The sequence below is a fragment of the Erithacus rubecula genome, assembly GCF_903797595.1.
Source record: "Erithacus rubecula genome assembly, chromosome: 2".
Classification (NCBI taxonomy): Eukaryota; Metazoa; Chordata; class Aves; order Passeriformes; family Muscicapidae; genus Erithacus; species Erithacus rubecula.
This window is the reverse complement of record NC_136685.1, coordinates 15,117,577-15,405,934: the sequence shown is the minus strand read 5'-3', so window position 1 is coordinate 15,405,934 and position 288,358 is coordinate 15,117,577. Positions and strand designations below refer to the sequence as shown.

Sequence of the window (288,358 nt, the reverse complement as noted above, 5' to 3'; positions counted from 1 at the left end):
ATTTTTAGGTTAAACTGGTGACTTGATGTGGAAGCCCACACTCAGTACCAGCAGCCATGTGCTCCCAGAGCCTGGGCATACGTGCTCCTGCAGCTTTCTGAGCTCTTTCTTTATTTCTCCAGGGCTCTATCAGGAACAGCATTGCCAGCAGGTAGAAGGAGGTGATCCTGCCCCTCTACTCAGCCCTGTTGAGGCCACACTTAGGGTGCTGTGTCCAGTTCTGGGCTCCTCAATACAGGTATATGGAGCTCCTGAAGCAGATCCAGCAGAGGCTACAAAGATGATTACTGGACAGGAGTATCTCTTATGAGGGAAGGCTGAAGGAGCTGGGCCTGTAGACTCAAGAAGATGTGACTGAGTGGATCTCATCAGTGTCTATAAGTATCTGAAGTGAGGATGCCAAAAGCATGAAGCCAGGCTCTGCTCCGTGGTGTTGGGCAATAGGACAAGAGGCAATGAGCAGAAACTGATGCACAGGAGGTTCCACCTCAGTATGAGGAAGAACTTTATTGTGCAAGGGACCATGCAATAGGACAGGTTACTCAGAGGGGTTGTGCAGTCTTCCTCAGAGAACATATTCAAGGACCATCTTGCCACAATCCTGTGCAATGTGCTCCAGGATGACCCTGTGTTCTGGTTTGAAGGACAGGTGTCTGCCAATAAAGGCAGAAGCTTCTCTTTGAAATGGAGACTGTAAACCCCCTTCCTCCAAATTATTAATATAATTTTGAAATTAAAGGGCACTCAAGCAAAGATATGGGAACTAGGAATAACAATTCCTTACTAGGAAAATTAAAATAGAAATACAGTATTACAAAGAACAATCCCAACCCTGACAGTCAGACTACAACCTGACACCCTGTCAGTCAGTCAGGGTGTTGGTAGCAGTCCCATTAAATGGTGGCTGCGTCCTCCTGCAGTGGCAGATGTGGTTCAGCTGAAGCAGTGCTCCAGTAGAAGGTGAAGTTTTCCTCTGAAGGTTCAGGGATGATGTGGAAAAGGTACAGCTTTCCTCTGTAATCCAGTGAAAAGAAGGTATCTTGGTGTCCAAAATCTCAGTTTTCACCTAGGTGGGAAAGGCTTGGCTCCTCCCCCTGGCTGGAGCATCTCCCAGTGGGATGATGTAATTTTATCAGTCATACAGTGGGACTTAATGGCCCATTAGCAGATGATATCTCACTGGAGGGAGGATGGGTTGTGGAAAAGATTAAGATGATTGCCCCAGCTGGTTTAAAGATGGCCCATTAGCAGATAATATGTGCCATGGGGATAAGGGTCACTGCCCCACCCAGCTTCAACAGATGGTGACAGAATACACATTTCTGGTCACATCCTGTATTGCAACCCAAGACACCCTGTTAAGCAGAGAGGTTGGACCAGAGGTACCCCTGTGATCCCTTCCAACCTTACCTAGTCTGTGATTTCTCCTCTTCTTATCACAGCCTCATCACCATGATGAGGGATTTCTAGTATTAAGTAGTCCCACAAATGGTCATTTCTGGCATGCATTAACTATACACCCTTGTGTTTCACGATTTACACAGTCCTCTTCAAGCTCCTGCTAGGACCACTGCAAGCAAATCTCATGTAGGAGCAGACTGGTTATTTTCATGCCTGTCAGCTTTCATTCGTTTTGTTGGCCAACATGCCTGCTACATAAATAATCATGGTTAAGAATAGAGCTAAGTTCTATTTCTCTGACATGCTGAACTATCTGCGAATATTCTCAGCTGAGCTTTTTAGAGCAGTTCGTAAACAGCACAAAAACCAGATGCGACTCAAAAGACACTCTCATGTAAATATAAAAAGTCATAATTTTAAGTAAAATGTTAAGTCTCTGTAATTCACACCAATTTGAGCTTTCCAATTCAATGGCAACAACCCTGACCTGAAAAATACTACTGTGTAAATTTATATAAAACTGAGTATATTACAGGGTCTCAAAATCTTAGTCACATTATAATAATAGCAGTGGACTTTTCCCTGGAGCCCCCAGTACATACACACAGATTTTCTAGAGTGCATGAGGCATGTAGGTACATAGGCACTACTGAAGGTCAGTGGGATTTCCATGGCTAAATCCCTAAGGCATGTTGGAATCAGTCCCTTGCAATTACTAATTCAGGTACCATATACAGCTATTCACTTCTATATTTTAATATTGATAAAATTAATTTGGACTGATCCTGAATCACACCTGCTTACATACCTTTACAGTGAGGTAATATATGTTAGTAAAGTCATCTCTAATGGGAGAGAGAGCATCTAACTGCAGCTGTGGCTGTTTATTATCTCTGCTTTTATTGTCTTGGATTTTTTTCTCTTTATCTTCAGCATTTTCCACTCCTGAGATAATTTTTTAATGTTTTTTTTATATACACAGTAATTTCTTTTTGGCCACACACTTTTCTCTCTACATTGCCAGGCTGAATTCAGAAGGAATTAGTGACTTAGTTGCTTCCTTCTCCAAGTTTTATTTACAATCATGACAGAATTTGTGTTAAATCCTTCTTGTTTTCTGATAGAACTGAAGCAAAATTAAATGTGTTTGTTAGTCAGACACTAAGGAAGTTTTTGGAGTTAGAGGTATATCTGTGGTACCAGAATACTGTCAAGGACAAAAGAGACAGTCCCACAACCCCTATAACCCTCCATCCATACCCATCCAGATTTACTCTCCCTCACTTTCCCAAATGTGTAAGTGGGATTCTATCCCAGACAGTCTTGCAGGACAGTCTTGCAGAGCCACTAATCAGCATAATTCACTACATTAGAACATTTCTATCCATTACAGCACAAAATCCATCAGAGAAGGAGCAAATCATTCATGTTACACAGTATTGTGCCCTGTTATGGAATGGGCACTTTCTCAAGGCTCCTTAAGGAAGCATCAAGTGCTGGGGAGAACTCCCAGCAGGAGCCTGCGCGTGAGTTCTTGTCCCTGTGAGCCCCTGAGAAATGACAGACATGAATACAGAACAGTGCTGCAGATGGACTACACAAAGAGACATGCACTGGACAGAAGCTGCTTGGACACACTGCTCACTGCTACATCTTGGATTCCAGTGAATAAAATAGTCACTGTCTTACTCCACAAATATGGGGAACAAGTGCAGGTGTATGAATGTTGTTCACTGCACTGACATTGAACCAAAGCATTTGAAACAGTTTTGTTTGAGTATTCAAACAAACAATAAAAATAAAAGTCATTTTAGTCAAATATTATCTTAATGTTTGACCCAGAGTCCCAAAGATATAAGCTGTGTGAAGATTGAATACCCAGTGTTCAGCCCCTTCACAACTGGAAAGCAGTAAGATTTAATTATTTTATGGCTGGAAGATAAATAACAGTCCATGTAGGAAACTGCAAGTAGTATTGCAAAAGATTACCCTTATTTGGTGTTGTTTTCTTTTACATGGGGTAATACAGTTGCTGAATCATTATTAATAATTGTTTATGTCACAGCAATGCCTTAAGCAACCCTCCAGGACAAATACTTAAAAAGATAAACCTTAAGCAATAGCTCCAGCAGAGCAAGGGAGATTTTGTTTTCCCTGAACCTGGAGCCTATTGCACCTGCAGTTGAGCTGCTCCCCAAATTGCCAATGCCACCCATGTGGGTGATAAACAGGGTGCTACTGAGCAAGTGGTAGCACTTTCTTCTGCTGTGGAAACTCAATCACCCTTCAGATCCTTAAGTCCTCAAGAGATCTGTCAAAGAAAATAAAACAAGCCTGGCGTGCACCCAGCTATGATAGTCAATCTGAATAATTCCCCAGCTTTGGTATCAGGCACCATGCAGCTCCCACTCACCTCAGTAGGAGGGAACTGGCCCTGTGCATTGCCCAATTTATCAACATGATACATGAAGTCTGTCTGGAAGATAAACAAGGGGACATATTGTGGTGACATAAGAACTCTTCTCAAGTTGTGCATCCTAGGAGATAGATTACATGATGAACATGTGCAGCATGCCTTTTCCAGCTTGTGCTTCTGAACTGAACTGTGATGTCCTTCCTGAAGAAAAACTGTGTTTTATCTCACAGTTAAAGCTGGCTATCCTTTCAGGAGAAGCCTCTCAGAATTCTGTTCTCTGGTGCTCGAGTGCCTAATGAGAAGAGATTCATAACCCTTTGCCTGATGAGATGTTATGTTGTCTTTCTCTTGGGGGAGAGGTGAAATAGCACATTTCCATTCAGAGGAAGACAAAGGAAAAGGAGCATGCCTTATGATGTAAAACCATCACAGTGCCTGCCTGCCTCCTACCAAAGCTGTTTGCAAAGGAAAATGCACCTCAGTTCCAGGCTTCCCCTCTAATTCACCATCACTTGAGAGAGAAGAAAGAGCAGACAACACAGTAATTTTTTTAAGGCATTAGGAGTAATATTGTGACAAACAAGTCAGCAGCATTTCAACACCTCCAAACACAGAATGGCAGAAGTGTGCCTGTCAAAGCACAGCTACAGAACAATTTCTGGACTTGCCATCCCCAGAGTAAAGCACGAAGGTGGGAAATACCCAGGAACCTGAAAGACACACAAAGACAGCTTTCCTTCTCCCAGCCAAATTGATCTGGGGGCCTTTTCACTTCTTATGTCTTTGAAAACTTATCCTCCAAATGTAGTAGATATTATTATGAAATCTGCTGCACCTGGACTGCACTATTGCTGAAAACAGATTATCTGAAGATAGTAATCTTTTAATAACATCTTTTTAAATGTTCTGTTCTCCTTTTGTCATTGCTATGTTGCCATATGCTCAAAATTCATTGTAAGTATTGATGATAACCTTATGTCACCTGGCTGGAGAAAACAGGTTAGCATGGGAGTTTTAATTAATCAGTCACAAATAACCCTGTTAAAATAAATTTATTAATATATGGGGAATATACAGTCCAGAGTGCTAGACTAAGAAAGAGCACTGAATATATGCTTAGGCTGTGTTAACTATTGGTTAAAGTGCTAGGGGCCTTAATCCAGCTCATTCACACCAGTTATTCCAAGGCTACATGAATTTGTACCTTACCTGGTCAGTCCCAGGAACAGGCAAAAGTCAGTGTCCTGAGACCCTCAACTCACATCAATTCTTTCATCAGGTTGCCTACTGCTCCCTTGTAATCTTGCTCCCCCCCTAGTGTTGGGGCCTCTCTAGGCAGCACATTTGGGCTGGTGGCTCAGAGCTGCTCAGACACTGACCAGCTGGGTGCTATCATCAGGTACAGAGCATCCAGGCCTGTCCATGGGGAATATCCTTTTGCCCTAAAGTGTATTATTCAACCCTTGAGATCTTAGGTCCCCAATGGTAGCCACTGAGTTACCCCAGGGCTACCAGGCTGGTACCTGAGTTTGGCTCTACAGGGCTGCAAGGAAAAAGCAAAATGTATTGGTGCTGACCTATCCCTGCTCCAGCTGCACCCATGTTATGCTATAGCTATATAAATATGAGAAACTAGAGACCTTTTTCTCACTAGAGATCTTTCCTTAAGCCAGCCCAGCCCTCATTCAAACATAGCCAAGACCTAAACAGGATGGCCATACCCTAACTGCTTTGTTAAGGATAGTTCTTGTTAGAACTATCTCCATCTCCATCCATCTCCAGCCATGTTCTGGTTAAAACCATCATGAGGGCCTTGTTTGGCAGTTTTTGTGTGGACAATCACATATCAGTGATTGAGCATACACTGTTAACCCAGGGTAGTTGTAGCTTCTGTGTCATCAGCTGCCAAGGGAGAGATGAACCCAAGATACTCACTCTTGTCCTGGGCTGTCAGAATACAATCTCACTGAGGCCTGCTCCACTCAATATTTAAAAAAAAAAAAAAAAAAAAAAGTCTACTTTTTGCCTTTTTGCCCTAAACACACTCACACATGGTGCTCAGGAAAGTCTGGGTGGCATTTAACACTGTGGTTGGTAAAGCAAAAGCAATGAGGTCTTCACATACTGGCATGAGAGGTCAGAGCAGCCTAAAGGATTAATGAAACGGAAGGCACAGTTTTGTCACTTTGATACTCAGCTTCCTTGCAGCCTTTTAAATCCAAACACACTCCCCTCTGCACAGAACCACAGCATGCACAAAAAGGAATATGCAATGCAATTTGGAGAGACAATATTAGGTTGGAAAATGTTGGACTCTTTCTCTCACAGACACAATCGGTGCCAGTTTTGTGTATCTGTCTACCTGCATGAACAAAATAATTGCCAGACTACAGCATTCTGCAGTAATGATCATTAACTGCAGTAGCAATATTGCAGACTCTGGGGCCTTATTGTAATCCTCCTCATTTCAGTGTTAAACTACTCTAACTTCATTAGCTTCACTGGAGATACTCCACTTTACACCTACATAATTGAGAGCAGAATCAAGCCTCCACTGCTGTGGAAAATACTGGGTAGTGCAGCACTTTTCAAATAAAATGTAATTAACATGAAATTCTAGATCCATATTGCAATTTGCAGAATGATCACTGTGGGTGCAACATGACTTCCAACTCCCTCTCTCATCTTAATTTAGTTAGAAATAGGGCTGCTTGTGTAATATTTTCTCCATAGCAGGAAACAGAGGCATATTTCTTTTTCTTTTTCTATTGTTATTTTTTTCTCTTTATAAATCTTTGTCAACAAAGGATTACTAGCTCACCTGAGAGAGGCAGTTAAAGTCAGATACTTGCCCATAATTAGGGAAACTTGGAATCCTTGACAGTGAACACCTGGCTTCTCATTACTACCTGAATTTTATACTTCCAAGTGTTAATCTCTCCTCAGGGCTTGCCTTGGAGTTTCATTCTGGTATTCAATGAAACCATCAGGTTTTCCAGGCACTGACACCTTAGAAATGTTTTCCACATGGGAACCAATATGAAACATGTGTGATTATTCCTGATTTCGCTGTGTTGATTTCTATTATGGTAGCACCCTGGAAAAATAGTACAGAAAGCAGTAATAAAATCTTTCATTGAATAAATTTATACAACAGGAAGAGTTGTGTTTAAAGAGGCTGGTTTGATGGAGGGAGGGGTGGGCATTGCTATGATGAATGGTGTTATCAAGATTATAACTTGGTTTAAAGGACTCTAAGAACTTGCACATCTTTTAGCCTTGAGAATAAGTTCTACTAGCACCTCTTTCCTCTTAAAAGCCACCACTGCTGCCATTCCTCTTAGCTCTAGATTAAATACGTGGGCTAGCTGGAACCTGGAACGCTGATTGTGAGCTCCCAGCTAATACTACAGGCTGCAGTTCAGGCAGATTACTGTAATTTCCTTTACTTTACTGAGTGCAGTTTTCTTCGCAACCTTTACCAGCCTTATGGGCAGGAAAATTTTCTCATTCCCACAAGACCGAATGTGCTGGTAACTTTGTACTTTTTTACTCCAGACATTGGAAAACCCAGGCAAAATGATATCTCTGGGGCTTTTCTTCTGTTAATCAGAAGGATTTACTATCCTGTACCTGAATAAGGGTTGTTTAAATCACTCCAGGCCCAAAGCTCTTATTCACTACTGCAAGGCAATAGAGGTAATAAGAAGTCAAAATCCTCTGAAAGAAAAATACCAAAGTAAGAGTTTCCATGGAGTTGAAGCTCACTCAGAAACATGAAAACAAGTCAGGAAGAGCAGAACTTACTGTAGAAGTAGCATGCTCCGTGAAAGAAAATATGTAAAACTTGTTTGGGATCTGAAGTGAAAAAAAAAAAACAAAAGGAAGCAAAGCAGTAGAAGATTTTGTGATTGATCTAAGCCTGAGTATATGAATTAATAGTATTTGACTGATAAAAGAGCAGTTGTCATGGAATCCCAGAAGAAAAATACTGAAGAAAACTGAGAAACACCAAGTTAACCTATGGTGAGCTTTACATGTGAAATTAAGTAAGAACACAAAATGTAATTGAAACATCAAAAACTCAAAAGTGCGATCAAAGTAGTCTTAGTCATGAATTTCAGTAATGAAAAATGAAAAATTCCTTTGAACTACAAGGTTCAACTCAGATTCCAATGTCTAATGTGTCAAAGATGCTAAAGATGAGCATCAGTAAAGTCCAGTAGAACAAGACAGTTTGTTCTTCACAGAAGATACAAGAAATTTCATGTCCCTATTTTGCAGAATTCAGTTTCCTTTAAAAGCAATCAGGGTCCAGTTCTCACCACTGACAAAAGAAACCTGAACTTCTTTCCCTGGAGAATAACATTTTCTTTCTTTAGTTGCACAATTATGATTGGAGTTCTGGATAGACCTGGGAGACACTGCTGCATGTACTTTGAGAGAGACTACATAATCTTGTTATCAGAACTGGAATGCAAGCATATTTTCCCAGACCTTTTGTGAGGTCCTAGATGCATGGCATTTCCTAAATTCCTTGGGGATATCCAATAATCTTACCAGTCTCTTGAATGCTTGTGGCTCCTACTCAGCTGAGTTTGGGTTAAAAAAATAAATATATCTTCATAAATATATGCTTCACATTATTCAGAAAATAAAAATAAACAAAAAACAAGCAAACAAGTAAACAAACAAAGCCACAGAGCTATACCATAGGAACAGTGTACATTATGTACTTACATTTGTATGTTGTGTGAGGGAAAGTTTAACTTGGATGCTTCTTTCCTCAGCACTTTTTCATCTCCATTGACTGTTTCATTTCCTGTATTAACCCCCTTCTCCTCAACTCCCTACAGTCTGATTCCACTCTCTGTTGTAGTACCCTTCCTGCCTCTGCCTTTGATTTTATACAAATTTGGGTTATCTGGGGTGATGATTATAGAACTGAAAATAGAATGTGCTAGAGCTTTAGACTCAAACAAAGCACAGACTATCACTACCTGCTCTGCTGGAAGCATTGCTGAGCACTCAGTGCACCTTGTGCAATTCTTTAGATCTTATTATTTGTCTTACAGTTCTGTGTGTCAGGAAATAATTGCCTCACCAGGCTACAGGGCAGATTTGTGCAACAGTCCAGGTCTCTGGGACTGCTGTCTTGCATCACAGACATGTGCCTGTCACAGGAATGACACAATGCCAGCTTTCCCACACTCAATCTTCATATATCAAACTGTATCTGCATATAGATGATGATATGTCATTTGATACTTCTGCAAGTCCCACTTCTTTGACATTAGCTTCTCTCATTATAGAGCCTATAATTCTCAATTTTCTGTTAAAAAATCTCCAGAGATGAGGTCATGAATTATGTTGTGGGGTGCCTCCTGTGAAGAGTTGGTGACTGTCCCAGTAAAACTGACAAACTCAATTCACTGATGAAGTTACAAGGCAAATTGCTGGGCTCTGAAATGTTTCTCTGAGTTCAACTCATGGGTTCTCACAAGATGAGTAACTCTGAGGAAATGCTAATCTTAACAGCCACGATTTTACCAATTTTGACTGAAGAGATTGACTGATGAACCAGCTTTTACTGCTTGTCAAGAGAAATGAAGAATTAAAAAAATGCCAGAAGGATTTTTGAGACACACAAAAGCAATGAAGGAGAAGGGTCAAAAAACTCATAGGACAAAGAAACATGTACATTCATATGATGGGGAGGATCTGACATAGCTAATGGGTCAGCTCAAGATGTGGAAATGCTGTCTTGCACAGAAAACAGCAAGAGAAATATCTAAAGAGAAGAAAGAGTGCCTGATTCCAGTATAAATTATGTACCAGGGGAATAAGGAAAAGGCAAGAAAAAATGTATATGGGATTTATCACTTTTATCTTATGCTAGTAAGTAAAGAGTGAAAGAAAACCTGAACAGAGACCTCTGAGATAATATTAATAAATATACCCCTGCCACCCCGTATATTTAAAATAGTGTGCTCACATACTTGCCCTAGTGATTTCTAGGAAAACATGATTAAATTGTGAAATCTAAAGAGCTGGTGTTTTGTTTAGTGGAGTGAACAAAAAAATGTTCTTTTGGATGAGAACAAATGTTTCATTTTCTGTTTTCCAATTCAGTCAACAACAAAATATACTTCATTGCTAGCATCACTTGTGAGTCAGTCATATACACAAGAAAACAAAAAAAAAAAATAGATTTATGTTGTGTGTTGCACTGGATAAACCCAAGGGGAAATCCTGTTTGACAGGAAAAAAAAAAAAAAAAAAAAAAACAAAAAAAAAAAAAAAAAAAAACAGAAAGGAAAGAATTCTTATTTCAAAATCTCTAACTGTATTAAAGTGACAAGGAACAAATGACTACAAGCCTCAGGAGCTGAGGACTTCCATCTCTAGGTGTGCTGGTGTTTGTATTATGAGCCTCCACTTCAAATATAACTACAGAGATGAAATTGATTTTCTGGTTTTATGACCTTTTTAAAGGCACATTAATGTTCTACATAACTGAGTATTTGCACAGTACTTTATTATGTGAAATGCCATTAATTTCAATGGGAGTTTGTGTAGTATGGTAACGATGTCATTAAACAGTGCTGTTAAACTCATTGGGCTATTTACCATCCTGAATTACACCTGGACACCCCCTCCTCCTGGGCAGCAGGGGCTCTCCCACACCTCAGCCCCTGAGTCATACAGTGTGCCCCTGCTTCCCCTGGCTAGCAGGGGACAAAGACCAAACTCAGCAGCTGCAGGTAATGACCAACAGGAGGTTTTGAGACATGGCCCTTGTTATATCCATCTGCACAAGAGCAAGATTTGGCCAAGCACCTTTACTGTGTGGCTGTGCCATGAGTTGGAATGGCTTCATTTATCATTCTATCATAAAATGTCCCTAAAGGTTTATTCTCACAACTTCTTTGTGAAGAAGAAAAAGAGCAACTTAATTCTCTGGGGTTAAGCTGATGCACATGCAGAAGATATGATCTGCATGCAGCAAATTCCTCCAGCAGTCTGAGCCCTGAGCAGCATCCTGGATAGAAAGCACTTTACAGACCCATCACTGCTGCAAACAGAGGGAACATCAGTATATGACATGTTTTATAGGTGATTATTTCCATTTTAGTCCACGGACAATAACTTGCATGTTCAAGAATTTGCAAGACTTTGTCCCTTCAATGTTGAGGCATTACACTGCATCTTCAGGAAATGCTAGGGCATTGTTGAGTAAACTACACCATCTTGGAAGAAGGTCAGGGAAGTATTGTGCTCAGCATCCCTGCTCTAAAGTATTGCCAAACCTCTTTCCTGTGTGTGCCAAGCTAAGACAAGATCTGTTTTCCTTACCATCCCATCCATGCTGGTTGCCTTGAAGAGAGGAGAGAAATTGATGCACAGATAGATTATGGAATGAGAGGCTGGAGTGCAGCCCTGCAGGAGGAGATCTGAGGCTTTTGATTGCTGATAAACTCAATTTTAGTCAACAATGTGCAGTCAAAAGGACCAGACATATACTCTGAGTGTGTTGAGCACGATGTAGCTAACTGACCTAAAGAGATTGTCCCACTATACTCAGCATTGGTGAGGCCTCACCTCAAGTACTGTGTGTGGTTTTGGACTTCACAATATCAGAAGGACAAAAAAACTTTAGAAAGTGCCCAAAGGAGGGCAACAGAGATGGAGAAAGGATAGTTGGACATGACTTTCGAGGCTTGGCTGAGGATCCTAGGTTGAAAAGAGGATACTGAGCAGTGACCACACTGCTGTCTGCAAGCCCTGAAGGTGTGGAGCAGAGAGGGAGGTGCTGATCTCTTTTGCCCAGTCTGGTGAAAGAACACAAGGGAATGGCTTTAAGCTGTGTCAGATGAAGCTTGGACTGAATACAAGGAAAAGGTTCTTCCCTGAGAGGGAGAGCACTGAAAGAAACTCCCCAGAGAATAAGTCATCACCCCAGACTTATTGAGTATTCAAGCAGCATTTGAACAATGCACTTAGACACCTGATTTCATTTTCAGGCTTCCCTGTGTGGAATAAAGAGCTGGACTCAATGATCTTGTGAGCCCCTTCCAACTCAGGATCTTTAATAAATTTATGAAAATATTAAAAAACAGACAGTCCCATCCTCTCAATTGATCTAGAATCAGCATGCCAGAACAGCCAGAAACCAACAAGGGCCGGGTATGAAGGAAACTCTCACTTTCCATCTTCACATCACGGCTTGCAGCCCAAACCCCCTCTTTGACTTTAACCTCTGTCATTTTCTCTCTTTCTCAGTAATGGGTTTTTTCTCTACAATGGTTTCTTCTTGTCCCATTGACTGAAGTCAATAAGAAATAAGATCAAGCTCTTTATTTTTCTTTTGGGGTTTGGTTGTTTGGTTTTTTTTGGTATCTAATTTGGATTGCAGTTGTAATGATTGACAGCTCTACTGCAACTGCATTGAATTGCTGCCCAACTCAGTAATCTACTTTGGTGTCTTAATTAACTGGAATCAAATTTGAATTGAATTGCTTTTCTTGGAGATCTTTTAGGGTGGTTGTCAATCCAAAGGTAAAGACTTTTATAAAGTAGCTGCTGCTTTTTATTTTGTACAATTGCTTTAGATAAAAATATTTTTCTTCATCTCTTACCTCTTAGTACTTGCATTTTATTATTTCATATTTCCTTCCATTTCCTTTTTCCATTTTAATGTATTCTTTTCTCTCTCTTATTTTTTAATTAGCTTTCTATTTGAATTTAATTATTTTTTTCTCTTTCAGTTAACTTCTGTCTTACACAGAGCACTATCTCACCACCTCCTTCAATAAAGCTCTGTCTCTCAGCTTCACCTGCCTCTTTGAATTCTCAACTCTCTAATTTATTTTTTCCTTCTCTAATTCCCCTCCCCCCAATAATTCCTTTTTAACTCATGAGTTCCTGTTCCAGACACAGAACCTAGGTTTCTCCCCTTTCACTTCCCTTACATCAATGCAATTCTGTGGGTCCCAAATGAGCAATACCAGATCTGTACCCTTCTGGTGTAGAGAAGAGTCAGTCCCACAAAGTAAACCCAGTTAAGAAACCTGAGATGTTTCCTTTTGAACAGACTGGGAAGCAACTGTTCAAAGTATGGCAGATAATAGGAAAAATTTTCAAATTTCTGATCCCATGAAGGAGGAAGAGCATTGCAGTAAGCAGATAATAAATATTCCTTGTCTTTATCCATTCCTTACCAACATTTCTCTTTCCACTCATCTTCTTTCTACAAGTTCACATATGATGTCTCTTATGAGCATAGATTCTGATCTTGTTTTACTGCTTTTACATTGCCTCCACTGTTAATTTCTGTTCATTTCTCTTGAGTCATTCAAGCATTAGCAAGAGCAGACTCGGGCTCTCTGTTGGGCTGGGATTTTCTCTTTTTTTCCTTTTACTTTTTAAATTTGATGTCCCAGCTGATCTTAAACAGATGGCTTTTTTCATTTCAGAAGTAGCTTAAGTCTGCACTCTCCAACATACAGCAGTTATCAGTTAATGAGATGACTTGTACCCTTGTCCACACTTGCATCACTACGGCTGCTTAAATGAGCTGATGTGCTGCAACTGAGGATTAAACCATCTCTTTCAATCCTGCATGCACTGCAGCACAAGCTACTCACTCCAGCAACCACAGAAGCAATTGCAGTCCTGGGAAACTAAGATGAGCAGAAGCCCTTGTGCATTAAAGGTAAAGCAACTTCAGCAGTAGAAAAATGAAAATAGGAATATATCCTCTCCCTGCTGTTCAGATGCTGCTGAAATCCCCTACCATTTTATTTTCAATTATATACTGTTTTGTGTATTTTCACATCCTTTTTAATCCACTCACCCATGCTTCATTTTTGTAAGGTGGATTGTGAACCTGCCAGAGTTGAAAAGGTTACCCCAAAATTCATGTCTGTAGCCTACACCATTTTAAGTCCATGCACATAGAGCATAGGAAACATGCATTAGAAAAAGAAGAGAATTCCTAATTTGGGACTTCATGCTTCCAGGGTGAGGTAACCACACTGGTACCATGAAGATCAACGTAGACCTATTTTTATAATAATGCTACATTTGTTGACATGACAAAAGGAACTCAGAAATTTTGGCAAAATGGTTACAGAAGTTTTAATCCAAGTGCTGAACCCACCCTGATATTCAGCTATAAATGACTATCTGGCCACTTAAATTGGGGAACTGAAGATAATTACATCCATTTTTGGTTATTATTTATTAAAGAAATACCACAACCTATTTTCACCTTAGGGCTAACTAGGTTCAGATGTGCCCTCTCCTTTCTATGCAGACCACAGAAAACAAAGATACTTTAAGGAAGGCTTGGAAACTGGTGTCCATTTATCTGTGCAAAAGTATAATTTGTTCAGAGAACTTAAATTAATTGTTCCATTTCTCTGCTTCAGAGATAAAATTAATAATGTTTCTTCATATGTGAAGGCAGCATTAGCACTGACGTGGTTATATTTGCCAGAACAAGAAAAATCCTCAGTGGACGAATATTTTTTCTGTCATATGCTATCACTCCCTCCTCTGAAAAAATTCTGGATTAGACTTCTTTGACTTATTGAAGTAGAGAGCTAAGGCACAATTCTTATAAGCAGCTTTATGTAGTACAAAGACTCGGCAAGATCCCAAAACAGCTCTAAGCATTATGCAGACACCTACAGAAAGACAAATCCATATACCCACTCAACCCTGAAAGATATTTATACCAGTGCAAAATGAATGTATAACACTGTCATTCTGGTTTGATGGTAACTGAGGTCCATCAGATAATTCATTGTGTGCAGCACCAAAATAGTGCTGAAGGGACACAACAGTCCCTGCCCTGGCAAATTCACAGCTACTTTCACATCCTTTCCTTGTTACACTTGTGTGAGCTCTACACACAGTCACCAAGTCTTTAGACTTAGAAAGGACTCAAAATAAAACACACCAAAACAAAAACCCCATTGTGTACTTTCTGATTAATTTTTGAGTGCACCTGTAGCAATTACAAGAGTAGTACTGGTATTCTTCATAGAGTCTGTCCCTTAATGTGCACCATAATTAGAGGAAACTTGGATCCCAACAGACATGGTCTCTAAAGACTTGAGAGATTGGTGAGGGAGAGGGGGAGCAGGGGGACAAAGAAGGTCATTAAACATAGGCAAGGCACCTCCACTTGTCCCTCTCAGCACAGACCAATGCAAATATGTGATCTGAAAATTAACACAGTTTGGAAGGAAACATGCCACTGGGAGAATCAATACTCAGCAAAGGATAATGGGAACCCTGAGCAAGCAGCTGTGATCTGCCCTCTGAACATGAGCACCTGTCAAGGACAGCAATCAATGCTGGTCCATGGGCAGCTCTCCTTACAGCTCAATTCACAGTTATCCTTAGCTGGAATCAATGCAGTGGCACCCCATGCTGCCAAATGGTGTCCCTTTCTTGCTAAATGCAGGCAAACAATGAGTTTCCCAACAATTGGCACTGATCTTTTTAATCTTCTGATTTGGCTTTTTGCAGTACACAAGGAGGATCCATAGAATCTGCAATTAGAAATTAAGTTATTCAGACTAATTTCAGATTGTGTCAAGGCATGACAGGCACTTAAATTCAGCCACAGCAAGGAATTTGGGTTTAACCATTTCCCTCAGTGCCATGTTTGTCTTGTACTTTATTATTATTATTATTATTATTATTATTATTATTATTATTATTATTATTAATGAACTGTACTTACTACCTTTTCAAGAACAGTAGAAAATGTGGAGATGCTCCAAACAGGTTGGAATTTGAATTATTCTCCACAAGACAGAGAAATTTTGCAGGCAGTGACCTTTACATCTCGATTGCATCACTGAAGATTGCCTTGTCAGAGCCTTTGTGCATATCTCCATACAATCACACTGGAACATAGTAAAAAGGGGGAAAATGAATATATGCAAAGAATCATCTCTTTCATAGGGTCCATTGGACAGGTTGAGGAATTAGCCTGATGTAGACACCAACAGGTTCTGAGAACATTTCTTTGATTCAGAAGGACCTTTTTGTCTCTGGTACAAATAATAACAAACAATACTGCAGATTTTTAGAAATTTTAAGCATGCCATCCATGACTGTATGAATCCTCCTAATTGTCTCCAAATACTGTTGTACTTCAGTATCCTGAGATAGTGTGAAACGCATGCAGTAAAGTGAACTCCAAGGAAATCAAAGCCTCATTCCTCTAATTGCTATGGGACTACTCACGTGCTCAAAACTAGAAGTGTGCTCCATTAGGAGTCTGTGAATCTTCTCTAAATACTAAAAGCCAGAAGAATGTCTCTAGAAGTCTGCAGGAAATCATAACACCCACCAAAAATTACTCCAGATCTCGTGGTTCCCAGTCCCTCATTCTCAACATAATTATATCCTGTTTCCCACTAGAGAACCCAGTAGCATTAACAAACACAGAAATGCAGATTGAGCTTACTGAGATGCCAGCAAGGGCGCTGAAAGGTAGACAGCTGAGCAGTGTACTGGAAAATGACCAGATATATTTAAACTGGCACGATCCAGTTAACTACATTCTGAACTGAAGCCAAAAGTTCAGGGGCATTGTGAGCACATCTTACATAAGGGACACACGTTTCTGCCATCTACTCCTGCTACTGAGCACAGCTGAGTGGAGAGCAGGGAGCAGAGGGCAGAGGATATCCTAGATTGTTCTTTCAAACTTGACACAGATTTCCATTTTGTCACGTTCTTAGCATGTGTGTTTATTTTCCTTGAATATTCAAGCATTTGGTGCTTTACAGTTGCCAGAGCTTATGAAAAGTGCATATTTAGCTCAAAGAGTTCCCAGATGTGAATTTCAGAATGACACTGTGTTGATTAGCTATAGAAGGCAGCCAGTCAAAGAGCAGGAGCAACAACATGTGACTTGGCATTCCCCAGCCAGCCAGAAAATAGCCACCCATTTAATTTTTCATGAATTTTCCAAAATCTGGGAATACAGCAAAAGTTAACGGCAGGAACAAACGTTTCTGTTTTCTAATCTGTCCTTAATATCTTACCTTATCATCACTACTATTTTGCCTTCTCCTTATGGGAAGGGGTCATGAGAAGACCTATGGGGTCACTGGAAACCAGTTTCCAGGACTTAAAGGTTCCTCCTTAACTAAAGTTATCCCACTATGAAAACACCTGGGGCTCTGCCCCACCTCTGGGGAAAAAAATGAAATTACAGTGAAATGCCTTTATTTTCTCTAAATGTTATGCATTGTTTGCAGCTGATCATTCATCATCACAGCTCCCCCTATGAATGATTCATGAGGGGACAGCTGTTCCCAGGGCCTCTGCTCCTGAGCTGCACATACCACAGGAGGCTTCTCCAGGCTGGTTATGCCAGAAGCTGAGCACCTGAGAAGTGCACATGCTTCTTCAGCTCAGAGACCTTCATTCTTTCAAATGAAGGCAAGGCTACAATGCAGCCTAAAAGTTCAGTCAAGGGGTATGGAATGGGTAAATGGGTTATATAGAGAAATAAAAAATGTTTCAAAGTGTATAATAAGCCGGACCACTGGAAATATTGGGACTAAATATCCTGTAGAGGATTCTTCTAGTTTCTGCAAAATGCAGGCATAAACACACAAAACTGCATTAAAGTGTTGGCGTGTTCTGCAGATGTTACTTGGTTTGCGTCTTATTTTTCAAAAAAAAGGACAGAATTTAAATTGTAGGCAGTACAAAGGACAGAGTAAAGGCAGTTTTCATATCCATTTCTGATTTTCTTCTCAGTCTAGTCTTTGTATAACAAGCTGTACATCTCACACTGTCATGAACAGAGTATATAGTGCTTTCTACTGCAGGCAGAACTAAACTTCTAATGAGGTTTTCCTGCTTCAAATTAATGGTAATTTAAAAACAATAACTTCCCTCTCTCTTTACTATTACCTCAACTGAAGAAGAAAGGCTTAAGATAGATTTTTTTTTTAAATCTACTCAAAAAACACAGTTGGTAATATTACAGTAATTGTTATTATAAATCAGCTAATTTTTTTTAAACAAAATTACAATTTTGCCCTAAGAAAATAGGAAACTGGCAGTAGAACTGAAGAGACAAACAATTTCTACACTGTGTCTAATGTTGCACAAAACAGGAACATATCTGATATCTTCTCCTTTGTGTCCCTGCCTTTTTAAAAAAAAGCAAGGATAAATTACTTCCAGGATTATATTCTACTAGCAATTTTACAAAATCCCTAGACTCCAACAACTGCATTGAAGAAAGTGTGGTGCAACTCTTTCATGCTCTACCAAAAAAAAAAAGAAGAAAAAAAGAAAAATATTGGATTGCCAAAATCTGATGCCATTTCTAATAAACAGCACAGATGTTTAAAATACAGAGAAAATGCTACTTAGAATTTGGGGTTTGAACTCACTGAAACCGCTTTATTGAAAAAAGCATCATGCACTGATATTTCAAAATAATAGTTCCTAACTGGAAAGCTTCAAAATCTGCAGCCTGAGTTTGGAATTCACATGTCACTTCCTTCTTTAGTAAAGAGTAAAATGACTAAAATGCAGAATGGGATTAACTAATTATTTTTAACCATACAGCTTTTGCCTAGGTGTTCTTTATTGGTTTTGGATAGTGTTTTCTCTCAGCCTCATTCTGACCTTTCACTCATACCACCACACTCAGACCACAAAGTATTTTTTACACAGAAGTGGGCAAGGGAAACTCAGTTGTTTGCATATGCAGGAGGACAATTTAAAATAGAATTAATTTCAGATGCAGTGCTGGGATTCTTTACCCTGTCTTTATAAGAGATGTACAAACCACTCACTCTGCAGTGAACAAAGTTACAAGTTACACATCATACATACACTGGAATTACATGGTTTGTGGTAGACCTCTCTGACAGAGCCAAACTCTGTTCTCAATCTCCGGAGACAATGGGCTTGTGTTGATATAAAGTTGCAGAATATGACTTTAAATCAGCAAGCAGAAACACCAGACAAAAAACAACAGGCCTCTGCAGACATATGTCATTGATCAGATATTACTTGCACATGGAAATTTTTTTAGTTACAGAAGAAAACATTTTGTTGTCTCCAGAAAGACCAATACTATGTCTAGGCAGTCAAATGTTAATTATCCTCCTGAAAGCAGCAATGGTCATTTTTTGCTGTAAGGGAAGAGAACCATGGGAGGATTTCCTCTGGGGAGTGGCAATGTGTCCAACCCCCTTTTTTCCCATTAACAACAGTTAGTGGAGTTCAAATTCCTCATCACAGAGATACATGGCACCAACACCATCACACCTGCTTGCATCTGGCCACCAGCTGGTTTTGACTCCATTCACCACCTCTCACAGAGTCCAGCTGCCCAGTCAGACTTTACCCAATAGACAGTGCACCCATCTGAGCCTTGAACAGCCAGTTTCTCCAGGAAAATTCTCTGGGAAATGGTGTCAAAGGCTTGGCTGAAGTCCATTTAAACAACAGCCACAGCTTCTTCCTCATCCACTGATCACCTTGCTGTAGAAGATCAGACTGATCAAGAGGAGCTGCCTCTCATAGGGCAGGCTGATCACCTCATTGTCCTGCATGTGCCACAGGATGGTACTCAGGATGATCTAATCCACGACATTCCTCAATACCTAGGTCAGGCCTGTAGATCCCCATATCCTCCTTCCCTCACTTCTTGTAGATGGGCATCACATTTGCTAAGCTCCTGTTAACTGCAGCCTCCCCAGCTGACCAGGACTGCTTACAAATAATTGAGGGTGAGCACTTCCAGCAGTTCCTTCTGTACACTTGGGTGGATCCCACTGGGCTCTGTGTGTGTCTAAGTGGTGTAGCAGGTTGTTAACTATTTCTATTTTTATTGTCCACTGGATTATGGGGCTTCATTCTGCTCTCCATCAAGGTCTTCCAGCTCAGGGACCTGGTTAACCCTGAGAACAAGTGGTCTTATATTAAAAACTGAGGCAAAGAAGTCATTACTACTACAGCCTTTTCCTTACTCTTTATCACTATGTTTTCCCCTACATCCAAAATCCATGCAGATTGTCTTTAGCCCTCCATCTGTTGCTCATCCATTTATAGGAACATTTTTGATTGTTTTTTATGTCATTAACCTAATTAGGTTAGCTTTGGCCCTCCTAATTTTCTGCCTATGTAAACTCGTCACATCCCTGTAGTGATCCTGAGTTTCCTGTCCCTTCTTGCAGTGGTCACTCATTTTTTACTTGAGTTCCAGCTAAAGCTCTCTGTTCAGGCCACCCAGTCTTCTTTTCCACTGGCTTACCTTTTGGCACAGGGGGATGGCCTACTCCTGGATCTGTGGGATTTTCTTGAAGAATGTCTTTTCTTGAAGAAAGTCTTCCTGGACTCCTTTACCCTTCAGGATTGTTCAGATGGTCTGTCAATCAGGCTCCTAAACAGGTCACAGTCTGCCAAGGTGGCAGCTCTGCTGATCCCCCTCCTTACTTCTTCAAGAATCAAAAATTCTGTCATTTTGTGATAGATGCCGCAGACAGCCTCTAACCATCACATCACCCACTAGTCCCTCTCTGTTCACAAACATAAGGTCCATCAGGGCATCTTCCCTGGTCAGTTCACCCATGAGCTCTCAGGAAATTAAAGCAACCAGCCCAATTGTAGACCTCTATACCCATGATTGAGCTGTTCTTGGACGATCTAAGAGAGATCCTACAGGGGTTTCCACAATTGAAAACCCACGAAGAAGAAAGAAAAAAGTGCTGTGTATGTAATGGGCAAGAGTGGAAATTCTTTGAACCAGTTAGCACAGCAGCATGTTCATAGTGACTTATGAAATATCTTTGGACTTTAAGCACTGCTCTGTGATGCCTAATAGACCATATATATATATATATATATGACAAAATGAAAGATTGGAAGGTTTTTTTTTTCTTACAATAACATTCACTAAGTTTTTTCTTTACAAAGCTTAGATTTCAGTTCCCACAATGAGTACTTTTGCATCCTTGCTTGAATGCAGTAAATATTTCAGAAAACACCGAAATAATTCATTCAGACAGATGCATATGTCAGAAAAAAATCCAGCTGCATGAGGGTCAGTTATAAAGGGAATGATTTTGTAGGTGCTCTTGTTCACTACCTAAAACCACTCATCTTTCTGAAGAACTTGTCCTAGAATAATGTCAGACACTTTTTTCATAATACCAGTAGGCTTCTATGCATATATTTATATCCAGAATGTCATCATTTTGTTCAGTCATTTGCAGAGATGTTTGTGTGCTGTAGCTCTTTTAAAGGCCACTAATTCTTGCAGAACAACTCAGCAACTGCCCACTAACCTACTGCCAAGCATCACTATGGGAGACAAAACCTCACCACGCACAGCTGAAACTATTTCAGATCCACTCTGCCTTTGTGAAAGTACTTTCTGTATAGTGGCAGAAAGTGTGTAAGTGGCAAAGAAAAATTGTAAAGCAGAGATTGGACTAAATGACTTCTGAAGGTAATTCTTCAATCTATCACAGAATCACAGAATGGGTTGGGTTGGTTGGAAGGCATCACAGGGGGCATCTAGTCCATTACCCCTGCTTTAGCAGAGTCATCCCAGAGCACATTGCACAGGATTGTGTCCAGACAGTTCTTTAAAATCTCCAGTGAGGGAGACTCCACAGCCTCTCTGGGCAATCTTGTGCTTGGTCAAATGCACAGTAGAGCTCTTCCTCAAAATGAAGTGGAATCTCCTGTGTATCAGATTCTTCCCTTTGCCTCTTGTTCTATTGCTTGGCACCACCAAGAGGACTCTGGCTCCATCCTCTGAAGAACCTCCCTTCAGATACTTAAATACATTCATGAAATACACTCTCAGTCACCTCTTCTAGAGGCTGATTAGGCTCAGCTCCCTCAGTCTTTTCTCGTAAGAGAGATGCTCCAGTCCTTTCATTGTGTTTGTAGCCTCTGCTAGACCCAGTCCAGGAGATCCATGTCTTTCTTGTTCTAAGGATCCCTCCCTCAACCTGCTTGAAATGCTCTTTCTAATGTCTCCTTCTAAGCCAAAAGGACACACTGCCAGGTCATGGGCAGTTTGTTGCCCATCAGCACCCCAGGTCCTTCTCTGCAGAACTGCATCCCAGCAGGTCAGCCTCAGCCTGTGCTGGTGCCCAGGGTTATTCCTCCCCTGTGTTTGCCTTTATTAAAGGCAACTCTCCAACCTGTTGGGGTCCTTCTGAAGGGCTGCATGGCTCTCTGGGGTATTGGCCACTCCTTACAGCTTTGTGTCAGGGAACTTGCTGAGGAGGCTTCTGCTCCTTCATCCAGGTCACTGATTAATAATTCTAATAATATTGATCCTTGGGGGACACAACAGTGACAGCCCCCAGCTAGATCCTTGGCACTGATTATAACCCTCTGGGATCTGCCATTCAGCCAGTTCTCAATCCACCTGAGTTTGCCTACAGGGAGATTGTGAGAGGCATGGTGGAGATGCAGCACACGAGACAAGAGACCCAAGGATTTATTTTCTGTTATTACTAGGCTGTTGTTACAGTTCTGCCATCTGAGGTGAGGTAATCCATGGGTGATTCACATCTAGATCATGTGAATTTTCTTTCTCTAATATACTTTTCCACATAAAATAGGAATTTATAATTAATATACTTGTAAATTATAAATAATACAATTCTTTATATAGCCCACAGAACAAAATCTATTGAAGACGGTGTGAGCTAGAATAAACCCCAATCAACTCTTTGACAATTTAGCAATGTCTGTGCACTGTACTACACCTCTTAAGCAGAAGCCCACACATGAAAATAGAACATGAAAAACCTTTCCTGGGGCTTTATAGCAACAAGGGTTTTACTGCCAGGAGCAGAACAGTTCCCAGCTACGTTCAACAGTTGTGCAACTCTAATTTGGATCAATATCAGCATGGGATCCCCACTTTGTGACAAAAATAGGGCTGACAAAGTTGTGGAAGGTGACAAAACTTAACAACAGATACAACATGTAGTGAAAGGGAATGCTGCTTGGAGCATAATGTAACACTCCCAGCATTGCTGTTTGCAGGAATAGAGATGGTATTGCTGCCTGCCCCCCCAACACAGATACACTCACACATTGTAATGAATCACACATAACCACTACATTATTCCAACAGATTCAAAGGGCTGTTGAAGAGTAGAAGGCTGTGGGGGTGGTTGTCCTGCTGCTAACAGTGCCAAAGAGTGGCCTCATTTCACTTGAGAGAAGGCATTCCAACATTACTCTACCAGAAGGGCTTAAAAAGCCTCTTTTCCCATGTATGCTGTGCTTGCTATCATGAATTCAGGTATCAGATATTAACCATCCCAGGTTATTTCAATTAGCAGTCCACTACCTAGTGTGTATGGCCAGGCATTCAAAATGCACAGAATGATTCAGAGTATGCACACTTCAATGGAGAGACATGCCCTGACTTCCATCCTGGCTCACACAGGCTGAGGGTCAGGCTCTAAGAGTCTGCACATGGCTGGTAATTTTTAAATGATTACAATGAAAGGAAAGACTGCCTTTTTAATGTCCAAGCATAACAGCTGCAATGTCACCGAGGCTGCGTTCTGAGATGCTCCTAGATTGCAGCCCAAATAAGCATCTTAATGATACTTTGAAAATATGTAAAGCACTTATTTTATATGCAATGACAATTCTGTCTGGGCACATTGTCTGTTTGTCCAGCCAGAACAGAATTAGAATTCATGAAACAGATTCTACTCTGATTGACACAATGTGCAGCTACATTAAAAAAAAAAAGGTTACACTGTGTGTAAATAAGGGGAGACTTGGACTACTTTATTTGTGACAGTGAGCTTACAATTAAATGTAATTCAACTCCCATGGAATCTCCAAGTTCTCTAAAAAGTGATGTGTTACACAAGGCTCTGCTTTATTTACATGCATCTATTGTTGAACAGTTCTTAACCAGCAGCTTCAGAAGTTTCATACAACAATAAAACCTGTGATTAAAGTGACAGAAATTTTAGGGAAGCAGACTACAACTACCTACACAGGAATTTGGGCAGTATGCAAGCACTTCACCTCTACACCTGTAAGAAATACCTTTGGAGCCTTTAATGATCACACATAATGAGGGTCTTGTCTTGTTACCATATGGACAAGATAGCTTATCTGGCACGGTGTCCCAAAGGTGAGGACACAGAGGTGAAAGCAAATAGTGGACCTAAAGGTGTATTGCTGACTCAAAGAATTATCATTCCTTAGTTGCAGTAATTCTTATGTATAGTAATTATATGTATGGTAATCATTAATTATGTTGTATATTGAAATTCCAATATATTGGCATTTATATAGTATAAAAACTATATGTGGTGCTAAACCAGTAACAAAATGTAGACTAGCTTCTTGTCTTTAAGAAAAGGATTAAGAAAATAAGTTCATTAAGGTGCACAGCATTTTCTGCTGAAGGGAGCAGCCAAGGTCATGCAAGTTAGTACTACTGACATCTCAAAGAAAGCAAGTTATGACCTAAATGCAGCACAGAAGAAAATAATGGTTGGCAAAACAGTAATAGCTGGCTGTATGAAGCAATATTACTTCCAGCAAATCTCTCATATTCCAGCAACCCTTATATCAGACCAGTGTAAATACAGCAGGATCTCAGGAAATGTCTGATATATCTCAAGGTTATAATTGCTGTCACTGGTAGACATTTGACTTTTGTGGGTTCTTCTAGAGCATGTGAAGTGTTATGCAGGGAGATGTGAGCTTGTCAAAAGCTATTCCAGTCTGAAAGACAATCCACCTCTAATTTATAAACTCATAAAGGAAAAAAAGATACAGTTTAATTCCAAAACTCCTGGCTTTTTGTAAGTAATGTCTTGCTATATAAAGTAAGATAACCTAATGAATGATACCTGCCTGTCAACACTCTGCACTCTACACATTTCCTCATACTAATGGATTCATTAAAATCTGGAGATCAGAGAAGTTTGTAGCCTTTCACTTGGTTTTACCTAAAAAAGGCAATTGTCCATTTTCTTCTTTCTTTCAATGACAGTTTCTGTACTTAAAATAAGACCTGGGAAACAGGGTTCAGAGCAGAGGGGAAGGATGCTAATTTATAAAAGTACTGAGAAACTTTAAGAGTCCTCAGCTGCTCATTAGGTGACATCTACACAGCCACCAGTGTTCAGGTGAATAAGAGAGGCATATCTTAGGGACAAACAACAAATCAAGTGTGAGACTCCAGTGATCAGAGGAAGAAGAGGCCCCTGGGAAATGGCAGCATGGTCCTTGATAGTAAAGTGACTTCAGTGAAAATGTATGGATGCCAGCATATGGTTGTGCCATCCAACTCCTTATTATGTTTTAAAGGACAGGTCTGGCAATATCAGGAGGTTATAATGCTACAGCAGTCCACAGCTTATGTACTTCTCCCCCAGCAATACTTTTGTCTCCTTCACACACCTATCAAGCTATGTCTGTCTGATTGACTACAGCAAGTGACTCCAGCAGGGCAACACATAGCCCTGAGGAGGAAGGGCTATAACATATTAATATCAGAATGCAGCTGATTACAATATAAGCTGCTGAAAGTGAGCTGACTATAGCACAAGACTTGAAGAATGTGGCTGTCTGCAGGGTCCCGCCGGGAGAATGCATCTATCTATACCTACAGTGTGAGGCTGACCCCAGGCAGCTGTCATGCAATTGGAGTGCTCTGATGGAGTTGTCACCTATCAAACCATTCCACTGCCATTATTGTGGGTTTAAATACACCTCCTGTTGGCAGCTAACTAGGGTTTCTCTCCTGCAAGGGAGGAGGAGGAGGAAGGAGTCTCAGTGGGTTTGTTAAGTTTGTGAATCTCCACCTTGGACAGAAAGTTGCATCCTTCAACTGGCAAATTCCATTCAGCTCTCATACTAAAGGGAGTGATTCCATTATTAAGAATCTGATTTATTTTTAATAACCCTTCTGCTGTTTATATAGGGACACCCTGAACATTATAATCTAAAAAAATCCCTGAGGGTAATTTGTTTTGGAATAAATATACTGTCTGGGATTTTTCGAATAGTGAACTGCAATCAAATGAGGTGCATTTTCTATAACTGATGTCTTATAAGACAGCACTGAAATGTATGGAGTTTTTGTTTTCTGCTTCTGAAATACACAAGCAGCATTTAAACAATAAAGCAGTACAAAAAATAGATCTAAATGAATTCTTAATAAGGAACAACTAGTCCTGCAACCAGACCTATCAGGCCCATCCTTTCTGAAAGCCAGAGTGTCCACCTGCTCTGAGCTGACTGCTATATTTATATATGTATCAGACGGGGATTTGCCAGTTCCTCTCTGCCAGTTGACAGAGCTCAGCCCTGCATGGTCTCAGAGAGGATGCTTAGGATAACTCTGCATGGGGCTGTGGCCATGCTCTCCAGCTGGTGCAGCATGCCTTCCCTTGTCCAGCTTCCCTTTGGAGCAATGGGCTCTTTCAGACACTTATCTTCTCCTTAGTGGAGCAGCCCACTGACATTCAGCTCTCACCTTCCCTGTCCTAATCTCCAGCCCCAAAGGTTTCACAGGGAAGCATTAGCTGACCTCACCTCTTTTTCTTCAGTACTGGAACATGGGAGAGATTTAAACTTCCCCAGTTGGAGCTTTGGGCATCACCCTCCATACACACGGATCAAGAAGTCTGAGCTTTTGCTTTTTCCTCTTCAGCTGCATGAGCTATTAGTATGTGAATGTTTTGTCCCTTTCTTCCCCTAAAAAAGAAAGCTTTAAATGTTATTTGCTTTGGATTCGGAGAAGTACAAACTCTACCACATGGCAGACACATGTGAATCCATATGCTAGCATGTCTGTAAAGCTGAGAGAGATTAAAGCCTGAAGTTTCTATTAAATGCTCTCCTTTTTCTCTTGCATGCAGCATTTTTAGATCAAGTTCTAAATGTTCATCGACTCATGAATATTTTCGAGCCAGCTCTGTTCACTGTGATAAATCATACTGCTTGTATGTTGGTTTAGTGACAGATAGTTACCTGAAAACTTTTAATGTAAAATGGTTTATGGCCATCTAAGAGGAAAAAAAAAAATCTGTGATCTTTGCCTGACTGCTGGAACAGTATGACAGAGGAAACATACTGTATTGAAGCTCCACAGCGTGCCAACTTTCTTTCTTTCTTCTAGAAATGGACAGAACTGAAAGGAAAATGACTGCTGGCATATTGTGAAAGTGCTTCCAAGCTTCAGTGATAGATGCAAACACAGACAAAACCCTTCATAGGCAATGAAAAGTTTTGCAAAGAAAGCTGAAAAACATCCTATGAAAGAAACAGAACTATGATGGTTAGTCCTTCCAACAAAAAGAAACAGACGGTCTCTAGGCTTATGTTCCAGAGTCAGATTTATTGTAGTTGCTAAGCCAAATATAGATATTAAAGGATGTTATTCACAGTGTAAAAGCTGCATATCATATTTGAAGCAATGTTAAAAAAAAAAACAAATATTTTTCTTGTACAGACCTTTTACAGGGATGGCATTGTCTTCCAGAAAGCCAGTTACCTTGAATCATCTCACATGGCCATGGTGCATGACCATACAAACCAACAGTTTTCTGACAAGGTATACCCTGCATGAACTGCCCTGTGACAGCACTTGGATATAGACACCACACCTCTGTAAATGCAGGACTGTCTCATTTAGCTGAACCCTGCTGGCCATCAATTCAACCCTTAAGCTAGAGGTCCCTCTGGGATAAGGAAACAGTTGTCTTCTGTCCAGGAGGAGAATGAGAAGAAAACTACCCATAGACACCAGAGTTGATATTCTTCCTCATGATGTTGACTGAGCAGCAGTAACTTTTACTGGAGTCACCATCAGATGTCTCACACGCACCACACCTGTGATAATGAAAACAGAGTTCTTTCAGTTCTTCCTTTGCCAATCCCTTTTTTCCTAAATCAGTCCTAAATGCCAGTCTTTGTAGAATAAGGCATCTCCTAGTTCTGGAGAAATATGAAATTTCATTCTTTTGGGATAGTAATTTAAGAGTAATGGAAAAATCTTCTCCCACTTCTGGGTGGAACTGCATTAGCATAATACACGATTTTGCACTTAACCTAAAAAAAGTGTTTCTTTTCCTGATTAGGAGTAAATCACATTACACCCCCACAGCAGGGGGTTAGAACTAGATGATTTATAGGGTCCCTTCCAACCCAAACCATTCTGTGATTCTAAGATAGTTATAGTATCATCATTAATATAGCCTCACTCAGAATATTTCAGCTCTGAGTTCTGACCTGATAAAGACTTTTTGCAGGGTGAAAAGAAATTTCACTATCTATTTTAATGATGAAAGTATACAAACAAAGACTCTTTTAACCAAAAGAATCTAAGGGAATAAACTATCAATACTGATTTTCAGTGAGATCTGCACATTAACTCCCAGTAGATGCCTTTGAAAATATTAGTCTGAAGAGCTCAGCCAAGAGTGTAATTTTGCTCAGTAAATCCAGAGAACACCACTAACATCAGTTGCAGTTGCACTGAGTGGGAAGGATGAAGGGTAATTACAGTCCCAGCTGCCAATTCACCTCAGTTGCAAGTAATCATGATTTGCACTGGAATTAGGAGATGGGGAGACACAAACACTCTGAAAATCAAGGCACTTTTATTAAATGCTAAAACATGGACATAAGCACTTCATCTGTGTTTGAAAATCTTCACCTCAATGACTAGGGAAGGTCACTAAATCTGCAAAGGGATGTGAATGACACCAAGATTATTGTGTTCCTCAACAAGCTGACTATGCCTCCTCTTTTATTAAAAATATCATAAACTACTTTGGTCCCTACCCAGATTACTACTTTTGCATATTTTATAATTAGATAATGCTAACAATGAGCTTTGCATAACTATCTTCTATTTTTACATAAAGTTATATATATTTGTAGTAAAAGTACTGGTTTTTATGACACAATTATTACATTATTATACCACTGTTCTTTACTAAACTATCCAGTTGTTGTTCTTTTATATATATCTGTGTATGATTATAGGAGCCCCTCTCATAGTAAGTGTTATTTACAGTGTAAGAGAAGATTAGATCAGTAATCTACCACCATCTGTAGCTCTTAGGGATCCTCTGCAGGGATAAAAGAGGGCACATGTCTCTGCACTTCATTCCTGCCACCCAGTCCTCTGTAATGTCCAGTGTTTTCCACCCATGTTTCCTCCCTATGCCCTGTTGCTCAGACTCCAAGCAGGTTCTCAAGCCAGCCCTACAACAGCCACTGCATACAATTGCTGTTCTAATTTAGAGGAAACTCCATCCTGGAGTGTTCATTATAGTAAATAAGGAGACAAGATACTTGAGGCAAAAAATAGAGCTCTACGATGTCACCTACCATTCTTAGCATCAAAAGTCATTTTCATACTGTACCACAAAACATGACCATCAAAACAGGAATCAAAGAAATTTCCTAGGGGGGAAAAATCAGTTTTAAATGTTCTGCAAAGCTTTTGGCTCAGTGGCTTATTGATAACATGCAACATTTCTCTCACACCATTCTGCACATTTATCAGAGTATTTTCAATAGAAAACACTCTATTGCTTTCAGTGGCCTGAAGCCAGCTTTGAAGCAGGCACATTGGCCTTACTAAGCAACCAGTATCTTACAGACAATCACTCAGAAAGCTTCAGTCCAGAGCAACTTATTGTTCTTATAATTGTCATATCTGATCACCTTTAAAAGCAGATTATTTGGAAGCAGTAGGTAAAGATTAATAAATTAATGCTTTAAGTAAACACACCTGCATTTTCTCCACAGCAAACACTGCTGATCACTGATCTGTGTCTAATCTCTTCCTTTCAGTGAAGCATAAATTCAGCAGTGATTTGGATCTCAATCCAGATTTGAAAGTAGATATTTAATAGGCCAAACTAAGTCCAAGATATGCAGACATTTGGAATTCAAGAAAGAATATGACTGAGAGCAATGCTATCTCTTTTTTAACCTTAGCATCCCTCTTTCTAATTTTTCCAGCTTGACAGTTTCAACCTGCCTCAAAACCAGTCACCACAGAAAGCAACACATTTACCTATTACTGATAGTCTCTGCTTTGTATTCTTGAGAGAAAGGAAAAGGAAAAGGGAAAGGTTTTCCCCAGAATCATATAATTAAACTATCTCCCTACAGTAGCTCAGCTAATTGCTTTTAACCTATGGTTCTGTACTGTCATTTCACCTTTGCTGACTATTTTCTAAGCATGTTTCCTATTAGTTTCCCAGGAAAATCACTCCACCACTTAGAGTGATGTCATCCTTCCTTGAAGGAGAGGTCAAGGACCCTTGTGCTTCTCCAGGCTAAGTTTTAAGGATCTGAAATGCAAAGTTTAAGAGCACTATCCCTCATTCTCAGTGGAAACTATCCTACAGTGGAAACTATCAGGTGAATAATTATGAAGAGTGGCTAGAAAACTCCACTTTTGGACTCACTGGGAAATATCTCATTACAGCCACCTCTTAGGCTTCTCTGGAATTTATCTAATATTCCAACCAAGTAATAGATTTGAAGCAGGAACTAATTCAGCTAAATTTAGGAGCAAGGTCAGGAAAAGGAAAAAATATACCAAAGGTCAAACTGGATTGTCATGGTGGCTGATCAGAGGCTTAAAATATGTAAATGTAGACCTGTTGTCCTGCAGAAATATTTATATAATGTTGTCACACACTTCCTAGCCACAGAAATCACCAGTATAAAGTTATCATTCAAGTACTCCAACACTGTTATTATCACAGAAAAAAAAAAAAAAAAAAGTGCCTTTTTTATTAGCCAGTCTGTAGAACTCTCCTCAACTAACTCAAGGGAGAGTGGCCTTAAGCTGAAGGAGAGTAAGTTTAAAGTAGGTATTGTGTAAAATGTATTTGATGTGAAGGTGATGAGGCATTGGAACAGGTTTCCCAGAGAGGTTGTGAACTCCACATCCTTGGAAGTTTTCAAGACAAGGATGGATGGAGCTCTGAGCAACCTCGTCTAGTGAAAGGTTCCCTATCCATGGCAAGAGTTTGGAACTAGATGCTGTTTAAAGACCCTTACAGCCCAAACCATTCTATGATTCTATGTGCAATATCAAGCATGCTGTGACAAGAAACATCCTTCAGACAGTTTTACACAATTCCACACACACCCTTTGTGAAATCAATGCTGTGATATAGGGGAACCTTACTGTTCCCATTTCAAGCACATATTAGAGGCTTGGTCTCTATGCAATCAGCACATCAGCACAAATTGCACATTTTCCTGGCTTTCTGTATACAGAGAAAATACACATCTAGTTTAGGTTTAAAGTCTTCAGATTATTATTTTCAGACTAAATGTTGTCTGGATTATATGGAAAATGGGGAAGACAATCCATGTTATTTCTATATTATAACTCAATATGGATGAGTCAGATGATGACTGTTTTCTAATAACTACATGCCTTTTGTCTCTCCAGATTTATATAGAACCATGTTGATTTTAGGATCACAGTGATTTGCCAAGAACCATTTTCATTATCAGAATTTAAAGACCAGGCCCAGCAACTGGATTTCAAGAGCACTCTTGGACATACAGATAAGTTGAGTGAGCAATATATTAATAGATATAGAAATCTAAGGTTAAAAAGATGAAAATTGTAATCCATCTTTCCAGTAAAAAAAAAAAAAAATTATGCTTAATTGGAAACAAATATTTAATAAAATCTACTTAAATCCTCAATGAAATTAAAGGTTACACTTTCTAATTTGCAGCTCCCCTATTCTGAATACCCCAGGATACACCAACATCAAATTCCCATTTTTCAGCTGGGGTAAATTTTGAGTGCTATATTGTAGGATAGGAAAAGTTTGGAGCATTACTGCAATTGTATAAGCCTTTAGTGGCCTGCATGGGGAAATCAATTGGTTTAACTTGGACATGTCTAGCTAATAAGTGTTCAGAATAGTTTTCTTTCTACTAGTGTAGTGTGCAGCTGTGTCACATCCTGTTCTGACATGACTAGCTGAGCACAAATGCCTCCCATAAAATTCATCCATGGCTGCAGTGACTGTAAATCCAATTTACCCCAGAATGGCTCTTGTACTTATGAAGTTCAAGCAAACAATGCCAGGGGAGTGCTTCATAAAGTCTTTTCCCCCACATCAGGACAGTCTTTCATGAAGTACAAAGAACAGGTGTGCATGTGAGCTAAGTTGTCTCTATTGTTTTATAACAAGCCCTCTCATTTTTTTTGTACTTCAGCCCTGTGTCCATTAAATGTAATTCAGTGGGATCATCAGAGCTTGAAAGGGCAGATCAAACAGCACTGAGAATCCCAGCTGTGCAGGCCCCAGAATGAACATCAACCTAGGCATTCAGCACTAATTTATTCTACTTGATACGGGAAGATGGTCTATTTCTGTGTTGTATGCTGGCCCCATTTTTTTTTTTTTTCTGGTAAAAAAAAATAAAAAATAAAAAATAAATTTTAAAAAAGTCATACAGATAGGTAGAGAGAGAGAGATTTATGTATTTATGTGTGACCACTTAAGGCAATTTTTATATGACTGTATGTACACACAAATACATGTGGCAAGGAGAATTATACATCTATCTCCCAGCTAATTTTGGATATGCACAGGATTGGACTAGTATCTCAGAAGCCCCTTCAGAGAAGGAGGCTATTTCTGTTATTATTACTATTATTATTATTATTATTGCTATTATTATCAGTAAACACAATGATTCTACAAGCTCATATTCATGCCTCTGTGGTACCATGCCTGCAACCTGATGGCTGAAGCTGAGGATTGTGGTGAAAGCACATTTTTGAGACAGAAGATGCTGATCAGTGATTGTGCTTTTAAGATAAACAGTGAAACAGAGTTTAGTTGGATTTTTTCTTTCCTTTTTAGTCCACTGTTAGCTAAAGTTCCAAGCAGGGGTTCTATTAGCCCCTGAAGACAAGAGATGTACACAGAGTAATTTGGCAGAGGCTGGACCTCATGTGATAAAACTGTATTCATATCTCTCCATTTTGCCGTGCATTTTTTTAACTATGAGAGATGTACAGTGGTACAAACCTCAAAAGCAAGTCAAGAACCAAAACCTGCAATTATCCCTCAGGTAAAGGAAGGCAACAGTACAGGGATTCATGTCCATGATGATCATTGCACAAATTGTTAAATTATGGACTTTCTATATTCCTGTTCTTTGCTCTGTACCAGATTGTGCTACATTAAATATTTTGCTTTTTTTGATTTTTCCTAAGTACTGAAGTTTATTTTGGATCAGTGAGGTGAAAAACCTCTGAAAGCCTAATGAGACTCCCTAAACCCAAGACTCCAACATTTGCACCTGTCAGGATCATGGTTTCCTTCAACAGATTGCTAACTTGGAAATTTAGCAGACACACTTCTGCATTAATTTCCTTCCCTGCCTTAAGGTGAAAAGAAGCAGTATTGTGTAGGTAACATGTAATCAAAGGTTTCACTTGTCAGATTAAGCGGATTGTGATTTTTTTTTTCAGAAGTGAAAGAAAGCTGCAGCAAAACTCTGTCTGCATTGCACAATCCCTCAGGTACACAGAAACAGTAGTTAGCTTGTCTTAGAGAATGTTAGAAGGATTAGAAAACTACATAAAACAAGGGGGAAGAAAGGAGTTACTCTGGTTAAGGAAAGCCGTGGCTGCCCGTGTGTTTGTTTAAATCTTCACAGTCACATTAAAAGCCTAATTACTTTTCAGTTAAGGATTCAGGTTCTACTGAGGACAAGAACTATGAAAAGACAAAACTAATTAATGCAAAATATTCAAAGTCACGGAGCACAAAAAACTCTTCAATATCCATTTCGCTTAGATGCATTTACATTAGTGAAAGGTACATCCAATAACATCAAACAAATTTCTTCCACTGAAGTATTGCAATGCTACTTCTTTTCTCCATTCTTCCTTAACTTCAGCAATAGATCTAGTATTTAATTTTTATCCAATACATATATTTACAAAACTGAAAGTGAACAGATCCTGGGATCTAGAGATTTACAGACAGTATGCATCTATCTGTAGCTACAGAACAATATAAACATTTTTCATTTCAGGCTGAAGGTCAACAGTTTCAGAACCTCCTAAGCTCATTAGCAGTCTAAGTTCCATAGATAAGCCCTGCTTTGAAAAGCAAGAAAATAAGAGCCTAAGCTTCACCAAAAAGAGAGAATCAAGCTCCTAGGTCACTTCAAGAAATAAGGTATAACTTTATTTACATTTTTCAGAAATGTGTGTCTGTAATCATGAACACTATTGGAAAGTAATACTGGTATTCCTGAAAAATAATATGAGGCTTCAGAAACCTCCCTGCTTTTTAGAATGTGGAGCCATGCCCTCAAAGCATCTTAACCTCATCTATATGCTGGCTACATCTGAGTCTTGCTTAACTTGGTGCTGCTGTGTGAAATGACCATTTGCTTTCCCTTCTATCAGAAATGCTCAAAAGCTGCTCCAGTTACTGCTTGGCCATAACACACTGTAAACAAAAATCCCACCCAATAGTCAACATGAAAGAGTGTGAATGAAACATTACACTGCCTCCTCCATTGCCTTCTCCCCTTGGACAACCACCCCTTTGATGTTGTCTCAACAACACTAAGGAAGAGAACTGTAGGTGCCCACAGCAGCTCATCATCTCAGAATTACATTTATGCTGAGCCAGATCCTCCAGCTTTCGTGTGAGTTTATGCTGACAGTGCAGAGAAAAGCAGCTGCACAATAATGGAGACTCCTGCCCTACATTTCTATTTCTATCTAGCCCACAGGAACCATAAGGGGATGACCACATCAATCATAAACAATCCAAATGTATTTTGGTGCATTCTATGAAGTTGGATGAATGTTGCATTAAAAAAGGTTGTGCTTATTTGTTAAAATAGAAACCATGGGTGCAATTGCTCTCTACTTCCTGAATATTTAGTGTTATGTTGTGCTGTTAATATGTTCAAAGGATGCACATGTGCATTGAAACATTTGCAAGCACATTTGTGCTAATATTGATGGAGGTAACAATCTCACTGCCCTCTTGACATCTCTTCATCAAAATTCATTTCCCCAAATCAGGGGACAGAGACAATGGGATGTGTGCTTCTTAATCTCTCTAATACAACATATAAAGCCTGAGGCAAAATGATCACAAAAGCTAAAGAGATTACATAGATTGTTAAACAAAGGAAAGTAATAAGGAAATTACCAAATATGCAATAAAATATAAAAGAAATTTATAGGTGAAACACGAAAAAATATTCCCTAGAGTTAGTTGACACTTTACCATTCCAAATTCATCACAGTTGTATCACAAAGACCTTGGAAACTTACCTTCACTTTTTGTATTTGCAATGGATAGCTAAAGCAGCAACATACAGCGAGGGACATTCTCAGTCCCAAGCAGATTTTTTGTCCAAAATGAGCAAGTGAGGTGAGTAACAGGATGAAGCCAATGTAGCTGCTCATTCTGTAGATGCTCACACTGAATCATGTTTCAGAGGCATGTCCCCAGCACTGTGGAGGTGCCTGTTACAGGATGGCTCTCCCCAGCTTTGCTCAGCATGGAAAATGGTGGCAGGCTGGGACACAGGCCAGGAAGCAGAAAAGTGTTCACACCTGCCAGAGTATGCTATGGGTAATTAACAACTGGCTGAGGAGAGAAAGCCCCTCCAACCTCTTTCCCCCTGTTAGTAGATGCCTAGGTAAGCCACAGAGAAGTGAAGTTATTTGTCCTGGTAATCCTGCTACCAAGTTAGGTAACCCCTGGCTTCCCAGCTCCCAACACACAGCTTTCTATAAAAGCATATTTTTCCCAAGTGCTCTTTTAAATTAATGCCACACTGAAAAACCCAGTTCACAGAGTGTCATCTATTAACAGGCCATAACATCCATCCCATCCATCTGTCCACACCAAAATATTTTTTTTTTTGAAAACTATATTCTTCTGTGCCTTTGAATACATAATCTATAAGAATTGTGAAGGGAAGCTCAGACTGAAGGCTACAGATTTCAGCAATAGGCTTGTATCACTTGTAAACCATGCATTCATCATTGCTGGCCTCTGTTTCATCACTGATTTATGCAGAGGTGTACACAAGCTATACTCACTCCTGAGAAAGCTGTTCAATTGTCACTGGAATCAGCAAGAAACCTTGAAGGATTAGGCATGGGCAAGTCTTCTGAGAATGGTGATTTTTGCTAAAGAAGGAAAATTAATGTGGCAAGCTGGTATCCAAGTACAATGTGAACCATGTAGCATTTAATTTCCTAAGCTGCTCATTTCATGCTGCCTACCAGCCTTTAAAGGTCAAACATGTAAACTTAAGAAGGTGTGTGAGTGTATACTAGTTGCAAAGCTCTTTTTTGTCAGCTCTACAAAGCAATAACCCATGAAATATAGTTGATATCTCATGGGCACATTTCTCCATGCCTGCAAACATTTAAAATTGCACTTGTGGTACATAAAAGATTTATAATGATCTCACCCACAAATATAAATTTTATCCCATATAGGACAAAAAGACCTAGAAGCAGAAGCAGTGAACAGCTGAACATGAGCACAGTGACATAAATTCATAACACTTACAGCTTTTTAACAACCAGTCATAAATGTGACTGATTTCAATTTAATTTATGAGACTTTGAGATAGAACCAGGAATACCTCTTCAAAAACTGAGTTTTAAAACAGAGTGAGTACAATTATGGCCTTCCTAGGATATTAGTTGAGGCAAACAGGATTGGGGTGACCATGTGGAAGGTTCCTGAACCATGCTGCTTGTACAGGGTCTGACAACTAGAACTGAGTGGGCTCCACCAAACTGCAGTGGAGATCCTAAGACCACCCCAAGACAACAGCACATCCCTTCCCAGCACAAAGATGTTGGAGTCAGTGAGTTAGGGATCTCTGAATTCTTCAGAGAGAAATCAGAGTGTAGGGATTGAATAAGGTTTAGTAGGAGGTGCAGTGTTTTTAGTAAGTGAAAGGCCTCAAATACCATGGCAGCAGAGACTGTTCTGCTGAAGGTTGCAAACATTTTGATATCTTCAGTAGAGGCTCCAGAACCACAGGACTTAGACATAATAAAGTTACGGTAAGAATATTGGTTATATTTCTTAGATAGATTAAGATAGATTGCATGCATAGTGTTATATGTAACCTGGTGAGCTAAGAAACTAGAATTCTAATAGGCTAAAGAGTAGTGGTCTGAGTTTGCATCTTAGCTTGTTGGAGAAATCCTACATAACAGTATGTATGCAGAGAGTTGCTGCTTTTAGCCATTCAACTTCTAGCCACTTGCTTTAGCCATTCTAGCTTCTAGCCATTTGTTTATTGCTGCTGCTTTTGCCATTGCTTTTGCTATTGCCTTTTGAGACTGATGTGCTTTGTAATAAGATGTGCTTTGTAATAAATAACTTTTATAACTATTAGCTGCTTTGCTTATTTAAGATTACCCAACAAACTAGGAACCTAAGAGCTCAGAGCAGGAGCCATAGAGCTCCAGAGTTTAGGTGCCTGTAGAGCACCTGGGGGTCAGAAAGAACCCTCACATCAGATTCCATACAAAGGGACACATGAACACAACTTTCTGTCACCAAGCCTAGGGCTCCTCCTGCATGTACAGCTGGGCAGTAGATGGCCAAGCCATCCATCATGGTAGTGCTGGGACTATTTCCCATGCAGGTGACAATCAGATTCACCTCATCTCCATTGCTCCATCACATCCCCCAGATATTCACACAAATCACACATATTTAGGCAGTTCTGTTTGGACTGGAGCTTTTTCTCACTGCTATTTGGAAGGAAAGGCTATTTGGGAAGGGAGTGGAAAATAGGAAAGACCACCAACCAAGACTACAGAGTATGAAAGAAGTGAAACATTCTTGCTCAAGATTGCTTCCTCAGGCATCACTAGAACAGCTTGTGTAAATCAGATGCCATAAGTTAAAAACCTTCACTTTCAAAAATGTGATGTTACCTTTCTCCCACAACTATATTGTTTTGATACAGAATCTATGCAAAACCAACCAAACAAACAATCAAACAAACAAACAAACAAACAACTGAATTTCATCTACATGAATCTCATAAAATCTCCAAGACAAGCCCTGATACCTAGCAAGTCAACAGAACTGTTTATTTTCTTGGACATAGAGACTGAATTTTATTTTGGGTCTGGCAAGAGAAAAATTTTTTAAATACCCTGGGGAGCCAAAGTTTGCCTCAGAGCTTTCTCTTTCTGCACCTGTCAGAAATTTGATTTATTTTTTTTCTCTACTGTATATATTGGCAGCTTAGAAATCCAACAAACAAACAACTTGCATATTTTTCCTGTAACTTCATCAGGATAAAAACAGAAGGGAGAAAACATGTTTTACTACCTAAGCCTTTTGCTTCCAGCTTTATCTTATGTTGCACTTGTTCTTTCACATGGAAGATAATAAATAGTCCCTTGTGTTGCCTATGTGTATCAAATTGAAGGCAAAATATTATGCCACAGTGTGAAGTTGTAATATTGTGCCTATTAAAACATCAAAACTAACTCAATATAGAAAAAGACATGCTGAGGTCAAGCTGCAGATGTATCCCTCAAGGTATGAACTAAGGAGGACATTTTAGTCCCAATTATTTTAAATGTGTGTTGATAGCTAAATCATAGTTCTTCAGGTTTCAAAGGTTAATATATTTGCTAATAGGTGATGGCTACATCATCTGAAAATATTTTTTAATTTATTTTTTTTAAAATGTAAAACATTTAGATTTTCTTATCAAGAATCTAATTGACCAGTTATGGAGACAAAACTTCTAAGGACTGACAGGTTATTGATATTTATTAGTAGGTACCATAGACAAACTAAATGGGGATCATTAAAGAGACACATGGTGGTCAATATGAAATGTAATAGTGATCTGAGTTTCTTGTATAAAATTGCAGAGAAATAACTGTCGTCAGTCCTGCATCACAAAATAATTCTGAATTCTCACAATGTTTATAGTAATTCTTAAAGCAGTTTGAAATACAACAGAGATAATGCTTACATGTTCTGTAATAAAAAATAAGAAAGTGGAAATGTATACCACCAAAAATTTAGTGGTGTCAGCACTGGGGTCTGAAGAGATGATCTGTGCTTTGAGAAAGGTAAAGGAAAAGAATAAGGCAATTCCAATTGGCAGGACAGCTCTGAAGAGCTTGCAGAGCTCTTTGCTTTAAAATAAAACGGTTAATATGAATTGCTCTTCAGTCTCTGCACCACACTGAAATCATGGCAGCATCCAAAGAATCCAGACACATCCTGAACTGGGGCACAAAGCCAGTCATGGCCTAAGAAACTACTGATCTGATAAAAGCTGCATATCTGTCTTTAAATACCCATTTCAGTTTATATTCCTAAGACCATCATGATTATTAAACGATTGTTTCAGTTCTGGGAACAAGAACACCTTCATCTCTGAAAAGAGCAGGAGAATCAATATGCATTCAAGAGTTTTGCTAAGAAGCAAAGATTTAAAAGTACAGAATAGGATTTTTTTTTTTTTTTTTTTTTTTTTTTTTTTTTTTTTTTTTTTTTTTTTTGCTTAATAAGAAATAACATTATCACCCAAAATATCTCACTTTTTGAAGAAGGTAAAGTAGGCTCAAAGTGCTGAAGATATACCACTGGAAACCTCACCTACGACCTTTACTGGGATCTTTCACACAAACACAGTTTGGGCTAAGCAATGCTCCATTGATCTGACCAAGAATTAATTTTTCTTTAATTTTCTGCATGTATTCTGTAATTGCTTTTTTGCCTCCAGTTTAAGATGAAGAGGCTAAACCAAGAAGAAATAAGAGTTTCTTGTGTAGTCAGCACATGTCAGTGAGCTGTGTCTTGCTCTGATTGTGGCCTTTATTCCAAAGGTAGAGGTGCAATTCTTTCATTTTCAGCTTCATCACAAAAAAAAAATCAGAAAATTAAACTTTAAGAAAGCAGAACTGGAAGACTTTTCTTCATTTGTTTTCTTCATTTAGTCTTCCATTCATGACAGTTTGGATGTTAAATTTACCATTGCCTCTTTTAAAACAGAGTGACCCCTAGGAGAGAGAAAGGACAGGTATTTATATCCTAATAGATGCAAGGACACAACTCACATTTCCACTGGTGCTTCAGCTATTAACTAAAAATTAATATAAATTCCTTAGAGGCTGAGGGTAGCAACAGATAATCTTCTTGAATCGGTGGCTTGGAGAAATGATTGGAGAAAATTGAACAAGAGGTTTTAGTTCTTCTGTCAAAATGTAGTTTGCCCTATTTTAGGATATTTTCAATAAATTCTTTCAAATATGACAGTTCCAAAACCACAGTTCTATGTCAGCTCATTTCCTTTAGTATCAAGGAAGGAAACATGACCATATTCAGGTAGCCTGTAGCAGAATTTCAAATGCTAGAGCATCTAGAGTTCTGCCTTTAAAGGGTTTGGTGAGGCATCATTGCTCCTGCTGTCACACCCTGAGTCTCTGTTCACTCGTGGGGAAACAGCAGCCACAGCCACCAAACTGGACACCCCTGCAGACAGTCTGAAGAGCATCTCAAGCCTGCAGTCAATATTTATTCAAGAAGTTTTGTATGTGCCAGTGTAAAAATAACAGATTCCAGAAAGGCTTTGAAACTGTAAATATTAGGGTTATCAGAGCTAAACAATTAGCAACTGAGTCACACCAAAAGAGCAGTTACTCATCTGCAGAGTACAATTTCAGTAGCAGATCCTAAATCTGACCTACTATAGTAACTAAAACATTCTCTCTGCTCTTGCAGAATAATATACAATTTCCATCAATGTTTACCCACCCCAATTAAAATAAGTATTCATCTTGGCATTCCAATTACAGGTAGTAGAACAGCTGTGGAGTTGTGAAAGAGAAATAGCCAAACACAGTTTTTAACTGCTGAAGCAAGTGTTGCTGTTTTTCTCCTTTTTTTTGGATGCATAACTTTACTGATCCTGTGATGCAAAGCTTAAGCTGAACTAGTTCCCACTTTGCCATCAAAAAGATAACATACAATTTTAAATGATGGTTTGATAGCCTAGACACAAAATTTCCCAGGTAAGATCCAGGGGAAAAAATTAACATTCATTTAACTGTTCCATAGCTCTACACATTTAATCTGAAAATTCATTCAAGCCTTTTGTCATCCAATGCAGAATGTACTTTTAATTTCTTCATAGTCACCAGATTCTGCCAGATATTGTCCATTTACCAGAAAAGGTAAAATAAACTGGGGACACATAAAAAAAATAGATTAAATTAATTAGTTAATTAGAAATTTAATTGTCATTGTTTTCTCTAACATCCCATATACCCCTTTTACATGCATATTTATTTTGGGATCTTTTTATCTAAAGATACAAAACTGTAAGCCCAAACACTAATCATATCACATCTATTGGTGATAATTAGGCCATATTTTGAATTCATTTTATCTTCTTGGGTTTTTTCCAGCCTTTTTTCATTTTATTTGGAGACAAAATGGATGGTTACATGATAGTATGACAAACTATCTTTTTTCTATGACACATGAGGCACCAAGTAACTAAGTACTGAACACTCCAGGATCCAGACATTTTTTGATCTAAAAAATGACTTGGTCCATACAAAGAAGCATGGACCAGCACCTCAGCCAACAACTGGGTAGAGCAATAAGAGACAATGAAGGTGGTGGTGATGAAATTAATGAGATATTGGTTCTTGTCCTGGCTCTGCTAATGGCTTACCTTACAATAAAACTGGAAAAGGAAGTTAAAATGTTGCACCCTCTACAGAGATCACAAGGAGATCTCTTGTGGGAATGCTTTTAGAGGAAAATGGGCATGTAGTGAATAAGCCAGGAAAGGGATATGAACGATTTTATGAGCCTGAGCTAGACGTGTAGCTTTGCCCTTGAAGCCACCCTGAAAGAGAAATAAGAAGAACAGACAATGGGCAAGACAAGAAGAGCTGAAGGTGATAGGTGAATGCCAAGAAACTCTGAGGCCAAGAAAATAGAAAAGCCCTCATGTTTGCCTCGTGCAAGAAAGCTTATACCAATGGTAAGTTGTGTGGTTGTGTGTAGGGATAGAGAAATTGTATATTGCATATTAAGGTTAGAAGAGAGCAATAATGCTGCATTTGCTTGATTCATATTGAAAGTGCAGTGTCCACTTCTTATCTTCTCAGGTCTTTGGGCAAGAATAAGCAAAAAGAGCCAGATATAACCATTATTCTGGCACAGTAACCCCGTAGCCACTGGAACATATTGAATCAAATGGTCATCATAGATCACTTGAAAAGCTATCAAATCACAAAGCTGCTACACCCTGGAGAAACAGCTTTGGCCATCACATTGCTTCAGGACAGGTGTCTAAAAGGCAGCCAGTATGAGGGAGGTCACCAACCCCCTCACAGCTGGACAAAGAGCAGGGATACATGTGGCTCTGAATTGACACCAGAGTGTATATACATAATGCTGCTCTTGACCATACCGTCATTTTTCTCCTTATGCTGATGTTTTTCACTATCCAAGAACTTCCTTCCTTCCTTCCTTCCTTCCTTCCTTCCTTCCTTCCTTCCTTCCTTCCTTCCTTCCTTCCTTCCTTCCTTCCTTCCTTCCTTCCTTCCTTCCTTCCTTCCTTCCTTCCTTCCTTCCTTCCTTCCTTCCTTCCTTCCTTCCTTCCTTCTTCCTTCCTTCCTTCCTTCCTTCCTTCCTTCCTTCCTTCCTTCCTTCCTTCCTTCCTTCCTTCCTTCCTTCCTTCCTTCCTTCCTTCCTTCCTTCCTTCCTTCCTTCCTTCCTTCCTTCCTTCCTTCCTTCCTTCCTTCCTTCCTTCCTTCCTTCCTTCCTTCCTTCCTTCCTTCCTTCCTTCCTTCCTTCCTTCCTTCCTTCCTTCCTTCCTTCCTTCCTCCTCCTTCCTCCTTCCTCCTTCCCTCCTTCCCTCCTTCCTCCTTCCCTCCTTCCCTCCTTCCCTCCTTCCCTCCTTCCCTCCTTCCTTCCTTCCTTCCTTCCTTCCTTCCTTCCTTCCTTCCTTCCTTCCTTCCTTCCTTCCTTCCTTCCTTCCTTCCTTCCTTCCTTCCTTCCTTCCGAAGATGCTTCCAAACTGCATGGAGAACACTGCCAGAGTAGGAATAAACCACATCTGAAAAGCTAAGCATTCCCATTTTTATTGTTTAACCATACAATTACAAACAGGAGAAAAGGGGTATTAGACATATGTGAGATTTTGCAGTTTTACAAATGCTTTTCTTCATCTTCCCACATGCATGGTAAGCATCCAACTATATTTTAGTTATCTAGCCTTCATTTTGTGAAGAACAGTAAACCAGTCTTACTGTTCTGAAAATGAATGAGTAGAGCCACTAACATTAGACAGACCTTGCCTAATGTAGACCAGAAACAATAAAAGTCCATGCAATTTACTGCTGGTTTAATGAAACATATTCACACTGAAGAAACACTTCTTCTTTTCTCTTACCGGCTCCCCTCACTTTATTACACAATCTTCTGTGCCTGTGTCATTAAATCCACCAACTTTCTGGACCATAGCCTCTACAGACATCTTCCCTTGGTTAATGAATATCTTCCAGACAACATTCATTTTATTGACATCCATAAAAGTCCAGGGTTATTTGCCTTGCAAAAGTTAGATTTTATTGGCTATGTATGCTTCAGTTAGTTAATTAAGAAGTAACCAGCAACAGCCTTGGCTTATCTTGATTTTGAGAACTTTGTCTGGGTCAATTTCCAGTGCTTTAACACGTCAGTTTAGCATGATTTTTTTTTCCTGCACATTTTCCCACAGCGTAAAACAATGGCTAAAAACCATTTGCCATTATTTCTTTTTTATTCTAGTTATGCCTGAAGGTTCATACTCAACTGTGCATCTCATAAGTCTTCCAATGCCATGACATAAGTCCATGCTTTCCAGAAACTCACAATAAAAAAAAGTTGAAGCAAAAATTATATTATTAATGAAACATTGACTGATAAGGTGACCTACTCATAAATAAAATTTAAAGCCTGTAGAAAAGCCAGAGAACTCAGAAAAAGTTTGAGGGGTTTTCTTCTAGTTTCTATGTAAATAGACATCAAATATTAAATGGATTTTAAATGCTGTAAAGAAAGTTCATAATGCTGTATCTAGAAAACAGCAAGCATGTTTTAGGCATTAAGTATAATTTGTTTGGTGAGGTTTTTTCCTCCCATATTGGGTTTATTCACACCTCTGAGTATTCACATATTGATGATCAAACAAGCCTAGTAACAAAGCTCTGCCTTATTGAGTTTTCATGGTGTTCATTCAGTGACAAGAGGCCGAACTAAACATTCATTTTTGATGGCTGCTCATGATTACTGTATGATGTCATTGCAGGCCTCCAGAAGGCTCACTCCTCTCCTTCAGGTGCAGTGCAGGTGATTAGCAGGACTGGGATTTTTGCATCAGCCAGGGGCCAGGGCCAGTGTGTGAAGACAGAAAACCAGGGATGCTTGCTAGCCAACCTACAGTGAGACACAACAAATACTCATGCAGGATGAGCGTTGATCTCTTCATCCAGTGTTTACAAAGGGCACAGGTGAACAGGAAAATATTTGTAATTCAAAAATGTTTTCTAACTGTGCAGAAGAAAAACTCTTGGATCTGCACATTTTTAGCAGCTTTTCTTTTTGTAACTCCCATCCATATGTGAAATGAAGGGCCATTTTCTATCTGTATAAAGATATGGAGTATTTGCCTGTTAGGCAGGTGACCCTTTTGCAGATACTTCTTGAACAAGGGTATTATATACTGCACTAAATCCTTCATACTTTGCAGAGAGTGATCTGTTTACAATACAGATTTTGTACAAGGCTCATGGAGTGAAAGCAGAGGACATGGGACACATTCAAAGCCCTCCTCTAAAACACACAGTCCATGGTATTCTGTGCTGTCCCTACAGCACCATCTTCCCTGGCCCATTTTATCCTGATGATCTTTGCAATGTAGAGAAAGAATCCAAAGGTTTTCATTATATCAATCTTTTTTCTTCTTATTACCTCTTTATAAGAAAAAAGTACATTTGCTGACCAAAATCAAAGATCTCCATGCCTCTCCTCCTTGACTTGCTTTTGGAAAGAGGGAATAAAATCAAACAATGGATTTTCTTGCCTATTTTATATTACTCAAATTTAGAATATTTTGTTGAAATACTGCTCTGAACAGGAAGCCTCTCCCTGTCCCTGAGGGCATTTGTGATGCATTGATATACATGCTAAAGAAAGATTTGTGTTCCACATGGACCACGGCTTCAGAAATAGCAGCATCTCTGCAGTACAAAAGGTGCATTGCTCAGAGGGAATGTTCTGCAGTCAATCTGATGACTTCTGTGACCTTTTTCAACGAGATGAGGAAGATCATAAGACCTATGCATTGCCCTCTTGGTCCCCAGCCTCAGAGCTGTCAATGCCTTGGTGAAAGTTGTAGCTGCACATACTTCCCTTGTAGCAGTTGCTATCTGACACAAAAGATGACTTTGAAGACAGAGCCAGGCCAGCCACAGTGCCAAATCAGCACAGGGCTGAATAAAATTTTAGTTTGACAGCGATGTTCTGATAATTACAATGATTAAAGTATTTCCTGAATTTATCATTAGAACAAGTATGTCTAAAAATAATGATTCCTGCATGCAGTGGCCCAGAATTTTAAAAGATAAGATAAAAATCCCAACGATCATTGATTGTGCATGGAGAGTGAAAGCTGTTTAATGTCTAGGAAGAGCAGCTAAGACATCTGGGTTGTTTTCTAAGCTCTGCCACAGATTTTTACATCTCCTGGGGCTGGCTACTTAAATTGTAGAAAACTGCTCAGCAGCTGTAGCCTGCAGCATGCTTTGGAGCCCTGGACCTCCAGTCACTAAGAATGGGGATCCAGCTGGGACACACTGGGGCTGTCTTGTGGCCTTCAGGGGAAGAGGAGATTTCATTGTCCCACACAGCTTGGAGTGAAAGCAAAGAGATCATCCAGGCACAGTGTGCCTAAGCTTCTCCAGCACTGACCTCACTCAAGAATGCAAGGATAGAGGAGAGGAAAGATGGGAATGGCAAGATGGAAAAAAAAAAAATATATATATATATAAAGAAGGAAATATGGGAAAACCTCCACCTCCAGTAGGTCCTAAAGCACTTAAAATCTTCACATTAAATTACTGTAAAAATGCAAAGAATGATTGTCTCCATATACATGTGGTGTCTTTGTGGGTTAATGCTAAGGGAAGAATGTGTTGGCTGAAACACATCAGGAACCAATGCTAAAGAGCAGCGTGCCTAATTTGTGAAGCTGAAAAATATAATAAGAAATAATACACCTTCAGAAAATTCCCTTCCTTCAGTTGCTTGCCTAAACTGTGCCCCCTAAACCTGTACAGAGGTCTGAATAGTGTCTTGGATTCTGACATTTCCAAACTTTTAACTGACAGACAGCAGAAATGCCACTGGAAAAAGAAGCCTCAACAGATGAGAGAGGAATATGGGCAATCAGGCCTTCACCCTGGCACATTTCCCCAGGGAAACAGGCTCAGCAAAGTCAGAAATATTGCTTGAGCAGGGTCTAAGACCCCAGTGCAGACAGCATTTAAACAGGTGCTTTTGATTGGAACAAGAGTTGACCAGATACTTAAGTGCAGTTTGATGAACTGATGTTTGATGAATGATTGCAGACGACTTTTACATTATTCAGTTCAAAGCTGTTTTTAAAGACCCTTCACTTCAATGTTTATAATGCTTTCTTCTAGAAACATCATTATTCAATCTAAACCTTTTTTTTTCTTTTTTTTTTTTTTTTACAGTGGCATTAACTCCTGAAATTAAATTAATTAGTTGCTAATTTTCACTCTGTAAAAATGTGTTGACACAAAGAGTACAATAAACAGTGGTTGGGTCAGATAAATAGTGAAGCATTTACCTGACCCCAAGCCATTATTATAATTAGCTTCCTCTGACACATTACAGTGTGTTCAATCTACCACTCACCAAACATCCAAAAGGACATCCACACAACAGCACCAGTTCACAGTTCCTGCTGTACTGAGAAGTGCTTTCTGTCCCATAAACACCATAGCAGAACACAGTGTTAAGTCTTTCCAAGGCTTTAAGCATTGTGGGAATGGCTGTTCTTTCCAGTTTTACTGTTTTTCTATTTTTTTTTTTTTTTTTTTTTTTGAGCATCCTTTTACAAGAGAGTTGGACATTCAATTTTCTGTCAGAACAAAGAAAAAATCTTCAACGCCTCAGGAGCAACAACAGCCTACAAATATCCAGCACTCATACAGAACTGCACCCACAGTGGAATCCTACAAGCCAACTGTGTATCGTGCTTATTGCCCTTTGTCATGAATTTCCTCCTATTTGAATATCTGGCAGTATTATGGGTGAAAAAAAAAAAGATTCAATTTAAAGAAGATTATCAGCTGTTCTGAGTTTTTGAGTCAAATGCCAGATCTTTCCAGTTTTCACTCTAAAATACAAACAGGTTATTTTTATAATCTGAAGAATTCTGGATTGCTTTTTTATCTTTTTTTAAACAAAGAAATACATGATGTCATGGACAAACAAATATTGTGTTAGTTTGTTTCTAATAACGGACACATTTTTTAAAGTAAGGATAACAGGAAAAAAACAAGATAAAAGGAAAAAAAGATGAAGTTAGTGTTGAATGAATTAATAGCAGGCAGGTGGCTGGGTGGGTGTCATGGCAGATAAACACTGAGATGAAGCCAAGGTAATTATAATTATAATCTGGCTAGTAATGCTGTCAGCTGAGGGTGTATAAAAACCTCGGTAAGTTAATACAGAGATGATCAGATCAACCTCCTTCCTGCCTGATCCCACAAAACACAATCTCATATATTCAAACTGACATTTTATGCATTTTTATTTTCTGAGTATTTCATGTATGTTTTAAGAGAGTATATTTTAAGAGAGCTATTGTGTTGTAACCAGAGCTTAACCAACTTTCCACTCTCCTCATGAAATCCTGGAAAACATGAGTATGTAATCAGCTGAGTCTCTCCTGACCTCCATGTTTTGCTGGACAGAATTCACCACTTTCTCTCATTCTCTTTCGCAGCCTTTCTCTCCCCACTGTGCTATTCACGGGGGTATAAAATGCTCAGCAAACAGAAGTCAATGGCAGATGTGTCGGCAGAACTTCTTTCTGCAATTTTACTAAATGGATGTAGTCCATAAAAGCAGCCTTAATTAATGGAAACATTTTAAAGGCACTTTTAATAAGCCGGGAAAACAGGAGTTGCCAATAGCAAACTTGATTAACAAAGAATGTTTAAAAATTATGCTCCTGAAGGTGACAAACGATTTGTGGGGGGTTGACCTTTTCTGAGTGCCAGGTGCCCACCAAAGCTGCTTTATCACTGCCCTCCTCAGCTGGGAAGAGGAGAGAAAGTATAATGAAAGACTCATGGGTCAAGACAAGGGCAGGGAGAGATTACTCACCAGTGACCATCACTGGTGAAACAGACTGCACTTGGGGAAATTAGTTTAATTTATTACAAATCAAACCACAGAGAAATGAACCCGTATCTCATAACACCTTTCCCCCAACCTTCCTTTTTCCCCAGGATCAGCTTCTCTCCTTATTTCTCTGCCTCCTCCATCCCAACAGCATAGGGGGAGGGTGAATGGGGCTGTGATCATCACAGGGTGTCCTTTCAGGCCCTTCCTCATCAGCAGAAGGACTCCTCACACTCTTCCACTGCTCCAGCATGAGGTCCACCCCACAGAAGACAGTCCCCACAAACTTCTCCAACATGACTCTTTCCCATGTGCTACAGTTCTTTATGAACTACTCCAGCATGGCTCCCTTTCATGGGGTGCACTCCTGCAGCAACAGGCTGCACCAGACTGTACCCACAGGGTCCTGAGTCCTGCCAGCAAACCTGTTCCAAAATGAACTCCTCTCTCCACAGGGACATAGGTCCTGGCAGGAGTCTGCCCCAGAGCAGGATTCCCATGGGGTCACAACCTCCTTCACACCTTCTCCTCCACAGGCTGCAGTTGGATCTGTGCTCCATCCTGAACCCCCACGGGCTGCAGTTGGATCCGTGCTCCATCCTGAGCCCCCATGGCTGCAGTTGGATTTGTGCTCCATCCTGAGCCCCCATGGCTGCAGTTGGATCCATGCTCCATCCTGAGCCCCCATGGCTGCAGTTGGATCTGTGCTCCATCCTGAGCCCCCATGGCTGCAGTTGGATCTGTGCTCCATCCTGAACCCCCACAGGCTGCAGTTGGATCCGTGCTCCATCCTGAGCCCCCATGGCTGCTGTTGGATCCATGCTCCATCCTGAGCCCCCACGGGCTGCAGTTGGATCTGTGCTCCATCCTGAGCCCCCATGGCTGCTGTTGGATCCGTGCTCCATCCTGAGCCCCCATGGCTGCTGTTGGATCCGTGCTCCATCCTGAGCCCCCATGGCTGCAGGGGCACAGCCTGTCTCACTCAGCTCTGGCACCTAGAGCAGCCTGTCCCCCTCCTTCTGCACTGGCCTTGGGGTATGTTGGGTTGTTCTCCCACATATTCTCACTCCCTCCAGCAACTGTTGCACCCCAGTTTGGTGGGGTTTTCTCCCACTTCTTGATGATGCCATCTGGGCTCAGCCTTGGCCAGCAGTGGGTCTGTCTTGGAGACAGCTGTCATTGGTTCTGCTGGACACAGGGAACCTTCTGGCCACTTCTCACAGAAGCCAACCCTGTAGCCTCCCTCTCTACCAAAACCTTGGCATGCAAATCCAGTACAAAATTTTATGTGAGTAGTATTTTAAAAACAGTATTTCTTTATTCAAATACCTTAAAAATCTTATGGGACTCACGTTTGGGACTGGGCGCGTTTTCTTGAGGGTGAAAGTCAGACAGGACAGGAGCTTTCCTGTTCCTGTGTGACAGGCAGGAAATGCTTTTACTGTGTCTCAAGAGTCTTTTATTATTTAGAGACCTGAACCTGAAAGGTGCTGAGTGCTCTCAGTTCTCATTGACTTCAGTGTCACCCAGTCCTCAATTAGGTTCAATGGGATTTGAGGGAACATCACATCCCAAAGCAGATGTTTACCCCACAGAGCATCTCCTCTAGTGCACCCCAAGTACAGAAACATCAAGGCTGCAGTTTGGATCCATCTTAGATATATGCTTAAGTCTCTCCTTAGCCTAACACTCTTCAGTAGGATTTAACCACATGTCTAAAAATTAGTATGTGTTTAAATACCTTATCTACTTGAAAGAAGATGGCAGACTATTTTGTTTTCCATGAAAGATGTGATAATATGTCCTCTTAAATAATAAGTCATATTTTTTAATGCAAAAAAATACTTAGTAAAATATATTCTCAGCAGATATATAACCTGGACAAACCTCTTGTCATTTTCTAAAGCCATCACAATCCATTTTTGCCAGCATACATTTTGTCTTATTTTGTTGTGACAGGGATTCTCATGGAGAAATTGAATAAGCCCCACGTTCTTGTTGCACCAAAGGAAATGTCTTTCCTTGGGAAAATGCCCCCTCACACACCATCTGACACTGGCTTTCCAATCAAATATAAAAAGCAAAAGCAAACTGTCCCCACCATCTGTGACAAAGTCCCTTTAATTCTTCAAACACTTCTCTGTAAAATGTGGCTATTAGTAATAGCCACACATTTTGCAGCATTTGTATATTAGAACTGTTTTTCTTTCATTCCTGATTGAGACAGAATCATTGTATTATTAACCCAGAGAAGTTCTCTGTGCTTTTTAATTCCAGAATAATGAAACTCATTGGAACTTGGCGGCATTGAGCCTTGCTGACTAATCATTGGCATTGGCTAATGGCAATTTTTAATCAAATCTTATTATTAAATCAGAATATAAAAGATTTAGAAAATGCAAGGTTGCAGCTAGAGGTCATTAGTCATGAGCACAAGAAGTAATCAATACAATTATGGTTGCTGAGATGGTGTGGATGGGCCAGGTGGTGCAGTGTGATAATGCGTTACCCTTTCACCCCGGAGTCCCGCCTGCATCGCAGATAACGGCGAGCCTGCTGCCCCCTCTCCTCTGCTGGGTGCCTGGACGTGCACAAACCATTACAAGTGGGCTAAATTCAATTTCTGGTCATGCTGGTGTGGAGTTATTCCAGATTTATTCTTGTGCCATTGCAAATTTTTTAGCTGTCTCTTTTAAAAATAAGATATTGTTTTGGGTAATAGGGATGAGATGGAAATGCTCATTTCACAATGCCATCAACAGCCTAACCTACTGTTCACTGTAGTGCCAGTATGAAGCAATAAAAATAAAGTCATTGCAGATTTATATTAAAGCTAACGAGTGCAGAGCTGGTTGTTAAGCAGTTTCTTGCAGTTCCTTTCTTTTATGAGAATGTGATACTGAGGTTGCCTCATTTTCTTTGTCTTAAGAATGAATTTAAGAAAGGATCCTCAGGGAAAAAAAAGATAGGGGCTAGGAAAGGCTAAAATTTTGAAACTCTAAGTAGCAGGTAGAGCTAGAAGCAATCTGTGAAAATGCTACACTCTATCCTAAAAATTATTTTATCTCAAAAGGATGAGATGGCACTAGAAAAGTTACAGTACCTGTAAATCTGGCCCTTATGGCAAGCGTTCAAGCAAAAATATTACTATCCATAGACATTTACTTTCCAAAAGACATGTTTTTCTTCATGTCCTTTTGACAAAATGATTGGCTCAACTCCAATCTTAGGCAATTTTTTTAAGGATCTCACACATGCATCTGCCTGGGCGAGGGGTGCTGATCTCCCACCCCTCTCATCAGAGAACATTGAAAAATGCTTGGTTACCAGCAGAGATTGATGTCTGGGGCATTCACATATCAAAAGATATAATTCTCTGAGAATTGCAAGATTTCCCTAAATATTTGTTTTGGAATCCCTTTTCTCTAACAAAAATACCATCAGTTTCAATTTGTGTCGTATTCTTTGCATTCATCTATATATCTGCCCTCTAATGCAAACAAAAGGAAATTCCAACACTGTAAAAATCCTCTGTTCACATGAAGGTGAGATTTCCTTACAAAAACCCAACAGGCCAAAATAAGTAGGCTACTGATTTTTTCTTACTTTTTTGCAAACAGTGAAAATATCTCCTCTTTTATACGTAATGTTTCAGTCTGTGGACCTTCATATATGTATGAATAAGAAATAAAACTTCACACAAGCTAACTAACTACCAACCATACAGACATAATTGCTTTTGGAAATATTGTACTTGAAGACATTTTCATGTCAGCTGTATGTGTTTGAGTATCATCATAGCATGGTGTTTACACCAGATTAATACCATATGCTGTGTGGGAATTATGTCAGGTTATAAATGGAAATACAGTATAATATCTGAAATTCAGGAGTGCTTTAGAATCTGATTTCTGTTAAAGTGCTGCTATTCTAGAAGAACATAAGTTTGAATAACATTATTTTTGATTTACACCAGTATAGCGTGGATAGAACCCCATTCCAGCTGCCTTAAATTTTGTTAAACAAGTGTTAAAATTACCACCAATTAAAACTGTTTCTACATACTGCCAGTGGATTCATGACCTCATTAAGGCAGCCAGGAGTGCTGCCACAGAATCATGGTGAGACCTCAGATCTGATAAGAATCATTTTTCTAGCTTTTCTTCTCCCAAAATGATGCCACCCTCCCATGTCTCCTCTAGGCCTCTTGTGAGTCCTGTCAACACATTTCAGCTCAAAGCTGAAAGCACTTCTTTAATCTGCATTTTACTCACTGCCTATGTAATTTAACAGTTGTCGAGCAGGTCAGGAATAGGAATAAAAGTACAAAAATACAAAAGTGGGGAAAGATGAGGGGTGTTCGGAACACTGCAGAATGGAGCCTAAACAAAAAGCAGTTTAAAACGGAAAAGAAAAGCAAATTAAGGAGCAGGGCCAGAGTACCAAAGCCAGTAAAATCCAAGAGAGCTTTCCACTGATTTTAATCAGACCCCCTGGGAATGACAGAGAGGAAAATAATGAAGGACGTTGAGAGAGGTGGCATCATTACGGTGAAAGGGCTTAGCAAAAGGAGCACGGGTGCTGACAGCAAGCGAGGGTTTACCAAGGGAGCACCTTCCCACAGTGCTGAGGAAGAGGCAGCAGGTCCTTCCTGGGCTGAGCCTCAGCTCAGGAGGCAAAGTGCCCCATTGGGGCAGCACGGTGCCCCAGCCTGCGCCGCTCTCCGTGGGGCTCGTTACCCGCGACACAGCACGGGGAGCTCCCAGAGACTGGGGCAGCACAGGGGCACAGCAGCTGGGTCACCCCCCCTCTCTGCAGACCTCACCCACCTCTGTTTCACACTCAGGCTGCTCAAAATTAGCCAAACACCTGACCCACTGGATAGCTTCTTAAATTCGCACTCGACCTCTGAGCAGATCATATCACTCAGGTCAGCAGATTGCAAGAAAACCAGAAATGTCCCTGAATTTAAGTAATATTGTATTATTAAATGTACAACGTTCTGTGAGAAGCTTTCAGAAAATCACAGTATCTGAGATCACAAAAATAAAGGGTGCATTCATTCCTCAGAAAACTAAATTCAGGTCTAAAAACGATCTTTATTTTAGGGTGGATATGCATGGTAGCATCACAATTTCTCACATGAAGACTAAAGTACCTCCTAGATATTTCATGGAATGTTTTCTGTGTGCTGCAGTAAGTTCTCCCATGCATTTTCCACTAAAACATATTCATGTTATTCATTTAAATGTTATTTAACTCTCTTAGGGATGACAGATTGCCATTTTGATTAAAAATTTAAGGGTTTGCAGTGATTTGACCCTGATTCATACACTGAGTAGGACGTGATATCTTTTGTGCTAATCTAGTTCCAAGCAGATTTAAATATATATATATATTTATATATATATATATATATATATATAAACATATATATATATATAAAACTATGTTGGAGGATTGAATGTAGAAGGGCAGCATTAACTCTGTCTTTACATGGGACCTATTAATATGAAAATTATTCTAATATGATTAACAGCTCCTCTTAACACCAAAGAGAGTGAGTCTTGAGAGATTATTCTGCAAGATGATAACGTTTCCCTATCCAGTTTGTAACCCTAGGGAAAAGTGAAAAAATATGGATTTTGACTTGAACAATAATGAAATGGTAAGTGATATAGCTTTGCTGTCTTATAATGACTGTATTAATTTGCAAGCTGTAGTGCTAAACCAGAATAGAGGTGCTCGAGGAGATATGCCTGTTATCTAGGCAACAGTTAATATGATGAAAATGCTATTTAGAAGCAGCTCCATATTTTTATCATAAATACAACTTTAATTCCTTGTGAGTCTCCATAAAGTCCTGGTAGAATGTAATAAATGCAACATAATCTAAAAGAGAAGACTGTCATTTATAACCATTCCCGATATTAGTTATGGATCTTTTAAAGTTTAAAAGCACTTTCTGTAAGAGGATCTGTCCTATATATTCCATCCCATATCACTTCCCCAGTTTAGAAAAATGACTCAGCTGTGATAAAGAGATTCAATTTTTACCTTTTGCTTGCTTTTTTGAGTTAGCATGGCAGACCTTATCTATTAATTTGCCAGGGAGAATTTCTCTTCAATGATGCTCTTTTCCCCAAAAGTGAAAGTCTTTTAAATTTTAATTTTAGTGTGGGAGGAAGTACTCCACAAGCAAATGACAAAATGGAACTATATACAGACTGATGTTTTATCACCTTTCATCAGGCTGAAAGTGCAAAGCTTCTGTGAATGCAATTCTCTTACAATTGTCAGAATTTTACATTACTGATATTTATATATGACTGAGCTGAATAAGCCTTTTTATTCACTGGTGAGGCTGTCCTGTACAGATTTCATGTAATGTTTACTGAAACTGAACTTAATTTGACAAGACCATAAACCACAGCTATTTTTTCTGTGACAATAGCCTAACTTCAGCTTTTGGGAAACAATATTTTTAAAGGTTCCTGGAAGTCAGCATAATGATCTGAGAGCTGAACCAAGCAATAAACACAGGGTCATAACGAGTAACATACAATTACACAATATGCAGTTCAGACCTCAGTCAGAGCCTCTCTTGCCTGGATTTTGTGAGGAACTCATGTTTTGTCTCATCTCTCCTTGTATCACAGTGCAAATATGCTGGCAAATTCTGCACACCCCTTTGGGAGCAGACAAAGTGATGAGGCAGGATGAGAAGGAGCAGTGGCCTCTGCGTGCTGCAGTCCATCAGTCTTTGTATGGTGCTGCAAAGGGCTGCTCTCCTTCACAAGCCACTGAAACTCCAAGTGTTTCACCCCTGAGCATCCATTTTACAGTAGTATCTAACATAAGCTAACAGTCTGATGTTCATAAAGGGAGAGGATTCAAGACAGCATTGATAGATGTTTGCTCTTACCTGGCTGCATAAAACACAATCAGTTTGGGGTTTTTTCTCGGTTTTCTTATGGACTGCTGAATGAACTTTGGGCCTAGAATATAGTTCAGCAGCTGCATGTTCCTCATGAGACAGATGTACAACAGGCAGAAGAATGTGATGTTGCTACAAACTTTGTAGGCAAGTGTGATGTTTCCAAATATTTAGTGGTACAATGGAGTTACCTGAGGATCCTCAGGGATGGGGAAAACTTAAATCTTTCTGGATCAGGGAAAAGAAACTCTGCTTTTCAAGGAAGGATTGGCTGTTCTAATTCTGCTTAAAGTAAAGAGAAAGTTAGGGTTGATTTTTTCAGGCCATGTCTGCTGAAGTTTACCTGTGCAGTAAATTATCCAGTATTTTCTTCATGAGACAGTGCCATCAAAAGGTTCTGTGACATATTGAAGCAGACTTCCATCTGTGAAGGAGAAAATAAGGGAAAAAGAAGTATGGGAAATGTATTAAAATGTATTCTGTTTAGGTTTTCTTCATCAGCTATAAAGCACCTCAAACTGTTCATCAGCCAAACCAGCAGCTGATTTATTATAAATGAGAATGGGAATATTATGAGACAGTATTCTTTCTGCTTACCATCCACATAAGCAGCTGCTCTAACAAGAAGTTGTCTTTCTTTCTTTCTCTGCATTGTACATGTTGATGTGATAGCCACAGATTTCTGTGTTACTAAACACAAAAGCCTTCACTGCCTTCTCCTGAGACAGAACTGACAGAAATTTATTGGGAATCTGAAGGATATTCTCCCCACACTGGTATTTTCCTTTAAACACTCTCATTTCAGGGGAGCAGGAAGGAAGTTCTTTTATTCAGCTTTGGTGTGCACAAAGTCTCAGTTTCTGTGCAGATTGCAGGATGTTATGGCATTGTCTATGTCAATATTGTCTGAGTGCATTCTTAAGCCCTGTAGCTCTGAGCAGGTAGGATTCTGTCTGTACCTAAATGATAAGACTGCATCTGCTATAAATATAATAACATCATCCACACACACATACAGATGGCTACAAAAGAGTAATGAGACATCTTGTTTTGCCAAATATACAACCTAATGAAAGAAATCAGAGACTGCTTTTTACCTCTTGAGACTTTTAATCTTTAAACATTTGAGTTCAAGTTCCTCTTGGCTCTGAGAATATACAGCTTTTTATAATATTATTTTGTTCTTCCTTCCCTCACTAAAATCTTAGTGCATGATTTAATTACAAATAAGAATCTTGGCACAGGTTTCAATTTAAAGAGAATTTACTTTTCTGCTAAATTTATTTCTTTTCTTCAGTGAAGGGACAAGGACAAGTTTAAATTACAACAGGGAACACAATCATCCCATAAAGGTTTGGAAAAGCCCTCATTTTCTTCTAAAGCTTAAAATACTTTTCAAAAACTCACTCCCATCAAGGCTCTTTCAGCATAGCTATTAAAAATAAGTGACCATTTGCATTTAGGTTTATGCAAAAAGAATCCATTGTCATTTAAGTCTACTGCCAATTTCTCAGCTGGTATAAATCACCATTTTTCCAGCTTAGTGAAGTAAAACTGCTGTACATCCAGTCCAGGATCTGGCTCCTGTTTTCTATTAACTCAGATAAAGGGTATCTGGATGAAATTCTCTAGCCTGTGTTTTACAGGTAGTTAGACTCCAAGCTCTAATGATTTCTCTTCTGCCTTTGCAACCTATGAATCTAATGAAAATTATGTGAATGTATCAAGGGGAAAATATACCTGTTTACTGCACAAAATTCTTGTGCCTCATTTCACAAGATGTGGAAAACTGGCTATTTCTTAAGCCAGGATTTCTTTTTGCAGTATTGATAATTATATTAAAAACAGTAATTAGCACATGAAATTAATAAATCTTTTGCTTCTTCATTTACACCAGTTTCCCATATTGTATTAGTAACCACACATTAGCTAATCAGCAGGTTGGGAGGGAAAGCTGCCAAAAGCAGATCTGATAATTGGCAGCAGTCAAACAATCATAGCAGGAAACTTTACACTTCCTGCGGACAAGGCTACTGGTGGAGACAATGCTGAGATACAACATTAGGGGAAAAAAAACTAGTATGTTTAGTTCTTTCATGTTTCATTATCTCTTGTAAAATTGGATTCACTTATCACAGGGAGACACAGGTGTTTTGCACAGAAACTATCTATGTAGATAACCATTTTAGGTTAAGGAAAACTTGGTAATCTAGTGATCACCTAGAAACATTCACAGATTTGTCCCCTGCCAAATTTTACAAGCCATTTAAAACACAGTTCTATCTCTCTAAGTCCATATGTGGTACAGTTATTACTGTAATAAGTGATCACTTGACACATTTCACTGACCAACATTGCCCCGAGATAAATATCAACAAATGCATCCTCCAGCAAGGAAATTTAGACACACATCAGACCAAATCCAATACTTTAGATGCCTCAGATAGTATTTAATTCAAGATTCTAATTTTTCCTTCATCTATTGCTTAGCCTTGCACCATCTGAAGTTCTACAAGTGTTAAGACTAAAGTTTCCCTAGTCATCTCAGTGATTCTCCTTCTAGACATAGAAACACTTCAATTTTCCAGTATAAAGAACCCCGGAATCCAAAATAGCTTTGACTTCAAGCATTATCCACAGCTTGGCATCCTTAATTTATCTTTTTCCTGAAGGCATTCTTCTTGCTTATGTTTTACATCAAATATGCCCAAGATTAAATACAGCAATAGTATCTCAGAAAAGCAGAGCTGAAGAACTCCCACTTCTGCTTATACATAGGTGACTTGGTCCCTCTGGGCCACCACTCTGTAAGTGTCTTTTACAAGGAGGAACATTTCCCACAGGAAAACATCAGATTTCCTTACTGCAAAACGGCCTATATCTGGATGAGCAGGACAATTCCATGAATTGCACTACAGGCTTTGACAGAAATAACTGGTATATATTCACTATATAAAGCAAAGGGGTAGGAGAAGGCACAAGAATATGAACCTTAAGACTTAGCTTCCCATATCTTAATACACATAGTGCCCACATACCTACAAGGCTGTTATTTATCCCTTGGCACTAGCAGTTTCTAACATTTTCCCTACTACTCAGAGCTAATCAGTGCCTTTCCTTAAAGCCCCCCTATGTCATTCTGTCAAATTAGGGACCAAACCCTAACAAATTTCTGAATGTGCAAGGAACCAATCTCTTTAGTCATCTTTTATCTTTCCAAAGAAAAAACATGTAATTTCATTAAACAAATGGGGAGTGGGAAGGCTGAAAAAAAATACTGAACTTAAACTCATAGCAAAAAACAGAATGAAAGAACTCCAAATGCTAATGGTACTAGGTCATACATCTGGTCTGCCTAAACCCATCTGCCCTATTCACTGTTTTTATTGTCTTTTACATTGGTTTTGGGCTGTGTTGCTTGTCCATGCATATACAGAGTTCTCATCTGCAGCAGTTTTCCAACAGGGGAAAAAAATAAACAAACCCAAATCAATATAAACTAATGACAGAGAACTAACACCCAAAGAACAGTCAGTGCACTGCACTGATTTTCAAGTACCTTGAGATGATAAAGCTTTGAATAAAATATGAGGAGTCCACTGAGATGTAAAAAAAGAGACATACAGAGTAGGAGCAAGAAGAGCAAGATCCAGTCCTATCTTTGAAACCAGACTGCCTTTGATGACAGTGAGGGTATATACACTCCTTGGAAGGTGTGAGTTTTGGGAAGAGATTTGTAATACTTCTGCTATGTAGGAATATGCTCACCATCTGCTCAAGTCTGTTGAATTTTGCCTCTAAGATTTCCTTTACAGATCTAAGATGGATTTCTTTGGCCAGCAGATACTAGGACTGCACATCCTACCCTCACCTGTGGTATCTCAAATATATGGAAAATGAGTCCACAAATATGCACTGCTTCCTCCTACTAAGTGCTGAATACTTTAAGCTCTCAAGGATAACAGGACTTGATATTGACATTACTACCAAGTAACAAAATCAGAAGGAAAATGAAGGGCAAAATGCCATCCTTGAGGTAATCCCTAATCTCAAAAAAAAAAAAAAAAAAATCTCAGCAAGCTTTGCTTTTACTTTCAGTGCAAGCAGATCAGGACCCTCTGGTAAACCTTGTGTTTTGTGGATTAAATGTTCACATTTCCAAGGTCGCACAGCAAAAGGGAATGATAGCTTTTCCCTACAAATTTCAGATTTACCATTTAATTAATTGACTTTGGCAGTTGGCACACAACCTTTTAAAAAAAAATTCTGAAATGTCAGCCTTGAACACGGAAAAAAATAATTTGATGAATTTAATCTAAGTGCCAACCAAAGCACAAATGTTCCCTGTGGACCCGTTACAACACTGGAGTTCACAACTGATTGCTTGGGAATGAGCAAACTAATGCAGCAAAATATTTACTAGCTAAGTAGATGTAGTTTAATATATACACTCTACTTGCCAGATATTTATACCTGTATCCTGTAAAATGCTGAAATTTTCAGACTTGTTAAATTAATTAATTTGATTAAGGTAAATAAATAGAAATACAGGTTGCTCTTTTCCCAAACAAGAAGTTTCTGTGACTGAGGGTATTCATTTATTATTTCTTTTTATGCTGTTTGGTTGTTTTACAAATGTAAGAAACCACCAAAAAAAAAAAAAAATTGTTCTCCTCCTTACTCTACATACTTTTCATGTAAATTAAATATAGTTTACTAGATAGTCTTCAGAAATGAACTTCAGGTACCATCTGTATGTTTTTCTGGCACTATTTATTTGCAATTAACCAGGGCCTTATGTTTTATCCTCTATAACTTAGAGTCTTAAATCCTGGAGGAGGTAAGTTTAGCAGAAGGGAATATTGAATAGCATCAGGCTTTCTAATGAGCAAACCCTATGCCACTATTCCATATTTAAACCATTGTGACTGAGAAAGACTGTTCTTCCTAGGTAAAAAATGTCTTGGCAAAAAAAAAAAAAAAAAAAGAAGAAAAAAAAATTTAAAAAACCCCAACCTAGTTTTAATAGCACCTGCAAGTGCAAATTAAACTATTTGTAACGATTCATTAAACTTGATGGCTCAGATACTACACCAGTGAGAACAAGCTCCACTGATTCCGCCAGAACACAACGACTTAACTGATTACTGAGACACTGTAGCAATTTACCCCAATGACTCAAGGTGTCCAGTCACAAAAACAACCTTCTCATCCTGCAGAGCTTCTCCTGAGGTCAGTGTTTAAAAAGCAGAACCTGTAAGAGAACAAATATTCATGAGGCACCAGAAACTTTATTGATGCTGAAAACCGTTTCTTCTTCTCTTCTTTCAACCCACCACACTCATCCCACTCCACCCACAGAAACCACACATCTTGAAACTTGCAGATGCACTCATCTATCAGCAGAGACACACAGCTTTGGGAGAACATTTGAGCAAAATGTGGCAGGCTCAGAAAAATCCCTTTATTCATAAAATCACCCTAATTATCTGTGTGCAGCTTCCCATAAGAGAAGTAGTAGTCAAAGATGCAGCAATGAGGCAGAGCTATGAGCCATACCAACATTTTCCAGAAAGAAAGAGGCAGAAAACACAGACAACTGCATCACCTATTAACTAAATCACTCCACTTCTGAACATGGAGCTAAAACAAGGAGGCAGCAAATAGTTTGTCACAATGTGGCACACCCCAGTTCATAGCACTGCTTTCACTAATGGTATTTCAGTGTCCTAAATGCTGAGTGTTAGGTTCTTTAGCACCTTTCCCAGAAACACCCACACGTGATGGTAAGATTGGTGGAAACTACTTGTGATGCTGAAAATACAAACTTTCATCCCAGACATTGGTCACATTCTCCTAAGCTGAGTGAAATTCTCTGAAACCTTATAGTATGCAACTACATCTGTGTGAGAGCATGTATAAAAGCAAGTGAGGGAGTGGGTGGGGAAAATATGTGTGGTTCAGAACAAATAAAGCAGAAAACCCCATCCTTATCTCTTGCCATGCACAAGGAAAGTCTATTTGTGTCAGTGCAAGTAATCCTGAAGCAAACAAACAAGACAAGAAGGAGTAAATGACCATGTTTCCCTCCAGTTTTGTTTTTTTTTATATCATCCCTGAACATTGGTATCAACACATTAAGGAGAGGGAACTGGTGAATTTTCCAAGCAGGACAACATGAATAAACATCAACATAAAACAGGGAGCTAAGAAGTGATGAGGATTACTAAAATTGGACTGCCTGGTTAAATTAAATCAGGATGGGGGGAAAAAAAGGTACCCAACCACAAAATACTGAACTCTCCATTTCATAAAAGTAATTTTACTATTTCTTGGTACAAATTTACTGGAATCAAGCAAGAAACTGTCTGAATTCCCCTCTCTCTTCTCAGGTTCTTTAGCACCAAAGGGCGTGATGAGGAAGCTGTGACTGAGAAGAAGTGGCCCTGATCTGAGCATCCCCCCACTGTGGCCACGGCAACTGCCATCAGCTACCACACACACTCACATGTGGGCTTTGCACATCACACAGGTTACAAAGCAGAACAACAGAAAGGACCCTTCAGCATGAGAACAGCTTTGCTCATGAGACCAAGAGCACGTCCAGCCTTTTATCTCATTTCCAGCAATGGAGCTAAGGAAGGGCAAAAGAACAAGGCAAATATACACCCATAGTTTCTTGGTTGTCTCACTCATCCCTTTGTGATGTGTTGTCAGGACACTCTGATAAGAAGATATTTTAACAGTTCAGAATGGATTTTTATTCTATGAAAATGTTTAACCTGCTTCCTATGCATGTCTAAACTTCTTTTGCACTCATGAAATAATGAGTTGCATAGCTCAACCATGCACCTGGTATTTGTTTCAAACCTGCCATCCAGTGGTTTACATCTGATGCTTTCTAGGTCCAGTGTTACCAGAAGGGTTAAATAATAATTCTGTGTTCACCTCCCTCCTCCATGATCTCAGGCATTCCCTTCACTTACTCCTTTCATACCAAAGACCCACAGCATATTTTTTCTCCATCTCAAGAAGCTGTTCCACATGCTTGACTACTTCTCTTGCCTTCATCACTGTTGAGCTCTGGGCTGATGGTTTTGGAGATATTCCGAATGATAAGAGCCAGTTCAAAAGCCACTACTGTGTATATAAGGCAAACACCTCTTTACATTTCTAATTACTGAATTGTACCTGACATTTTGTTAGTCAGTCAGCATCATCATGCTCCTCTGCAATTCTTTCCAACATATATTTTTTCTAATAGCTTTATATTACTTGAAAACTATGCTATTTCAATATTCCTTTTGCCAGATCTTTTACTGACTATCTCTTGCTTATGTCTTTGAGGGACTTCACTGATGATTTTCTGTTGGAAAAGCTGACTGTTTATTCTTATGCTTTTAATTAGTCCTTATGGAGAAGCAGTGATGCAGAAGAATGCAATTAAATAAATATTAAAAATCAGTCTGTTATAATGAAGAGCTGCAAGTTTCATTATTGGTGCTTCTTGTGGTACCCATGTTACAAGGTTCACAAAATAAAAGTTCTTCCTAAAACACTCCACACCACTGAACTAAGATCTTTGATCACGCAGCTATGTCATAAAGTTAAAAATAATATATTTTAGTTAAGAACCCTTCATTAAAGACCTCATTAATAGCTCTGGAAAGGTTTTTGTATAGGAATACTTTGTCAGTTTTCCACAGAAAAATCCACTTCTTCTGGAAATAAAATATTCTGGAAAAAAAAAAGTCTCCCAAACCCAAAGTGCTTAAACTTGTAAAAGGTGGCATGGTGATGACTAATAGCAGTTATATATGATTTGCCTTATTCTCTTCTCTCTGGGCAGGGCACTCTGGCTAGGTACTAAGATGTTATTTCTCAGTGTGCATCCTAACTTGCCCTTCAAAAATAGCTGCAAGATACATGTAGAAAAACTCAATCATCTCCCATTATTTTCAATCCTTGTGCTGTTTAATTTATTATTATTATTATTAATAATAATAATAATAAATAATTTTTCTTGAGCTGAGTAATTTTGGAATTCAGAAGAAACCTAATATCTGGGCTTCAAATGCTATCAAGCAGTTTAACAAATAATTTAGATGCACACTTTTTAGAAATTCTAGATGTCCTTTTTCCCTTCTACAGGAAGTGCTGGTTATTACCCAGCTCTTTTCAATTGCAGAATATTGGTGATTATTGATTATTGAAAATTATCAGATTCCTTTTGAGGCATTATATGATCAATAAGATGCATTGGCAAGCAATAAAATGATACCATAACATAGATTGCATTTAAACAAAAATTTGTAAATGCAGAGGATGTGTATATCTTAACAGGTTGTTTTGTATTTTACAATATCATTATTCTGTTTTTCTTTTCATTTACAAGGCTAATGATCTGTTTTTGCTCTGTATATGATTGCCTGCAAAGGTCCTTGTTCCCTGCAAATGCAAGGATCATACTCTGCAAAAATTATGGTTCTTCTTCCCTTCACATCTAAGTCTTTGAGATGAACCTAGGTGACAGGTAGCTGACCAGAAGTTATCTGGAAGAAGTCAAGTTAAAAAAATTAAAGAAACAGATCTGTGATTTCTGCCCTCTCTATACCTTGTTCTTAATTTTACAGAGAAAAACTGAATTTGTGTTTGTTGGTCGTTCAGTTTTTTCAAGAAACTTTTCTTTTTTATATTGCTGATTTCACAAGATTCTCTTCTGAGTGAGATTTTTTTTCTCCTCTAACATTTGCATGTCTTTTGCCAGAAACAAAAAACAAAAGAGGAAAGGAGACTTGGTCTTTTTGGAGGTAAGGTTTTTCCTTTTGCCATTCAAAGCACGCATATCAGCAGCTCAGTAGAATTCATATTTTCCTAGGCTTTTTGGATTAGTCTTGATCAGAAGTGATCAGAATGAAAAGGCCTGATTATTCATCTGATCATCTATCTCTGAAATATACCAATATATATTTGTGATAGGCTATGAGGTGAAAGTATGGCAATCCTTCCATTTTCCCCTTTGGCCATTAGTCAATTTTTTGACTAATCTTCAAGGTACAGTGACAATCCCTAGGAGCAAGGAAGCCCAGGAGCCATGCATGATGGCTCCCAAAACTCAGGGCAAAATTAATCCAGACAAGAGGTCAGGTTTTGAACACATGGTTTCCTTCTACACATTTTTACCCTAACCATGTATTTTACATTTGCCTTGCCAATGATTTTCCCAAGTTCATGGAAAACCCAATAAAAACATATAACATGTCACTGGAAAGCTTCTGGATGAGATGGGTAACTATCAGTTCCTCCTCCAAGTCTGTCATGTGTGAGATTTACTCAAGAATAAGACTTAATTGGTTGGAGTCTGCATTGCTATCACAGCTGATACATGTGTTTCCAAGATGCTTTTGCCAGACATGCAAGGTCAAGGAGAGAAAAACTGTGTGTAGGTATTGGGCCTAAAAATCCCTTGTGAAAGGCTATTTGTCTATGGCAGATAGATATTCTTTACTTCTGCACATGAAAATGGACAGAACAGACTCTAAATAGTCCAGTCTGGAGGTTCTTTCATAAATATTATTTATGCTGTATTGTTATTGGTTTCTTAAATGGTCCCTTCCATAAAACATTCTTTTAATAGCAAGGACTGGACTCAGCAGAGCAAGCACTTAGTCCCTGCTGCTCCATGGACTTTACTGCCAAACTATAATGCCATTGATCTGTTAAAGACCAACTTTGAAAAGAAGCAGTACCACTTCCTCTTCACAGTAATTTTTAATGAAATGTACTTTTCATGCAGTGATTTAATTTCACTAGGACTAGCTCAGTAAGTAAGGTCAAGACCTTGTAAGAACTACAGAGGCTAATGTTGCTGATCTTAACAAATTAGGTAGAGTGTCACAGCATTACTCCATGTATTAGTTTAGGAGGCAAATAAAATCAGTGCAAGAGATGGAGGATTAGGACATAATATTAAAAGTAGTGTTCCTGTAGTTATATCTAATACAATGTTTGGAGACTTGAACATGCAATTTGGAAATGGAAAGGTACCAATCTCTATTTCCTTTTTGGACTGCAGTGCTTTAGGTGATCTGTCCTTGCATTAGTCTTCCCTATTCCATAGAGGAGCTGTGAGCATTAGCTAATGCCTCCTAAGTGCTTTGAATGCTTATAGCCCTGTGCCTCACAAATATATATATTATGAAATATAATTACATAGTTATTGGAAAACTCCCCAATTGTCTCTTAGAAACAACACAGCACTTACTATACATAGGGAGTGACACATAATGATGAAGTAGTTAAAAAGATACTCTTGCTTCTAGACAGAGCATTTGCATTTTTGGAGAAATTTCTTGTTTCTTTTCAGGGATTGGCATAAGTAGCTTTCAGAAGTGCTAAAAATATCTTTTTATATTAACTAGCTTTCCCTTTCTTTGGACTAAGCACACAGAGGTAAAAAACAGCTTTGATAGCTTCTGAATAATGACACTAAGATTAGAAAATTGCAAATGATAGTATGTTATATGAGCCTATTTTATGTAGTAGTAGGGAACATTCATTACCAAAGAATTAATAAACTCTGAAATTATTAGTATATAAGTTGCCCTTAGGCACAACATATATCCATATTTCACCCAATGATGTCTGCACAGACCCTATAATTTCTGATCAAAGTAGGACAGCTTTTAGGACAGATATGTTTTGAAATCTTAAAATTGCTAAGAATACAACAATACCTTTAAAAAAAAATCTCCTGCAATCTCAAAAGTGCTACATTTTGTGTGAACTTGTCCAGATTAAGCATTCAATCACAGAACCTTGCTATGGCTTTTGTCTGCTAAATTAGAGATTCCCCATGTATTGGAAAACTGTTTCTCTGCTTGGGACTTTGAGACCATGATCAAGTCACCTCTTAACCTTCTCTCAGATAATCTAAGTACACTGATCTTCTTTAATCTCTCAATGTCAGGCAGGATTTTCAGACTTTCAGTTGTTCTTGCTCTTCTTTTCTGCAACCTTTCGAGTTTGCCTTAATCCTTCAGAAGTAAGGATATTCAGCAAAAGGATTACAGGATTCTGGGATAGAAACCCATGGGAAACACCCATAGCTCTGAAGCACCAGTGATAGGAATAGTACTAAAATCAGTGGCCATCTTTTTTTTGCATGGCCTCAGATAAGTTGGGCTGGAAGACTGTTCTTATGCTGGAAATTGAAGAATTCTATTGATCCAGCAGCTGTAAGTAAGAAAAGGCAAAAACTTTCACAGCCAGAGTCACTAGAACTTAGTCTTCAGCAGGAGAATTTATATTTTTGGGACTTTTTCCAGTCTGAATTAGAATCAAACAAATTTTTTTAAAGCTCTGAAGTGTCTATCTAGGAAATTGTGAAGTGTCTAGGAAATTGATTCATCTTTCCTCACACAATTTTATTAAAGATACTAGCTTTTTTTCATTCTTTATTGACTGCATCCCATGACAGCATTTACAAGATCTGTGACTGAGAAAATATCTCTTTAAACTTTACAGATTGTTTTTTCTAAATTAAGTGGATTTCTATTACAGTCAAATATTAGCAGACCAGACTCCAATGACAGGGCAATTGATGGCCAAGAATGCCTATATACATTCAAATTTATACAATATGGTTATGAAGCATTCTGAGTATTTGAAATTCACCAGTTAAACCAAAACCACCTTGCTGATTTAGACAATAGAATGCTATTACACCCAATTTATATATGTGGGGTCTAGCCAAAATTGTACTGTTGCACCAAATTGAAATTACTGGTATGTACATGGAAAAAGAAAACAGAAAGAAGTTTTGAGATCTGTGTACAGGTGATCAAGGGTCCACTTCCTGGTAGTTCTGACATCCTGATAGACAAAATAAATAGCCATATAACTGAAATTATTAATACTGTTATTATCCTTATTCTATCCTATGTAATCTGTAAACTGTTGTCTAGGCTAATTCACCATTGTCCTAATATTTTTTTACTTGTTACTCGAATGTGCATATAAATTGCTCCTAAAAGAGAATAATGCATTGGTGTAAATCAGGTCACATGATGCTCAACAACAGTGAATGGGGGTTTGGGTTTCTATTCATTCTCTCTTCTTTATCCTCTTGTCAGAGCCCATCTGTGGATGCTCAATCACCACCAAAGGGGTTTGGCAGTACCTGTCCTATGCTAATGCCATGCCTTCCACTGTGAGTGAAGAGTCAGGTGAGATGCCAAAAAGATTCATCAGGTATCAATCTTTCTGCTGACATCTTCCTCTTCTTAACCACCTATCCTGTTCTATCCCTGAGAACCAATGCAGAAAACCCAGCCCTCCAGGCCAAATCTTACATAGCAGTATGAGTTCTGCCAATTTAAATTTGTTCTCTGTAAGTCCAGACAGTTCTGTAAGCAATAGAGCAACCAGTCAGCACTTGCTGCCATTTCTCTAAGTGAAGAAATATAAATAATAATAAAAACAATACAGGTGTATAAGTCTTCTGCAAAAAAGTAGCAAGTTTTGTTTTATCCATTTCTCTGGTGGGTATTCTGGGCAGTATGAAACATCTGGGGCAACAAATCCTGGCTTAAAAATACAAAATTCAAAATACAAAATTCAAAATACAGTGGTGCATAGTGTGCCTGTGCACTTAAACACGGCTCTAAGAGAGTTCAAGGTCCCACCTGAGGAAAAGCTGGCTTGGGGTCTTGGCCAAGCTCAGCCTGCATTCAGAGGAAAGCCTGAGCAACTCCTTCGCCCAGTGGGAGCATAACCCAACTTTAAAAAGTAACTCTTAATTTCAGACAGAAGCTCTAATACCCATTCTGTTTCTTATATGTCAGAGACCAGGATAAAAGACAGGAAAAGAAAACTTCTGCTCCCTTTGTCTTTAATGTATTTCTGTTTATCGCTTTGTTGTATCATTTAGTGAGGCAGTTTCAAAGCTCTGTAGGCAGGCTGAATATTAACCATCCACTGCGATCCTCTCACTCACTCCTGGCACAGGTTAATCCCTGTATCATAGGCTGCCACCAGTTTGCTAAGCAGCTTAAAAGGACATGTTGTAACTTTGACAATGACCTGCTAATGGTTTTACATTTCTCAGAAGTATTATGAGCTATCTTTGTCATTTTTATCTTCTAATGAGATCAATAAATTTAGGAAGCAGACATAGATGGTGCAAACTGCAATGCCACAGCCAAGGACGTGGCATGTATAACTGTTAAACTATAAATAATAATGCAGGAACTATAATCAAACCTTGACTTTTACAGAGGGAAATCAAGTTGCAAGTGCCACAGCATTAAAAAAAAAAAAAAAAACTCAACATTTTTTAAGAAAAGTGTAACCCTTTATTTCCTCTTTCATATCATACCATATCAATTCTTTAATTAAAAGCTTCACACTGAGAAGTATGTTTCACTTACTGATTTTTTTTTTCCAGTGGTAAATAGCAGTTCTTGACATTTGAACCCTCTCCCTCTGTCTTTGGTGACTCTCCATGAAATAAGCATGTCAGGTCGAAATTTTTGCACAGCTGCATGACAGATCTTACTGTTTCCTACACATATATCATTAACTCTCCTTCTTCCTTCCAAACAACTATGAAAAGTTGTAGGCTTTAAAAAGGCAGAGATTGCAGGTAGTTTTCAGTGTCAGGGCCACAGCTTTGGGTGACGTGGCAGGGTGATATCAGTTCACTTGTCCCACATGTATGTTTGTGCCTCCCCTGGGGGCTGGGCCATCTCTAAGCAGCATGAATGCCACAGAGGCTCCTTTGCAGAGTCCAAATGGTCCCCAGAGATAGCAAACCATTCTCAATATGTTTGCAAAAGGGATAGCTGCACACAACATCTGAATGGCCTAGGACCAAGGTATCTTTACCTTCCTCTGAGCTTTACACCTGTGGTTATCCTCTCCAGTGCATATCTGGCCCGAACAAACATGAAAATAAACTAACATTCAGTGACCCTAAGACCCATATTTGATTTCACTGTTCTGTAGTTTCCATTGAATGAATCAGAAGTTTAAAGTCAAGCAGCTGTGCCACTAGACATTTCTCCAGTCAGTAACTATGTGCAGAGGAAGGTACAAACTGCATGGCAAAAAAGGTCTCTGGGAACATGTGCCTTCAGGGATGAGTCCCATTCAGAGGAGCACCAAGGTACAAGACAGCTAAATATTTAAATGGTCCTCATTTCTGCAGCATGCAAGCACTTGCCTTGCAGTGGTTGTATTAAAGGCAGAAATATGAAAGTATTATTTTACAGTACATCAGGCTACAGATTCATATATGAATAAAATAGAGTTTGCATTTCTCAGAGCAGGAGTCTGCTTAGCCTACTATTGTTTTTAATTTTACCAAACTCAATGTGAAAAATATATTGTGGCAAACCATTACACATCCTACCTTTCTATTATATACAGAAGATTAATTCTACTTAATAGGGTTTGGATCTGCATGCTAGTCAGATATAAAAATTCTTTGACAATTAAATTTGATTATTGAGTTTTGCCTTGTACAGTAATGATAAGTTAAAGAGATTACCCTTGACAATATTTAGGAGATATTCCAATAGAGCACAGGTATTCTTTCCCATTCTTAAGCACAAAGCAAACTGTGCTGGCTGATTGCAGAGCCTTACTCTGGAACACCACTTAAGCTGCAATAATGTTAAATGTGGAAAGAGATTCATACCAGCTGAATACGTGTCTGCAAACAAAGACAGGGCTAGCTACTAATCCAAGTACCCCAGGAATGCATGGCTTGACTTGAAAAAGGCTTTCCTATTGCAAAATAGAATGGTTTGAATTTTCTTTTTTAGCAAATGATCACAGGCAATGAAAATTAAAGCACTGTGTACCTTTGAAACACCAGCAGTCCCTGAGTCAGTGCACTGCATTGTTGTTTTGTCAGGAATGAGCCCCAGGAAGGCTTTCAGTGGCACTGCAGCCGTGCTGCTCTAAGTGCTTACTGCTGATACTGGCTCAGACAGCCCAAGATACATGTGAGCAGAAAATCCATCACAGAAACTAGATATTGGGGAAGGGAGAAAAACGAGTCTCCAGTTATCAAATACCTCTCAAATAACTGTACACTCACAAACCAAGAACACATTTTTTCTGCCAGCTTTAAAAAATATTCTTTCTGATTTGGATGACAAAACTGGTTTGTTTTCTGTTAGGGGTTCATAGTGCCTAAGGTGGACATGAGTGCCCAAATTACTGGTTTGTGCCTAAGGAAAAGCACACTGTGTTCAACACACACTTTGTCCCTCAAGTATATGTGAGCAGGACTAATGCAAAGATACGTGTGCAATATTTAATGTAGGATTTATTTCTCCAGCAACACCTACATTCTTCTCTTCACCTGTTCCAAAAGGAGGTTAATAAGGGCTTCAAAATGGAAATTCTAGTCCCAACTCTGTACCCTCCCTCACCAGATGCAGCAGCAAAATCTCTTTGATGTCAATAGAAAGAAAATAAACTGCACTGTTTGTTGGGAAGTTCATGTTGCTGTATTCCAGATACTGTGAAAATCCACCTGGTCTTTCGCAGAAGGTTTCCCTTCTTTTTTATTTAGCAGCACAAAACAGCTTTTCATGCCCTGCCTTCACAGTGGAATGGGTGAAAACCATGTGGTGTGTCTCCAGCATGATCAGTGCACAAATCACCTCACCTGTTTCCAATTGTCTATAAAGTAGGTGCTTGTGGCTGATGCTGCAGGCTAGACTCCAGTCATTAGAGAGGAGCAGAGGCTTCACTAGTCTGAAATCAGGTGTCAGCCTCGGGGTGACACCAATCATGCCCCTGCTGTGTTTATGTCCCTCCAAGGATTGCTGGTCTAGAAAATGAGCTTAGGCTTGGAGCAGTCCCAGTGCACTCATCTATGGTGTACAATGTTCTCCACCAGTTTATCTTCCATTTTTATGGACATTGTTGCTGAAGCCCTGGTTTTCTTGCATCCTTACTATTTTTAGCTACAGTTTTAATAAATTTTGACATTATCTATATCCAAGTTCCATTATACATCCAGCTTCCATTTTGCCTGGAAATACCCACTTTTTGAGACATACCTCTACCAAGGTAGTTGGTAGTGGTCAATCTCACACGTCAGTTTGGAATCTACTATAATGTGATGAGTGCACCATTTCTCAAAATCCTGCAATGCCAATGAAAATCAGTTACTTTCTGCATGCAGATGTGTAGGCCAGTGGAAGAAAAACACTACAGGCTGTCTCCATATCACATCCAGCTTGGCTCTAGCATTCGCAGAGGATATTAAATGCTAAGGTGAGAATCACCAAGCTGATACCATGGGATGTCCCAAGAGCTCAGCAAAACTACACCTACCTCTGATGTAACAGTCTGCAGGAGTGGAGGAGCTGTGAGAGATAGAGCCTCTGGATATTTCTATACCAAAACAGATCCAGGAAACATACAGCAAGGAGACAAAAAGGATTAAAAGATTTTGCAGCTATTACCTTCTGCTGCTTTTCAACTTGTTTCCAGTATTTTATCTCAAAATATTAATCTCATTTCTGATAAGAATGCTGTCCTTGTTAAATATACGTATTTCAATCAATTACTTGCTGAAAAGGCAAGGGATGATGTAAACCAGAAAGCAGGGTAGACAAGCAGTCAATTCATACACTTGGAGGATCCTTGGTACATGGAGATTTATGTGAACATTTAACATTTCAACACAAAGGTAAGTATTTATCTTTTATTTATGTTTCACAATTGCTTAGAGCATTGCATATGTGCTTTCTGGCTTCACTAAAGACAAGCTAAATACAAAGGCCCAATACTATTACAATGGATGGAAACTTAATGTCCACTGAAGCCATTGACCTAATTAAATATATAGAGCTACCTAAATGTATTAACAAAGCTCTGCCTTTGAAGATGATATTGCAATGCCTATTTGAGAGTATAAAACATGCTCCCACACACACATGGAGTATCAGTGACACTGATGAATGAGTATTAGCATTTCAATGATGAAATGAGGAGACATGAGTGAACACCACCTGATACTGTAAATAAGCATGATTCAGAGAGAGAATGAATAATTTTCTATCTACAGTCTAATCATGACCTCAGTCGTGACCTGAAAAGACCACTTTCCTTAGTGATTAGATCAGAGTTAATCCCACTGTGGCATGCACCCAGGTGTGTTGAACTGAGATGAAGTGGTTATGTGACAAATGCATAATTTTTAATATTCAAAAGCAGGACCAGGCATACCTTGCAAACTAAACTCAATTTGGGCACAGCAAGAATCCATTATTTTTAACTCTTTTAACCAACCACACCTGAAATTCATGCAGCACATTTTAATACCTTATCAAGGTATTAAATTTATTGGGTTTTCTATAATTATTCATTACTAGAACTGCTTTGTGATCTTTAAAACTGTTTTTTCAAGAAGATATAGGTGGTGCTTTATGTGTCCAGACAATCAGAACACTACTGGGGCTGGCAAGTACACGGCATTTTGCTGATAAAGCAATAGTAATTCACAGTCCTAAGCTGAGCCCTCCAAAGACCAAATACCATGGTCACAATGCAGCTATTGCTGCTGCCTAAACTTGCTCCATATAAAAGTGCATTTCATCTCTTGATGCAGTTATCCATCCCCACCAACTCAGCTATACAATTTTCAACTACCTGACTTGAGACTTTGTTGTTTTGTTCTTTAAATTCACCCACAACAATAATCTCTGTTCCCCAGTAGTAATACACTTCAGCACCTGAAATGTTTATCCTTAAAGCATGAAGGAGAAAAGAACTAACCACATGCTGCAACAGGGTGAACAGAGCAACCTCCTGCAGTCATTCAGGACAGCTGTGTTCTCAAGAAAACAAACAAAAAAAAAAGCATCTTTTAAGTCTCAGATCTCAGCCAGACAAGATATCATCATGAATCTGCAGAATACATACAAGGTCTGAGGTCCAGCAGACAGAGTACCTGGGCTCTGAAATCAAGGATAAGCACAACAGCAGCAAATTGTTGTAATATCTTGATCCTGCAGCTGACTGATCCCACAGACTATTGAGTGGGTCGTAGATCCTGAATCCCTCCTTCCCTGCACTGACCCACAGGGCCATGGACCTTCTGCCACATGCAGAATCTGCAAGCCTGGTGCTGGCTGCAGGCCTGACAATCACATTCCTGTACAGAATCATGGAATCATTAAAGTTGGAAAACACCTCCAAGACGAACAAGCCCAATCTTTGCCCAAACACCACCAAGGAAACTAAACCACAGTACTAAATCCAGTCGGTCTTGATCACTTCCAGGGATGGTGACTCCACCACCTCCCTGGGCAGCCTCCAATGTCTGACCATCCCTCCAGTGAAAAAATAAAAAATTCCTCTTCATGTCCAAGCTGAACCTTCACTGGCACAGCTTGAGGCTAACTTTGGTATTTATTAGCATTTATTCATTGAGATGCTTCCAGATGTAAATACATGGCAATCACAATGGGATTTTGTACATCTCTGTTCTACCAAAACATTTAAGAGTAGCAAGTGCTCTCTGAAGAGTCTCACTCATGCAGCAACATTGAGGTCTGATAAGAACAGCTATCTGTGATATATGTGTTCTTAGTGTCAGATTTAAGAGACACAACCTCATCTCAGAATAATACATACCTTTCTAAAGTACAGAAATTTCCCCTAATTTTGCAGTAGCCATGAATTTTATTTCAATATTATACTTTGTAACTGGATGGGTCCAGTGATGGGTCCACTCTCAGGAAAGAACTGAAGCAAGTGGACTGACTTTTGGTGCACTTCTGCATACCAATAAAAACACTGAGCAATGGCAAGCTGAAATTTTATGTACCTAAAAAGGCACAGTATTTTCAGGCATGGTATTTTGTACTATAAGTATTGTCTCTCTCATATCAATGTGAAAAGAAAGCTAAGTCCAGAAATATTGATGACGTATGGGGAGGAAGCATTTCTCATTCCATACCTGAAAACTGCTACTGATCTTCCCCCTGGCTCTGCATCCTTTGAACTACTCTGAATTGTTTATAGAAATCGCAAACAAGGAACAAGTCATTTACACTCCTGGAGCATAAAGCTCTGAGCCTTGATTACATGTGCAGGGGTTTAATCAGGGTTGACTGGGGGTGTGGAGGTAAAGCTATTTTGAAGATTAATTAGTTAATATTTGTATACTGATTTGAAGATGTGAGATACTAAATATTTTTATGGGACCCAGCTAATGGCCTTAACTCTTTTAGCAATGCTGATGTCAAGGCCTTGAAAAGTGGCCCATCTGAGTTGTTTTTATATAAACCTTTGGAGGTTGTATCGATAAAATGCAAAGATTGAATTTTCAGATTTGATCCCAAACTCTCTTCCGTTTCTGCCAAATCCTGCCAGCAATTGATACATTTCAAAACCATCAGTAGAAAGGGAGGGTAGTGGGATAACATACACTTTTATGTCCTTCTGATTCAGCATTTGGGCTTAACAAAGATGAGTGCCTTACACGTTACAAACATAGTACATATGTTCTCGTGACAGCCCACTGAAGAAAGCCATGAGCTTCCATATTCATTTTGCAGAAGAGATGCTCTGAAAACCCTAGGTTTTTGAAAATTTGGACCTTTCTCCTATCCAGGTGGCTAAATCCCACAGTGGGATTTAGGTGCATAAGGATTTTCTGGATCTCAGCCTGTGTGACTTGCACAAGGTCAAGCACAGATCATACCTATGCTGTAAAGGGAGAAAATAGTTGCAGGGTGCTCTAACCACTGCTTCATTCCTCCTTTCCTATAACAGGCAGGTGAGCTCCCATGTTTTACATTAGGACAGTCATTTTTAAATTAGAATTAAGGAGTTTAGCTTTATTTAGTCTCATCAAAAGTCAAATCCATGCTGAGGACCTGAGGTCATGAGGAGACATAAACACAATCTCTTTCTTAGGCAAGCACAGAATGTAAAATCACAGGGGATATTCAAACCTTGGGATGTACCAACTGCATCCCTTTTGTATACCCCACAGCAGCTGGCCAGAGCACAGCATCAAACCCCAGGAGGAAAATGGCTATTCTGACAGCCACAATACTGGTGTGCATCTGCCACTGTGAGAAGGGGAGATTATGAAAGCAGGAAAAACAATAAAGGTGGCACACTGGTGCCAGTCTGATATTCCAAGATCCATCCTCAGGAAAGTTAAGAGGCCTCTTGGCATATGGCTTCAGCTGAGACCCTGGGTAAAATAAAACCCCAGGGTCTCCAGCCGAAAATACAAATGACAAATAAAGAGGAATTTCTGGAGGAAAGAGAATAGAGTGAGCCACCATGCATATAACTGGCATTTAAAATCAGAGAACAAATGGGAATCTTGTTATCATCAATTATGACAAAACATAATGTCACATAAAAGCTCAAAAATGTAAGAGACAAGGTCCTTTGACTAAATATGCTCTAGCTGCATCCAGCACAAATTACACAGGCTGGAAAACTAAGCAGATTCTTACAGGATCAGGTATTATGTGAAGTGTTCAGGATTTGGGTTAATGAATACAGCGTTCTCCAGATGTTCCATCATTGTTCCAGAGTGGGAGGAAAACTGGCTGCAGACCAAATCAAATTTTTATACTCCTCTTAGATAGTGCCAGACACTAAGATTTCACCAATATAACATCTGAGGCACAGAGACAACGCATCATGGTTGGATAACCCTATATTCAATCCATTTTGCTGAAGACAGGACAAATAAACTAAGAATCAGAGCATTCAGTGAGTCATATCAAAGGTATAAATTGAAAGTCAACACTTGTACTGCATATAATCTAGCTGAAAAAGAATTTATAGTCTGGAATTTCCCATTTAAACATTGCTGCTGCTTCTTGCAAATATACTCCAAATGCTAACTTTAAAAACTGCCAGTCCTTTCGAGTTGGGTTTTCTGCTTACTTTATAACATCTTTAGGATGCACATCCTTCTCCAGAGTAATGGAGAGTTTGAGAAAAGAAATTAATTGCTAAAAATGCCTAGTTTGCTTAGAAATAGTGCACCATTTAATGTTTACTAAGGAGCTAAAAATCAGCTTTATTTTTTAAACATTTCATTCTTTTTTTGTTAACAGAATTAAACAAGAAAATTTCTGGGATATGCAGAAACAGAGATCACTAGACAAAAAAGGCACTCAGCATAACACTCTAGAAATGCCTAAGAGGTGATGACAGGAATAAAGAGTCAACATCTATATTGGCCAACAGAAACCCACCACAAGAAATAAACCAAGCTTTTCAAAAAATACACAGAAAATAACAACCATTTACAAGTGCATTTTAAGCACATAGCTGAGCAATAGAGAAATGGATGATAGGGGAAAGGATCTATTTGGGCAATGGGTTTAAGTTTTGAGGCTTAAAAGCAGACTGGATGAGGTCTGTGACTGCAAAGCTAAGATCCAGTTCAGTTACATTAATCTGATTTGGTCCACACTTGTGCTTAAACTGATCACTTAGCCTAAAGGATTGAAGGGGTGTATGTGGGTGGGTGGGTGGGTGTGTGCATGTGTGCTTGCTTCTGGGAACACATCCATAAGGCCTAAGCACCTGCACAGATGTTTTTTACACCCTCTGAAAGCAGGTCAGCAGTGAGCATTCACTGAGCATGAAACAACATTAAACTATAAAACATTCTCTGCCTGCTGCTGGTGAGGATTTCAGGTTTTTTTCAGTGTGGCACAAGCAAGTATCTGGGAGTACTGTAGCAATATTCAAGATGAGGGTTTGATGTGCTATTTCATATGTGGCCTTTCTCTACTGGCACACATCTGGGGGTGATACAACAGGAGAGAAAACAAAAAGAGAAGATGCCATTGGACTGCTGCCCAAGAATAGATCCTGGCTGTGGACCCCAAGGGCTGTACCAGGGATGCAGAAAAAACTTTTGTGGCTTCAGGGAACAGCAGAACCTGGAGGCAGGAAGCTGCTGCACTATCTGGATAGGCAGATGAGACAGGAGATGTGGGACAGCTGACAGAACACCATGTGTGGAGCACATACCAAACTGAGCTTCTGCTAAGCCTTGGGCTGCATCTTCTCCAGACTCAGCAACAACCTGGATCAGGACAGTAGGAACTCAAATATAGTCACACCACTCAATACATCCGGAAATTCATCCAGAACATAGTGCTTAGAAGATATTCCCTTATAAACCAAACCTAACCAAACAAAACAAGATAAAACAGATTTAAAGAAACCCACCAAAAATGTTTAAACTTTAAGGAGACTGAGAAATTCTCACCTTCATTTATTTCAAACCTTTCACTTCTCCAGTTGCAGAAAATTGTCATGTAAGTGAAACAGTAGTGACTGCTTCTTGAAAGGAAAAATCATTTGCATAATACAAAGTAAGAGTTTCACAAAGCCTATTTTTATGATTTTTAACAATGTAGAAGATGATAAAGAAGGTGCTGTAGGCTTAGAAATTTAGACTACAGGTCTTGTTGACCTGTAGGTGAAAGATTTGAACTGTATGTATTCACCTGGGGAGTATCTTACCTTTCAAGCATAAAGCATGTTCTCTTCTGCCTGCATTTGACTAAATAGATCTTGAATTTCACTCAGCTCTAACTTGTTGGTTTATTTCTTTTTAAGTAATTATTTACAAGTTAGACTTCTTGAGAGTAAACTATCCAAGGAGTTACAATCCCCTCTCTTGAAATGTATGTGATAGATCTAATTATTTTTCTGTAAAACTACAACCAACCTTCTAAATAATGACAATCATTAGAAAACATTAAGGTATGTCACTTCTAATCTTTGCCAACTGCTGATAACATTTTATTACTGCTTAGAAAGGTTGATAAAAGCTTGTAATAGATTTAGTGAGGGTGAAAGATTAACAAAAAGGTATTTATGACAGAGACACTAAAACATAATATGTTCTCTGTAAACACTCAAAAAAATCCCATCCCTGTGACATTTATAGAGGTTGGTTAAGATACAGTTTTTCATCTGCACAGTGAAACCAATAGCAAGTTCCTACATGCTGGGGAACAAAAAGCAAGACAGAAAGGGAGAGGAACACATTACCTTTGCATGTCTCATGTCAAAGCAAGTGAGAAAGTGTTCTTCAAAAATAAACCATCTGAAACCACTGAAGGAGCTCCTGGGAGTGCTCTTTGACCATTTGGACAAACCCCTTTGAAACTACTGCAAGGAAAATTAAAAACCAGACTGGATAAGAAGGTAGTATCTAAGGGATATATCTTTAAGCCTGACCTTAGCCCATACCCCACACCCCAGCATGAGGGGACAGACCCTGCTGGGGCTGAGCACCACAGAGCACAGCAACTGAATGCACTAACAGGCACTCTGTGACAGGCTGGCAGGATGGACATCCAGGTTTTCCTCCTGCTCATCATTCACTGAGAAAAAGTGCTGCCAACAACAGCCCAGCATGTCTCAGGATGGAGAGATTACTAAGGATGGAGACAACTGCAAGAGCATTTGGAAGCAACCACATCCCTCACCAGCACTGATCTGGTGAGAGATCCCATCCTCTGAAGATGCCAACCTTGCAGTGCATGGCAAAGACTCAGTGGCTGGTGCCTGAGATGAGAACATGCATTCCTGTGGCATATTAGAGTCTGCCTCAAACATCTGAGCATTTTTCCAGTCATAGGGGCTACTTGCAGGTACTAATTTAATGGATGGCAGGACCAGCTTGCTCCTCACTTGAGAGCAGCCTCTGCTGAGGTCAGTGTGAAGGACCTGGTGCAGATGAGAAGCAGGTGCCCAAACTCATCAGTTACAATCCTGGGCCAAGGATGTGAATGCAGGTGCCATGGCAGAGAGCTTCAGCTGTCCTAGCTCAGTCCTGACCTGCAGCTGCCTGCTCTGCCTCTCCCTATGTCCCTAGTCAAGGAGATGGAACAGGAGGGTTCCTCTGGCTTCCACAAGCCTGTGACTCACCTTTGTGAAATAAACAGAGGTCCATTCCAATAAGATATGAGTCACAGCATGCAGAACATCCACAATGGGACATCAGGGAGCAAGCCAAGATACCAGGAGTGAGCTGGAGCAGACACTGGGAGCACTAACTGGTTCAGATTACCTACCTTAAGGCAACACAGCAGGACTAGGTGACCTGGCAAGGTCTTTCCTGACCTGATTCTGCAACACCCTCCATAAATAATCTTCTCTGTTTTTTTGAAAACAGTGGGCCAATATTTAACAGCACTCCACAAATGACTGACACCACAAAAATCATTCACCAGGAATAAATGACCAGCCAGATCAGAGTGAAAACCAAACACATTTAAAAATATAAACAATTTCTGTGCTGTGCGTGCCTTGACACGTCTATAGCCAAATATACATACACAGTCTGCAAACACATTAATGTGTGGCTCATCAGAGAGGTCAAACTGTGGTGAAGCAGAATGAACTTGTGGTGAATCTGAGACAGAGCCACTGTCTGCAGCCTGTGAAAATGTTAGTACATTAAAGCACTGCAAAGTGGATGATAGATTATAGAACCTGTGAATGCCCCAAACCATTCCTCAAATGCACTACAAAAAACACTCATTTTAGGGATGACTCATGGCTTTCATGTTGAAAAATGGAAAATTATTTTTAATGTCAAATGATGGTCAAAGCTAAGGTTGTTAGTTATACCAGAAGATGTAAAACCAAACCTGACTCAGGTTTGACTGTATCTTATTGTGTCACAGCCAACACTCAGCTCAAACACAACTTCTGAGATTAGGTTATGTAGTGGCACCTTTTTCCCTCATTCTTTCATACATTGGAAATGAAAAAAGCTGGGAAAAAATATTTCCAGGCTATATAAAGATACACAAAGAGCAATAAGAGTAAACAAAAATCTCGTGTTTATGTGTTGATGTAGTGAGTCAGAATAAACATGACAGCTTTACCTGAGAAGTTAGAGTCTGAAAACAAATGTCTTATGTTTGGCAACAGGCACAGATTTTTAAAAGAAACACCAAAAATAAACTTAGCAACATACTTTACAACTCCCACAGGTAAGCCTCATTCACCCAGGCAGACTCACCAAAGTCAAGAAAAAAGCAGAATCCTGTAATGCTGGGTGCTGAGCATCCCTCAGGCCCTGTATTCCACACCCTGCCTGTATCCCACACAGCTGACACTTGAAACCTGTCCCCACAGGGCTAACTTGTTCAGACAGCCATCATTGTCCTGAATACAATAACAAATTAGAAGTTCAGCAAAGGCTAGCATAGTGAGCTAAACCCACAGAGCCCACAAAGGATAGAGACTGGGAAAAGCACAGTTATTTATTTCCAGCTTTCATACACTGGGCAGCAGCTCAGGCAGGATGTGACATATGACACTATGGCAAGGACTTGAACCTCATCAGGAACTGCTGTCAGCCTCCTCTATCTCTATTCTGACCTCTGTGACACCTGAATTCCTTGTGTATGATCCAGAAACATGATTTTCTACCAGGGTAACAAGGAAGACAAGGGGATTGTGAAAGACACTACTAACCCTGGATTGTGGTAATGGAAAGTTAATTCCACATAGTCTAAACCATTTGGGAGTAGACAATGGATAGAGTACTTCCACCTGGCAGAAATTCCAGTTTGACTATGACAAACCTACTCATGGAAGAAATAGAATGAAATTTTGAAAGCTTGATATTATGAGTAACATACATTTAATCAAAGAATAGATAAAAGATCAGAAGAACCTTGAAAGCCACAAAAACTTCCATACTGTCAGTGTTCTGAACAAAGCTAAATATCCTGAGTTGTAGGCCATCAGATGCAAAAGCATAAGATTAGCAGAAAAATCTGGGTAGGCTGGATTTAGTTGGATGTCTGGCCCCAACCTCAGATAGAAGCAATATTTCCATTTTTATCTCCTAGTTAGAAGGTACCACAACACAAATTAACATCAAAAACACTGGTCTTTTGTCTGTATCTGCTTGATTCAATAAAATTATAATGGTAACTTCACCCTTACATTTAAAACCCCCTTACATTTCCCCCTTACATTTAAAACCAAAGATCAACAAGCCAGAGGTCAAACCATGAGTTTTTAAATCAAGACTCTTTGCTCCTGAGTGCCAAAACATTGTTTCCTTCTAGCTTGGGACACAGCAACATAGGCAGAGTTATGGCTTGTACTAACCACAGTCAGAAAAATGTCATCCTGTCTTTTTTTCTTTTTTTTTTTTTTTTTTTTTTTTAATAATACAGTCATTTTAGGAAAATATGCTGAAATAAATGCATTCAAGAAGGAACCAAATAACTGTCCTTCCCATGGTTGTGAACTCTAATTTTTGCCTCTTGTAGTGTAGTATCATTTCTTACACCTCAAGTATCACACATTCACACATTCACTAATGGTGTGTTTCAAGCTGAGGAAAGAGAAGTATTAACATGGGTCTCTGTGTGTTATTACTGGTGGGTTTTATTAGAAAATAAATGACTCTGTGCAATATACCTGGTGGCTTTTGTTAGAAAGCAAATTAAACCGTAATTCTCCAAATATTACTGGCTAAATGACATGGGGATTATTTTATCCTTCACTGAGTTCAGTTTGGTATCTTTTGAGGTCAGTGAGAGTTTTTTCATTGAATGTTGAAATACACCATAATGAATCAATAATTATCCACAGTTGTTTGATAGATGGGACCTCTGCTATGTTCCACAAATATTAAGAGAATTTTCTGCTATTTTACTCCCTTTCATTTTTTCTACTACTCTGTGTGGACACTCTCTGCTTGTAGCCAAATTTCCAGCAGAATTTTTTTCTGTTTAATGAAAGTGATCATTCATTCTAGAGAGGTTTCCTTTCTCTTGGTGGCATCTTAGCTGTTGACAAAGTCAATGTTGTTTGAGGAGTCAGGGCTCCACACCTGCTACCCTTAGGGTGGGAATAAGCTTCCTAGAAGGAATCACTGCTGGGGGTGATGGAATAAGCCCTGGAAGGTAAAACTCTTTCATTCCCAGCCTAGGGAGTCCCCTGCCCCTTCTGGGCCCATTCTCTACAGTGTCCTTGCAGCATCATCTCTCAGTGTTACTCACATTAATCTTCTTCCACTTCTGCTTGAAATGGAAAAAAGCTGAAAAATAATGGTTACCCTACTACATTTCTTGAAGGGGAAAAGTCTTTTAACTTGAAACATTTCCTCATTATTACTTTCTTTCTCCAAGTTTCTTCAGTTTCATGAGTTAAGAGTACATAATTTTAGTACCTCACCTTGAAGGCAATCTGATCCATCAGCAGAAATTTTATCTGTTTCCCTCTTGCACACATGTAGTACAGAAGCATATTGGTGAGAAAAGAACAGAAGAAAGCATATACCTATCAAATATGCTCAGGCTTGCAGGAGGAGCTACCAACCATCTTTCTATATACAAAAGGCAGAGCTCTTCAAGGAAAGCTAGAACATGTCAACTTCTTTCTCTGTGCTCCCCCAAAGCCCTGGAAAGGAGCAAAAAAAATGAGGTTCAAGGTACGTTTTGTATTCCTGTGTGTGCACAAGAACCCCCTGCCTTGTGCTGATCAACTGAACATTTTACATTAGTATAGTTTTCCTACTTTTACAGCTGCCTTTCTGTCCCACAGTGTGCACAAGTGGCAATATCTGCTGATATGGGAGATCATGAGGACTTAGTTGTTACTACACTCTGCCTGTATACCAGTTTTCAGAATAGGTTTTTTATGCTAGCCAACATTAGAAACCATCCTCAGTGCAAGCCAAGACAAAAGCAAGGAAAAATACTTATTTATAAAATCCAAAATAAGCAACAGAGTTGTAGAGATTTTTAACATACGACTAGCAAAAAGCAAATAAAACTTTCTCTAAAATCAAGTCCAAGAGGCCCACCATCATCTCTTTCCTTCTTGTCTCACTTTGTATCTAACTGCCAAACAAGATCTAAACCACATCTGACCCACAGGGACAGTGTCTCAGAGCTGGTGTACACCCTGCATCACAAATATATATTTGCAGAAGGGAACTTACAGCCAAGAAAGAAGTTTATCTTATAACTCTGTACTCTTTCTTGAAGTTTAGCATGAAGGCTCATTCAAATTCATCTCCCCTCCTTCATTCAGGTGCTGGCTTCAATGCCATCTCCCTGGATTATTTACTGGCCTAACATTTTCAAATGCAAATCTCCCTTCAATAGGCCAGGTGCAAATATCTCTTATCCTTTACTCAGCTATCACTAAATCATTAATCCACAGAGGAGCAATACACTACCACTTATCAAGACAAATCTCAGTGCGAAGCTTTTCCAGGCTCCAAATTTCTTATTTCAAATCAGCATATAGATATATAATCACAGCTCATGCTAACATTAAAGTATGATCTGTGCTTTTGGAGTAGAGGTCTGTGGGATGATTAATGCACTCCAGCTTCTCCCTGAACATTACCATGAGCCTGATGTGACATGGCCACCAGGCCTGGAGCAAAAGCAGAAAGAGTCCTTGTTGTCCAGTGTGAGAAGGACAAGAACATAATAGATCTTCAGAGTTTTAGGCTACAGGAAACCCCAGCATCTGCAACAGAGGATCTGAATAGATGTATTCTTCTAGCAGATTCTGACATGTATTTATTAATACAACATGAAAAAGGGGGGGAAAGCCACAGCAGAATCTAAGCCTAAGAATGTCTTAGCAGCTCCAAGTCACTCATAAAAAATTCTAGAAAGTCAGATGGGCTGTGACTTGCAGGTGCCCTTGGACAGCCCCAGAGCACAGCTCCTGCCTGAAGCTGACCCAGAGCAGGTGTACTGAGTATCAAAAAGCAAGCCCTGCTCAGCTGTGCCTGCATCAGCACCTCAGCCCCCACACATCACCTGGCCCCGCTCCAGAGACGGGTTATCTGAAACCAGACCCTGCACCAAGGCACACTCAGTGTGGAACTGTGTGCTGAGTCACTCTGTTTGGGGCTGCCCCCACATTTAAAAACATTTTGGTTATTGATCTAAAGATTCATGACTCACAGGCTCAATATAGCACCGGTTTTGAAAGACTGCTTTGTTCTTAGAAGTGACACATATGGTCTCCCCAGGGCAGCCACCCTCCTCTGCGACACCTGCTTCCTCAGAAGAAACTCCACAAGGAGTTGAAGAGATGCACAAAAATTAAATAACAGGGAAGTGTGTTGTGCAGCTATCCCTCCATCCATACACTCTTTTCTAGCCTGCAAGGCTCAGATGTGGCAACATTATCCATTCTGTGGTGCATCACAGAGAATTGCCATAATGACTCTTCTCACTTCCCAGGAGATGGAACCGAGATCTCCAGGACCATAAGGGATCATTCAGTGTGTGAAACTGTCTAATTGAACCGCTTTAAACCAAAAGAAGAAGTCAAATTGAACTCTAAACACCTAAAAATGTGACCTTGACCTAAAGAAGCCCTCCCTAAAGCCACGGAAATAATTAAGGGCCAGACTTCAAGGATCTCATCTAATTCATATACAGAAGCAGCAGCAGCTGCAAGTGACCATGTTCAGAAAATACAAGAGCATATTCTTTCATTGTGCTCTAGCTTACTTTCCTTGCCTAGGGAAATTCATTTTGAATGTGTGATGTCTCTTTGAATTAACTGGCACGAGTTTTGTAATCAAGCACTGTTGAGCCAACAGGAAGACAAGGACTTATGGTATTTTAGTGTGGAATACACACAAAAAAAGCCAAAAAATTGGCCCAATATGCTGTAAAAGACCACAATACAAGCACTCATTCATACAAAAATTAAGTATATAATCACATGATGAGCAAAGGACTTCATATGATGGTATACAAATTTAAAACACATACAACCCTATTTAAATAAACTGCACACTCTGCTCGATTCCAAAAAAGATGAAGTTACAGTAATTGTCACTTTCAGTTTTATATAATTTTCCAAATAAAAATGTGAGAGTTGCCATTAACTAGTACTGACAATGCACATACAGTACACACATTTGTCAATTTCATTAACCTTCCAAATTAGGTATTCACGGGGAGCTAATGGCAGCATAACACATCATTACAATATTCAATGCAATTTCATGGATATTATGTATAGGGAGAAATTTTAGGCTCTCTTGTTCTTACAGCTGTTAGAAAATATTATACTTTGCAAATATCACATTAGTGATCGGCAAATGCTAAATAGCAGAATCTGAATAGCTTGAATTATGTCCCACTCTCCCTCCTCTCCTCATCAGGAATGGGGGTTGCCTCTATTTGTGTCATATTTGGCCATAAGTAAGAAGTGCAAATCATCTGCCCGGACTTTCCACCCTCTTCACCATTGCTATTACAGCATCCACAGCCCAAATTAGGATCCATGAGATTTGCTCTTAATTTACCCATTAACTTTCTTGATGACCTTGGGCAAATCACTTAATTTCTTGCATCTGCAACAATTTCTTCTTCACAGGGCACAGTGCAGATAAAATCTATTACGGATCATGAGGGTCTGAAGTACTGGTGGAAGGGTTAATTTCCTCCTCATAACTCACAAGGGAGTTTTACTACAATGGGAAGAGGAGGTCTTCCAGCTGGAAATGAGAGTGGGAAGGCACTGGGTATGAGAAGCAGAATGTGGGCAAGTGTGGGAATAAGAAGAAAACAACAGATACTTTGAATTACCTAAATTAAAGCTTATTTGGTGACAAGGTGGGAGAAAGCAAGTGCCTCTTCAACAGAGAAGCAAAATGAAAGGATCTTAAATAAAGGAGTATTCTTAGGAAGTCAGAACGTGTGGGAAAGTAACTTTGTGGTACACAAAACAGAGAGATGGGTCATAGGATTTTACATTTCAAAAAATAACATGTTCTTACCATCAGCAAAGGAATGTGAAAGAAGAGGATTGTCCTGCAAGGCCAAAAGAAGACAGGAATGACAAAAAACAGATTTTTCAGCTTTGATGCACTTTAAACGGTTTTCTATTCTAGACCTCTTTGAATTCCTCAAACCAGTCATATTTGAATAAAGTCAGCAGGACTGAGCCTCATGGAAATTGCTCTAGCTTGAGCAGAAAATCCTTTATTCTAAGAACTTTGAATTAGAAAGTGTTTAGAAAACAAATAAGGCATAGGAAATTATCAATATTTTTCCTTCTGATCAGCATTAGTGTTTAAAAAATAAGAATCAGCAGCAGTTATGGCAAAAAAACCACCTGTGTTTAACAAATGCACTCCATCCCCTACAAAAATGGTCAAGTTACCCAAAGCAATTTTGAGATCTGCCTGTCTGCTTGATGCTGTACTCCCTGCAGACCCTACATAGAGCTCAATATAAAACCTGCTTACCTTGTCAAACAGGACTAGAGCTAAATGCCCCTACAGAACTCTTTACCAAAGGAAAGGGGAGTTCTCTATAGGTGGCAGCATGGTGGACAGTGCTAGCACAATGCTTCTAACCCATTTGGCTATGTTGCATCTTAAAATATCTGAGGTTCTCTATTCATGGGAAATGCCTTGGATGGACCAGCTTTGCAACAGCCAGCTCATGTTAATTTGAATCACTTTGGTTTGCTTTTCTCACTGTTGCTCTCACTGCCAAGGGCTGTCAAAACACATTGTCCTGCTTTCAGAAAAGAGCCACATACTGTGTCATGGAGGGATACAAAACACAGCTGATAAAACTGCACAGAAGAGTTCAGCTGTCTTCCCAGCCTATGTATTTAAATAGCATTCTCCTATAGAAGTGGTTTGTGCATTAATTTGTCTTTCTTCCCCTCCATATGGAGCACCTGCTTCACTTAGCCACCTCATTTTGTATTTAGTTTTTTTCTTTTAGTTCTTTTCCATTTTGAAGACTTGAGTAGCAGGAAAGTGAGCTTTTAGTCTTCTTCCTCTCAGAAGAGTTAAAGTTGTCCATCCAATCGGTTCTGGAGGTTTAAAAACTTTACATTGGCAGACTTTTATTACTCAGTGTCTCAGCTTCCTATTGTAACATACAGAGAAAATATAGAACAAGATGGGTGACTCTGCATCTCCAATAATATGTAGAAAAAAACAAAGTAATGCACCAGCTTCTTTAAATTCTGGCCAGTAGAAAACTGTCTGATACTAGGACAAAAAAATTAAAATAGCAAACTATATAAAAATAGCAAAATAAATAGCAGCACTTTTTTTCTTATAGTTGGAGATTTAACACAGACAGCAAAAGAGCAATCTTTGAGGCAGGAGAGTGGGAATATTTTTAATAAGGTGCCATGCCAATTTGGCTTGTTTTTCCTATGCATAAAGTATTCTGGTGTCCCTTAAATTAAAAAAAGAAAAAAAAATTAAAAGTTCCAGCCGGACAGAAGTGCCAGCAAATGTTATAAGCCAGTGGATAGTGGGTGGGTGGTGTGAAAACGTTTCATAACTGCTAACAGCAACCCTGTTGTGAACCAAACAGCTGTGCACAGAACACAGGTGTGCTGCACAACAAGGGCTATTCATGCCTTCCCACAGGGTGCTGGCCAGGTTTGCAGAGCCACAGCTGACCACATAAAGCATCGAGGATGGAAAAGGCTGGGAGTGAAATGTCCACTGCAAGTGTAAACACCGGACACCACACAGGCACACACACACACACACACACGTACATTTTTAGCATGTTTTGCTCACTGCTGTAATGAAAAGAGGTAAGGAAAGCCTATTCTACTGTGGGAAGCAGAGAATATAATGACATAGGAAGTTAATAGGAATGTTATGTGCATGAAAAAATAGGCAAATAAAACAGAATTGGGATACGGCACAAGCCAAAATATTCATAATTTAACTGAACATGTTGTTCCAATAAATTCTTTCCTCAATGTATCAAAGACATTTGTAATTATAGAAAATGTAGAAGATATTCCAAATAATGCTAGTGTAGGGGTTATAGATTCTCTTTCCTTCTACAGAACCTCCAAGAGAGAAGACAAATTTCAGGAAAGTAAAATATTATGGTTAAAAAACAAAACCATTTCCCTTTCATATGCTCCTCATAAAGTGTTTTTGCAGCTTTTCTTCCACAAATATCAGTGCAGTAAAAGGTTGGGGGGATGGTTGAGGGTTTTTTCTTTTTTTTTTTCTTTTTTTTTTTTACAGGATTTTTAGGGAATGCTTTAAAAAATAATTCAAGTAAAAAAAGGAACGGTAATAGGAACCCTTGAATTCTAATTCTGGATATAGAAATCCTGCATTAGGCATTTCACTTGAAAATACAAGCAAATATTATGATTCAGTTGCAAAAGGTAGAATACCTCTGTGTAAAAGCAGAGGACTGCCTGCCCAAGCAGATCTTCTCTATCTATTGTACCTATTATGAAAAGGTAATTATTTGTTAAAAACACAGTCTCCAGATACAGTATTTGTAGCCACATGGTGCTCATGAGGAATGAATGTTTTCCAGTTGTAGGTACAGAAAAGCCACCTTTCATGAAAAAACATGGCAATGAAAATGCAGCATACCATAACCATGATGCTGACTAATATCTCCACATTTAAAATTCTCACCAGCCAAGGTGAAATGCCAAACAACACCAGCTTTGACACAGCAAAGCCCTGTCTAATTCCTACCAGTGCTGGTATTCCTGGCTTCACTTCTGCTTTCAAAACAGACTACAAGTTATTGAGACCGAACAAGGTTGATGTGTCAGCTAATAAAGTGACACTATGATACAAATATGATATATCTATAATAAAGCAAATAAGTGACCCTAAAAACATAGAAAATCTTCCAATTCTTCAAGTACCCTTTTTCATGAACACAGTGAAGAGCCCTAGTTCCTCTTTCGCATGATAGCCCCATTTCAAAGACATTTAAATATTGAACCAAAAATCCTGTTTGCAGCGGATGTAGGGCCTCATACAACTGTTAGAGCAGAGCAAGGGCAGCATCAGAGACAGGTTCACATGTGGCTGCAGCCACACATCTCTGCTCCTGGAGCAGAGACCTAGATGTGTATCTGCCCAACGCTCAGTGGCTGTCCCACCCATGAGCAGCAGCTGGTGGTCAGCCTCCTGAACCACACATCAGAAAACAGCACACACGAGCCCTGCTGTTCGTGCATTATGGCCACTATCTGGGGTAAACTGAACATCCTCTCTCACCAACTACAAAGGTCTAGAGAAATGCTTTTATCACATTGTTATTTTTGCTTTCCTCTGAGATGGCCCCAGCTGTCACAGGAAAATGGGTCCCAAGATGAACCAAGATCAGCAATTTGCATGTGCGTTTTTGGTGCTGTTTGAAGAGCTAATTAAAAATCCAGTGTTTGCCACCATTAGAACACTTGCAGCTGAAAAATGGCCTGCAGGTCTTCACTCACCCAGCGAGCACTGGCAGCTGTGCTCCAGCGGGACACGCATTTCTCATTAGTCACAATTTTGCCCATAAACCTCAAGAAATTGAGCCATCTCAGGAAACAGGAGTGTAGTTCACACTCTACCTCTATTAAGTCCCTGGTCTCTCTGCCAAGCTGGTGAAAAGTGCCTGAAGTGTCTGATCACACAGATTTGGGCTGAGATTCCCAATTTATCACCTCTAATCCAAAAAATATTTAACATATTCAACCACAGGAGTTAGTTCTGCTCCTTCTCACTTATTCCTACATGAGTCTACTGATGTTGCAGGTATTCAGTCACACTTTCTTGTCTATAAAATATGCTGTAGAAATTTAAGTAGTACTAAGGCAAAAATAGTGTAAAGATTGGCTAGCAGCTTGTAATTAGGAACATTTCATTCGTCACAGCTTACTTAGAAGTGATTTACACTTGCTTCAAAATGTTGAGCAAACCTGAAGCACATGCTTAAAAAATTCTCAGATTCCTTTTGGAGATCTCCCTGTAACTGACAAACCTAGCTTCTTTCCAAAAGCACCAGAATTTGATGTCTAACAACTGAATTATATCTATCTGTCTTGCAACACTGCTGTAAGCCAGCATCCTGCATTTAAAGAGTCACTGAGCAAATTACAGGACCATTGGATCTACTGTCTCAATAAATGCTGGTACTATACTGGAACCTACACATTTGGCATATATATGATGTAAACTGATACAATGATAACAACCTTGAGAAAGGTTTGCAAAAACTAGAAGAGCTGAGGTTCTGGACTGTCATATTTGTAAAAAAAAAATTGTTTAAACAATGGCATGGCTCTCCATTTATTCAATTGCCACAGGTTTACTCCAGTTATGCTTGAGCAAAAGCAAGACCAATTCCAGTCAAACAGACCTGACACCTTTAAAAGGAAACCTTCACATTGACATTCTCATATTAAACCTTCTAATCAGTCTTACAGAAACCCTATTTTTATGCTTTTTCATGTGGAAATGAATGACTTGCTGTTCTTTTGTGTGATAATTTAGCTAAGCAACAATTATTACTTTGTGTCCTCAGCTGTGGAAAGGACAGAGTTGAGTTACTTCAGTTCATTCCCTTTCCTCTCTCTTTGGAATTATAAATTATATATTTTTGTCTGTATAAGAAGTTTGCAACCAGAAATAAATCAAACTCATCTGAATATTTACCTCACCTAAATATTCCTATAGAAATTCAATTTCTAATCTCAAACATAGATAAAATTTTGCACTCATATTGTTTCTTTGAAACTGGCGATATGTTTTTCAAATGCAGATCAAATTTTGCCCTTCAGCTTCTTACAGAGATGCATAAATAAGGGTTAAGAACAAAAAATGAACAGAACAACTGCTGTGTAAATACCACATGTGAAAATAAAATCCTTGTTCATAAGATCCTTTTAGTCAAGAACTGTGATTTTATAAAGTTCTTAGAGCAAGTTTCCAGATAAATTAAAACATGGATTCATATAAATTATACAAGTTATCTTTACAACAATAGATTAGTACACTATTAAGTCACATATATTATCTTATGCTTATTTATTACAGCGGTGAGCCCAGTAGCATTGGCATAGCTAATGCCACTGCAAAAATTCAAAGCCCAGCGAAGCCTTCCATGCACAAATCACACTAATCACTTCTTAGAAGCAGATTACCTTCAAATGAGAAAATGTGAAGAAATTGCACCAGCCGCAGCAAACAAAAAACCCACTAGTTATTTAAAGAAAATTGCACACAGCAATGTTGCCAAGATGTTACAGTGTCTCCATCACAGCTGGAGGTGGATGGCTTCTGTAGGCTCGGGCAATTCACATTTCAGATTCTTTTCCCACTGCCCACATGTTCAATTTTGCTCAACAGCAAGCCCTATTTCTCCCTTATTTACCTTCTAAAGCAAAGCCTACATTGGTGGGAATGAACACCGAAGTGACACTTAGGAAAAGCAACATCATTTGAACAGCTGTAGACAGTCTGTTATTTATCAGAAATTTTAACAAAGGCCAAAAGAAAAAAGCAGCAGTTCAGCAGAGAGCGAGTCCTGCCCTAGCACAGCTGTTACACAAGATGCGAAGATTTCAAAATGAGAAAGTAAACATCACTCTATATTCTAGAAAAGAGGGAAGGGATGTTTCTTCCCAATCCTTGGAAATAGCAAACTTAACACTAATGAAATGCAAACATCCCCCCAACCCCTGAACACAAAAGCTGGGATCCAGTTGTGATTCTTTCCTTGTGGAATTACTTTGCCCACACTACCCAGAGGGTAAAAAGCTACAGATGCTGGGCAGACCCCCAGCAGCAGTAAACCAGGATTGCTTCACTGATGTTCATGTTCACTGCTCTCAGGGGCTGCTGGACAGGCACAGAGTTCACAGACAGACCCTGCCAACAGATCACAACTCGGTGCCCTGCAATTTGGGAAAACACACAGGGGTAAACTCTGCCTCCACTAACCAGATTTGTTAAAAGCAGTGCAGAGAAATCCTTTCAAGGGTATTTTCAAGAGTTCTTTTATTGAGGGCAGGAACTGGTGCTCCTGTGATATTAGCATTAAGAATTCCAAATTGTCCCCATTCTGTAGATGGAGACAAACTGATGATAGCTCTAGCATGAGAGTTTGATTTGGCTGCTCTGTCATTTAGATGTTCTCACTCCTTAGTGCTGTCATTTAAAACTAAGATGACAAATATACAGAATAAAGAAAATACCTAAACTCTCTTTATACGAAGATGGTACTTAAGAACACCCTTCTCTCACAAAAACAAGCCAAGCACAGCCCAGCTTTGCCCCCACAGTGCAGGTACTACACAGGCCTGCACTACTGGAGCCTGACACAAAAAACAGCTTTACATGGAACAGTGTGGTCCTCAAAACACACACCCAACATGACAGAGAGGTGAAGAGTGCCCCACTGCTCACCCATGTGGATGCAGAGCCAAAACTAATGCCTGCAGACTCTGTGGGGGTTGAGCAGTGCATGGAGGGAGACAGAAGCAGAAGGTCCCACCACCTGTGTTTTGGCTGTGTTTACAGGGTTCTATCACCACCTGTCACCACCTTTCCTCATAGCTGGCTCCTAAAAACTAGAATAGGCCAGTTTTCCCAAGATAAAACAAACACCTGGAAAGCTCAGTTACATACTCTGATTTACCAAAGGCAACATCTCAGGCTGACAGAGGATGCTAAGAAGTGGAAAGAGGCCACCTTTATGTCTGTAAAGAGAGGTTAGGGGCATCAGCATCTTCCAAACAGTGTATGGGGAGGTCAGCTGCCTGACCTGAGGCTAGAAAACCCTGCTGTGAGAAGCAGACACCTTATCTCCACTGAAGAGGATGATGAGTAGGTACAAATCTGCCCTATTTCAGATCTCAGACATGCAACAGCCTCAAGAGACAGAGACAACCAAGATCTCTGTCAGGCACATCTACTACAAAGTGACCCTCCAGCAAGAGTGGTGCTGGCCACCCCTGCAGTGGCCAGGGGTCCACATGCCTCCAAGGGTACCACAGAGCAAACTACCCAGTAGTGCAGGAGATAATACAAGACACAAGGGTGGTAGGGCAGGTATTTCTTTGTTAAATTGTATTATTGGCAGTTCTCTTCTTAATGCAGTGCCTGGGGAAATCAGGGAAACAGGGTCTGGCCATCTGGGCATCTACAAGAGCAGCTGTGTTGTACAGACACCTGTGCCTCGCAGGGCTGACACCAAAAACCAGGCACAAAGCAACACAGGCTCTGTATTTCTGAGCACCACTGACACACTTTGAATATTTTTCATACAAAACAAAAGAAAAAGGCAGCACACCATGAGAAAAGCTATATTTGAAGCATCTAGAAGTCAGATACAGGCTGGATATTAAATCTTAATCTTCTACCATCCTTTGAATGTCTGAATTGCTAATAGAGGGGAGTATTCTGGGATAAACACTATCCATCTCCCTTGTTGGAATAACTTCATTTTGTGTAAGCAATAACATATTAACTGGAAGGGGAATCCCAATCATCATCTTCCTACTATGGAGTTCTTCATTATATAAAGTCTCTACTTTTCCCTCTGATTTCTAAAGAAAAATTTCCATTCAGGGAAGTGAGAGGCCCGTGACAAATAAAACTACATTTCTTGCCCACCTCTAAGCACTGAGCTGTTGTTTGTCTGGGGTCCAGGCTGGGGTAGGTGACCAGAAACTCACAGTTAAGGCATCCTGGGGTTACAGCAATCTGACATGTGCCAATGAAAAACTGTAGTCAGAATTATTGCTGACCATCATTCCCCTTGACTCCATTCTACAGCTATTTCCCCTGGTTATTCAGTAAGCAGAAAGCTGCTGCAGTGCTCTGAATGCTCTGTGCCTTATATCATACCCCAAAGGTCCAAAGCAATACGCCAAAGAAATAACATTCTAGCTGTGCTCAGTTATAACACCACAGACAATGGAAAAACCTCAATTTTCCAGTTATTAATAGAAAATTAGAAACTTCTGAATTTTTAATAATCCATTTGCAAGATTTTCCTTTTTAAAACAAATATTCACTTTTCTAGGAATTGCTGACTACTGTGTTTATAAAATGGAGCCCATTTTTGCTGTGTCTAGGGAAGGATAAGGAAAACATGATGCACAAACTAGGAAAACTGTAGAAAAAATATTGGCTGCAAAGTCTGTGCAGACAGAACACAACCAAGGATAACATTTAACCAGAAACAGGTTTAGACACTCAGCTGTCAGTATTTCCCTTAAGAACTGGAGACTCTCAGTCTGCAGATAAAATCCTGATTCATACAAATGCATATGCTAAAATAAGTGTATGAATCAACCAAATATTTCCAGAAAATTTAATGAGAAATGACCATTCAAAAACTGATGAGCATGCAAATTTACATATATATATGCTATATATATAACACATAATGCATGGCTTCATATGCTTAATTTCATTTTCAAAATAAAATCTAGTTGTTATTAGGAGAGCAGGATTAGTGTATACCTGTTACCCATGTGTTTACACAATTTGTATGTATGAAACATGATAGATTAAAACCCATTTATACTACTCACATCCACAGCAGCATTTTCACATACAACCTCATATGTGTTTCAGCTTTGAAATTTAAAGCACATTAGCTCAGTGTTAACTTAGGACATCAATGTCTTTATCTGGAATAAGCTGAAACACTTTTTTAAATTTTTCTTATATATCAGCTGTTCACTAGAGATCCCACATGTATTTTCATGTTCATAAATTATACCAATTGACAAAAGCTGTAAAATGTAAGAGGCTGTAAGAACAAGGACTGCAAAATAATTTATAAGATCCTTTTTTCAAAAATAATATAAAATAATGAATAAGAATTTATGTAACCCTCTCACTCAAATTTAACAGTTTTCAGTGTCATTCTGAACAAATTTTGCTTAGCAGAAAATACAGCTTCTGCTAAAATAACTTGTAGGTTTTCTTTTCAAAGGACTCTCCTATTGCTGGTAGGTAACTATCATATGTATTTATATTATATTTAATTTGTTCTCCATAGCAGAAAAGCTATGTATATATTTTTGCTCTCATATAATATACCAACAAAATTCTGTGATCCAGTACTACCAATATTTTAAAGGATTCAAAACAGAGGAAAAATCAAAAATTAAAAAACAAAAGATTTTTTTTTTAAAAATCATCTCTTCTAAAATCTAAAATCTAAATTTTGGGTAAAGTATAACCAGGGACAATCAACCAAAGAGATGAGGCTAAAACAACATCAGTTGCTATAGCAAAGAAGTTTTCTAGTTCAGAAAAAGGAAAAAAAAATGCCATTGTCACAGTTACTTTAAATTGATAATAACAGGGGGAACAGGGGTTGTGAGCCAAATCTTACCTAAGGCAGCAGAAACATATGTAATGACTGCAGTGGTGCTTTGGATCAGAACAAATATTTCTATCCAGTTGAAGCTAAAGTTATAAAACAACTTAGCTCACTCAGTTTCAGTGAATCTTACATTTTGCAAATGCCTGATGAATGCCTTTGAATAAGCAATGCTCTGAATGAAGTGAGTTTTAGAAATACATTTAAATGGTTAACAATAGCTTTTTCTTGAAGAGTGCATTATTGATGGGAAATGCCCCAGCTGTACATTATTGGAGGCTGGGAGTGCACACTGTGGGAGTGTCCTGCTCCTGTACCATCCACCAGCATCTCCTGCCATCCTGTCAAAAACAGGACACCAACCTGGGAATCTTTGTCTAAAAGGGCCTTCGAACCTTCTTATGCAATATATGAAAATCAAACTGGTATCTTTGCAAAACTCTCCCCTCATACTCCCCACTCTCTCACAGTTACAGCATTCACAGACATAAATCCATAAGTTTTATTTTCAAAACTTTTTCATTCAAAATCACTGTCAAATTAAAACCAGGCTCATAGGATCAATAATAGCCAAGTGCAACAAGCAAGGGGCTTAAACTTATTTCTTCTGCTAACAGGGTAGTGTAAGGCTCTCCCTACCTAGCATTTTACTAGAGCATCTTTCAGAAGCATTAGCAGTTACACAGTCCTTCTTGATTATCTCAGACCTTAAATTCATTATGCCCCTATCATACACAGCTATTATAGTAAACTGCAGGTTTGTAATTGCCCTTAGTGGGTGAAGGTTCAAGCCCTTTATTTCTTCCTCAGAAGGATATGGGGCCTGATCCAGTTCAGGCCAGACTCACACTGTTCTCTTCTCTAAAAATCTATTTCCTTTACTTTTTTTTTTATTAATTCAAGCTACAGGATACCATCTTTCTCTCTGGCCCTTAACCTTCTATATAACCTTTCTTTACACCAGAAAGTTATGTGTGGGAGAATTTAATGTTAATTAAAACGCAGCATACTTTTGATTTACTATCAAATGAAAACATGATAATATCACTGAAGAAAAAAAATCTTGACTGTAGTTCATCATATAGACAGCAAGTAAAATCAAAGTGTAGCTGTGAGCCAGTATTACTAACATAAGCATACTCCCCACTGATGCAGATGCAGTCACTCATTTGTGTTATCACTTGAATGCAGGGGTGAGATCCCTGCCCACTCACAAGCAGTTTTCATTTCCCCAGAATCCCCTGAGGTTCTGCCAACACCCTGAAAAGGAAAAGAGCCACTGATTCTGGGGGTCCCCTCCATGGCAACCCTGCTGCACAAATGACATGAGACACCCACCCCTCACCCCTGCACACACCTACACATCACCTGCAATTGTACTCTGGTGAGTTGGGGTCTGGATATTCTCTCAAAGAGGCGTTTGTCTTTCCTGTTAGCTGTTCTCTGTGAAAACACAAACTGTGATGCCCTTTTCTTTTCCAAGGCAATAAGAAATATTGTTCATTACGAATGAATATGCATAAGAAAAAATGCAGCTCAAAGATTTTATAGGAGACCAAAATAAATAAAAGTGTTTGCAGAGGAAGGTGGTACTCTTATTCCATCTTGATGGTGTTTCCAGGAATTCTGAGCTTAACAGCAGCTCAATAGGGCAAGCAGTCCACACATAAGCTTGGCTGTCACACATTATGAGTCTACAAAACCTACTCCTCCCAAAATATCTGCTCAAGCTCCTTCTCTTGAGAATCACCCACAAAAATTGTTTCCAATGAGGAAAATCAATAGAGTTCTTCATCAGGCAGAAATATGCTATAATCAGATTCAGAAAATGATTAGCATTGAAAAGATTGCTGATTTAGGAACTTTAGTGACAAGTCCCCTAGTATTTAATTTTGTTTGTAATCTGCACCACAAAGGCTACTACTCTTCCCAGATCCTCACTATTGAGTTAAAACAAGGAAAGGACTAAAAGCAGCTTACAATATTTGCCAATTCTGGCTGCTGGTTTTGTCTTCTGTTTAAATGCTATTCATTTCTCCTTTACTACATTTTCAGCAGAAAACATTCAACTCTAAGAAACTTAGATTTGAGACCAATTCTATATTTAGAAATATTTCAAAGCTGAGAGCTTTTAGATAAGGAATTCTCATTTAATTAAGGATTAGAAAGTAACAAAATGGTCATGTATCTATATTTTATAAAGCAACTAACTAAGCTAAGCTGGAAGACTAATTTTGAAATGCCTTGCTTTAATTGGTGAATTAAAATGCTTAACAGTCAAAATCCAATTGCATGATATATAGCACTATTGAGCAAAGTTAATATCCTTTGGATGGATGTCATAATTATGTATTTTCATAGCCTACAATGTTTCATTTCAGTACTAAATTTCCTGTGTTACATACTTATGTAATGTAGGGTTAATTTCAATACATGTACAATGTATGCTATGCTTATGTTACTAGGACATACTGTCAATTTTAATTGAAATTTAACATTTTTTTTATATTTCAGAGTGAAAATCAATCATTGCTTTCTCTCAGTCTCTCCTGTCAGCAGCATAATAAAATACCTTTAAGACCCCACATATTGTTGTCTCATAAGGCAAGTGGTATAATATTTTGGTTTATATGTATTGGTAACACACATGAGTTTTTATATTTAAGACCTTCAACATTAGCAATGCACTGAAATTTGGACAATTTATGTGCTGGACTTTCAGAGACTATCTGGGAAAGCAAAGCTCAGCAACAATGCTATGGCAAGATCCAAACTAAGGATGTTTGTGAAACAGCTTTCATTAAACTGAAGAGATTTTATGAGACTTCAGCACAGTAAAGCATTATTATGTCAGGACTATTAGGGCAGCTCACTGTTTACCCAGCACAGTCCTATTTCTAGTGTATGCAAAAAAAAAGTGTGAAAATAAAGACTACTAAGGCTACAAATACAAAATCTATTATCCTCAGAAATGCAGGGACTTCTCACTGTTTCCTATAACAACCTTGTCACGCTTTGTAAGAATTGTCATAATAAGGAAACAGATACAGCATTGATTTACTTAAAACTTTGTTACTGAGAACAGTCCACTTTACAAATTGCCAATTAGTCATGTTCAAGTAGTTGCTACTACAAATTTGCTGGAATAAATAAGTAAAATAACAACTGCTTTGATTTTTTTTTTTTTCATTTTTAATCTACTGGAACTTGACCTTTGGGAAATTGAGATTTTAAAAATGCTCTACATGCTGATTTAAAATATGGAACCTGGAATTTGCCCAAAATGATGATATCCTCATAAAAAGGCATGCTGGTCAAATTTGTTAGTATAAAGCATAGACATCCAGGCTTTAAAGACCCATGTGCTGAGAGAGTCTCACATTGACATGGCTTTAAAGGTCACATACATACTCTGCCTCAATTGAACCCCAAGGGATGCTGTGGCTAAGCACACAAGATGTTCAGACACTACAATCAGGTTTAAATGGGCATATGGCAGAAGAAATCTGCTCCCATAGGAGGAGGAAAAGGAGAAGTAATATCACAAGCGAAATTAAGAAAAATCAGGATGACAGCATATTACTAAACTAATAGAAAGGGTGATAAAAAAGGGAGGAGGTTGAGTTGCAGAGAGACACTAGAAATTAAGAAGGTAATTCTGGGAGCATGGCAATGCACTCAGTGTTCCTGCTGACCTTCAGCTGGAGGAAATGTCATTCCTTTTGATTTACTTGTATTTTGTTATATTTCAAATTTATCTAGTGTTTTCAGTACAAAGCAACCTAATCTCAAAAACTAAAAGAGCTTGGTTTGAAAGCTTAATAAATGAGGGAGTTCCCATGGGACAAAGAAGCAAGTGAGGGGTTAGTAAATGATGGTTTTTTCCACCTGTCTAAAGACAAACTGTTTTCGTATACTGGCATCTAGACCTCAGATTCTTTCAGACACTACAGCCTCTGTCTGGCAGGCCTCACTATAGAGCAGAGGTCAGCCTTGGTGAAAAGTTTGGATCCAAATCTGTCTATGATACCTTCTCCTAGGGTTTCTTTTCCTTGGGCTAATAGGACGGAAATCAGCCTCAGAAAGAATGAGCATTTTGTGAAATAGCTTTCCATCCTCCATGTCTGAGCCCAGCTCTAAATATGAAGCTGTAAATGCAGAAATCCTCATTTGCCTTCCAAAATAACATTTTTTGATACCACTTAACTCTACAGTATCAATAAAAGTGTAAGGGGCAGGTGTGTGAACATCTCTGGGCTACAGGCACAGGAGTGCAATGCATGATACTCATTTTTCCCATAAATTATACAGAGGAACACAGATTTTTAAAAAAATAAAAATTAATTAAAAAAAAACCTTTCATCATACCTTTACTATCATGCATACTTTTAAAAATCCATGAAAAAAAAATCACAAGACCTTCCATTGTAAAAACTCCTCAGGTCTACAAAGTCATTTGTCCAGCTGCCTAGAACATTTTGGGGAAGACTTTTCCACATGGACATATGACAAATGATGCAAAAATCCTCTTCTGACACCTGCTCTATTATATCCAAACAAGGCAGGGGGAATTTGGTAGCCCCCATCAGTCTGGGAGCTGGCTGCTGCTGGAGCTGAGTACAGAATGGAAGGCAGGGAGTCCAAAAGAGGCACCACCAGGAGACTGAGCAAGAGAGGCAAATACCCCCTGGACCTGACCCAGCCCAAGCTCTCCCTTGGATGTGAACTCTCCCAAACACAGTGCAGATGGCAAGTGCCTTTGCAGCGACTGGGAAGGACTGGATAGGGTCCTTCTTTCTCCCTGTTTCAATTTTGTTGTGGCTCATTTGTTTCTTTTGTTTTCCTTAACAGTACATTCTAACAATTTTTTAATTAAAGACATATCTATATACAATTTTGACTGCATTTTAATGAAGGTTTTATTATTGATAGTTTGGGGTTGGGTTTTGTTGTTTCACTTTGGGGTTTTTTTTTTTGGTTTGGTATTTTTCATTTATAGTTAAAATATCTAATTACCAAGGAAACTATAATGAAATCCACTAAATGTGAAACAACAAACAGAAATTCCAATTAGCACGGGGACTGATAAAAGAATTTACATTTCCAAAGCTGTAGCCAGATACTTTTTTCTTATTACATTACCTGTTATTCATTTCATGCTATCAAAGTTCCTCTGCACAACAGAGAAGCATTTATAAATTCCAGCCATGATTCTTCACCTAGATAAGCAGCATGTGAGGGAAAGAAGGAGTCAGTTGCAACAAAAGAAACCTAGGAAGTTTCAATGAGAGTTTCTGGTGAGAAAATTATGTGGTTTTGGTCCCTTTCTATTTTTCCCACCTGTCTAAATCCCATGCAACTGTTTCACTCACAGGAGCACACTTAAATCCTTCAGACATTTTTGCAAATTTTGACATTAGCACCAGTAGAAAATAACAACAGCTCCTAAGATTACTGTAAAAAATACTCCACCTGCACACAGGAAAAATTATGTCAGAAGACATCTGACTAACTGCTGCTTTCATTGATTTTGCTCCCAAGAAGACTAATCATCTACTGCAATGTCACTCCACATCACTCTGCTGAGAAGCTGCACCTCAGCTTTTGTTTACAGACTTTTTTAATTACCAAGCCTGTCTCCCACAAATGAAGGAACTATTATGCACAGAGTAACAGCACTGTCACCATCACTGCATTCAGGCAGGCTCTGGAAATGATTAGCCCAACATAACATCTTACAAGAGTGAATTGCAAGCTATCCATTAAAAAAAAAAAAAGAGAAAACCAACAAAAAAACCACAACCACCAAAGTTCTTTTCAACACAATATTTAACAGAATTTAGGTGGGAAACAGCAGTTGTAATGACAATACTTCAGTGCTATTAACAGAAAACCCCTGTCTCAAAACTCAGATGTATGGCAAATTTTAGCATTGTCAAAAAAAAATTCAGCTGATGAAAAATCAGACAGATCAACGAATTTTTCGTGCTTCACCTTTCAATGCTAACAGCCTGACTAAAAGAAAAGGTATCCTTTTCTAAGCTTTTACAAAAAATCCTAAATATTTTGTTTAAAGAAATAGAAAACTATAGGATTCTGGAGGACTGTTGATTTTTGCTGAACTCTTTTTGTTGGGAACACTTTCCCCATCCTTTTTTTTGGCCCTTCTCCTCTGGAGGGACTCTGGCTGGAGCAGTGGCAGTCAGGAGGTTGCCCCTGCTGATGGCAGCAGTGAAGTTTGAGCCAGGCTCCAGCTCCATGAGCCAACCCTGCTGCTTGACACTGGCGTGGTTGGGAGTGGAGTAGGTGGCACAAGGAGCCAAACTCACCCCTTCTTTCAGGAAAACTGAGAGCATTCTCTGAAATAATCACATCTGGCCAGGGTATAGGTAGCCCAGCATCTTGTACTAGGAGGCCTCTTTGTGGAACCTCAGACATACAGGTGGGAGGGCTGCAGAGAGAAATCCTCTGAGCCAGAAACAAGAAGCAGTGCCCAGACACCCTTGACCAAGTCCTGGGAATCAGGATCTTGACACATGTTGTGAAAGTCAGCTACAGTTATCAATAACAATATGCATCCCCAGCTCTGAAGACAGCATCAAAGAAAAATATGGAGCTGATTTTATCCTTTTCCTCAGTCCTCTTTGAATTTTAATTTCAATATCTGCTTCATCTTTTCCTATTTTGTTGTTTTGTCTCCTTTGTATTTTCTGCTTGCTACTGCAAAATATTGAGTAATGCCTCTGTGTACTGCTAGGAAGATGTTCTGCTCCCCAGAGCTGCCTGTAATTCAGTGGTGTGGGAACTAATTCATGTGGCCACATGTAATTTGTATAGCACTTTGGGACCCTTTTGGAAGAAAGACACTATAGAACAGTCAGGCCATTTGCATTATAAAGGTTCTGGTGCCTGTGTCTTGGATTAGACACCTTCGGTTTGTATAATGTTTCTATATCAGAAGAAATAGGAGTCAAATTGGGGAAAAATTCTTTTCCCTGAAGTCAGATATACATTCCATATATTAAGTAATTCTATTTTCATTATTCATTAGGATTTTGATTTTTATTTTGACTTCCAAAATGCACTTCTTTTCCAGATTCTCTTTCATTGTTTAAAAACAAACTTTTGGAACATTCAAATTAAGGTGTTGCTTTTTGAGTTTAACATAAACATCTTTCCCAACAGTAAACCCAACTGCAGAGGCAATTCCAAGCATACAGCTTCCCAGATCATTAGATGAAATAGCAGAGTCACCCTCTTTGATGGGAGAGTCCTCCTCTCACAGCAGGCAGAATTCATCAGTGCTTCCTACAAACCAGTATCCAGGAAGGGCCAATAAGATTGTTCTGAGGCATAATATTGTATTGGTTTTTCCTATAGAAAAAGTTCCTGGAGAAAAGGGGGGATGAGGTAAATGGGAATATCTGAATGAAGGAAACATCATAAATAAAAGAGTGTTAATATAAAAGGAACTGTAAAACAATAATTTCTCAATCCTCTGCCCTAGGTGTATTACCAATAAAAAATAAGTTTATCTTATTAAGATTCATTGACTTCAAACCTCAACTTATGCCAGATAAGAATCTGCCTGACTTAATTCTACCCCTTACCTTTTAAACAATGAAATGACAGTCTCTATAGCCTTACCTTCAGTAACAGGTGAGCAGAATAGATTCTGTACCAATAGTAAGAATATATACATTTTATATAGCTTTTAGCTTCTCTCAATAGTTTAAAAATGCCCCACAGAGTTTTTTTTTTACCCACATTGCAACACCAACTACTTCCCTGTACAATAGGCTTATTCCAGACTTTGCTGGAATTACTCCAGATGTATTCAAATGAATGTAAAATCACTCAGTATCCCTGTGATCAAATTTATATATATGTGGCAGCACAATACAAAACTGTCACATTTTCATGCCATTTCATATAAACAGACCCTTTTCCTTTTTAACTAATATTTTATAGTGAAGAAGCTGTTCAACATACTACTTCTGAGTGGGGGGCATAGTCAGAGATTACTTTAACATGCACAAAAAGAGCATGCTATTTTAAGCTATTCTGAAGAACTCCTGCCTTTATATACTTGCAGTGTTAGGACTGACTGGATCTGCTTCTTTATTGCACGACAGTCTAATTACTCTGCACTTTCTCCCACTTGGAGATGGACCAAAAGCCTCTGCAGTTATCACAAATCTAGCTTTGGGTCAGGACCTTATTTCACAAGAAACAGTCTGTCTGCAGTAGGACTTACTGCTGGTGCAAGCAGCTATTCAGTGTGGATATGAATGTCACAGCCTGGTCCTGGGAATTTTTAAAGAATTCTTCCATAACTCATTATGCATGTTCTAAAAGTTTGAGCAAAACCTATGAAAAGATGATGCTACAGCAAACTACCCTAAGGAACTATCCCAGTAGAGAGTGTGACAATGTTATCAAATAAAACAAGATAGACATCTGTTATTTAAGTTATTACAAAGCATTTGGTGTCATACTCAATAAATAATATTCCAGGAAGTTTAAATGTAATCCTGATGGACACTGAGCAAAAATAATTTTAAAATGAATAGCATATGTGGAGTGTATCTGATGGTTTTCCACACTAAAAAAAAAGAAAGAGAGCTATTTGTGCCAGAAATTGACACTCTTCCAGTTATCGCTGTGCTCCAATACAGTATACTGTGTGCATAAAATATCCTCCAGTTTAATGTGCACCAGAAGTGTGGGGGGGAGTAAAAAGGAAGGAAAAAAACCCACCACTGCTGTAGTTAGGAATTCCAGGCTGCTGGTTATTAAAGTGCCCTTCGTTCACCTGCGACATCCAAATCAACAGCGCGGTGATTGGCGCCGCTCTCGCAAGCGCGTATTGTGTGAGCAGTGGGCAGCTGGAACCCTCTGAGAATCTTCACTTGTCAGAGATGAATCAATCATCTCAAAAGATGTCAGCATCTGCCCAAACCATTTTATATTAGAATAAATGGCAGATGGTGGTGTTTTTATATTTAATCAGTTCCACCAAATGCAGTTTCATCTCTTATAAAACTAAACCATCTGCAGTGTGTAGGTGTACAAATCTAGCTAAATGCCCACTGCAGAGCCTTTCCTCTTAAAGGTAAACTGTACATGTTTAATATTTGTGGATGGTAAGTTCACTAAATTTCAAAAGCTTTAACAAACCACCCTGGTTTTATAAACACTTCTATTTTTATATTTTTATATTTCAAATATTTAATATGAATGGTCCATGCCTAAGTCTTGCTTTTGAATCTTATTATATAAACTCATCATACTTGATAGTATTAAAATACTTTCTATACAACATCATTCCTTCCTTCCTTCTTTCTATATAACTTCAGATCCAGCTACACAAAGCATGGCACAGAAAGAGGCTTAGTGATTTGTCCAGGACAGAAGGTCTCAACAGAGGTATAACTCAGAAAAAAAAAAGGTCTTGGTAGAATCAGAACCTGAAAGTATTGACCATAGTGAAGGCTTTCTCTTGATTTTAGCCTGGCTTGTAATACTATCTCCTGTAACAGCCTCATAGACAAACTGGTCAGGCACAGACTAGATTAAATGAACACTGAGGTGGACTGAGAGCTGGCAGAACTTCTGGGATCAAAGGACCCTGATCAGCAGCACAAAGTCCAGCTGAAAAACAGCCATTAGTGGAATATTATGGCTTTGATTTCTGGATCGGTAGTGTCCAATTGCTTCATTAAGGACCTGGATGATGGGGTCACAGTATGCCCACAGCAAGTTTGCAATCAATGGGAGTGGTTGATGAATCAGATATTTGTGCTGCCATCCAGAAGGACCTCAACAGGCTTGAGAAATGGGCCAACAAGAAAGTCATGAAGTTCAAAAAAGGGAAATGCCGAGTCCTGCAGCTGAGGAAGAGCACCCTCATGTGCCAAGATATGCTGGGGGCTGACCAAACTGTAAGTAGATTGGCAGAAAAACATCTTGCTGAGGACACAAAATTGAACACACTCCACAATGCACCATTGCATCAAGGAAGCTGAACAACTCCTTGGGCTGCATCAGGAAGAGTTTTGCCAGCAGGTCAAGAAAGATGATCCTTCTCTGCTCAGCACTGGTGAAAAATATGTGATGTGCTGGATCTAGTCCTGGGCTCCCCAGTTCAAAAGAAACAGTCATACTGATGCACATCCAGCAAAGAGTTACAAAGGTGGTGAAGTGACTGGAGTCCAATTGTGCAGAAACTACTGTTCTTTGATTTTTTTTTTTAAATTTTTTTTTTTTTTGTCCCAGGTTTTCCTTTTGTGGCTTTGCTGACAGTGGTGTGGAAACACATACAAATCTCAAACAATTTCTGCAACAGAGCCTGGGTTAAGCCTGACCAACAACAGCCTGGATATCTGATTTCAAGTACATTTCAGGGGATTTGATGGGGCAAGAGGGGAAGCAATAAAGCAGTCACATATCATATACTGTTCTCAGTTTTTGAGCTTTTTTCTATTTTATTCAGTCAGCACTGATGCTGGTGTGCAACAACCAGCACAAATCAAAACAACTGACATATACTAGACTCAGATGAAAATTAACAGTGAAATCACTTGGAGATCTAGAAGTTCCTCAGCTTTCATGAAAAAAACAGCTATATTCTCAATCAGAAAAAAATAATTGAATCCAACAATGGAAAATATTAAAGATATATCTAGATATCTAGTAACTCTACAACTTTGGAAAGTGATGTAAAAATCAAAACTTGCCATAAGTTTAGAAAAAGATCCTTTGCTATGCCATAAACTTGCACTACAAGATACAATTTTCCTTAGCATTGTGGCAATAAACATGGTGTGAGGCTTTTGTTAAACTACCCTAACTTTTCAATCCAAGAGTGGCTGTGCTTTGGGGAATAGCTACAGGCTACAAGAAATCAGCAGTTGTGTGAAGCACTTTGTAACCTTTCTACTGTTTCTAAAAATACAAAGATGTGAAAAAATTAAATGAGACTGAAATATCCTTAAGAAGGTATTTCCCAGGGAGCCTCCAGAAATGTAGGCAGGGAAGACATAAGTGAGGTCTGCCAAGTGAGGTCAAGCCAGTGTCTTTTGCTGCCCACGCATGCTGCACAACCCAATAGCATCAGCGAGATGGGGACAAGATATGCCAAGTACACCTTGCAGAGGAAAGAAAAGATCCCGTCTCAGAACTGTTTACACTTCCCTTGTCTTCCATCCCACAGGGGAGAGGAGCAAAAAGTGTTTTTTTCTTGAAGGACAGTTCATTCCCAGTTTCATCAGAGCCCTTTACTCAGGGTCATCTCCTGTGCTGCCAGTCCACAGGCAGTGAGCAGACAGGTGCCCCAGGTGGGAAGTAGGGCACCCATCTAGGTTAACACAGTGGTTTCCACTTAGAGCGATTCATGGAAAGCTTTTCTTCAGTTTCAGCCCAAGTGCATTCACAAACAGTCCACTCTGGTTTCAGTTTGAGTTATTCTGTCAAACACAGCTCATTTGAAACCAAGTGACTCCTGAAACTGCTGTTTACTGCATGAAAATGAAAACTATCCCTATGCTGTATTGTTTAAGACTTTGGGGGTTTTAGTAATTTGAGAGCTCAATACCCAAAACTCAGAAGTTTTTTCTGAGTTATTAATTTAGTTTGGGCCTTTTAGTCCTTCTAGGTCAGTCCCTTTTCCAAAAGCTTAATATCTGCCTCTAAAGAGTCATTCAGGACATGTCTACACACTGCACAAAAGCCTAGCTTCAGTGTAGGCATCACTTGTATTTTTATGTCCATCTGTCTTCACCATACCTTGGTTCATTACAGTTGGTATTAATAAGCAAAGAAGTTGGGCCAAAAAAATCTATCATTGAAAAAGTTTCTTGTAAGGGTTATTGTCTGGGCACAAGGGCAGGGCACTGAGAAGACTCAAATCTAGGAAAAGGCAGAATGTGTGTACTGGCTGCCAGAGCTAGAGCCTGGGAATTTTCCTACAGGCAGAAGAATGAAACGAAGCATTGATACAGTCCTACAGAAGCACATACTTTGCCTTGATAAAATCTCACAGATTAAGAAGCTGGAGAGGGCAAACTGAGTAAGAAAGAAATCAAGACAAAAAAATGGAGAGGGCAGTGGGCCAAGTAAGGAAGTAGGAACCAAATGACACTGAGCCCATGAAGAGCTGTGCACCACAGAAAGGCTTGCACATAGCTCCTGAAAGCAGAAGGGAAACAGAGGGAAAAAAAAGCAAAAAGCATATATATGCTTCATTTTAAGAATGTACACATACACAGCTTTGTGCATAAATACATCTTTTTGTGTTTACAAACATGCATACACACTTACATATCCTTACATGTACATGAGTGCATGTGTTACTTCTTGTGCTACTTCAGAAAAAAGTGAGTGGTGTGCAAAGAGTGCAAAGAGTGCAAAGAGTGTTTGTCTGTTTGCTATCAGCTGTCACATGCCCAAAGAATAAATTGTAAACTGACTTTTCCAGTAGGACCAACATTCTCAGCAAAGATGAGCTGACACTAGTCAGGAGCTTAGTGGGGAGGCCAAAGGGGCTAATACAGCTGTGAAAGCATAACAGGCTGCCAGACTGTTTATTGGAGAACTGCCAGGGAAGCCAAAAGAAGAGACCATGTTCCCAACCACCCAGTCAAAATGGAGTTTGGGAATCCACCATAAGTTTGAAAGCTGAGTTTAGCACCAGCTCAGAGGTGCCCTACCAATGCTGTGACACATTTTAAATAACAGTTTGGTATTTGTATAAAATTCTTGATTTGTTCTAAGCCACTGACAAACCATCATTCCAAAGGGAAAGTCTCTGCAACGCTAATTTAATCAAAACTGTTATTCAGAATTTCCAAACAGATATTTCTCCCAGAATCACACAAATGCATAAACACTTTATCTACAATATCTACATGTTTAGCTGCAAAAACTGCTGTAATTAGTCTAGCTGCAGATCATGCCACAAAGTACTGGTCTCGGGCCCTTTCCTCACATTGGTATTAAGAGACATTCAGAGTTTCATTCAGGGATCCTGTACACAACTTTCAAAAGCACAATGCTACAAGAATAGCATCTTAGCCCACACAACATGTATAAATATATAGCACCCATGCTAAAAATCAACTACATGCCAAAATCAACTATTTCATTACTCTAAGCCCTAATGATATAGATGAGGAAGGCACAAAGGGTATGGTAGATAAGCAAAGAATTATTTCATGTGGGGCAACTGAACAGGGAAACAGTGAGTAACATAGAAGAAAAACAAAACTACTACTGGATCACTTAATCTACTATCACATCAAGTCTCAACATAATTCACATCTTGCAGATTTAGCAGCTAACACACTCCTCACTGCAAATTCAGAACCAAGCCAACTGTACAGAAGTTTTCACTTTGGCTGCACCAAGAATGCCATTTTGTTTGCAGCACAGAGCAATGTGCAAGAAGAGGGCTCCCATTTTCTGTCACTGTCATTCTACAGGGTTCAGCACACTGATGGTGATCCTGACTGAAGTGCTCATGCTTTGTGCAACCCTGTCAGGGACCCAGATGCAGAAACAACGAGACGGTCACACTCTCCAGGCTACAGAGACCAATTGTATTGTGGTCATCAACAGTTTGTCACTGGGGAGAGGAAAAGGGACACTGCCAATTGCTTTGTTCCAATAATATTTCTTCCCAGCCTGTTTATAATGCAATTTTAACAGCCATGGAGGACACATTATTTGGCTGCCCAATCTGGGGAACACAACTAGCAATGAAGAAGAAGGAGGAACTGCAGAAGTAATAGAAATCATAAAACATATGATGCATAATCTCAAGGAGTCTCTTCTGTAACTCAGAGCAGCAAATAGGGGTAGAAAGGGTGAATTTCAGGGCTCAGAGTATTAATCTGGAGTTAGTCTCACCCACCAAATGCAAATAAATTTCTCTTGGAGAAGTGGAACTGTTCTGCATTTATACCAAAAATAAATGTGAGCAGAGCCTCATCCAACATCATAACTACTTCTTCTGCTGATTTCTTTTGGCTTGTTTCTTTCTCACCCCAGAAAACATTGTGTAATGGGCAAATGAACATGGAGTTCTCCTGCAATAAATTGGATGAGTGAACATAGGGAAATCAATTTCTTTATGATGGGTCCTAGCATGAACAAAACAAGAATGCCTAATGAGTGCTAGGATGATGAAGTTTGAGGCCAGTCTATTATTAAATTATGTTAAACTAAAAAAGCTTTTTTGCCTTCAATACATTTATTCAAAATTTTGCACAGATAGAAACTGTGACTGGAATATACAGGGTCTATGAAGTTGTGGAGCAGCCTCTGGAAATTAGAGGGATTTCTGCTTCTTCTGATAATTAGAACTAAACTGAATTACTCTCCAATTATACAACGCATAAGGAAAAAGTTCTAGTACTACTAACATGGGATATGACTGAGGAATTAATAGGAAGTTTCTCCAATTTATGAGGTTTGAAAGATAAATTCTTACCAGGGTTGAAGCTAAAGACAGAGAAATTAAATTTTACAAGGACTTTTAAAAACAATAATATAAAAACACCAAAACACATTCTTTCCCATAGTATGAGGGTGACCAGCAGAACAGATTTGTGGAAGATATTCTCTATCTCAGAGTTTAATTAGAAATTAAAGTGTCATACAATGATTAGAACAGGTGATCTCAAACTTTTTGTAAACACTTCCCTTTGAAGCTATAGTTTGCATACTTTGCCTTATACTCTTCATACCTATTAAACTAAAAATGCATATACATAATTAGGAACAAATTCAGTCTCCTACTCTGAAACTCTGCTTTCAGCAACTTATAAGGTTTGTGATGGGCTGTCCAGTGGGATTCTCCATGTCTCTCCAGTCCCTACCAGACAACTTACTTCTAACCTTATAGGTCACTGGACAATGATAATAACTTTGCAGAGGTACATTAAAGACAGAATTAGAAAGAATCATTCTGTTGCCACAAAGTGATGCTCTCTGGCAAATCTGAAGATAGGCACCAGACCAGAAAATGCTCTTATCTGGAGCACTAATTACTACCAATGTTAAACAGAAGTGTACAAATGCTTGAAAATTCAGGAGCTATCTGCAGATGTCAGGATGGAGTATTTGAGTCACTTCAGCAAGTTACCAATTCTGTGACATTCTCCACAGTGCACATTTTTGAGAGCAGACAAGGATGACCAGGTTCTCCAGTTTGCTCCTGGCTAGGAGCTAGTGATGATCTGGTCTGCAGGTGTCAGGGGAGGCAGGAAGATACTGCTGGTGCCAGTGGCACATTGGAGCGAAATGAGTTCCTGTCTTCAGCTACAAACTACTTTCTGGAGCAGACTGTGCAGAACTCTGATAGCAGCAGAGCTGAAGATGGCTGAAGATGGCATTTCTATCTTGCATTAGGGTCCAATAACAGCACCCTCCAAAGCACTGATTCAGGTCTATATTTCTAAAAGGGAATAAAAGAAAGATTTTATCTCTGACACTTCTCTTGAGTCTGATTCCATGTCTTTATTGCATCCTACAGGATAATACCAGAAAAAGAGTGAAGTATATCAAAACACATGCATGCCTTTATTTGTTCATGTATTTTATATTTTTACAAAAAAGATCTTGGAAAAATAACTTCAAAAAAGGAGTGTCTGTCTGCAGGCATATGGACCCTGAGGGCTGCAAATGACAGCACACTTTCTGAATTACAAATTTTTCACTTAATTTTGAAACTGAAATGTCAGTCTTCAAAAACATTTCTTTTAATATCAAAATGTTAAAAAAACCCGTTTCTGCTTTATTTATACCTACTCACATGTTTAGCTTTTATTTCAATAGGGATGCTAAAACATCCTGCTAACTGTTCAGCAGTAGCCGTGGTTTCCAGCAACACCTCTAATGCTGGTTCCCTCCTGAGTAAGAAAGAAGAAATCTCACACTTTGAACCAAACTTTCATGACTAATTTTCCCATTCAGAGGCTCAAAGTCAAAACCGCATTTTGCAATGCATGTAAACTCAAATTTAATTTTTAGCCCTGTTCCCACAGCATGTATTTAAAGTTTAAAATTTTGCTGAATGGTGATTGCCATAAGCACATCTTTAGTGCTGTGTCAAATCAAGTCACAAACGCTGATTAAGTTGGATCTGTATCACAAGGAACTTGAATACAATCTTTGAAAGCGTCTACTTTTTAAGGTCAGATTCTATGCTCTGATATACATTTTATATCTGCAACATCTCAGAAAATGTATAAACACATCTGCCAAACTGGGATGCACATCTGTGGCCACTCCTGGTTACTACACAGGCAATCAGATTTACATTGCATATGTGTGCACATTTCCTGGCTCCCTTCAGTACATGACCTACTTGAGCTTCCTATGGGGAAGGGTATGGTTTAAGAAGAAAAGGTCATGAATTGCCCTCTTTATACTACACACCCTGCCCACAGACAGCAGGTGTATCTAAGTTCCCCTGGAACATTCTGTTCTTGCAGCCATTGCAGCAGACATTTTGAAATAGGTTGTGCAAGCCAACAACTACCAGAAATTATAACCACAATATTAGAATAAATTCTAAATGTCCAGGACATTCCCTTTGTTGGTTACAGAACACAAAAAATCTCTCCTGTGATTTTACCTCAGTGCCATACCCATTGGCTTAATGAGATTATACAGCAAGCAAAACACATAAAGGCTGGATTCAAGATTTGTAGGAGGCATTCAATGTGTCAGCCCCCACAATAGGAAAAAGTATTCATCAGCTTTGCAGGAGACCTTTGTATGTACCACAGTGCCTCCTACATCACTGAACAAATCTCTCCTATCACCTACCACATGTGTGTAAAATACACACTGCCTCCCGTCCTCTGAGCACAATTTGAGGACAAAAATCATCTTGTCTTCTGTCAACCCCAACTGGGCAATGAAACCTCTCATTACCTCACTCCTCCCTTGGCCTCATCACAGAGCAGTGTTCAGATTTCTTTTCTCTGTGGTACTCCATCAGTCACCATTATCAGCCTTCAACCTTTGCTGGACCTATTACACATCGTTCTGTTAATATGTTCACAAAAGTTACTTTCCATCCCTGGTCAGAATTCAGTGCATACCAAGAAGTCCTATAAAAGGAATAGAGCCATCAGACATCATGTCATTCTGAAACAACCCCAAAAAACAAGTTGGCTTTTTAGAGAAGACAATAGGCTTTGAACTTGGTAATTACCATCTATTCGTGATGATTCTACATAGGAAAAACCACAACCTCCCCTGTTCATAAAGGCTGCAGATGTAAACCCTTCATTACCACTTCTGCTATATAAATGTTCTTTTGCTTTTTCGTGTATTTAACCTTTGTAATGGTACAGAAGCTCAATGTTTAAACCAGCTTTAATTATATATTTTCCTGAGTGTGTTGCAACAAGGTCTCTTGAGTGACTTACTTGTCTAAAAGGCAGAAAAGTCTGCACAAATGGGCTCTAAAACACTACTTCTGACCCACAGATTGCAGTAGACAAAGGAGACAGTTTTTTGTTACAAAACAAAACAAAACAAAAATAAAAAAACAAAAAATAAAAAAAAACACTACCAAAGATAGAAAGAGTTTTTCAGGAATCCAGTCACAAAGCAAATTTTTGTAAAGATTACAGATAGCATTGCAGCCTGAGAGGAGTATATAACTGGGGCAGGCCCTTTTCAAGGCTATGTATCCAAACTGACTCTAGTGTCCAGGACAATGTAAGATTCATAAAACACAAAGCCACTTTTGCTCAACTCCCACATAATGTGCTTTTTGTGGTGCATTAGATTTTACATGTAAAATGACTGCATTTTTTTAGACACTTAAGCACTTCAGATATCTTCAGAAAACAGAAGGCCAAATACCTTTAAAAATCTGGCCCATTATCAGCTGGAAGGAAATTGGTAAAAGCAATTTTAGTCACATTTCTTTTCTCTGTTCATCATCAATATATCTTTTTCATATATTGGCCTAATTTAGACTGCAAGGTCTACTGAGCAGGGAATATGTTTTTACATTTATAAAGTGGCCTATAAATTTGTGGCACTAGATGTGTTTTTATAACAAGAAGTAGGGAAAAAAAAAATCAATTACTTCAGCAAAATTATACTTTCCTCTCAAGCAATTGATATTAATGCCTCCAGCAATAGCTGATATGGCCTTTATCAACACCAGAACCTCCAAAAAATTCTGGAAACTGTGCACCTGTTTCTATAGTGTGTGCAGTTTGGACTCTTGGAAAGCAATAAAGTATTTCAGTGCAGGTGTCTCTTCACTCCTTGCTTACATAAAGGCACTCTGCTTATCTGTGCAACTTCTTGCATTCACATGGCTAAATCATTAGTGAATCTCATGAGGTTTAACATCACCAAGTGCAGTCCTGCACCTGGATCAGGGGAACCCCTGGTACGGATCCAGGCTGGAAGAGGAACAGTTGCAGAGGAGCTCTGCCCAGAAGGATTTGGGGATGCTGTGGGTGAGAGGCTGGACATGACCCAGCCATATGCCCTTGCAGCCCAGAAAGGCAAATGTGTCCTGGGCTCCATCCAAAGCAGCGTGGGCTGCAGGAGAGGGAGGGGATTCTGCCCCTCTGCTCCCCAGCTCTGGGCTCCCCAGCACAGGAAGGCCATGGAGCTGTTGGAGCAAGTCCAGAGAAGACCACCAAGATGACTACAGGGATAAAGCAATTCTGCTATGAGGAAAGGCTTTAAGAAATGGATTTGTTCAGCCTGGAAAGGACAAGAGTTAGGGATGACATAATTGTGATATTACACACCTGAGGAGAGACTGCAAGAAAGATGGAGGGGGACATTTTACAAGGATGCACAGTGACAGAACAAGAGGGAATGCCTTCAAAGTAGGTTTAGATTCGACTGAGGAAGGGATTCTTTACTGTGGGGGTGGTTGAGGTACTGTAACAGATTGCCTAGGGAAGTTGTGGATGCCTCATTCCTGGAAGCATTTCAAGTCAGGTTGGATAGAGCTCTGAGCAACCTGGTTTATTAAAAGGTGTCCCAGCCCATGGCAGGCAGGTTGGAACTTGATGATCTTTAAGGTCCCTTCCAACCCAGGCCATTCTACAATTCCATGATAAGGCCATCACATCAAATGGTCAGGATATGCACTAGTGCAACACGTGCAGCTTTCATTTCACTACAAATTTCTAAGAAAACTTATATAACCACAGTACCTACCTTTATGTAGGCCTTTCATTCTCTCAGCTTTTTTAAGTGCTTCTCTGGCCCACATTGCATGATACATAAAGTGTAGTTTTATGCATATAGCATAGGCTCTAGTGGCATGGATGTAAAATGAATGCAAAATATGCAGCCAAGATAAACCCTGGCAGATCCAGGAAGCAGAGCAGAAGAAATCACTTTGCTCATTACCTTTAAAATTTCTTCCATTTGATAATTATTTAACCAACAGGGGGAGGAAAGGTCTTTTCCTTGCCAGACATGCATTTTCCTGTAATTGAACAGAACTTCACAGGATGCCTACTCTCTATTTCAATCCTTAGGAATTAATTGTTTTTTATTCACCCATTTCCATAGGACAAGGCCACTAAATAATGAGACCCATCAACCTTTAGAATTAAGGAAAAATACAGATAACATAGAAACAGGCAGGGTTTTTGGTGGCATGAAAGGACACTTCTAGCTAGTTAACAGGAGTAGCCAATGTATTCCTGATCCTAAGTGCAACGATTTTAACAGCTGGTCTCACCAAATAGATCCCATGATTAATACATTTGAAACAAACCAGAGTTGCTAGATTAGGGCACTCTGTTCAGCAGTGGGAGCATTCGTTAAATTGCGCATCAGATACCCATTGTCTGAGCGAGGTCCTGATAGTCACATTGTAAAGCTGATTCTCTAATATTCTTGGGATGCAATGTACTGCATTTTTTTCATCATTTCCTCTACATGTAAACTGATCTCCTGCGTTGAAGCAGTACTATTTAAAACAAAAGGGTTTGATTTATAGCCAGTCCCCAGCCTCATAAATCACACCTGCAGTGTGGTGCTCTGAGCTCCCTGTGTTCTGCCAGCATTTACGTTTTATAAATGATTTGGGTTTACCTCCCATTGTGATGGAGACTAATACAATTGCATTCTACTCTCCCAGCATTCACTCTTGCTGTTGCTCATTATTCCCACTGGGAATTCAGACCTAGTTTTTGCAAGCTTGTCAGGGGGGAGGGGAGTGGAGGTGGTGTGGGTTTTGATTTTTTCTAAATTAAAGAATGTTGAATTAAAAATTTATGGTTGCATTCTGTAGCTTTTTTTGTATCACTAGACATACTATGCAGCGGATTTTTTTCCTCCCTATTGACTTTGCTTATATTTAGTCTCCCATTTGCTAAGCTAATGATTTGGAACTTAAGCAGGACAGCAGCTTGAAATGTTCAATATGCAGAGTATTTGACCTTCAAAGTAACCCAGGTATGCACCTTGGCCTTTCTAAAAACTGCATAAGGAGCTTAAATGATTTTTAAAAATAAATAAAGAATGAAAACATAATTACTTGAGTTCCCCAAAAGACTAAGTGCAAAGATTTTATTTTTAACTCTCAGAATCTAGTGATACAAATACCAAAAAGTTGTTTATATAATATTTTACAATTATGTTTGAAGCTCTCGATCATATAACAGTTCTAGATGGTTAAGCACAGTTCAGACACTTAGAGATAACAAGACTTTCTCCTTAGAGCTGACAGCCTTAAGTCTTGACACAAGGAATTATTCCTAAGTCATATCACCATGTAAGTGGTTGATGGGATTTGTGCACTTGCCTTTATTTTCTCTATCAAAACAATCAATAGTTCAATTTGTTCAATTAATGACTATTATCACTGCTTCCTTTTTGGTTAAATACTGCTATTACTACACCCATAACCAAGAGAGAACCAATTGTAGCTTGAGATTGGTAAAAGCCATAAATCCAAGTTACACTTTAGTCACAAATACTCACTACAACTTCAATTCTGTTTTGGACCTCAGTTTTCTGAGCATTTAAATTGCAGCCTGTTATTTGATGAGTTGAAAAATTTAGACTTGAGATTTGAAAGGCTACAGTACACGTCAATACATGCTGAGATCAAACTTAGACCTAAATAGTTCCAAAAATATTTCTAAAATTAATAGTAGTTATTCAGAAAAGCTACTCCCTTTCCAACATAATTTAGAGACGGACCAGTATGTAGACCTGTTCCAGTTCAATGAAGGATTAAGCTAAATACTACTATTAAAAGTAGATTAAATGAAACCAGAAGACATTTTGATTCCTGAATTAAAACTGTCCACACATGCACTTATGCAGGAAGAGCTTTTGTGCTTTAAATGCAACCTTACTTTCATCCAAATTAACTTTCAAATGAAGGCAGCAAGCCTTGAATTATTGTGCCCATTGTCTGAAAATTCATATAAAATACTTGTATGAAAAATAGGATATTGAAGTTCACAATGTGGGCATAAAGATAACCAGTTGTAACAATTCTTGCTAGGTAACAACTAGTCTAATTTTTAGAACCTGTTTTGCCTTTATGTAGCAACTGATTGTGTAAAAAGCAGTGATTCTGACAAGCGCTTCCAAAACAGAAGTTAGTGAATTCACACATTCTGAAAAACTGCTCTAATTCTCTAGCAGTTCAAAATTGTACTGTATTCTGGATCAGTTACTGAGAAGTAAACACCAGGTTTTTAATGCCAAAAATTTGTTACCTCAAGTTTAAATTTCTTATGTTTATAATCAAAATATGATAGATCTATAAGAAGCAAATGCAAATATTGTCCATTTGATATTTTATCTTATTGCAGGACAAGGTAGCAAAAACACTGCATGAACTTCCCCCCTTATTGCAATTATTGTTTGATCCACAGGTTAGTTTTACCATCAGTTTTAACTGCAGTAAAAATTAATTAAGCAAATCCTGGTACACATGCATAAGGTTAAATTATATCTTACTGTGCATCCTTGTGTGTGCAACTCCATCCACTGCAAGAAGTCTTTTATTATGATTTGTTTTATGAAGCATCTTCATACATATATTCAGAAAAGAAGCCCAGGATCAGGAGCTTCATTCTGAAGTAGCTGCACATGCAACCATGTCCACTGAAATATTAGAGAATTTTATTGCAGGTTTGGTCCATTATAATTTCAAGTCATTTGATCCAACTGCATGTGAGGCTGCATAGTCATGACATATACCATATCCATATCCATTTCTTTCAAACAAGCCTAAAATTCCAATGTTTCTTCCTGAAGGCAATTTCTTTATATGGTGCTATCAAAAATAAACTTGCCATTAAAAATACTTATGTAAAAAAAGAGGGTTTGGTTGGATGCATAAAATCTGCTCCTCCATCAAAGTAATCACTTGAGTTAACTTTGAAGCTTGATGTAAATATTAGAAAAAGTGAAAAAGTTATTGCCATCCTTACACAAAGCAAAAAGGCACTAAACATGCCTCAACATCCTCAATGAATGAAACTCATTTCAGTGAATGCAGTTATGTGTCAGATCATGGCTTTGTTTATAATGTGAAGTAGCAACTACAATCTATATCTAGAACACTGATAAATTCATCCAATCACCTCTCAGATATTGGCACAATCAATTTAAAGGAAATTGCTTAATTCATGTTTCCTAAACTTCTATTTGCACACACAACAGCAGTAGCTGAAAATATGCAGTTTGATTTGCACACACAAACTTTGATTTCCTCACAGACATTTCCGAAGACAGGTATCTAGAATTTTGCTGCAAATTTACCCTCCTATGGTTCCCAACATGTTAGGATTCTTGACATAGTCCATCCATCTGTTTTCTGAGTTGATTCTTGCATAATAAAAAGTCCTGAAATCTACTACATTGTTGGAATGCAAATATCTGTTCCAAATGCTTCTGTAATAGAGCTGATATTTTGAAAATACATTTAAATACTCAGATCTAGCAGAAGAGTATTGCCTGTTTCCACTTCTGCAGCTCATTTACTCCAGGGAGCATTCAATAAAGAAAATTTAACCAAGAAACTTGCCAAATAAATATCTGATAGGTCCATTAATATACAATAATAATCAATAAAGAGGGCTTTCCGGGCAGTGAATGACTAGCTGGAGGAACCATTAACTGTGAGAAATTTCCAATGCAGAGTGCAATCTGATCCTGAAAATACTCACTCATATTATCAGACCTTATTCTTCCAAAATAATCCTGATTTGGGTGAGCCAGATGTAACATCCTAAGTACCATTACATACCTATTGTTCCCTAGGTACATTAATAAAGTAGCAATTTTAGACCATTTGTTAAGTTCTGCAAATACTACTTATAAAATTACTTCAAAAGATTTAAAAAAAACAGTTTCTTTCTTAAGAGCTTCTTAAAGTTGAGTTCTATGTTCCCATGGATACACTGCATTGGTCCTATAATGGTCTTGCTTCAGCACAGTAAGCAGCAGGGAAGCAAGACTACCCCCCAACATCTCCACAGGCTTAGAGCACCTTCATTGCTCCAGTGCTGCCCCATGGAACACACCTTTTTTATCTTTTTCATTTTGAGAAAGAGCTAATTCTTGGTCAAGGCTCCAGAGTTGATCTCAGCATAAAAATAAAAAAAATGCAACTGTATAATTTCTCCCTAATACACCCCAGGCAGGTTTCTCTGGCTGGTTCACACAGTGCCAGGTGGTTGTAAATTACTTCTCATTATCCCATCTCATTTGTACACCACTAAGTATCATAACTGACCTTCCCTCCAGAAATATGAAGTTTTCAACTTATACACAGAATCCTGTTTTCTAGAAGAATTCTTAGAATGATGGGATAGTTATCGATGTAAATAACAATCAAATACCCCCTCTCTGGAAAAATCAATTATTCTGAGATGTTACATGAATCCCATTTTATCCAACAGTTTATGTGAGGAATAATTCTCTGATGCCACAAGTTGTTCTGCTTTCTTGTTCTTTGATGAAAATGATCATTATGGTCCCCTGGGTTAGTCTCAGAGACATTTTTAAGGAAAGTGATTGGTAAAGGGAGAGCAATCTTGGAAGAAAATAAGCTATTTGAAAAGACAATTTCCTTTAGATGCAAAAGAGGCAGAGAATGGTTACTAGTGGAATACACAGGTTCTCATTTCTAAATCAATACTTCAGACGTAGCCAAGGTAGTCAGTAATCAGAGGGGGTGAGTCTGCAAATGCAAAACATCCAAGAGATAGAGATTATTAACAGCAGCATTAGAGATGCAAAAGAGGGAAAATAGGGTTAAATTAATATTAGCTTTCAAAATAACATTAAAATATCTCAAGAGAGAATACAGTTAAGAGAAATTCTATCTTCAGGGTGAGCTGAACTAGTGACCTAACAGCTGTCTTCTATGAAATGTTTTCAGATGAGTAACAGGTCCATTGCTGCACTCAGGGCAAATTAAATTATCCCTAGAATAACTTCTAAAATTGCTGCTGTTCTTTCTAACAGTCATCAAAACTCCCCTCTCATCTCTTTCATAAAAAATTCATCATCTATGTTTTCTAGGTTCAGAATGGCCAGCAAAGTTCATTGTAGAGTTCTTTTTAATTAAAATAATATTGTTAAGCTCAATATTTTAAAAATCACTACCAAATTCACACTTTAAGGTATCCCAAGTGATGCTGCATCTAAATTGCTGTAGAGATAGCCTGTGCATCCTGCCCCACCATCAACACCATTGGTTTTGCTGTTTACTGTCCTCTTCCAAATTTCATGTATCCTCCTCAGCCTTGCAGCTATTGTCACCCAAGCAGTACATTGGATCCTGATACTGCCTGGGCTTTCAGGATGCTGTGCAGGACAAATCACCACCACGGCCAATATCTGGAGAGCTGTGACATTGCCAGATGTGAGCTTGGCTCAGTGATTCCATTAGCCCCATCAATACACATCCAATGGCCAGTGAGCAGCTATGTGATGTAGCTGCAGTCATGTCAGAACAATCATTGACTGACTTACTGCACAGACACAGAACTGACAATTAAATGAACTAACAGCTCCACTTTGTTTGCCATGATCAATTCAAGCTACCCTGCAGTCATGCAGGGTAAAGTTAGGAGCAGCATGACCAAACCTAAACCACAGCTCTCATTTTGTGACACCATGTCTTTCAAGAGAGTTTTAAGGCAAATAAAGCGCCTGAAAACTCATTTTCTTTGGTCAATGTTAAAGGTGCACTTTCCGATGCAAGGAAAAATATTTTGGCCAAGAAAAGTATGGAACAATTAAGTGGAGCAGCTGAAACTCCCTGCATCTGCTGAGTATTTGTATATAACCCATACCTGGGTCTGAGTCTTTGCTGTCTCACATAATGAATATTTATAGCCCACAGAGCAGGACAGTGGAAAGCTGGTCACCAAGGCCAGCACTGCAGATATTACATGCAGTAAAACTTATATTTACAGTGTATTTTTCCATGCTCCTCCTAATCCACCTTTCCCCCCTTCATTCTGAATACAGGAATCTTTTATTTACTTTTCATATCCCTATCCTGTCTGAAAAAGGTACACCACTCTTTAAAACTGATAAAAAACTAAGTCACACTGAAGTGGTTTTGTGAAACTTATCCAAGTTCTTCAGGGCAATTGACGTGTTTTCCTTTTAACATAGATATGGCAGAGTTGAATAGACTCCCTGGAGACTCCACAGTTATTTTCAGTAGCAACAAGAGCCCATCCCAAACATAACTTCCAATCTGTCATCCCTCCTTGAATACTAAAAACAGCCTTTTCCTCTTATAATGTACTGAAACCAACTCTGTGTAAGAAAAACACCTCCAACTGTCCAATACCACCTGAATTATTTTCTTAGATATGTATCCCAATGTCACAATTGTTCTCATGTAGATCAAATCAGAAGGATTGTGCACTGCCTTTTCTCAAAACCTACCAGCATGGGAAGTTCCACTGGGAGATACACATTTCTGCCAGGGGCAGCATCTTGGAATTCAAAAGAACCACTAAGGAGGAGAGAATGCACACAGAGGAAAACAGAGATTTAATGCAAGCTAGGAAGTTTGGGGAGTCCCCTCCAAAAAACCTAATTTTCAAAATAAAGTACCAACTCAATAGTAATTCTATATAACAGCAAAAGTCAAAAGTAAAACCAGAGAGAATTTACACTTTTTTTTTTTTTTTTTGCCAGTGATTCATATTTTTACAAGCAAGTAATTAAGACCACTTCCCACCATTAGTCTTTTAAGCCATTAGTATAGGATATATACATATAGGATGTATAGTATATACATATAGGATGTCTAGATTTTTTGACAAAGTTATGGTTATCATGGAAGAAATAGCTTTGGTTTTATGACAGTAACTGTCTGTACATATTCTTATTAAAGTTTTAAACTTCAACAATAAAATTTGGAGATGCTTTTCATGGTGTTCTTATTAATTTTAGTACTGCAAGATAACTCTAAAGAAATTAAAACAATTAAGATGCATTGTTTGGTTGCGATCACTCATTTGAGCAAATGCATCATTTACAGAACATATTCACATTTCTCATGCTTCAAGTTTATGTAACAGTGTGTTCCTTCTTTCCAAAAATTTGCATGCAAAGTCTGAAAAATTTTTCTCCTACTAGGAATAAAATCCTACCTATATACATATTAGAACCTTTTAAATATCTTTTCAAAAGAAGATAGGTCTTGGGGTAAAAGACAAGACAAGAAAGGCCCAAAGACTGCATATAATTCTCTTGTGAAACATGAGACACGATGCTCTGTCAGCACAGCCAGCCCTCAAGCATTACTGTACATCTCCAATCCAGCCTGTGCTCAGCCCCACTGCTCAGCTGCAGTCCCAGGGGATGCTCCTCCAAGCCCAGAGCTGGTCACTGGCTCTCACATCCCTGGCACCAGCCCTCACACTGTTCCTCGTGTCTCCATCCCAGTGCCAGGGGCTGAGCAGCCACAGCACCCAGCAGAGGCACCACAACAGCACCTGAATGGAAAATGGGATCTGAAGCTTATCCTGCCCTTACAGACAATTAAAACCAGTGATATGATGGATGTGCACCTGTACAGAAGTCATGGCAAAGAAAGAAGTGCAGTGCTATCCTGCTATCTCTGCTCAAAAGAAGACTTCTACCAACTTTTCTGATTTGTATCAGCCAAAAAGTAACAAAGATAGTATTTTATTTTCTTAAGATATTTCTCAGTTCTATGGCACATGCATTCAAAAGATAACAACTTTGGTTTCCTATTACTACAAATGCAATAAGCACAGCATCAAAAGTATTCTTGAAATAATTTTGTTTTTCTTCTGGCATTGAATTTGATATGACTAGAAACAATTCAAAATTTGTTAAAATAATTTTGAAGCCAAATATTATCATCATCAAAGCTCATACAAGTGCTCATGCCCATGCACTGGAAAAATAGGAATATCATATTATATTTGTCATGATTATTGACAGTAAAACATTTTAGGACAGGTTGTAAGAACAATGAAGAGTGGTAAGGAATGGTCATATTATTAAATTTTGTCATTGTCCCAGTGACTTAAGACAGCAAGTAAACAATCTCTTTCTGGTTCTTACATTATTATTTATATGTCCTCTATTAAATAATGTCATATAACCACTGACCCAACAAAGCAATTGATCAGTTGAACAACATAGGAAGGTTTATATCTGTATGCAACACTGCAGACTTTTTGCAGTTTGAGTACCTAAAGTGCCATTCAGAAAAATGTGTCACCAAACAAAATTAATTAGGATTAATTTAGCTGTCTCATTCTAGAATTGCAGCCTAATAAATTTTCCCTGAGGTCTTCTTATTCCTGTTGCTCAGTGAGGTCAGACAGGAGGTTCAAGGAGACAGGTAATTTATTTTGCAATCAGTATTGATTTCTTGGTCTACAGTTTATCATCAGTTTGATTTCAATGGGAGTAGTGACTAAACAGAAGACATGACTTGGTGTGTGACCAGCTCAAGAGATTCATCTGCTGACTACTAAACACAACATAGAATATTAAGAATCAACTTTCACAAGCACCAGCTGATAAAGGCTGTGTTACAAATTGCTGTGAGGTGTAAATCCCCAGCATTCACACTACCAGCCACTTCCTAGTGTTCATCCTACTTCCTGGAATCTTCACACTGCCTCTTAGGAGAGGAAGCCTCAGAACCTTTCGTCTTGCACACTCAAAAGAATCAAGAGGCCTCCAAGAATCAAAACAGCTTTGTCACCTATTCTGTTCTGAAAGAACTGTTAGTTTCTTAAAAGTGGCACACAACCAACTGTTAACACCAAAAGCAATATTCCCAAAACCAGGTAGCAGATTTTATTCACTGCCTTTAGGCCTTTGAATAACAAGATGTCAACAGCCCTGACCAAGCAGCCACAGAATCAGTCACAGAATGGTTGGCATTGGAAGGGACCTCTGGGAGTCATCTGACCCAACCACCTTGCTCAGGAAGGGCTGCCTGGACCCTGTCATGATGGCTTTTCAATACCTCCAAGGATGGAGACTTCACAGCCTTCCTGGGCAGTCCGTGGGTGACCACACTCACCATGAAGAAGTGTTTCCTGATGTTCTGATAGCACCTTCTGCGCTCCAGTTGGTGCCTATTTGAGCCCACAGCCTGCTAGAAAGATTGCAGAGAGAAACTACCTGGAATACCATGCAGAGTTGGAAAACAAGAAGGCTTTGCTAAATGGCAAGACTTTAAACATGTCTGTGCACAATCATAGGCTTCATACACATAAGGACCACTCCTTTAGCCTTTCCAGTCATTTAGTGGTCCTGCTATGAGCTTTCTAATACAGCTTCTGTGACAAGCTCAAATTGCAACCTTCGTACTCTTCTGCCTCAATCAAAAGACCAGCCTTAGTCTCTGAAGTGATAGACACATATAAATAAATTACAGTTATACTTCTGCAAAATGTCATCTGTTAAGGGGAAAGAAATCTGATTTTCTTCATTGCAGAAGGTTTGGGTAGGAGTTTGAATCTTTGTATTGAGTTGTGGGGTTTTTTTCTGGTAAAATATTAGTTTAATGTTTTTGAAAAGATTTTGCCTCTTTTTTGTGGGCACATCATCAAAGCATATTAGTTTGATGCTTGCTTTCATTCATTTACTGGAGAAAAAAATCATTAAACACATGTCACTTCAAAACTGCATGACATAATATGAAATTGAAATGACCTTTATTTTGGCATACTAGTGCACTGAGTTAGAGTATTACAAAGTCCCAAGTGTTGCCTGTTTACAAATGCCAGACAGTTCTACTATGGCTCTAATGTGCTCAGAGATTGTGCAGCCTATGAGTGATTGTAGCTAACTGAAAATAGTGAATTAGCTGTGGGGGAAGATTCACAGCTTACCAATGGGAAAAGCCACTACTTCAAGAAAAAGGTTCAATTTATGTTGGAAATTTGACCAAATAGAAGTGGAAATTTTGACCCACTATGCACTCCTGTTAGATGCTGTTTAAGTGTTTGGCCTCCTGTCATGCAATCCATGAACTTGCATCTTGGGTCTAGGATACTTCTTCCCTTCCATATGGTTCTCACACCAAGTCTGTAAGAGTGACAGCTGAATGAGTCACAGTCATGCTTGACTTCAAGCACAAAGGTGTCTAATTCTAAGTCTTAAAAATGCACGACTGCATCATAAAAAGCCACAGGCTGCAACACAGATCTTCAAAGCACTGCCAGGGAGTGCACAGATGTGTACAGCAACCCTCTGCACCCACTGCGCCATTCTCAGGACTCAGGATAGTCAAACAAGAGTCAGATTTCCACTCATTTCCTGAGGCTGTTCAACAGCATCTGATGGATGCTGTGGATCACTAAGATTCTGTCCCCTGGACCTTTTAACACACATTCAGCCATCCCCTCTCACATCAGGGGACTTCTCCTGAAGAGGTGCAGCGCTCCAAGACAAAGACATGACTGATTGTAATATCTGTTCCAACATGGAACACCACAGCTAAAGCAGTTGCAGTGTTTCACTGTGTCCAACTGAGGTCCTTCTCCTGAGGCCTAACAGCACAAAAGGCATTTTGTAATAGCTCCCTTTGAAATCAAATTAGCGATGTTTCAAGGCGTGACCCGTAAAGGGCTGCTGTCCAGAATGGACATGTGTTTGACAGACACATGCTCCACCTAGCAGGCCTCTTCAAGAGTACAGATGGAATCAAGATGTGTGAACAGAGCTCCAAAAGGGGAGCCATGAGATAGCAGAATATACTGCAAAGCACTCTACCTCAACAGATAAAAAGGAAATAATATCAGATTCAGTGTGAAATAGCTCACTCCAGCAGGTAGGACAGATTCTGACAGAATTATATATGTATGATTATTGCAGAGAAAGATGCTATTCCATATGTGCAACAGTTAGCAAAATATAGAACATATTATATAACCTTGTGCCAACTCCTTATAAAAGTCATTAAAAGTTTCCTACTTCCTTTTGTCCATACACTGCAAAATGCTAAAAGTTACTATGGACTGTAGCTCAGAACACCCATAAACACAATTTGGAGACTAGGAGCATCTAGAAAGCAGCCTGTATTTTTACCTGTCTAGCTATAAAATTAATGGAAAAGTTAGAAAAGAAGATGAGTTTTCAAGTTTGCCACAATCTATCTACTTATGTGACAAAAATGAACTACCTCCTTGTCCTGCAGGGTCAATTTCCCTGGAGCAGGAAGGAAGATGAGAACTCCCATCCATAGTATATAAAATAGGAAAGCATTTGGTGGTTGGACTTTCCAAACATCCAAAGGTTCCATTTGACTGCAGAGAGAATTAATTTAAAGCACAGCAACTTCCTAATGCAGTCCAGGCCTCAGTTCCATAACTCATTTTCACATGAATTCACAGACAAGAAAAAAAAAATCATGCTAGTATATCAAAAACCCCAATAGCAGCCAAATTAAAAGAAACATCTGCTGTCAGGAACTCCATCAACTACTCCTTGTTGCCAGTGTCTTCTGTCTGAAAAGAGGAAAAATATTAACTTCGTGTATTTTGCAAGTCCTAGGTTGTGCATTCTTCACTATGTGTCAGGACCAGCCACTTCTGAAAAAAAACCCAGGTACTTTAGGCCAGGACTAGGAGCCAAGACTAAAATACCACAGTGAAAATGCCTGTGGATGGCAAGAGCAGACTTCACTGATGGTAGAACTTAACTTACACCAGACTCCCAGCAGCTTATTTCTTCAATGGTCTTCAAGTTCTGCCTCCGCTAACAACAGGAATGGTAACCATTTCAGGAAATGGAACCCATTTCTACCCTCTCACAGAAAGGACAGTGGAGTATGCCATATTCTACACAGCCCACACATAAGGTTATAGCCAAGATTTGGCCCAAGTTCTTGCATCTTTTCAGCTGCATTTGATTACTTAAAAATCACTTACGCTCGCAATTTTCTTTTTTTCTTTTTTTTTCAGGAAATTACTTTAGAGACCAGGGAACTGTCACAGTCATCACAGAACTATATGCAAGTGCCATTCTGATAAACTCACCATCCCTGAGAGACATACACAATACAAGATTCAAATTCTGACATGAATTGCCAACCCAAAAAAGGTGGGAATTCAGCTCACTTTCCATGTTCAAGCAGATCTCCCTCCTTGGACTTCAGAGACGGTCAGCTGTCAGATTGACTTTGATCATTCCCATAGGGCAGGAGTGAGAAAACCAAACTTCTACCACTAGAGTTTGATGGTGAATGACTTTGCATATGAATCCCAGTGTGGCCACAGCTCTTTTCTTGGGTTAAAGCTTTGATTAAGGAGTAAGTAACTGAATGGTAATAGGATTATTCTCATCAGTGCCTCTATATCAGCAGTAGAGTAACATTCTCATACTGAAGCAGTAACTATTCATGTTTTCTATGTGGACTATAAATTAACTTGGTCCTGGAAACTGTTCTGTTGGAGTAGTCCATTAAGAAAAATTATTAAAAAAATAATGCATTAAAGCACAGACTAAAGCTCAAAGGCAATGATCAGTCTGCCCTGTTAGCCAGGTTAGTGAATATGAGCCAACACTCACAATTTGAGTTCTCCCCTAGAGGGGTACCTTTCCCTTTTCAGTCCATCATGACACATTTACAGCTTTGTCTCTCAGCAGTCTCTACTGACACTCCAGAGATCCACACTGGCCCATCATGAATGGTTTTTTTTTCTTGTGCTACCACTGTTAAGAACCAATAGCAGATATTCAGGAAGGAATTAAAAGTTAATGTGTGTGCAAATTAAGAGTTAATGTTAAGTGTTAATGGATTTCTGTCATCCCCATATATCTTGGATTAGATTAAACATACTCTTTCTCCCCTTCCCCATTTCAACACAGCTGCCCAATGTATCTGCTTTAGAAGTAAGCTTGCACTAGCTGTATCTGCACTAGACAACTGAACAAGCCTGGAATAGTTCTTTGGGATTACAGCTACTGTCTGCAAACATTTCCTATTCATATTATTTTACACTCTACCTCCAAGACAAGATGGTCAGGTACCTGTTCAGAATGAGTTCTGAGTTGGAGCTCATCCTTGAATGGTGCCTGTGAATTATTTGAGAAATCTAGTCAGTCCAGGTCTAAAGCCTGCCAGGGACTCTTCTAACACTTAATTGTAGATAATACTGTGCTTTGGAATGCTTCCTCACAGTTTAATAGTATAGATATTGCTGTAGACAACAGGAAAATAAACTCAAAATCATACAGAATCCAGTGACCAGTGTTCTGGTTTTACTGTTGTTTTCTTTTGTCTTCATTCAAACTCCTCATCAAAACAGTCTTCTACAGACTAATATCATATTCTACTCATCTACAAAACTATTCAATGCTCCTATGAACACCTTGATTAGCTGTCAATATATTATCAAACTTAAAGCATTATATTAGACACTGGAAATATTATAGGTACATAAAACACACCCAGAAATGACAAAACCCTTTCAAACCAAAAGGGGTCTGTATTTCAAACCTCCATAAAGAGACTGAATTTCTCTTAAGGGGGTACCAAATCTGTATCATTCAGCAGATCTAAAACAGTCACATTACAGATTAAACAAGCATTTACAGGTCTCTGCTCTAGGACAGAGCTCCCCATCTCTTGTCTGAGTGTGACAGCTCCCACATGAAGGTCACTGGTTTCTGGGTTATTCAAGCATTCAGTGTTGATGTAGAGTCGATCTGTTCCCACTCAGTTATGCAGCTAGGACACATCACCCCTCAGTTTCACTGTACATTCTCAAATACACAGACAGACACAAGCACAGTAGTTTTAAACCCTTACAAAATGGAAAAGATCTTCCCTGCTCAGAGACAAAAATCCCTATCTCTCCCTGGCATCATTACTTGGTAGCAATAACTCCAAGGTGTTATTGAGACCACATTTAGCTTTACGGAATAAAACATAACAAGCTGTCAAAATGTGCATAAATAAATTAGAGTCATTATTCCAGCTTAAGGTTCTGGGGACATAAACAATCCTCTTGAAGTTCGCTGTGACATTTTTTGCAGCAGGAGCCAAGCATTAAAATTACGTCCTGTATACACAGAGCTGTAAATGCATTCTGTCTTAGGGCCTGGCACTGCGGCACAGAAATCAACAGGCCTGCCTTGGAATAGAAAATACAGCAGTTCAGGGCCAATTCCCTGCCCCTGAGCACAAGTTTTATGGCACAGCCCGTGTCCATATGGCTAAACTCTGTCCTTCTGCTCGCTCCCCAAAGAGGAGTTCTCATCCGTATCTGCCTGCTCAGACGGGTCCCTGGCTCACGCTGCTGCCCTGACCCATCTCCAGGCCCAGCTGCAGAGAGCCCTGGCTGGCACTGGCAGAGCCATGCCCTGGAGTGAGCTAACACCAAACCCCACAGGTCACCAATGCCACTGCTCCTGGCCCTGCCCATACAGCCACAGCCTGGGACTGCTGCTAGGATATTACCTAAAGTGTTTACCCTTTCATAAGTGACTTCCAGTTATATAATAAGAAATGCAGAAAGTGCGATCCAAAAAAGACATGAGGAATGAAGACACACACATTTTGTGTATATAGGGATATAAAGGAGCTATATCAGGTGACACCACGTGTCCATCACACCTGCATCACTAACTGTGTGATATCAGGATAAGCACACAGTGATACCTCCTAGCACAGCCTCCTGCAGCCCTTCGTGACTCAGAGACTTCCTGAACAAAAAGTGGTACCCTGGTATTTAAAAGCCTTCTAAGGATTCTTCTTAAAGAAAATGAATTCTTGGAATTAAATGCTGTATAATTAAAAATCCAGTGAAAATAGGCTTCAGCAATTTGAATTATAAACAAGGAGAAAACCCATTCATTCAGAAAACACACTTTACATCAAAAGAACATCAAAACAAGGATGAACAAGAGTAGTGTCATTACAAGAAAGCATCAAGCTGAAAGCTACAATCTCTAAGAGCAAAATGGCACTGACATTATGACAAGGCTTTTGCTTGGGCTCAGTGCACATAAAACACAACAGAATCAAGTTTTGCAGTGTATTCAAGGCAGACTCTGCTACAGAAGAAATCAAAACAAATGACTAGTAACCCTGGGAAAATGCAGGATCCCTCCTATTTTGCAACCAACAATTTTTATAGCAATGGGGTTTTTTTTCCATCATTTTTTGTATACCACTTTAAGGTTTTGAAAAACCACCATGACAACTGCACCTTTGGGTTCTGATGGGTATTTTTGAGCTACTTGCTAAATCCATATTAGGAGCTGAGGCAGCCATGGCAGTATGAAGGATTGTTCCATTCCTGAGTGGGAAATTCCATGAGATAAAACATTCTTGCATTTTGTCCAGCTGAAATACTGTATTTCCACAGAAAATGCCATACTAATAAGCTCACTGATTATGTTGATCTAGAAATTATTAAGACAGAAAAACTTTTGATCCCTCTGTCTCCCTTTCTCTTCAGTGTGGGAGCAAGTGAGTCAAACCAAAAATCTAAATGCATTTTTCCCCCTAATAATGAAGAAAATTGTATTTCCTTAATTTTTCCTTGATGTATCAAAAATGTACAAGATACAAGGTAGAATCGTCCTGTTTTCCAAAACTTTTTCTTGACCATGGAAAGACTTCCTAGACATTCACCTAGCACAGAAAAGTTCTTGCTTGTTTGAGCTTACTCACAGTGTCCCAATAATGCAGATGCAAGCTTGAACATCCATGATCTAACTCCTCTGAGATTTCTCCTCTCCTCCATGTACATTGTAAACATAATGCAAATACAATCCAATGTTTTTATTTGGGAAAACATGGAAAGTTACAGAAATTAATTTGGAGCAAATGAGAGAACAATTCTGACTAGGACAGAAATCAGGAAGAATACAAAGTCTTCTGCCAAACTTGGGAAGGAGGTAAAAAGACAGCACAGAATTCATGCTTCTATAGATGACTATCTGATGTATATTAGAGAAATGCTGGTTATGTCATTCGATTACCTTCTGCCAAAAAATTTCCCCATCTGCAAAATGGCAACAGCCGTATTGCCAACCTCACAGGGATCCTGTGAGGACAATGGCCTGCTTTCCAGTGTTCTTACACTGGACAAGTATCAGATGAAGGACAGAGGAGCCCATCACCACCCTATGGCCTCCTCAAATGCCAGAGAAGCATTATAGGGCCCCTGGCAAGCAGAGAATATCTATTCATGTGTGATCATTTTACCTAAACCAGCAATGGCCTGGATTCCTCAGATCACTGATCACCTTCACCTCATAACACAACCACTACAGCAAGGCAAGTTAAAAAATACAGTGTTTACAATTAGATGCGTAAGATCAAATTCACAGAGAAACATAATAAATGAATCTAACATTATCAGATCAGAATATATCTGGGTTGCAAAGAATTAAAGAAAAAAAGGGGTGGGGGGGAAGTCCAAAACTGCATAAAACAATCCTTTAGACTAATCAGCAACTCTAGTAAGCCAGCCATACAGCAAGGGCTCAAGGATTTTGGTAGGAAAGTGAAGCATTCCCATTATGTGTAACCTGTAATGAGAGCAGTAGGGGTGACACAAGCCTCCCAAAAATATTCAACTGTCAGTGCAGAAACCATCTCAGAAGGAACAGTTTCATGTGACAGCATCCCAAACTCTTTCACACCCAGTTAGTGGCCTCCATCTCTTGGAACATATATGGAAAAAACAGAGGCAATGCTACAAGATATCCCTGGAAACAGGTAATGCACAAGAGAGGCAGCTTTACAGAAAGACACCATGAGGTTCCCCATTTCTTTTCCTCTCAGCTTATATTGTGGCAGGATAAAGGAGAGATATAATAAATACAGGAATCACAAAAAAAAAAAAAATAAAATCAGACTAGAAAATGTTTTTCTGAAAATAGTGTGTGTACAAGTTTATATCCTACTCCTTTCCCCTCTGGTGGTTACAGTCCAGCTTACATAGGCATGCCTTATCACTAAAGACAGGTAATTAAATATGGGAATGGATGTCAAGTCAATGGTCTGCGTTCTTGTGAAACCATTTCATCATTCTTCCACAAACTGGAAACTATTTAGCAAGAGGTGTGCAAACTGGGCCCAGGTGCAAGAGTGTGCTTGAAAGCTGAGTATCATCTGCTGAAAGCAGATCTGAACAGAAATATTCAGCATGAAAAATATTTCCTTAGATCTCCAGATGCAGAATTTTGTTCCTCCGGCCTGAAAATATTTGTTACTTTCATTCTGAAACTTTGATTTTCCTATTCATACTTCCAACAACAAACTGTCAACTGCTGTTACAAAATGTACAGTGTTTCACAGAAAAACCTACTGACCTCAGCAAAATATTCTTCTGCTTGCTCACATAGACCAAAGCATTTGAGCCATTGGAAAACACAGCAGAAAACAAAACATTCAGCCCTTAAAACTCAGTTATCCATTTAGTTTCTCTCTAACAGTCTTTCAGAGCTTCAGTTCAGTGACATGAAAACCTCCCAAACCCAGAAAGAGGTCCAGAGAAAGTCTGCAGAGAAAGCACTTTCCAACAGCTTTGATGTCTCCTGGTGAGACCCTACATTATTCCAGAAGCCCCAGGGATACACACTGTAGCAATATAAGGGTTGAAATTTGTCCTTATATTTTCGTACCACTAAAATCCAGCATAATCCTCATTTGAAGACTTAAGTGAGACTTAAGCAGTACATAGCCTCATACCAAGTCTTCTTTGTGTTGGCACAAATTTCACCCAGGCAAGACAATATTTGCTCAGGTGCAGTACCTTGGGTGAGAGTTAATCCCTTTCATTTCTGACACAATACTTATTATGTACAATAACCAATAAAAGCCACTCTTGAGATCGACAACTTACACATTTTCAATTTCCTCTCATGTACTGTAGCCTTTCATAAGCTCCTTTGATCCTGTATAGGTGTCAATCTTTGCATGCATATAGGTCACAAGAAAGTTCATCTCATGTTAATGGCCCAGTCACCTTCAGATACATTGATTTTAAGCCCTTTCCATTTCCAAATTTCAATTTATCATCTTACTTTAGTTATTGCATTCTTGTCAAAGATATGAAGCAACAGAGACTGATTTTGCTTGGACCCATATGGAAGAGGAAAAGGCATGTCAAATATCAAAGCTTCCTTCATGTCTGGCCAGTTTGAGACACGTGCACACCATGCTCTTCCCTGTCAAGAGAAAGGTGGGACACGTGAGGCAGGGTTTTGGGACCTACTGACCCAGGAGCAGCAATCCTGGGACAGAAATTGGTCTGAAATCACACAAAATGCAGAACTGAATCACATGACCTCATGAAATCTGAGCTAAGGACTCTGAATTTGGGGAGGACAGAGCACTGCAGGCACTCCTAGAAGAGCTCTGATGAACATGGAGCATGACTGTACTCTTGTCTTCCTCCAGCCCCAGAGGAGAGCACAGCCTTCCACAAGTGCACAGGCTGGATCTTGCTGCAGCCTGAAATCTCTGCCCAAAGTAAAACATCCTCTGTAACTTTTTTCTTTTTTTCCACAAACCACTAGCACTGAAAGTTCTGCCTTCTTTGGTGTTTCAAACAGGACAAGAGGCTGCCAGTGACAGAGTACAAGACAAGAGGGACTGGACTTAATCTTCTCTGAGAAGGCAAACCTTACAGAAATGTTTGTTTTCACTCTGCTATTCAACATTCCAGCTAGTGGGAAGCTTCAGGAACTTGTTCCAATGGCTTGTTTCTCCTGCTCCCTCCCATGGCAAATTGAAATCAATATTTTTAGATTCTTGTCATTCCCTTGAAGACTCCCTCTCTCCCTCCCTTTCTGAGGTCACACAAACTTTGCTTTGGACTCCAAACTATTAATTTTTCACATTACTCATTTTAGGTGTCTGAAAAGCTTCTTACTCACCAGCCCATAGAAGGAAGTGTTCCTTTTTTTTTTTTTCCCCTTTTTGAGACAAAAAAAAAGATACAGATCTCAGTAACAGAAATTAAGTCTCTTCCATGCCATTGCAACAAGGTGTCTCCAAGCCTGACTCAAAGTCTCCCTTCCTTGGCACACACTTACTTGTTGGATTTGCTTCACAATCAGAGCACATTGCTTCCATAAGCACAGGGCACAGCAAAAAAAAAAAAAAAAACAAAAAACACATTGGTACCAATGGAGGAAATTGGGACTGTTTTTCTAACTAGGCAAAGTAACTGCAGGGAATCACAGTGAAGTTGAATTCATTTCCCACAGGTCACCAAACACTGTCAAACATTAGTGACTTTTAGTAGCCATGAGCTTAAGTTAGGCTTACAGTCTAAGTAGAGCTTAACAGCTGCATAGCCCAGTGCCAGCCTCAAGAGCTCAGCAAGGACTCCTGTCAGCTGTGCCTGGAAAAGGGATGGGCATGTAACAGGAAGTGGCCTGTGAAGCAAGAAGCAGCCTTCCTCATTTACCAAAAGTTCCCTTTTCTGCTCATCTCCTCTTCCAGGCTCATTTGGACTAGCAGAGGAATACACCAGTGCAGTCCTACCTGTCAGCAGGGAAGAATGTTTGTGTATCTGATTCCTCTATCTCTCTACCAGAGCTTTGCTCTTGGATCTCCTGAGGCTCCTGATAACCTCCTATATTACTGCAGCTGTTTGTTTAACATAGACCCATAAAATTCTTGAGGTTGCCACATTGCCCTTTTCTCCTGTCCACACCCAGGATCTCCTCATCTTCTTACACACAGTAAACAATTCCCCACAGGGTCCACATTTGTTGTGATAACTCACCAGCCCATTAAAACCTCAACTCTGACGCACACAATGCAGCAAGCTTGTGCAGTACTGTCAGGTACGACTGCTGATGCACTCAGACTTCACCAGTAAAATAATATTTGTGTTCTCAAAACTATCTACTGAAGTCTCCCAGAATGTCATAGCAAGAGCTACAAAGTATTTTTAAGGAGAAGAAAAAAAAAAAAAAAAAAAAAAAAAAAGAGAGAGAAAATATTTTTCACCATAGAGACTTCAGCAAGTCAGCTTATGTAGACAGGTTGGAAAGCATTTTGCAAAGGCATAAAGACAGTTTTGTTCTGTTCACTTGTACAGTTCCTTTGGTTGAGTACAAATTGGATGTAAGTAGTACCATAATCAAGTATTTCTGGTTTGGTCCTCAAGTGGGCAGAATACAACTGAAATCCAGATGATCCACATTTTTTTACATGCGGGTAAGCCAGGATGACAAAGGGCAATAATAAACAAATTTGAAAATTTCCCTATCCAGATTTCAGGTTTGAAAAATCTGCTGAGCTCCTTGTGCTTGTTTGGAAAAAGTCTTAAGCCTAGAACAGCAAGAATGTCTTTCCTTGCTGCATTGCTTCATGCCTGCCTGGGACAAGGTCCTGTGCAATTATTTCTGTGCTCAGGATATCTGTTTGAGGTGAGTCCTAAATCCCCACCCCAGCAGAATCTTGAGAATATGCTCTGACAGCCTGGACTATGCACAGTCTCTTCATTCAGTTGTCTCTTAAGATGAGATTCCCTTTTTCATAAACACAACAGTCTAAATTTCCACAAATGCATAGCATGCACAGCCAAGAGAGAGAGAATGAAAGTATTAGTCAATCAGTATTAATAACAGCCTTTGTTTTAATACTGCAAATGTCTGGAAGCATTTCTTTGTACATACCTCTCTGGAAGTCCACAGCCTATTTCCCAATCAAAGACAACATGTTGGCCATGCAATAGCAATAAAGCTGTCACAACACCTTCAGGTGTAACTAGCAATCTGTCCATATCCAATAATTCATTGAAAAAGAAAAAGTGCAGGCCCTAAATCTGGATGAATTGACTGGCAAAGGGCTGTGTACCTTAAGTTCAGCTCCGCTTTTTCTTGGCAAAAGCATTTAAATCCTCTAATGGAGATTTATGTCATTTTGTCTGGGTGCCCTTCCCACAGAGGCTTCAGAAATTAATCACCCTTCCTCCTAAATCATGGAAACATCCCCAAGTTAGAAAAAAAAAAATTACCTTTCAATTTTACCTCATTTTTTCCACCTGTCTCTCTTTTTCAAAATACCTGTACTGGCTGAAAATATCACATACAACAGTTTTACCATATTTTACATATGGAGAATAGTATCTGTGATAGTTAACAAGATTCTGTCAATGATTAGAATTGTAACACATTCAATATTCCTTAAATTGTTTTACAGATTTGGCTGCTGTTTGATCAGACTCACAGACACCTGTAAATTTAATATCTTTAGAGATATTTTCCTATTTTGCAATTTCAAAGAGCTCCAGACTTGCAATTCATTTTAGAGACAAATGACCAGCAATAAACTACTCCCTTATTTATTATTTTTTATGTTTCATCAGAAGATTCAAAGCACCCTGACAAACAGGAACTGAAAAGTAAAATATTGAAGCAGGAACCTCTCTGTGTAAAGATGTCAGTTTAATGTATGCAAAATGAAAGATATTTCATAAAACCTATTAATAAAAATATTCCCAAGTTAAATCAAAGTTCACTGCAGTATTTCTGGTCTACTTCAAACAATACTGGTTTCATAACTATCTCACAATTACTAATATTCTTCCTTGATGAACTCTGTGCTGCCTCATCCTAATGAAAGTGCTGCAAGGTAATACAGCAGTTAGATGACAATGCAAATAGGACCCATTCAATTTGCACAAAAAAAGGTTGCAAGGAGCAATTAGCACTTCATTAATATGATATAAAATGCTAATTTGCCATATATCCCAAGCGACTCAAAACTCCTTTCCATCCATATGTGCAAATAATAGCTAATATGATGCAGTGTGTGTGAACCAGGTTCATGGTGCATTAGCTGGAATCCCTGTGTCAGTTTTCAGTATAATAGCTATTAGTTAATATGAACAGTAGCTCACATTTAACCTATGACAGCAGTGTTAAATGATAAAAGGATCTGTTGGCAGCAATATCTCATAATTCCACCCCTGTAAAGTTCTCCCTTCCTTGCTATCCAGGATGAAGTATTGGAAACTGACTCCTAATCTAATTTATAAAGCAGATTGAAATGAAGTGCTGGTAGCACTCAGCCCGGCTGCTCAGCATTTTGAGAAGCAAGATCACTCCTGGTGAATTGCACAGCTCAGGCATTCAAGCACTCACTGGCAGCTTCTAATGATCAAAGTATTTGACTTAAATAATTGATTTATTTATACCAGTAAAGAAGCTCCAGGGGGTTGTGAATATTATGAGATATAATCACACCACTAGGGAATTAGAGACACTCAGATGTGCCTTGTGCTTGCTAATGCCCTACGGGTGTGATTAGGATATCACACATCAAAGGAATTTGCTCTAAATTTTTTCATATAATAAATTAATAAAAATAATTTATTTAAATAATTCCATTGATTTAACGGGACAGATCTGATGCAAGATACAGTATGCAGAGAACTACAATGAATGTGTTGATCTAGGACACTACAGAAGCCCTGGCCATTTTCAGTTAACACCCAAGCACCAGCAGGATCCTCTGGCTAGCAGGTCCCTTACAAGGTATTATCACCACCTCAAAGCTTACTGTCTGCAATGAGCATTCCCAGATATTTCAGTCAGCCTGCATTGTCTGAGATGGAGCAAAATGGAGCTCTCCAACAAATCCTTTCAAGAAGGGAAATGCTGATTAACAGTGACACACAAGACAGTACAGCATTCTGGCACAGGCAGGCAAACATGGGCTGCAATAGCTCATGGAGAACGCAGGCTCTTCTGGCCAGATTGTGTATTCAGATATCTTAACATCTACCTTAATGGCTTATATGGTTTGACCATTGCAGACTACAAGGATTTCACAGTCTTTAATGTACTTCTTACCCCAGCACAAAAAAAAAAAAAAAAAAATAAAATAAAATAAAAAAATAAAATAAATAAAAAATTAGGGAAGTGTTCTTATATCAGTTATAAGAAATTGAGTTACCCAGAGACCAAATAACCTGCTCAAGGGCATACTGACAGTCTGGACAGACACCAGGATTAAACCTGTACTGACTTTGTTCAATACATTTCAGAAAATTTCAGAAATACACCAGTTTTTCCACAATGATATTACAGCAACAGGCAATTAACATCATGTTAACTTTGACCTAGTGTGCTGTAAGGGAAGTATTTAGATATTCCACTTTCAGAATTACAATCCTTTTCTTTATCCCAGAACCCACAGGGAAGCATTTATGGCAGTGACTGGAAAAATAAAAGTATCTTTTTAGAGAGGAGTTGTGAAAAAACCCTATAGACCCTTTCAGAGCCATAGAAAGGCATGAAGACAGAAAGCAAAATTTTTGGGCAATTTGTGCCTTGGACAAACTAGTTCTCCAGGTGCAAAATATGATTTCTGTCCTTGGGTTGCAGAAAGAATGAGTGAATAAGACTCTTTGAACCCACATTTTAACTTCCCTGGGGTCAGGCCTAGTCTGTTTTATACTGCTTCAGTGCCCTCCCAAGATGTTGCAAAAGAACTCCAGAACTGCAATGTTGTTTAAACAAGCCATGCAAGTTCTAAGTGAAGAAACCAACCACAATTATAATTCCTGCAAAAGCAACATCTCTGTCACTAAAATTAGAAAGGGAGAGGCGTCAAGAGACTTGTTCATGCCCATGGGTAAAGCCTGAGACTGTGTTTGACTTCCCTACACTAAAACTTCATTCCTTTCCTTGCATAAATGTTGTGATTTAAGAACAAGCATTGTATGTGCTGGCTAGGTCCACTATCAACTTATGCCACAGAATGAGGTACCCTTGGGCACATCACAAAGCAGACATCCATCAAGTGCTTTTATTGCAAGGATCACATCTGAAATCAACTTCAAATGCACACAAAATTCAGTCTCTCTCTCTCTCGGTGAGTTCAAAAGAAACCCTCCTGTCTTGGAATTTCTGGATTCGAACTGAGCCCAGAGTCATGCAGTCCACAGAAAGTGCTACATGTAGCATGCTGTGTTGAAAATAAATGTACACATTTTTCTATGTTTATACTGCCTTTCTTTTCTTTACCTCATTTTTCCAACATGCACATAATAAATATAGCTTGTCCTACAGATGCAGCTCCACTAAAGTGCACAAGAAGGTTTTTTTATTCTCCAGCACTAGAGATCCAACACTGTGCAGTGGTTGTGCTGTGGCAGAACTTCAACAAGGGTGCAGACCCCACGTTAGGTAAGGGTTAATCTGCCCATATGGCCTTGCAGCATGATGTGTATTTGCTTCATTCTGCTTATGTTTCTCATCTGCCTGGGTTCTCCCATGCCAATTTACCCTTGTAGAACTGAGTTTAGTACAATTACCATGAGGAACCATGAAAATTCAGAAAAAGTCTTCCTATGTAGGCCCACCTTTAAAAAGTAAAAAATGTCTGTAAATCCCTGACATATCTATCATCATTAGAGACAGAGTCATGTCACCAACTTTGATCTCAATTTCAAATTCTTAGTTTGTGTGACTGCCAACTACAGCTTCAACAGCCACTGATCTGAGAGAATCCTCTGCTGACTGTGAAATCTCAGATATGATCCCAGTTTAGATTATCATACAGTTCAATAATTCTGATCCTGGTGATATCCCAGTATGCACCCCATGGAATGGCTGCCTGTTAGTTAAGACTGAAAATACAACAGTCTACCCTTGAAGCAGACTGTCAAGTTTACAAGCAGCCAGCAGAGATCAAGGATTATTAACATCGGCTCTCAGAACTGAGGGTTTTTTAAGCAGTGTCAGTTTTGTTATCTACATCATCCATGACCTGTGTTTTATTCTCAAGGATACCAACAGCTACACCACCTTGAGCAAACCAACTTCTTAGGAGACCAGAGAAATGAATCACTGAGAGAGAGCTCACAACAGAAAGCAGTACAAGTGTCTCAGCAGCAAAAATACCTATTCACGACTGGAGACAAAACTTGAAAGCCAAGAAAACAAAACAGTATTAAAAGCTAAAGCTTATCAGTAGACTACAATTTTACATGCATATTTAGAACTGAAAATATTATTTATATCTCTACAGGATTAAAAATCCTCTCTTTTTGTACAACAATGTTCTTTGCTTTAGCTCCAGTTATGGGTGGATAGCATTTCTCAAAACCAAACCTCAGCAGAACAATACCCAACATGGAGGGGCCTGGAGTCTACAATTAACATAACAAGAGCAGCCTCACCATCAAGCCACAACTGAAGTCAGAGGCAGGAAGGTAACTGCATGCCAATACAGCTGTATGAACCACAGGACAAAAGGGATTCAACAGGAGCCTTCATGAGCAGGGTCTGATCTTGAAGGCTCAGCTGTAGTAAATCAAGAATTGTGTTAACTAACACACAGCTCTTTGCACAAACTAATTCTCAAACTTGTCTCCATCCTCATCCTCCATTGAAGGAATTCAGCCTGAAGGTAACAGAGACAGAACTATCTCTGCCAAATCACGTCCAAGTGGAAGATATGAACTAAAAAAAAAATCAGTCAGGAAAGAAACACATTTGGCCATAAGAAACCAAGAATAGACTCAACAATGGGAATGGACTTTGTAAGTTAAAAGCAGGAGGTAGCTCACCCAGGAGCCACTTTCCCTTCCTCAGCCTCTCTCACTGCATGAATTCTGTTAGAAGACCCTCTGCTTCATCCCAGTGGTTTTGTCCCAGGCATTGTGAAATATTAGTGCTGTCAGCATTTGCAGCTGTAGGAAGTCAGATATAAGCCCTTGTGCCACAGTGTGCTGCTGGCAATGGAGCCTGGTACCCTATCACCAGCTAGGGCATTCAGCACACAATCAAAAAAAACACAGTTAAATAAACCACAGACTTGGTGATCAACAAATGACCTGCCTGCTCATTCTGCCTGGGAAGGAAATTCCCTCCTTTTGAGCTGGCTGTTAAAGTGCCACTCTTCCCTGAAAAACACCTGATGTAACCTGACATCTTCCACCCAAACCAAGAAAGCTCTTCAGCAAAAGTTTCAGCTCTGGGAGTGGAGGTAGATGACTGAATCCACACAGATGACTGAATCTCCCCTGCAACAGAGAAAATGATTTTTAGGGGCACTTATCAGTCAGCACCTCTGAAGACAAGCAAGATGACAGATGTAAGGGCAAACATGAGGTATTGCAGCTCAAAATTATCTCTCTGGGTACTGGCTTCCTGCTCTAGACACCCTCTGTTCATGGAAGGAGTCACCCTACCTTGCATGGCTGCCTGCTCTGTATTCCTCCCCATTTCAGGGCCAATAGGACCTTCCTTCTGAGGTTTGCAAATTGAACAAACAAAATGTTTTTCATTGCGAGGTCACATTCAGTCCTTGGTGTATGTTTGTAATGATATAGCCAAAACTATCCAGGGAGGAGCTCAATGACATGTTTTCACATGGGGGAGAAAGAGCATTACTTATCTTTTCAGGCCTTTATATTGCTCCTGATAAAATCAGTAGGAAATTTGTCTTTGGTTTCAAAGAGAGTTAAAAGCTACACTATAAATTTAAAATTGAGTTTTCAAGGTGTTGGGGTTTTTTAACTCCTGCCTTTTTCAATAAGCTTGCAAAATGAGACAAGCTTCTTTGCCACCAATAAAAAAAAAAAAAAAACAAAACAAAACCACAAAACTCATTACTCCTTAGCAGCCATTGTACATCACAGAAACATTGTTTCTTAAAGGGCATCCCCCTTCCAATGAAGAATCGCAATGCTTTCTAGTAAAATGTCTAAATCTCACTCCTCATTACTTCAAGTTCCCCACCTCATGGCCAGCCTGACAGCCTTGGAGCCTGTGAGGAATGTAATGAGTATGCATTAATGTTATACACTTTCCACAGTTCTTGTTCTGGTGTGACCAGATTTATGTATGGAGCAGTCTGAATGTAATTCATCAGGATTATACACAGCATTGACTTCAACATTTCTGCAGGTAGCACCTCTCCAAACTCTCTTAGCCATGGCTGTATAAAGGAGCTGAGTAGTGGTGACACAATGTTCATTTGTTTTGGTGGCAAGACTCAATTAAAACAACATAACAGGGTCTAAGAAAATACTAATCTGTGAAAAAATGTGAAAGTGAGTTAAGTAAAACTTTCAAATATTCCCTTGTTCATGACGAGCTGTGTGGGCTGACAGCTTGTCCCAAGGGAGTGAGAGGTCTTAGAAAAAGCCCTGCTACAAAAGGACTGGCTGTTAAGGCAAATCCCCACCAGTCAGAGTCCTGAGGAGGGTGAAGTCCAGCTATTGATGCCCAAACAGAGAAGACATTGTGAAGGAAATATGGGGGATGAGAATGGCAGTGGAGGAAACAAAATAGGGACTGCCTCACACCCAGGGGAACAACAAACCTGTGAAAATAAGGAAGTGCTTTTTCACTAGACAGGTTTTTAAGGAAGAAGGATATATCCCATGACTTTCAAAATGCTACCTGAGCCATTAGTGATCTCCACTGCTTGAGGCTTGGGGGGAGACAAGAAGGCAGGGTATTAAATGTAAAATGGAAATACAAGGAGGATTCTTTTCAGGAATCAATTCAATTGCTGCTATCTTCAGAGGGGACAAAAAAAAATAAAATAAAAATAAGGTGACCTCAAGTACTGCTGACTTCCCATTTTCACACCAAGTTCTGCAATAGCCAGTACTGTTCCCAGAGCACCAGGCTCCTCAGGCCTTGTCACCAGAGCTCTCATTTCTCAGGGAAATGCAGTTCAATGTCACCTCTTTTTTTTCCCCCACACACAAGCTATAGCCATGAATGTAATGAAAACTGTTAGAAATAATCATTTTAGACAGTCCCAGTTGGGAGTAGGTGAGAGAGAAGAAGAAGAGCCATGTAAGGAAATTTGAGTGTCTGAAGCTGAGAGCAACTTCATAGAACTAGGATTGTTGAAGGGAAGCAAAACTTTCTTGTTGGTTTACACTGTCCAGAGCCATAAATTGATTATAATTGAAAATAATTATTATAATTTACAGTTAGAGTGTGCTTTTAATCAAATCATTTAGAGGTGATTTTACATATTTGTATTTCCCATATGTCACTACACCTCCCTATGTAGTTACTCCTGTAGCTGTTTCATGGCATATTGTACAGAAGTCCTGAAAGCCAAAATGCTATGCCCCAGGACACAGTCAGAGCAGCTAACAGGACCACAAAACCCCTTCTCCCAAGCCTCTGGTATCACCAAAATCACTAAGATATCTATACAGGTAATGCTGGTAAGCAATATTACTATAATGACTAAAGAAAACATTGAAGAAAAATTCAACACTAAAAAAGACATTTCCTTATTAATTACTCTAATGTAAGACTCTTGTTCAGCTGCCAAGTTCTAACACTTGAGCAGTGAGAAAACAAATTACAAGAGGCCTGCAGATGAAAGAATATGTCCTATCTGTGAGGTTCCCCAAAACTTTACTCTCCGAGAACTTTCTCACATGAAGTAAATCCACTAAGGGAGAGGAATATATTTGCAACATCCAGTCTTTACAGTGAATTGCCTAACATAAAGGTTGCTCCTACAAAGTAAGCAGAGTATTTAGCTGTGGAATCATAATTAAAAGGCATTTGTGCAGTTCTTTTAGTTCTCACAGGCAAGATGTGGCCAGCAAGACCCAGGACAGCCCATTAGCAGCCTGGTTTTCTCATGACATGAAATTTCTTGCATACCCCATGGCAGTTTCCACCAAGAGCAGTATTGCATTTGTTTAAATTTGCATTAAGAACAGAAATACTTTGTTTCTTAGAAGGCAAAATCCTCCCAGCAATTACTTTACTAGAAGAGCATCTCTGCTTTCATTTTAAAAAATAAAGGGAGTTGTCTCTGGTGTGTGTCAAGAGCTGCAGGGACTACACGGAGCTTGCGACATCAATCCACCAGAGAGGTCCAAGGCAGCTCCCAGGCTAAGACAATGCCAGCAGGGCACTCACAGGGAGGTGACAACAGAGCAGCCACATGGCCCTGCAGTATCTCAGACAGCCCTGCCCAAGCCTCTGGTGGTCTCCAAAGAGTCTGTCAGAAGGAATGTCGTGCCAACAAGCATTGTTCCTTACTTTTATCATATCCTACAGCTCCTGTCTGGGTTTGGTAATGCTGAAGTTAATCTCTGAGCAGAATTAAACAGAACAAAATATCAGGTTTAGCATCAGTAATGGCAAAGACAGCTGACCTCCAGGTGTCCCACCAAGCTGCACAGCCCTGAACACCTTGACACCCCTCTCATCCACAGAGCAGGCTTTTGCCTTGAGACACAAAGCCAGGAACGGGATGTACCATGCATTGTTTTAGCATATTCAAAGTTTCTTTTGGAAGGTCATCTCCTGTGTTGGCAATTCTGTGCTCAGGAACTGACAGCAACAAAAAACACACAGCCCAGCTGAAGTGATGGAACTGTGAAAATTACAAATTTGCAACACAGTGCTGCTTAGGAGCCGCAGCCACAGGCATTAACTACAAAACCTATGACAGATTATTTCTTGCAGAGGGACCATATATTTGTATCAAAAATGGGTGTGTGCTGCTTTTGAACAAATCACATGGAGAGAGCAGCATTTGTTTGCAAAGGCCTCACACACCAAACTGACATTATCTCCATAGAGCTACCTTAGCTGAGTACACAGCAAGTACCTTTGTTGATGCTGATACAAAGGAAACTACAATAACACAGAGAGAGTTGAGGAATCTCAGATTATTTCCCCAGCTCCCAGTTACTACTTGATTACTATTTACATCTCAAAATCCCAGAGAAAGAGCCAGGGATTTAAAACATATTATCAACATTATGGCAACATTTGTAGAACTTGGATGTAAGTAGAAAAGCGGTCACAGGGAAGACTTTGGAGGAATTATGTGAAACTTGGTCTGTGTGCACTGCTGGAATGCTTAGTGCTTCTCCAACAAAGTTCCAGTTTAGTTTTACAAGCATGGCAGCCTTTGCACATTAGCACGTTATGTGAAACACCACCCCACTCTCCCAAAATAGCAGCTCTAATGAGTTTCATGGTAGCTCTCCTGCTGATCAAACATGGGTTTATGAGCAGTACAAGGAATGGATAGGGTGCCTGAGCCTGTGCATCAGCCCAAGTGCAGGCACACTGCAGAATGGCTTCTGCCCACACAGGCACTGTGTGCTGGCTGATGAACAGGGAGACTCAAATACAGTCACACCACAGTTCATTAATAAGTTCAGATGAACTCAGACAACCTTTTGATACTGTTCAACAAAATCTTTCCAAAATGTAGTAGTCTGGATACAGCTTTTTAATGGAAAACATAGGCCAAGACTCAATGGTACACAGATGGCAAAGGTTAAGCCTCTGTCCTCCAGCGGACATACAGGAGATGGAAGGAAAGGGACAAAAAGAGAGAATGCTTTCCATGCTCTCACTTCTTCCACTAAATGCACACAAGCCCAGAAGCCAGCAGTAAGCCTGGGCTCCACCTGAGGGCATCATCTTGACACAAGGACACACATTAGGTTTATATGCAGTGCTCAACCCCTAAATGGGAATATTAATACTTATCTTCTGTTCTTTAAGGCTCCTGTAACAGGAGCTGGGCAAAGCAATATAGCTCATCAGAAGATACCAATCACTGGTACAACTGGAACTTTGAGAGCCTAAAGAGAAATTTCTCTGGCAAGGTGGAAGCATGAAAAACAATCAACATGCTGTAACCCCAGCTCCTAACATATCATCAGACCCATACTAGTCTTTTATTCAAAACATCACTGTTTTTCCAGTGACAAGAAACACACACACAACAAGAGAGAGAAGTGCAATGACAAAAAAGTCACCTTGGTCCATGACCAGGGTGAAGGCACATGGCCATAGCCTGTAACACAACTAAGAGAGATCCTGATAATTGTGACTACAGCTGAAATATCCCAAGCATACAGCTGTAAATCCAAGAGCCTTTATACCACAGAGTCCAACATACTGTCACCATAGAAGGAAAGAGTTTTTCACATATGACAATCATACAAGAAGTAGTTCCCCATCAAGATACCCAGGCAGTCTGCAAATCACTCCTGCCTACAGCTGCAGGGCCTTTGAACCAGCAGATTGCTGGCCTTGAGCTGAGAGGATTGATTATACAGCCTAAGTTGGATATGACTGGCAAGGGTTTAAACTAGGCAAACCTACCACAGTAGGACAAAGCAATATTGCCTATAATATGTAGTTTTTAAGCTCTCCCCACCATCCAAAGAAGCTCAGCAAGGTGACCAGCTGCATTCCCATCAAATTCCCCCTACAAGATCTATTTCCCAAGAGGCAGGAACTAGGTTGAGTTACTACAGTCATGTCCCAGTTCATAAGATCTTGCCCTCCTTTCTGGGAGCACATTTACCCTGGTATGCATTTGCTCAGTCTCTCACTATCACACATACAATTAAGTTCAGCTTCTAAAAGTCCTACCTGTAATTGGAGCCAGCTGCAACCTTTCTGACACATACTAATTGCCAGTAATGATTTAAGTGCAGTCAATTCACATGCTGCAATTGTTTTAAATAAAGGAATCTCTCGTACCTTTTCCCAGAGAAAAATCTGTTAATCTTTGCTGCTGACTTATCAAATCCTCCAGTCACCTGTTTGCCATCATTTTCATGAGCTGATAACGTGTTTATTAGAGCCATAATATGCAGGTGGAAGCATAAAGGTCCCATTTGGTGGAGCATGAATTCTGTCTCATACATCTGTATGGAAAAGCTTGGTTTCACCCTTCAGCTGTGCTTCAGAAAAGAATAAGCTCCAAAATAGTATCTTTTATTCTTTTCAAATTTAATATTAGTTCTTTTAAGCTAAGTACATATCTCAAAATACCATTTGGATGTGCATGACAGGTTGGTTTTTGTTAAGCTCTAGATATCAGCACTGCCTATGGTAAATCTATCTAGCCTTAGTTAATTTACATTTAATTGTATTCTCCTTTTAATTATTTTTCATATATAAAAGCAAGTTCTGCAAAATAATAAAATGCCATGTGGATTCTATAAGGCTGGTTTAAGAGTGCTTCCCACAAACTATTTTAGTTTCCTGCAGAAGACCTGACCTGAGATATTTCAGAAAACACACTTCTGGCAGAATGAACCCAGTGTATCTTCAGAAGTTTTGCTTTCATTTCCATAGTGCTTGGGGGTTATGGTTGGGATTTGGGGATTTTGAGGGGGTTAGATATTTTAGGAGTGGAAGTGTCTGATTGTTTTTTAAGGCATGCTAGGGAAATCACTACAGTCTGTGCAATGGGTTTATCAGTCTACTTTTTCCACCACTAAGTTACTCAGAGTGGACAACCAGATAGCAAATGGATGTTCTGCTGCAGCTGAGTTCACTGGCCCCTTGTCTGGCTTATGTGTGTATTGTAGTGAATACACTTATCTCCTGGGACAGCATATACTAAAACCCAGCTTTAAATGGGGTCTAACCCAGGTATCTGCCATTTCCAGAAAGACATTCATAACCCTTGCCTCATCTGTAAGATTCCACAGGAGAAAATAATGCATGGATCAGAATAGAAGTGAGGATGTTCTGCCAAATGTTTTTAACTATCTAAAAGAGCAGAAGAAACAAGTAAAAAAAGAAAATTATTCACCAGCCACTCAAGGAATCAAGACAGATTTTTTTCACATGAAAAAATAAGCCTGAATCAAAAGAGAAAATGTTGAAGGAAGGAAAAAAGTGCTGTAAACAAGAGGCAAAATGAAAATCTAAATGATGTTTGGGACAAACTTTCCAGGTACAAGAGGAATTTAATCAGAGCTAAGATTTCTTGAATTTGCTCTTGAAAATATAAAGTAGGGATCTAATTCTAGGACAGTATGTGGTTTACTATAAAACAAATCTAGCATATAATAATTTCCTTCCACAATTCCCATGACTTGTGGCACAGACCCAAACCCTCTTCCATGATTCATGTCCAAACCTCCCAGGAGAGATGTGATGGCCAGATTGTTAGTTTTAGTGTATGAGTAGTTTGGGTGAAATGACAAATGCTAGCACTCAGTCATGCTGTGGAGAAGCAATGATCACAGTTATGAGCAAAGGGCAGAGCTCCACTGGCAGTTTATTATTACACATGCATAAAAAAGTTGTGTTTTTTTAAGGTAAATAACATTTTCCTACCTAACTGGCCAGTCCTCAGGGACAATTTGTTAGTCATTCCACAGCATGAGCCAATTCCTCTTTTCCAGAGAGGAGAACAGAATGTCTCAGCAGATCCAGTAGTCTACCGGGCTGATGTTCCGAGGCGCCTTACAACTCCTAAAGTCTGTTCTATGCCCAGTAATCTCCTGAATCTGCATTTTACACAAACCCTGAGCCAGTGCTGACCATGCCCAGACTAACACCTCCTGGAATAGCCTTCCCTACAGCTGAAAACCTTGCCAGATTAAATAATGTACCAGTTTGCTGATGCAGCCTATTCCAGAACTCTTCCTAGCTTTAACGTTTCCAAATAGTCCCTAAATGTAAAATACAGTTAATCTATGCCTCTGATTCATAATTCATTCCAAATTTCATGTTTGTTGTTAATTACATCCTTTTTCTTCCTGTCTGCAGATTAATCACAGATCAATCCATCAAAACATGCAAAGAAACAAGTCCCAGCCTCATGGTCTTTGCTCACAACTCATTGCTCCTGATACAAGATTGATAATTTCTATTATATGTTATTTCCTCCTTGTCCTGACTACTTGGTTGAAATTCTTGAATTGAGGAGAATACTGACAAGTATCATATAATGTATGCATCTCTGACACAGCATTGAAGAAAAATAAAGAGGCATTTCTACTAAAATTTGTGAGCATTCCAGATTCACCGTTTTTTCTAAAAATACCTCTTAGATACCCCAATATTTGAAAATGAGAAAGAACTGGAGAATATAAAGAAAAGAAAATTAAGAAATAAACAGAAAAAAACCCTTGCAACCTTTGACTGTAAAAGCTATCATTGGAGAGATCATATTATGCAGTTAGTTCTATATAACCACCTCACCTAAAACTTGTGGCAGTTAGAGATAATTCAATAGAGGAAAGCAGAAAGGCAGAAGTCTGCCTGAATGGGCCAGCAACATCCTTTTTTTTTCTCTCAGAGCAGTTCCTACTTCATGTGTGGTGTTCCACATGCCCATTGGACCATGAGCCCTAAGTAGGAGCACTAAGCCAGTTATTCCTGTTTTTGAAGGGGAAGTGAGGGGAGAGACAGGAGGAGGCAAAAATGGTGGTGACTGCTGGAGAAGCAGAATTTGAAGATCAAGATTTCCCAACTGAGATTAGAAGAAAAGATGACTGAAAAATGAACTATGTCTCCTTGGATATTTTCCGACAATTCCCAAAATTTATCTAAACAGCACAGGCCTTATCAGATAGAGACACTGAGAGATGGATGTGAGCCAGCTGACAGCCATGTGAGCAAAGGAGGGCAAGGGACAGGCAACATGAAAGCTCAGGCTACTGCAGAGCAGGGAAAAGCATATGCTGCCATTTCCCAGGCTGCTCCTTGAGCATGGAGAAAGGAGAGGAATACCACAGAAACAAAGCAGGCCATGCCTGAACCCCTGGGTGATAAACATTTAAGGACAGGGTAGAAAATAATTGCTTAGAGCCATTAGAAACCCAGCAGTGCTGAGTTCAGCCTGGGCCAAGGCACTCCAGCCCAGTTTGCCAAACTTGGAAGTGGCTCCACATAAACCTAAGCAGCCTCTTACCTTCCTATCTGATGGGCTCTTAATGCAGTTCCTCCATCTCCCACGTGAGAACAGATGTAATGTTATGTTCTTACTTGCTATAGGATACCAGAGCTGTAATAGCAGTGTAAAGGCTAGAAAGAAATCAGGACAAGAACCTAGGATTAAAGAAAAATGTATTAATTGTCATTAATTAAAAAAAAAAAACCAAAACAGAGTTGCTAGTTACTGTATTTACCATGTGAACTTCCCTTGAAAACAAACAACTTCTAATCCCCTGAGGACTTTTCCAACAGTCACTGAAGATATCTAATGAGGCAATATTTAAGGGATCTAATTATAAGAAAAAATAAACCTTGATAACCATCTCATCCCATGTACAGCTCAAATATGACTCAGAGTTTGTTTTAATAATCCTCTCAGGTTAACACAGCACAGTCCAAGCTCTACACTGTAGCAATGCAGCTACTGAGATATCATGAAGAAGAGCTAGGAAGTCACCCACAACAGGATGCCTGACCAAACAGAGGTGAAAGAGCAGAGATGTGCTATGGAGGGCTGCAAATAGCAGCCTTGAGAAAGCAGGGCTTTGCATTGCAAACTCATATCATTATATCAATTTTGGCCACTTTGCTCTGATCACCTGTGTCAACAAGGCATTTCCTCTGTTCTGTACCTTGAGCCACATTGCTGCACCTGCCCTTGAGGGAGGAGTTATTGGATTAACCCAGCTTCCTCTTATCTGTGTTTACTCACCAAAATTACTCTGCAGAGAAAACTCCCTGAATCGTCCCAGAGCTGCAGTTTCACTCATATGCAAAAACTCAGATGTAGCATTAAACATGCAGGGCTTAAAAAAAAAAAAAAAAAAAAAATTAGAAAAAAAAAAAGTTACCTCACTGTGAGTAACCACCACAAGCCAAGCTGGGTGAAGTCACTGGGGATTTTTCTTTCCAGCACGCCCACGCCACCGCTGGGACTCTTTCAGAGGGACAGACACCTGCAGTGCTGCTGGGCAAAGTCAAACCTTTTTCCCCCACTTTCCCTGAACCAGGGGAGAAGAAAGTGGGTAACCACCAGAACAGACAAGGAAACAGGTTCAGACATGTTACTTTTGCTGCTTGTGTTGGGCCAATAGCAAAAAGAAAAAGAAAGAAAAAGAAAAAAAAAGAAAAAAAAAAACCGTGGAGTCATAAGGAATTCTGCTTGCTAACACTAGTATTGGCTTTGCTCCAAACCCATGACCCTTACAACATGTCGCTTTAGGAGTGCTGGGCAAGCTGCTAGAGTCACTGAAGCAAGAGAGAGAAATCCCCAGATTTCCTACTGTGTGTAGTTCTGCATAGTGTGAGCTAACCATAACCCCCCCGAGATACCTTTTGGTTTTAGTCTCAAAATGGCCCCAAAAAAGATACACACACACACACACGCAAAAAAAAAAAAAAAATTAAAAAAAAAAAAAAATGAACTGCACATTTATCTTTAAAGCAAGTAAATTCCAATAACCAAAGACAACAGACTTCAGTAAAACTTTGTCACTTAAAGCAGCCTTCCAATCCTGACCTGGGAATAAAATCTCGGAGCTGTGTGCCCAGTTGCTGAGATGGAGAAAGATACAGCTCCTAATGAGTCTTCCCACTGAACAATCGGCCTCTTCAAGGTGAGCAGAGATTTCAACTGAAGGATAAACAGGAAACTGTTAATGACAACCTTAAAAGGTTAGATAAGGAAACAGGTTCCAAAGTACCTTATATTTATCTACTTGGCTTTCACCTGCAGATACTTGTCACCACTTACTGCCTCCTCTGCAGGCCAATAATGACCCACCATACTGCTTACAGAAGACTTCACAGTAGGTCATTTGTGTGAAAGAACTGTAAACTCATATCTATTTGGGAAAAATTGAAAATATTCTCCTTAAAGGCAAAGAAAACAGGCTACTTCTCTCACCTGTAAATGGTAATTTGCGTCTACTGAGACCATTCTAATAATATAAGCCTGTATTTAGTCAAAACCAGTGACTTGCATCTTAAACCCAGGAACCCCAAAACTACTCCTTCAACACAGCTGCTGAACCTTTAACATACTGTTTTCTAAGGAACTGCATTTTTTCTCAGCATCCTGAAGCTCAGGAAGCTCTCCTCACAACATCAGGGCCAATTCAAAATTCAATGAAGACAAAACATACCGATGTGACTGATGTAAGTTAAAGTTGGATCTTGCTGCATTCTAAGCCCTTGTGCCACTTCTGCAGACAGACAAATAAATCCTGGTCAAAACCAGCCTATACCCACAACTATGCAAAACTGCAGTTTCAAAGAAATATGCCACCATTTTGCAAAAGTGAGGAGAGAAGGATATCGGCACACTGAAATATTTTCTTAGCCTATCTTTCTAAGTACTTATAGCAGTGCTTCTGAAGTCCCCTTCTTCTGTCAAGTGGAAAATTTCTGAGATTCCAGAGGCCCACATGTGACTCGGCTAGAAAAATGCAAGGCCCAACCTTTTAGCACACAGGCCACCCACATGAACAGATCACTCACAGGACCTGGGATAAGAAGTCTGAACTCTCAAATAAATCAAGAGTTTGACCTTGGGCGGGTTTAGCAGAGCTTAGAATCAAATCTAGGGAGTCAAACACACATGAGTACCGTGGCCCTTTGCTGCTACAGCTTCCTGATAGGAAAGACAATGATCAATGTTGAAGAATAACTCAGTTAACAGGAATGTAGAGTGCTGACAGAGGTGTATTGGAATACTAGACATTTTAAGCTATAGGGGAGAAGAGATGGGAAAACACAATTTCTCACCAGAGGAAGGAAAATTAGGACATAAATTAAAAAGAGTAATTGACAAAGAGCATTCTCAAATATAACCTGCTAAACTGAGAGGACCTCCATACATAGAATGTATCTAAGGTGTTGTGATGACTTGGTACCACATTATCTTCTGGTCATTTGTGAGTTTACATAGCTGTAAGACAATAATTTTCCCCAATAAAATCATTCAGCAAGCAGGTTTCTAGTGATTCACTCGACTTCTAAAATAAACACTATCACAGCTGATTATAAGCACTTACCCGTGCTGTAACTGCTGTCATGTTCAGATACACAGGAGTATAACACCACCTTCAATAACAACACCAGAAAAATGACATTCATTTTCTAAGTCAAGCAAGGTCTTACTTTCAGCTTGAGGGCATTCAGCTGTCTGCCTGTAATGTGGGAACTTTTCAATGTCATCTCCAGGCAAGCCCAATGCTCAGGAAAAGTTCTACAAATCAAAGCACAGACCATATGATTTTGATGACAACCCGCTCACCCAAAGAGAAAAGTGCAGGATGCATGCAGTCCCTTGCCTCTCCCCAGCCAAACCAATACCTTTATTTCCCCCTGCAATGGTTTATATACTGAAAGGAAAAATAACAATAGCTATTAACCATCTGCTTCTCACCCCATTACAGCTAAAATGTGGTCAACTGAATAATTTACTTCTTTTTGCCCTGCCTGGGAGATAAGACTGGTGGGAAGGAAAGTTATATTCCCAGCTCCTAGCACAGGAACAAATAAGGGACCTACAGCAAATGAGAGAGAGATGAGAGAGAGAGATAAGGAGGTCCTTATTTTCTGGTAGAGATGGAAGTGGGGATACAGAAGCCAAGCACAGAAGGCAAACCTGCAACCAGCAGGAATGTTTGAAGAAGCAGTAGATGGGAGAGTAGCCAGGAGAGAGACCCCAGGTGAAAATCACGGTGCAGGGAGGTCTCAGTGCCATATTCAGGGCTGCAGAGTACACACCACAGGGCTGCAGAAAATTACCAGATTTTTGATATAATCACAGTTTTCTGAAACTAGTTAACAGGGTCCCCTGACAACCTAAGAAGTTTTTTATGAGACAGATTTGGTGGAGTGAGGTGAAATAAATTCACGAGAGATGCTGGACTTCCTCATGAGTCATGAGGAGCACTGGAGAGGCAAAAAGAGATGGGGTAGGCAAAGGTATAAGCTTTGTCACACCTGGGGACAGCCAAGGAGCACAGTGTTGGTCTGCACGTACACTGAGGGCTGGTGCTTGCTGATAAAGAGGCAGCATTTTCACCTCAGGGTAGCCAACATGCACATCAGGTAAAGTAACAGTGACAATGAGGCACTACAAGTTTTACCATGAGGTGACTTGCCAAGATGAGTATTGTACCCTGCCTGGGGTTGACCTGAGGGAGTTTACCTCTTGGCAAAACTAATGTGTGTTGCCTTTGCTGAGATTTCTTATTCAGACAGTTGACATGTACCTTTGTTACCCTGAGGAAAAACCACTCAGGTTTTTCTGACAGTGAAAATATGATGATTCACATCTTGGTGCTCTGTTCAAGAAACTGAAACCATTTTGCATTTGGTCTGGGTGTCATTAGTAATTTTTCTTCACTTACTTTCACTTAAAAGCATATAATTTGACCAATACCCAGATGCATATGCTCACCACACAGGCTTCTGCAGATTTTGCAAAGAATATTTTTCATATACTGCAGGCGTAATTTACTTTTCATATCTGCACAGTGCCATGTTTCACCATGTCATCTTCTTGCAAACAGTTAGGAGGAAATTAACACAACACAAATTAAATTTTTAACCAAAATCACTCTGGAGCAATAACCCATCTTCTTTTAATTAAAATAAACCTTATTGTTCAGCATTTAAAAAAAAGAATTAAAAGTTAACATCCAGGTGAAAACCCCTTCATGCATATATAACTCATTATTCTGATCATGTGCCAGTATCACAACACACAATAAATACGTATTACACCTTCCACAAGCCTTAATTATTGAGAAAAAAGCTAAATTCTTGCATGAGTATTATTAAAACATTACCAGAAGCTTCCACACTAAACTCACTGGGGATCAGTTTCATACCCTTGCATCCCTCAGCACATATGTTGGGCAATAACTGTAAGCAATTTAGGGTAGGGATGGCCCTTCCTTGATTAGGAAGTGGTCAGTGCTGTATATAACTTCACTCCTACTTCACTGTAAACAATAACCAGTGACAATTAATAGCAGTCTTAATGGTTTATAAATCCTTTATAAAGGATTTTAGAGAGAGGTCTTTTAATTAATCTTGGCCTCTCTATAGAAATATAGCATAGGAATTGGACTGCTTTTAATATGCCTCCTTCAATCAAGTGAGGTAGAGCAGGCTGCTCATGTTTTCTCTGACCCCCTTCCACAGTCTCCAGCCCCAGTAAAATGACTTTTCCCACTCTATGGTGCCATGAGCAGCCAGCATCCACAACTGGTGAATGCTCTCCCATTACAAAACTCTACAAGGCTGTGCATCTGCACACAGCAGTCAGAAACACGTGGTGTGCCTGCATTAAGCATTTTGTACTCAGTGGTAGATAAGCCCTCAGCTGCTGCCCCTGGCATTTCCCACCAGGATAAAAGAACACATCTGCAGGCACATCCTGGCCAAGATGTGACGTCTCACATCTGCCCTGCACAACCATTTCGGGTGCCTCTGCCCTTTGCATGATCACATCAGAGCTTCAAGAATGTGGGAGACCTGTGCAGCTACATCAGTCTCCAGGAAGCTGGGTTAAATATCAGGCAGGAGTTGAGCAGGCACACATGAACATCTTTGGGCTCAGATACTCCTCTCAACCCTCCTAAAAGACTAAAGCTTCCCAGGCTCCCAGCTACACGAACACTGGATAGCTGTGTAGAAATAGTTTTGTAGTCACAACTGCAGTGATAACAAACACACAAGCATAAAAAACACCTTCTTATCCATCTCCTAGAGCACTTCAAAGGTCAGAAGTGTTTTTCAACCTGATTAATTTGTTTTCGCTATAGGACAAATTTATGGATTACGTAGTTGCTCTGAGATGGAATATGCAAAAACAGTATTAGCAACCAATGCATTATATGATTGAGTTTCTTCTATTTCAGAGGTTTGGATCATGCTTCCAACCTTTATTGTACTGATAGAAAGGTTAAAACATTAGTATCCTAGTGAAAGCCGAGATCCTCATTGCCATTACCTTCATTCAGGAGCTAGGAAAATGTCAAATATTACAAGAATCAAAGTGCAAATCACAAGGGAAAACAATCAAGAATCCAAAGGAAGACCAAATCTGCCATGCCACACCAGGCCAATCACTCATGTCCAGCATCCCACTCCTAGCAGAAGCGTTTAATCACTGCCTCAGATTTCAAGAAAGACAATAACCCCATAATGCACCTGACCAATTACAAAATGCTGTATATGGATAAGGGAAAATCCTTCCTGATCCCTACAGAGACCAGCCAATGTGCTCAAATATGAGATTTAATTAAGCCTGTATTATTACTTCAAATGTTACAACCGTTCATAACGTTTTCTAGGCCCTTTTCAATCCAGCATGGCATTCACATTTCCAGCCTCCTGTGGCTCAGAAGTCCACCAGCTCAACCTCATGCTGTGAGGCACCTTCTGTGGATGAATAAAATTTACTGACCCTTTTGCCTCATTTTCTTAATACAACACCATGCCAGGCAGAAATCCATATTTTTTTGATGATGTTGCCCACCTCAGGCAGACACCTCCAAGTGCACATGGATGTTGGCTGGGTGATAGAATAGGGATGTTGAGAGAAGGAAAGGAAATCATTGAGAGGGTGCACCAGGATTAGCAGCACAATGCCTTCTCAAGCTTGCCTAGACACCCTCAGTTTGCCTGCATGTGCAAAATTAGAATTATATCTATAATGGTGAAATTATTAACAAAAAAGTGTAATTAATTATATTATTGCTACTTTGGCCTCCCATCTAGAACATCCTCTGCTTTCTGCCTCTGCAATCCCACAAAAATTTACTTTAAACGTGTTGAAAGCAGCAGATAAGAGAGAAACAAAACCTCAGGTCCAACTATAAAGAGAAAAGGAAGGAAGGAAGAGGGAAGGCAACAAGTTAATAATTGTTCAGAATCTGAAGTCTACAGTAAAGAGGGAAATAGTTTTGTTCTGTTAAACAAACACCTTAGTAATGACAGGGTCTCCTGCCCATTTCCCACAATCCTTGGGATAATTTTAAAAAAAATGATCTGTAGGTTCAGCCTGTGCCTTACATAAAGTAGATTCTGAAGAAAATTACTTGGATGGGGAAGGAAAAAGGGGAACTGACAGGGAATCCAATTCAGAGAAGAAAATGTGTTTTTGGAAATTCTCCTCCCTGAAATTACAGAGTGCCTCATTTTGGAAACTCCAGAGCAATACTTCAGCAGTCCTGGAGCAGAGTGGGACCCCTGGCAGTGCCAGCTGACAATCTGCCCCAGCTGTGGCTGCAGAGCCAGCGAGGCCAGGAGCCCATCGGGGCTGGGGCTGGCTGCTGCAGCCACTTCTGAACTGGAAACAGCTTTCTGCAGGGGAAACAGAAACCTCCAATGGAAGTTTTTGCTTTTTGAAGGAATTAGGTGCCTTCCTGTAATTCTGTATGACTGCAAAGCAGCTTATCAATGAATCAGAGTGAGCTCAGCCGAAGTCCCCCAGCAGCAGAGCACTTGCCCAATGTGCAGGAGCTGAGGGAGGTGGGCTTGTCCAGCTTGAAGAGATGGCTTTAGAAAAACAGCAGCCCCCAGTGCTTGTGAGGATAATCAGCAAGGAGACAGAGGCACATTCTTCACAGTGGCACATAGTGAGAGGGCAGCAAGCGTCAGTTGCAAGCAGGGTTCAGAATTTGAGGAAAATATTTTTTCACAATAAAAGCCTTTGAAATCAGGAAAACAGGGGAACAGGGCGTCCAAAGACGTTATGCAATATTCATTCCTGGGGTTTTCAATACCTGTCTGGATAAAGCCTTGAGCAACCTGGTCTGATCTTTTAGCTGACCCCATTTTTAGTAAAAGGTTTCACATCAGGCTTTCTAAGGTCCCTTCTACCCTGAATGATCTTATGATCGTTAAAATTCTCTGCCTGCTCCACCATACACAGGTTTAAGAACTGACCCATTTGGAGCAGATGAACTCATTCAGATACAAACCACACCATCCCCTTGCATCTCCTTTAAATTGTGTTAGAAATCATTCAGCTTATCATCATCACCAGTGCCCATCTATTTGCAGTTTGTGTGACTGGAGAGCTCATCAAGTAATTCTGTTATCTGACACTTGTTTATAAACCTTTCTACAGCATTTACAGATGCTGTGCAAACAGTGCACTAACGATAATGAATCAAGGCTCCTGCAACCTCCAGACCACACCCTGCAGCCACCGATTCCCTGCAAGGCTTGGAGAGGCTCAATCCCATCCCTTCATCTGTTTTGGTTCTGTGTCTTTATGAATTGTATAACTGTGATGCTGAGGTGCCTGTTTGCCCTCCAGCACGGTATTATTAAGCTTTATTATCATTACCTATATAAAAGTTTTGACAAGTAAGCAGACAAAATGCAGCAACCCCTTTTAGGTAGTAATGCTTTTTTTTCCTGTTAATGTCACACTTGTGAAATCTGTCGATATCTAACAAGCATATGGTATCTAATGAGAGACTTTGACAAGCTCTCAGAAGTCTTGAGATCAGCCTCTGAAATGTGAGGACATTCAGCACACAACAATAAATGCACTGGTCCTTATGGGTCCTGAGGTCATTAAAGCCCAACACAAAGTGTATGAAGTCACTGCAAAGATTCTAATAAAACTTTACAGGCTTTGGCACAAGCAAACAGAGCAGCAATAGCAGATTGCTATGATTTTTGAGAACTCTGTGATTTTCCCTTGTTTGGCAAAGGAAAATGTTAAGAATAGGAATCCAGGGAACAACAAAAGTATAGGCTTCAAACTTTTCACTGTCCTATAACACAGTAACATCACACTCTTCAAAGTACTCATCTCTGCAACACCTCTGCAAGGTAAATACAGCACCTCTGTTTTACAGATTCAGAAGTGAGGCACTGGAAAAATAAGTGGTATGTTGAAAACCACACAATGAACAGAGAACTGAATTCAGGTCTCCCAAATCCCAGGTCATTATCTAGACCTGGTAACACGGCTAACATATTTTCTTACAGAAATTAAAGTGTTTTCATCCCCAGACCAGATCTGCAAAGATTTTCTGAAACACTTAATCTTCTCTCAGCTTACCAAGATTTCCATTTTTCAAAATTTAGACAAACATTTGACTGAAATGTAACACAGTAAGTGTTACAAAGTAGATCAGTTATGAATACTGTGAAGTGGATTACCTTGGAAGATTTTAATTGCATGTGCCTTCCCTACCTTTTTATTTCTATTTTTGTACAAGAATAAACCATTGGTGGTTGAAAAGATGTAAAGACTGGGGTCGTGGTGTCTAGAAACTACAAGATTAGACAAGTAAAATCTACCACAACACCTGCTGCTCTTCTAGATGCCCCACACACAGCACTTTTAGCAAGAATTACTGAGTCAAGAGATACCTAATTAGCACTTAGTCTGCATCTGACCTTCTGCATCTGACCCAGGTGCAGAAATGAATATGATAGCTGAAGTTTCAGTTTTCTAGCTTTCTGTTTTTGATGAAAAAACTGTTCTGTCAAGCAAGAGTTTAGTGGAAGTTTGGTTGGTTGGTTTTTTTTTGAGCAGTCCCATTGCCAAGTACTCTCAAGGCCCATTAATTCACCCAGTAAGGGCATTTAGTGTCTCTAAGTGCTCAATACTTTTGTACTTGACCCTCTGGGATCAACATAACATGATACTCAGAGGCAGAAAAGTAGTTCCAAGCAGCCAGAACCTAAAAGTGTTGATGCACATTCACTGGCAGATTTAACTGGGATGGATGAAGCATTCACCATTGCTAGCTGCTGCCTCCATCCCTCTTTTGGAAGCTACCAACACAGGGAGGCTCTAGCAGAGTATCCCATCCTGAGTCAGCAGGGTTCACAGCCTGAAGGAGCTCACAGGAGGACAGCAGGCTCCCAGCTCCCTGGCCAGGGTGCAGGCACTCCTCACATCCCACTGGCCATGGCAGGGCACAGGGTGGGGAGGGCAGGGGGCTGGGAGCCGTTTCTGCTTCAGCTGCCTCTGACTGAACTCTCACCAACATGAGTCAACACCCAAAGCCGGTTAGCGGGCTGCAGCACACAGCTCTGCTGGTTTATAAAAAGGAATGGCCCTATAAAAATAGTTAGGGCTCAAACCTTCAGCATGCACATCTGCTCTTTGAGACAGACTCTAAGGTCACTTTGAATCACAAAATTAAATACATGGCTAGTGAAATCCAAGAAAAATTACTGCCTTTCCCCTTGAGTCTGAACTTTTATCTGCTCATCTGAACATTTTGCAAAAAACAACAGAAAACCTATTACAAAGATTGCTGGTGCATGAAATGATTGAGAAATATTTGCAGTTTGAAAGCAGTTTCACTTCCTGCCTGATACCACAATGAAGCTTTTTAATAAAGTTAACATCGCTGTTATTTGTTTTACATCTATGTCCTTACTTTGTCTGTTTTATATTTCTTGAATACTTATGTTAAAAAAAAAACAACACATGTCCTAAAGCCAGAAGTTCCTGAGTTTTCATTGTAAGTCACACTGCTGATAATGTAATAATGTTTCTAATAATAATATTTTATGCTTATACTGTAGAGCAGCTTTCATCAAAATACTTCTATGCATACTACCAATTTTAGCTAAGCTACCTAAATATAAGCATACCATTTAACAGCTGGGCAGCTTGAGAGATTTTGTGACCCTCTTTCCACAAGCATAGAGGCTGGAGAAGTGTCTTATGGAGTCCTGAGTTAAAATACTCCAGGAGCCATTAAACTATACTGCCTGTGCAACACCTATTCACAGTAGTTAAGCTCCAGAGCTGATAGAATGCTAATTAAATTAATTTTGCAAATGTTTGTGTGCTGCTATTTGTAAGGTTGTGTTCCAATATGCAGACAAGCTGTTAAATAGTCATAAAATGTATTTGTGAGTCGTGAAAGTAATGAATTTCAGCATGAATAACTATCTAAAGACTGTCCTACGGAATAGAAAACATAACAAAATGCTATCATATGTCCCCTACTATTATTATTGGTTACTTAAAATGTTTCAGCTGCCCACTCAAAACGTGAGCACTATCGTAATCTTTCAGGCTCTGTCTCTTTCTAGAAACTACTTGCACAATGTCCAGAATAAAAAAAGGTAAATTTGTTCATCACATTTTAACCAATGCAGTTAAATACAAACCCAAGTACCATTCTGACTCACAAAGGAGTTGCTACAGGGATGGCTGGCCAGTTGTTCTTGCTTTTAGTTCCAAAGGAGACTCTCTGGTTTCTTTGACAGCTTCTTCCAAGGTGATGTAATTGGTAGTGATAGCATGGCCATTACCCCATTAAAAATCACACAGCCAAACTTTGATAACAGAGTGATAACCCAGCCCATGCTCTGCACTGCCTCAAAGGTCATGTTTCTTGCATCTTTTTCTGAAGCCATCTGGGGGCACCTGTTGGCTGTTGGACTAGCTGGACTCTGGGCCAGTTTTGCAGGATGATAGACATTCTTATATAACTAAATAATGTGGCATATATGTTAAAAGTCTATTTTTGAAATAATTTTCTTCCTATGTGGTAAGTTAAACATGCATATTTAAACTAAAGGCTTTTATTTCCCTAGGGCTAAATGAGCTGCAAGACCAACACCAAAATATGACTATGGTTAGTGACAAATGTGGGACATAGGCAGTAACATAGGGTGTGAAGGGCAGGAAGCAAAGATGGTATCTGGGTGATTCATGTGTGCCTCCATCTTCCAAACAAAACGTTTATTGCCCAGGGACAATCCCAGAGTGAGCTAGTGTGAAACCATCATAATATGTAAATTCCTTCTGCCTAAGTAGACTTGTGTACTTTAGACCCTTCCAGTGCAGCACACTGGAAGGTTTATGCACCAGGACCTGAAACAACTGGAAATAGCAGAAATACTAGAGAAAGGTTTTTTCTGATGTCAAGAGTTTTCCTTACCCTTGACTTGTGGCAGCAGTGTGAGGCTTTCACTGTTCTGTGTCTGAGCTCACACATTGCCCACTGCCCACCATGACACAGGGAAGGGCTGAAGGGCCAGCAAACACACAGGATTTGCAGGACAAGTTTCCAGGTGGGCACATTCATTATGGGACCTGCAGAATCTCCAGTGCTTTGCAATTCTGCTTTTATCCTTCCTTCTTTCTTTAAGCACACTGATTCTTTTTTGTTTCCTGATCCTGACTATGCACTCAAACTCCCAGAGATCATCAGGTCACCAGGGCAGGGCTGGGCTGGCAGTGTCCCTCTGTGCACGCAGACTTGTGCATGCACCTGGCAGGACAAACACGTTTCAAGCAAGACACCAACACTGGACAACAATTTCAGTGGAATATATGAAAGGAATGTGGAAATTGAAGGACAAATTTTCCCTGTTTCAGAAGGGAAAACAGGGTCAATTCATAACAAGGGACAAAATTTTATAATTTTGGAATTATCACTGTATACTTTTTTCTGGCAATTCCCAGAATTTCTACTGTCTGTCTGCAAGGGTATCTTCTATACCCATACCCCTCCTCCTTGCATTGCAATCACCTAACCTTACTCTTTCCCAATACCTTCATATCAACCACGGCTTCTTATGGCTGTAAAACCTCCATACCTACATATCTGGAACATACAGAACATACAAATCTATTTTCATTTTCAGGCATATAAAGGCAACCCTCCAATTCCTGAACCTTCTATGTTCTTCAAATCCTCTTCTCTGCATTGCCCAAGATTTAGGGCAAACCCTTGTGTCTCCTTTTGAAAATAGATAAAGGCACAAACTGCAATGTTAAGAGTGCTGGGAATTGCATCTCTCCATACTTGTTTTCCACTACACCTGAGCACTTGTCAGTCAGGGTACTAGCTTGGCTTCTCTTTGCTCCAGAGAGGTCAGGCTGTATGTCTTCATCCTGTTTGGCCAACATATAAAATATATATGCATCTATCATATGAAGAATGATGGGTGCTGTAATAAATTGCAGGTTACACAATAAAAACAATGACACATATCATAGGAATAACAGTTGGTAAAAATTCTGTCTCCCTTTTCATGGAGCATTTCAGATTTTGCCTGGGTTTTACTGCACTGCAAGCAATATTTGCTTTGTGTTAGGTTACTCTTCTCTTTTATTCTTCTTTAAAAATCAATTAAGATTTGCTCTACAGTCACTGAATTTTTTTGTTATCTTATATACTGCTCCACTATCCACACAAATGCAGCAAGATTAACCAGCCAAGTGCAACTAAAGCAATCTTGGAAATAACAGGAATAAAGAGATATAGTCCCCAACCCTTCCTTCGGTACACAAACAAGTTGCTAAACAGTACAAGCCAGCCAACATTAAAATCTCCAGCATTGTTCTCTTCTTGATCCTGATTTAAAAGGCAAAAAAAAATGGATAATATGGGAGAGGGGGAAAAAAAGCACAGACAAGTACAGTTATAAGGACAAAGAGAAATTTTCATGTAGGGCATTGTATCAAATTTCCAAAGCTTTTTCTGGTGTATACCAAATGCCTCCTCATTGATTCAACTAACAGAGTCTATTGATCCTGTTAGCATAGCTGCAAGTTGTATGTAAGTACACAGACACATATTAAATACATTTGTGAAAAAAAGTTGATTTTAGTACATCACCTCTCTCAACATGGCTATAGCAATGCTGCCAATTGTGCTGCAGTTTAATATAGATTTCCTATGGAAATTAATTCCACATGCTGAAGGCTTACTGGTTAATGCCAATGAGTCACTCATTTATCTGTTTTGCATTTATTGACTGTCAATGTCACAAAATAACCCCCACCTTCTCTTGTTATGAGACTGTGAATAGTAGCTCCTCATGTTTCCTCTACTCAGTAGTTTCCAATAAGTGCCTCATGCTTCTCAAGGAAATTTTACAGTGTACTCTGTCTTTTTATATAGACCTCCTAACTTGGATCATTACACTCTTAGTCTATTTTGTTTCTTATGAAGTTACTGAGGCAATCAAAGATTTACAGTATAATTAGTAAGCTCTTAAATTGTAGAGTATATTGTTAATATTTTCCTTATCAATCTATTTCTTTGAAGATAAAACACAGTTGTTAGATGAAGACATGTAAGCATCATTGCTAAAATGAGAGTGGATGTTGTATATTTGCTTTCTCCATGTGATCTCATGTAATTCTGTGGGGCCTGTTAAGGTTATAGTTTGGTTTGAGATGCAGTTTTGCAAGGAAAGCATTGTTAACCAAAGCTGTATCCTCTTACTCTGGCTTTTATTCTACTTTATTCTACTTCAGCAAGATTTCACCTGGGAGATTCACAGCTCAGAAACAGCCTGAAGTCATTGTCTCACATTAAGGAAGCATATCTAGGGAAACCAATTTCCCTTCTGTATTATCAGTGCTCTTCGTGTAAGTGATAATTATAGGTCAGGGCCTGATTCTCAGTTTATCACAACAATAGTGGAGCTATTAATGTCCACTGAATTTCTCTCAATACAATAGAGATTTCTAAACCCTGCAATCAATTAAGATAAATATTACAATTTTGTAAATAACCTTCTGAGGATCCTGGTGACCATATGTTTGAATCCTAATATGCATACTGGACATAAACAGCACATTATTTTCAAACAAATTATGAAATTGTTTTGTTAAAAGCAACATTTGGTAAAAAGTCCTTTCTTGAATGAATTTCTGCACTTAACAGAAAGCAAGAAAACAATTGTTTCCTGTAATTGGACAGTTTGATTAGAGGCAGGTGGTGTAGAGCTGAGAAAACTGGAGCCATGAAGCCAATTTTAACGTCAAGTGCACTTCCTTTTCTTTAGGATCCAGAAGCATAGCATGCAAATTGCTTCCCAAAAAAAAAAAATCAGTTTCTATTTATTATCCCTTCTGGTACTCTATCCATAGTAGAAGTTTACAGCTTGGAAAGAGTTGCATACTTGATGCTCATCATACACAAAGATACAGGTATAAAAATAACAGAGACTTAAGAGAAAAAAAAAAAAAAAAGAAAGAAAAAAAAAAGAAAAAGTGTTTAAGATTTCCTTGAAAGGGTAGGCAAGATGTGGTGTTGTGGCAATGACCTTTTCTTGCAAACCCCAACTCAAACAACACACCCTCACTAATTATCAACTGTAGTTTTATTACTTTTATTACCAGTACTCTAAGGAGTCCCAGTGATGAACCCCTGTTCTGGGCAGTATACAAAGTACCTTGGACTGCAATAGAATTAAACTTAATTTGGCACTTGCTGAAATTTCAGCGTGTATCAATCTCAATTACCACACAAGTAAATACAATAACCAGGTCTACTCACCCAGCCTCAGCCCACATTAAGCCAGACATCATATCTACTCAAGAGGAAGCTAAAGTCCTGCCATGGGATGGGAAAAAGGTTGACCATTTTATATACAGCTGATTTAAAGTACACAGAATACTGAACACTGAACTGCGACAGATTTTGTTTTCTTCTTCATAGCCCACTTCATATTGATCATTCATGAGAGTATGGTTTAAACAACTGCAGGATAAAAGCCCCAGGGACAAATTTCCTGCTGCTATAGACCAACATTGACCAGCATTTGGCGTAAGAAATAATTGTGAACAAAGGGCAGCTCCTCCTGAGAGGATGGCAGCGCACCAGGCTCTCTGGAAGGTGGCTCCGTGTGTGAGAGGGATGCTCGCCGCTCCCGTTCTGCCCCGGTGCAGAGGACGTGACCTCAGCGGGCGAGAGCTCTGCACATCGTGACAGTGAGAACAGGAAAGGGCCCCGCGCCGGGCCCGTGCGTGGGAGGAGGAAGCCGCCTTGGTTAGTGTCACCCGCGCACCGCGAGCGCTGCGCACTCCCACTCCAACCACCTGCATCCTACCAGAGCTGCGCCTCTCGCCTGGACCGAGAGCTGTGCGAGCACTAACTCACCACCCCGCTGCCGGGAAGGGGCCTGTGCAATGGTGGCACTAAACCACTGAGCGTGGTGAGCAGCGTGGTGGCAGGAAGGAGCTTCTCAAGTGCAAGGCAAAACCTGCAAGGGCCACTCCCAGGCTTGTGAGCCTTCCCTGTCACACTGCTGACAGCTGGGCCCATTCCCCCACCGAGCCATGACCGTAGGATTGGGCAAAGCTTCATCCAGAAGCGCTGCCTAGTGAGGAACCTCAGTGGAATGCACACAGGCCAGGTCAGAAGCATCAGCAGCGTGATCACAGGGAGGGCTGACACCTGTGCACAGCACAGGGGATGACTAGAAACATGTGACAGGGTAGAATAAACCAGCCCAGCTGGTGCTGGAATGAGCGACAACACACATGGATATGTTGGTACTATTACAACAGCAATATTTTCACAAGGAAGATAAGTACTGAACAACATCTTTACTGTACCAGGCACAAACTTAGCTTCAATCAACATCAGCCATGCATGATCTCTTCTCCATCTATCCTTTCCCTCAACAAGGTATTTATTGCAGGGAACAGCAGGGCAAGCGGCTTTTTGCATCAGTACTTGTACCTTTTAAATTATGGTAACATGCTGTATATTATATCACAAACATTTACAAGTTAGGCTTAGTAATAACATAAGAGTAAGGGACAACAGAAATTCCAAGTGGCTGCTTAAAGCCAGAAAAAATGCTCTTTGTTAAAGAAAATCACTAATTCTGACAGACAGAAGTGAGGCTATATGAAATCTAGGAGTGTCTACATGTCTCTTAACACACTTCACTGGTCAGTGCTAGTAACTTGTTAGCTCCAGCTCCAAGTATCATCTTTTTTCTTAGTTGTCCCAAAATTGTCCTTACTTTTGCATTAACACTTCCAGAGTAGATCCAGCAAGATATTTATCAAGCCCAACATTGGTTCAGTAGTGACCAGACAAAAGAATTTTATATAATAGGAGGAGTCATTATCTGCAAGATGGAAAATTAAGCACTTTCTGACTTAACTCCTGCAGCTCATGCCTTCCTTGGCAAGTCTCTAAGACACCCACTAAGATGAAAGGAAAAGGAACTGTTCTGAACATAACACTCTGGTTGCTGGTCTGGAAGAGGCTCCCTAAAACCAGAAACCTGTTCCTCAGCACTGAATAATTTTGATCATCCTGTGTCACATTTATAATATCCCCTTATTTTGCAGGATTTGTAAATTTAATTTTAATCCCAATATCAATCCACCAAAATTCTTGCCATTTCCTCAGAGAAATCAAAACAAAACAAATTCTCTTTGGTAGACACAGTATTTCACAGGCAATCATGCAGACTATGGATAATCAAATCACACTACTTAAGCTCTCTCACTGTGCTCCTCTTCAGGTTTTCCAGCCTCCTCCATGTGGATGTTTCCTCCTTTCATACTACAGTATTTATCTAAATGGTGCAAAAGCACAGGGATACACTGGAGAAAACTGAATAAAGTCAACACAGATTTTAAAGACGTTTAGGCATTTAACTCCCCTGGCATTAGGAACAGGACATCTCACAAAACCTGGTTATTAGAGTGGGACTGGAACAAAACTGCTTTGGTTTGTGCAGCCAGAGTCTGATGGTCACGTTTGAAAATGGTTTTTATCACCAAAGCAGAGAGCAAGCAGGCACAAATCAGCTGGACATAACATCAACAGCTATGCAAGGGAGGAGGAATTCCTGTCCTTATTTTGTTAAATCTCCAGCAATTCCAGCCTAACTAGGCCTAGTCCAGGAGCAACTGCTACTGAGAGATTCAGTCTCCTCCCTAACCTACTACTATCCACTTCAGGCACAAGACGCATCTCTCAATTCATCATGTTGAATATTCTATAATACACACAATAAAACAACAAAAAGATTCTACTAAAACAAGCCCCTCCAAGAAACACTGGCTCTCCTGGGAGAAGCTGAGAGAGCAAAGACACTATGTCTGTTTTTACTGAAGGTGCTCAGATACTCCAGCAGTGAGTGTGATGCAGAAACACAAATTACATAGAAAACACCCAGCTGACAAGGCTCTGATGTGCTTGGATTCTCTCTAGGTCATCACTAACATTGCACACTCTTGCCAGTCCTCCAGCACCTCCCAGTTTTCTCATGTTTTCCCAATTGCCTCAGAATTCAGAGAAACTGGTTACCTAGGCATGGGTTATATCGACCTTGAGAAATTGAGTTTCCAGGCATTTCGATTTCATGATCACCTGTGCAGGTCTGATCCTGATCTTCTCTAGTAATTCTCTTTTCTCCCTTGGGAAATTTCTGCCATCTGTTCCTTTATTCTTTCCTGAAAATGGAGGCAAAAATATAGCTTTTAGCTACACCCTCAGTAAATGTGTTCACTTTCTCTCATAGGCCATATCATCCCTTCCAGTAGCCTGTTACTCCAAATGTACTGCAAGCAAGTACATTTAATTGTATTTTAAAGTGAGCAAAGGTTTCAATTACCAGTTTCATTCTTGCCCAGTGCATATATTTATTTCAAACACTTATGCATGTTTCCTTTCATTCACCATCTGTCTTATTTTATTTCCATTCATTCTTTCTGTTATGCATTGTCACCTAATGTAGAACATTATAATGGAAGTCAGGTCTTCTAATTCAACTGCTTATCCCTCAAATTCATGGTGTGACCCTGAGTGTGTCATTAAGCCTTAATAGGCCTCATTTCCTACCTTTAAAAAGGATGTTGTCTGTTTGAACCATTACATTAAAATTGTTTAATTTAATCAGAGTAACAATACTTTATAGATGTTAGATACTATTTCCATTTCATGCCAATCATGCCACCCACATTAATAAACTCCTTTGTGCTTACTTCTGGGCTCACACATATGTCAGAATCTACTCCCAGGCTCTGGGTCTGCAATGAACAGGTACATTTCAGAGTCTTGCTCCTGAACAATGTTCCCTTCTTGGCAACTTTCTTCAAAAATTATGTATCCTTCATGAAAGCATGCAGAGAAAACATGTTAGAAAGGAACTGAATTTTTAAGCTGAACAATAGATAATGTAAGTCATTTAGTGGCCATTCTGCTGATTGCTCTAATTTTTTAGTAAGAGTATCGGAGTGTACATGTCCACTCAAAGCATTTTCAACACAATGCAATCAACACTGAAATGAGGAACAAGACCCTAGGAAAGATAATTTAGGGATGGACTCCATCTATTTATTTGTTGCTCAGAGAGATGCAGAAAGCCTATAACACACAAATAATGGTAATGAATTGAAAATTGACACTATGTGTTTTGCTTTGGTATGTTTGGGGGTTTGTTCAAGTTTGGTTTTTTAACTCCAGTATGATAAAACTCAAAACAGTTGGCAGAGATAGGTTACTCTTGTTTTACTTTTGAAGTGTCTCATTAATATTTAGTTTCTCAAATTCTAGTTTCTTTACCAAAGCAAAAATAGCTTTCCTACTCAGAGTAACTCAACAAAATCACATTTGGTTACTGCCACTGGAAACTTTGCAGTCACAAGCCCAGGTGGCCTTTGTGCCTCAAGCAATAATTTGCAAACACCTTTAACATGTCAAGCCCCAGCTACATTCCTGACATGCTCTAAACTCTTCTAAACATCATTTGCACATTACAACATTCAAGAAATATAGAATCAGACCCAAGGACAGCAGAGCATGTGTTGTACAATTTACTGGGGTAGAAACATCTCAGTCATTTCTCCTGCTTTATAGGAGGTTATATCAGCTCTTCAGGTCTGGTAGCTCTGGCACAGAGAATTGCCTATCACTTGATTTCTATTATAATGTCAGATACTGCTCTGGGCACCTTCAGTAACACACATGGGTGGGAGACAGTTTTTAAGTAGAAGAGAGTCGGGATTTTTGTTATTCCTTTGAATAACAAAAGCCTTGAAGGCTTGATCAATGGCTTGATCCTAGTCATTGAAAGGACTGGAGCAGAGTTGAGTGCCTATTTCATGTCTGATATTTCTCTCTCCTCTGACCAGATAAAAAGGAATAGGGAAAAAACACAGTTATGACACTTTACCTCAGTAAACCTGTAAGGCAAAATGACTCATATTTAATGCTCCAGAGCAGGAGCAATCCAGGAAACATTAAAGCTCTGAAAACTACGACATTTTCTCTAAGATGTACATCACCTCTTTTCTTTAGTGATTCCTGACTAGTTTTTACACAGCTCATAGTTACTCTATATACCTCTGCAGAAATGCAGCTATTTTTCTGTCCTGGCCCCTTAGATGTTTTCCCATAGCCAACATTCATGAGTTTATTCTAGGAATTTGTTTGCTAAAATTTTCCTTCTTCCTACAACATCAAAGCACTCTATTTTTTAGGTCACCTGGTGTCTCAAGCGCTCACCACTAGTTTCCTCCTGTCTGATTGTCTAAACCTCCTGCAGAGATCTCAGCCCACTAACCACGACTAAAGAGCAAATAGGGGCTGCACAAGATCTGACACCTCAGCAACTATTTTGTTTGTTCTCAAAGACTAAGTGACTATCTTTCATTCATCACCCAAAGATAATCATACACATTTACCAACCAAAAGAGTACTACTACACAACTACAAGTGTTAACATTACACAGATTGTTACATTTATTCAAAATGGATACCATTTATTTCTCTGTTGTCTTCTGCAAGCCTTTTCTTTGACTCCAGGCTTTAATTTTTCCTTCTTCCCTACAGGAGGATGTTTCCCCCTGTGCTCTGTTCTACAGCAGTACAGCACTTCCCAAGAGCTTATGGATTTATCTGGCAACATCAGGCTCTTGTATATCTTTTGCTCAAGTTCCTTACACCTAGAGCTCAGTCATCATCAGCCTGCTGTGACTTTCACTCCTCTGGCTGCTGCTCCACCTCCAGTCCACTTAGCAGGTTTCTACTTCCCATATGAGAAGTGCTGAGTAGCACAACTTGCTCAAACCTCTCACTTTTGCATCCGTGCAGTTTTGGAGGCCTTGTCCCAAGGCACATCTCCCTGCAGTGAAATACCCACGTTTTTAGACTCACATGTGGTAGTCTCATCCCCCAGGAAAAGAAAAAAGGGAAAGGGCTTGTTTCACCTACAGACCTTACAGGCTCAGCTGATGCCCTGGTAGAGGAAGACATGTAGAATATGTGTTGCTGCCATAAATTGTAGGTAGTTAAAAGGAAAAAGAACCCTGTGGAGATGTCTGAAATCTAATCTCAGACAGGCAGCAATCTAAAATAAACTACAGCTGGTGTTTCAGCTTTGATTCTGCTGCCACCAAAGGCAAATGGCACCATTCCCATTGATTCCAATTAAATCATAGACTAGGTCCTCTTCTTACTCATCTTTCTTTTTTTGATGCCTCTATCTACTTTTCAGTTGTAAATTTCCCTGGAATACTGCTCTTAGGACCATTAAAAAAAAAAATCAGAGAAATCCATACAAGTGCAAATATTAGTACTATTTTTTTAAAAATTAAAAAAAGAGGGAAGATTTTTAATTCTACCAGTTAATGGCATGGAAGAAAAAGCAGCATGGTTTTGTTCTAATGGTTTCGTTGGTTTCAGTTAGGGCTAGACTTTGTCCTAGGAACCAACATACCTTGCATACATCTCCATACTTCAGAAAAAGGCACTCTTATGACAGCAAATACATAAATGTGAGACTGCAAATGTTAACCATTTTGCAGTGAGATGGGTGTTTAATCCTTTTGCATCTAGCTTGACCTTGATATGCCTTATCTCAAAGCAGAAGGTGCACACACTTGTTTTTAGGCTGCACTCACACACGTGTACCGAGGAAGCTGTGGTGCTGTGCAACATCCCTGCATTGGTGCTGCCATTCTTGTGGGAGTTGCATTGCCACAAGTTATGCAGCTTTTTGCTTCTCTCACTGTTCTTACAAGGACAGCCAGAGGGTCGCCTGGTTTCCACTTCAATGGTGACACAGAGCATGACACTGATTCTGTGCTGGGGGCAGTTCAGCTGCAGCTGTTTTGAGACACTTGGGGGCAGTTTCAGGGTTGTCAGCTCCCACATTCTGCTGGGCTCCTTGTCCTCTTTCCTGGAGTCTGCCCTTGAAACTCTGGCCTTCATGGTCGCAGAGAAAAGCCTCAAAACACAGAGTCTTACAGTATTTTTAAGTGTGACTCATGACTTTTTGCCATGAAGGGCACATACAATTGCCTCCTTTCAACTTCCCTTTGTGCCTTTGCATGCAGCCGCACCTGCAGATGTTCAGGGAGGAGTGCCTGCACTCGTCCACCCTAAAAGCAGCTTCTGTGTATGCAAAAGTCAGCACCCGCTTGCACAGGTGTCACTATTCCCAACGGGCGGGTGCAGAGGTTCTGCTTGATGGGGCTACATGTGTATAAGCAGCTGCCCCTTTGAGCAAACTAGTCTCTGAACATCACATTTTAGCAAAGTGGCACAGCTTTTTCGATGTGCTCCATCCACAGAACATCTTTTGTAGTAGTTTTACAGTGTTAGATATACAGATATCTGTCTCGGACATTTTTTTCCACTTTCACTATCTGACCTTTGCAGTTATTTCACACAAAGCCCAGAGCTCAGTTAGCAGTTTCCAATGGCTGCTGCTCACAGTGCTCAGCTCACAGAGGAAGAACCAGCCCAAACAAACACCAGGGCACAAGGGATTAGAAGTGCCCATCATCATTACCACCAGTCCTCCTCAGCTTTCTCCAGGGCCTGGGGGATGCACAGCCCCAGTACCATAATCAATGTGGCTGGGATGCTGGCAGGTCAGCCAAGAAGCAAGCCACTCAGCCCTGTACCCCATCCCAAAACAATGTTCCCTCCTGACTTCACAGCATGCCAGGGTTATATAGCAACACAAAATCAAAAACTTTTGTAATTTAAATTAATATTAAGACAGATTTTAAAAATATATACCCACAAAAATATCAAAGAACTCTGTCATTTTGCCTCAAAGACATCAAAAGAGGTTTGATCCTTCTCCAAACCAAAAGGTCAGAGCTCTGGTCCCCCAGCAGAATCCCATCCTGGGACTCTGCAGGCAGAAGACCTTCTGCAAGCTGGCAACAAGTCTTCTATTTCAGGCAGATCACCCAAAGCACCTTGCTGCTTTCAGAGCACTACAGAGGGAGCACGGATTCTCATTTCTCTTTAAACTCCCTGGATCATTTAGTGAAGAAATCACACCAGGTGAAGACCACACCACGGCAGGCCCAAGGGAATCTACCCAGAAATGGCCTGAGACAGCTTCAGCACAAAGCTGCCCAAAGAAATCATCTCTCCAGATACCTTTAACAACAATGCCTATGACTCAGAGAGCACTCAGCAGTGAGCTCGAAGGTGGCTGAGCATCATTGCCCCATTCAGATGGGGAAAACCAGACTCTCTGGGCTGAGTGATTTGCCTGTAGCCCCACAGCACCTGGCAGACCTCAGAGCAGGAACTAGGGCTAGGGCCATGGTGTGCTAATTCAGAGCACAGAGCCAGCACATCCCACCTGCTTCAGAGGGGTTACAGCCCACTTGCTCCTCTGCATGCATGAGGTGAGTGTAGTGTAACCCCATGAATTCTTTTGCCTGGAGACAGGATGAAATATAAATTTAAATGTCTATTATTGTCATTGAATGTGCTCCACCAGCTTAGTCCCACCATATCAGTATGGAATACATGAGTACAATGCAAAACAGAATGTTAAAAATTAAAGTATAAGTGGCTGAATTCAGTAATGCCAACAGTTGCATTCAATAAAGTAGCATGTTAGTGATTGTGGAATTTTGCTAGACACATTCTGAAGATAACATCTTATTTGTACAATGAATGGTTAGGCTAATCAGTGCAAGGGTTTAAATAGTCCTAAGTACATTAGCATAATCACTCATGAAGCACATGTAGTTTATAAATGAATTAACAGCTACAAATTAAAGAAGAAGTGTCTGCTTTTTTAAAGCATCTGCCTTTTTTTAAGGAGAAAAAAAAGGAAAGTTGGGCATTCTGATTTTCAGATGCTCTCAGACTGTGCAGTGTGGAAATGCCTGCTTGCACCCTCCACTCCTCAACAAGCTCAGCCCCCCAGGAAGATCCAGGGACAGTCCAAAGGTTGGGCTCTGTGCCTGGATGAAGCTTTGCAGACCCCAGGAACTCCCATCAGTTCTAACTCATTCCAGTTCAAGATTTTTTACACCGTGTTAGGATTAAACTGTTTTAGGTTTCTGAAGTGCTTGTACCTTCCCAGACTTTAGAAAAGGTGTATTTTTATTAATCAGATGATTTTACAGACCTACTGAGTCTTCTGAAATGAGCAGGATGAATGGTTCCCACTCTGTTCTCCCTCATTCCTACACCTCTTTTTCATGTATTAAGCAAAGAAAGATGATTTCTTCATTTTTCCCTGAGGTCAGAAATACCTCAGCCAACCTGACTTCCCATTTCCCTTGGAGATGAGGAAGAAAAGTGCCTACATGGCTGCTCTGCAGCCAGAGATGATGCCACCTTAAACCTATACTGAAGAAATCCCAGCTGGAAAGACCCTCTCCAGCCTCCATTGAACATGCAAAGGTGCACACGTGATGGAGGTAGAGGTGTTCCCATTTCCTGGTAAGAAACTGAAGGGGTGGGATTCTTACAAAAAACAGCAGAGGGAGGGGAATGAGAAATGGTCACTGAGAATGGGAGAGGCAAAATCAGAATGAGGAGACAGAACCAAGGCAAGGTTCTTCTCAACAGAACTGGTAGTGAAATGGAGGAGTTTGTCACCAAAGAACATTGTAAATAGTTTACAATAGAATATGCATGGTTTCAAGATGCAGTTACACAACTTAACAAGACAGATATCCATTTGGGTACTAGACATAGACTTCATTGGCTTAGGAAGGCAGGAAACTGATAAGGAAGTATTCTTGCTTTTGTCCTGGACACATTTCTCTAGGCATCAGATTGACCATTGTCAAAAGACAGAGCCAGACCATCCATTTTATGTTATTGTGGTTTTTACTACAGAGTGGCACAGGTAGAAATTAAGAACTGCATTTTCCAAAAGACAAAGCACAGGGGAAAGTTTTGCCCCAAGAAGGCAGGTTCATCCCTTAGTGCCTTGCACAAGATCACTTGAACAAACTCATTCTCCTTCCTTAACACCCACCCCACAAAACACAGCAGCCGTGGGTGTGTTGGGGCTATGGTAAACATCTCTTGTCCCCTTGTTCTCCACCCCAGCCTGCACACAGCCCTGACAGAGGACACCAACAGGCTCATGAATGCTTCTCATGCTGCAGTTTCATTGTGGGCAATTGTCAGCTACTTGTGGCTAGAGTAAAAAAATTAGTAAACATATTTCTCTTTTGGTTATATTACTACTACTACTACTACTGCTCTTTTTCCCTATGGAAAAAAATACTAGTAAAGCATATTTAGCCTTTCACATGCACCAAGTCTTCAAAGGTGAATTTGCCTTTTATTATGGATGGATTTTCTTCTTTTTTTTTTTTTTTTTTTTTAATCTTCCTGACTGTCTGGGAGCCACTGTGATGCAGTAATCAGGAGCCTTGCACTAGAAGACCAACCTTCCGTCCCAACTCCCTAGTAAATGCATTGCTATTTTCATCTTACATTAAGGGCAGCCCAGCTACCTCTCACAGTGAGAAGTATTAAAAATACTTCCCTCAGTTCTCAGAAAGAGAATAATCTAAACTCTCAAACTAACTGAACTGAAAAAGAAAAAAGAAAAAAAAAAAGAAAAAAAAAAGAGGAAGCCTTAGCGTGAAGAGCTATTATTATGTCTTCTCACATTTTGCTGTAGCTAAAAGCATGAGTTGTATATATAACTAATGCACCACCCACCCAAGCAAAAATACTTGCTTGAAAAAGTAAAGGCATGCCTGTCAGAACTCATCCTTTTCCATTCAGTCTCCATTGTATATTTTTGTTCCTGTGATAAATTAGCCCACTGCTTCTCAGGTGATTCTGGCATTTCAAATTTGAAAACAGGACATGCTCAAGTAAAATCATACAGCAGCTTCACTAGCAGTCTGAACTCACAGGGAGCTCAACAGTATTCTGCAAAGCAAAACTGAAATATGAAGGTAATGGGGTGAAAGTTTGAGGCCTGCCCTCCACTTGCACTCACTCACACGCATTAATGTTTCCATCCTGGCAGCTATAAACACTGTTTACCATCAAACACCTGCAACAGATTTCCAATACTCTCATGCTTGCAGTCTAGGTTTGCATGTAATCTGTTTTGTATGCTAGTGCACCCTGAGACTGCCCTGGAGGGTTATGGTTTGTAGGTTGAGCTGCCTGGTCACATCTTTCTTAGTGTTCTCATTTCTGTCTGTCTCCTTCAAAATTCTAAATATCCTTCTCAGTACTGTCAGCATTGACTGAAGCTCTTTTTTTTCATTAAGCATAGCTAACATCTACATCAGCCTAAGTTGTAGTAATTTTCTGGTTACACAGGCAGACTTTCCAGCCAGTGAATAGGAACACAAAAAGATCCAGAGACACCTCTCAGTCAGTCAAATATGTCTTTGCACAAGCATCTTGCAATTTTAGCTCTAGAACCAGGCTGACTTAGATAGAGAGGAAACCAAAGAGATCTTACTTTACCTTTTCATGAAAAGATGGAACAGTCTGTGATCAGCCATGCTTTTGGAAGGCAGTGGTGACAAATTCTTGGAATTTCCTTGAATTGTATAACAATGTTGAGAATTTCTAGGTAAGACTCAAAATATTTAGCAGCTTTACAGGTGGTTTTACAAGGATATTCCAGTAGATCTTGTACCTGTGCTGTATATCATTATTAATGTCAGAATAAAGGTCTTCTCACTAATTCTGCTGGTTTCAGAATCTCAAAACAAACTCAAGTTCACTGTAGTTGGCTCAGATCCTAGCTTTCACACAAAAGGAAATTATTATCCTGTAACATAATGTGCAGGAAAAACCCTAATGCCGTGCATTATTCCTGGCCTAGGTGACCTCTCCAGACATCACGTTTCTCCATCATGCCCTTATGATGCACCCTAATTCCTCCTTAACAACCCATGACAGAAACCTGGGTAGAGTGGGATGAGAACGTAATTTCCATAATTTCTCAAGTAACTGTTCCTCCAGTATATCTGACATATAGGGCAATATTGCCTGGGTTTCAAGGGAGAGTTTTAATAAGTATCTAGACTGAGTTAGCCAAGGTGCACAATTTGGGAGCAAGATGCTCCAGCAAGTACCACTATGTACATATTTCACAACTTGTGGCTGAGGTCAGCATTAGCACGTAGACATAAATAACTGCTTGCAAGCAAGGACATAATAAGGCATTCCAGAAGATCTCTTCTAAGATGAACTATTTGAGTCTGCTCCCTAAGCACTGCAAGGTATAATTGCATTCAGGTATTCATGAAGTTCATGAAGTTCAAAGTCGTTCCAAGGCTTTGCTGGGTCACAAGAACTGATGGATGTGAAGATACAGTAGAATAAAACCCTGATGCAAGACTTGTGTACTGATTTGATCTGAAACCACAGACACAACTCTGCTCAATATGGAAGAAATCCCTGGGATTATTTCCTGAGTACAGGTTTGCCATACAGAGCCTATGTTCCCCAGGCTTGGGGTGCACAGGAAGGCTCACGTACTACTGAGCCCTTCTGAAAAGTGGGGTATAGTTTTCCTAAACTGGTTTTTCTGTTTGTTATAAGTTTAGGGTTTTTAAATTGTGCTAATGTGTTTAGAGATTGCAATGGGAGTGTTTGAGAAATCCAAAAATAAAATAATGTAATGCAGCCAAATACTTAATTACCAACATGTGCATCTGTTGTCAAACCATACGCTAAGTGAGTGGCACTGCTCATTAGTTCTGCTTTCAGGAGCTACCAGGCGTTCGTGTCATCACCACCAAGAGTCTTCTGAGTCTGAATCATCCCCGGAAAGGACAGATTCTGTCACTCATGCACTCGCTGTTAACAAGAATGCTGATGGCGTAGCAGGTGTTTCCTCCACTTCTCTAAACCTGGAAAGGTTCTGGCACAGCTTCCCTCCAATTTTCCCTCTTCAGAAAGGAAAAACAATCTTTCTCTCCTGGCTCACATGAGCAGGCAGGCATGTTCCAATAACTCAGGTATTGGATACAATTGCTCCTATTCACTCTGTTGCCTGCAATACTGTGTGATTATCATGCTCTGCTAGGTCCTCAGGAAAGAATGCTGGTTTATCCAGACCCAGTCCAATTCTTTTTCATATAATAAAACCCTAGCCCAGTGAAACAGAAAGGGGTCTGTGATGCACAGAGTAAAAAAGGCCTACTTACTATTTAGCTGACCCATTAATTTGGCAGTGAGTTTGAAATGCTCTTCCAAAGTTGCTGACTGATAAGTCCTTTCAAACCTTTAAGGGCGTCTGATATTCTGAAATGGACTTGGAAAATTTTCTGCGCTTTGTCCACATGAAGCAAATGCCAGCTGGGACCTAAAGAAAAGAGCAGAGCATTACTACCAGGAAAACAACACCAAAGAAAGGATAGAAAGGATCTGAGCAATCCCAAATATGGGTCTTAGCCTGATAAGACATTACAGTAAAAGCTCTACAGAGCTGGCTGCTCCAGCAGACACTGAATACATCCTGGTTAGCTCTTGCAGTACTGAGGGTCTAGGGCTGACTCGCTCCTTTCTGGGATTGCCCAGGACTGGGGCTGATCCCCATGGCTCATGCAGTCCATGTAGCCTCCTGTGGTTTCAGGTAGGCTGTAGAAGGGCACTGCTTGCCTCACACCTCACTCTGGTAACTGTCCTTTGGCAACTATCCACCTGTCCTGGTGTGCAAGGGCTGAGCCAGCCCATGCTGAGGATGCAGCAGAGAATCAAGGATCCATAGCTGGGCTCAATCCCAGATTTAGCTTTGCTAAATTCCAGTTACATCCCAGCCAGATCCACTCAGTTCTCCCCCTTTCTCTGAACCAGAAAGGCACAACTTAGTTCACTTCCCTCACTTTTGAAATGACCTGTGGCCTTTTAGAAAGGGTTCTTTATAAAGGTAAAACTCAGCAGTTAGCCAACACTGAATGTTACCAAGCCCAGGCTCAGCTAGTGGCATTTGCATGGGCACAGAAATTTGAGGTAGTCCCCGGGTTGCTGCTACAGAGTTGGAGAGGGCAGGAATTTCCCTTCCTTCCCTGTGCCCCACTTTTCTGTGGAACGAAACTGCCAAACCAAATCCTTCTCCTTTTTTCAAACAGCTGAGGATGGCCCAAGCATTCCTTTCCACTCATAATCTAAGACACATTTTCTTTTTAGTACGGTGGCTCCCAAGAGCTAAAGTTCAATCTGGAATATTGAAACACACATCTTAAATCACCAGTAGGACACTTCTGGTGCTGACACTGATGTACCCAGCTTGGAGCTGTTCAGGGCTTGGACAGTACTGGCTCTCTGTGCTCCAGAATTCCCCTCTGCAAGCTTTCCTGTCCCTGCCAGCTGCAGCAACCAACACTGCCTACAGCAAATGTGTCACATATAGGTAGGTCACTAAATATCATGCCCAAATGCAACACAGGACCAGATGCCATTAAGAAAAAAAAAAAATCATGTTGATGTAAGCACTATGCTTTTACTTCCCCAAGTCTGACAGGCCTCCTACACAGCCAGCAGCAAGTAGCTATTTCCCTTGTAATATCATCAGCTTCCAGTAATGTTCACTTGCCTGTTTTTAATACCCTCTGAAGCCCTTCCTACCACCCTGTGATAAATACCTTCCCCTCCACCATTTCATAACTGTCCAGATCTTTTCCTTTCTCTCCCCACTACATCTGGCTTCTAGACCATTCTCCACTTCTTTCTGTTAGCATTTTCAGTCTTATCTAGGGCTCAACAGACTTTTTTACCCTTTCTTGGTGGTAGAGGGAGGAGAAGGGGGGACCTGCTGTTTAGCTGGCTTTGGCAAGCCTGGGCAGCTCTAGCTGAACTCCCCAGCCCTCTGCCAAGAACAGTCTAAATAGGAGCACCAGAAACATCTTTTAATGTCATTTGTATTAATATTTTTGGAATTAGGCAGACTTGAAATTGCTTTAAAAACATTAAAAAACAGAGGGAAAGGGTTGGCAAGCATGTGAAGCTCAAACTGTATCACACTGTCATAACAAAGTGGGTATAACACAAGTGTCCAAGCCATTTGTATCAAAGGACTATTTTTCTATCACTTTATTTAACAAAGATGTTCTTAAAAGCAAGACTCTCATGTTTTGCACAGAATAAACCATTCCTGTCTTCGCTCATCCTAAGCAATGTACAACAGTTCAATGTATGCCATGCCCTTGGGAAGAAGACCCTGTACCCTCAAGGTATATCCAAAAGGGGGAAAAGGCAGACCAGGCTGAAAAGGACCTTTGTGCCTTTGGCCTCTCCAGCTCCTTTCCTTAGTCACATTTTCTTCAAGCCAGAGAAGCAGGGTGAGCCTCAGAAAGGCCCTTGGCTTGCTACTTACTTTCATCATCAGGCCCAAGCAGTTCTTTAGAATTTCACTCTGTCTGCTTTAACCTTTCTTCTGTGATCATCAGAGATTTCCTCTGGACTCACTGGACCACCAGCTTTAACACCTTGCAAGATCAGACAAAGGATTGCTCAACCAGCATTTTCAAGGAGAGTTAAAGGCAGCCAGTCTCCTGGCAACTTCCTTCCTTCTCAATCTTTGGCTTCAGAGGGGTAGAGACAATACCAAGGAGTAGACTCAAAGATCACCTTCAGAGAAGCACAGTCAAGATTTTAGGCTGGTTTTCTGATGTCCAAAGTAAATACAAATTATACAAATTAGGCCATGAAAATTTCAGGTATAAAGGAACTGGAGACACTTGTCATGTAGAAGTGGAGCTGGACAGGGAGAGGGGTTGTTAAGCCTTGGACCTGCATAGCTCACAACTTAATGCCACCTTCCTTTTCTTCATCCCACACACAATGCAGCACAAAGGCTTCAGACAGGATGTCACATAAGTACTCCAGTGAGACAAAGCAGATGTCCCCAGGAACAGCAGTCTGCCACTGGCCATCCCCAGCTTGAGTTTGTGTCTCCAACTTCATGACCTCAATTCCTGAACTTCAGTCAGCAGGTCTACTTTGGGACATTATCCACAGCAACTTGCAACCACATGTGAAAAGCCTCCTTACAATAACAAAACATAGGGTTAGAAGCATGAAAGAAAGCAAAATAATCTGTAGGAGTAATCTAGATATATATGCACACTTGAGGAGGGAAAACAGATAAGAATCTTTCAGGTGAATTAGAGGGCATGCACTTGCATAGGAATAATGCTTCTTGAGTCTACAGCAATTTTGTGATTAACATCTGCTTTCTTGGCCAAGGAATGCTGGTTTCTATTTTTCCATAGCCCAACCCTTGTTCCTAGCTTTTAGAGGGGTTTTTTGCATTTCAGTTGTCTCAGTAGGATAAATCATACTCATTCCAACTCAGTTTGCATTTAATAAATTCCTCAGGCTCTTATTTGTCCCCTTAAATTTATTCTCTCATTTAAAAAAGACAAGGAATTAAAAATTGCTAGATTTCTGCTAGACTTCTGATCATCCTTTTCAGTTGCTATTATCAATATGGATCACAGCATAATTCATTTTGTCACAGGCAAAAGAGGAGTCTTTGCATTTCACAATGATTTAGAAGTCCCCCAAAGCTTGAAGGGACGTTGTCGAAATCTTTAAAATGTTTTGGCCTCATCTTGTGATGTCTCCTTTCTGAAGAGAACTTTTCTGAGGAACTAGAGAAACTAAAAATTTTATTTTATTTTTTCTTTGCATCAAGATGAACACCTTTTTCCTAAAGAAAAACAAAAGCTGTCATACAACAAGTGTCATTTCTTGAAGGATGGTTTGGGATAATGTAAAATTTGGCTTCTATGATGAAAGGCAGCCTAGTCCTGGAGATCAGTTAAGTATGTGCCTCATTTACAAGTGTGACCTGATAATCTGCAGTACTGAAAAGCTTTTCTTTCTAGGAAGACAAGAAGGTTGTACACTCAGACTTCTTTTACTTCATGGGAACTGGGAGAGCTTAAACATGACTGACACAATCTGCACTTTCCCAGAAAGCAATGAGTTTTGTTTGGCAATTTAATTTCTTTCTGCCATATGCTAAACGTGACTATCATTTTACATTATTATAATATTTTGAGTTGGTTTGATATGCTGTACATTGTTCCTTCTGTAAAACACGATATGTGCAGGAAATTTGATAAAGTAATTTTATGTCTTCTATTCATTGCTACTACTTTTGCTTGCTGACAAATTAAACTCCAGTCATCTGAGTCAGCCTCTTATTTTAGATCATCATTCCATTCTCCATGTTTTGTCAAATAAATACACTTGTATGTGTAACTACACATAGAAGCCTACAAACAATCTACATGACACTTTGCAAATGAGAAGAAATTAGTTCTTTTAGAGTAAGTTACTTAGGTTTCACAATCACTGCCCATCCCACTTTCCAAAGCTATGTCATTACCAAACTTCTATTGCCTTCTGCATACAGAAGGTATTTTATTAGCTGAGACCCACTTCCTTGCTTCAAAGTTACTACAGCCAAAGAGCCTGGCTATGAGTGGGAAGTGACAGCTCAGAGAATGGCCCTGGTCTGTACCAGCACAAGTGTGTGTGTGTGTACTGAGGCAGGGCAGTGACCCTTTTACTCTTCACACAGTGTCCAGCCAAGCAGCCAGCCTGCAATCCCACCCTGCCCAAGGACTGCACGGCTCCAGTGATGGGCTGGGTGACCTGACCTGCTCCAGAAGGCAGCTCGGATCCTGGCAGTGCTGCTCTGAGACAAACAAATAAAACAAAAATCCATGCCAAGAATTCCAGGAAGGGTTGAAGGAGCAGTAGGATGTGGCCAAGAGTCAGAGGCATATGGGCCACTGCACTAGCAACCAAAGAGGGCCAGGGCAGGGGCCCAAGCACTGGCACAGCATCACCTGCTGCTCCACCATCAGTGCTGTCCTTGGCACAGACCTGTTCCAGGCAACCAGCTCTCCCTTACACAATGCCTGGACCCTCTGAGCAATAACTAGGGACTATTCCAAATACACAGTTTGGATGGGCCACCTTGTTAGGGTGGCAGAGGAAAAGAATTTATGCCCAAAAGCAGTGACAGTCCAGCTGGCCTTGTGGCCAGTGAGTAGTTCCCTGGCCTATTTTATCCACTAATGTAGAAGCAATCTTGAATACCACAATTCATTCAGCACAGAAAACTTGCCAGGATGGGAATTTCATCTTACTAGAACTGCCCCAACCACCCCAACATATCAAACTCAGCTTTTTTTCTATTCTTTTGCTCCCTGAGACATTTCTGTAGAGTCTATCTAATCTCCCCTCAGTCTTCATGCATTGTCTGGGCTGGTTTTTAATTGACCAGAAAATTACATGACTGCATCTATTAGGCCAAAGTACTGTTTCACCTTGATGTGGCCCTCGAACTGAAATTGTAGATTGCATCTCCAAGCATCAATCTTCTACCTTACAAAACCCTCCTCCTCTCTCATTATCATTCTGCCTCTGAATCTAAGTTTCTCCTATTGGACTCAATTCCAAATACAGTAAGTACAAGCTGAGATCAGCAGAGGCAAGTTATAGGAAAGGTCCTGTTTAAAAGAAAAGCAATTTCTGATTAAGATAATGCTACTTATCAATTCCTATTTTCAAAGAGAATTACACACATAAAATATTTTTATAATAACCAAGGGAGTTATATACGCATTTCTATGCATCTTTTGCAGAAAAATAGGTGGTAAACAAGGGGACAAAATCATCTGCTAATTTATGATTTCTTTGGTTTTTTGAGCCCTTCCATTCCAAACAAAACTGAAGTGTCTCCCATCACGGCCACACAAAAACCACGGCTTTCTTGTCACTTTTCCATGACACAATGACACCGTTGTCCTGACAAAAGTTTCCACTACTTGACACATGCAAAAATATAGGACAAGTCAGGCAACTGATGTCTTCAAGCTGAATTATCTTTCCCCAAGCTGTATCTTCTTACCTTTTATAAATGTAACTGATGTCATCAGATAACTTCTACAAAAGGAATTAATGTCATTTTCTCACCTTTTGTAGATGTAGCTAATGTTGTCAGATAACTTCTACAATAGAAGTTGCTTTAAAAAAAGTACTTTGTGTTTTAAGCATTGCATAAGATTATGTCACACAAATAGATATGCATTAGGTAGTCAGAGAATATGTATTAGATAACAAGATTCATGTAAATTCTACTGTATAAAAGATGTAACTTTTTACCCTTTGTTGTGCTTCATTTGTGGAAACTTCCACCTTTCACTGTGCACAGAACAAACAGTGTCTCCTTTCTAAACTAGACTCTGTGTTTAGAGAGCTCCTAAAATCAGCCACAAAAGGAACCAGGACAAGACACCATCAGGAATTGCAGGCACTCAGCCTACAGTTCAAACAACTGGGCAGCACTGCTTTTCACAGCTCAGGAGATTCACAGATCCAAGGGGAGAAAGGACAAGCATGCACTAGAGCAGAAATCTGCCTGCTGCAAACCAGAGTACATCTGCATTAGGTAAAATAATAGATGTGTATAAACACTGAAAAAAGCAAGTGGCTGGACAAACACTAACTAATAAAGATGAGATAGGTTTCTGTGAATGCAGCCCAGGTGTTTTTTGTAAAACTGTCTCAAATGGACTTTCTTATAAAGTATCAAGGTGAAACAATGTTCACCTTAAAATGGGTTTTAGCAAATACTGATCAATCAGTTTTCCTGCTTGGGGGCTTATCATCCTCCCTTTCTGTGGTTCAATGATTCCTTCCACTGCTCTGCTACCCAGTCCCACCTCAGCCCCAGAGTTCTGCTTAACTCTGCTGCTGTCCTTATCAACCCTGGTGCAATCTGGTGTTTGCCTCTAAAAGAAGGTGACCAACACCAACTTTCTGCAGACCTTCCTTTCTTCCTTCCTTCCTTCCTAGAGTTTCAACCTTTCCTGTGCTGCAATCTCTTGCTCGCCCATGACTTGAAATCATTATGCACTAGTTGCAAACAAATGTGAATAAATTACAGTAATATTCAAATAAGGGGGGGAAGAAGAGGACTAACAGAAAGGGCAACTAGGAAATCAAGGAAGAAATGCTAATTAACTCAAATAGATTGATTTGCCCTGTTTGCTCAAAAAATTAATTACCAAAAAAATCGTAAATTAAGAATTAAAAGCTCACAATAAGAGGAGCCAAAAGGTTTTTCTCTGGAATCTATTATGAGTATCTGAAAAGGGACTGTGTCTAATTAGACATTATTTTGCATCAAGATGACCTCATATTATAATTAGAGATATGCTAAATTACTTGGAAATAATTACAATGATTGGATATCCTCCATGACTGCCAGTTTGGAAGCTTTCGTGTTCACATTGATCCTACACACCTCAGTTTCTTTTGGCTGGCAGTTGGATCTTTAGATGGTATCTAACATGCAAAAAAGCCATCATTCTTCAAAATCTCCATCAGGTGACAGACACTTTAACAGACAAGAGAGATGTACAAATTTTCATGTAATAAAACCATGATCTAAACACGTGGCAGGTACTCAGCACTACTTGCACTCTATTTCCTAAGAACAACATTCACAATGCAAACAAATGTTATTAATTTTTGTCTTTGAAACTAATATATCCACAAATAGTTTGGGCTTCTAAAATATACTGCTCTAGGATATTGCATATTGCAAAAATGTTAGGCCAAGTTCTAACAAGTGTCAGTTGCTACTGCAGTCCTCTGGACTGGCTCAGTGAGTCAATCAAACTCCAACTACTTCAGTGGCTACAGAAAAGGAGGGAAGACACGTCTAGCACCCTGGGTGGCAGACATGCTGGGTTGTGTGATGTGGGTAAGAAAATGCCAGTCATGCTAGAAAACACAAAGAAGCTAGGTCAGAAAGTCAGGTGAGTGGTAAGGCAAGAAACTGGAATAAGGTAAGGAACAGCTACAGGAGATCATCCTGTATTTCAGCATCTTTTTGATGATCCATGTGGAGATCTAGAAGGATAGAGCCACAGTGAGCAGAAGACACTGAGATAAAAGGGAGCCTGCATACCCTGAAGTGGAGCCTGAGGAAAGGAACACTTCAAAGTTGCCCACAATGTTTTGAAAGGCACAAAGGATTAGGGCTCTCACAGCTACATCAGCCCTTGCATGGGGGCAGCTGCAAATCTGTCTGGACAAAACAAACACAAAATCTCCTCAGAACAAAAGATCATGAACTAGCCTTCATGTCAGTGTGACAGCCAGATGGGCAAGATGGGAAACTTGGTTTTTGTGGGAACAACTAAGGGTATCATAGGCTGGGTGCAGCTGATATAACTGCTCTCAGGAAACATGATTACAACATGTCTTCCTTCTCAGTGTCGTGTTCCTTCTCAGTGACTGTTTCACAAGGCATGGATTTGGATCTTCCTGAAGGCAAGGATACAAAGAAGGCCAGCACACAAAGGAAGACAAGAAACTCCAGCAGAGCAGACCAGCAGCACCCAAATGCTCAGCAAAAGGAGAGGTGTACACAGCTCAGACCTGCAGAGGTACCGGATGCCTGAGTATCCATTCTGTTCTGTGCCCTGCAATTTCAGTATACAGAGTAAAAAGTCCTGTGATTTGTGCAGTTGTAAACCAAGCCAGCATCTGAGCTGGGAAGAGAAGGTGCATTTCCCACATCCAGGCCCACATCCCACAACCACAGATCTTTGAGTCTCACCACTAACATGTGTGACTGGTGGCACAGCCCAGCCACCACAGCCTCATTCATTCCCAGATTGGCTTTGTACATCTTGGCTGCTGCAGAGGTTTAGAAACAATACTTTTAATATTTTGTGGTATTGACTTACCCATTCATTGTGTAGTGACATTAGCACACATGAATAATCATAAAATAAAAAAAGGATAATTAATATTTAACTTTGCCAGAGGGATGTACTTAAGGGAGAAACCATGTTTTAGAAAGAGCAGCTGATATTTGTCAGCTGGAGAACAGGACTAATTAGATGCATCAGGCAGTGGTGACACGAAGTTGAAAAACAGCTTGTCAACTCTGAAATGACTTATAGCAAATGATTATATATAAAGATGCTTTGTTATACTCTCACACACAGGTGTGTTCCTCATTTTCCAAACACTTCCTGTGCCTTTTGTTCCTGTAGTAAAACAGGTGCAAAGCAGATTGCTCACTCATAGATATACCATAAGTATGTTTTAGTAGAGCAGATACATAGTCCATTTCTTGTGCCCAAACCAACAAAGTGTTGAACATTGAAGTACCCTCCATTCTCACTGATTTTGGTGAAAGATGGTCCACAACTTATAGGATCAAAGGCTTGATGTCTGAAGCACATAAGGAAAGTGATGTAGGGGATGAGGCAACAAACCAGGAGGCCAAATTCATGTCTGTTGTAATGTTGGTTGACTGCAGCCAGACAGTTCATTGATCACAGCAAAGGATTTGCCCCAGGGTGTTTTAATTTAAAACAGATTGACATTAATCTGAAGAACAAATCACCCAAATCCTAAACTCTGATCTGATGCAAGTCAGATGCAATATGACAGCAACTCAATCTCCTGGGCAGCAGAGCTGCTAGCTTCAACTTCATATCCATTTCCAAATGGTGCCTGTAAGGTCTCAAATGCTGCTAGAATAGGTCCAGCAAGGAATAATTTATCCAAGGTAGAGGTACATATCCTTCAGAACACACTAAAGCTACCAGGAAAGTGAAGCTTCAAGGGGGAATGGAGTGCAGGTGCTGAGACGGGGAAGGGGCCACTTAGGAAGTAAGTGCTTGATTAGTCAATGAGCAATGCTAATGCTGAGCAAACAAAACAGAAGCATAAATTCTGAGACACCAGTTAAACTGAAATCATTAAGTACTCTAAAAGGCTTATTAACTTACCTAGGAAATTGAACACAAACTAACTGTTTGAATTGAGCTGCTCAAACAATAAAAACATTTGAAATGTCCCGAAAGTAATTTGTTTAATGCAGTATTTGAGCTGTCACAAAAACAAAAGAATTTCTCTCCAGCCACAATAAAATCACACCAATACACACACTCTGGCACCAAAAAAGAATATTTAAAGCTGTAACTAGCACCTGTAATACATTGCTTGTATTTATAGTCCTGGTATGATTAGTTTCTAAAGAAAAATTATGTCCACAGACAGCATGTTTTGTTCCTCCTCGTTACTCATATGCAAGAATGAAAGATCTATTACAACATACTCTTCCTTCCACCTGCTTTGATGAACTGCCTCAAAGCTCTCTGGGGAGACTGCTGCAAAGCCTGTGACTTTCAGCTGAGGCTCAGAAAGCAGATACTGGATTGCAAGAGCAGACTCAAAGGTCAGTTCAGAGCACACGGGCAGCAGATTGCAACTCCATTTCTAAAAGCAAAGGACACTGCTGTGGTACAGGTGATTCCCCTCAAGCCTATACCCTCACAAAGGAAAAACTTAACAGATCTGCCTTTAGGGACAAATGTAAAAAGTTCAACTTGAAACTCTAACACCTGTTTCACAGAGACTTCTCCATATTGCATATTATTTAAAAATTGCAGTTCACCTCAGGACCATTTCTCACTAAGTCAGTTAATGATTTCTACGTCTGCTCAATTTTCCTGAGAGTGTTTTGTTCTGCTCAGGTCTATGTAGCATGGCCATCATTGTGATATCTCAACACCTCCCTGCAGTGTGACAACCCACTTCCCTGATGTGCATCTGTCACACCTTGATCTTTCTTTTTTTCTCTTCTCCTCCCATGGAGAAATCTTCATAGATGAAAATAAATATGAATATATTCTGTTCACTTTTCAAAAATAGCTATATAATGTATTTATCCTTTCATATATCATATATAATTTTTTATAAAATGGTTATTGATGCTTGCTATTATCTGTACTTTCAGTACTGAAGACAGAGTTGAAGAAATGCATCTTAGCAAATACCCAAGTTTCCCATAGGTCATACATTTTACTGAAATTCATTCCACAGACTTGTGTAAGAACCTGAGAAATTTTAGCAAGCAAAAAAAGGAAAATATTTGCAATAGAGCCCCAGACAATCTGTCAGGTGCTCATGCAACACGTTGCAGATAAGCTCTGAGATCTCAAACTGGACACATCAGATACCCAAACAGAGAGGAAGATAACATTGTGATTAACACTGAGCTTTTTACTAGGCACCAGAGGTGTGACCACCCTGATTTGCTGATGGCACTGACCTGGAGAAGCTGAATACTTTGTCCTTTGCCACATGCCAGATCACTGCAGGGTTACAAACAGAAACTGGGGCATTAGGACAGAACCTGGTGGTCTAATTATGTGGCAACAACAGACTTACATCTTGCTTACACAGACTTACATCTATCTGCAAAGAGAGGCAATTGACACACTTCCCATTGTGCGTTTTGCAAGCACACATGTAACTGCAACACTAAATGTGCAGCATCTACACATGGCTTTGAGTATTTCCTCAAATCTGTTTTCCTTTAACCCTTCCTGCTGACTGTTGTTAATTACAGCTTTAGAGAGAAACCTATGAAAACACAGCAGTATATTTCCTAGAGATACAGAGGTTTCAATATACACATCTGCACAGCATTCATCATTTTCCTGAACAGTCCTGCACAAAACAGCATTTCTGTCATTACATTTTTAATATAACAATTCCTATGGGAAACTGTTGATGAGGACTGGGATACAGATGAAAAAAAAGCAGAAAGATTGCAAGATGAAGGGCTGCTCTCAGTCCACAGATGAATGATGGTTCTTATCATTAAATACAGAAGAATGGTAGATTCTGCCATTTTTAGTAAAAACTGCTAAACCAACAGGAAGGCTGGATTTGATGGAGGAGTTTTTTAAGTGAAGAATTTCCTTGAGAATAAGAAAATGTTTCAGATTTCAGGTGTGGAAATCATCAAACTCCATGGATACTTCTGACAACAACCAGAGCCAAAGGGGCTCTTATAGCTCCTTTTCCCATGACTGGATTGGCAGAGGAGATCTTGGAATATCTACAGATCACACCCACAGGGGAGTGGGGGAGGACTTTGACATAGGGACACAGGACCATCAGATATCAAAATGCTGTGGCAGCTTAGATAGTCAGATTGAGCCATGGCAAAGCTATCCTAGTGCCCCACAAACACTGTTCCAGGGCAATCTGTACTGTCATGTACCTCACCTGTGAGCAGGAGCACGTATCCTGTGAGTTTTCACAGTCCAGTTCACCATCAGTAACTCATTAACTCCAATACCTGCAACTGTCTGCCCATGACATTATAGTATGACCTTGGGAAAGCCACTCTCACCTGATTGTGTTAATCTATTAATTGCTCCCTGGCAGGTGCTGATCCTCCTTATTATTTTCTGAAATGGAGATCTGGTGGATTCAGGCTTTACACAGCATTGTGCTTCAGATTCCCCATCAGAAAAGTGGAGATAATAACATTTACATACCTCAGCAGGTAGTTTGGATGCTTAATTAATCCTTTCAAAGCTTCTTAAAATATAGATAAGTTAAAAAGATATATTTTAACATAATTTTTACTGTGTAATTTAAAAAGTACAAAAAGCTGTTTTTCCAAGCAATAAATAGCTTTTTAAAATAATTCAAAACTTATTAAACTATTCATTACTTTAGGACCCAGTTAAAAAAAGAAAGACCCTTTGAGCAGTTAATCTGACCTGGTGTTTAATTAGAACAAATTCAAAGTCAACAAATCATTCGGATTAAAATAACATTATTTCTGCCACTTCTTTTTGTGAAGTTCAGTCAAACTTCACATTTTGTAGTTTAAGCCTTTGAAAACCTGGGACCCTGGGAAATACCCCCTGTCAGCCTCACATGGAACACAGCCTCAAGAAGTTATGCTAAGGTGCATGAAGGACAGGGAGGGAATTCAGGACAGCCAGTACAGCTTCACCATGGGGAAGCCCTGCCTGACCTTCTATGATGGAGTGACTGCAAGGAAAGAGCTACAGATGTCATTCAGCTCAATTTGTGTAAAGCCCTCCAACATCTTTCTCTCTATATTGGAGAGCTATTGATTCTCTGGGTAGAAATTTATTCAGAAAATGTTAGATGGACAAGAAAGTGGTTGGACACTCACATTCAGAGGATTGTGGTCAACAGCTCAGAGTCCTGATGGACATCAGTGATGATGGCCATCCTCAAGGGTCCCATACTGCATACTGGGACTGCATACTTCATACTGGGACTGGTGTTTTTAATATCTGCACAATGACACTAACAAAGGGATTGTTAGATTTGCAGATGACACCAAGCTGAGTGGTGCAGTGACACTCCTGAGGGATGGGATGTCATCCAGAGGGACCTGGACAGCCTCAAGAACTGGACCTATGGGAATCTTATGAGGTTTAATAAGATCAGCTGGGTTGGGTCAACCCTCAGTAACAATCCAGGCTGGGGTATGAACAGATCCAGAACAGCCTGGCTGAAAAGGACTTGGGGGTGCTGTGGGTGAGAGGACATGACCCAGCCATGTGCCCTTGCAGCCTGGAAAGCCAAAAGTGCCCTGGGCTGCATCCAAACAGTGTGGGCAGCAGGTGAGGAAGGGGATTCTGTTCCTCTGCTCAGACCCCACCTGCAGTGCTGCATCCAGCTCTGGGGTTCCCAGCACAGGAAGGACATGGAGCTGTTGGAGCAAGTCCAGAGGAGGCCACCAAGTTGCTCAGAGGGATAGAGCACCTCTCCTATGAGGAAAGACTGAAATTATTGGAATTGCTCAGCCTGGAGAAGGGAAAGCTTCAGGATGACCTAATTGTTCAGTACCTGAAAGGAGCCTACAGGGAAGATGGAGAGGGGCTATTTACAGCATAGTAACAGTAGTGACAGGACAAGGGGAAATGGCTTCAAATATAGAGTAGTTTTAGACTAGATATTAGGAAGAAATTCTTTACCATGAGGGTAGTGAGGCCCTGGAGCATGACTGCCTGGAAAAGTTATAGATACTCCACCCCTGGAAGTGTGCAAGGCCAGACTAGAGGGAACTCTGAGCAACCTGATCTATTCAAAGTTGTCCCTGATGATGGCAGGGGGATGAACTTGATGATCTTTGAGGTCCCTTCCAGTCTAAGCCATTCTTTGATTCTATGACTGTGAATGCAACTTAACATGAGCCCACTCAGTGACAAGAGCTGCCTGTCACTGGGACACAGCACTATCAGCATTCCCATACACAATGCAAGACATGACATGCACCCTGGTAGGAGGTCATGAGGATGAGCAGATCATTTGCTTGATTCGTCAAAGTCACACAAACTGGCTCAACTGGAATCCAGAAAGACTTATGCAATGCAAGGGGAAACAGTTACAGGCTGTCTGTCCACAGGAAAGGCCATCATTCAGATCCACACCTGAATTGCACATCAGCACCATCCAACAAGCCTTGGCCATGGTGAGGAGCACAGAAGGCACATGCAAGGTCCTTTGTGCCAGGAAAGGTAAGAGGGTGCCTGTGGAGGAGCAGAAGGACAGAGGCCATAATCAGCAGCACTGCCCTTCAATAGCAATAACTTATACAGGGTGTTTGTTGTTAATTATTAATATTTTAATATGATTTAACATTGTTAACAGTAACACTTCTGTAGGTATAGAGGCAGAACACAATTAAGGTACAAAAGGCTTTGATAAAATTTTGGGTTTTATCACACACATACCAGCACAAGTTATGGCTGTGTAGGACTGTGGATATGAGAGAACACTGTAAACATTTAACTTTAACAGAAAATATAGCAGGTGACTGTTGGTGGAGTAATTAAGAGGTTTAACCTTGTAATGCCTTCATGCGTTGGTCTGAGTATGTGCAAACAGGATAAATGTTTTACTATCCCAAAAGATATATACAAGATCAAGCTGTTTTTCAGTGTATTTGTACTGTCAATGTTGGAGTGTCCAACAAGTTTGGTGATATTATAGTGCAACAAAACTCCAGATGTGATGTTCACCAGTAGACTAAGTCAATCAAAATCCAACATGAAGCAGCTAATGATGGTTATAGCACCACAATGCCTACAACATTAACTCAGTATCAGAAATATTGTTGATTCTCCTATAGGAGCAGTCAGCTTTGTCCACCATAACTTTTACACACCTTAGCAAAGAATTTCAAACCTGGATGTAACTTACCTAGTCTTGATTCACATCCAACATAATCTTTCTGCTGTCTCTCAGTGGGAGAAATCATGACTGAGAGAGGGCATACAATAGAGAGAACCTTCTGCTCCAGGAATACATCTCAGAGAGTCCCATTTCTCCAGCCACGCAGCAGGATTACAGAATCTATTTTGTTTTTAATCAAGCAGGTCTCAGCTCAAAATACCCCATGAATGTCCAGCAAAGCATTAATAATACAGAAAATAAATGATTAGGGGATGCCTGTGTGTGGAAATAAAAGCCCAACCTGGGTTTCAGGAGGTGAACACAACACCAACAAGTTCTGAGAAATCCACAAACCCCCCCCTGAAAAAGTCACATGTGACTTTTTAGCCTTTACACCTTTGTTAGGGAAAAAAAATTACAAAAACCTCCTGCTTTTCCCTGATGAAGTTTTCCATCTAGATTTCAAAGGTATAAAAGATTCCACAGGCTCATGGCACTGAATATTCATGGCCTATATATTTCTGATTAGCTATTATAATATATAAAAAAAATATTTTACTAATTTGACAGACTTTATTAGTACAGAGGTTAATTGCCTTTCTCTGACACATTTTCACTGCCTACATCTGTGTCACAACATTATTTGCTTCATTAGTTTTTAAAGTGGAATAGCTAAAACTCAGGTTATTGAAATAATATGACTGTGCTTCTGCACCACACTATTTGCTTGCAATTCAGCTGATGAATCACCTATATTTCAAGGAGAGCTGGCCTTGCATTTGGAGGAATGCCAAAAAAACAGGTCAGTGTTATCAGCTGTAGGCACTGCTACCCCTTTTCATTTCCCTTACCATCTTCCAAAAACAGTTCTTTCCTGCAAGAAGGTATTATGAGTTAAAATGACAGCAGCTGAAATATTCCTTTCTCTTTATTGGGAAGCTTTATTTCTTATTGCACCTATTTTTCAAGTTTGATTTGTGGTTTTAGCAAAATGCAAGGTTTGGCTAGAAGTTCTGGTCTTTAGGCCATTACTCAGAGGAACACATTGGTGCTGACTGAATGATTAAGTAGGAAAAGAATTAGTTGACACACACCAGCACCTACTGAGCAAAGGACAAAACAGAAACATGGGTTTCCTGCTGTGAAAATGTGCCTGTCCCAGTGGAACATCTCTATCTTGCAGCCCATGTCCAAAAATGCCAGAGGATGTGTCTGAAGTGCTGATGTGATAGGCTGTGTGATACTGGCCCACCACAGCAAATGATGAGAGCACATGGCTGCCCTAAGCAGCCAACAATCCAATTAAGGCAGTAAGAGAAAGCAGATACACAGAGAGCATAAGGAAAAGATGAAACAACATGGTCACAACACTGCTTTTTTAATTTTTTAATGCTATGCTTGATCAGGAATTACAGGATAAAATAAGAGCTATTGAGTATGCTATCCCAGGAGTCTCTTCCTGCCCTCTGTTCCCATGTCAGATGAAGGCAAGAGTCATGTGCAGCACAGCTGCTGCCCAACTGGGGCTATGTCTTACAAAAGGGATTGCTCTCATGCTGTGGATGAATGTGTGAGTCAGCCAGAGCATGTCCTTTCACTTTCTGTCCTAAATGTGCCTCTGTGCACAGTTCACTACCTAAGTCAGACACACATTCATTGGGTATCAAGTCCCACAAAAAAAATCACCCTTCACCACTGATGATAAAATGCCTCCTGACTTTGCCCCCTGAATTGTCATAGCCCACCTTCATCCAACAATTTCTTCTCTCCTTCTTCTTCCTCACTGTGCTCCCTGTTTAATGTAAGAAGGATTCTAGGAACATTTCCTGACCTTTTGTGCCTTCAGTAATGTGAGAGTTCAGAAGAAAAACATCTGGAGGAAAGCCCAGATGTAACAGCCTCAAAAAGTGCCTCCAACCCTGTGTGTGGCTTGTCCTGCATGGCTCATGGATGGGTGCAGTGTCAGCATTGTGCTGGTCACACGTGCCCTGGGCCAGCATGTGAAAGGAGAGCCAGCCACAGTCAAGGGGGACAAGTCCCATCACTCCTACACCCACTCTGCAGAGACTCAGCTCACTCCAGAGCAAACTGTGGATGCAGCAAGCCCATCCAGACTGGCTTCACCTCCAACAGCATGGAGATCAGCTAGTCTGCAATAACTTGCTGGCCAGATGAGGTTTATTCCCTGCTGCTGGTCACAGGGGTGAAATGAGCAACCCTGAAATGCCACCAGCCAGTGTGATGTCAGTGCTGTCATCCCAAGATATGCTGCAGCTGGCATGGCAGCCCTGAGCTGTTTTGTACAAGCTCACTGTGGCAGGCTAAGACAATCCAAGAGAGCAGCAAGGAGCTCACTGCAATCACCTGCTCAGCTTTGTTCCCAGTTCTGAGCAGCTGAAACACAACTACACATTGCTATGGCTATGCTGAGTTTGATACCCAGATCTGTGCTACCTTGAGCACAGCTAGAAGTGCACCTCCAGATTACAGGAGAAACCCAGCACAAGCTGCCTTTCAACAGCAGCTGCTCCCTGTGCAGCTATTCCCCTGCACATCCCTTCCTCTGCCTTCCACTCACTGCAGAACAAAACCACTGACTACTGTGCACATGGGCAAGAAACATAATTACACACACACTCACACACACACTATCTTGAGCCCCTCATAATTACATTTTAAATTGGTTTACTCAGAATCCTTTCAGCTAATCATTTTCACCCAACTCTAATCAACTCTAAGCACTAAAATAAATATACAGCATCTTTACCTGGTGTAGCCCCTCTCTTCTGCTTTAAGCCCTCACACTCCAGTTTGTTGGGCATTGGGAATTTGGATATGATCAGTTTTAGGTTCAACTTTCATTATGAGCAAGCACTAGGCTTTCATTCTAAGCCACCAAAATGCACTGGCAAAATTCACACGTGCAAACCAGTGGCTGCTTCTGTCTCTGTCGAATCCCACAAATATTTTCTTCACTTTCAGTTCCCGTGCTTCTGGATAGCTCATAAATATATGGCTGAAACAGAATGCAAAAACTTGATGATCCAAACAGATGCCTGATTCTCATTCAAAGTCAGTAACTGGATTACTTTCCCTTACAACTGAGTCTGAACCCAAGAAGCTCAGTCTGCATCAAGGGAAGCAGTTCACAGCTTCGTACTTGCTATGCAAAAGTTCTTACACACACAACTGTAAAATCTGCATTTTCATGAGCAAGTCAGCATTTCTTTGAGCTGTCTCTGGCCTACACTTGCCTGCCTGCAGCTTGCATACACAGTTTAGGAAAGGAGGCTCAAAAATTCAATCCCAAGTATCATCACTTTAACTCACCAGAGCTTTGTACTTCCCATACTCTTCTAGCTGCCTTTCATGACATGACCACTTTCTCTCTCCTTTACCTTTCTGTGTAAGGCCTGTGTTGGCTGGAGCCAGGCAGCTGGTGTAAAACCTTGAGAACTGTGAAGGAGAAGGGCAGTCATTTTCCCTCAGCTCAGCAGCACAGCAGTGTGAATCTAGCTCTCAGCAATGCTTTAATAGCAAAGCTGAAGGTGTGAAGCTTCATTACTTTTAAAATATACTACACAGTTCTGCATATTCACTGGTACACATTATGCTCCATCTTAGTGCACAGAGTGCTGCTTTCCAGCCGCCCAGCCCTGTGCTTTATTCTTACTTTATTCTTTCCCAGAACTCTGTAAGACTGCCTACTATTTTTAGCTTCTCTTTGTGGGTGGTGAGGTAGAAACCAAGAGGTTAACTGTTTTGTTTGATGGCTCGGCATGGGCACCATCATCTACCCCCACAGGGCTGCCAAGGTCTAAACCCAGCAGGAGTGTCCTGGTCCTTAATGGCAATTTCTGAGGTTTTCACTGGTCTGGGGGAGGTGGGAGGAGAGGTGGATTGCTATGCTCCAGAGACAGAAAAACATGTCAGTATTTTAATCACTGGACAGAAAAACAAGCAAGGAGGAAATTAAGTTTCCAAAATACTTTTTTTTTTTTTTTTTTTTTTTTTAATCCACATCATGAGTCGCCTCACCTGCTACCAGCTGGCTCACAGGGATTATTTGCCCTTGGGCTTTGCCTTCTCTTGCCACATGCCCTCCTCAAAGCAGCTGTGACCACATCACGCTCCCCTCAGCACTGACTCACTCCCTGCCTCTCCACAGGACCTGAGCAAGATATTTGCCCTCAGTCAACTCTTGTTTATGGGTTCTGATACAAAAGACAAGTGTTCATATGGCATACTGTATCTAGGAAAATGTCATGCTTCATACATTCAGTTATCAACCACTATGCCAAGTGCTTTATGTTATCTACAAAAAGCAGACTTCAGAGGGAAATGAACTACGGCAAATCAAAGTCTATTACTGGGAAAGAGAGGAGAGTTGTAAGCCAGGCTTGCAGCATTCTTCCAGCTGCATAACTTTCTAAATAACTTTGCCCAGCTGAGGAGTCAATAAATGGGCACCCAGTTGCAATAAAAAATATCAATTCCTGCACTGCTACCCAAAGGGGTTTTTCTAAGACCCCAGGGCACAACTGCAGCAGACAGCAGCACACTAGGTCAGAGACAGCAACAAGAAGGGTAAAAAATGTCTCACACCTTCCCAGCAGCTGGGAGGGAAGCAATGAGAAAGACCCACTCATGCCACCAGTGTCTCCAGAGGCCACTGCCACCCACCTGCAAGCTCAAAGCAGGGCAGCACAGGGCTGACCCCCCTGCCCCCAGGGCCAGGACTGAGTGCTGCTGCAAGGGACTGCTCAGCAGGACAGGGGTGATGGGCACAGCCTTGGCCCTGATGCAATGAATTCATTTCTCCCCACTGCTCTGTGAGTGTCCATCTGCCCTTACAGAGGCACACTGCAGTAGTGCCTGGACCACAGCACTCCCTACCTGCAGAAATCCCCTGCCCTCTGCAGTCTCCAGTTCTGCAAAGGGGTTGAGCCCTGCATGGGGAGCAGAGGACAGCCAGCCCCATCCACCAGTTAGCTCTGCACCAAGTCCACAGTCACCACTCAAAATACACCCCAGGTATTTTCATCGTAGTACAAACCAGTTTATTCCTGATTCACAGGAATGAAAGAAATGGGATTCTTTTCTTCTGATCTTGATTCTCAAAGCCTGAGAGCCACTGAATAAAAGATGGCTTTGAAACATGCCAGCTCTTCTGGAATCAGAGAGAAGGGATATGAAATTCAGAAATTAAACCTTAACTCAATTTTTATAGCAGTTCATTTGTATTGGGTCAAGACAAAATCAAGAGCCCACATTCATTAAAACTTTGGTAGTTTGGACATTGGACTTGCATCTGGATCTGTCAGCGTGGGTGTACATATATCAACAGTGAGGAAATTACCATAGGAAATTAAAGGCACCAACACACAAGTCTGCAGCCAGTAAGAACAATAAAGAGGAACTGTTTAAATTTATCAGGAACAAACAAAATCCTAACAATGGGATAGCTCCACAGTTAGATAGGAATCTCAAAATTGTCAGTCATGATTCATAGAAGAAAAAATATTCAATAAATATTTCAGGTTTGTATTTGGAAACTAGTAGGATGATGTATTCTTATCTCACAGTGATAAGGAAACACTTTCTATTCCATCAGTTACTTAGGGGAAAGTTAAACAGCTGCTATCAAAACTGAACATTTTTCAATCAGCAGCACTTGGTAAGTTGCACCTCAGCATACCAAAGAAACATAGCAAAGAGTTTTCCAAAATATTTGTGTTGATTTTTCACACATCTGGGACCACTGGAGAGCTTCCAGAAGACTGGCAAAAAGCTCTCGAGGCATTACTATTTACAGAGGGTACAAAAAGCAGCCTGGGCTACCACAGACTGACTAGCCCCACACTGATCCACAAGTCAAGAAGATTGATGTGAAGGATTAGTGAGAGAACAGTCTTTACATGACTGATACTACCCAGTGTAGCTCCTGGCCTGGAGATGACACAACTCAGCAAGTCCCCTCTGCCTCCATGTCTCATTTGCCTTGCACCTTCATCCCACTCATATGGGCACTTGTGGGTCAGAGTTGAAAAAGGCTTAAAAGATAGCAGTGTAATTAATAGTCATCAGCATGACTTCATGGAAAAATCTTGTCAAATGAGCTCGGTGTTGCTTTTTAGTGAAATTACCAGTTTAGCTGATAAAGATAGCTGTGTCTATGTCATGGGTTTCAACATCTGTGAGGCATTTAACTCAGTCCCACATGGCATTCTGATTAAAATAATTAGCACTATCTAGAATTAATGTACCTCTTATTAAATCGATTAAAAGCTGGTGAGCCAAAAGTGAGCCAAAGGCAATCCTAACTGAATCATCTCCATCTTCAGAAGATGTTTAATGGGATCCCCCAGAAACCTCTTAGCCCAGTGCTGCTCACTATCCTTAGCAATTATTTGAAGAAAATGAAAAAATGTTGCTATTAAAAGATAGATCTCATTTCAGAATTGCTGGAACAATAAATGATGGAGAGAAAATAGTTATATTGGTAGATCTGCATCACTAGGTCGAGTGGATTCACTGACACCTGAGTTTTAATAAGCCAATGCACCGATGCACCAGTGCCTTAAAATCTGCAACTCGCTCAGTACACGGCAGGAGCCCCGCAGCAGGAACAGAATGTCCTAATGGGTAATTACCATCTTAGCATTCTGTGGTGTTCAGCTGGACTGGATTTTTCCTAAGTATGTCTACTAAATTTACCAGAAGAGAAGGCAGCAACAGTGCTGGACATTGAACCCAGATATTCACACTTGATGGCTCTAGGACAGTGAGAGAAACCTCTCCAGGAATCCTCAACATATTGCTGAGACTGTCAGGCTCCTTCAAAGTCAGAATTAAAACACCCCCCTCATCCCCAGCTGTCGTCATTAGGTTTCAGAATGAGTATTGAATGGGAATGGATGGACACAATCCCTCCTACCTCTTTGCAGGAAGATATCTCTGCCTTGCTTCTCCTTTGAGACATTGTGTTGTGAGCATTCAGTCTCTCAGAAGCTCAGCAGTGAATTCCACTTTGTGAGCCAAATTTCTTCTTCCCCTTGCTTTTCCATGTGATCTGCCTCAGCCTTTGGCCCAAGCAGTTTTGTTTCCAGGCATGAAGTTAGGCTGCATGGCTGAATAGGACATGGACACAGCTTTATCCATGCCTTCCCTGAGCTTAATCTTACAGAACCTGCTACTGTTTGTGTGTGTCTGGGCTTAGCAAAATGCATACAAGAAATCTCAGGAACTCCCATGCTGTCCCATACCCCAGTATAAGGATCTATTACATGCTGACTCATAAATCTCATAAAGGTTTAAAGATAAGTTTTCTTAAAAAAAAAAAAAAAAAAAAAAAAAAAAAAGAGGAAATTATTTGGGCAAGTCTTTGAGCTCTTCTCCTTTTGCTGATTCAAAGCCATTCTCTTTTGATAGGCTGGAGCACCAGAGTCTCTCCAGCCAATTTCTGCTTTACTGAACATTCATCTCGGGGCTCACTCGGGTGCTCCTGGGAAGGGAGCTCCCACAGAGGGGAAGTCAGGGAGGAAGGGTGGAGAACAAACCCTCAGTTAATAGCCCTGAGCTCCAGTGACTTGGTTCCTTCAGAACAGGTGCTTCCCAACACAGCTCCAACAGTAAACCTAAACCTGCCCTGACAGGAGCAAGAGGAGCAAGGGACACGTCTATGAACAGTGACCCTCCACAGCTGCTGCACCCTGCTGTGGCAATGGGGGCACTTCCAGACTGAGCTCAGTACATGACCACAGTGCCATCAACTCAGTCCCAGCTTCGATAACAAGCTATTTTCCAAAAGGCTTAGGCAGAGGAATTATGTTCCTGTAAAACACCACATTCTAGACTGAGAGCAGGGACTTGTGCCCTCAGCTGCTTTAACACCTCTGTGGGACTACTTGGCAAAGGAGGTAAGAAGAATACTAAATTCTGGGCTTGTGGGCTGATGAAATTAGTTATAATTTTGCCAGAAACAATTTTGTGTTTTCAAAGCCTCCGCCATAATGCTGTAACAACTCTAGAATGGAGCAAAAGCTGATACCACCTGATAAATACTAGGTGTGTTTCTGAAGAGTGGCATTCTTTAATTGCCATGAAGAAATCCTCTATACAAAACTCCAGAGCAGCTTTTGCAGAGCCTCCATCCAAGAAATAATGCAGCACAAGGCTCAGCAAGCTCACCATTGCCTGTGTGCCTGGCAGAGCTGACTAAAAGACCAGTAGCAGCTGGCAGGAAATGGGTAAGAAAGCTGACCACAGATAAACTGTAGGATGCTGAAGAGTAGCAGAAGATATACTCTAGGAGAGGAAGCCAAGTTGCCAGGTCACACTGTAGTCTAGTGCATACAGTACATACAGTCTGCTATTGAAGTATGTGGCCACCAGATAATGGTCAGGGGACACAGCTGTCAGGCAGCGATGAAGTGACTCCAAGGAGCCTGAAGCAGAGTGCTACAGCTGCGGATGGTTCTGTCGAGCAGGATAAAGCCTGCCTGTCTCAAGGGTACCATAGCAAAGGCAGTGTCATGTGAGCAGTACTAAATAATTAGGTCCATGATGCTTATTTAAATCAGCATTGATTGAAACAGGATACCAGCAAAAGCTCCTCAGAGCCGAGGCTGATCCAAGCTTATATGGGAGCACACAAACACTGCATAGCCCACATAAAACAAGGTTTATGTTTCATACTCATTTTACAGGTAATACTCCCGGCAGCGTCAGGGAGGGTTTTACTCTGTGCTGCAGCTTTGGGAAGTCAGTGGCTGTGGGTGGGGGATTTACCTCCACTTCAGCAGGAGCAGGACAGGGCCTCGGGTATCACTTAACATTGAAGGCTGTGCCCAGGCTGAGTGCTAGCATATCTGCTGTGAAGATACTGAACTTTATTCATTATATGATTAAGGTAATTATGGGTCATTAACCTGCTGGGTGGGAAACAGTGCAGCGTGCTGAGGGGTTCCAGGAGAAATGTGATGACAGAGCAGGGCATGTTTTGCTGGTTTTGCCAAACAGCCAGAAAGCGGCTGCTGGATCATACAGGGATCAAAGAGCAGGAGTTTAAAATACATCAAGTAATGGTTTATAAACGCTGGTTCTTAGTCATGCTGCTCTCTGGGAGGCGTTTTCAGATGATCCATTGGTTGAAACCTTATTTCAGGCTCATGAAGGTAAAGGGAAAGAGCCTCATCCAGACTCACAGAAGTGTCTTTAACAACAGTTGCTCAGTGAGAGGAGGCAGGACCCTGACAGGCAACACTGTGCTTTAGAGAGCTCTAGGAGACGCCCACGCTCCCCCCCGGTACCCGAAGGAGGAATCAGCTCTCTCCAGCTGCGATGGGATGTTCAGCAGGAGGGAGAGCCGCTGCACAGCGCGGCGAGGGGCGAGCGGAGGGTACGAGCCCCCGGGCAGCCAGCGGCAGAAACTGCCCGTCATGCAGGCAAAGGCAAAGGGGGCTGATCACTTCTTCCTTCTCACCCTCCAGAACAAAAGGAAAAGCGCACTAACTGATTTGACATTTGCTTTGGTGGTTTGTTGGGTTTTTTTTTTAAATTCCAAGCGTTCTCTAAATAATGGGAACAACGGGGCTGTGCACCTGGGAAGGCCGTTGTGCATTTCTCTCCGATAGGCAGGATATCAGGGTTAGCTAAATATGAGTTCAGCTGCGGGACTGACTCACCACTTGTTCCTGGAACTGTCTGAAGGAGGGGAGGATGCTGTGGGCAGGCTCTAACTGTATCATCTGGGTTAGGGCCGGTAGCAGATGGTCCTAAAAACACACTTCCATGTGGGTTTAAAATAGCGCAGCACCCACAATCAGCTGAATGGGGAAATGTGAAAAAGGCTTGTCACACAAGGAATGCTGCTGTGAAGATCTGCAGTCAGGAGGGGATCCAAAGTTTCAGCAGTATGGAAGTGCCCAAGGCTGTCTCCTCGCTCACATTGGCTCACACCACTGCCGTGTCCCACCAGCCCTGGCAGGGGATTATGGCCTTCCCATCATATTTCATGCAAGAGAACAAACTTTCTCCCCCCCACCACAAAATAAAACGAGGAAACCTTCTCTTAAAGCAGCTTTTCTAGTTAATCAGCGCTCCCTGTCCACTGTATAAACTTAATCCCAAAAAACTGCACTGGGAAAAAAAAAAAAAAAACAAAAAAGAATCCCTTGTCCTTTGTGAGTCAACCTACTGTAGTGCTGGTCAGCAGCGACAGCCCTAAATACTCTGAGTGTATGGTTACATGCCGCTGGCTGCTCTGATGCCACACACGGAGCAGAAGAGGTGGTGACAGGGGCGGAATTGGCAGAGGCTCCGAGGCGTCGGGCAGGCGGCTCTGCCGAGGAGGCGGCGGAAGCAGCCCGGCCCCAGCGGGAGCGGCCCAGGGAGCCGGGAGAGATGGGCAAGCCTCAGGTGAGTGCCACAGCACGCAGCAGCCCGAGGAGAGCGCTGCGGGAGGCACGGCAGGGCAGGGAGCCCTGCGGGGCTGCCCTCTTGCTTGCCCCAGCCCAGCCCAGCTGGATCTCTTGCAGCCCGCAGTGTTTGTCCCCTCGGAGGCGCACACTCCCTCTTCAGCCAGCACAGTGTCCCCTCCCGCACACCTCCCGGGACTCTGCCAGCTCATGTCTTCCACTTAAACAGACTTGCAATGATCAGGTTAACTCCCAAAACTCCATGTGCCTGAGGGAGTGGGATGAAAACTGAGGAGCTGCATTGCTATTGTGTGCCTTTCTTAGGCTGATGGGCACACAGATGCTGTAGAGAAAAGAATACCCTTCCATTCCCCCAGCCCTCCCCCTGTCCTCCCTGCTGTAAGGGCTCATACTGGCGAAAGAACCTGATTCCTCTTCATTCCCCATATTTGTGTCTCTGTAGGTATGCAAATACACCAGCAAAGGTTTCTTGCTCCTTCCCCTCTTCCCCACCTCCTGCCTTTTTGCCATGCAAGCACCAAGAGCAATCTGGCCTGTAACCTTTAGAGGAAGAGAAATATCACAGGCACATCTGTTTTTACAGCTAATTGGCCACAGTTTTTGAAATGGGCAGAAGCAGCACAGATGAACAAAAAGAGTTCCCTGAGAAGCCCTGGCCACTGTGGGAGCCTGGCTGTGCTCTTAGTGCAGTTCATGGCACATCCCACTGGCGCCAGAAAAACACATCGAGCTTTGCTTGTGATTGCACCAACTCCTGGTGAAAACAGGTCCAGTCCCCTTTGCTCTGCTGGAACTTGCAGGAGTACACAGTAGTGCATTTCGTCCGCTGTTTAAAACATGTTTCGAAAGCAAAGATTTTCCTAGGCATTACCCCATCTTAAAAAGCAAACACATGGTGTCTACACCTTGCACTTAGTTTTCAACATCTCCTGTAAACTGCTTTTAGCACTGCAAGAGAGAATTTCAGAATGCATTTTTAAAAATATTTTCTGTATTTCACTTAACTGGCTTTTTATCACCACAGAACTATTAGTACAGCACTGGCTTGTTACCCACTTACTGCCAGTACAATAAAGTCTGTAACAAGAGGTGTTTTAGATGAAGATTATTTATTAATGCCAATAGTTGCAGAGAAAGTGCTCATTTGGGCAGAGTGGGCTGAGGGGAGGAAGGACTGCTCTGGTTCTTGCTGCAGCCTTCACTCATTACTTTTTCCAGAAAGCATTAAGCTTCCCGCCTGCACTTGCAGTTCACATCCCACAATTTTATCTAGGCTGAGCAATTTTAAAAGATTGGAAAGCTATTTGAGTTCACAGGGTTGCCCTTTTCACCCATGTCTTCACATTTTGGTTCTAGCCAGCAGCAGTAAAGGAGCTTCCCTTCACATTCATCACTACCAGGCCCTACGAAACCAACACAGTCACGCAGAAATGGTCACTTCTTCTGTTTAAACTAGAGCTGCACAAATTGGGCAGGGCACTTTCTAGATGTAGAGAAAGACACAAAGGCATAGTCTTAAAATATCTGAATAGCACTTCTGTTTCTGTCTCCAAGTGCACACAGAAGAAATTATCCAAAATCAATAAGATAATCTTTTTCCTTATTGCTTATGCAAACTATATGCCCCTTTAACTGGAAATGATCACCTACTCAGGATCCTGCCTAATTTTACTGCCTCTACATCTCTCCCCAAGAATTCAGCACACAATAGTGAAATAGTGAGCCTAACATATGCTGCAGTTTGAGTACACAATATTTTGCAATAAATGTAAATTTTATATATATATATAAACAGAAAGAGAATGACTGTGAGAAAGAACAACGCTACCTACTTCCCATTCATGTTATGCAAACACCTTTCACATGTGTCTTTGCTCACTGAATGCAAACAGTGAGTATGCATACAGCTATGCCCACAAAGCACACATTCCTCATTAAAACCCATGCAACACATTCGTATCTGATTGACTTTTAAATCCTTCATCTTCCCAACAACTACATCTTCCTCAGATCTAGTGGTCTAAATCCTGTTCACTTCTTTAGGTAGTCTGTTGCAGTCAGGGTCTTCTGCCTCCATTAGTGAAAAGCACCCCTCCATCCCTAGGAATGTTGCTGGCTTGAACACCAGAACTGGTCACATTCAGTTTTACACCACCAGCAGCAATGTGAAGAGGTGATACCTGGAGTTTGGTATCATGCAGGGGAATAGACTGTGCTTTCCAACAAGTCCATATTTTTATGGAAAATTAAGGCACACAAGGACATTAACATGCTACATTTTCACACAGGGGAAAGTTTTTCTCAGATTATTTTTAGAAAGATTTACTGGTTTTAATTTTGGTAGTTAGATCCTAAAAAAGGAAGCATGGCACATGGCCTCTTAAAAAGTTGCAAAACCTACTCTCAATAAAATTTAATATGCCCTGACTTGGCTTTCCTTTAATGTGCACTGTGTGAAGTACAGTGGTATAACATTTTTAGCATCAATCATTTCAGCATACTTCTGAGTAATGCCACTACCTCACACCTCTGCAGAGAGGACGTTTATTCAACAGTGCCACTTATTTTCTCTGCACTATGTGCACGTCTGCACACCCACATGTGTATCACTGGCAGCTTTTCCCTGGTCTCCAGCATTACTGCCCAGTGGAGGAGCCACTAAGTGCATGGAGATCAAGAGAACCATGCTGACACAAACTCACTTCAGCAGACCAGATTGCTATCCTAGCAAAACAGGAGCTCTGGTGAGTCCATGATACTGTGTTCTGTGGGTGAGCACTGTTGTGTCTGTGTGTATGTCTTGGTAAATTTCACCAATCCTTGATGGAAAAAAAGTGGCCAAATATGCTGCTGCAGTGAACTGATGGAGTCCTGTGTAATTTGACAGAACTGTAACAGATTACACCCACTAAATGGTTGGCTCCAGGAAATAATTTTCCTGCCATAGGTATTATGTGAGAACAACACTACTGTAGTTTGTATTATTTATTGCATATTTATGTCACTGGTGCAGTCAGAAGAGTGCAGCATAAAATGAGGAGGAGCAGGGCCATCTAGCTCAGCAACTTCAGTCCCTCCAAAATCATATAAATAGATTTTCTGTCCAGAATGGCCTGTAAAAACTGTGAACATTATCACTGTCACACCCACACCCCCATGCCCCACCTGAAATAGATAAAAAATTCAGTGTACTACAGGGAGCATGAGACATGAAAGTGTCCATGTTCTGGGCCCCAGAAGTAACAAAAACTTTCCTCCCATCCCCTAAAAGAGTCCATTCAGGTACCACCACATATCCTGGATGCCACAAGGATCTTTGGCTTTACGAAGTTAAAATGTGCACAACAAAGGAGTGCATCCTTCATGGCTGAATATTTATGCAAGTAGATAATGACTGGTAACAATTTGGCTAGTAATATAGCCTTGAACTGCAAACCAAACTTTCTACAGGGTGGGTTAAATACCAAGACTGTACAGAAGAGGACTTCAGGAAGAAGCCCTTTTTAGTCAGTATGTCCCTTGCTGATGTTGTTAGTCAGCATGTCACTGCAAAACACATAAACAAGACCATATTCCCCACAGGCACAGCTGTAAAGTAGCAAAGTGGAAACTACTGCTGATTTAAAGCAAGAGTCCCCATTTTCCTAAAGCTAGTCTTCCTTTAGGAAACATTTCTCATAAAACACAGAGAGCCAGCACATTTGGGTTTTCAACAGGGACAATCAGATCAGTTTAGCTTCGAACCTCTCATGTGAGATATTCATTGTTTTCAAAGGAACAGGTTGATTTGAAAGCAGAATCAGACACTTCATATGTAATGATCCATTTGTCACCTAAGACTGATTTTCCAAAACTGGATATGAATTGACCACAGGACATGGTTAAAAGGAAGTTCGTAGAAAGAGAGCACGTGAAATCTACAGCCAAAATACATATGGCCTAATTTAAAAACAGGATTAAAGGAAATTCACAAAGTCATTTTGCTGCCAGATTTAATTAGTATGTTTAATATGTGAGATCACCTGAATGTACTTCTACTTGTTTTGTGTCCCATTAGGAGTTTCACAGGAGCGGTAATATGATTGAGTGGCCCCTGTGAGGGATGAAACTTAGGCTGCTTTGTAACAAATTGAATTAATTTGAAATGATTCTTTCCAGGTATGACATTCTTGGAAACAGATGTGGGGATAAAGGAGGGAGGGAGGGCATCAAAAGTACAGATATATAGACCTAAAACTGTACCCACCTTTTTGTATATACATCAACACCTTTTTAAATATTTCCAGTAATATTATAATGCTTGAAAGCCTGTTCCCATAAGATTACAATTGATGATACTCCACAGAATTAAGTTACCATTTAGATACTGCAGTGACAAGGGTCCTCACCCATATTTTCCATCTCTATCATTTCTCTAAAATATGAAAGCTGTGGGGACTGGGTCATGCGACCTTTTTTTTTGGTAACTTGTTAAAAGAGTAAATTTGTACCCAGATGTTTCATGGCGAGTGAAACAGGCCAGATTCCAGTTCACTAGCTGAGACAAGGCCATTGTGGAGGAAAGGGAGCCTTATTTTGAGTGGCATTCACAGCCCTTCCACTAGATTTCACTATTGTTGATTGATTTTACATGGAAGTCACTCAGGGGTTTACATTGCTGAGTAGCAGTGCAAACTCCTAAATAAGATAGAGCAGATTTATACTGTTTCCCAAACAAATGGTATCATAAATGCTTTAAATAGTACAGTTTCATAGCTAAAATACTATATAACAGCAGAGGAGGTGGAGGTAAGGGCAATAAGGATAGTATCAGGAGAAAAAAATGTTCTGAGACTCAGAACATCTAAAATTTACACCCAACTCTGTAAGCTACAAGTGCTCAGCTCGCCTGAAAACAAGCCATGCATATGCATTCTCATTTTAACCTACAAAAACATTTCAAAATCCAGGCCCTGATCTGGCAAGATGCTGAATGTTTTCCCTTTTCATCAGACAAGCCTCTAAAGAGATACTGAAGCGTGCATACTGCAGGAGCCGAAGCGCAGCCACAAAGGCTAATTTACCCAGCCAAAAAGCAGTCATTGCTGCCACTGCTATGCAGACATACCCACTGCCTTCAGCAAAACTTTAGTGAAGACTGAGGGCACTTGTCACTTCACAGGGAGCACTCAGTGTCTTCCAGGCTCACATTGGGTCTACATATGGATGAGCCGAATATTTTTCACTACAAACACTCTTCCCCTTCCAGGCCTCCTTCGCTTTCAGTTCTGAAGGGTGAATTCATTGAAAACATCTGCACTACTAGAAACATTCTGTGCTTTTTCCAAACCTCATCCCCATGGTGGCTCTGTAGTAATGGAGAATAGACAGAGCTGCATAACAGGAGCCTGCAAGCAATGAAGTGCTGTACAGAGAGGATACCAAATGCTGGAGCTTTGCCTCCAGTACCTAGGCACTACCTGGGCTCTGCTCACCTTCTGCCCCTCTGCCATACAGCCAGAAGGTTTCCACCTCTGCCATACAGCCAAAAGGCTTCTGCAGAAACTGCCATATCCCACTGCACCACTCTTACCTCCACGATACGGAACACAGCTTAAAAAAATTCCACTTAGCAGTCTGTCATATTGTCTTCTGCACACCTAGGAATTGCTGCATGCTTCCTTTCCATGGCATCCAGGCCAGTTCTGGAAATGGTTTTGGGGTATTTTACATAATTGCCATCTCTCCTTCTTTTATAATTTTTCCCCATTTTCTTTAACTTTTCAGACTTGCAGCACCAAAGAAAGGGCTCTTTAACCATGTCCCCACAGCGTGGTAGAGGCACAAATGGGACTGATCCTGTGTCATTCACAGCAGCAATGCACTGGGCTAAGACAGCAAGAGCATGTTTATGGCAGTAAACTTTAATGAGCCGCATGAAATCTTCAAACAAGGGAAAGGAAAAGATGTATTTTTGTTTGGGGAATAAGGGATGTGGACCAGCCTTCAGCAGGCCTACCAGGAAGGCATGTGTAAGGGCTTGCGTGGCCATCTGTTTCTCCTCCTTATCAGCACTCCAGTGCCAGCTGCCTCTGTGGCTGAGCTGTCCCGCGAGCAGGTCCCTTGCCCGGTCCTGTGCTGCCTCTGTCTACTACTCACTAATCCCACATAGCTCTTCAAGCTGCTTCCTACCACCCTATTTGGCCCCACCCCACTGTAAACCCAATATAAATCACAGGGGGGAAGCTGTTTGTCTCCCTCACGGTGCCTGCTAGCAGTGCTGCTCCTTTCCCTGAGCAGTGGCACACGAGTGGATGCTGCCCTGGCTTTACTTCCCATGTTCTTCAGCCTGCTGAACCTCCATTTCCTGCAGTGCCACAGCAGTGTGCTCCAGGCCTGAACAACCACGGGATTTATGTTTGCTGACCTAGCACCCACATCCCAGCGCTGCCGTGCCCAAACTGCAATTAAAGCTGCAAACGCGGCCCAGAAGTCGATACCCTGGATAGACAGGCGAGATAAGGAGCTAATAGCAGATAGAGGGGCTGATAGGCGAGTTTGAAAGCTGCAGCCACCTGGGAGCCACACACGGTGATGCAATCCAGCAGTGGCAGTTGCCAGAGCTGCTCTGACAGCAGAGGCCAAGGGTGGCAGGGAGCCCGCAGGGGCGCCGGGAGGGGAGCGGGTCCATCTGCGCAGAGGTGTGAAAACAGCAGAGCCACAGCCTGGCTCCCTTTGGGGCGGCTCGCAGCGCTGGCAGCACAGCGCTCCACTAAGCCTTGTGCTCAGAGACCATGAACAACCCGGATTGAAAAAATATGTGTAACCTGGCTGGAGGACAGCAAGCTGCTGGGGGAACAGAGGGGAAGGCAGGAGAGCGTGGTAGGCTGGGGATATCTGGAGGATACTGACCCCAGCAAGGCTGTGGAGGCCAAGTAAGAGAGCGAGAAATCATCTAGGATAAGTTTTGCATCTCTGTTCCCTGAATGAAATGCTGGATGAAATTAGGAGAAGAACAATGAAACCCAGCCAGGCAGGACAGGCTGGCAGATGGCACTGGCACTTCATCTCCTCTGCATTCCAGCACCTCCGTAAGCAGGGTAACAGGGAGGAAGGCATGGAAGTTGTTCCCACCGCTCACCCAAGGCACAGCAGCCAGACCTGGCCTTCTCAATTCACTTGCAAAGGTGGAGAGGATCCATCTCTATTGTAATATCTTTCAGCCCAGGAGGCATGGTCACAGACCAACCATGAACACAATTCAGAACAGAACAATGATGCCACTCCCCAAAGAATTACTCGTTGATCTAAGCGTATGAGAAGTAACAGCAGTTGGATATAGTCTCTCCACCAGGGACTTAGAAATTTACAGTGAGTTGCCACAGCACTTTCACTCGCTTTTCATCCTTCTCTTTAGCTTTACTGCTTTCCAGCCAACAAATTAGTCTATACAAAAGCCAACACTGAATGCAATTTTCACTTTAACCTACATGTTGAACTTCAGTGTCTTCGATGAACCTAGGGTTAGAGATGGACTGATGTAGTTTGCAGAATGGGTTTATAAACTCAAATCTGTCCCAGATTATTACAGATTGTTGTTATTATAGGTCTAATAATAACAGCTTCACAATTTAACTGTTTGTATCCACGTACAACAGCTATTTCCTACTAGTTCCCAAATATGGCTACCAACACAGCAGGAGGTGCCTTTGCCACAGACCTCCACGTGAAGACCAAGGATGGTGCAGGACTGACAGCTGAATTACAGTGGGAAGTACTTGCTCTTAGTTCAGTGTTGAAGGATCTAGCAGGGCAATGCAGCAAAGGTCACACCATTATCACCAACACTGGCTGCCAGAACTTCCCTTCCCTGGGCTGTCAACTGAACTAGTTAATAAAACCTCTGACTACCTCTTGGAGAAGAGTCAATAATCTATGCCGGTTTTTTTATTATTTTACTTTTCAGTGGTGATTTGTATTATAAAACAAGGTATGATCCCAATGTCTGTGTGCTAGGTGCTGCAAAAAGTTTTTTGAGATTTTTTTTGCAAAGGGAACCTAAAAGCTAAAAACAAAAATATTTGGGAAAAAAATTAAATTAGATGAGATGTTCTACCACTGTATCAAATCTCAATTCCTATTGAAGAGTACGTTCTCACTTGAAGAAGTGATTACAGAGCCTACTGGAGTTTCTGTGGATTTTACTGAGAGTGAACACTAGAAATATGAATTATTTGAAACAGACAAGCTAAAATTTCCAACCAAACACCCTAAACAATGTACAAATGTGGATTTGAGTGAGATATGAATTCTGACTGGATCCAGTCCCGTGAAGGTCAACCCCATACAGTACAAAGTATAACTCTAAGATTAAAGAGAACTGAAAATAAGTCCTTGATCTGCTTTGGTAATTTTCATTTACAGAGATGCAAAGTACAAATATTTATAAACAATATTCTTACAGAAATTGTAGGGTATTCTTTCTTTTCAAATAATTACTGTTTAAAGGAATTTTGAGCTCACTTGAAATGAGATGCAACATGTGAGTATGCAAAGATTTGTTGGAGAAAACAAATATTTTTTAAAATAAAATTAGCATTTGAATACCTCTGTCACTAATCCCAACCAATCCACCCAGCAAGCTTGAAGGCAAACATGCAAGAAAGTCTCAGATAATGCAATGATGCAAGATGCAAAAGAATCTGCTTGGGTAAGATAGGAGATCACTATTTAACACCACTAAGACAACACCTCCAGGTTCTTTTATTTCAGTACTGAGCTAACCTGACCCCATTTAGCTCACAAAGTGTGTTGGAACCAGAAGATGATGAAGGCAAGATAACTGGAGATTAAACTTTACAGATATTTCTGTTCCTGAAATTACTTCCCTTTCTATACTCTGCTAGTGGCTCTGGTTCACAAGTTTCTTATTCCTTCTTAATAAAGTTAAAAATAATTCTACCAGCAAGGATCAGATCCTAAAGTTTTGTTAATCTGTTAGAAGAAAGTAACATTAATGGTGCTTTTAAAGCCTCCAGAAGGTCAGCAAGAGCTGCATGGAGCACGCTCTGACATAGTGTTGTTAGAAGGAAGAAATTCCAGTCCCAGTTTTTTCAGCCACCTTTAGTTCAGAGATACAGTAGGAATCATATACCTGCAAAATGCAAATGAGGAAGGGGATGTGATGGACTGCAGGGCATAGGCAGTTACTCAACTGTATAAACAGTAAGTAAGAAGAGCTTATGAGAGCAACAGTGGAAGGGCTGCTTTAGAAGTGCAAAGAAATGCAGCTACAAACCCACTGAGCTATCAGTGCTGTCTGCATGCTTGTAGGGTGAGTGTTATTTTGAGGAGGTGAGGAATGCAAGGCAGGGGGTCTGTGGTCTATGGTTTGTTTTCCCATCAATACATATGTCTGACTTCGAGTAAAAGATTAACGAGACAGCTAGCAAATGTCCTAGGAGACAAATGGGTAAAAGGCTGTTTGTACATGTCAGTTGAGGGAGGGCTCATTCTCGTCTCTCAGTCTCTGAATGAATCTGCTAGGATGCACACCTGCACCAGGAAGACTTCCTTGACAAGGTAACCCTTTCCTCTGCAGAACACATGAGCATATCAGCATATAGCTTACCTTACACATACATTCTTTCAATGTGGTTTGGAAAGAACCTTCCACCTACTTTTTTTCTGCATGTGACGTACATTACTGTATGTTGCAGAAAAGCCCCAGGTAAAGTAAATGGAAACTCTATCCAGAAGCTATGCACCTGGTGTTTTTGCATTTCCCAACAGATATTACAGTTGCTGGAATGATGTGTGAATCTTCTACAACACCTCCTATTGACATTTTATTTTAGGTGTGGCATGAGAGAGATCTGAGATATTGATACTAATGACCCAGAGCCTGTTGCTAAAGAGAAGGAAGAAAGGAAGTCAAGGAATTTGTAGTTAAAAAAAAAATAAAAAGGGGGAAAAGAGCCAAACTATAAAATCCCACAAATATTTACATCCTACTACTTTTGACAGCAAACATTCTATTACAGACTGGAAACACCTCAAACAGGCATGCTGACACTGTAATATTTCCAGGATGGTCATAGTGGTGGGAAGAACTACTAGACTGTCACTAAAGCTCACCTTTTCTAGGCATTAAAACTCTGTTGTGTTTTCCTGTCCTGTTGGCAATCTAGTGATTCCCTGAGAGTTGATGGTGTAATGGTGTTGGCTTGAGTCCCACTGCAAGGAATGCAGTGGCGCCTAGTCAACCACCAGTACTAACCACAATCTCCCTGCAGATCTTAACTAACCTGGCAGCTCAGCTTTGTGTAGTAATGTCACAAAAAAAATGGGAGCATCTTTTTCTTTCCTCACTATCCTCCTTTTTTTGGTCTTTTTGCTCTTTTCTGGAAAAGTCTGAGAGAGTTAAGCAGATTCCCTAAGGAAAGAAGTAACCCACCACTTTTAACACTCTCACAACTTTCAACATCTCTTATGTTCTGATTTCTGCTTTACCTGAAACCTGTCAAGTGTGAGTCACATCCATTTCCCTTATGCCATGATAGCGAGGAATGCTGATATGTGGGAACTGACAAAAAAGCATGAGGGAGCTGATGTTCACCTCTTAAACCTGACGAAATTTGCTGGTGAATCAGAGGGTAAGAACTTGACCTCACCCATGAAGTTTCGTGAAGATTAAAAGAACTTCCTTGTACCTCCTTGCTGTGCCTCTGACTACCAGATTTGTTGTCTGGAGATGAGCAGTTAAACCACTCCACTAAGCTCAAGGAGAATGAGTTCAAGTCTTGTCAAGGGCGATCTTTGACAGCCCAGCTCAAAATAACATAAGCTATCCCTTTTGATGAGTCAAGAACAGCCAGTCCCTTTCTCAAACACATCAGACAGATGTGGTTGGCTGAGGAAAGGAACATACTGAACCATCCCTGCCCCTTTCATATAAGTGACATTGGATATATTTTGGTGTGAGAAGTTTGAAGCTTTTAATGAAAGGGTGATGTTGTAGGAAATTAGTCTTCAAGCAATGTTTCTTCTATCTCGCTTAAGTCTGACAAGCATGCAAGCAAGCACAGGATAAGCTTATCCAAAAAAGCTGAGAAATGTTAGAAAACTGTAGGACCATCTACAACTGCTCTTATATATCATCTACAACTGAAAAGCAGGAAAAGGACACACCATGCAATGAACATGCTTTGTTATGAACTGAACAGCCATCTGTAGGCAAGGTCCTTAGTCACCTAGGGGTTAAAATAATCCTAATACTTGAGTTTTCTTTACACTCCTGACTGCAGCTCTTGAACTGAGGATCTGGCCCATAGTCACTGCCAGGGTGCTGTGTCCCTCCTCCCTAAGAGTGCTGCCAGAATGCAGGAAATAAGACATATGTTGGTCCATCCTGTACTGTACTCTTACTTCTATTTTTTTCCTTCTTTGCAGCTGCAAAATACAACTGAGCAAGTTAAATTCCACTTCCCTTGAACACGGAAGCCAGCAGTGCATTTTGTCACATGGTCACATCAGCAGATCACAACAACAAGCTCAGTCACCTGGTGAAACAATCCACACAGAGATTTGGAAGGAAAATTTCCTTCGAGCAGGTGACACTGGACATCTGGCAGTCCTCTACTCCTGTTCTGAGAGCAACACCCACATTGTAGGGCATGCTGCCAGAAGCTGCACCCACCTGGGATGCAGCCAGTCCAAGATGAAAGGGAGCACCAAATCCAGAAGGGATGATTAGCATTCACTGATGTTGTTCAGGACACAAGTACCTGGGAACATGCTAGTTCCCCTTAGGTGTTCAGTACTGCACTGAAAAGTCAGGGAACTAAGAAAGTTAATCAGGTCAGAGCCAGGCTTGCATATGCTTTCTCCACAGGAATTACAAACTATTTGCCAAATATTCAGATTGGGTAATTGCTACCCAGACTACTAAGGATATGCAGCCCAAAAGAAGAGAAGATAATTGCTCAGAGGTTCTGATAGATTGCATCACTCTCTGCCAAAGTATATGACAGAATGAGAATTATCAACACATAATGTAAGGATACAAGTGTTCCCACACAGCAGAGCTGAAACCATCATGACTGGCTGGAGCAGAAAAAACATAAACCCCCAGACTGTTCATAGAAAGGAATAATTTGATCCTGAGCTCTAGAAGCATTTGTGGAATCCAGAGATCCCCTGAAATAACCTTCTCTTTCTTAGGACACAGGGACAAGCATTTATCCCTGCTCTCTAAAATGTAAATTGGACCAAAGCTAATTTTACCCCAGTTTCTAGCTATGGCATCATTGTTCTACCAGCATACGAGTGTAGTCTCACACTGCCATATATTTTATGACCAAATGCAACTTGGAGTAGAGCCTGTACTGTCCATTAAGGGTGCTGCTGTGTGATTAAAAAATCCATCATCCATAGTGCTTAACTATAAAGCTTTGGTGAAAACCAGGCTACTTCTAAAAAAATCTTTAGGTACTAGTAAGATTAGGAAATAGAAAGACTAAGCATCCAAAATACTACAACCTAATTGTATGTGAGAATATGAGATTCCTGAAGCATTTCAGAGGCACATTTCTTCTCTGCAACCAAACAGCAATATAATCCAGAGAAGAGAACAGATATTTATTCAATTTTTCACTATTCCAGTCAGTCATGCATACAGTGCTGACTCAGGAGCAAACATTAAAAAGCAGGAGCCATGTGGGAACTTAGAAATCTAATTGTACATCTCCCAAGGAGAATCATTACAACAGTGTCAAACAGGCCTTAAGCAGGAGGGATGGATAGGTGGGGGGAGATCTGACAGGAGGGGAAACAGTGCTGGCAGAAAAGGCCCCCATAACAACAGGTACAATCTACACACACAACCTTCAGACTGAGGTTTTAAGGAGAAAACTGATAGCCCATATTAAAAGTAACTAAGGAAAACATGGTACAAATATAATAAGGAGAGAGAGCACATTGGATATCCAGTGCAGGCCTCACTTCTGTGTGCCACTAGGAGATTATACTCCTCCTTATTTTCTTAGGTTTATAACTGAAATGGTTAATTTTAGACATTACATCAAACAAGCAAATAAACTCAAAACTGTATCACTAAGAAAACTGGAAGATGACAATATTGTTAGGGCTTATTCAAGGTATACACCTAGCAATAGATAAAATACTAATTAAAGGTTGCATTCAGTACCTCCAGAAAATGACTATTTAGCACAACAAGAGTGCTTTGCCTAATTGTGCAACATAATTGTATTTTACTATGCATAGTAAAACAGCCCAAATTTTAGTGTAAAAAGACCACAGAGTTTTAGTGATGGGCTGAGACTTAGGAAAGGCATGTGCGTATTAATATGTGGCTTCAGAAAATATGCAAATCACTTCAGTAACATTGTGTTTGTCTTCTGTATGAGATAATGAACAGTCAACAGCCTTTCTTTCATTGTTGGGTGGATCATCAAATTAGTGTCTAAATTAAGGACCTGATAAATCTGTATCAAATAACTTGTCAATACAAGTAAAATCATTGCAAATTTGACATAAACATATTTTGGGGGGTGGGGGGTGTTGGGATTTTTTTTTCTTATTATCATTAATAATAGGGATTTTTATCAATGCCCAAATCACAGCTCCCTTAAACTGGGAGGTTTCCAAAATCCTGATTTTGTACCATGCCTCTTTCTCCTACATAAAAAAAAAAAAAAAATAAAAAATAAATAAAATTGCTTCTTTATCTATTGTGAAAATATCTTTTTTCTTGAGACAGGAACTACAAATTCCACTCCTCCCATTCACACCAAAAAGAACATTACTCCCTAAACAGCTTCACTTAATCCAAAACAAACAGCAAGATATCTAAAATATCGTTTAGTTTATTCAGGGATGTCAAGAGACAGAGTACCTCCTTCTTGGAACAAAGGAAGGAGAGAGGGTAGATTCAAAAGGGCTGTAATCAAAAGGGTCTAACTCTTCTCCAAGTACCATGGTCAAATTTATGACTGTTTCCACAGAAAAAAAAAGTGTCAGAAGGACATCCTGGGTTGGAATGTGGCAGAATTTATTCCCACAAGCCCAGGAATGTTGCTGGTTTACATGACAGAGCTGTTAATCTTACAATAAAGTAACTTTTGAATATATTTTGCACTCAGTGATGAGCTCTACTAGCAGTGACCCCAGTGTGAGCAGCCCTCCCCAGTAACAGGGCTGTGGAAATATTGCTGGAGGCAGGTCTTGCATTGCTTTCTTTTGTCTCTCCACTTAAGCTTTGCAGAAAGATACTACCAGAAGCACAGAAAGGCCATAAAACTGAAAACATCATTTTAAATCAAAAGGCTTTTAGTGGTTGTCTTAAAGGGCTATTTGTGTTCCCAATAGTGACTATAGCAATTACATGATGAAAACATCCAGGCAGGTGCATAATTTAAAAAGAAAAAGGACATCCTCCCCCTTTAGGAGAGGTCAGGCTTTTTATTCCAGTAGGTCTTTTTGGCTAACAAAGGAGAAAAAATGAGGACAGAGTGAAAGGAAGAGTGGAGCAGGATAGAAAAAAGATGAGATGAGAGAAAAGAATGAGCAGCAGAAAAAACAGCCAGGAAGGAGGATGAAAGAGAAGGATGACATCTGACTGGGACAAGGGATGAACCACAAACCTAGTCATTGCCAGTGTCCAGGACAAAAATAACTCCTTTGTCGAGCAGCATCAGGGCAGCTGCCAGTGCAGCAGGACAGCATCCCCCCTGCACTGCTCTGCCCAGCACATCCCCAGCCCACTTCCAGACCTGCCCCTTTCCCTGTGCTGTGTGGCAAAACTCAGTGTGCTCTAGCAGTCCCTGTGGTTGTGGTTAGGAAACTGCCGCATGATGGGTCTCAATAGAAAAAGTATTTTAATACAAGAAAAACAGGAAACTCAAGCACGTTTTGAGTCTAATTCAATTTCGGTTCCGTGATTCCTTTATTTTCTATGGACAAAAGGCATGTAACAAAATTATGAACTGGGACGTGAAGAAAGCAGAACTGTGCACATGACAGATAAAACTGGCTCATTATGTGAAAACTGAAGCCATGCAAAATGAAAATGCAGAGCAGATTAGAGCACCTCTCATCCAAAAACCAGTTAGGACCAGTCAAGCACATCCCAGCACCTGGACAGAGTTTGAGCAGAACATATATGAACTGGCACAGGCCACAGTTTCACAGGAGGCAACCAGGCTATGAAAAAATGCAAATATTCCTTCTTCATTTTAAGCTGAAAGCCACCTTTGGTTTAGGAATCTTCAGAGACAAGGTACAAGGTACCGATTCAATGTCAGCTGCCTCACACTCTCTTTGCAATTTCATCAGTGCATTTTAGTGCTAATGTACTAAAGCATGACACTAGCTAAAGATAACCACATTCTATTGAGAAACATAACAATAGAAATAATGGAATAAGCACTTCATGCAATTTGCTAGGAATGTAGTTTGGACACCAACAGCCAAAACAAACTAAAATGGCAAATGCAAGGACTCTATTTTGAAAAGATCTGCAAACAGACTCAGCAGCTTTACAGGGGGTCATATTTTCCACAAGGATAAACTGTCCTTGAACAATATTTTCAGTGTTCTGGGTATTAACCTGCTTTCTTTTCATATGGATTGTTCTCACCTACACTCCTTTTCCTTGAACAAATATTTACTGTGACCAATAAAATTCTGCTCTCCATTTATGAGTTAAATAGCATTGCATTCCCACACGCTGCTTTATATATGTATGCTTTATATACAGTGAGCATACGTGCCCACAGAAAATGACATCTCCGAACAACGTCTGGTGGAATTATTTTTAAGCAATCATATTCACTGTAGATTTCAGTCCTGATTCATCAATACATTTAATTCGCTGTGGTATTAGATCTGTGAGCAAGAGGAATGAAACATTCAGCTCAAGGAAGAAGGTGACATATTTCACCAGCGATAAAGCATTACTGTGAGTGTGTGAAAGAGTGATGCCTGATGCATTGCTCATAAGCATGAGAGTAAACACATCATCTGCACAGGGAACTAGTGACATGTCTAATTTCAAGAAAGCAACGAAAAGTATTTTTAGTGAATTATTCATACGCTTCTAAATGTGCTCAAGGGTTTTACCAGGTCAGAGTTAAAGTGGACAAATTACAGCCAGCAGGATGCCAGTGCTCTGTAGATGATAAGCATGCTGGACTACTACCTACTACTGTTATTCATTCATTATTCACCTATTATTATTTGCTGCTCATTGTTTTGAAAATTTCAGTAAACAAGTCAGAAATTGAAAAAATCCTTAATGTGAGCCACAAACATCCAGCACAATGTATGAAGAAAAAGAGTGAAAATTTCACAGGTTAGCATATATAAATGGAATATATCATCTCAGCCTCTTTTCTTTTCTACCCAAGGGACAGACCCTCAGCACACCAGGGTCCCACCAGCGTCTGTGCTGTGTTTATATAGCTTTGGGGAAGTCAGGGGCTCTGCTCCACATGCAGGTCCTTTTTGCTGAATTCCCCTCCAGGGGCACAGGGGTGAAGAGGAACACATCTCTCATGAACACCTGCAACCAGCAGTTCCTTCCTCAGACACTTAAATAGATTTTCCTCACCCTACAGTAAAACAAGATACTGGCTGTTCCCCTTCATACACCCCAAAAAATAAGCAGTTGTACTAACAAGAAAGAAGGTGAGAGCTGCAGCAGGTTAATCTGGGATGGAAAAGTAGAGCTATGCTGGACTTGGGTTTAATTTGGAGATGCCAGTCACTGTGCAGTGCCCTTCAAATTAGACTGAGGTTTAGACTGCATAGCATGCCTAAGCTCTATCACAAGCACACTGATATACCTCATTTAGAACTGTTCCTGTTCTTACAGATCTCTCTCAAATCTTCTGAGACTGGTGGTATCTGAAAAAGTTCAATACTGCACCCAGTATTGTTTGAGTTAGTCATCAGTGACCTGGATGAAGGGGCAGAAGCCTCCTCAGCAAGTTCCCTGACACAAAGCTGTGAGGAGTGGCCAATACCCCAGAGGGCCATGCAGCCCTTCAGAAGGACCCCAACAGGTTGGAGAGGGGCAGAGAGGAACAGTTTGAAATTTAACAAAGGCAAATGCAGGGTCCTGCACCTGGGGAGGAATAACCCTGGGCACCAGCGCAGGCTGGGGCTGACCTGCTGGGATGCAAGTGCCTAGAGGATGGACCAGGCTCTTCTCAGCAATAGGACAAGAGGCAACCGGCAGAAACTGATGTACAAGAAATTCCCCCTCAATGAGGAAGAACTTCTTTAGTGTGCAGGTGACTGAGCACTGGAACAGGTTGTCCAGAGAGGTTATGGAGTCTCCCTCACTGGAGATATTCAAGAACTGTCTGGATGCAATTCTGTGCAATGTGCTCTAGGGTAGCACAAGCTTTAGCAGGGAGGCTGGACCTGATGACCCACTGTGATCCCTTTCAATCCAACCCACCTGTGATTCTGATCTTTACAAAAGAGGCTCAGTGGCCACAGACTATCTGAGAGAGCCAACTGGATGTCTCTTGGTGGAGAAAGAGGTGCACCCACACAGGCAGCCACATGAATAGATTGTGTATGGTCCCTAACAATTTGACTAGGATCGAACCTAACTTGGTTTAGGGCCTATCTAAGCCTGATGTTTGAAATTATTAACATAGGCATGCATGCTTGTTTTCTATTTTATACACGCATTTGGTTTTTGTCAAGATAACTAGACTTCAGGACAAGCGATAGCCACAAGGCAACCAAACACCCAGCTGAGCCAAATTACAAGGAAAACTTCACTGTGGGTGCAAGGAAGAGTAATATTATCAGCACAATGCCTTGTTGAAAGCAGAAGGATTCCTGTCCAGAAAAGAGATGTCTGTCCAGCATGAGGAAGATCAGGTTGAACAGCCCATGCTGCCTGCTCTGTACCAGGAGATGCACTCGGTACAGCCCTCAGTGCCAAACGCCAGTGAAGCGTTAAGCAGAGAGAAAATGAAGTCAACCACCAACATGCTGCAATCAGCAAAAACTATTGCTTTTGGCACACCTGCAAAGTGTATATGCCTGGGCTGCCTGGAATAGCAAGAGAAGCAAAATCCAGGCCTGCCAGGATTGTTGGTGAGAGGGAGGGGTGAGATGATGCTGCACTGCTGGGCAGAAAAAAATTATATAATCCAATGTGATTCAAAGGAAATCCTGATGGTCTCCTGATAATCTTGAGTTGGAGGATTTCAGATCCACCAGGCCAATTAGAGTATGACATAGGTTGGAAAAGACCCTGATCACCAAATCCAGCCATAAACCTAACACTACCTAGCCCACCACTAAACCATGCCCCTAAGTGCCACATTACACATCTTTTAAATACCACTAAGGATGGTGACTCAACCACTTCCCTGGGTAGCCTGTTCCAATGCTAAACAATCTATTTGGTGAAGAAATCTTTCGCAACAGCCAATCTAAACATCCCCTGGTGCAACTTGAGGCCATTTCCTCTTGTCCTATCACTTGTTACTTGGGAGAAGAGACCAACTCCCACCTCAATACAACCTCCTCTCAGATATTTGCAGCGTGTAATAAGGTCTCCCCTGAGCCTCCTCTTCTCCAGACTAAACAACCCCAATTCCCACAGCTGGTCCTCATAGGACTTGTTCACTAGACCCTTCACCAGATATGAGACAGTCATATTACAATGCTGAGGAGACTTTCTTGTTCACCAAGTTGATTGTTTGTACAGTGTTTTTTTCTCTGAGCAGTAAGCATGTTTTGTACTAACATCTGCCTGACAATCTGATATTTGAAAGCTGTGTCATCTGTAACCTTATGTCTCATTTAAGCAAATTTATCTTCTGTCATACACTAAAGATCTTTGCTTTTACTTTAAGATGACCTTATTTTCAGATTTGTAAACCCTGCTTTACAGGGAAAACATTCTTTCATCTGTTATTTGTCCACTATCAAGCATTTAGCAACAAGAGCATAGAACAAGTCACACTCTTCTGCACACCATGAAATTTAAAAAAAAAATGTCTCTCTTTTAAATAGTCCCTAATTAATCCACAGTGCTGATTTCAGGGCTTTTCCAGTACTTCTGAGAAGAGACAATAGGCTGAGTTAGACAGCAGTGGCAAACAGCCAATGTGCAGGTGAGAGAAGAGAGGGACCCTTAACTTCAACTCTACCCAACATTCCCATGTGCTTGATCCCTTTCAACCTCTATAAATAAAATTTCTCTGATTTTCTGAAAACAGATGCTACTGGAAACAACTAGGAAGTCATTAAGCACTGTAAATAACTAAAATAGATAATATTGTTGTACAAATAATTGTGATTTGTGATGCATGAGCTTTGCTATGCTGGGTATGTTAAATTAATAAATTGCAAAATTGATTTGGCCACAAAAGGTCTTCCAGTCAACCATGCAAATTAGCACAGTTCTGTTGAAATGCATTATATTTCAACACTGCTTCTAATCAGAGGATCTCAAAATACATTTGTGATCCATAATTAATAAGATATATTTCCTTGAGCCATGCAAGTATGACTATGTATACTGCAGCAGTCTCATTGCACTTCTCCACAACTGTAGCACTGTACTATTGCATGAGTGGGGTCATATAATAGCAACAAGTTCTGACCATTGCCTTTCTTCTGGTTTACCAGTGTGCTAGGTATGTGAACATGTGGATATCCATGTGTTGCCATCACTATTCTTTCCCTCCCTGTGCAGGTACAAAATATACAAGGTGGTGGAAGGACATTAAATTTGGAATAGTTTTTTTCTCAGATGCCTATTTCTTGCAATCTTCCAGTGGGATCCTCCAAAGGAGAAGAAGCAACAGAAGTGAAAAGGGAATGTGTTTGTGTACTCATGTAGATGCATGAGTGACAAATCAGTATATCACACAGCAGAATCATGTAGCATCTGAGAAGCAGATAGGTAAGCCTACAATTTGCTATTCAAAAACTGCATACCTAATTTTTCTTGCTAATCACACAGAAAATTATTCATGGTGAAAGAGATTTAAAAATACAATTTAGTTTTAACCACGTATTCTTATTTAAAGACTAGAAGAAAAGCATTATTTTACAGATGTGATCAGACACCAGGAGATTTAACTTTCCCACAGTTGCATTGTAAGTCTGTGCTCACACTGGCAATTGCAGCCACTCAAATTGCTATTAATTCTGCTTACTACATCAGTGCCTAAGAACTACTGTAGGTGTAGTTCCTTCACTGTCTGTGCACACAGAGCTGCTGGCAGGCCCTGCCTGGAGGTCTCACAGCCGAAACAAAAAATGGAGGAAAGACTGGAGGAAAGGCAGTACCACAATCAGCAAATTGTGCAGGCTTTAGATAAAGTGGGGTGTGTGGAACTGAAAGAAACAAGTGACTGATGAGGAAAGATTTAAGGAGAAATAGGTCAGGAGAGATGAAGATAAACCAGAACAGACAAAGAGCAAAAATGAAGTGAAAGGACTGCAGGGAGTGGTAAGATGCAGAAAAGAAATACAGAGGTTCAGCGAAAGAGGATGGGGTGCAGAAAATGCTCCAGAAGTGCAGCAAGCTCTCACAGCATCTAACAGTCCCTATTTCAGCAACTCTGGTAGCTGTTCCTCTCTGTGGTTCAGGGGAGGCATCACTTGTGTCCTAACATCCTCTGAGCAAAAGAGCTCCCTGCACAACTCTGCACTGCGGGAAGGGGGAGGGATGGGCACTGACCAGAGCCCATCTACTTCCCCATCTCCTCCCAGCCAGCTCAGCCCTGGCTGCCTCTGCAGCTGCTCTGCCAGCTAAAGAACTCGGCCACAAGGCCAACCACAAGCCCAAACTTCTTCTCTTGCTAGTTGGCTCACCACTTGTATCTCACATAACAGGCCTGCTCTGAGTGTGCTGCGAACGCATTGAACACTCCCGCTTCTCTTCCACACCCATAACATTTCCCTTCCAGGTTCAGATGGGCAGAAATATATATGCAATAGATGAGAGAGGAGGAGAGGAAAGAGGAGAAAAGTTAGAGCTTTCTGACCGATCACCCACATGGCTTTTTACCCAAGTGTACTGACAAACATGCAATACTGCTAAAAGCTGTTTCTATTAAACCCAACTGAATTGAAGGACAGACTTCAATCTTTATTATTTTTTGGTGAAAGCTGTAAAAATCCCCAGATTTCGAAGTCTGTTGTGCCTATTGGTTATGTCATGCACCCCTTTCCTGCGGACAAAAGGACATGGGCATACAGCAGATCATGGTTTATGATAGGTGGGAACAGAAGATGGAGGCACTGGCGCTTACCTCCATATCCCTATCCCATGTGGGAGGAAATGGAATTCAAGAGGATGGATGTACAACCACTTCCCATGGTATCTTGCCAGTCCTCTGCCCCTGAGTCTATTATAATTAATGCTGATCTACTACCTGAAGCCTGTGTTGGCCGTTCATACTCTTTTTTTACATTAACAAGCATGTGTAATAGATCTCCACCCACATTTTTGAAGAGTTCTGGGATTCCTGGAAAGATGAAGCAAAGTAAACTGGGCCCCAGACTGCACCATGTAAGCAAGTTCCCTGTGGATCTACTTTCTGCTGACGGGCTTGTAGCAAAGGCTTTGTCTCCCTTTAGGGTACATTAGGAGCAGCAAGAAATGAGTTACAGCAGGGTCACTTCTCAACAGGCAGCAGGTAAGAGAAGATATTTTCTTCCCCTAAGCCACTCTGAATCCTGTTGAGAGGCAAGTTTCTCTCCAGAATCCTTCAGACATTGCAGCACAGTTCACTGCCTCTAAAAGGTTGACCTTCAAACAATAATATCAAATTCAGGGCAACAGGTTGTTTCTGAAACATTTCAAACAGTTTCTTGTGAGTCATCATTAAAATGGCCATTTGTGGGTAAGAACAAAATCCTGAGCAAAGGTTACCCCTCAAATGCTTTTGAAAAGCCATATGCTGTGTTAAACAAAACCATTACAACACAAGCTGCAACCTATTTCCAACATCCAGAGCCAGAGATCATATAAAACTATCAGATTAGATTTGTATTGTAAAGTTTCTACTAAAATAAAGTCATGCCTGATAACACTGATATATTACACCCTATACATAGGTAAATCAATATTATCATTACCCCCCAGAGTGCAATGTTCAAGCTAAGTTTGGTAATTAAAGCAGACTGCATTTAACAGAATATCAGAAATATTTATGACGTCTTTAAACAATTGCAAGCCTGAAAGCTAGAGCCCTGATTATTCAAAGTACAAAAGCAGGATTTTGACAGCACTCCATGGAAAGAGAATTTTCTTTCTCCATTTGGCACACTACCATCAGATCCCCTGCAATCCAGCCCCACAGTAAATATCCAGGCCACATACAACACACGTACATTCCTGCAGGCACCCAAAGTTTTGGCTGTTGCAAACTTCCATTGCTTGCTTGACTTCAGCACAACTCTCTGCAGCACCTCAGGATCTGGCCCAGGGAACACGTTCCATTAGGAACTGAAAAGCACCAGTTTTAATGTGCTTTTTACAGGTTTATAAGGTTGGGTTGTTTTTTAAGTTGACATCCTTTACTTCATGAGAAGTCTTCAGCATTTTTATATCACAACAACCATCTTAAGCTCATCTGCAAAGTTTCAGGCCAATGCCAACAGAGACTACTGCCAGGCACTGATGTCTGGGGCTTACAAGTTATTACATTTCAGTCACCAAACTAAAGGCCTAGTATCTCATCTGAGATTTCAAACTTCACTCTTCAGAAGTGCAGATTATGAGCAGGGACTGAGACTATGGCTGCAACTGAGAGAGAGCCCAACTTCACAACAAGCCCCATGAATTCTCATACCTCCATCCTCACCACACATTCCCAGATAAGATGCTTTACTTCCATGTTGACACTGCTGGGAGCGTGATGAGCAGGCTCTGGTTTAATAACAAAGTATTCTTGTCATTCTATCCAATCACTACAGTGGGTAGGTAAATAGGATCAGATGTTTAGTGGAGTTTACTAAGTAAAATCTGCTATTAATACAGTCTGGGTGGTTTGGGTTTTATTTTACTAGACTAGCTCATAAGAAGACTCACCTACTCATCTGTTCATTCTCAAGAAACATAAACTCCTTAATTCACTGCACATTTAATTGGAAACCCCAGGGCCCTGTGATGTATCCCAAGTGCTGCCACCCAAGGAAGCACTGCAATTTGATGACACATTAAACAGTGCCACTAGTGGAAGCAACTTCTAGGCATAAACATTGAAAATCTTTACAAGTAATGGTCAATTGTTTGTTGAGGAAACTGCTGTTAGAGGGTCCCCCTTCAGCTGGTTGCTACCATCCCCCTACCAGTAGCTGCTTACATGCAGAGCTCCTCTTCATTCCTATTACAAATGCTAGCAGGTTAATTTAACACAAGAAAAGTCCTTTACTTTAATCTGGCTGACATTAGCCTGAAGCAGATTCTCACTGTCTCTTTCCACATGGCTTTTGGGGCAATGGCATTACAAAAAAAGAAAAAAGGTTGGTAACCAGCAACAAAAAGGAAAACACATCTGAAACCAGTGTGCTGATCTACAGTGGATGTCTACCACATCCTAAAACACAAAACATCAGTCAAAGATGAAATCTGCAGGCAAAACCAATCTTTGCATGCCAGTGCCTTTCCTTTGAAAGAGATTAAAGAAAAAAGTAATTGCAGTGAAAAACTACTCCTTTACCTAAACAAAATCTGGGGAAATTCTAGGAACACATACCTTGGAGAAAGAGAATACATTCTGGAAATTATTAACAACTAGTTGACTTCCCTTATGGTAATGTTACAATTTGAAGTTAAGGAAAAAGACATTGAATTTCACCAGATAGATCTCAATTTCCCTTCTCTAGTGCTTAGTCCTGAATGTTAACATGATAGCAAATTTTGGGCACAGCAACTTTTCTCCTTGGTTTTTATTTCTTTCCTGTGAAACTTGAAAGTGTTTTTATCTTTTTTAATTTCAGTCTGCTTTATGTTCTTCAAATTTTATTTTTCTCTATAACTGCCCAAAATGCTGAGTGTTATGGTGATATACACAAATTTCAAACTCAGTTTCCAAGGCTTTCTTCTGGAAAATGCCAATTTCCTCTAAAACACTCATTTTCTATGGAAAAAAATTTGAGCTTTTTCTCTTTTCTCAGGATCTCATTTCAAAATTGCAGTGATTTGTCACCTTTTCATCCAAATCTTGGAATATAATTCAAGATGATTTTCCAATTAGCCAGATCTTGAAGTAGAGTGGAGGAGGAGGCACTTCTGTGGAGTTTGCATCGGTCTATAGGTTCCCCCTGTAGCTGTTTATGAAAATAATCCCTTAATAATAGCAAGGAAAGGAAAGGAAAGGAGGAAAAGGAGGCTTGAAAGAGTGGGGATACCCAGTAGGAAATAAAGACCTTTGCCAAGAATTTGAGATTTCCATTCCACTCTGTCCTTATTGTCAGCAAATCTCAAAACAAATATAAATAGTGCCACTTAACACTAATATAACTGACTCCTTCATGTTCCCCCATCCTTCTTTTGTTAATATCAGTCCTGTGGAAAATGAAACCCGGTAACTTCAGATCAGCCTAGGCATGGAAACCAGTGCTGCATGATGCAGACAAGGAGGATCTCCCTGATTTCAAACAGAAGTCTGAAAAACCAAGTGAGACCAGTCCAACACAGCCAGTCCTGGACCAAGTCCCCCACGCCCCTTCCCAGGACTTGCCTATTCCCTGCTGCTGCAAACCTGGGTCTTTTCACACCAGAATACAGCACTCATGCCAAATTGTGAAGTGGTTTTACGAGGTGGAAAGGCACCAGCTAAGGGCTAAAGAAAGGCCAATAAACTCCTCTAACTTGTAACAAAATAGCAGATTTAAACTCAGGTCAACTGAGGTGAAGGGCAAGTGCATTAATCGCCTGTATTAACAAGGCTCTGTGTGCCTGCAGCAGCCCTCAATTGGAAAAGACAGAATATCTTCCTGTAAATAAGACAAATAAACAGCAGCTACAACAACAAATCTTCCCCCAATTTCTTTGACTTTTCATTAAATGAGTAATCTGACTTTTATTAAGTCCTCTTCAAAGGCCGTGCAGGCCACTCTGTCTAGCTGTGCCTGTTTACACCACATGTATACCCCAAGATGTACATCCCAGCCTGGATGCCTGGAAAGGAACCTCAGCCAGTTTTGTTCTTAAGTGATAATCGAAGAAATCCTCTGTCACGTGTTGCAGCAGTGTGAGTTGGCCATACCAGGACGAAGAGTCATGCAGATGTTACCCAAATGCTTCCATTAACTTAATCTTCCTCAGAAGAGCCCTTCTGCTGCCAAGTACTTAAGAGTGTCACTTGGGATTTAGATGCCATTTTTGTTCACTACTGAAGACTGGTCATGTGTAGGAATCTGCAGCCTTGATAATAGGGTTTACAGAACGCCATGAAAATAGATTACTGACTGCTGAAAACATTTTAAAAAGACAATGTTACCTTTTTTACTAGCCTTAAGTGCTTTCTGGCATGGAAGACTTGTCAGTTGTTTACTCCAGTATGTTTTCGAGAATGTCAGCTTAGAACAAAATAAGGATCATCATAATAATTAGCTAAGATGCTGACAATATCAATCAAGAGTCAAGATCACTAAATGTTTTCATCCACATAATTCTAAAAAACAAAACTGTGTTTCTGTGATCAGAAAATGCATCAAAGTTTTTCAATTGTCCTAGCATATGCTGTTATCTCAGTAATGAAACCAGTTTTGCTTTTTTCCTTTTTTAACCCAGTTGTTATGTGGGAAGATGTAGTAGTATAAAATAGCAGGAAATAGTATGAGTAAATTTAACTTGAAAAGTTTAGTATGTGTTTTAGAGAGAAGATTAACAAGTCCTATTTTTTTCAACTGTCTTTTCATCTCTGTTTTTTTCATCTTGCATTTGCTTCAGCCAAGCAATTCCAACAGTTCAGAAGGACAGATGTTCCATCTCATTCTATTCCCAGACAAGTCACTCTGTAAAATTACATTTCTTTTGAAACATTAGTACAACAGTTTAAAGACCATCAGAACTTTTAAAGGCAAATTGCACAGGAATAATCAGCAATGTGCTGGATCTAGTTTCTGTACTGGATTTTTTTTTTTTTTCTAGTTGTAGTACTACTCCTCAGTGAGACAGTTTCAAATTTGTTTTCCACCTTGTGGTTCTTCCTGGTTTGCATCTTTATAGTACCACAAACCTCAATGCAACCTGAGCAGAGTATATGTATTTGTGACATTGAAGGGTGATGTGTCTAGGGATGTGTTCAGTGAACCAAGGCATGCTAATACACATCACAAGGAGAAAAAAATGATTTAAAATACACTCCTTTGCTGACTGGCTAATCAAAAGCTACTCAATAAGGACATTCAGATCACACAGCTGCATTTCATATCATCACTGTTAATCTGCTTGTGCTGATGCATTTCTACAACAAGGCCAGAGAGGTAGAAACCTTTGATCGATGCTCTCAGGAACCACACACCTGCACTGTCTCTTCCTGAAAATATTAGTGATGGCACAAGAATTAAATACAAAATCTCAAGAAAAGCAAATTAGCATTTAAAAACAGTCACTTAACAAAGAAAGCCAGGAATCACTCCATGTGTGTGCATCTGTACTATTGCTTTAAGCTGTGATCACAGGGACTCTTCAGAATCAAACCTATCAATCGTCCTCATTCACTGCCCTTGGGCTCACACTGCAGAGTGGCCTCAGAGCTGAAGGAGAAAGAAATGTTCCTCAGAGCCCCTATTTACTCACTGAGATTGCTGACATTCAGTCCAGGGGACTAGACTAGCATCAGCCTGAAGCATGCTGAAATGCACTCAGCGTGGGTCCCAGGTCCAGAGCTCCTTCCTGCCAGGGTGCAGCTGCACTGCTGGCTGACGTGGGCACACAGTCTGTGCTGTGTCACGTGCAAGGCACATCACTGTGAGGCCTGAATCTCCAAGTTCTTCTCCAGGTATGAACACTGATGCTTCTAAAATGGAAATAATGCCTTACATGTGTCCTTATATGGCTTAAACAAGACCAAGAACTTCACAAAGTTCAAGGCTTGTGCATCCTTGTATTCTGCTACCAAGATTCACCATTTGACATGGTGATAGATGAGCTCAGGCTGAAATACTCAGCTTAAGGCAGCTCACACAGCCCAGGTTCATCCACCTTCCCATATCAGATGCTTCTTGATAAGGCATACTGAGGATCTGGACTCCCAGCTTTTGAACTTCAACTAGAGATAGTGCAAGGAACTTTCATATTTGTTTTTGGTTTTGTTTTTTTTTTTCTTTATTTGTAGCTATTTTGGAGTTAATCACCTAAGGTTACTGTCAATGGAAAAAAAACTGGACCCTTCAGGGTATTGCCCTATTGTGATCTGAACCCCACTTTCATGGAAAGACAGTTAACTAGAACAATAACCAGGTGCAAAAGGGGAAAATTCCTGACATCCTAATGTCAATAGGAATTTCAATTAATGAAGTGAGGTTTCAAGGCAATTGTGGATATCCTTTAGTTACTTAGCACTATTTACAGCAGCAGTTTGCCTACTCCCTCTAGCAGGAATTAAAAAGGAAAAAATAAAAAAGATGCTCATGTTTTAGTGCAGAAATAGAAAATTGTATTGTGTTAAGCTCCCTGAAAGCAAGGCAAGATGGCACTCAGTGAAGAGTCTATTAGGTCAAATCCAATTATTTAGTAACTCCAAAGAGGTCAATGGAGTTGCAGCACAGCTGAATTTGGTCCAGCATTGCAAGTTAAGAAAATTGAGCTAAATTCTGCCCAAGGAACACGCAGTGAAGGCAGACTACACACTTAACACACAGGGAAAAAAATGAGCTTACACCACACACAGGATCAAGTCATGCTTGCTCTGGCAGTGTAAATCTTTTACCAAATGCAGTGGACTTACTCCTCTAATTTGAAGAAGTGAGATTTGGATTTTTCTTTTTACAGTTGCATATAAGAATGTGATCACATTAGGAAGATTTTCTGTCATCACTTCTCCTTCAATTACAAAACAGAATGTGGAGGGTAGGGGATATTATGAAATCACAGTATTGGACTGAATCCCAAAACAAGGATTATATTAAATAAAAAGGGGAATTCAAACTTGTTTCATGAGTGTGGTGCTTCAGTTTTACTTAGATAATTCTAACAAAACTAATACTCATGTCTGATTTACAAATGTGCACATACCAAATAAGGGATGGAAGATCTTAGGAGCTTTTCTGGAAAAATGTGGAAAATGCATGCTCCCTAGCAAAAGAAAAATCTGTTTTTATTATTATATGACTAATCTTATTTACCTAATATCTGTAGAATAATGGACTAATATAACCTGTAACTCCAGTCACACAAATAGCCTCTCTTGTCACTTATTTCAGTGAGTCAGATTTCCCTTCCTACCAAAACATCTAGAAAGCAAACTTTCATCTAATATTATCATACATTAGTTACAACTAACGCTCTGTGCTTAGAAACTGTAAAACTACTTTCTTTATCATTAAATGTAATATAGCCTATGAACTTTCAGAATCCTTTAGGTATTAGGACTTTGTGTAACTGGAAATGAAAACTGGGATCCTCATATCTATACAGCTGCCCAGTTCTTGAATTCCATTGAACAAGGTGCTCACCTGCTTCTGAGGATGCAAACCCCAGTTTCAAAAACAATCCATCAATACATCACAGAAAAAGGATACTAATGTGAGCTTTTCAGGCTGAGCCCTGAATGAAAAATGTGAGAAAGACTTAAAGAAAAAACTTCCTGTGCAATGATAGCAGTTTAGCTTTAAGTATCATCTGCTTTTTAAATTCTCAGACACTAGAAGGACTAAAATATCACATAAATGTTACATTTTAAAAAAGGAAAGTCCTGGAAGTAACAGAAATAAATGGAGTTCTCAGTGGCAAATTCTGCACCCTTTCCGTGGGAGTCAGCCTGAGGAAGTGGGAGTAGAATCACACTAATTGGTAACAAAGTCATTTGGTTCACTCCTAGACTGGTACTAATTTCATTATTACACTATATAGAAATGTATAATTATTTACAAATAATTTCCCAAATAAATTGCCTGAATTTACTCATGAATAAATCAGGCCAAAGTTAGGTTTTACTCCTGAAAAAGCATTTTTCAGCAGCTTCTAAAGGCCCAGGCTTTAAAGAGGGGCCGATGCAAACAGTGCCTCTGCACGTTGTGCTGATCTTGTGTGCGAATTGGTTTAACACTAACGATACACAGCACACAAAAACTCATATGGGCTGAACATTGCAAGGCTGCCAATTTAATTTGAAATGACTTGACAGAAAATCTCTAGGCCACCAAATGCTATTATAAAGCACTGTATTCTCATTAAAGGTCTGAGCCCTTTTTTTTCTCCCTGAGGGCAGGCTCCTCGTGAGGCTGTCCCTCTGGCATAACATGTGATAGAGCTAATCTGTCTTCACTTGGACAGCACTGCGGATATGCAAACCCAGGTGGCACTAATAGGTTTACAGTAATAACTATGGAATTGGATACAGTATGTTACACTGTGAGAAATTCCCACAGATCAATTTTTGTGGTGAAGGTTAACCAACAGACATAGAGCCATAATATTCTTTTTTCATGGGTCTGTTAACAATTTTATGGTTTTAAAAATAAAAGGAGAAACTCTCCCATATTTGGACAGAATATAAATATTTAACTTTTCAAACATATCTACAATATATGTGCATAAAAAATGTTCTCTTGGAAACACAACTTCTGTTGTCAGTTATTGCAGCACAAACCTGGAGGAATTCCATTGGCTTCAAAGAAAGATACTGCTATAAGTGAGAGCAGAATATGCCCCCAAAATACATGTAGCATAAGATTGTGTCATACCATTTTGTTCGTACATTTTGTTCGTACATTTTAGTGGCAGTATTGTAACTTTATTATTAGAAATTACAATGAGAATAAAATTAGCTGCATAATCATAATGCATGCACTATACAGTTGAAAATACCCTTGTTGTAGCAAAGCATTATAGCCAGAGACACAAAATTGTGATCTGACTATTTGTGGTCATTAAAGATCCCATGGTACTCTTTGTAAGATTAGGGGTTTTAATCTCAGGGTGCTGGCCAAATTCCAGCAAGGGTAATTACATTCTCTCTACCTAAATTCCCCACATTTCACCCAAGGTGGTTGCATTTCCATGGTGTATGAAGTGTTTTTTGCACGCAGACTTTAAAATTCTGTACCTGTTAAGTGTGAAAGGTGTTATAAAACATGTGATAGCCTTGTTAAAATTAGGGTAAAGTACATTCATTCCAGAAAATAGAAAGAGCCTTCTGTCAATCAACTGCAACATTTAATGTACTGATTAAAAACATCATTTCAGCTCAAGAGGGACTCCTGTATTGTGGTATGTTATAGTCTTTGCAGTCATAAATTCCATACCCCTGTTAGCTACCACAGATGGAACATATTGAGAAGTTAAACACACAGCACTGGTGACTGAAGAGGATGTATACAACCACACTGCAAATTCACCCAGCTTGTCAGCCCCCAAACAGCACTATTACCAGCTCAAGCCAGAGCATCTGTCTCACTTGAGACTAACAAAGAGATCTCCTAAAGGCAGAATAATCATCTAGGAGGGGGAGTTTGGAAATTGAAAACAAAGCCAGACAAAAGAAATGCATTTCTCAATACACAGCCACCTGAGCACTTCCAAGGCAGGGTACCTGTCTACCTGCACACAGGATGATGGGCAAGTGCCTCCCCAGACAATTCATTACTCCCTCAGATGATTCAGGTAGTGCCTCCTACTGCAACACCTACTCATCCTCACTAGTAAGCAAAGACATATGGAAAGAGGGATGATGTACTCTGCAGCATTGCAAGATGGTTTTCCAGCCCAGAATGCCACCTCATGTGTGTCTTGTGCCTATGATTTTGTCAGCCATTTTGGTTCATCTTCCACAAAAAGAAATGGACTGGAAGTAAAATGGCAAAGTATCACGAGAAAAAATAGCCACAAAAAGTACTCCAAGCCTTCCTTTCACAGCATCTCTTTGGCACATTTTTGACAGTCAGATTTTCAGTAAGAAACTTGATATTCCTCAAGCACAGAATGAAATCATTAGATTTGAGTTTCATATGCTTAATTACTAAGGAGTAAAACAACCTTTCAGGATTGCTCTAATAATTGATCCAGTGAGTCATGGACCAGGTCTGGGGATGCTCAGTCTAGCAGAAGGGCATCTTCATTTGGACTGAGACTGTTGCACTGAACCAAGTCATGTACAATTCAATAACTTCTCAGAGTCTACCCTGGTGAAATCAGACTTAAATATCTGTCAGTCTGTCTGTCTATCTATAGATAGATACTTAAACTATACTTAACAAACAAATCACTTGTGTTGAGAATCACCATGTGCAATATTGACACTAAGTGCAGTTGGAAGGAGGAAATCACTGATTTTCAATTAATATTGATTGTTATTAGGCAGACACTGTTGTACTGAATTAGCACAAAATTATCTGATGCATGAAAAAATACCATTAATCAAGGTAATACTAAATGAACTTAACTGCAAACTTTAAACAGTTTTTCTCATTTGTTTGAGCCTTCCACATCAATCTACACAACTTACTTACACAAGATACAGTTTATTGCAAAGATGAATGTTTTCTTCTGTATTTATAAAAATGTCTCACGTGTGGGCCTTCACATCAGAAAAAGACTTTATACAGCAGTTTCTCCTAAAAGGTTGTTTGACAACTGATACCATGCAAGTGCACTGCCAGCCCTTTTTTCCCCTGGAGAAAAGTGAAGGTATTTCAGACACGACATCTGATAACAATTTCAATAGCCTGTCTTTTTAATTTTGAATCTTCAGATTACCATACTATATCAGCATCCTTTTTGTTTTGATGTGAGATAGTATTCAAACTGTGTACAGCTAACTTAGGGATCACAACCAGTGCAGTCTCAAAATTCAAGAGAACAGCATTCCTTCAGATCACCCACAATCCAGAGCTTTCAGACCTAACTCCATAAGCAGTCAATAAAGAAAACTTAAATTAGAGTAATGGAATACAATACTCTGTATTTCTGTTTATGCTTTGCATTGCACAGACATATTAAAATCTGAACTAAGCCTATACAACATCTCTGTGAGGTAAACAGTTGGAATGCAGTCTCCCTTTGATACACGTCTTGCCAATAAGGACAACACAATAAACAAATGAATGAACAGAGTGATGAACAGAAATAAACTGTTATGTTCATTAAGTACAAAGAAATGACACAGAAATGCTGACTTGTCCAAAACCCCAGTAAACACCCAAAGAAAGGTAAAAATGGTTCTCAGTTCTGTCAGGCTCTGGTTTGGTATCTTACTTGTATGATGGCTTCTTACCATATGTGCTTCCAAAGACACAGATTTCTCATTGCATTATTGACCAGAGCCTTCAATTATAGCAACATCTTTGAGCAACAGACAAAAACAAAATTATTTTCCATCAAAACATTTAAACAATAAAATTTCAGTGGATTTTTCCCACTTTACCTCTGAGGAAAAGGCCTAGCTGAATTTTCCAGCTTTAGAGGAAGGTCTGAGTGAGTTTAAAGCCAATTAATAAATTAGTTAATTAATAAATTGGCAGTTTCTGAAATGGTTACCACATTTTAAGTTACCCACATCTAAACCCAGCCTTTTATCTCAATTCTTCCTCTTTCAGTGAAATTTCAGTGAAATCTGTTCCTATCACATCAACCTCTGAATTTTCTTTATCTGAAACAGAACCCTTCTCTTAAAAACGTTATCCAGTCTTCCTTCTTACAGACTCTCAAAACTACAAGTAACTCAGTTTTATTCTCCACCAACTCATCTTCACCTCTCCTTTTCTCCATCCCCAGACATTAGCAATCCTCATTTTTCCATTGTGCAACCCACATTCCCCAATGCAAATCACACCACTAAAATCATTGCTCTTTGTTCTCTACCAGCTTATCTCCCTCGACTACTCCCTCCTCTCCCTCTATCATATCTGTCAAACAGCACAAGTTTCCCAACCTCTCTTCCCTCCTTCCAAGCTATCTCTGAATTGCCCCATGTGAATCCTACTCATGTTCTCATCTTTCTGCCCCTCTCTTTTAGGCTTTGCTCTCTCTTTTGTTATTCACCAAGTTACTTTTCTCCTCTTTTGTCATTCACTTGCAGTGCATTTCTCCCATGATGTATCTTAACCATAATACTACAGAGAGATTTTTAAATCTCCATTAATAAGAAATGTGGATATTGGACCCATGTATTTCACACAGCTCAATATCCATTGTCTCACTCAGCCAAGTCTATTGTGGCTCCATGGGCAGTAGCATTTTCCCCTTGTATATCTATACAGTACCAAGTGCTCTCCTGGAGCTCAGCGTATAATAAAGCAGTTGTGTCACTTAAAGGAACTAGATAACACAGTAATAATGATCATAAGCATATGCAGTAACTTTTCTCCAGATGGATCCCAAAGCACTCTATACCATTTGCCAATTAACAGTACAAAATGAAGTATTTACATAGGAATAATTTCACCCACGAACAATGGCATAATGCCAGCCATGCCTTAATTGCATGAAGTTACACAATACAAATTTAAGACAGGAAGTGAAGACTCACGTCATATTTTCAGGGAGAATTAAGGCTGGAGCATTATAATTACCAAAACAAGTAGTAAAATGCAAAGAAATTTACAATAAAATAAATTACATTTATTTCCAGAATTTTGGAAACACCCTGACAATTTTTATCTGGTCAATGACTAGAATGGTTAAATCCAACCCAAACTCTGAACACTTTCAAAGATTGCTGTGATTTACAAAAAAAAAAAAAAAAAAAAAAAAAAAAAAAACCCACCAAAAAACCACCACCCAAAAACTGGTGTACTCCTGAATAACTTTATTAAAGACTGGAAATCAGCCAGGACCTAAGACTTCTTCAATGATTATTATAGTGATTTCACTCATCATAAACTGGGACTTCGGATGACAGAAAATATCATGTTGTGCAAATTTAAAAAAAAACAATTTGATTGTGCATTCACATATCCAGAGTCAAATTTTAATTTAAATTAATTAGATTAATAAAATCTGAAGTAATTCCTGCTCATTTTTTTCTACATGTCGAAAAAGTCACAGGTAAGTTTACCACTAATATTTAAACCAAGGTTCCATAAGTAAATGTAACACTTAGTTGTCAAAAGACTTTGAATTAGGTGAAGTCCTGGCATTGGTCAAATAACTTAAAATGTTTTCACTAATTTTAACAGTCAGATTTTTACTCACAGTCCATGGGATAGAGGAGTGCATAATGAAAAAAATATTTTGAATAAATTACTCAATGATTGCTCAAAATTTATGAATAATTTATTTGGAAAAGAGTATTCAATCATACATGAAGCTCGTTAAAGAGGGGCAAATATATTTCTGAGTCATTTATTCAACAATTAATGGAAAAAAACTATTCACAAATGTCATTCAAATAAGCTCTAGACTATAGTTGACTCAGTATGCCTTTTAGAAAAGTTCCAAGTGTTCCTGCACACCAAGCTTGCTCTCATTATTTGAGATCCTCTTGTTTCTAATTTTCCCTCTCCCCCAGCAAAATACCATCTTTTTCCAGTACCACCACCACTATTGCAGGTCTGACTGGCTTTGACTCAAGCCCAGTACTCAACTCTTATGAAGTTTTCTTTCCCAGAAGCCTGAAGTTAATAAAAATTATCATGTATCTATACCTATTTATATATGTTTGAATTTCTGAATATATCTACTAAGTGGGGAGCAGAGAAGAAATCCACCTCAAAACAAGGGCATGAGACAGAGGAAACACAGAAGAGGTGAGACAGGAGTTGGCAGCTGCATTCCTTCAAAGTCTCTCTTCCAGCCATGCCCATGCTTGGACACACGAGCCTGGAGTGATCCAGGAGCACCAGTGCCCAGCCAGAGAGGATTTCCCTTCTCAAGCCACAACAGAATTCAATGCAACCACTGCAGAAGTAGGCTGCTCTTGAAAAGAAATCCTGGCATTTGGAGTAATTATGCTCTCTTAACTATAGAAATCTTAAATGCAGGAAATTCATGTTGTTATCATTGTTTTTCCAATATGCATTTAAAATGTAGCATTGTAAACACTGGCTGGTGTTTCTGCCTCAATAGGATTTTCCCAGTGCTTTGAGCACAGCATAATGGAGTGCACTCATCTTTCAACAACTTGGCACCTTTTTTTTCAAATGCAACTTAAACAATAAAGGTCAGATTTAAAGACACAGCAAGACAAACAGCTCTGCCTTACTCTTTTTTTTTTTTTTTTTTTATGTTATTTGCTAGCATTTAATGAGAATTGTCGAGGCACTGCAAATCACCAAGAGTAAACAGGAATGAACTGCTAAGAAGAATTTACCTGAAAATGAGGGAAAAGTAGAAGGGCTGTATGATGCTCTGATAAATATGAATAAGTATTCTTTGTACACAATGTGTGCAGAAATTGGTGACTTATTTCTTTTGCTCTGGGTAAGAACAAAGGCAAAGTGAAAGAAGCTGAAAGGATCAGAGTGCAAGGCTGTATAATAGATATCTCAAAGCAAAACAGCCACTATTTTTCAACCAGATCTGCTTGAAAATAATGGCTCATAGAATTAGGTACAATATTTTCTTAATTTAGAATTTTATAACACAATCTGATTTGGCATCTAGAATATATAATCATCACCAGAATGTAAATCTATAATCCTCCAGACATCTATTCTACCTACTCTTTTTGATGCTATTTTTTGACTCTAAGAAATTGTACCACACCAAGTATTACTTTAATTAATAAAGGTTAAGCATAGCTGAGTGCTGCTTAGCAAAATCTTTTTTACCTGAATAAATAACTGCCTGGAAATTATGAATACACACAGCCATGTGCATGCTTTCATTTCTGCATAATATACATCCATTAACTCCCAGTGTGCATTGGAGTTGTATGCCCTCTATCAAGTTATGTACCCTGTATCAACTCAAAGGGATTTATTTAACATAGCATAATTTTAAAGGCAAGTTTTGAATCCTTGGACTGCTTGTTGGCCTATACCAAAGGACCCAGGTCTGGAGCTGGAAAGAAGATAGAAAGTACGTGATGTGGTTTATGATTCAAGCCACTCCTTCATTTATCCATCACACCTGAAGCTGCACAGTGCCAAGGACAAGATACCAGTGCAGGTGCAGCCCTTCAGAGGAGATGTACAGCCCTGTGTCAGCCTACATGAAACCAGCAGAAGGATGAGGTCATGGCTGGGAACAAAAGAAGCAATTTGGGGAACCTGCTGATCAGTGAACAGCCCTGGGGCTTAGCACAGGCTTGGCAGGATCTCCAATCCTCTGACCTCGCTGATTAGCAAGATGGGAGAAGGGAGGAGAGGGAAGCAGTTTGTAAGGAAGATGAAAGAGCAATTGAATCCTGACAAAAACAACCTTCCTGAGACCCCTGTGTCTAATGTCAGCAGTTAATTTGCATTTTCACATTTAATTTGGACACTGCTGGACGAAAGCCTCCTAGGCACAACCTGTCAGCATGCTGGTTTAAACAGTGTTAAAGTGGGATACATTCGTCCTGTAGACTACATATTAAACTGCCATCATCCCCTCTTTATGCTTGTAGCTCTAGACTGAGATTGTTTCTTGACATTTATTTCAAGCAGCAGCCTTGCCCCACATTACAGCATTCATGCCACTGACCATTTAACAACCAACACTCTGAAAGAAAAGAAAAGAAGCCTCTTTCTTTTTCCCTCCCCTGTCCAGCAGACCAATGTTCAGGTCCCATCCATTGTCTGTGGAAATGACCCTCTGTAAATATCCGGTTACCCAATATTTACTGCACTGGCACAGAGTCCCAAAGGTAAACTCAAAAAGAGGTGAGTTCAGTCCTCATAAACAACTAACCAAGAAATGCTGCAGGAACAGCAGGCATGTAGGATTCGTTAGCTGCAGCAGGGCTACAAAAGCCATTCACAACACCCTTGCTGACACCGCTTTACTTCTTCAGGACTCTGCTCACTAATAAAACTGCAAAAGGATTAACCAAGGAGTTTCACAGAAATCGCCACAAAATGTCTTAGCATTTTAAAGCAGAAAACCCTTGGCATCGATTTTACAGATGACATACTGAAAAGGTTGGGGGTTTTTGTTGCTTTTTTTTCTTTCTGTTAAAGAAAATAGGATTAGAGGTAGAGGCTTTTATATACCACCACTTCTGAGACATATGTTCTGCTCTCCCACCAGTTATGAAGTGATTACTGGAGTGGCACAAACAGATTTTTTTAACAAAGTAAAGGTGTGATTTTCTCAGGTTCTGTGAGAACATGCACACTTATTTTTACCAACCCAATCTGTTTTCCAGTAGTTTAATGTCCGCAGGGTTTATAAGGCTATCTTAGGTGTTGGAATCATTGCAGTTTGCAGGGTGCTACCTGACTATGGAAGTTTAAAGAAAAAGACACAGAGAAAGCAGAAATTATGTAAAACTCAAAGTTATTTGAGGACCAATTTAAATATATACAAAAAAATTGACCTTTTTTTTGTTGTTTGCCCATATACAGTAGTCTAAAGCCTGAAGGACTTCATATTATGAATACTTGCTTAGTTTTAGAAACCTCACGGAAAATCTATCCCTAAATAATTTACATATGCAGCCTGACTTTTAAAAGTATTATTTTTACCCCACAAAAAGGAATCTGATCTTATAAACGCTTGCCACCAGGAACAGAAACTCCCATGTGGAAAATGGGACTTGACTTCTTGCACTTTGTCTATTTAAGCTGGCCATAAAGGCATACCAAAGGCACAGCTGAAGAGATCTGATTTTATATCCATTCACACCAATTTTTCAGTAAATAAAAAAAAACAAGAAAAGGAGATTTCACTACAGGGCAGTGTAGAGAAAGCATTCAACTGAATTGGACTGTTCACCTATTCCAGATTCTCAGCCAAAAACCTATAAACACACCAACAGAAAGCAATGCTCCTCCAAGAGGCTTTTAAAGCTAAATTTTGGTCTGTTACACTGGGACAAATTTAGAATAACCACTTCAAATGCAGTGAAGATACTCAGGAACAGAGGAAGTGAGAACAAAATTTGGTAGGGACTGTACAGGGAAGTAGTCAGTTAACATTTAATCTTGGATGAAAATCTTCACAGTTGAGTGTCCATAAAAGAATTTACACTGGTTTAAGAACCAGTTTATCTGAAAAACCTTTGATGGATATATGTCAGGCTACCATACAGCATCTTAGCTGATAATTTAGCAATAGAATCTAGACTGCACATTTCCAACCTGGTTGAAATGTATGCATTTGATGTTTGAAGTACAACACTTCTGAAAAAAACAAAACAAAACAAAGAACCTCCTTTTCTGAATCACTAAAACTTTACAGGTGGATAAAAGTCTTACATAGGACAATATCTCTTCAGTATTTTCTGCTCAAATGGCTTTACTTTGTCAGTACTCTTAAGACAAGAGGGCTGTAGGGTATTTTGTTGGCACAAGATAGCTCAGCCGTCCCAATCAAAATTTGTCAGAAAAACAGAAAAATTCCTCCTTAGCTCTATGCTGAGGGATTGAACAGTAAGGTCAAAGTCATTAGTCCCTGACAAAAGCATTAGCAGGTCCCACCAAGCATGCTGGGTAGGATTTGTTGTTGCTGTTGCTCATTATTTTGGATGAAAAGTACCCCCTCCTTGAAAACTGGGGTTTTCAGTGCAGCCTCACATGACTCAACCTGGGCACATTTGCAGAAGCAGAGAGGTCTTGTGCTCACTGCAGCACAGCTGCTGGAGACCCTTTGACACAGGGATGCACCCTGCACTTGGGCCCATTTGAAATGCAGCTTTCATGAAATCAGAATTTTAACTGCAAAGCTGAAAGAAAAACAGAGACTGGGAAAAACTCTATACACAAAAACTTGTAGGAAATATCCAGAGATAGCCCTGGTCATTTCATTTAGACCTCTTACAATGTCAAAGGCACTTATGACACCTAAATTGTTCTTATAGCTTTGTTTTGCCCTGCTTGCCCATTACAGTATTTCCCACTGATGGAAAGGCTCCTCAGGGATGAAATTGGTGATGTTTCACTCAGGTTTTTTCACATAAGTTATCTCCTCTTACCCCACTCTTTTATTTCCTGTTGGCTGTACCAAATTTGTATCAGACAAAGCTATGAACAAATAGACATTCCCATTTTAAAATTTGCTGTGTATACTGTTTTATCTCATACCTACACAACAATCCCCTCAAACACCTTCCATGAATTATAACATGGTATTTTTATTTACTTTTACTATTTGCTCATTACCAAAACAAAAACAAAACCCCCCCAGACAGTAGAAATAAAAGTGCAATGCAAAATATAAGTATCTGCTTTAGATACACAGAGGCAAAGAAATTAAAAGAGATTTAACTCTGAGGTAATGCTTCATCCCTAATTCATTCTCTTGTACCCATATATGAAACACTCAGCACAATGAATTTGTGAAAAGACACATTAATGTGTTGTAGAACTGCTGTACAATAAATTGATGGGGAATTTAATGTAACTGATCAGAGTCTGGGTCAGAGATTTCAGTGATGACTAATGCCAGGCAAAAAACCTGTATTTTAATTCAGACTTTCCTTAGGTGTTTTGCTTTTATTCATATCCCAAATCCTTTTGGGGAAGAAGGCTTCTGCTGAGGCATCCTATACAAGGCAGTGAATGTTTGACAGCAGTCAGTACTTTGTGATTTAACTGCACTGGTATTGCTTAAAAGTAAGAGGTCATATGTCACAAAGCAATGGCAGGGTCTGAACCTCTTCTCTTAAAGATTACTAAAAATTACTAAATCCCATTTGCAACGGGAAGAACATACCAGTCCTAATATTGCATAGTATGTTTGTACTCAAAACATATTCACAAGATCTCATAATCCTATATTCTAATGAAGTAAAAATACCTTGCATAGTACTAACATTAAATTGAACAGAAATTCATGCTCTGTGATAGTTTCTTTCCAAGAAGAAAAGCTTGCTTTTCAAAGTTCTTCCTGCCTCAAGCTTGCTTTTTTAGATTTGCTATGAAATGAAACAAGATTTTTGAAGAGTGGAGATTTGGAAAAAATACAGAAACGATGTAATCTTTCCACTGTAAATATCCATGCTGAACTGACAAAGGAAAGTAGAAGGTGTATGCAAAATCACTGCAAATAAATTGCTATATGTGCTGTATCTCGTAGAACTGCTGAACAGTTTTTATTACATTTTTGTTCATTGGAGATTGCTATAGAGATCTCTGCATTGCAAGTAGCCACACCATTTTAGTGCTTTGCTGTTTCAGAAGAGCAGATTTTCTTGATTAATAACAAAAGGTTTTGTTGGGATCAGAGCTGTTTCCCACCATCTCTATGCAAACCCGGCAACACAAACTGTGTACATTAGCATTTCAAGGAGCCTCCTATTAATGATGGCAAGAAAAGCTTCTCTCGGTGGGTAAAATCCATTTTGTCCTCTCTTGTGACATCTGTTCTAACTTTTAAAGCCAGAAAGGAAACTAGATAATGCCAGAGAGTCTTTTGATTTACTGTATTGGCACTTGTGATGATGCTTCAGACTATAAAAGCATGTAACCCTAGTGGACATACATGACTGTGTAAATGTGAACATCTGCATATTCCCACAACATAGGGTGAATTGAACAAGTAATTCCAAAGTTCTTTGTTAAACTTTTAACTATCTTTTTTTTTTCAAGATTTCATAATTATACTTTCAATTACTTCTATACCATACAAAATTCAACATTTTAAATTGTATTTTTATGTAAATGTTTACTGCTACATATGTTTTTTTAATTAATTTCATTTCCCCAAAGCTTTTCTTTTTCTTACATTTTTGTGAGTGAAGACATTTAAGCAAATAGAGTTGGAGGTACTGAAACATGGTTAAAAAAATAAAACCCCAAACAGTGTAGAACAAGAAAACGTAAACTAAACCCTGCAGATTTCTTACCTCTTTGCACCATCTGTGCAGTATTGCTCTTAGGCCTTTTACATTGGTCATCCTGGGAACAAAGCTGAAGGCAGATTCCAGCAGTTTTTCCATTCACTATTCATTCAGAGGTTCATCAGCTCCATATGGATCCAGCCAACTGCTGTGTTAAATCAGAGCCTTTTCCCAGAATTGACATGGTAATGAAGTCATGGTATTGCTCACAGAAAAGGCCTCCATAGGTATTTTCCTCTCTAACAAATCCAGCCTTTTCACCCCATTCACTCCCTAAAATTATCTCATAACATTACAACATCTGTGAACTGGGTTTTTGCCTTTTAATGTCTAGCATGTTTTATTACATGACTATGCATTACGTACTGGTTAACAAGACTCCTACACAACCAAGGAAATAAACTTGCACTCTTCCCAGCTCAGATTGTTTCATCCCCTTTTAATTTATATCTACTATATTTATTTTTTCTGCAGATAGAGCTGTCCAAACTATTGATATACAAGATGAACTGTAATTCTTTTTTATTTCTATCAGAAAGTGGCTTCAGAAATATTCCAGAATGAAAAATTGTTTAACCACAAAATGGTAAATCCATCAATACAAAAAATTGCTAAAAGTTTCCTTCAGTTCATCATATGTATGAGCTTTACTTTAAAAGCAACAGTTTAAGATATTTTAAGGAATAAATATAAGAAAGTTTATTTCTGCAATCCTTCATCTGCAATAAATATGTAGATACTGCCTTGATATGAGAACACAAGGTACCTTTATTGGAAAATTATGTCTTTCTTGTAGCAGTAAAGTACTAGAACAAATATGACCTATAAAATGGGTATCATTATAGATGTGTATGTGTGTCCAAGGTTAGCCATGTGCTGACTGAAGAGATTAAAATCTTACAGTTAGTGTAGGTTTTTGAGATGGTCTGTCAATATATGTTTCTGGTCTGCATGTATGCTGACTTTTTTTTTTTTTTTTTTAATAAGTTAACACTGTGTCCTGGTAAATTCAGGTGTTTTGGATTGGAAAGCAGAAAGCTGCAGAAAGATAAAGCACACACACTTCCCCTTCTGCACCCCAGCCTAACATCCATCCCAGTGCCTCAGCCAGAGGGAAGCAGTGTGGCTTACAAACAGGCAGTGGGTGCATGGGGCAAGTGACCAAAGGCTGGTCTTAGAGAAACTGTGGGATCCCTCCTGACTGCTCTTCACAGTGCTGGTCCCAGCAGCTCGAGGCAGATATGGTAGAGTTACTGCTCATACAGACAGGGACAATTAAAACAATCAAAGGGATAGAACAGTTGCTCTAAAAAATAAGTGGCTAAAATATTAAAGCTTCCATTTGATAAGGAGCTAGCTGAGAGAGGGAATATAAGTTTCTAGAATCACAAAGCAGAAATCATCAGCACCTTTTGCAATTCTTTAACTAGGGGTCACTTGATAAAATCAGTAAATGATTGATTTAAAAGAGATAAAAGCACTTCTTTACAAAGCATCTACTCAACCTCTGGAGCCTGCTGATGCAGAAGGGTGCAGGTGTAGGATCATTGAAAATGAGATAACTTGATGGACCATGAGTCCATAAGCAGATGCTGAAAGGGCTAAGCAGGCCTATAGTCTAACATCCCTAACACAACTGCTCCAGATGTGGGAAGGAAGTGAAGAAGAATGAATTGCAGAAAGTGAACAGGCTAGTATGGTCTCCCTAAATAACATTTCCTGTTTCTGCTTTCAGAGACACAATACCTGGGCAGCTGGACACTGGTCCGACTCAACTAGTGTCATTGCAAAGTTCTTTTTTACATCTTGTGAATGTCATTCAGCCACTACTCAGCTCCTAGAGCTTAGTGTTCATTCTACTGAAACAATGACTGCCACACTCTGCCAAAACTGGCATCAACCAGATCTGCTATTCAAAGAAAAGCATCTCAAGGTAGGTGGAGCATAAGACCAAGTCATAGAGAACAAGGAACTGCTTTGAAGCAGAAACTCAGAAACTCATTTTTATCTGACACAAAAATTTCATAGTGTCTCCAGTATCAGAAGACACATTTTTTCAGTGAGTGACAATTAATGGTTGTTTTATAGGAGGGCTCCAACTGGATATCAGAGACCACATATAGTCACTGACAGCATCTGTGTTGGATTTGTTCCTGGAAAAAAGTATCCTTGTCTGCACTTACTGCAGTGAGGAGCAGCATCATGATTGTTGAGATGTATGTTACTAACTCAGAAAAGGAGCAATAAAAACTACTGGTAGAACACATATGCTCTTTATGTGTTAATTGACTTATTATTAGTGGGATTAACCAAACAAACATCTGTAATCCTGACATATTTAAGTCTGTGATGTTTAAGAATACAAAGGTCCAAGTCTGAAGATATTTCTTCTATACTTGTAATTCCAGAGGGCTAGAGAGCTGTAAGTACAGTGACAGCTCCACCAGCACAGTTACTCAGAAACGTTACCCAGGGTGCATCCAAGCCTGACCTGGGATAAATGCCAACAGTCCCAAGAATAAAGAAGCACTTAATAAACACGACCAACATCCTTAAAATACTTCTGGCAATTGGGGAAAAAACTTGCTGCTTGTATAAAAATAGAAAGAAATGAAGAATAAATAACATCTGTAAAGAAACACTGCACAAGAAAAACATATGGAACTTCTATAGTAGATTATGCAAAAGAATACTCTTTACACAATAAATATGTTTTACCTATCCATGAAAACCAGCTGCTGAGTCAGAGTCAGCCCATTTGTTCATTCTTTGGCTTTCAAGTTAACTAAAGTTTCTAGCACCTAACACAATGCTAACTGCTGATTCAGGGCATATAGAGCAAGGACAAATACCACCCTATCTACAGCCCTCTGGTCCCTCTGAATTCAGACAGGACTTCATCTTGAGAAGTGATACTGGGCCTTGCAGGAAAAAATGTGGAACTGAGAGCAACGCCCAGGCAAGTTTCAAGTCCTGGTAAGTAAACCCTGCACACACCAAAAGGATGATTTCTACCAAGGTCTTCTGCCTCCCTTTGGCACCAGGCAGTTATGAAGAGCAAACATTATGAGTATCCTCAAGAAATCACACACGCTGTCTCCACAGCACTGTATGTCTCCTCCTTTCCAGGCAGCAGAGTTTCCAAGCTGGTTAAAGCCAAGCTGTCCTGCATAGCAGAGAGCTGAGGTGTTGACTGGCCCCTTGGAGAGCAGGGGAGGGCAGGGGGAGGGGACACAAATCCCCAGCGCTGGTGAGGAAGATGCACTTGCTGTCTCTGAGGACAAATGCTAAAGAAGTTGGCCATTCTCTGTGTTTGGACACCTACTGACAACTGATCTCATCCTTTCTTGGAAAGAGCTCTTTAACTATTCAGTGCACTTTAGACCTCTTTATTCACAAATAGCTGTTTCAAAGTAGCCCGGGGCATGGATGTATGGCATTGTGTTGCAATTGCTTCCACAATATTTGCAAAGGGATTGTTTATCTATTAGGTACTATGCATCTCCCCCAGTTGCTTCTTCCTAGAGGCTACTATGAAGAACAATGCAATCATGCTTGAAACTCTTTTAACCCAGTATACAAACAAACACCTCTGTGAACAGCTCACACAATGTATTTACAAAATGACTACACCCGATATTCTGAGATTTTGATGTAGTATCTCCTTGTCTGCCACTTACCTATAAACCTGTGGAGAAGTATGCCAAAGGTTGTGCTGATAGAGGGAAAAGACTGGTGGTTTGAAATGGGACAACTGCACCTGGTCAGAATGATGTTCATTCCTTGGTCAGTGCTGCTCAGCCCTGCTCTCCATTGCTCTGACTGCCAGAAGATAAGGAGGAACTAAAGAGGTAAACCTGTCTCCTCAGCCAAGACTTGCAGGTGAAAACCTTCATTCTAGCTCCTTCTTGCATGCCTGTAACAGTGTTTTCCACTGAAACTTCTGTATGAGTACAAGCTGTTTGATTCAGTGACACTACATGATACAGGAAAAAAATTCTCCTTGCTCTTCAATTACATTTATTAGATCTGTAACAAATGAAAGCAAATGAAAACATAATTTTATTGGAATAAGAACCACAGGAGTTTGTAAAGAAAGGCAGAATCCTTTGCAGCCTTGTTCACTGCATCCCATCCTGGATGAAACAGCACCTACTTCACATCTACTCAGGGATTTGACGCAGCAAGATAATCAGTTAATTCCAGTAACACTAATGAGCTGGGAAAAAATCTCCAACATGAAGAACAGCTTTGCTATCACTCAGAAGAGAGGCTGCCTTAATACAGAGGTTTGCTGCCAACCCAGGGGCCTGCATTTGGGATGTCACAAAGAGGCCTCCATGCCTGGCAAAATCTGAGGATTCATGTAGGATCAATTGAAGCTGCAACAGGTTCCAAATATCAGAAGGGACTTCACGTCCCTCTGAAGGATATTGAAAGGATCTGGGGCTCAGGTAGTATTCTCTTTTATCCTTCCAGTAGGACACTGGGGCCCAGGCAGAGTGACACAAGTGCACAGGATGAAGGGCTGGCAATAAGATTTGTGCCATGTTCAGAGATTTGTGTTCTGTGATCTGGAACTGGGCATGCCAACAGCAGATAGGGCACACCTGCTCAGGTGGGCAAGAGCATTTTGGGGAGCAAACTGGTGGGAGTTACTAGCCAAGGCTTTAAACTAGATGCAGTGAGAAAGGGGATGCTCTACCAGGTGTCAGTAAGGAACCAGGAAACAACAGGTCTAAAGCAGGGGAACACCTACAAATCATCCCAAAGGAATTGGAGAGAGCTCCTCCCAAAAGATGAGGAGATCAACAGCCTGTTACACGAATGCACGAAGCAGGGCTAACAAGCAGGATGAGCTGGAAACCATGGTGCAATTGCTATCACAGAAGCATGGTGGGATGTTTGTCATGTTTGACTGAAACATGGCAACCAAGGCCCACAAGCCTTTCAGAAGAGACAGGCTGGGAAGGGGGGCCAGGGTGTTTGCACCCTGTGTTAAGGAGGGGATAGATTGTGAAGAGCTGCTGCTGAGTGACAACCATGAACAGGTTGAAAGCTTGTGGGTAAAAATCTAGGACAGGACCAACAAAGGGTACCTGGTGATGGGGGTCTACTCTAGCCCATCTGATCAGGAGAAGCCTGTTGAGGCTTTTTTGCTTCACATACAGGAACCATCACATTTGCAAGTTCTCATCCTGATGGGTGATTTCACCACCCGGACATCTGCTGGGAAAGCAATAGAGCTGGCTGCAAGCAGTGCAGGAGTCTGCTGGGGTGTGTAGAGCACAGCTTCCTGGCCCAGGTGTTAGACAAGGCAGCCATGGCTGAGGCATTACTGCACCTGGTGCTCACCAGTGTGGATGAGCTCACAAAGGGAATTAACATTGGAGGCAGCCTGAGCTGTGGTGACCATGCTCCAGCCTGGTGAGGAGCAAAGCCAAGACCCTGAAGTTTGCAAGAGTGAACTTCCAGCTGTTGAAGGAATTGGTGAATGAGATCCCTGGGTAACTGGCCTTAAGGACACAGGGGCTAAACAGAACTGGCAGCTCTTTAAGGCCATTTTTCTCATAATACTGGAGCTCTCAATCAAGTGTGCAGGAAATCAAGAAGGGCAGGACAGAAACCAGCACAGCTCAGCAAGGATCTGCTTCTCAAACAGAGGAGTAAGAAAAAAATGCACAGCAGTGGATTCAGGGACAGGTCACCTGGAGAGACTACAGATTTTCCCAGGTAGAAGTAACTGGGTTTTGAGGCACAAAAACCCAGAATATGAAGGAGACTGTGCTGCTGTTTCTAGTGGAGGAATGAGGAAAGATATTTCAGAGTCTTCAGTCCTCAAAATTTTCTGAAGTATAGACAACAAATTTACAGAATGTTAAACATATTAATCACATGTGTAAGTTTAGGACCACAACATGATAAAAACACTGATTTTTTTTCTCCATAGCTCACAGTGTTCAACTCTGATCTGATAAAACCAGCAGATATTTTTGCCATTTTCTTTCAAAGGGTAAACATATTCTTTTATTCTCCCCTCAAAGAGTCCTTTGACTTGTCACCTCTCTTGATTTTTTTTAGCCTCCAACAATAGCCACTTAGGGATTCTAAGAAATCAATGGTAAGTGAGCAACATTTCTAATTTTTATCTCACTATTTTCAATCTTTCCTGCTGGTGGGGCTTGGGGCTTTTTTTCATTTCTGGGCAAGTATTTTCAGCTTCTCCCTCATCTGTTCCACTATGGAATGGCTACTATCCTTGACACTTCTTTACATTTTTACTTTCCACTTGATGTTTGTGTTTTGGTATATACTTTATCCACACTGTTTCAAATCAAACCATTACCTGCCACTTTAGTTTGCATTGACCAACAACTCCCTAATAATTGCTGCCTCTACATTTAATCCATCACAAACCCCAGAAGACCCTTGAAATTAAGACTGCAAATAATTTGTAGGATTATAATCCACAGATACATAAATCAATAAAGAAATCTAGTTCAACTAAAGACCACCCATACTTCCCAAACTAAAAATTAAATACCAAAGTAGTAAGATATTTCACTGGTTACTTCTGCATTTATCTTCTAGCTGTCTTTTTTGGCCCTCCATAAGAGCAAGAACAGTTCAGATAAGCATTAGGGCACAGAAAAAGAACACATCCATAAAATAAGACTCATTAACAGTAAATTTCAGCATCCAGATTCCTTGCTGATATGCCAAGAAAATCAAGATGAAGGACTGGCAGGAATTTCAGACCTGCTGTATATATTCTTCTGTAATTTCTTTTAAGATGAGGTGGGAGAAAACGTGCTTAGTTGTTTGTAAGACTCTTTAAAAAGAAGCAAAGTTTTCTTTGAAGTTCACAAACTTGCCAATATTTTAGCTCAGGGCTGTTATATTGAACTGCTTGTTAAGTGCAGCAGGAACAATCTGTTGCACTATTAATTTAAGAGATCTATATACCTTCACCACTAATGATGCTGGCATTAAGAAAAGAGGGAGTGCATCCTTCATAAGACCTGATCCTGCAGTGAACTTCACGTTGGCAGGTTATGCATCAGTCTGGAACTTGCAGCTGGACCAAGTACCAAGTTCCTACTTTCTTATCTTTACAGTTTGTTTACAGCTGAATTTCATGTCAATTTAGAAACTTCAGGGGATCACCAACTGATCATTGAGTTCAGTCAGAGGTGTGTCAGCAAGACATTTGAGTTCATTTGCATTTAGCTTATTTAGTCACATTAACTGCAGTCATAGCAGAGCCCAGGTACCTGTGGAGGGCTCCTCACTAAAGGCAGAAATATCAGAAACAGAAAAACAAACAAAAGATTTCAATAAGCAAAGCATCTGAGAACCTGCAGGGTGTTACACAGCACTGGAGCAGGTGCACAGCTGGGTATGCATTGGCCTCATCCCTGTGCTGGGTGTGCAGGCCACTCTGGAAAGGCATAGTATAGCAAAAAATCACAGTTATATAGGGTGGAAATTAGCTGCTGGAATAAGAGAAACAGTTACAGTGCTTATTTGTTGGTGTCAGTTTTTAAGTTCATGGTCAGTGACTGCTGAGCCATGGAACTGACTCAGACATAGTTTGGGACTCTACAGACTGAGCTTACTGATTAGATGTTCACTGACTACAAGTGGTGTCATTTGAGGTGCCCAGATGAAGGCAGGCTCTCCTCAGTGGTGCCAGCAGGAAGGCAATGGGCAGAGACAGAGTACAGGAAATTACACCTGAACATGAGGAAGAACAACCCTCCTGCGCAAGTGACTGGAACAGGTTGCCCAGAGAGGCTGTGGATCATCCTCACCAGAGATATTCAAGAACTATCTGGACCCAAATCTGTCCAATATGCTCTAGGATGACCCTGCAGGAGCAGAGGGGTTGGAACAGAACCCTTCCAACCTGACTCATTCTGTGATTCTGTGGTGTGTCTCATCCGAATTCCAAAAATCCTGCTCCTGAACAAGCAAATCTGCAAGACTCCATTTTAGTCATCTGGGCTTTGTGAGAGAGGGAAATATAAAAACATACTTCCTACCACTGACAAGAAACACCCTGTGTGATTGCAGTGCAAAGGATGTTGCTACAGAAGGTCCTATGGATGTTTGTGGAAAACAGAAAGGTGCATTCTGGAAAAGCAGACAAAAAAAACAGCAAACCAAATTTACTGGGCTCCAGCAAAAGCCTACAACCCTATCATAGATACTCATAAATAAAGGCAGCCTTTGAACTGTATGTTATATGCAGCAGGTTATTGCTGATGAGCCTCAAATGGGAAATCAGTGACAGATTAGGCAGCTTCTCTTCTAGTTAAAAACACACCTCAACTGGTGTTGGGCAAAAAAGTTCCCCAATTCTGTTTCTCATTGGAATTGACTCCTCACAATTAAGGCTAATCCTTAATCTGATGTTTACTCAGTTTACTGCTTTTCTGCATTGTCCACATCTGGCATTACACTTGGTATTTATTTTAGTCAATATACATTTATTCATCAGCTGTGTTCATTCTAGCTGTGGTTGAGATAGCAATTTCATTCTAAGTCTCTGCATACATCAGTGGATACACTACCTTTCATCTGAACTTTCTCATGCTTGTTCTCAAGCCAGAACTTGCATATTTTTTCTGAAAGTTAGAAGTAAAGGTGTGCTCCTTTCCTAACCTCTCATATTTAAATGTGAGAACACAACATTTTAACAAAATTATTTTGATACAGAGGGGTTTTTTTATTTCTCTTTTTGAGTCTTTCAATTTTAAAGCAACTCTGAAGTTAAAGGAACAAGTGTTTCTTCAAATGCTATCACAAATGTGACATGCACAAGACTGTCTAGGAAAGGTAAGGTTTATAAGGAAAAGGAACACCACCACTCATTTGTGCATGAACTCCAACAGGAGCATGTGACTGTGAGAAAGTTTGAGTCACATTTGCATACAAATAGTTAAAGAGCACTCAAATGAGTCATGAAAATTCACTCTGTTTCTAAAAATGAGTGGAAATGCTAATGCAATGGTAAGGCTGAGATTTCAACTGATGATAAGCAAAAATATTTACTGTTCTGGTTTCAAAGAGACTCTAACTTCTGCTCATTATTCCTACCTACTACAACAGCCCATGCAACATTCATCCAATTCAGATCTTGCCATTATTTCTCTACATGCAGTTTTTGATTATATGGGTATTTTTTTAGGGGAGGGTGGATTGGTTTTTTTGGGCAATACCACATTATTTTTCCTGCATTAATAATGAAGTATGTTATATCACAAGGGGTAAAAATGATATCTTATGAAGAAATCATAAATATACTTTAATTCTGTGCCCTGGTAAAAACAGTATGGTCTAGGATGGTCTAACATGTTGTTAGAAAAGCAAGAAAGGTGTCAGCACTGGGATTTGTGCAAAAAGGAAGATGGGAAGGGAAAACAGATACCCTTTTTTGGAAGAAGGTGTGGGTGTTTACTTGCAGAGTCATGTAAAGGCAGTATTAGAGGATGATGGAAAGTCAGTTAGGATGAGTACAGTCTTCTGCCACTACAATGACAAAAAAATTTATAAAGTTAAAAAGATGTTAATGTTGTTCATGTCCAGGGCCCAGGAGACAAAGGTCTACCACAGCTTGAGGAGCTCACTCTCCATTTACAAGTGTTTATAAAAGCCAAGGTAATGCAGCAAGGAGCAGAAAGTACAAAGGATTATTCTTCCTCCAGTACTAAGTGGAGCAGCTGAATAACTCAGAAAGATGACTCTGACAACTCAGCTCCCATACCAGCTATCATCAGCACCCATCCACACCACAGGTAACACTTGGATTGCTCTAGGGGAATTCATCACGTGAGGACTACAGGAACGAAGCACTGCCTGACTTTTGCATCTGTCATCCTCACAAGCTGCCTGGTTTTAAAACATTAGCAAAAATGGCAAGGTAACAGCTTGTGTTTGGTCTGTCATCCCCCCACTTCAAGACCCCTGACGCACTGAGAGACAGACTGCGGGTCAGGTTCTGCTCTGCCCTGTTCTTTCTGTCGTTATTTACACCTGAACAAACTGAGTGGAAAACATGCAAAATGGTACCATTTTGTTTTGATAGTGTTTTACCCTCACTTCACAGGGGTGAGAATGAATAGACAGGGTGCAAGGCAGTGGAGAATCAGGGATTCTGTATATTAAAAAACAGTGCAGACAGCCGCAGAAAGTGTCAAACACCATACAAAAGGACTGCTCATGCATTCATGCTCAGCATCTGTGATCTGGACAGTATAAACACAAGTCACTGTCTTTGGGCTGTGCAGATTTTACAGGGTTTTGTTTATATAATTTAAAAATCAGCAGACCTGCAAGGCTGAATGTTGCAGGATGCTTTGCAAACAGCAATCTCACCCGTTACAGAAGCTTCTGGAGCTTACGAGAGGAATTCCCTCATTATTGATAGATGGTGAAGGCTATTGTCAGATGACAGATACTGGCTCTCTGCCACATGATGCTGGAGTCTACTATATTAATTAAAAACCTTAAAACAATTTGAAGAATTGCCTGTCTGATTAGCTAGGATGCCTTCCCATTCCATATGGAGTTGGGCAAGTAATATCAACTAGGAGGGAAGACTTTCTGCCACTATGAATGATTAAGATCTGTGGCTTCATATGCAAGAAAGCCACCTCCCCAAAAGAGATCTTCAATGCTTACAGCCTGGAAGGATGGACTCTACCTTAGTCCCTCAGCCAGGCACAGGAGCTGAATTTGCAGATGTGCAAGAGCCAGGAAGGATGGAAGCAGCATGGTAGCTAAAGCAAACTGGGCCAGTTGGGAGTGAAGGAAAGGGAAGGTACCAACCAGCGGAGCCAAGAGCTGCTCCTGTCCATGTTCCAATGACAGCTGATGGTCACTAAAATGGCATCATGGCCTTGTTATCCCCAGCAGGGAAGGGATGGCAGCAGATCCACAGTAGAAATAACCTGAATAATGTTTTCACACAGGCTGCCTAGAAAACAGCTGAATTTCCACTCTGCCCAGCTTCTGTCAGCAAAACCCCACAGACATGAGGGGTGGAGTGCAACTTGAGTCATTTGGAAGTGAGTGGCTGAAAAGAGCTCTCCAGACCTTTGTCCCACAAATAAAGGATAGGACACAGAAAAATGTGAAGATATCTGTGCAGTAAAAGGATGAACGTGTGGTACAGGCCAGCATCACTACCAGAGCAAAGGTCATGTTCAGCTATGCAATAAGTTAATAGTGCTAAAGAGTGGATCAAGAGTCCAAAAAAAGAGCAAGAGTTTTTTTGCCTGGAGCACAGAGGATGATAGGTGAAGTTAGTGGTTGTAGATTTAGGTTTTCCTCTTTAAACATCTGGGTTTGTGAACTGATGGCATTTTTTGCTGTTTGGAAGAAAATCTCACGCATTCTGGGATTTTGTTTTGGTCTCCCTCATACTGCAAGCACTCTTCAGAGCTATTAAGTTGAACAGCCACTAGTTAAAGCACTTAAAGATGGGCTCTGACAGGTTTCCCAAGCTGCTTCTGAAATGTATTTGGCAAATAAATTCCTCCTCATCTGCTAATTTCAGACTTTTAAAATAATTTAGCTCTCAAGTACATAACATAATGTTATTATCTTGTTCTTTACAATCTGAGGGCAGAATCTATTTAGAACGTGAGCAGGCTGGCTATGTGCAAGTGACAAGCTTTAGATAAAATTCACTTGCCAACCCAGAGCAGTGAAACAAATTCCCTCTCTGCTCTCACAGGCACCTGTTAACTAGCCAAGAACCATCCACATCCCACATACACATTCACAAACACACCTGAAACTGAATCCAAAGCTGTGACCTGACAGGCAGAGTCTTCCTGGCTCTCACTGGATTTGCATCAGGCCCCATAGGTGTAAAGCATGAAGACTACTGAGTCTCCATCAAAGGAGTTTCCAGTGCCTGTTTCATGTCTTACCCACAGCCACCCCCATAACAGCTGATTCACACAGCCAGCCTGCTTATTCTATACAGGAATGTACATTTGCAGCTTATATACATGTGCTCCACTCCACAAAACACTACCAAAATAGCAGAAAAGAGAGAAATTGTCACACTCCAGACTGCTCCTTAAAACAATTCTGCAAGGTGTGCTCCTACTCTCAGTACAGAGTAGAGAGTATCATGTCCCCAGGTAGTCATGCCTTTATCAGGTTTAAAAAGGGAGCATCTGCATTACAGCAAAAAAAATACCCAGTCAATAAAAAAAATACCAAAAACTTTCCCACTACATTTTTTCCTTAATAGGATCTATAAAAACACTTCTGAAAACAAAGCAGAAACTCACATAAAGAGAAATACAATCATGCTTAAGAAGAAAACCAAGATTATTCTCCTGAACATTTTCTCAGGAAATGCTCAGAGAAATGGTCTAATGCTTACAAAGCCTGTCAAAACCCAAGGCTTCATATCCCATTCTTTCCAGTTCAAACTGCAATTTAGAATTTCCATTGCACCAGGTGAATGTCCCAAATTACTATCTCTGGAGTCTTTCTTATCTGAGGATTATAAGAACCTCACTGGATCAACTCAGAACCTATGTCTCCCATAATCTAGGAAACTGATTTAACCAGGGCTAAAATCACTACAGTTTACCTCACAAGCTGTCCTAACATGAGACAGAAATACAAGAAACTTCTTCAGAAGCATTCACTTTCTGGATAGTGTTGCTTATTTTAGCTTGACATTTCAAATGAAAGAAATCTAAATTGATGAAGAAACCTGAAACTTGGATTCTCCCTCTCCTGTTCCCCTTTAATCCTTAGACTTCCTTGTTCCTGCTCCAAGTCCTTCTCCAGCTGTGACTGGTACTTTCTCTGGTCTCTGGCAGTCACCCTACTCTCACTGCACCACCTTGTGATTTCCCAGCTGGAGAGCAGAAGGTGGAATCTATGGGCCCAGAAAAACTGGAAAGGACACCAGAACGCCCATTATTACTTCTGCCACCCCATAATCTTTTCCCAGTACATTCTGTACTACTCTCAAAAGGGATATTTCCTTATTAAAAAAAAAAAAAAAACCAAAACAAAAAAACCTGTTTTCTTTAAACTAATGGTAATATGTGAAGCAGCTGGTCAGAAAATGTACTGGCTACTAACTCTAGTTCTGGCTGCCAAACTTGTGATCGATGGGACCTGTTACTCCAAGTGGTGTTTTCATAATAATTTAGATCTTTAAGGACAATTCCTATTGGATTAAGGACTTCCCATGTGATAAACAGTCTCCTGACACAGGTCTGCTCTAAGTGACTTGTCCATCAACTCACATTAAAAAAACTTTGTGGCAGAGACATGGATTAAGTCCTCCAGGACACAACTCAGCTGTTTTAAGGAGCATCTTCCTTCTTTGTGTACCTTCTACAACAGCTGAGGTGAGGCTTCCACAGAAAACCACCTCCCTCCCCATGTAAGTGCCATCCATGCCACAAAGGAATACTCAGCTCTGCTGGTGTAGATTGCACAGCTAACAACAGGCAGAATAACAACAGGCAGAAATGCACAAAAAACTCACAACTATGAGCACCTAGCATGAGGTTCTAGTCCACACACTGTGGACTGTAAAATCCCAGCACTCCACCAAACCAGTCAGGAAAGCCTCTTGGTCTATTAGCCACTGCTCACTTTTAGCTGCTGCTCATTCTTCTCAATGCTGTCCAACATGTCAAGACACATGCACATACCCACAAAAAAAAAAAAAAAAAAAAAAAAAAAAAAAAAAAAAAAAAAAAAAAGTGGAGAATTGTCAAGAAAATCTGAGAACCAACCCTGACATGGGGCATCCATCAAGGCCAGGGTGTCTAGTTAAACAATATGTTGTCTGAGCTAAGGACAGCTGTACTCAAAATCAAGACAGTATCAAGGACAGAGTTAGGCTTTCAAACTATTGTATTAGGTAGAAATAAGTCATCACAGAAGCAACGATTTTCTCAATTGTCTGTAAACTGAGTCTCTAAAGACAGGCTTAGACGCAGACATCAACCAGACACTTGCCATAAATCAAGTGAGGTGAATCCCATCTCCGGAGCCAAGAGACCTGTGAAAGGGAATCAGGAACACAAAACTATCACTAATGAAGTGAAAACAAGCAGAGTGATAAGGCAGGAAAAAAATAAACTGCTAAAAGTCTCAATTCTGATTCTTCAATGGAGAACAGCTGAGAAGCTCAGCTAGGTATAAATGAGCTGTTTTGTTCTGGCTCAAAGTGTTTCAACAAGTTTGTGCATCCTTTTCATATTTTCAAATCTCTTGTCTCTGCTGTAAACAATAGCTCGAGGCCTTAAATAATTCAATTTTAGTCCATTCCAAATTATTTTTTTCCATTCCAAATTATTTTTATGTTGCCAAATTTAAACATATATCCTCAATATTTTGATAAAAGAAGAGGAAGAATTTCTCAACCATGTGTTTTGGAATAGTTGAAGGCATTCAGCGTTATGGAGTGATTGACATGAACAATGTGGTGGCATCACTTCCAATTGTATTTGTAGCTAAAAACCCATCAGGAAAACATATTACTGTAATTTTGACACTTGTTTTCCACAATTGTTTCTACAATGTAAAATTTGCAAAATGACTGTACAACAAGCCTTTGGTGACCTTTAACTAAAATTGTCTTTCTCTGGAATCATCCATTTGCAAAGAATATGTGTGCACCAAACTCAGACCACTACAGAAAACACTTGCACTCCAGTAATCTGATAAGAGATCTGGGTGACCTTTTGCTGATCTCTGATGAAACAATTAAGTACATAGTTGGGATTTATGCTGCAGTACACCACGGCACTATTCCACATTATCAAAAATTTGAAAACTATAGCTTGTTGAAAATGAAAATTACAGGCTAATCTCTTCAGAGCTATCATTAAAGGTGATATTTTTAAAGGCATCCAACCTCCAGTTTTAGAAGCGAGAGACAAATTTTTCTGGGTATTCAAGTGCATAAAATGCAGTATACACTTAGTCCATTTTCCATAGTACTTCACTTTCTTTGAGTTAAATACAGAGCCTTCCAGCCTTCTGGAAATCCCAATTGCAGCTTTGTAAACTCTTCAAACAATTTTTATGCATATTTTACACATCTAGTTCTTCCCTCAGAAGCAGTACATTGTGCTTCGAGTCAGACCATCCACAAAAGAAGTGCACAAAATGACATGTAATAGTTCCACACTTACATTTCAGACACCTGGCACCAGGATCCACAAGCTCAGACTAGGGACACACATGGCCACACAGTGTTTAGGCTCTATAGGCTCAGCAATACTTCATCCCAAGACATTTTCACCCCAGCTATCCATGTCCAGCCTTCCAATGGAAGGAATGACCACGATGCAGAGACAGAACTCAACTAACTTTAACTACATACCCGAATTTTAAAAACTAAATTCGGGTATGATGAATCAGAAAAATTAGTCATCCACAGTGGAATCCACCTCGCTTGGCATCTCTAAGTGAGGCTTCTGGCTGAAATTGCTTGTCTGGCTCCTGCTGAGAACTGATGGCGAGCAACGGCCCCCAGCGAGGAGATTCACTCCATCCTGAGAGGTGTCAGATGGGCACAGAATGAATCACTCTCTGCAGGTGTCTCTTGTTCTCTCTTCCCACTGACTATAGAGAGATGAGACATAAAACCTCTAAATAGCTAAGATAAGGTGAGATGAACCTCACCCTAAGAATGGGTGAGTCTGCCAGGCCAGCAGGCCCAGACTTTGGGCTTCCTGCCATCCAGGAGATGCCTTTACCCCTGAGCTACAGTGTTAGGCTCCCTCTTGTTTATAATGCCTCTGGCCTCTGAAATTTGCATCTGTTTCTTTACTGTGGCAAGCTTGAACAGGATGGGTGGGTGTCCTCCACCTTAGCCTTATCTCTGGTCGTTAGGGTTGCTTTGCAAGCAGGAGGGAGTTTATATCACCTCTGATGAGGAGAACATTGAATCTGCATCACTCACTTCCAGGACAAGTGCTCTCATGAGAAAAATTGCTTATGAGAAAGCAGCAGTTCTTTTCCTTCTTTGCCCCTGAACTTTCCAGCGGCTCCAGCTGCTGCACCTTGTGCTAAGCTCCATGCTGTCAGAGTGCATTTAACCATGATCCTGCACACACCTCCTGGCCCAGGCCTCTCCAGAGATTCAGACACCTATTTTGTGTGTCCCAGGTGGGTTTATGCAGGCGACAGTCACTAACAAAGTCAGCTTAACCTAGATAATGCTCATTCTGGGCCAATAAAGAAGCAAGGTTTTAACAGCCTAGGAAACTTCACTAGAACTCACGTGGTTCAACAGGACTCCTGAGGGTGCACGTGCATTTGGGATGTGGTGCACACATTTTGTTAAACTGCACTTCCAAGATCCAAATCCTGAGTGAAATTAGGATTTTCTGACCATACAATTTTTTTTCCCACACATTAGTCAAAAAGGACCGAGAATACTGTGGGTCCTGCGTTGGCATAGGCTATAATAATAGCTTTGGAAAAGTTAAATTAGTACTGCCTGCTTAATATTTCAAAGCTTTCCACCACCAAACTGAGATATTCTTCCTGAAGACAACAGGAAGGCCAGATTGACCAACAATTAGATGCCAATTGCAGAACAGACTCTCTTCTGTTTCTTTCTGTTCAAGAAACATTATTAATATCGAGGAAAAACAAAACACACAGAGCATACTACATAAACATGCTTATACTTGAAATTATCATGATTTTAAAATTTAGAGGGTGGAGTGGGGTGCATGTGCTTAAAACCATAACTGGAACAGATTTGCAAAATCTTCACCCACCAAGCCAATTCCCAATTCCTCCTTTTCTTTCAGGAAAATTAAGCCAAGTGTTTTGTGATCTTATTTCCACAGGCCTGCACCTAAAGATCAAAACTGGGCCAAAGTGGGAGACACAGGGGAACTGGACCAACCAGCTAGATAATTAACAAAAGAATAAACCCATTTTAACTTCTTGGTTTATTCCTTATTGCATGTGAGGTACTGTCAGTAATCTCCTGCCTGGCTCCTTCTCCCTTTTCTATCCTGAATAGATTTTCCAGAGAATTAGTGGGGAGTGCAAAATCTGCAATATTTTAGACCTACATTAATTTAAAGGTAGAAAAGCTACATTAGATGAAAACCATCTGCTACATAAGCCATGCACTAATAAGTGAACTTGCTTGATCCCAGATTTTAGCACAACCATGCTAAGTTAGAGAGCCATCTAAATGGTTCACTATAAACATCTGAAGAGGACAATATGTAACTTACTTAGAAAATAGATGTTGCATTAATAAAATAGTTAAAAGTTTTTTTAAAGAAATGTATTTGACTTTGAATAAAAACATAAGAGTTAATACATGGATCTAATACACCTTATACCAGTAGAACTTACTATGCCAGAGAGATGCTGCTCTCAGAAAGATTTCACGGCAATTTTCTTCAAGTAGAATCAGGTAAGCAATAGCCCTTTGCAGATAGCAGTTTGTGTAGCAAAGCCTTCAGGGCACTGGTCCTACTTACAAAAAAAAAAGAGAATAAGCATTAGAACAAAAGCATTTGGATTTGGTATAAATGTTGCAGCAAAACCATGCAATTCACATGGAAACACCCATCTATGAAGGGTAGTGCTGGAAAACACAGTCTGAGTAAAAGTAATTTTACTACACGGCAGCAGTTTAGGAATATGATCATAAAATGATACACATGTCAAAAGAGACTCCAAACAAAGGCCTGCCCTTCCTATTGTCCAAAATGGAGATGTCTCAAAAAAATGAAAAAACACTTATGTTTTGCCAAAATACTTCCAAAGCATCCAAACAACACACAGCTTGGGATTAACAGCAGCAGGGATGCTCAAAAGTGGGGATGAAGGGAATGATGCTGTGTGAAGTCAACATTACTTAAAAGCACAATGAGGAAAGTGGAAAAGAGATCTTAAAAGTTGGCGGATCTGTGGCATTTGGAATGTGGAATGGAGTTTGGAAATGGGTCTCAGAGGTGTACCCATACGTTCCCTGAAGCAGCACCCGGAGGGTTTCAGAGCGGGGTGTATGGAATCGGTGGGCAGGGCATTCTGGTGCCCCGTGAAGGAGCTGGAGGCGAGGGAGATGCGGTGCCAGTTCCTCTGCCGGGGCAGCACGGGCAGCAGGACCGTGCTGCCAGCAGCACAGCTGTGCAGCAGGGAGATGTCATCCTGCCGCTGCCGCTGCGGGCTGCCCACGCACACGGGGCCCCGCTCGCAGCCGGGCACAGCAGCGCTGTCCCACGGGCGACACGGCGCGACACGGCTGCGCTCGCACACGCGGGACGCGCCCCCGCCAGCCGGGTCTGCGGCGCTGGGGACGGGGGCACGGGGAGGGGCTGCTGCCGGCTTGGTGGGAAACAGGGAGAAGGAAAATTTAAAAAAAAAAAAAAAAAAAAAAATAAAGTCCCTTCCCCCAAGGCAGCTGCGGAGTGTGCTGAAACCCCCTTTTAGGCACAATCAGCCCCGAGCATCTGGGCAAGGATGAGGTGGGTGCAAAGTGCACGGGGAGGAAATGTGTCAGCTGCAGCATCCGAGAGCAGCGGAGCAAGCTCAGACGGGAAATGAGCTTGCGAAGTGCACCCGACAAGATGATCGCGGGGATAAGTTGCTTCTATGGAAACTGCAGCCCGATGAACCAAAAAACAGTTTGATGGCAAAGTTTTAGCAGGAGTCGGCTCATGCCTGGTTTCAGCTACATTCCCCACCCCCTGTAGAAGAAAAAAAAAAAAAAAAAAGAAGAAGAAGAAGAAAAAGCTGCACAATGTGTTTCTTGTTATGGACAGAAAGGAAAAAAAAAAAAAAAAAAAAAAAAAAAAAAAAAAAGGGGGAAAAAAGGGAAAAAAAGAGGACACAGGTTTTTTCCTGTATGGGCTACATCATATTAAGCTGTAAGTTTAGTTCTGGACAAACAATCTCTTGTTGCATCTCTGGGATGGAGGTTAATGAATTCCCACAGATGATGTTGGCCAAACAGTGGTCGGCTTGTGACTTGATTTCCAGCATCATGATGTGAGGGGATCAGTATAGAAAAGCACTTTGAAGGGAAGAGGCTGCCTACAGCAGGATTGTTTCTACAAGCTAATTGTACTGAGTGCAGCTGCACAAAGCTGGATCAACAGTAATAGAAGGCGGCGCAGACTTCCTGACGCCAGCCCCGCAGAGCTCCCACCAACAGCCTGGCAATTCCAGATTGTTTTCCAGACCTTATCTCTCCCCCAAGTTTTTTTTTTTTTCTCTTCTTCTTCTTTCGCCTTTTTTTTTTTTTAATTTTGTGACCGGAACAAAAGTAACAGGAAAATCCTTTGTGAAAGTAGAAATGCTGTTACAGATCGGTGCCTTTCGCAGAAGTTGTAACTAAATATTTTGCATGCATTACTCTCTCTCCCGCTCAAAAAAAAAGAAAGAAAGATAAAAAAAAACAACCCCCAAACTTCTACAACTTTTCTTTGAATGAATTGGAAACGTGAGGCAAACAAAAGGAAAAGGGTAGTTAAAAGAGGCCGAGTTTAGCGAAATATTTTACCTGGTACATTGAAAACTTCTGTATCAAAACATATTTGGACACCCTGCTTGGACAGGCTGGATGGTGTCAATGACTTGGAACCAGGCCAATTTTAACAGATTTTTTTTTTTTTTTTTTTCTAGTCTGGTTTGATGGCTTAAATACGCGGCAATTAAAGCTATTTACATTATTACTGGATGTTTTAGATAGATTTCATTAGAGGCAGGGGACAGGGCCGCGGGGGAACGTGCCGGTCCCCAGGGAGGGCGGCAGCGCAGCCCCGCAGGCTCTGCCGAGCCCCGGGCCCCGCACACGCACCGGGGCAGCCGGGCCGGGGGCGACTGCGTGACCCTGGGGCTGCGCTGCGAAGACCTTCAGAGGCCAAAGAATAGGCAGTCTTCCAAAAAAAGCATGAAAACACACATTTTTGAGGGGAAAGGGGTGCGGCAGGACCGAACCCCCCACTCTCTATCCTACATCGGAGCCTGGGAAGCGCAGCCCGCTCCTTCCCGTCCGGGTCGCAGCCGGGAGTTGGGGGGCGAGCGGCGCCAGCACCTTTCGCCCCCCCCCCGCCCCCGTCCAACCCCGGTTTTCCCCGTTTTACTCTCTCCTCTCTCCCTTCTGCGGGCGCCCCCCCCCGCCTTCCCACATTCCCTCGTCCTCCCCCCGCGGCATGGCGGGGCGTCCGGCGGCGGCCCCCGCTGCAGGTGCGCCCGGGAGGGGGAAGCGGGGCCGGGCCGCCGCCGCGGGCGCAGCCCCGGTCGCCATGGCAGCCGCCTGAGCGGCGCCGCCGGGCCCGGGCGGCGCGGGCGGGGGGGGCGGCGGCGAGGGGCTGATGTCACGGGGCTGGCGCCGCGCAGTCCGGGCCGGCCCCGGGCGCGGGGCGGGGCGCGGGGGCGCGGGGGGGAACGGCGCCCCCGGGGCGGCCGCGCTCCCGCTCCGCTGCGCGCACCCAGCGCCGGCCGGGCGGGGGGAGCCGCGCACCCGCGGAGCGCAGCCCCGCGTTCGGGAGCCCGAGGGCGCTTTGTGCGTGGCTTCCAGTGGCGGCGGTTCCTCACAGATGTATGCGGTGCGGCGTTTCGGCGCTGGCAACCGGCTGTAAAAGTGCCGGGTGAAAACTACGAGGCGGACGCACGGCTCCCGAGGCACTCGGAGCTGCCTGGGACGGGTCCTGGAAAAGCCCCCGAGGAGCAGCTCGCAGCTTCCCCCCACCATCGGTTCGTGGCTCTCCCCGCCCGGGGCAGCGGGACCGCCGGGGCTGCGACAGCGCTCCTGGGGCCCGTGTCAGAGCGCAGAAGCTCCCAAAGCTGGAGAGCCGCTGCCAAAGCTTTCAGTGCTAAAACAGCAGAATTGAGGGAATGAAACGTTAGGGAAAGGCACTTCAGCCGCACTCTTAGGGGAAGCGCAGCCTGGCTGCTCGCGGGGTCTCCTTCGTGTGCAAAAAGCGCACATGACAGTCATTTGATGACACAGAAAATAGCCAGGTCAGCCTCTCCACACAACTTCCCGGTTTTCCAAAAAGCCTGCTAAGCCCTTGGTGTGGAAAACAAAAAGCAATAATACGGGGTCCTGTGCAGCGCCCGGCCGGCCGGTGCCGTTCCGCTGCCCAAGAACAACAAGCAACGATGGGAGAAGAATGAGCATAGTTACATTGATTATTATTACACCAACATCACTCAACATTTCTTCCACTGGTACCTTCCACTGGTGCAGGCAGGACCAAAACCTGTGGCCGCGGGTCAAGCACCACCACCAATTGATATCTTAGAGATGTAAGGGTTGAAGTCGCCTTAAGTCGTGATTTTAAGTGAGTCGTTAATTGGCAGGGTGGTTTTTTTTATTATTATTTACTCTCCGTAACTGCACTTGAACAGTGTACTTGTCTTCCTATCAGATTGAATGTCGAGATTCACTTTCACCCTTCGTGTTTCAAAACGTGTTGAATTGTGTTCCTGTCAGCCGCGGCACCGCCTCCAGTCCACCCCGGAGAACAGCCCCGGGGCAAACACCCTGGTGTGACAGTCACCAAAGTGCCCTGTTAAAAGAATAGCCAACCACCAGCTCAGGAATGCCACGTTAATTGGGAAAAAAAAAATTAAAAATCCTGATGTGGCTCTTCCCAGCTTTGTCTCCAACTGTCCGTAATGTTCCCCTCACACAGCCCCGACCCCCTTCGTGTAGCTATGCAACAACCGCGCAGATAAATCCAGTATTGGTCTGCTTTTAATATTTATGATTGGCAGCACAATCCTCACTGATTTTATGGATGTATGCATTTACTACGGTTTTGTTTGCAATGAACACTAACGCGCTTTAAGCATCTGTGCAGTTTTACAATCAGAGAATTGCTGCGATTTGTGCAGAAATTCATTTCTATTAGTTGTGTATATAAGTTCACGCTTTTATAAGTTGAACTTTCCTTAGGTAGTGTGTGGAATGGAAGGTGAAAGCTCTGTCCGATTTTACACAGCCGGGAGTATAGGCAAAATATAGAAAAATATAATGGAACTAAACTTAAAAAAAAAAAAAAGTCAAAGTCACTTCTCCAGCTCAACAAAACAAAACAGAAAAACCCCGAAAACTTTTTCCTCTGGCATGTTTCTGGAAGATGTCTCATTGGCTGCAACCAAAAGCTGCTAAAAGTACAGCGTGTAGTAAGCATTTGCATTTGTCACCAGAAACAATCTATGCATAATTAATGGCAGTACTGTGTCACGAGCACTGATAGGGCGCAGATGAGCAGCCTTTCAAGGGTAATACATGTAAATGCACTTCCAATATGCAGATTTGCTTAATGATCTCCAATTAATAGCATCATCTGAAGTAGCCCTGTTCTCAGGAAGCAGGGCGCTAAAAGTGACGCCTGCCTGGCTGGTGGGGTGCTTAATGTCCCGTCCTCACCAGGACAGAAAGTTGCAGTGGGGTTTATAGGCTTATTTTATCTTTAATCTCGATTTATTTTATCCCTGCTCACTGTCGCATCTACAGCGCTGGCTGCAAACACGGCCATAGACTTTCGCTGCCGTGTGCTAAGCGGGGACATGCGACACCGCCGGGATGGGATGCTTCGATCGCGGTGCCCTGGGGAAAGCTCAGCCCTCGCTGCGGGGGGGACCTGCGCATCCCGCACCGCGCTCCGGGCGAGCCCGTGCAGAGAGCGGGGTGCGGCGGAGAGCAGCCAGGGAAGGAGCACGGAGCGATGCCGGGGGGCACGGAGGGAGAGGGGAAGCACAGAGTGATGCCGGAGGGCACGGAACGATGCCTGACGGCCGGGCGGGAGCGCGCCGCAGCCGCCCCGGGCCCCGCGCAGCTCCGCACTATTTACTCCCTCAGCTGTGCGCGCGGCCACGCCCCCCGCCGCCATTGGCTGTCCGGGCGGAAGGCCCCACCAGTGAGGGCGCCCCGCGGTGATTGACGTGCCGGCGGCGGCCAATAGCAGCGAGCGCGGGCCGGGCCCGGCGGCCGCCGCCATATAAGGGCGGCCGCACAGCGCCAGCCCTCAGTGCGAGCTCCGGCAGCGCCAGAGCGGCAGCACAGCGCTCCGCAAGCTCCAGCCCGCCCGCCAGAACCGCGCTCTCCGTCCGCCTGCCAGCATGAAAGCCTTCAGCCCGGTGCGGTCCGTCAGGAAAACCGGCCTCTCGGAGCACAACCTGGGCATCTCCCGGAGCAAGACCCCCGTGGATGACCCCATGAGCCTGCTGTACAACATGAACGACTGCTACTCCAAGCTGAAGGAGCTGGTGCCCAGCATCCCGCAGAACAAGAAAGTGAGCAAGATGGAAATCTTGCAGCACGTCATCGACTACATCCTGGACCTGCAGATCGCCTTGGACTCGCACCCCAGCATCGTCAGCCTGCACCACCAGAGACCCGGGCAGAACCCTTCCTCCAGAACTCCTCTGACCACGCTCAACACAGACATCAGCATTCTCTCGCTACAGGTGAGTGCCTGCCCTGCCCGCTGGCCCGGCTCGGGGCGCTGGGGCGGTGACAGTGCCCGCGGTGCGCGCCCGCCGCCGGGCGCTGCTCCCGAGAGCCGCGGGAAGCGCCGCGGGGGCCGGGACAATCCGCGCCCGCCGCCCGGGCAGCGCTCGGACACCTCGCCCTTACCCTGCTCTTATTCTCTCGCAGGCGTCCGAGTTTCCTTCAGAGCTCATGTCGAGCGACAGCAAAGCACTTTGTGGCTGAATCAAACGGTGAGTGCCGTGCGCTTTTTTCCTAAACTTCGGGTAAAAACTAGCTCCCCGGGGAATGGGAGGCGTGATGGCAAGTGCTAAAAATAGGTCCTGAAAGTTGATTAGGAGATACCTTTGTAATCAGTATGAAATGAGACTAATAACTGAGTTGAGGTCCTAAGTGTGTGTGTGTGTCGCTAAGGTTCACCCAGCAGCTCAGGCTCCTCTGATCCTGCTCGCTGCTTAATGCAAATTCTTATCTGTTCTTGGAGCCTTAACTTCCTGGGCCAAAGTGACTGATTAAGTTGGGAATCTTGGCACAATTCCTTGAATTCTGTGATGTGGGATTGTCTGCGCTATCAGTTAAATAAGTGACTGCTTTTAATCAAATAATTGCTCTAAGAGGCAGACTGGCGCCTCTGAACATTGCGTTTACAGAGATCTAAATAAAGATTGGACTGAGAATCCTCGTTCTAGCCTTTCCCTAGAGTGTATGTTATTTTTATGTTCAATTTGTGCTCTTGAGAGCGAGTGTGTGAGCGTGTATGTGTTGCATCTGGACGCCAGGGTTTGCCCAATCTCTGAGTGTTTGGTTAAATGTTCAAACTGTGGCTTCCTCTCTGGCGCCAGTCTGTCCGGATCTCTGCCCTGTTAGCATTCTCCTAAATATGCCTCTTTTCAATCTCTTGCAGGTGTTCCACTGATGAGAGTTTTTTTTTTTTTCTTTTGCACAAGAAAATGTCTACAGGATTTTTTTTTTTTTTTTTTTTTTTTTTTTTTGCGGTGCTGAATTTATTTTTCAGCTGTATCTGGAGGGGGAAATCCACATTCAAGTAAAAGGACCTTTTAAAATGAATTAAGAAGAAAAAATCAAGATTGATCTTTATCCCCACCCCATTTTACAACTTGGACTGAACCTAGTTATTTATGAAGAGACTCTTAAATACCCTTTCCCTAGTTGGAAGGCTTCCTTTATATACTATTCCCAACGTGGGGAGTGAAACAAAAATCTCACAAGGAGTTGCCCATTTTAAAGCAGACTTTGCCTTTTTTCCAAAGGTGGAGCGTGAGTACCAGAAGGATCCAGTGTTCAGTTTTTTAGGAGAGTCTGTGGTCAGAAATTACCTTTTTGACACAAACCTAGGACTGAATGCTGTGTATATATTTATATATAAATATATATATATGAGTGAAACCTTGTGAACTCTTTAATTAGAGTTTTCTTGTATAGTGGCAGAAATACACATTTCTGCAAAAAGTGTAATGATGTACTTAATCATGCTAAACTTTTTATAAAAGTTTAGTTGTAAACTTAACCCTTTTTATACAAAATAAATCAAGTGTGTTTATTGAACTGATTGCTTGCTTTATTCTTTGGGGACCAACTGTTTGCTGGCTTTGATTTGTGTTGTTTTTGTTGGTTTTTTTTTAATACTTATACATTGTTATGAATTTATCAAAATTCAAATATGTAGAGGCTATAAAGAATAAAATTACCTGAAGTGAATAATTCTTGTAGCTTGGAAAATTTTATTTGAGTGTATTTTGCAATCTTCTAAGTTATCTGCCTGTAAACAGTGTGAAAGGAACTAGACAAGGAATTTATTACACTAGGGATGCTATTGACAAAAGTGCTTGGAAATGTACAAAAGCAGTTAATCCTGAGGCATTCCCATGGAGTATTGCCCTTTTTCTTCCCTCCAACCCCTCTGAATGATTCAGTTCGGGGTAGTAATGGCCCAGATCTGTTAATTTGTGCTCAGAATAATCACTTGGAATTAAGGGTTGTGGGTGGTTATTAGTGCCCCAACTATTAAATTTCTCTAAAAAGGCTTTGAATTGGAGAGTTGGTGATGCGTTAACATGGGATCTAGAATGATGAAGTGACTGTTGCCTTTCCTCACTGGAATTTTCATGCTTCCATGCAATATTTCAATGAAATGGGCTTTCTAATCAGTTGCAGCAGCTCCTCCATATGACTAAGATACTGAGAATTGAGTTAAATCGCTGTTGTGTTACTGATTAAACTTTGGCTGCTCCTACAGGGACTCTCTCCATAAGAATTAAATTAAGTTCGAAATAGGAATCTAAATTCCTGAAAGCCAGAAACTGCTTGTTTCTTTCTCTTTTGCCCTCAGAAACGATGCAATATCCCTTATTATTCCAGGGACACTTACTGTACCCTGTGGAACCACTGTTCATTAAATACGTGTTGCTGTCATAAGACAGTGGATGTGGGAACTGTGCCTTATCAGATGACATGCTAATTTAAGCGCACGCATATAAACTTCCCCGAAATGGGAAGTTAAATTATGGGTCCTACTTGGGAATTTAAGAGTGTCACTTGTAATCTGAAAGAAACTTGACTGGCGCTTAGGGTAAGCACAGCTCTGGCAGGCGCTACGCTCGGGGCCCGAGGGAGCGTGTTTAGGGTTTCTGTGCTCTGGGGACTCTTAGTGTGAAAGGCAGGAGCCTCACCTGGGGCCAGTAACACTTTCCCTAGCGAACAGGTGGGTGGGTGGTGCTCTAGGGCAGCAGCAGCTGCCTTTCCTTGCCCTTGACACCAAATCCATTCACGTAGGCTGGGAGAAAGCCAGCCCTGATCTCTTAATACTGACGCTGCCCTGCCCAAGCAGGAGCGCGCCCTCTCAGAGGATCAATGCAATCAGAAGACGAGAAGGGTTAGCAAAAGCTGGGCCGGGCCGGGGGTGGGGAGGGAAGGACAGGGCGCAGAGCTGATCTGCATCTCCCGCCGGGATTAGGGAAAGCTCCGTGCAGCGCGCACCGGCTGTGCCTCCTGTGGCCGAACCTCGCTACTGTCTCAGCCCCGCAGCGCAGGGCTTATTCCAGCTCCGTGCGATCAGCCTTTAACCCTGACAGCCCTGCACTGAAACCCTTCATTGCCGCAGCTCAGCACCCCTCAGTCTCTAAAAGACTCTTTTCTTGACTATTTTACCCAACTCTTAGCAGCAGCATACTCGGGGTTGTAATCAGAGTATTGAGATCTTCCAAATCAGTAACAATCCAATGCAATCGCCACCAAAATTCACCATCAAAACTTATTTTTCACCCTGCTGCTCATTTTGGGGTGAAGCAACAGTAAGTTACTTTAAACTCACAGTTCGTTTTCTAAAATGAAAAAGCTGCAACGGTCAGATCACTGTAATTATTTTAAGATCAACCCCTTTAGAAACTACAGCGTTTGCACTTTGATATTTTTAAACTACAGGATGATTAACACACTTGTAGAATGAAACTGGTTTCCTTATCATGCATAGCCAAAAGAGAAATTCACAATTTACAAAGCGTGGGGAGCTGAGCAGGAAAACAAACAAACATGTTTTTAAGAATGTAAATTAAGAAAGGAAAACATTTCTCCTCTTTCAGAGTTAACTAATTCCTCGACTTGACAATGCAATCCCACGATCAGAACTGGGAGCTTAAACTAGCTCTTTCCTTAAAGAGTCACTGTTTGTTTTTGTTCTTAAGATTTTGTCATTCAAAGATAAACAGCAAGGTCAAAGCTGAGTGCCTAAAGCCTTAAAACTAATTCTTTAGGTTTCCTTGAAGACATGGGATTTCTTTATTCCATACCATTGTCATTGTCCCTTCAGAACACATAAGAACAATCTGTGACATTTTCACCACCTTCCCTGGCCCGTTCACTCTCTCTGTACACAGCTCTTGTCCATAGTCCTGTTAACTGAGTAGCTGAACACAATAGATCAAGATGACCTGCAGCCAAGTATAATAGCAGCAAAATAGTTTTCGTGACAGTCATATTTAAACTCTGCAATTTGTTTTTGAGTAGGCTATGCATGGAAGTTGCAAATGCACCTATGGACACTTCCACACCGGGGTGGGTGGGAAACAGAGATAAAAGAGCATTCTGTCATCTAGAAGAGAGGTTTCCAAACCTGGCTTTTCTTGTGTATCGCCCTTAATAGCCCATGGCCCAGCTCCCAATCTTATCGCAGTTAGAAATCGCCAGGCTCACACCCACGGGTGGCAGGAGTCCCTCCATCCCACCTCCAGGTAAGGGAAACGCAGAGAGCAGGCTGGGGTTTGTTTACTCACCCCCGGGCACACAGCACTGTGTGTATCGCACCGAAACCATCGGGAGCCACTTGCAGACCCGGTGCCAATATTTTGACAGCAACATGACCGAGGGCGCTGCCGGGGAGCGGGCAGGCCGTAGCTCGGGCGGTGCGTGGAGGGCCAGTGCCACCCTCCGGGCCGGGCGCGCACGGCACCGCCGCCGGCCCCGCTCGGCTCGGCTCGGCTCGGCTCGGCTCGGCTCGGCTCGGCTCGGCTCGGCTCGGCTCGGCCCGGCTCGGCCCGGCCCGGCTCGGCCCGGCTCAGCCCCGCTCGGCTCGGCTCGGCTCGGCTCGGCCCGGCTCGGCTCGGCCCCGCTCGGCTCGGCCCGGCTCGGCTCGGCCCGGCTCGGCTCAGCTCCGCTCGGCTCGGCCCGGCCCGGCTCGGCTCCGCTCGGCAGCATCGCCTCCTCCCGCGCCCCTGCGCCCATCCAGCTCCCACCTTCCCAAGGAGCGACGCGCTTCGGAAAAACCTATGGAGAAATCTGCTTTGAAACACCAAATACTTCGCTCGTAACGCAATGGGGAAAGCACCGTTTGATAGAACTGATTTGTATTTGACTTTGGAAAGTAAAACACGTTCCCTAAACAGTCTAGTGCGTGTTAAGGATTCTTCTATAGAACACTTTGCAGTCTGGATCAATTAATGCAATATGGGAAAGAGATAAAATTATGATTTGCTAATGAGAATTAGCAGTGGGTAAAAATCTCTTCATGTGTTTATCACTGCCCTTGCTTAATGACAAGAAATTATTTACACAGCTTTTACTTGAAGCTGTAAAGAGGGATAGCAGAATTCAACTGTTGCATGGCAAAAGCAAACACTGGCATTGAATTTTGTTCAGAAAAAGGTTTTCACAAATGCACTTTGTAAAACTACTGTTTTGCAAAAGGATCAGTATTTTCCGATTCTACAGATAAATGAAAATGTCAGATCTTTGAAATCAAATGTGTTTTACCCACATTACCATATTACTCTCTCAAACAGCCACTACATTATCATAGTTCTAAAGTGTAGGAGCCAAATGCAAACAGTATTTAAATAAAACAAGCTGATATTGTAACAGCCACTGATTGTGTGAGCCACAAGCTAAGGTAAATTGAAGGAGAAAACCAAGGATGAAACGAACAAATGCAATTGCTTTTGGAGTCAGTCATGGTAGCTGAGAGGAATTTATATTTCAGTTGATTGCTTGTCTTGAAAAAAAATTAAAGGGTGGTCCCTACACTGGGCAAAAACTATAAATAGGGCCAAACTGAGAAAAATCAATTGTACAGGAAGTGTTGCAGTAGACTTACTGCTGTTAGCTGCACTAGAAGACAGCACTTTACTTGCTGTTTCACAAGAACACAATGAATGGATAGATGAAATTACATTATGTGAAGCAACAAGGCCTATCCAGATTTGAAACAATTAAACTAAATGCATTACTTGCAAAAAGAAAAAAGAGTACATTTTTATAATTTCTAGTAAGTATCACCACAAATTACACCCTGTGACTTACAGTTTTATGAATAGATCAGGTATTTCTCTGTAAAACTAACAGCCTGAAACGGCTCTTAAGTTTTACTACTGATGGCAGAACTTCAAAAGCTCACACACATTTGTTTGTGGGTTTCTTTTTTTTTTTTTCTTCTCTTTTTAAGAACTGGACTCTAAACCTGGTGAATTTTTCTTTCATTTGAAAGAGAATAAATTATTTGGATACTTATCATTTTGCATCTGAGCAGACACAGGACCAGCAGTATTGCCTCACTAAAGCCCACCTCTTGCCAACAGCTGCAGTACCTGATGCTGATGGAAGAGTGCAAGATCAGCTTTAGGTGTACTTCCTCCATGTGGTCTCAGCATATCACAAGCTCCTACAACAGCTTTCCTCAAATTTTTGGCATGGGGGTTCTCTTAGATGCACTCTTTCTCAATACAGAACTTGCATGTTCTATAGGAGTTACACCTCTCACACCTTTTTTCTCTTCTTGAGAAGAGACATAGTGTCTGAAGGGAGAAGAGAGGCAGAAAGAAAAAAGAAGGACAGAATTAACATAAGACTAAGTATCTCTTCCATATTAGACTGTAAAAGATCAAAGCAGCATATCTGGCCTTTAAAAAAGGTTGAAGTTTGAGTTGTGTTTTCAGTCTTGTTCAAGTTTCTTTCACCTGGAGTAGAGAGCTCCATCCCAGATGGACTCTCACTCAGGCACCCCACAGAACTGAACTGGGTTGACTACATCAGATACCAGCAGCCCAAGAAATTCAGTGCCTTAGAAAACCTGTAACAGTGTCCTGCAGCTGTACTTTCTGTAAACCTCATTGCCCATCCACAAGCTCTTTGTAACCTTTTAGAAATAGGTGCAGTACTTGAAGAGAAGGAATGTGATAACAGTCTACTGTAAATCAATGTAGAGAGCAGAGAATAGGGAACTGGTGCTGAACAAGATGCTGCTGCTATTTCTGCTTTGTTCAGGCCAGTAGCTTCACACCCAGCTGTAAGTTATTCATGCCTCTAGAAAAGAGTCTCACACAGCATCAGAAAGACACACAGACTTACCTCAGTGGAACGGGGAGGAAATGTTTCTCATGGACATCGTTATGCAGAAGGTTAACTGCTAGAGATTCTTATTTTCCATTCATTAAGGGTAGAAGAGGTTTGCTTCAAGAAAAAAAGTAAAACAAAATCAAAAAACCCACAAAAGTCAAAACAAACAAAAAACCAAACCAAACAAAAACAAACAACCCCTTCCCCCCCCAAAAAATACCCCAAAATAAAATCAGACTAAGAATATGAACAACTAAGTATTTTTAAAGTTCACATGCAGTGTCTACATGAGTTAACGTAGAGGAATAAAGTGATGGGCAGGCTGTTTCAGGAGGACTGGTCAAGCACCATAGCTACATTTCACAACTTCTTGGAAAAGTATCTTCCTAGTACTTTTGTATTTCTCCCCATAAGTATATGAGAACACAGTGCCACTGCTGGGGGTTTGCTTGGGTTAAAAAAAAAATGTGTAAAATACACTAAGTAAATCTCCCATTAGTACTTTCCAAAAGATGCAACAGTTAGAAGCTGAGTAAATCATATTCCAAATCTATAAAATCAGTCTAGCTCTTGTGAGAAAGATGGTTTACAGCACATAGATATTTCCACCCAGAAGATATGGAGGTGTTATGCATGTGGACACATTCTTTAATAATCTCTACTAATTCCCATTTTGCTTTTATTATCACATGGTTGCACTTACCACTCTTTCAGAAAAAGCTGGAAGTGTTGGTTGGACCTCATCCTGTAAGTATCAAGACATTACAATAACTATAAAATTAAATTCTAAATTCCACTGGAAATCTGATTCTTCAGTCATTCAAAAGTTAAGAGTTCCTTGGAGATTTAATATTTTGACTGAATTACTTTAATTCATGCACCTAAGTTTAAAAGTTTAATTTAGAAGAAAAAGCTATGCTTAGAGTTTAAATGGGTAGAAATTTGGACTCTTGTAGTAAACATATACATAAGAATTGTGTTATGTACACACCACATCCAGGCAATTAGCAATTTATTGACAGCATGAAAATTATTCTCCTGAATATCTGACACAGAAAGGGAGAACTTCTGGAGAGACATCCAAAGGCAGAAACTTCCTGGACTATGGCAGTCCTGAAAGGAAGCAGATTTGTTAGTTATGAGCTTAAAAATAACCAAAATTTTAAAAATAGAAAAATAAACTCAGAATCCAGGCATCAAAGTGAAAAAACAAAGGAGGTACTTTAGGATTTATTGGTCTTCCACTGAAAAATATGATGCAACAACACCTTGCCAATGGAAATGTGACTACAAGTGGAAGAATGAGACAAGAGGGATATGCAGAACAAAAAGAATAAGTGATATCATGTACTCACACACATACACACACAAGAAAATTCTGAAGAAAATTATTCTGCCAGGGGAAGGGAAGAAAAGTAAGTTTTCTGCAAAGAATTGCAGGTAATGAAAACATGGAAAACACAATGAATGAGGTAAAGAAGTAGTGTCCATGTAAGAAAGAGGGAGAACAGAAACTATATTTGTAATGTAGAAAATGGATGCAGTCACAAATTCTACAAGAAAAAAAGCAGAGCTATTAGAACAAAAATATGTAAAACTTACTTGTCTTGTGAACTCAGGAAGGGGGTAGACAGATTTATTCTTTAGCCTAAAAAAGAGCTAAAAATCCCTTTTCTAATTCTACAGTATTTACAAATATAAAATGCTAGTTCCAGGCAGCCTTGCACCTCAATAGAATAAAAAATATTTTCCCTTGCATTTTGGATATTATTCACATTGCATAACCTATGGAAAATAAAGTATTTTAGTACTTGATAACTATACCTTCCATAACAGACTAAATTCAACATTTTCTAGGGAAAAATAAAAGTATTTTTTTACAACTTCCTTTTGCAGGTTCAATTGCTAGGAAAATTATGAATGAACCACCTTTGGTAACTCAACTCCTGCCAAGCATATAGCAACAACAAAATATTATCATAGGAAGTGTATAATTCACTAAAAGTATGGAAAACAGAAAAGTAGGTCAGCTTTGAGAATTATTTTTTTTATTCCATGTTGGGGTTTAATAGACAGTGCTATTTCTTATTAAATCTTGTGTATTTATAACACTTATGACCTCACATATGATTTCAGGGTGTTACCAATAAATATGTAAATAAGTAGTGAGGACTATTTTTTATATTGTTTACATTAGGAATAAAAAGTGGGGGTTTCTCCTTCAGAATTGGATACAGCAAAGGATAAAAAGGACAATGATTATGTAAAAAGTAATAGACATGGTGAACAGAGTTTAGTAAATGACAGAGGAAAGAGGACTGACACTAAAACCAATAGTTCTGTGATATAAATTTCTCCATCAATCAGATTTTCCAATGGAAGTCATTCACTAAGGAACAGCATAATAAATAATAAATAACAGCAGGTTCTTTTGATATACAAGTTTCAGGCTTACAAAGGAAAAACAGCTCTGTAAGTGTTATTTTTGAGGGCATTAATTGATGCAGTAACTAAAAGGTTAGAGAGGGAGTGGATGTTGTCCTGGAGTGATCCAGCATTTTTCCAATCCTGAAAAATGATACCTCTGTAGTACAAGTGGGAATGTGACTGCAGTATGTAAGACCTAAGCAAACTTTCATTCTCTCGAGCTGGGTACCAACACCAAAGAAGATTGTCCAGTACAGACTCCAGTGTAGAACACAGCCACAGAAGATACACAAGGCTGTACTGATACCTAAATCTTTGCAAACTGACTGCTCCTGATGCTCAAACAGCTTTTTCAGTCATCCTCATCATCTGCATGAGCTGACAAAAAGGCATCAGACTGAAACATACACATTCCTAAAAACAAATGCCTAAGGGCTTCAGTGGAAGTATTATGTGATATACTCAATTACTGGATACGTGTCCTTATCTTTGAGACAGTGTCACATGGGACCCAAAGGTAAGTGTAAGGTAACTGTATGGCAATTTGATGTAATCATCACAGAAACAGGTCCCAAAAGAAGTACAATTCCAAAAAATCTTCAGAGAGAGATGCCTCTAAGCAACTGAATGTTTTGCTGAAGAGGTATTTATAGACATTCTTCTGTTTTCTGGAGAGAAAAAAAAGGGCTTTATAAATCTAGTAAATTTCAAGTTTTAAAAGTATTAGTTTACCATCTCTTAGTCTCTGAACTATCACTGAAATGTACTTTTAATTTTTTTTTATCAACTGATGGCTTCCACAGCTTTCTTAAGCATTTAATTACAAGCCAGGATAGAAAGTTAATTTCATTAGATTCTTAGAGAGTTGGTGAATGATTTAAGGTGTCCATGAAAACACTTATAAGCCACAAAAACTTCTTACCTTTCCCTTCAAAGTTCTGGCATATAAGCAGCTCAAACCAGTAATTTATCAGCTGTTGAAGGTGATGAAACAGGGCTTCACTGATGTGGGGGGAAATATGATCTTGTGGTTAAGACTTTGAACTGGGAGCTATAAGACAGCTCTTAGCCCAAATTTCCCACAGACTTTGTATTCAATCTCTGCAAGTCATTTCACTCCTTCATGTTTCTATCCATCTGTAAAAATGGGAAATATCATTCTTCCTCTCAGGAATTCTTATGAACTAGCATGTCTCATGCTGGGCTATCTTTGAATACTATCAATGGGAGCATCTTGGGCACTAAAATTGGTAATTCATCATGTGAAATTGTACCTGCCACACACTCAAACAATTGCCAGCCATGACTTGGGAGTTACATGGCCCAGAAACCCTCCCAGAGTAGCATTATGTTTTACAGAGCATCAATATCAATATCACCAGGAGAGATTCCATGGCAATAGGCCAAAGAATGGTCCTTATCCTGTTGGAAGCATTAATGTAGGTTTGAGTCCTGGGTTTGTTTATATCACTAAGAAAAAAGAGCCAAGGAGAAAGCATAAACACTGGGAAGCCACATATCTCTGGGTGAAGTAAAAGCAGTTTCTTTGGCCTGAATGCAAATCAGGTAACATGATTTTATGTCAAGTACTTGAATTGTTCCAAGAGCCATACATTTAATTATCAGTGTTAATAAAATTGTAACATGAATGCAGACACCCAACATGACAATAGGCTGGACATGAGGTCACTGTGCAAAATACAAGAGTCATACTTGTGACTGGAAATCTGACCATAAAGTGCATGAACAAGGAGCAATTAATCTGATATGCAAAATATACTGGTTTGCTCCTCCATTTGAATTGACACCACTGCACCCCCTACAACTGGAATGGTCTGGGTTATTGTTATCTTTGCCTCCAACCAGCTTTGTGTTGCCTGGCTCTTCCTATTTCAAAGCAGGACCTTTTGCATTTGAACTTCTATTCATGGACTTGCTCCAAGGGGGAATTTGGCAACTTTTTGTCTTTCATGGGTATTTACATTGAGGCCTGCTTCATCAGTGAATTTCCCAGGAGCATATATAGTTTGGCACATGCTGTTTTTCCTTTGGGAGTCCTATCAGTGCTGAATGCAGTGACAGCTGATGTTTGAAACAAATTTCTGTGCATTTTGCAATGTAAAACCAAAAAGTGCAAACCAGAGTGGCAGGGGATCATTTTATGATCCGTTCATTTATATTACTCTCAAACACTCCCAGTGAATGAAATTCCACAACTTATCATCACTAATGTTGCTTTAGTAGAAAGTTTTTAAAGTACTGGGGAGGAGTTTCCACCACAAATTAGAAGCTGATTAATTCCTGCTTCACTGATGGAGCTTGTAATCTTTTTATAACAATATTTTACATCTGAAGAAATCACATCCATTCAACCTTCATCTAAATCCAACTCTTCCAATATTATATAACTGTAAAGTCATATTTTCTATATGTTTTTGCCATTCTCCTCCATTGCTTATTAAAGTTGCTCAGGCCTGGACACAGTACACCTTTAGCAGCAGGACATACCTCTCCTGGATTGGATAATATTCCAATTAATTCACCCATCAGACACTTCCCTTCTTCCCTCTCACTTCCACAGTATCATTTATCTTCTTAGCTTACTACTGGTTTAGTAGCCACACTAAAACTCCATTGTCCTCTGCAGTATTTCAGTGGTTTATAATCAATTTTATATTTGCAGATTTGATTTCACTTTTGTAAGTGCAATACTTTATACTTCCCTTTACTGAATGGTATCATGTTAACTTACAGTCTTGTGTGTATCAATAATTCTGTCCTTTGAGATAAGGCAGGTTCAGACAGTAGCAAACTCTGAGATTCCACCAATAAGGTTGCTAACTGAGGAACTGAACAAGAACAGACCAGACCCCCATGTGACCCTACTTTGACATTAGATAACTGATATGACTCCAGGTTTACCTTTTCCAGCAGTCTGCTTTCACTCCATTGCATGATTTGCTTAAGCTCCAATGATGAAAGTCTACTGCAGTCAAACATATCACATCTGCTGTATACATCTTCTGCAGGCTGGTTACTCAGACACAGGAGGAAATTGGAGCAATTTGATAAGGGTCATTCCTGAAAACTTAATATTAACTTTCAAACTCACAGTTTAAACACCTGATGAATAATAAAAGCTTGATAAATAAAGTTCTTCCAGATGTCAAAGTTAAGACAGTTCCCCAGGCCTCCCTTTTTGCCTTTAATATGATTCCAGACACTCTCTCCTATCTTCTAGTAGCTGTAGCTCCATGATACAGCTCTCTCTCCATTTCTCCAAGAAAATTTATCATGTTTTAGAGATTGTCTTGACTGGATCCATAATTTCAACAGAAAGCACTGCTTGGCCATCCTGACTTGAGGCAGTCACTGAAAGAAGAATAAGTATGCCTAAATTACTATCTGGCCAAAAACTCTTGGCATGCTAGACAGGTCTAAGTGTTCAGAACCTCCCACTTCTGATCTCAAAACATTTTGGTTTAAAAAAAAAATTATTGATTTCTTAGTATTGCAGAAATCTCCATAAGAATTTAGCTTCAAAAGATAACTGGAGAGGAGAAAAATATACAAGCCAAATAGTTATGTATGGCCAATTTATCTTGGATTTCTTTTTTGTTTGTTTCTGTTGTTTCTTTTCAGACAGCATTAAAAAGACCTTACAACAGGTAAACATGAATGAATTTTGAAGATATTTTCTTCAGAATTTTCAAATCCAGATAATTCTAAGATATCTGAGTTGAATTCATTTCAGTGCTACATAGCATCAACGAAAGATTTTAATGACTATCCTCAGTAATTTTTTCCTGAAATCTCTTTAGCAGTGATTTAGTTTCTTAGAAGTGTTGTTCACTTACATATTTATATTGTAATTGCACATGTTCCCAAGCAGTTAAGAATTTTCAACCTTTGCACTACCCACGGCGTGTGTTCACACCACATCCTCACACATACTTGAGACCCAGGTGCTGCATCATCTCAGCCCTGGCTCCACTACAGAACTCAGAGTTCTCAGAAAGACTTGCCCTTTGGTGCAACCTATGAATATTTTTTTTCTCCAATTTTAAATGTATATTTAAACATCTCTGTGCATTACTTTCAGTGACCTGGAAAGAGGTGTCACAGCCCTCATTTTAAGACTGACAGATCAATCTTAGAAGCTCAGCAGCAACCCCCAGATTCCTGTGTGATGCCATAACTCTTGCTGAATATCAGCTCTTGCTCTGCTCTCAGCAGAGAAGAGCTTCACAGCTATCTGCAGTGGAGACTCTCAAGGGTTGCCAGAGTTCTGATAAATGTCACCACTTCGGGCAAGTTCCACAATAGACATGTCATAAATCATCATCCTGTTTAGCAGCATTTACAGATAATGTTGCTTTGCTACTAATGTAGTTCTGACTTGGTCCTGTGAAGACAAAATCCCTCCCTCTTATCATCTTGGTCATGAAGGAATGGTCTAGGAATGGGAGCCTACATAAAACTACATTCCCTAGTTAAAAGAGAATTGTTTGGAAAGAGGGACAGCTATAGGACTTCACTTTATTTAAAAAAGTGACCGTGGCAGTGACAGTCCTAAGTGCGGATTTCACTTTCTCTCCAAACGATGTTACTGGAGACACAATCATGAATGGCAATGATGTAAACTCCACTGAGGTTCTGTCCTGCAGGCCTAGCCCTGATCATTACCTGGTTTATTTCTGTTGTTCTTCCACACTGGAAACAATTTAATTCAACCAAGAGAACCTTTGAGAACCCTGAGTTGAATGTGTGTGGCTGGTGCACCATGGAAACGCTGCCAAGTGGATGTGGAGCAGACAATGGGATGATTGAGCTTCTTTAGCTCCAACAGGAAGTCCAAAGTCTGGAGACTCAGCCAAGAGAGAAGAATCAGAAGGATTTTTAGACCTTTCTTTCCTAGAGCTCTTTATGCTCCTGATAAGGATCACTCTCATAGCATAGGGACATCAGTAGCCTAACACCGACAGACACCCAGTATTCACACTGAAATAGGAAGGATGAGTGCACTAGAATACATAAAGAATTCTTCATCCAATCAGAGCTCAGATAGGGATATTACTTTGAGATTTGTTACTGACAGATAGATATAAAAACAAAAATATAACAAACAGAAGGGTATTTTTCCAGAAAGGAGCTCCTCCCAGTAGTAGGATGACTGTCAGTACTCTGTCCAACTTTTCACAGCCTGGAAAGATTCCTGAAGAGAAATAACTGTGATAGGTTTCTGCCCTCTCCTGAACTCCAGGGGCTACTTAAATATTGGTGATTTTTTTTCTTTCTGTTAATTACTCTCCCTGAAAAAAAACAAACAAAAAACAAACAAAAAAAAACCCCAAACACGTGAAGTAGCTGACAGAACCTGAGCCAACTAATCTTATGTTTTAGAAGCCAACTGATCTTATGTTTTAAGAGCCAGTTACTCAAGCAAGAGAGTAATGGTCGATCTCAGATGAGCAGTGGCAGGTCTCTGCTAAAACACAACTAGTTCCAACAAAAGTAATCTGCATTTTTTCTGAAAGTCCAAATAATTTCAAGGACGAGAATAAAATAACTGTCCCCTTCCTGTACTGGAAAATTACAGAACTGGGACTACTTTCCTGAATTTGAATTTTAAGCATAAATACCTTCTCTTGCAATTTAGGATGAATCACCATTGTATTTTTTGCTTCAGAGTAAAGAGTCTGTGCAGATAAATTAGTTCTATGGATCTCAGTTTTGTGAAGTACCACCAGGTGCTTAAAGAAATTACTGTACAAAGAGAGCTGAAATTTGATGTGAAGACAAAAAATAAAAATTACTAAACACTGTAGCCATGGATAACAAAATTAAAGACTCCGGTTCATATTAGCATATAAAAAGATCTGATGAAGCTGAGCTAGTCTGTTATCAGATGGAAGAGAGGCAGAAGGTAGCACAGATGGTGAAAACAGAGGAAATTATTCATGGTTTCTCGTCACACCTTGAAAGAAGCTACTGAAAAGACGGTGTTGAAAATTAAGACCAGAAGGCATCCTCGAACAACAAAACCTCGAAACCCTCCTTTATATTCTAAAGGTGTAAATATGTCCTGAGGTTAAATAGGCTTATGGTTTGATGATTTGTCTTTTATAGAAAATGAAAAAAAAAAATCAAGATTTCTTTTTATCTTTTAGAGGAAAAACATCTGAATACCAAAGGTTGACACTTGAGTCTTTAAACAAATGTAGAACCTTTCAGATTCTTCAGATTACTTGAAAGTAAGTGCTAAAATGTCCTGCACATAACACTACCTGTAGTGCCATTCAGACCTGCATCATCAAGCATAACTTAGAGAACCATGAGGAAAATTAACCCTTCCTGAGTGCAGCTATAAAGTTCTTCTAGAATCTTAACAGATACTTAGAATGCAGATGAGCTGACAACTGTCCTTATCCTACGAGCGATCATTGCCTGATTATTTAACAGGAACAACTGCAAGGAAACAAAGTAGATGTTCCCCCCACTAAATGAAGTCCAAAGGTTTTTTCCATTGGCACATCTGTGCACTTTTTTCAGATGTGTCCACAATAAAAATAATCAGGTAAAATGTATTTGAAAAACAATTTTATGGACTGCGGATTTGTATATCCTGTGAATTTTCCAGGACCTGAGGAAGAGGATGGAGAGAAGTGAGAGAAAAATTTATTGTAGAACAGAGCCTACCTAGGTTGTAAAACCTTCCTGGGGTTAAAAAAACCCCCACCAATTAAATATCCTCATCCAAGCAAAAAACACCACCACCACCACTGCAGTACAACAGCATTTTTCTGCCATTGCTGAAGTAGAAAAATTTGCAGAGTACAGCAGTTCTGAGGTTATCATGAAAAAGTTTGGGAAGGTAAGTCACACTGTCAGCAAACAAAGCCCCGACTACCAGTCAGGTGTTGAGGCAGAACTGAAACAGTTCCAAGTACTCAATGTTCTCATGCACCAAACACAGGGAGTGGGGGCAAGACAGGAGAGGAGCATGCCCAGCAAAAAGGGAAAGCAAATACATACCCAGTCCCAAATGACTGGCATGCCTAAAGCTAGAATCATAATCATTCAAAGCTAGAATCTCAGGTCTTGCCAAAAGGAGAGTACCAGAAACAGGCTGCAAGGTTTACAGTCAAATAGGGAACATAAGAATGGGTAATGAGAAAAGGTCAACTTAATAGGAATCTTCAGTTTAGATTTCAGGACTTACTGTTTCAATTAATGTAAAATGAAGGTGGTCTCTCAACAAAAGTCCATTCTAACTGGCAGATGAAAGCTCAGGACTCTCCTAAAAAATACATATAGTTCTGTATTCTGCTTTCTACCACTGCTGAGGTGGGAAATGATTTTTTGTGTCCAAAATGAACCTGGGGAAGTTTTGCTGCCTCTCAAAAGTATTATAATAAATGAGGAAGATTTGATGGTACCACAATATGTAAATATATTCAAGAATATGGATTGCTTTCAGCCAAGCACAAACTCGGAAGAAATATTCAAAACCAAAAGTTTAAATCTCTGCTGATTGCTTCCCTGTGGTTTAATTAGTGAGGCAAGGCAGTAAGGCATCACAAAATTTCCATTTTAGTTTAACTGTTCCCCACAGTCACAGTATTTTATGCCTTTGTTTTTATTTCTAGGTTCCAGGGACATATACAAACTATTCAAACTTTTCCCTTTGTTTTCTACCATGAGAAATCCTGGGCACAAAGAAAAATCTTATAATGGACCACTAGCATTCCTTTCCTTCCCTTCTCTTTCATAAACAATAAACTTATTGTATTCCAGTAATGATATACAGACACTCTGGTTTTACTCACAAAGATAATTCTGCAATCCAGGTTTACTCCTGTAAGAAGGAATGAGGATATGAAATTTCAGCACTCAGATCTGAAACATAAAAGAACCCTAAACACTGTGCTGTGTAATGGCAGCTCTAAGAATTGACATAACAAAAAGTATGTTTCATGTCTGGAATCTCATCTTTGAAAGAAACACACACCAACTCTCTGTGAGAGACTGAAATGGTTAATGGCTTAAACACTGTAAAAATCATCAGAGAACTTCTGCCCACTCTAACAAACTGCAAAGAAGCTGTTCATCTGCGACCAGCGCCGCCCACCCCACCCCGATTATGCCTACTGACTGGAGTTGGGAAAGGGACAGGCGCTTGAGATAAGATAAAGGGCTGCTATTGTCCAGTCATCCCAGGTCTGGGAGAAGGTATGCACAAGTGATCCTGGAGAGAGACTGGAATGCTGATAGCTCCAGCATCCAGGGGGAAGCTGGCGCTGAGCAAAGTGCCAGTGCACAGGGCGAGCACATCTCTGCAGGCTACAGCTGGTGCTGAACAAGATAAGGAGAGAGGCAAACCCTGAGCCTCGGGGAACTGTCCCATCCCCACTGTGAATAACTGCGGTAACTCCCTTGCCGGGCCAGTACTGGCACATTCGCACTCAGCATGAAGGTTTTCATCTCTGCTGATGGCCATAATGGACTCTGCTGGGCTGGCATAGACAGCTAATAGACAGCTCTAAGGTCTTAGAAGGTGTCAAAGGCTTCCGAAGAGTCCCGTGAGCCACAACCTTAATCCACAATCATCACCCAGTGTGAAACTCCCCACCCCAGCAGAGGTACCTGGGCGTTCCTATTCCCACCTGAACCGGAGTTGATAAAAACTCGGTAGGGAGTTCTCCTACCACCTGATAGTCTGCAGCCACCATTTGGACCAATAGACATCGTAATTGCAACTACCAACTGTTATAAGGATGCCTTTGGTAGTGAGAATTTTCTAACCTTGTCCCTTCCTTATACATTTTCAAAGTGTATATTGTCATATTAACATAGATAATAATAAGCAAAATGGCTACATACGTGTTTTCCACGGCAACCAAATTGTCCTACAATACACACTATATATATTTAGAAACACCAACCATTCTCTTAAGCTGCCCCAAGGCATCCATTAACAAGAATCTTCATTACCCTTGGCTTTCTGGGGGTAGGTTGCAACACTCTCAATTAACCTTTTGCTACATAAAGTGTCACACAATCTCTCACCTGTCTTTTGTTTCCTCCAAAAATACTTTGTTCTTCTAAAATATCCCAGAGATTTTTTTTTTCCTTCCCCTTAGAAGAAGGTGACCCAAAGACAACAAAAAACTAAGAGAACAAAATTGGCCAACGGAATTTCCTTTAGAAGTTTATCCACTGTCACCATCACAACAATTTGGGGGAAAGAACACCACCTGTTAATGCTTTTTAAAGCCCAAGCATTTGGTGTTGTCAGTATCAGTTTTCTTCAACAACTACAATCACTTGTGACTGCAAAAAACATGGCTGAGAACCCTGTAGCTCTGTCTTACTTCATGGAAGGCAGGGAGGGCATACATTTCTAAACCAAAACTTCACCAAAATATTAAGTATATCACAGGAGTCAGACCCACACACGAAAATACAAATGTAAGATTCAAAGCCTGGAAACACAGCGTGGTATTATTTATACTATGAATTTTTTCGAGCACTCATTTTCCCTTTTTTTTTCTTTTGTTTGTTACAATTCAGAAACCTGTGAGAATATGTCAATCTTATGAAACTCTTCTGTATTACCAAGGAGAAAGATTCTAAGTAAAATTTTTGCATACCCTGTCTTTAACCTAATGAAATAGGCCTTCAAGAAAGATAACTGAAATCTAGAAAATACAATGCACAAGGCTGCCAGAAAACAGTGTGTAAGTTTAGCAGAGTCTTTCCAGTCTCCTCGGCTTAACTGGAATTGGACTTTTGCTCAAATTCTCCTCATTATAGCTCCTATACAGCACAAAAAAGACCAAAATCCCAAAAGCAGTCTTTATCTCACACCAATTACTACAATGTTTTTCTCTCGTGTGTCTGAAAATTCATTAACCGGTATGAACACCTCTATTTTACCACTATTGTAGCTTTCATTTATGAGACCTCAAATATTCAGGTATTATTTCTGGCATTATTTTTCTTTGGCAATTTCTTAGTAATGTATTTAGAAACTTAAATAAACCTATAAGAGATGATAAAGCTGATCAAAATGATCAAAGCCACAGGGTGCAACACGCTGAACTGTGGCTCCTCTGCTTGTGTTATCCTGTAGCTGTACAAAGAACTTCCCATATTCTTACAGCGAGGTCCAGAAAGCTTCCCATGAGAGCTGCACATGTAAAAAAGAAGCTTTGTAGATTCTGCTGACAGAAGTGAACAGTTGAGCCCCAGACCACAAGAGAAACCACCTATTTTCAGAATTCTGTATAAACCCATGGTGTGTCTCAGGAAAATTTCCCAAAGATTACATAAATTTAAAAAAGAGAAGGAAAAAAAAAAACAAAACAAAAAACAAGAAACAAAAAACCAAAAAACAAACAACCAATCAAACAGTATTTGAAAAGAAAATTAAGAAAGATAGGGTCTAAAAACTTACCAACATCCTGTACCTATTCTGCTGTGTGGGCAAAGCCACACAGGTGATCAGATATTCCAGAGTGACCAGGACAGGCACAAACTGGAAAGTTCTTTCCAGATCTCCAAGAATTTTACCAGACCATCATTTTGTTGCAAGTTTTACAAGTGAAATGTAAGAACTTCCCTCTCTCACTTCCTCAGAAACTGCAATCCTGGAAAAGGCTGGCAAATAGCCACAAGAGGCTCATATAAAACTTGGAATGTTACTTGCATCCAATTTTTCCTTCCAAAAGCAGTTTATTTTCACCCTACCATGCAATCTTATCCAGGCATCATAACATGAGGAGAAGCCAAACTGTGCTCTTAAGATTCAGTTAGACAAAGTAGTCATGGTTTCAAGTTCCTTTACATTCAGCCATCCAAAATTAGAGTGGATACATAAACTATCATTACAAGAGTTCTGGAAAGCGGTGAGTACCAGAAATAAGTTTGCATTTGTCTTCTTGTTTTATACATTTCATTCATTTCCATCTTCCATGGAACTCTTGGGTTCCATGATTCCCGCAAGTCACAGAGCTAACATTAAATATTTCAACACTGGAAATTGTTTATGGTTTCTTAACTCAAAAAATTGTGCAACTATGCAAGCAAGTAGCCATAGAAACTGCGGTAGAGAAAAAAACCAAGTTTCAGCTAGGAAACTGCAGTGTATTTTTAATTCTTGCAAATGTTATCCCATTATATTCTACATGTGAAAAAAATATTAAATATTTACAGTAACCAACATATATTTCTGCTACATACTGAAGGACACTTACTACTCTGTTGCATTAAGTATTCCATTTCCTTCTTTCTTTTCTCCTCTCTCTCTTTATCACACTACCACAGTTTCTTCTGTTGGTTTATGAACACCTGCATAAA

General features: G+C 40.4%; 2 protein-coding genes across 4 annotated transcripts; one reads left to right on the top strand and one right to left on the bottom strand.

Annotated features, from left to right (window-relative positions):
- Positions 1–60,395: 60,395 nt before the first annotated feature.
- Positions 60,396–272,380, bottom strand: LOC306813077 (uncharacterized protein). Of its 3 annotated transcripts, XM_079328118.1 has the most exons (9): positions 272,017–272,379; positions 261,631–261,750; positions 177,860–178,017; positions 167,778–167,902; positions 151,223–151,336; positions 150,416–150,509; positions 149,681–149,817; positions 128,041–128,085; positions 126,432–126,515 (listed from the first exon to the last, which is right to left on the bottom strand). In XM_079328118.1, exons 3-9 carry the CDS (start codon positions 177,873–177,875, stop codon positions 126,489–126,491), a joined length of 558 nt encoding a protein of 185 aa, XP_079184244.1. In that variant the 5' UTR covers positions 177,876–178,017; positions 261,631–261,750; positions 272,017–272,379; the 3' UTR covers positions 126,432–126,488. The 3 variants fall into 3 exon arrangements, with proteins under 3 accessions (XP_079184245.1, XP_079184243.1, XP_079184244.1); XM_079328119.1 differs by lacking the exons at positions 126,432–126,515; positions 128,041–128,085 and adding an exon at positions 60,396–60,578; XM_079328117.1 differs by lacking the exons at positions 126,432–126,515; positions 128,041–128,085 and adding an exon at positions 80,405–80,533 and having other exon boundaries at positions 272,017–272,380.
- ID2 (inhibitor of DNA binding 2) lies at positions 267,254–269,293 on the top strand. The gene is made up of 3 exons (XM_079299158.1): positions 267,254–267,705; positions 267,896–267,960; positions 268,632–269,293. The coding sequence occupies exons 1-2, from the start codon at positions 267,358–267,360 to the stop codon at positions 267,950–267,952; spliced, it is 405 nt and encodes a 134-aa protein (XP_079155284.1). The 5' UTR covers positions 267,254–267,357; the 3' UTR covers positions 267,953–267,960; positions 268,632–269,293.
- Positions 272,381–288,358: the final 15,978 nt, after the last annotated feature.

Excerpts from the sequence above, each read along its gene's own strand:
- LOC306813077 (XM_079328117.1), bottom strand. Across the intron at positions 151,337-167,777 it reads TGGAAACTCAATTTCTCAAG|TTGAAATCTCTGCTCACCTT; the intron begins GTCGATATAACC and ends TTTATCCTTCAG. Across the intron at positions 149,818-150,415 it reads TTCTCTGCAGAGTAATTTTG|GTTCTTGTCCTGATTTCTTT; the intron begins GTGAGTAAACAC and ends CTTTAATCCTAG.
- ID2 (XM_079299158.1), top strand. The coding sequence starts at position 267,358 with ATGAAAGCCTTCAGCCCGGTGCGGTCCGTCAGGAAAACCGGCCTCTCG. Across the intron at positions 267,706-267,895 it reads TCAGCATTCTCTCGCTACAG|GCGTCCGAGTTTCCTTCAGA; the intron begins GTGAGTGCCTGC and ends ATTCTCTCGCAG.